Source organism: Rhea pennata, chromosome 2 (genome assembly GCF_028389875.1).
Source record: "Rhea pennata isolate bPtePen1 chromosome 2, bPtePen1.pri, whole genome shotgun sequence".
Taxonomy (NCBI): domain Eukaryota; kingdom Metazoa; phylum Chordata; class Aves; order Rheiformes; family Rheidae; genus Rhea; species Rhea pennata.
The window spans coordinates 89601594-89889951 of NC_084664.1; the positions used below are offsets into that span (position 1 = coordinate 89601594).

Here is a 288358-nt window from a genome sequence, read left to right on the forward strand (position 1 = left end):
GCCCCGAGGACAATGGTTTGCACTAATCTGAAAGGCAGCGTTTTTCCTGTTGCTCTTTTTTTAAAAAGTATAACTCAATAATTTATTGCGTCTAGGTGCCAAAGTCAAGTTCCTGCCGAAGTACTTGCAGGGCCCCTAGCGGTCACCGAGAGCTTTTCGAAAAGTCATCCCGCAGTATTGCGCCAGGTCCAAAGGGGAAAGCCGCAAGCGCGCCAGGTTTTCCCCCTTGCATTTCTAATGCATGTTATGTAGTCGTGTAACACTTCTTACTGCTCTAATACTTGCTTTTGCTTTCTACTTAGTTATACATGTAAAAATGGGTCAGACTCAGAAATCATGTCCCGATAACTTTTTCATCAGATCTGACCTCTAAAATGTCTTCAAAGCTAAAAATGAGAGAAACTGAAGGCAAAAGATAACGCAGTGCCCAGCAGAGCGCTTAAGTTTACTGCCACACAACTGGGACTGGTGTTTCTGATAGGGAATAAAACCTCACAGTGGCTTCTCATTTTAACAGCTTATGAACAGCCATAAGATGCAAGGCTTGAACTCAAATCTGATTTTCCTTGAAGTTTAAAGTCAGTTGTTTTAAGACCATCTTTAATGTCTGAAGCCTCCTTGATACTTTGTTTAGAAATTTTAGGTTAATCTTGTCAGGTTCTGATCGCTCCAGCCATAACCAGTAAATCCTGTAAGTGCATGTTTAACTGCAAACACATATGCTGGCCCACAGCTTGCAGCAAGAGCATCAGAAGATAATGCAGGATCAGAGAGTTTGTTAGAGAAGTGGTGGAAGACAGAAAAAGTATTTTAGAAAAGGGTGCTGGAAATTAGTATGCAGTGACAGACAGTGTTAAGCTACTTGTTCATACCATAGATTTTAGCCTGCCACCAGTGTAACCACTTGAGCATATCGTTAGCTAATGGACACAGGGAGATGGAGTTCAGACAGTTTATACCAGTGAAGAAGATGATCTATATCCAATAAAATTCTTCTTAGTTTTATCCTATGTGGAGTACTGATTTTTTTTTCTCTCTCTTCGAAGGAAACCTAATTTCAGAATGAGAGGTAGCAACACAGTAAAGTGTACTGAACCTTAAAGTTGTCAATAGCAGCTTAGCTATCTAGAAGAGCATTGCCCTGACTCGTCCCACAGTTTCCTGTGCTGGTTGAGCTTTTTATTTTGTAGCATTTGTACTCATTAAATATATTCTGAATCCCTGATCCAACCAGATGCTCCTGTAGAGAATGAACAAAAGCCCCCCTAAAAAGTCTGTTCTCTTTTAATACAGCATTTAAATATGGGATTGATATTGAGCGTATTAGTATTTCTATGGGTGATAGCACCTCAACCTAAGAAGTCTTGGCCATGATTCAGCAAAGCATGTGCTTTAAATTTTATAGGCTTCTATGAGATTTAAGCTTATACTTAGGAATCCAAACATATAACTCAGTTTTCTTCTTCTTTTCACCGTAGGAATGACTTCTTTAGGCTTTTGGTAGTTTGGGAGGGAAAAGATTGTATGGTTCATCCCCATGCTAGGATGTAAGAGTAATGGGTAAGAGACACAGAGCTAGGATCTAGAGTGAATTCACCTTTATTTCACTGTGCTCCAGGGCCAGGACCCTAAAGTATCTTTTCCCAAGCCTTCAAGTCATCTCTTCATCATCTAAACCCCTCATTTATCAGAAGGCTTCATGTGTCTCCCAAGACCTTGATATAAGCAGAATTTTATTGTCAAAGCCATTTGAAGTTGAAGAGAAGCCATTTCTCACTTTTTTAATAAATAGAGATACTGTTTATATGAATAAAAGTGAAAAGTACTTTCCCTAGATACTTTTGAAGCTTCCAAAAATAGTCCTAACTCTCCGCCAAAGTTACTGTTGCTTAGCTTCCCCAGGAGAGCATCAGTACATGGTACTGCTGTGCGAAACAGTCTCACTGCCAGCTAAACTGGTGAGAAATCACGTTTTGGTGGTTTTGTAATAAAACGAAATATTTTATGGCTTGGCCCCTAATTCTTGGCTTATTTCTAAAGAAACAAAAGGCTGTTTCCTTAGCTACAAAAATAGGGAAACATTTCTGTAAAAAATTATGCTGCAATCTAAAATTGAGATATTTCACAATTTTGCCCGTAGTTAAACAGTGGTTTGACCCACAAATAGCGAACCTTGTTTTGTTTGCAGTAAAACACTGTGCTCTTTGAAAGACGTGTTTTCCTTTTTATCAGATTTGAGATGTGTAGGTGGGCAGTTTTTCACATGAGCTGCTGCCGCCGCACTCTACGGTACCACAGCCTCTAATCCTGCGGGGTGCAGAGCGCTCTCAGCTCCCGTCGGTTTGGGTAGGTACAGAGGTCGCACAGAACCGAACGATCGTGCGTTTCTTCGCTTCTGACTTCTTTTGTTTCGTATCAGAGGCAGCCAGGTTTGGGGCTTGCTTCTGCATTCGCTGCCTGCTGAGCCGTCCCAAAGGACTACCAGGTGACAGAGTAAAAACTGTAGTTTTATTCTTGAAATAGCAGTAGCTGTGAATGTGAGAGGCGTTCTGACAAACACCGAGGGCCAGGGGATGTATGCAGTAATACCTGCTTATTACTTTCTGTAATGGAGAGACTATTCACTAGACAAGCAGTCTTTAAGGCTGCGTATAGATAATGTGGAAAATATTAAGTAGATCAATATAGTAAAGTAAAAGATCGGTTGAGCACTAGTATCGCTGCCATCAATTTGTTCTGAATGACGTAACTTCTAATAGTAGGTAGTCATTAAATAGTAAATCTACCTGTGAGTGGATTTATTTTCAAATATCACACTTATCCGCTTATGCTAAAAATACAATTTTATGAATATGTGCTTGTGTGTGAATACATAACTATTTGTTAAGTAGGAATTTTTCAAATCATTAGCACATTCTAGTGTTTTCCCTTCAAAGCATGTCTTTACTGATACTGATGCAAGCTTCTGTGAATGTGTAAGAAGCATTATGATTATTTATCAATTTATAGCACCTTCACTAACCAGAGCCTTGTGCAGCAGTCGTTCCCCTTTACAGAAAATTCATGATTATTTTTTCACAGATATGACGATCACTTAGGTAAGGGGCAGAACAAGGGCTGCCTTCCTCCTGACTCTTCTCAACATACAGCCTAAGATGATGGGAACCATCTCCCTCAAACTAGCCAAAGATCTTATGAAATAATTTCACACGTCGATTGTGCTTTGTTGCAAACGGGATTTTTTTACAGCTTCATCATCGTAACTAGGTTCCATTACATGCTTCAGCATGTAACTACCACTTCACTTAGCTTATCGCTGAAAAGAAGCCGATTTTAGGGATTAGAAACCTCCATTATTGCTACCAGTTCTTGCCTTATATTATGGCCTGAGAATTGTTTTTAACTCTGTTACTACTTCACACTCAGGACTCTCCTTCACTAGTGGGCATCAGTGCATTTTCTATTAGCACTGTGGATGGTAAAAAGTCCAGTGTTATGGCTGGGGTCACTTACACAATTCATTTACTGCCCAACGTACAGATGCTTGAACGTTCAGCCATTTCTGGCACCCCAGAGAAAACACTGCATTATTGCCGGACTTTTACATTAACTAGCTTAGGTCCTGTTTTTCCACCGGCCGAGTTTGGAACAAGCATTCAGTGCTTGTCTCTTGTGTCCCGTTGACTTGATACAGACATTTCTCACTGAAGCACAGTAATTAGATTTGCTCTTTAGTAGTTTATAAGGTAAACCAGAGGTTCCGCTTAGATAGATATGTCAAAGCCGCAAGTACAGTAAGCCGGCATTTCAGGTGCTAACTGCAAGCATATTTTGATCTGTTTCAGATATTGCAGGCTTATTTATAAAAGACAGTGAAAGTAGGTACACCTATACTAAGCTACAGAATTAGCTCGTAAAAGAGAAAAGCCAGTCCATCCCTCGGACTATCCTTCTCCAAGTTCTCAAGAAAAAATAGGAACTTAGCAGCACGTCTGGCAGTTGAATGCAGTGAATACCAGAGCTGAGGCATCTTTGGCAAACCATGACCTCCTGGTATTCTTCGCTATCAGCTGAGCTCCCACCCAAATGCCTCTGGTGGTGTGCTGTGAGGAGAGCGCTTTAAATCCATCCAGAGCTTTAAAGGTCAGCACCAATACCTTGAATCCTGCTGGCAGCTAGCACAGCTCAGAGAGCGTTGCTATTATGTGCTGCCAACTTAAGCTCTGATTAATATGTGACTGCTGCATTCTTGACTCGCTTCAGACTCTGAATGATCTCAAGTGATAGCCTAAAGTGGAGCATATTACAGGAATCTAATCTTGCAGTGACAAGATTGTGAAAAAGCATACCAAATTTTGTTTAGAAGGATTTTTTTTCTTTTAATTCCAGGTGGACTACAAATTCTGGGATGGAAATTGAAATGTGTGTGCACCTTTTGAACTGCACCCGTGTGACTGATGGCTGTTGAGTGCTTTGAAGTGATTTGATGTTAAACATTCTGGGATGAAACTAGTAACATTTAATTTTTTCTACAAATGCTACAAGTTAGCTCTATCTGTCTGTAGGTATCTACAATTTCTTACCCTTCCTTTTCAATACAGTGTCAAAGAGATCCTGATTCCTGCTCAGGACAGTTAGTGAATTTACTACATCATCTTCCCTGTCTGAAGGATGTATGAACAGAGTTTTTGTTTGTGTCTCAGTAGCACATTGCTGCTATTGTTGCAACTGGTTAGAATAGATGCTCAGAAAATGTGTAAACCCCACCCTAATAGACTTGTATATGTTGTTCACAGCAGTAGATGAGCAGATTTTTTGGAATATAATGCCCCAGTAATGTTGGCTCAACTCCCATAGTCGTCAAAGCCCTTGACTTTTATAAAATAAAAGATGATTTAAATTGGAGGAAGCAATTTGCTGCGTTGCATGAAAAATAATGAAAATCTTGCTACTTCAACAGTGTTAGTCAGAGTGGTGGAAAAGTCTTTAACTCTGGGACTAATTAATAAAGCAAAGGATTTGAATACATTGAATATAATTGAGCTAGAGATTAATTTGGCCCACACTCCAAAAATCAAGTATGCACACTTTGTGTAACTAGGGATATTAAACTTCCTTATAATATAGCACTGTAGGATTCCTACATGTTCAATACAGAGCTGCACCAGTCGCCAGTTACTGCACTTGTGCCTTTTGCAGAGATCATGGCAGAGGTATGGTGCATTGCTTTTGCTTTGTATTGTATTTTGTCTATGGTTTTATTTTCCTCTGTAATATAAGGCTTTATAGTTAGAATCTGCCATTCATTCTAATGATGAGCAGCATCTTGTCTCACTGCTTTCAACAGAGCATAACATAGGTATTACTTGGAGATTGGTTGAGTGAGAATCTAGTCCTTAAGCAGGAGCTCCAGGAAAGCATAATTTTTTTTCAAAAAAACTCTTTGAAACATCAAGTTGTTGTCTTAGCAGTGCTCTTTCCCTTGTTAGAGGTGAGCCAGGAGGATACAAACATGTTTGCTCTAAATCCCTTGCAGCAGTGGCAGTGCATCCCAGACAGGCTGGAAGACAGGAAGAGGAACAGAGGCAGAAAAGGCATGAGGCACTTTTCACAAAAGTAAAGGTGATGCCAAAAATTAAGTACATTATTACAAGCCACGCTCTGCAATGCAGTTGTTGCATAGCCTTAGGTAAAAACTCTTTGGTTATGTCTGTACTCGTAAACTAGATGCCAAGGCATACTGTGAAATGATCTCTGGTGCACATTGACCTGGGCCAACTAACACTCTCCCAAACAATTCCTAGACATATTTTGGGTATACACACAGACTAGGAACCATTCCCAGCCAGTAATTTGAAAGTGGCCGCCCTATTTTGGCTGAAGTCTATATGGATGCAAAATATGATGTGACAGTCATTTGCAGGTCCAGAAAATGGGCAATGGCCCATTTTTTATTATTTTCTATTAATATAGAATTATTGTATTCTAGTTATTCTATGTCTATGCTAATAGAATAATTAGCATAAACAGAGCTTTAGAGCCCAGTCTGCCTCACTTCGTTCATTCTGTAAAATAGTGGTAACTATGTTTGTGTATCTGCCCGCATGACAAGGATGCTGTAAGAATTTACTGTTTGCAAGGCATTGGAAGGAGTTGGGGGAAGGCATTAAATAGAAGTTATTCATTTTCAACTAACTTTAGCCTTTCTTATAAGTATGCTAACAGCAGCATTACCTATCTTGCACCCAATAACTTTTGTTGCCATTTTATTTCAGGATTTTTTTTTTAACCCTGCCAGTGGTGTGAGAATGAAATGATGGAGAATGTTTCTGAAACTGGATGAAGTGGAAAACCTTTGGTTAAGCTTACAAGACTCTCAAAATGAGGGGCGATCCATTTACAAATTAGCATTTTTACTGCACTGGACAACTCATACAGAACCTAGAGTCCGCGAAGGAACAATGTGGTGTGGTGGACCTGCTGTTATGAATGGTCTCAGATGTAGGTCATGGTCAGAGGGATAGGCACATAAATATTCCAATATATAGCAAGACCTGCTCATGTAAAGGTCACATAACAAATGCTAGCTATGCAAAATAACAATTTGGCTATCAGCTGTCCCCAGAGTCTACCTTCTCCAAGACCTTATGAAATCAAGTTGGCAGGATATGAAAGATACATTGTTGCTCCCACACGTCTCATGCAAAACTTCAGGAAATTGCATTCACGTTTCTTACACCAGCACTCACCAATGAGATTCACTTTTTCAGTGCAAGGACACTCAGAAATAAATATTAAAGACTGTTATACACTCTGAGATTCACGATATTAAGTATAGTCTGCAGCTGGAGCAATGAAATCAAGAACATCAGAAGAACACTAGGAAAAAAGCAGCAGAATAGAAGGCAATTTGGCTCCTGAAGACAAGAGATTGGAAGAGGAATGAGGCAGCAGGTCAGTTATTCCATGAAGACTGTAATAACAGGCCCAGGAGAAAAGCTCTTGCATTTACCCTGCGTGGGAGGAGGACAGGGCCTCTGCAGGGAAAAGAGGGCAGGACTTCTACCACAAGCACTCTGTGTGCATGTGCTTGGTGTGCAGAGGTGGTGTGGGGGAGAAGATACTAGGTGATAACTCTCGAGAGAATGCATCTAAATTTCCTAGTACCGTTGGACTGTTTAAATTTGCTGTAGGTGCTGCATTTTTTTTTCACAACATCTTGTATCTACCTCTACAAGGACTTAAAGGAAGAGCAAGTTGAACCTTTCCCCCTCCCCGCCCCCACAGATATCTCAGATGATAGATAGTGAGAGGAAGAGTCTTCTGTGGGGAAGAGATTATGTAGAGTAGAAGAGAGGTGCAGTCTGTTGTATGTCCCCTCTTTCATCAGTTCAGGGAGTTAATGCTTTCATCAATTCAGTAATCATACTTTACTGAATCCTCTAATGCTCTTGTGCTCAGAGCATTGCCTTGCTTATGTTTTTATTTTATTCTTTTAATCTAACCTTTTCAGCTATCTCTGATGGGCCAATAGATGAGTCATGTGCATATTTCATTACTGGAAAGCACCGTCTGGAAATTATTAATTGTATGATCATGTTCAGCCACAGTGATTTCAGCTAAGTTTCTTCTTTTGCACTGAAGTGAACACAGAGTCCTCATATTGCCAGTCATGATACCTCAGATGAGGAGGAGTAGCAAATGAGTGAAGCAGGGAGAGGTTAACTTACACTGCACCAGCTTAACTGATGGTGTACATAGGCTTACACAGCATGGAAAAAGGTCTCTTTGCTATGTGAAGCTAGGTTTGTATATGGTTAGCATATACCAACTGTAACTGCTGGCCCAACCCAAGGACTAAGTGTATATGGGAGAAGTTTAGGTCTGGAACTGTCTTTTAATACTGTGATGGGAACGACTGGCAGAGGCTGACTTGAAAAGTGATCTTTTCCTTTGCTGATGCTTGGAGACTTCTAGGCTCTAGAGATAAGTCTTAAATGTCTCCATGAGTGTTCAAGTTCAGCTTAAGTGATAGGGTTCAACATAGAACATAGGTGAAATCTGTGGCTTAGAGGCCCCATGAACTGACAATAAATTTCCATTAACCCTTCAAAAATCTGTGGACTGTAAAATTTTGCAGTCTCTGGAAATGCTTTAGAAGATTGATTTGTCATGAAGCCTCTTCTAATGCACAAAAAATAATACATACCTCCCATTGCTGGTGTATGTTGATTCCTTAGTTCAGTCTATTGAATTGTCGCTGTCCTAGTAGAGCGCTCTGTTACTGGAATGTGGGAGCTGGAACTGCCAGCCTCAATGTTTTGTGGTGATGTTTTTGTTTTTTGTTTTATTTTTTAGGAATACTCATTTGAGAAAAATCTCTCTCAAATGCTGGGTTTCCAGCCTCGGGCAGGCACCTGGGAAACAAACTAATGAAACTGGTTTATAATCGTTATTTGCTGATGACAATACTATGAAACAAAATGACAGTGCTAGGTGTTCAGCCAACTACTATCTATAGACGCGCTAAAAAGACATTGAATGACAAGAGCCAGACTTAATTTACACACTGAAGGAAGGCAACAGAGTTTGTATTGAGGGAAACAACAGAAAATAAAATGCTATGATTTAATTTCACAACCTCATTGTAAGAGAAGCCAAAGAAGTCATTGCTGAAAGTCAGTTTTGCCTAGAGATTTTTTTCTTGTTGAACCAGGGGCCTGAGTGAAAGGAAGAGGAAGGTCTGAAAGGTGACTCACCACCTTGTTTGTGAGTGAAGGCAAGCACTCAGTAATTATGGGGAATAGGAAATTAATATCCAAACAGCCTAGTTTCTGCCTTTTAATATTAAATAAGGGTACTTCTAGTGCCACAACACTATATATTTGAATCGATTGTTCTGTGGGGAGTCTAAGCTTGTCCGGTAGTGTTGTAAAGACCCTGCCTAATTAACACATAGCAATTCTGTGCTTCCTACTTGCAACAGACACTTTACTACTGCTAGTAAAGAAGGGGTTCATGCCTTAAGGCCTTTGAAAGCTTAGCTCAAATATCATTAGAACCAAGAATATGAAGGAAAAAAGCAGCCTCATCCAGTAAGCAGAATGGTCATAAATCTATTCTATCTGTCTAGGTAGGCAAAACCTTTCCACAACATCTAAATATGCTTAAAATAAACCCCTAGTAACCCTACAACACGTGTAAATACCCTTGGTCTCTAGCTCCAAACAATCTGTAGGGAGGCAGAAAGGAATCTGGCTGCTTGAACACGTATGTGGAAAAAGCCCAGTTGAAAATCATTGGAAGTCAACTGTGTGGGCTCAGACTCCTGCTTCTCAGGGTGACACCATGCCAGGCTTGGCTCTGCTTTCAACTCAGCTGATCTTAATCACCACAGCGAGAGGCAGGTCAACAGGCAATACCACAGATTTGCCCTATATTATTTTCAGTTTTGCATGCTAAAACGGTCCTGAACTCTGATTGCTGGCAACACTACTAGTGGCAGCTACTTAGTGCAGTTCTCCAAGCAGCACTGGCATTGCTGATTCATGGCCAGCATGCTGCACACCGTCATCTGGCCATGCTCTGCACGACCTGTTGTCTACAAAGACAGCTCCACATACAGTGCATTACAGCAATCTACTTTACAGTAATACTAGATGTGAATTACTGTGGTGAGATGTGAGTCTGAAACACAGGTTGTACTTTCTAAAATTTTCAAGTTGAAAAACATAATTTCTGACCATATGTGAAACTTCCTCCCATGTTCAACTGAAACAAGACAAAACTACTGTTTTGAAGCTGGTAACCTCCTCCTATCAAACCACCTGCAACAGGAGGTGTGCCATCATATAGACGACAGCTTTTGGACATTTTCCTCCTTAAGTTATCCCTTAGATTCATCTGGATTGAATTCAGATGCTTGACACCCACTGCCTGGTCTCAGGGGGATGGCAGAACAGTATAGAAAGGAAACTGCTGTTGTCGGAAGAGATAATAACGCAGTTTTGAGTACCATCATGGTGCAAAGGTTTCCTTGGGCTGTAACACTGGATCAGTTCTCTCAGTAGATTTATGTGCACAGCAAACAATGATCATGAAATCAGGCCTTCATTATTATATACAACATGGCTCTTTGGAGTGAATGATTTATCACTGAACATTACTGACTGAAGCCTCCTTGGAAGAAATAAGAAGGTTTCTAAATTGATCCTATCCAGCCCCTGACTGATGCAGTCAGGTTATCAATATCTCGTAGTCAGTGGAATCAAAAGCTGCCTAATAGATTTGGTAATACCTTTATAGAAAGTTGCCTGTCAGACAAAGTTATTTCAGTCATTAGCCTTTCTGTGCAGACTATGGTCTGAAAACAAAGTAGAAGTCTACAAGAGAAAATCTGTTTTATCCAGATACTTCTGGAACTATTCACCTTCTCCCATCTGACCACAAAAATAAGCAATAATTAGCTCTTTAGACTCCTGCCAGGATTTCTGCAGTAGAAAGTGACAACTAGCATAATTTAGATAACCTGACAATGTGCCCCATCTGAAGGAAATGTGGTTTGATAGAACTGATCCACTGATTGAAGTATATATTTAAATTTTCAAAATGCTCTCTGAACATTACAGGTACTTGGTAAAGGTGCTTAACTGTGATCTCTAATGTGCATGTTTGTACTATCTGAGCATTTGCCTACTATGACTAACATCTTGAGGTCCTTTCCAAACTTTTGGTGCAATACTCTGAATGCATATCCTAGGAAAAGTCTCCTCTTTCCTTCCTTCCAAGTTCTTCTCAAGGATCTGTCAGAAATTCCTGAGAAAATCAGATGGCCATATAGAGAGATCTTCAAATAGCGTTATCCACGTTGTACCTATACTGTGCATAAATAGAAAGGGTAATCTCCAGATCTGTCAGCTATAGTCTTTAGAACATTGCTTAGAGAAAACTAATATACTAGGGGAAAATATTTTGAAGAAAGGCCTATGCTTCTTGCAAATAATACATACATACAAGCTGGTTTGTGTGTATGTCTTCATTTCCTGTGATTGTACACACTAAACAATGTGAAGTTATGCACCTAAACAATCATCTGCAAAGCTGATCTCCTTATTTGATGAATTCAAAGTCTTCTGCATATAAAATTTTCTCTTTAAAACTTCCTAAATCACATTAGAGACCTCAGTAGACTAACCCATGACATCTATGTAGTCGTTTCAGTTACTCTTCATAAAATTTAAACAGCAGTCATGATGATAAGGGGTTTCTATGACAGATGTGCTTATTAGATCTCTTTTTTTAATTAAAAAAGTCTCAATAAAATGGAGTTTGAAAACCACCAGGGACTTTCCTGGTCTGAGTATTGTAGCTTCTCTTACAAAGACATCTCAGCAACCACATAGAAAACTATTTAGAGAAAAAAGGGAAACGGCACGTTTAAAGCAAGCTGAAAATAGGCATGATTGATCTGAACTTCTCTTTTTTTAATTCAAAAGTTTGTTCTTCCCATATTGTTCAGGAAAATGTGTCTGTGTGCAAAAGTGTATGGTGCCTAATTGCTTCTGAAAGTAGAGTTCATCTGTAAATACTTTAGTGGGAGAAGACAATGACAAATCTCTCCCGTTACTCATCAGGATAGACTTCTTGCTGATTGTTAGTGCATAATTTCCTGAGCTATCACAATTCTGTTGGTTAAAGCCATATTTCCAGAGTACCAGGTATCTGACTGTTTTTGTACTTAATTTAGCACAGAACATTTAGAGCTAGTGGATGAGTAAAATCTGAGAGTGCATTTTCTTGTGCTAGCACTTATGCTAAACCAGAAAAAGTGGGGTGATGGGAAGGAAGTAGGGAACAGAAACTGTAAAATTTTAATATTTAAAAACAGTATTTTAAAGTAGAAATTAAGAAAATATAGTTAACAAAATAACTGAGGAATACAGTATTCAGAATGGACTAAAGCAAGCAGGTTTAATAATATCTTTCAAAGATAATGGAAAATCAACAGGGTTGCAATATGTATCTCAGCATTACATGCTTTAATGTTTTTTCATAGGCTTTCGTTATGGCTCAGTCTTTCTTCTGTCCCCCACTTTCTGTTCTGTTCTGCACCACAAGGGGAGGCATTTGGGTAGTGTAAGGTAATTGGCAGCAAAAGATTGGACACACAGTGTTAAAGTTCAACTCAAACAAAAGTTTTTGAGGGGTCCAAGCTCTCGAATATCTAAAGATGGTTCTTGCATCCAAAGTCATTATCCCAAATCTTCAATTAGTGGTATAACTCAGGGGTTAAGTGGGTATCAAGGGATTGGTTTCTTCCCACCTTTGCTGTGGGAAATGTCCCATTTCATATGAAGTGGAACACCCTTCACAAGAGAGGATGAGAGAGGTTTATCCCATACTAGTTAGTAGCCTGGTCATCCAGATGGAATATAAGAGATCAGGTTCAACTCCCTATCTGAAACCAAAGCTCAGCTGTTGTCCTATATCTTGGTGTGCTACTAGACCCCTAGTAGCCCAGTAAAGGGTTACTAAGACAAATCCTTTGCTCAGTACTGGAAACCACTTTTCAAAAAACATACCTTATGAAATATGTGCAATGTTAAAACATATTCAAAGAAATACAGAAATATAGCTAATATCTACTCTGCAAAAAAATAAAGGCTCAGTGGGTCAACCAGTTTTTCTGCAACCGACAGCTATTAGTGCCGTCCTCGGTATTCCCCTGGCATGAGGAAGTAACTGTCATCTTTCTACTAAGGATGCATTCATCATTCATCATACTCACTGACCACAAGGAATGAGTACAAGACACCACTGGGTACCTACATGAGGAATCTTAGTCTGGGACAACAGCTGGATTTATATACGTACATATTTTTGGAGTGACTACAGGACAAACATCCGCTTAGAATTAGAAGCTTGCTGAACTACTCTCAAGACATCTCGCTTAATATATATAATAGGTGTAGATATTAGTTCAGCCTCATGCTTGTAGATTTGAACTTGTGACTACTTATTAGGAAGGCCTGTTCAGCAGCTAACCTATCTTCTGACAAATGCTGTTACAATATTTTTATAATGTAAATGCAAAAAGAGAGGACGTAATGCATTTCTGTTTAGACCCCAGTACTGAAACAAATGACAGCTACAAAACCCTTCTATCTTTCTCTTCAGTATGTTTGCAATTTAAAGGTAATGTAAAGAATCAGATTGTTATTGGAAGGAGACAAGAGATATACATGTTTCAGCTGATCTACGCTTGTACATGAGAAGAAAGATGAGCCAATGATAGGGAAGGGAATGAAGCTATTAGTGGATTGTCAAAGGAAAGGAAGTACTGGAGAATAGGTTTTGGAATTAAGAGATTGATAAACATAAGTTTTGGTCAGAAAATTTGGAGAAGGGATTTCCCATGGGAAAATTGTCATCTTTCAACAAAAGACTGATAACTTCAAAACTGTGATTTAGAAATGCAACTGCAGTATCTCATTATAGTCTGGAGTTCTCATCTGCCTACTCGTCAAACCAAATCTCCCACGATACTCTACAGTTGTCACCTTGATGAACGAAAGCCCTCAAGAGATCCCAAAGGGAGCTCAAGACAGGATGGGAGCTTTGTTCATAGATGAGAACCAGGAAACCGACTTACTGTTTTATAGTTTCTAGAAGGTGCTACTGTGCCATATTCAAATGAAGATATTTTAGCTTGACTAGATCAACTGAAATGCTGCCCTTCCTTACATTTTCAGGCATTCTCTTTTTGAATTACAATCAACATTTTCCAGGCTAAGCAGATACTTTTCTCACACCTACAGAGCAAACACAAGAGAAAAAACTTAAATTTCCACCTGAAAATTTTCAACCAACAGTCAGAGCCAAAATTATATTTGATAAGGAATTATGAAGCACTTCCTATTTTTCAAGCAATTTCTCAAATTTTGGCTATGCAGTTAGCAGGCTTCCTCAGAAGTTGAATCAAGGATGTTTCTTAATTTTGTAAAAAGCAGCAGTCTCCACTAGCGATCCTTATGGCTAGTCAGTGAAACTGACTTTCTCTCTGATTATTTTTCTATCTGCCTGGCGTGGATAGAGAGCAAAAACACAGCAACTGGCATTTTAAGTTCTTCAGTAAAATGTATAATTAACCCTTAGGTATCACTCCAATTACTTTGGAGCAATTTTGAAACAATGGTAAAGAAAAGGAAAACTTATTTTTGTTCCATTAGCTCTGGTATTTGTACATATATCACCTAGACAGTTAATATTGCAAGCCTGTCATTGGATCATTTAATCTGATACTTGTTTTTCTTGGTTTAGAGCTTTGAAAGTCTTAGTGAGAGAAGTCTTTATCACAGAAGTAAGCCTTACCATTGAATCAGTATATGCTTCATGGTATGTTTTGCAAAGATGTGGTAATGTGGGGGTGGCAGGAAGGGGAAGCAAAGCTGATATTTGTTTCTTTAATTTCTTACACGGTTCCATCAGAAAAGCCATCTTGCTCTAAAGTTTCCCCTGATGTTAATCTCCTAATAGCTTGGTTTCCCTCCACCCCATTGATTCATTGGTCCAATCTTTCTTCAGATTTGTTCAAAAAAAATAGAAGTGTTTTCTCATCTGCAATAGAAATTCCTGTGCTGGTTTTGTGCCTTTTACTATCCGAAGCCTATGAGTTAATACTTGATAAAATGGAAGAGATAGGTATTATTTGTCTCTTGTCTGGAGAGAAATTCTTTGCCTCACAGGGTCCTTCTAAGGAAAACATCTGATTCTGTCGCAATGATTTTTCTTTTAATTGGAATGCAAAGATCTTATCTTTTTATTACTCCTTTATTGTTGATAACCACTCCAGTCATTCACTCTCCACAAATGTCCAGCTTATATATACAACACGGAAAGCAGCTCATTTTTTCTCCTTTTTAGCTTTAACCATTTGCCTAACAACTGAATTGTGCCAGAGTGGTTCATATATCCCTTCCTGTGCTGCAGTCTCCGTCCCAAATGCCTGTTGTGTGTCTGTCTCTCTCTCCAATTTCCAGGCACAGATCAGCCCAGCAACTGCCTCTCTCTCTAATAACTGCCTGAGGTGTGGAAGACCACTTTATGGGAATTCAGTCACATAGGCCTATGCAAAAATAACAGTAAATGAGAAATGTGCAGTGAAAGGGAAACATTGCAAGCAAGACGTACGCCCACTACTCTCTTAATTTAGTTTCTTTGTGGCTTTGCATTGCCATACGTTCTGTAATGTAAGCTGATTGCGTGGGGACACGATGCCCTTGTGGATAGGGCTGAGGTGCAGGAAATCTGGTGTCTATTCTGGGCTCTGGCCAGTTCCCGCGGCCGCGCCGTCCAGCCTTGCTCACCCGTGGCCACAGCTGGCCTCACACCCCCCCCCCCCCCCCCCCCCGTCTCCACATTGGTGCTGCAGTTGGAGGAGGTTTCAAGAGAGCAGTTATGGACATTGCCACAATCTCAGGGTTTGCAAACCAGCTTAGCTGGGTGTGAAGGAGTAGGAGTTTTGGGGCTGACTTTCTTGTAACCAGGAAAAACAGATGGTTTAACGCTGTCCTCTTTCTACATGAGGTAGTCTCCTTCATCTCCAAACATTTACATTCTGTCAATTCAACGTGTGTGAGCACATGGTTGTGTCTAGGTAATGCCTCTTGGTCTGTCGCTCTTTGATTGTAGCTTCTCTTCGAGACCCCCCAGCCCCTGCTGTAGGTCATACATCTCCTGTCCATTTTCCTCTTCCCTTTGCCCACTTTCAGTTCAAGTTTCAACCACCTCTTCCTCTCCCCTATTCCTTCCCAAATTCCCGCTTCATCTTTCTATCCCCCTCAAAGGAAAGTATTCTGATATAGGATCTGTAAAATATATGTGTATGGATGAACTGTTTTGCAAAATGCTCTGTTCTGTGTGTTTGCCCACTTCCAAAGGGGTAGAGCTGGGCTCCAATGGGACCCCCATCCTACTGGAGATTTACATGGAGGCTGTCACCCCCATGCGCCATCCCACACCTCCCCATCACCCTACACTGGCAGGTGTTCTTGTGGGGGGTCATATGCTGCAGGGTGGCTCCCGGATTCCTCATTTGAACCATGTCTGCAGTCAACCCTGCCTCTGGCCATGGTGGAAATATAAATCATCATCATCATCAGGAAAAGCAAATCCTGTTTCTGTAAAACAGGGTTTTTGTAAAGCTTAACTCATCACAGGCTACGTGACGTGCTTGAGGTCTGTGTAGTCATGAAATTGCAGTTTCTGTTTTGGAGTAATGCAGCTTGAAATATATGAGAATATTATCTATATGGCAAAAAGGTTGTTTTGAAGGGTTGCAATAGTTGTTTCATATGTAACTGCATGTTACTCTTTTCTGTATATGAGAGAAGGTAATCTTAATATACCATATCTGGAAGAGAAGGAAGAAGCTTTTGTATAGTTTTGAGTGAACAGATAGGGTTTTTTTTCTCAATTCTATTTGGACAATGTAGCATATAACCGCTTCTCATAGCAAATATGCATTTCTGACCACTATTTCAGTTGTCCCTTACACCATTAGAGGAGATGGAGAAAAAAGTATATCCTGAAGAAAAAAGAATTATAGACACAAATGAGTTTTACCTGAAGTTACCCTGCAAAGTAAAATACTAGATTTCAGAAATGCTTTGGATATGGCCTGAAGTTTAGATCAACTGATAGGCAATCTAAAAGTAGCACCCAGCATCTTAGCTATATAGAACGTATTTTTCCTCCATTAAGTCTTCCAATATACATTCCCACTGTACACAGGCTGGTACTGGAGGCAGCAAGAAAATAACTCAGGCATCACAGAGATCTTCCAAAACATAAAATTGTCCTTTGTCGGGAAAGGGTAAGTGCTGCTCAGTTGTGTTCATTTGGCGCCTCTGTTATTACATGAGCAGTACTGCTGGTACATTGTTTTATTTAACTGCCAGTGGACTTAACATGCCTATTGGGACTATTAAACACATGTACCTTAGCTTCAAAAAATAGCAACTTTGACAGATAGCTACCACTTGAAGAATCTTTCTAATATCACAACAAAAACTCAAACTACCTGCTTCCAGAGAAAGTCTGCATAAACAGGCAAACACTGTTCGTGCCCCGGTTGTGTCTGTCAGAGCTTTTTATCAATGAGAAAATGAGTTCAGAGTTAAAATCTGAGAATGCCTAGTCAGTCTTCACTTTTTATCTTCCAATTGAGACCCAAACATACCTCCTCCCTCAGTCACTGGAATGATGTGGAAGGAGAGAAACCACAGGACTGCATGTTCTGAGGATTAGAAAAGCATAAATCAGGTCCCTAACTTCAAATCATTACTCTAAAAATAATGAATTGAAAAATTCGAATGTGCCTTTAATTAAACAATGAGTCCATATTTTCAACTTTCCTGATAACTGTGAAATTTTTTAGTGGAAAAAAGCTTCTCAAATAATGACAGCAGCTGTGAAATTACAGAAGTTGTCGATACTTGGTTCAGTCTCTTGGAGCTCATCTGCATAGTGGTCTTGAACAGATTTAGCTGTACAATCCACTAATACGGACACAGATATATTAGTAAAAAGATGGGCATTTAGGTGCATTTCAGCAATGGTTCAAAGCAGAATGCACTGTTTGGATCCTACATTGACCCTGGTGTTAATACAGCCTGTGGTGACACATTGCTCTATTGCATCCTGACAAAAATGGTAGGGGGTAATCTACATAATCAGCATTTAGCTGTGAACACCATACCAGAAAATAGCACCTGCAAAAGCAAGTCACTTGAATCAACAATCAGTGGAGCCCAGGCCTGAAAGTTTTCTTCAGCTCTGCAATCACGTTAAACAAACCAAAGTATGAGATACTGCTGAATGGGCAAACCATTCCCTGCTGCATCTCTGTGCTGTGTTAGCACTCATGCAACAACCCAGATCAAAGAATTAATCAGATTAAAAACTAATTGATTGATTTTGTCAGATATATTTTCAGCTGAATCAAATTCCCTGATTTGCTTTGCTGTGCAGATGTGCAAAAGCTAATGCCAGTGCAAGGGAGAAAATGGTAATGTGAAGCTGGGGACTGAGGGGAAAGGCAGGACTAACTCTGGGGTGACTGCTTGCAGATCTCTGAGCTTAACATACCTGGGGGGCTGCACTGCCAGTGTGTGCATGAGCGTGCAAGCCAGGGAGGTGATTTCAGGACACTACCTTCCTAAATTCAGAAGCTACTCTCATCTAAATGGTCATTAAAATGTAAATTGTATACTGAAAAAGGTTTATCATTGATTAACAGCATAGTCAGCACAGAAACAAAACTGAGGTGCAGTTCTGAAATGCAGCATTTTATGGCTGTACCTCATGCACAGCAGCAGCATTGTTTTCTTATTGGTTCTGTGCTTTCATAATCCAGCCCTATTTGACAGGAAACTACTATATCTTTGTTTTCAGAATGGAAAAAAAGCTTTACTGTTTTTAATTTTCTGTCTCACTACATTGTCACACGCACAAGATACGTACACATACAGTATAAACAGAGGCTGAAAATTAAAATCTTGCACTGCCATCCTTTGGTGAATGTTAGGAAAACATTTCATTGTCCAGCTCACAGACACCAAGGTCATCCTCTGGGAAATCTGGAGGTGTTGCAGCAGAGTTAGCAGCAGCTCAGTACCAATGCTGAGATTATGGCAATTAGTGTTTCATTCACTAAAAGAGAAATAGGAAACGTTATCAAGATGGGATCCTTAGCATGATTTTGTATTATTCACAAGCAGCCCCTCACAGGTCTTTCGACTTCTTTGCTGGGATTCGAGCTTCTCTGAGTTAAGTGAGATTGCTGTTAAGTGAGCAGATTTCTTATATTCCAGGCCTCTGTTTGCATGTTTTGCTCTCTGTTATGCCAGAGCAATTCTGCTGATGTCTCAATTACTTCAGACATTGCACCAGTGTAGCAGAGAGCAGAGTCTTAATTGCTGCTGTTATTTCTCACAGTTGTTTTTGCAATGTTTTATCTTCTTGACCCCTTTCAGAAGACATGCTGTCCATTCCCAAGAATACAGACATTCTTAGAAGAGAGAGGAAATATTCTGGATGTTATTCTACCATGCAAATAGCTGAGCAAATAGCAAATAAGGTATATGGCTTGGCAGGCCAGGTGAGGTAAGTCCAAATAGGCTACAGGTGATTCCTCAGGAATCCCTTGGAGCTGACATGGTCAGCTAGTAAAGGCAGTTTGGGGACTACTTGGGGGGTGGTTTTTGGCCTATGAAGAGTATAGTGAAGTTCACTTGTAAATAGGTCATAAATTCCTACTCACTGGTTAAATGGATTTTTTTCCAGTGAATCACTACCAGGCTTAAAAGGAGAAAAAGGGACAAGCCAAAAGGGCATGAAGTCAGCCAGCAAGGGAAAGAGAGAAAAGGAGATGTCATGTAAATAGTGTGCAAAATACGCAGTTGAAAAGCAAAATGTTTACCAGAAAGTCTCAACCATAATTGAATTCTGTGTGAGGTGGGTCTGAGTGTGCTGTTATACCTGAAAGTCATACTTTAGCTGGGCGATGATTTTGCTGCCATAAAAATATGAATTTAATATACTGAACACTGCCCCCCCGCCCCGAACATGTGCCCTGTTCAACTGCATTGCTAAGACAGAAGCATTTGTAGTCATACAAAATGTACATATGCCTAAAAACCAGTGACACAGTACCCCAGGTTATTCTGCCTTCTTCGTTCTCAGTACGTCTCCTATGGACATACACTCTTTTAAAACACTATGTAAGCTAGGAATGTATTAGTTTGCAGCTGGCCTCCACCTGTGTAATTTATCAAAACCTATAAGAAACTGAGACCTAGGGCAGAGCATGTGTTGATTGAGGTTGACCCTATGGACCACTGTGAAGCCCTTCTCTCCTTTGCTCTAGACCTGCCTATTAGCATGATCAGAATGAGCCCAAATTTTGCCTTAATGAGGACAGACTATAAAACTCTCTTCTCCTGGAAGACAATCCTGGTATAAGCAAATAGGAAAATTGCAGCACCACACATACAGAAAGCTTTTCAGATAAAATAAAGGGGAAGGGGAAAGGATTTTAGTCTCATCCCAAGCAGACACCCACATTGTTTCCGAGTGTCTCAATGTATGATTATGGGTTTCTTAGTAATGCCAACGGAACTCCATTTTCACCAGTTCAGACATTTACAACTAACGTTACCGTCATAATTTATGGTTTGTGAGATCATCTTACAAAGCTACCATTCTAGTCTTTTATGCTAACGCAGTATATGGTGTCTTCTTTCATCATTTATGTGGTTGTACTATCTTCCCTGTTCTGCTTCAGAAGTACTTGTTTTCATCCCTGCTTTGATTATTAAAAAAAAAAAAAAAAAAAAAAAAAAAAAGAAAGAAAAAAGGTGCTTGCCTCATGCCATTCACAGCTGCTAATGGCTATTCTGTCAGCAGGCACTTCTTCCCTCTGCAAGGCACTAGACCAAATGATTTTTTATTATTACCTCCATCTGCCCTCGTTTCTTGATCACTTTTTATTTGGCTTATCTTCTTTGCAGAGCTATGATTTTTCTCTTTGATTAAAGATCACTGAGCGCAGCTGTTTCATCTACTTTCCACTTCATTTCTGCTTGGCTTTGTGAACTTTGCTTAATGCGCCACAAGTAAGAAGGTATTACCTGCAGGCCTCTTCTGAGCTGATTTGAGTCCTACCTGTCAAATTTTACCTGTTCCGGTGCAGATCAAACATCACACTTCTAATCTCCCCAGCTGAGTGGGTTTTTCCCCCCGTTGCTCTAAATAAGTTTTTTTTCCCCGTTTAAATAAGTGTTATACTCAGTATCTTCAGCCTTGTTTCTCTTTATGGGACATTTAGTGGCATTTTGTACGAAAGAAACCATAGACAAACAGGTTACGGCAGTGTCTGAAAGCAATCCGGCTGTGCCACCTCGTGGGAGCAGACAGCAGCGCGGGTCACTCTCCAGCTAGCTGCGCTGCTGCCATCTGGCTGTCCCACAAGCGCCTTCAAAGCCAGGGATTTGTTTTCCTGGACTGGAGACTGGTGGCACTGGATTAAAAAGCAAAGGGAAGGGTAAGAGGTTTTTTTGATCTGAATAAACGCTTCATACAAGTCTACTAAGAAGAGCACGCTTCTGGCTATGGCAGGGCTTTTTAGCTTTTTAGCTCCTTGCTATACATCTTCCAGTGGAGGTGGGTGCCCCTTAAAAAATATCACATCTGGAGACTGCTAGATAGCAAAGTGCCTTTCCTAATCACCATCAGTGAGCTCCATCAGTTCCCAAGGGTCTGCAGGCCACAGGTGGAAAATCACTATTATGAAGTTTTGCAGCCAAGAGGAACAAATGGCTTCAATTATAAAAATTCCCATACTTTTCTGGCAATTTTGCCTCTCCAGACAGCATCGGTGTTGGTCAAAGCATGCCAAAGTCATGAAGACCTTCTCCTTAGGTTTCTCCACTTACGAAACAATTTACAACTATGTCTCGCTCTTGCCGAAAATGGCATGAATTTTACAAGTGTCCTCTGTGTAAGGAGACACGTTGACAGCCCACTGGCAGGTCACTATCAGCTCAGCCATCTTGGACCTAGTGCAATAGATGCAGTGTTAGCAGGGCGGGCTTTCTGCATCATGCCTGCTAGAATTGCAAGCACTGGCAAAGCTAAGTATGTTTTATCCTTTTGCAGACTGTCCTTTCTGGTGAACAACCCCGTCTAGAACTTCAGAGAACTTGTGCTGTGATGGTACAGGAGTTTCTGTCATTAGCTTCTACTGTTTCTTCTCCTAAGCAAATGGTGAGCACACTGAGACAAATTTTCCTTCTGCAGTGGAGCGAAGGGATGCTAGCCATATGTATCCCTGCTACAGAAAGGGAGAAGTTGGGGAATTCGTGCTTCTGAATCATGCACTTCAAAAATATGTGAGCTTCAAGATGTGAAGCCTGACTCTCCAGGCATCATGGGACTAGCCCCAGCAAAGTAAATAATGATTTACTTTATGAGTAAGAACAACTCCCTGCAGGGTTTTCAAGGGCAGGACTGAAAGCGTGTGTCTATGCTGGGGTATGTAGGGGGCGTCACACTCACGTAGGTGTGTATGTGTTAATCTCTTGTAAAGATGAATTGGCATGAGCCAGTTTGTATACTGATATACAGAAAAACGTCTACACAAAAATATTTGAACTGCTGCAAATATATTGTGTAGATCCTGCAATGTAAAAATAACCCCATCATAGATTAGTAATGGGGAAAATGTAACTAACTTTCACAGAAAATTTCTTTTTTACATCCTTTTCTTTCAGGTTGCCCAAGAAAAACAAAAATTGAGAAGCTAAATTTGTCTCTGCTGTATTTCCACTGAAGACCATAGCATTTTGCCAAAGATATTTGCCAGAAAAAAAAAAAAAAAAAAAAGATCCAGTGCTAATAGAGCATGAAGATTTAATTTCCAAACACAAAAAAAAACCCCAAATGATATAAATGGTGGGGACAGCACACATTTAAGCTTCTGATAATTCATTATTTTGATGCTAAGAATTTGCAATGTCACCTTTTGAAGGCAATTAACAATATTTGTGATAGTTCAGTGTTAGTGGGATCAAGCCCCAGATGTACATTTTATTGTATTCCATGTGTTAAATTCATTCCCTGAGTTGCATCTGTAAAAGCCAGCAGAAACTGGCAGAAGGTCCTTGGCTGAGAAGTCAAGAATCTAGAAAGAGGAAAGGATTGCCACAGTGGAAACTACCCAAACCTCTTTTACACAGGGTGCTCACATAAAGCAAAAGCGGTTCCAGCTTCTGCTGGTAAGTCCTGCAGACTTTTGAAGAGAGTGAAGTTCCCCTTCCTACTGGAAATGCTCATGAGATGCGTTCATGCCACTTGCCCAGATGAAGGGTGTCACCAAGGGTCAAAGTGCATCCATTGAAGTGTCTGGGCATATACAGCGTGGAAGAGCTGTGAGGGCTTGTGAATGTCTCCGTATTTCGTTGAAATATTTAAATGTAACATTCCCTTGGAGGGCGCTGGCATGTAGGAATTACATCTAAATAACTAGAAACTCCATGCCATAGGGATCTGTGACTCTTGAGCAACTTTTGTGTGGTTCACAGAAAGTTCAGATACGGCCCTTGTGATAAGATTACATCATGCGATTGGCAAAGAGCAAGTAGACCCCCAGTGTAACACCAGGGCTGCTGCTTCATTCACGGCCCCAACTACAGAGGGGAGCTGGGAGTGACATTGCGCTCAGCCACCAGCATTGCTGCTTCACACCCAGGCCTTGGGTGGAGGAACATCCTCAAATCGAGCCTCTGTCTTGTCCTGTCTGCAACCCCCTTCTTCACCCCCAGCTCTCCTGGGAGCCACAAGGAATATAGCGTGTGCCTTGTGACTCTTGCCCATTTGCAGATTTTGGTAGGCTGTTTGTACACTCTGGGAGGTCGGCTTCCTGTGCTCTGTAGCCTCCCCAAAATTAGCATGGTACAAGTATTAGCGTGGTGTAAACATGCTGTGACAGGCTTACAGCATCAAAGTCATCAGTCTGGGTAAGAAAGCAGCTGGCCAAGCCACCTTCAAGGTACTTTACGCAATGCATTTCAAGTTTTCATTAAAGCTAGATTATCCAAAGTAGTATAACCTAAGTTTTAATTTAAGAGAAGTTTAGCTAAACCTGTTTAAAACTTAACCAAATAAACTGCAAGATATCTCCTTTACCTTCTTAGAAGTCCACCATACCTAATGCATATATTTTAAAAATTCTTCATTTTCAAGAAATGCTTCTCCATGAGATTATATCCACCACCTCAGTGCTTTCATTCCACAGTATTATTAAGGTGATATCTACAGCATATGCTTTTGTTCATGCTATATAGTTAAATACATAGGCATGGTTAAATTCTTCCAATGTCCTTTTGAAGGGAAGACTGGGGAAAACATCTGTCTCTTGATGTAAGCCATCTGGTATATACCAGACATGAAGTCAAGTATTTTAACACAGTATATTCCTTACGATTATACTTAAGAGAATTACAGATTCTTCTGCTAATGTTCTCATCACACACCCTCTCAGGGGTTTTCGCTCACACCTATCTAGGATTGATTAGTACAATTATTTTGTAAAATTTTGTGTCAGTGCAGAAACAATTATAGTTATTAAGTAGGTTTTGGTTTTTGCTCTTCAAGCGAAATTTTTGTCTGCACAGTTACAGGTGCAGAGAAAATCACAAAATAGTTTTTGTGGAAGGAGAGGCTGCAGAGGGTTCCTGAGACGGACATCATTGTTGAAGCTGCAGCACACCCTTGCTCTGTTCCAGAGATAAAGACTTACGTAGCAGTGTTGGTAAGATGAGGTCTTCTTACTTCATCCCCTCCCCGTGAATTAACATTGCCAGTTCTAGCCCTGTGCGGCCATGCATAATAGGCTTCAAAGTTACTGAATTCTTACATACATCAAACCTGCCAGAGAGAGATCAAATATTATTTATCCTTGTGCATCCAAGGAGGTCTGATTGGATAGATATGATGTTGAAATATAAAATAGCTGTATGGTAGGTCAGCTTTCAAAAAAATGGCAGTTGTTCAGAAAGCTGTGTGACTTTAGATATAAGAACAAGTATTAGGTGAGGGAGATTAGCAGGCAAAATCATGTCAGAGTGACTACAGTTTCATATTTTTAGGGCAAATGAGGCCTCATTTTTATCATGTGATTCTGCTCTGATACCAAGGGTTATCATCACCCCATACAATAAGGGGACATTCAGTTCTGACAAATACAGATTGCTTATCTGAGGTAATCTTCAAACGCAGGGCAAGATTATGCTCAGAGAATTTGGAGATAATTTTCATATTCTCTTCAGGTTTCCTTAAAGATGTTGTTTCCTGTGGCAGAAATGGAAAAAAATATTACCATATGAAGGTGAAGTCATATGGTAATGAAGCTTCACGTTAGGCTAGGAGGGTCCAGTCACTAGTTACACAGTCACTAATGCTGTACCACAGCATTCGGTACTGAGGTCAATACTAACATCTTCATTAAAGTCCTGGCTGATGGGGCAGAGTGCACCCTCAGCAAATCTGCAGAAGATACAAACTAGGAGGAGTAGCTGATACACCAGACATTGTGCTGCCGTTCAGAGGGACCTCGACAGGCTTGGAGAAATGGGCCAACAGGAACCTCATTGAGTTCAACAAAGGGACATGCCAAGTCCTGAGCCTGGGAGGAGTAAGTCCCTGCACCAGTACAGGCTGGGGGCCAACCAGCTAAAAAGCTACTTCGTGGAGAAGGACCTGGGGGAACCAGTGAACAGGTTAACCATGAGCTTGCAATACGTCCTTACAGCTAAAAAGGCCAACAGTCTCCTAGGCTGCGTTAGAGAGAGCATCATCAGCATGTCGAGGGAAGTGATCCTTCCCCTTTACTCAGCACAGGTGAGGCCACATCTGAAGTGCTGGATTCAGTTCTGGGCTCCCCAATACAGCAGAGACAGGGACCTATTAGAGTGAATCCAGCAAAAGGTCATGAAGATGATTAAAGGCTTGGAGCATCTGACATACGAGGAGAGGCTGAGAGAGCTGGGGCTGTTCAGCCTGGAGAAAAGAAGGCTCAGGAGGATCTTATCAGTGTATATAAATACCTGATGAGGGTGGTGCAAAGAAGATGGAGCCAGACTCTTCTCAGTGATGGCAATGGGCACAAATTCTCAGGCAATGGGCACAAATTGTCATAGAAAAAATCCAGTTCAACATAAGAAAAAGCTTTTATCCTATAAAGGTGCTCAAACATTAGAACCCATTGCCCAGAAAGGTTATAGAGTTTCATCCTTGGAGATATTCAAAACACAACTAGACACATCTAAGCAACCAACTAGGTGACCCTGCTTTGAGCAGGTGGGTAGATTAGATGATCTCCTGAGGTCTCTTCCCATTCAACTGTTCTGTGATTCTGTTTTAGTCTTTTCCTGGCTATCATGATTATCTGAGTCTAGGGTTTTGCTAGACTCAGAAGTCTACAGAGGTTTTAAAAATATGGAAATTCTTGAATAATTTTGTTCTTTAAGGCTGTGGTTTCCTTTACGTTCTTGAAGGGAGTGGTCCCCTGAGGTAGGCCTCAGCCTGCTCTCCCTGAGCATCACTCTACCCTCTAAAAGAAGGAAAATTGGATGGGAGTCAAAAATCTTGGTCAAATGAGAGTTGGAGAGAAATGCTGCAAGTCAGATTCCTGGCTGAGCTCTACAGCAAGGTCTGCTGAGTTCCATTACCTTCATCAGTGGTTGTTGGTTGTATAAATTTTGATTTTTATATGCAAAGGACATATTTTTCAGTGATGATTATTTTAGATTAAGAAAAAGCAAATAGAAGCAATATATGTAGCAGAGAGTACTACTAGTCTCTCCAATGATAATTGCGCTGTCTTGTAAAGGATGGAATAGTAGGCAGAAATGAATCATTTTTTATTACATAGCTTTATTATAGTCACATAACAACATTAAAAGAATATTATATAGAAGTAGATGATTTAGACATTAGGCAATAACAGAATTAAGGCTGCTTGTCCGTATACAAAGAACAGTTGGGGCTCACATTTGCAAGAACCTGCCCTTTAGAGACTGCCTGTAGACTGTACACTGTCAGGCTTTCCTGTCCACAAAGGCTTCCCCCTCCCAGTATTCTTGCTGCTAGCAAGCAAAACACACTCAACTGTCTGGAAAGGACTTGTTGTGAAGGTGCTTGTCTCCGTGCCTGTTGCTCTGAGCTCCCAGGCTCAGACACCAGGAACGCTGCGAGTGCCAATGAGGCCCAAGGATTTGGTGTATTTGCTAACAAGTATGGAGATGCTGAAGCAGAGCGATGCATTTCCAGGGCTGCCTGTAGCATCTCCTCTCCCCTTAGCATGGGGGCAGGAGGCAGAGGAGGTAGCTGTATTCTGCAGCGTGGGAAGCATGGTGGGAAGCATGCCTGCGAACCCTTTCCATGGGGAGATGCACGCACGCTCATAGTGACACTTCAGCCCTTAGGCCTTGTCAGTCCTGCGGTGCTTCTGGAAAATATCTGGGATAAGTACACGCCTGGCGCGGTCCCAGAAGGGATATCCCTTTACGGGTTTGCCAGTTCAGAAGCAGAACCGGGTCTGGCTGCATTCCCACGGCGGCCTGTGACCCTTAGAGTGCGACCCAGCCGGCTCCGGGGTGAAGAGCGGCCCAGCCCCAGCCTAGAGCCCTGACCGGGAGCTCCCACCCGCGCCGCCACACCTCCCGCGCCGCCGGCGGCCGCTGACAGGAGGCGGACTACACTGCCCAGCATGCACCACGCTCTCCCGCCCGCGGCCCCCGCCTCCCGCGACTGCGCGCAGGCCGCTGCGCGGAGCATGCTGGGGCCGGCGGGCCGCGCGCTGCATGCCGGGAGTCGTAGTTAGCGCGCCCTCTCCCTTGCAGCTCGGCCCGCACGCTGGGGCAGGTGAGGGCGCGCGCGGATCCGGAAATGTGTTTGAAGCGGGGGCGGGACTTAGCGCTCTCTCCTTCGCCGGAGCGGGAAGAAGTGGGCGAGAGTCTCCTTTTTTTTCTTTTTCTCCCCCGTTTCTTTTCTTTTCTCTAATTTTTTCCCCTCCCTTTGCTCTCCCTCCCGCCCTCCCCCACCGCTTCCCTTCCCTCCCGCCTCCGCGCGCGGCCCGTCCCCTGCGTCGGCCCCTTTAAGGCCGGCCGGGCGCGCGGCGGCCTGCGCCTGCGCACCAGCGCCGTGACCCCGCTCCCCGGCGGCGCAGCTGGCGGCTGTTGAGGGTCCGCCGCCCCCCCGGGCCCCTCCCCCGCCGGGCAGCGCGCGGCGCCCCGCGCCCGTTACCGACGCGGCGGCGCGGCCGTTGCCATAGCGACCTCCTCCCTCCTCTTCTCCCTCCCTGCCCCCTCCCCTCGGCGGTCCGCGCTCGGGACCAGCCGCCGCGGCGGCGGCACCATGGAGGGGCCGGCGGAGAGGGGCGGCGGCGGCGGGACGGCGGCGGAGGGCCCCGCGGGGGTGATCGCGGAGATCCGGGCGCCAGGGCCGCGGCCGCTGCGCCTCCTGGAGTGGAAGGTGTCGGTGGGGGCGGCGGTGCAGATCGGGTCGGTGCTGGCGCTCTGCTCCCCGCTGCCGCCGGCCCCGCGACCCGCCGCCGCCGGCCCCGCCGCCCCGCCGCCCGCCGGCAGCGGCGCCAGCACCCGGCCGCAGCGGGCCGGCCCCGAGCGCAAGCTGAAAGCGGAGCGGCCCGGGGTGGTGCGAGAGCTCTGTGCGCGGCCCGGACAGGTCGTCGCGCCCGGGTGAGTGCCGGGGAGGGGGGCAGCGCCGAGCCCCGGGACCGGGGGGCGGTGCGGGAGGGGGAGGCAGCACCGAGTGGTCGTTACGCTCTCCGGGCGTGTGGTGCGGCGTGCTGCTGTGCCCCGTGCCGTCAGCCGGGATCCGCTCCCACACTTTGGGAGTGGGGCCGGGGGAAGCCCGCGTTACGTTCCTGATAGCTTCCAGGGGTGGCAGGTGCTAGCAAGGTGATACTGAACAGCCGCTTTCTCCAGTGTTTAAGCTTTGCTTCCACCTTCACGGTGACTGATGTGAATTGTAAAGCTTACTCCGCTGTAAGCGTTTGATCTATGTTTCACAGCTGTTTAACTTCTAGCAAGCAGAGATTCATCCTGTGACTGTTTTCTGAGTTCAGTGTAAAACTTTATGTAAAGGAGAGGCCAGGAGAGGTGTGGAGCTGCCAGAAATCATCCTCTGTTTCATTGTTCCAGAATTCGGTACTATACTGTGAACTTTATTTTCAGAGAACAAAGCATTAACCTCATGTGTTTCACAACTCTATGAAAACAGCTCTTACTAACAAAGCTATTCGGAGTTGTTATTCTCAAGTTTGGTAGTTTGCTGTTTAGTTTCTGCAAAACTCAACTACTGATAATTTCCTGCTTAATAAGAGGGATTTTAATGCTGCATCAGAACAACTTCAGGTATTAAATACCGTATGTATAATACTGGCAGCCTAGAATCTATTAATACTGTAATGTATGAGGCCTCACAAACACAAACTAGATGATGAAATTTGAATTATTAAAAGAGCAAGGGATTAAATGCCAGGTATTTTCCATTGGTCAGCAATGGCTTTGTCTTGATCAGATCACATATTAGTTAACTTGCTTTTAAACTCTTAAATGGCTAATAGTAAGATAGGGCCTCTCAGATTTCTATGTTAAATTGGGCTAATAGCTTGCTACCCTGTACTTCAAGCAGATTTCTTTCTCAACAGGAAACCATTGAAACCCTCTACTTCCTCTGTTTTATGACAGCAAGTTATTTTCTTTTATTGCAGTTCTCTTGGTTCTTGGGTGGGTGCAGCCAGGCCTAAACTTTCTTGATTGAAAATCAGGAGTATATGCAAAACATCTGTGTACAGAGGCATTTTCAGAGGTTCAAGAAAAACCCTGAGTTTTTATCAATCGGTAACATGAGATTACACAAAGAAGTTAAAAACTGTTTTTCTTGCTACTGAGAATGCTATTTTTCTTCTGCAATAAGACCATGGCTTTCCCTTAGTGTTATACTAATGTTTGCTTCTTGTCTCTGGTGCAATATGAACAATCCTTTAATATCTGCTTTAGAACACATGTACTATGAATGCTAACTCAGGCTAAAAGTACCTGAAAAATACACACTCGCATTTTAAAACAATGTATGTGTGATGAAGTTTGTCCTGATAGTGCTTTGTGGAAGGAGTGATAAATTTGGCCTGTTGTATTTTCATTATGTTGACTAAGCACCTGGGGAAAAAAACAAAAGCAAGAAGATTTTAGATAGTAAATGTAAACAATTGAAAAGTATGCTAGGACTAGTGCAGCAGCATTTTAGCTTTGCTATGTTTAAACACTAGAACTTATATGCACAAATTTTTCTGCAGTGCTTGTATTGGATTTTTTTTTCCTAATACAGATTCACTTGATGATAGTTTGCTTTGAAACATTTAGAAAATACTATTCTTTTGCTGTATTGTTCATAGCTTCCTAGCACACTGTCTTACATAGTTTAAAAAGCTAGCTTCCTAATTTTGACTATTGCTAAACTTTGCTTTTCTGAATTTTTAGCTAGCATTCTGTCTTGCAGGCTATGATGGTAGTTACTGGGACAATGTAAAAGAAGAGTCCAGGTGAACAGATAATGAAAGGATGTCCTGAGGGCAGTAGAGCTAGCTCGGTAGTTGGAGACAGAAGTATAGCAGTTGCTTATAGGTTGCATGCAATCACTTAAGTTTTCTTTGCGAGCATTAGATCTCCTGTCTGTGGCTTCCCGTTTTTGGAATGGGAATAATAACTATCAGCAGCATTTAAAAGTAAATATGCGTTAAGGTTATGTAGTATTAAAATACAGTTGTGATAAAGGTAATAATGTAGAACTTTTTTTTTTTTTTTTCTGGCATTGCTAGAGGATGAACTTTTTTATACTGACTATCCATGGTGGTAGGCACTATATGGTGCTTTCAAAAGAAATCATGTTGGTCAGTTCAGCCCCTAACTTGTTATAAACTAAAGATGTGTGCAAAGATTTCAGCAATATTTCAACAATAAATACTGTAGGAAAACTTCCTTGTCCAAATATTTTACCTTTTAGGTAGAACATGAGAAGATAAGTGTATTAGAGCTTTTTCTTTGAGGATAAATAACATAATTGATTAACTTTTTCTTATGTTAGATTTGGTAATTTCTGAAACAAATTACATCTTATAGCACTAGTTTCTTCCTTTTAGGAAGATATGTTTCTAACTTTTATTTATTTTCCTGTTAAAATGTGACACGGATTGAAACCTATCAGCTTATGAAAGTGATGTACCATATATTTAGCACTGAATTTTCCTGTAGTTTGATTAAGCCAACCAGTGTTAAAAAGTGGCTAAGCAGTCATCCCCTTCTTTCTGCATGGTCTTGTCTGACTGTTCCTGCTGTGCATTGCTTTGGCAAAACCGATGGTGTGACTGATCTGGCTTGGGGAGGGGGAAGCTTTTCAGCAGTTTTCCAGCAGGATCCGTTCCCAATCCAGTCTGCTGTTTGACGCACAGATGACTGTCAGCACCGTGAAGAGGAGGGTGCGGGGTGGGGCTGACAGCCTGGGGCAGGCAGGAGGTGGCTGTTGTGTATACTACTTAGGCAGGCTTGCAATCAAATCTCAAAGGGTGGCTTGAGAGAGGAAGGAGCTTGACCTCTTAGAACTGTAAATAGCAGGGATGACAGCAAGCAGTTAATAAAAGGTCTTTGATGTTAACATAACTTCCACTGGTGGCAGCAGCAGCATATAAAATGTCAAGATCCACTGCCATGCTCTCTATATTATTAATGCCAGTTACCCCAGCTACCCATCAAGGTTAATCATTCTGAAGCAGCCACTGGTATGCCAGGATTCTGGGTTGGAGTAATATTTTGTTTTTTATGTGAGCATTTACGTAAACATTTGTAATATGGAACAGTTGTTCCTTTTCAGACCTAATGATGGGATAGACTACTTGAATTCTCTTGTATGATACATGTTAGCAGAATCTTCCAAAAGATGTATTACCTGTACATCTAAGCTGGATGCCTTTGTGTCGTCTTACATTGCAGAAGAATGCAAGTTTTAGCTAATAAAGCTGAGTGTAAAATACGTGAGTTGTATCAAAATCTTCTTTAAACATATCTGGATTCTAAGGAAGCAAAACTTACATCATCTATTTTGCAGAAGATAGTGAGAAAGAGGAAAGAATCTGTCTCCTAAAACTGTACAGTGTTAAGTGTTGTTATTTTGCATTTTTTGTATCAAAAACTTAATTTTATAGAAAGGATATCTTCTTTTGCTTATCTAATGCCACTAAGCCTGAAGGCTTAGTTTACCACCCAAGATGAGAAGGACATTTAACTTGGGACTCCAGTACCTTTCATCTTACAGACTTCAAGGGAATAAAATACTGATGGATTACAGTTTACTTGAAGTGATGACACTTGTAATAAACTACAGAAAAACAGCTTGCTACTTCAGTTAGACACAAATGTTTTCATGATGTCCTGTCAGATATTTAATGAGCTTATTAAAGACTTTTTCCTGTAGGCTCCAAACAGTGAGGATTGTTGAGTAACACTTGACAGTTCCTGCTTACTATATCTTTCACCTACTTTCTTTTTATCCACATTTTTTTTTTTAGTAATAGGTTATAGTATACATCTTTGCAACCCCTGTTTCCTGTATATTTCACCCTCACCCCCACCTCAGCCCACATACTGTGAGCTCTGATACTAAGGAAGTCTGCTTTTTAGAAGTCTGTCTTGAGTTTGATTGAGTTTGATACTGAAAAAGACCTGAGTTCTAAATGAAGAGCTTCCTTCCTTAATTGCTTTCTTCCCTTCCCCCCCCCCCCTTCCTAGTTCTATGCTATCTAACAAATTGGGAGCTCACACTGTATGCAGATAACTTCATTATCTCAGAGCATCAAAGTGCTCAGCCAGGTTTAGTTGGAATCAGGCATCAGGCTCCGAAGTTACCAGGAGAAGTGGGCTGATATGTAGTGTGGTTGTAGCAGTTGTGTACCTCTTTCTGTTGTGGCTTCCTTAGGCTGTAGTTTCATGATTGTTTCAAGCTGATGTGAGAATTGGCTAGAAGGAATGCTCACACATCTGTCTTCCTGCAGCTTGCAGTTAGTTGAATATTGGAAATGATCTAGATTAAACTAGCTTGGCCTCTTTTCTTCCTTTCCACCCTTCCCACCCAACCTTCCCCCAAGTAGTCCATACCAATCAATTCCCTCATCTGGCTCATATGCACTAATAACATGAGTGTAATATGGGAAAAGGGAGGACAGAATCATTCTTTCAGCAATATGCTGCATTTAAGTCAGATCAAAGTGGTGGGGTAAATGCCAATGTAGTTGTTAAGGGGATAAGTGGCATGTTCACGTTACATTAAGGTTGCATATTTCCCCTATGGCTTTTGAAATGGTAGTCTTAGTAACACATTACTTTTATCCTTACAGGGCTTCTCTCAAAGTGGGGGATTTTCTGTTCTTGGAGTTCTTACTACAAGTTGGTGATCTTTCTTGAGCTCAAGGACTTTGCCGCTGTGTAAGCATATGCAGAATCCCATGGGCCTGCAGGCAGAGTGAGATAGCTCATTTAACTATTTGTGCATCCTGTTGTGGATCTACAAGTTATAGTTCTTGAAAAAAGTATGTGTTTGTGGATGCCCATGTTGGAAATCTGTTTTGCTTTTTCAAACTGTAATGAATTTTTATTTAATTGATGTCTAGATAGTTTCTTCACTGCATTTTCAAGCTTTACTTTAATATTATTTAGAAAATTAGACTTTCTGAAGGCAAAGCTATATAGTGTATTTCTTTGAAACTGCTGCTTGTTTTTTCCTTAATCTTAAAACAAAAACACTTATGAAGAGAGTACGTATGTACAAAAAGTATGACTGCAGGACTGGGATGATTAATTTTTATCCTGCACAATACCTAGGCCTTTGAAATGAGAGGATTCAGGGTAGGAAGGAAGGGGTGAGGGATTCTGCTTTGAGTTTTTTGTAAAAGGTTCTATACTGACACAAGATTTTTTTTATTATTGTTATTTTTCACCTATTTACTTTAAGACAGCTCAATAATATAGCTTATGTGCCTACATGGAGCTGTCTGATTTGATGATTGAATATTTGCTGTTAATTAAAGGGCTGACCTGAGTAGTGATCCTAGCCATTCAGTTTTTTAAAGTCGGTGTTACCCAGTGGAAGACTCTTTGGCAATTTGGTAACCAATGTTTGAACTCACTACATCAAAATGAATATGGGATGATTGTATTGCAAATTCTTAAGTATTATCAAAAGTTTATAAAAATATTTCCAGTTGGGACTTTCTAGCTTGAAGAACCATCAGACTTTTATTTTAGGATCACACTTTCAGAAGAATGATAGACAATTCATTGCAAGTTGTTACTTAAAAAATAATCTTACAAGATGTTCTTTACCTTTTGTGTAGTTAAAAGCTTAATTAAAGGATAATGTAAGGTCATCCAGCATATGTGAATAGTTTAATTTGCAGCAGTTGTATATTAAAGTATATAGGAGAGAATAATGAGACTTCCCAGAGAGTTAAGCTGTAACCTGTAATGCAGTACCACTTAAGGATCTTGATTATACATCTTGTCTAGGTATTATTTGGCTGAACCTAGACTTACGAAATCAGAAATCGCAACCTTGGACTGTAGCGTGGGAAGAGTACTGTCACTAGCAGAAGAGACTTACCAGTCTTCAAAACACTTTGGAAAATGGAAAGTTGCTCTTTTTTGATGTGAACAAGGAAGTTCTGCCATATGTAGTGTGTACTGTGAAACTGGTGAGATTTTCTCACCACTCTTGGCTATTATTTTACAGCAGTACTGAAATACCATGTGTTTCCCTTCAGAATCTGTATCCATCTTTGTAATGAAGAAGTGCTTGTTGCCCGAAAAGATAAACCTTTGCTTCAAGAAAGTAGAAATTGTTTTTACCTCACGCTAGCTTATTCATGAAAAGAAAAGCTAGCCTGAGAGAGAGGTACATACACCTATTGAGTGAGCATACTTCTCTTCTGTTGCTTTCTTAAACATTGATTCTATTTAAAACAAACAAACTAAAAGAAACCAGCTTATTTTCTAAACTTACTATTTGAAAAAGGTTGTTTTCTTTCCCTTTGCACTGAAAAAGACATTAATTTACTTTGGTCATTTGATGGTGCTGAAATAACAGACTTTCAGTTAGCTGATGCTTATTGGTTTGTATAAGATACTATTCATCAGAATTATCTGGATCCTCTTTATTTTGTGTGTTACTGTGTAAAAGGTGGCAGTGAACCAGGTAGGTTATTTATAGACACGTCTAGAATTTTTTTTTAGCGTGTGACTTCTTAAAGAAAAGGCTAGGATATTGACAGACCATTACTTGACTGATCTTTAAAGTGAAAAACCTTTCTCTCACCTTCCTACAAATGTTTGGAGAAATACTGTAGAATAGCACACTGAAGGCACACGTTCTGAGTAGAAATGAATAGTGGACATTTGCTTGCATTGTAGTGCTTTCTTGTTTAATATTTGCATCTAAACCATCGCTGCATTTGGCTAGTGTGTAAGGCAAAAGGTCTTGGTCCGAGCTAAGTGGGATAAATTGCTTGAATCACTGTACACAGGAGAAGGGGTAGATGAACAGTCCTAGCCAGGAAAGACATTAAGAGAGGAAGGGAATTTAATTAACCTTCCATGTAGCTTTGCAGATACTGCTATTACTTTCTCTGTTTATTTTGAGCTGCCCTCTAAACAGTTGTGTGCTCATTTTGGAGTAGAATTCTGGGCATATATGATGTTCTTGGGGCATCCCTAAGGCAAGTCATGTGGCTGCTGCCAAAGGTGGAGCTGCTGTTCCTTTATTTGAACATAATCTGTATGTAACTTGAGACAGTTTTGCTCATACTTGCTTTTAAGAGTGTTGAAAGTTTTTAAGTGTTCTATGTAAATAAGTTCATTTGGCTTAAAAGGGATTCTAAGAGGAAGGAATAAACAGAAAGTATCAAGATAAGTATGCCACAGCGTGCATGGGGCTGGGTGAGGGGGGCAAAGGAGGAAGCTGTTGGACTCTGAAGGATTCTACGTCTTGTCACAAGCCTTTTCTATTACTTCCAAATAATGCATTCTATCGTGCCACGTTCTGGCGCGCCGCTCAGTCTCGCGCCGCACACATTCTGTCATGTCACATTCATTCTCTCGCGCCTCATGCGTTCTCTCGCGTCACGCTGTTGCGCCGCGCACGTTCTGTCGGGCCCCGTTTGTTCTGTCGTGCCACGTTATCGTGTAATACTCCGTCGCGCCACACGCATTCTGTCGTGTCGCATTGTCGCCCGCCCTCTGTCGCCTTGCGTGCGCTATTCCGTCGCCCTCTGTCGCCTCGGACACGCTCTGTCGCGTCGCGCACACTGTTCCGTCGCCCTCTGTCACCTCGCACAGTCGCCTTACGCACACTATTCCCTCGCACACGCTATTCCGTCGCACTGTCACCTCGCACGCTCTCTGTCGCGCCGCGCTCGCTATTCCGTCGCCCTCTGTCACGCCGCGTCACACTCTGTCGCACCGCGTCACGTTCTATTGCATGACACTGTATCGCAGCATATCCTACCGTGTCATTCTATTTTATCGCGCCGCGTTCTGTTGCGCCACATTTTATTCTGTCATATGCATTATATCGCATCATATACGTTCTATCGTTCACGTGCCTTCTATTGTGTGACATTCTATCGCAACATATTCTATCATGTCGCATGCAAATTCTCTCGCGTCACCTGCCTTCTCTTGCGTCACGTTCTGTCGCGGCACCTGCATTCCATTGCGGCACGTTCTACCGTTTCCATACATTGTCACGTCACATTCTGTCGTGTCGCCTGCCTTTTGTCGCTTCTGTATGTTCTATCGCGTCACGTTCTATCTTGTCAGATGCGTTCTGTCGCGTCCCATACATTCTATCACGTCACGTGGTGTTGCATCACATTCATTCTGTCGCTTCCATACGTTCGATCGCGTCATGTTCTATCGCTTCCATACGTTCAATCCATACGTTCAATCGCGTCACGTTCTGTCGCATCACTTCATTCTGTCGTTTCCATACATTCTATCACGTCACGTTCGATCGCATCACTTCATTCTGTCGCTTCCATACTTTCGATCGCGGCGCATGCGTTCTATCGCTTCCATATGTTCTGCCGCGGCGCGTGCGTTCTGCCGTCTTGTCAGCTGCATTCTGTTGGGTCCCATGCTTTCTACTGCGTCACGTTCTATCACGTAACATTCTATCGCGGCACCTGTGTTCTGTCGCGTCGCGTTCTGTCTTGGCAGGTGCCTTCTGTTGGGTCCCGTACTTTCTATCGTGTCGCGTTCTATCACGTAACGTTCTGTTGCGCGGCGTGCGTTCTGTCGTGCCGCGTTCTGTCGCGGCACATACGTTCTATCGATTCCATGTGGTGCGTTGTGTCGCGGCACATTGTGTCCATTCCCTGCATTGTGTCGAGGCAAATTATATTGATTCCATACATTCTATTGCGTCAGATGCATTCTGTCACCTCACATTATATCACATAGCGTTGTCGCGCGTTGCATGCATTCTGCCGCGCCGTGTTGCGTTGATTCCGTACGTTCTGTTGTCACGTACGTTCTGTCATGTCATGTTGTGTCGATTCCATACGTTCTATGGCATCACGTACATTCTTGCGCTTCCGTACATTCTATCGCATGACATACGTTCTCTCGCGTCACGTTCTGTTGCATCACGTTCGTTCTGTGGCGTCGCATTTTGTCACATCACATTCCATGGTGCCGCATGCGTTCTGTCGCGCCGCGCCGCGTTCTGTCGCGCCGCGCTGTGTCGATTCCATACGTTCTATGGCGTCACGTTTGTTCTGTCGCCTGCATTCCGTGGCGTCGCCTGCATTCCATGGTGTCGCATTTTATTGATTCCATACATTCTCTCACATCACGTTATCGCACGCGTTCTGTTGCCTCGCACTATATCGCGTCGCATATGTTCTGTCGCGTCACATAGATTCTGTTGATTCCATACATTCTATAACGTCACGTTCTATCGTGTTGCATGCGTTCTATCGTGTTGCATGCATTGTAGGGCTTCCATACGTTCTATCGCATGACATACATTCTGTCGCGTCACATTCGGTCGCCTCATATCAATTCATCGCGTCGCATTCAGTTGCGTGCATTCGGTCACGTCGCGTGCATTCTAGGGCTTCCGTGCATTCTGTCGCGTCACCTGCATTCTGTCGATTCCATACCTTCCATGGTGTCGCCCCGCGTTCTGTCGCGCTTTGTCACGTCACGTTCCGTGGCGTCGCCCCGCGTTCTGCCGCCCCGCCTCCTATCGATTCCATACATTCTATCGTGTGACCGGCGTTCTGTCGCGTGGCGTGGCGTTCTGTCGATTCCATGCGTTCTGTCGCGTCACCTGCATTCTGTCTCCTCGCATACGTTCTATTGCGTCACATTCTATTGATTCCATACATTCTGTTGCGTCACCTGCGTTCTGTCGCGTCACCTGCGTTATCGCTTGCATACATTCTGTTGCATTACATACATTATATCGCGTCACGTACTATCATGTCACATACATTCTATCGCATCATATTCTATCAATCAATAGATTACATATATTCCTGAGCTATTGAAAATTACTTAATTTGGGTAAGTGGGGATGCTTAGTCACTGTAAGCTCTTACACGTTTTTATAGCTTGTATTGGCTTTTCAGCCTTTCCGGTATCTGTATAATTCCAGATTTCTTGTATGCTGAATACGCATTAAACAGCAATTCTGACATGCTCCTCCTGAGTGTGAACTGGTAGCCATGCAATAAGGAAAGAATTTAGAGATGGACCAAAGTAGAGAAAAACAAAACAGACACATTATAAAGGGGGGGGAGGGAATGGAGAAGCACTGCAAATATGGGGATGAGAAGAAAGCTAAATAAGAACTGAAAAGCATAAAAAATACGAACTAAATAAGCGCTTAATAGCATAAAACACTAAGAAGGACCATAAGAATAGCATATCTCTTGTGCTGTTCTTGTGCAGCCTGATAAGTCTTATTAAACAAGATATCTTGAAATGATTAGACAGGAAGAGTAAGTGTAACTGCTAAGCAAAGGATGACTGCCAGTGAAAAGGGTAGGTCTGCACTGTCATATAAATGAGAGTATTAGCAGTATGATGACTTACTGAGATTTTTCTTTAAATACATTTGACCTGAATCTAAACCTTTTCTTCAAAGAGGAGGAGGAAAAACTCTAGCATGTGCATGAACTGCAAATTTGCTGGTACAGGCATCTGTCTTTGAGTTAATGAGAAGCATGTGACATGCTGAAAGCAAGCAGTTAGGTGTGTCATTTGAAAATGGATATATTGGAATTCACAAATGCCTAATAGTCTAAAATGCAAAAGAGAGATTTGAGCATGGAAAAAAGTTTGTTTCTGCTGGTGTTGTCTGCTTGATACAATGGAGATTTGAAGCCAATTAATGGTTCAGCCAACCTTCAATCAAAACTACAGACAATTTATGATAGAACTTAGAATCATAGAATGATAGAATTGGTAAGGTTGGAAGGGACTTCTGGAGATCATCTAGTCCAACCCCCCTGCTCAAGCAGTGTCACCTAGAGCATGTTAGACAGGGTTGCAGCAAAAAGGACTGCCCTTGCTGAAGCCTAGGCTTGAACCAGGGACTTTTAGATCTTTAGTCTAATGCTCTTCTAGCTGAGCTATTTTGGCAACTTGGATTCTTCAGCTACTTGGCTTTTTTATATTTCTGAAACATTAGCGATCTGCTGCAGCCCATGGTTGGAGTTGGCGAGGTTTTTTTAGTAGCTGAACTATATCTACCTAGATAACTCTTTAGAGCTTTAAAAAAAATGGCACAGTCTATTGGAATTAACTCATTCAGTTGTATTAAAGAAAACTCAAGGTGTCTCATGTAATGACTGTTGAAGTAATTAAAAGAAGTAATGATACTTTCAAGGCTATGAATTTTGAGAACTGAATTTGAACAAAGGAGTACGTTAGCTGGATCGGTCATCTGAAAAGTAGACTTTACATCTGAGCAGCTTGGAATAGTAGAAGTCACACTTTTGCATTTCAAACTCTAAATTTCTGGTCAGTTTTAGCTATTGTTTGTAAAAAGGATAAAATATCCTGTTGCACATCTTCATTTTAAAATATGGCAGTCTGAGGCTTAAGCATCTCTCAAAAATTAAAATTATTTTTTTGAGAAATTTGAAGTAATATATGTTCCTGCTGTGAAACAAAATAATAATAAACCAAGATGAAATCACTCAAGCACTGAATAGTTCCCACGTTTGCTTTTCATTACTCCACTGCTCAATAGCATGCTAACGAAAGGTTGTATCTAGTTCAATGTAATCTGTTGTGTCTGGACAAAGACTGCTCATTTTGTTAATATATTGAAGGTCTTTGCAAACTAAGGTTAGAAATTGACCTTATTACATATTCCAGTGTATTCCAGTTCGATAGTTCAAATCCTTTTAGCCTTTTTTACATTTTTTTGATGCAGAAGCATACATCTTGGTCATCTGGTTTGGAGCACTCAAATCATAACTAGATATTATTCTGTCAACTCAATTTGCAGTCATTGATCTAGCTATCTAAAATCAATATGCAATAACTAAACCATATGTGTCTTTTCAGGGGAGTCTTGGTGAGACTGGAAGGATGTAGCCATCCTGTCGTTATGAAAGGATTGTGTGCAGAGTGTGGCCAGGACTTGACTCAGTAAGTATTCTCTTTTTTTTTTTTTTTTTTTTTTTTTTTTTTTTTTTTTTTCCCTCATTTTTGCACTGTTATGAATCAATGGTCAAGTTCTCCTTCTCTCCTCCTCTTCCTTCTCTTCTCCTGTCTGAGGCTTAGTAGTCATTATGGATCTTTCCTGTAGGAGTTACTGTGAAGTTGCAGATACTGGTAGGAAGGGAGGACAGTATTCATTTTACCTAATATAGGTAGTCTCATTATGCTGGTTTTTGAAAGGGGTGTTGATAGAGTTTCCTCTGGAAGTTAACTTTCATCATTAAGTGCTCTCACGTTCTCATAAAAAAGGAAAAAAAATATCTAGAGGTTAGCTGAATTGTTGGTTAAAGTTGAGTGGTTTGCATATTCATTCCTGATCACATTATTAATGGTGTAATAATTCAGTGAAGTTTATTTTGCAACTGAAAAGTTAATGCTTGTAGGCAGGAATTAGTGTTCCTTGGGGATAAAGCCAATACACAAAGAGGAAATTGGCAGGATCTGGGCTGTTGTTGCCAGGTGGCCAATTTACAAAAGCATGTTAAACATGGAGCACAATCCATCATTTGCAATGATACTTGTTTTGCCACCATTAAATAGTTTTTCAAGGATAGGCTGTCTTTCTCCTTATATGTTGCTGTTGTTGCAGGTGCATTGTTTAGAACTATATTTACTTTTAGCTATTTACTGACAAGGTAAATGGGTGAATAGAAGGCCATGTGGATATTGAAGGTGTAAATTTGTAATGTGAGCTATAATTGAGAAACTGCAAACTCCTACTGTGAAGATAACTGTAGGGTAACTTATTACCTTAGGTGGAAAAAGTAAAGATCGTATATACGGACATAAATTCTTGTCCATGTATCTTGCTTTGATTTTTATGTGCCTGTAACTGAGGCTGAGAGTTAGAAAGTGTGTCAAGAATGACCTAATAAACCTGAAAACTTTATCTGTGCAGGTGTAAATAGCTCTGAGGTAAATGTTACATCAGTCTTACTCATGTGATTCTGCCTTTTTATACTGTCTGAAAGTGCGTTTAAATATTAATTTGGGAGCTAGTTTCTCTACAGTGATTTCAATTTAAAGCTTCAGATTTTTTTTCAATTTTCTTGTGAAAAAGAACGGCACTAAAGGAATTTAAGTCTTTGGCCAAACAAAAGAAATTTGAAAGATTTTTCTTCTCTGCTCTGTGTTATTATTAATGCAGCTGTTGAAAAGACTGTTTCTTACACATATCAAATTATTAAATCAGCAGCTATTTTCCAAAAGGGACTGTTTAGTATCTTAGATTTTAGAAATAAATGATGCATGATCATTTCATTTGAAAGGAAATACTTTGGTTTCATTTAACTCCTGCTCTTATTATTAGGAATGATTTTATGTACCTTATAAACGAGTATGAGTAGGCTGAATATTGATTTTTTTTTTTTATGCAATATGTGCCCCATTAATGGTGAGATTTAACTTCTAATGAAAGGCTTAATGTTAGTGTTTTATAGACAAGTATTATTTGGAAAAACAACAAACCAAATAAAAAGTTAAGCTAGTGAAAAGTTGGATTTTGCCACTCCTAAATGAATACTTGATCTGATATTTGAATATGGCTGTAGTAAACATTACTTATTAAACAATTATTTCTTAAAAGTCTAAATTATTTCAGATTACACAGTGAATTCTGTTTTCTCTGTTAATTAAGTACTACTCCACTTCGGAGAACTTCAGTTCCTTTTATACAAAATGGTTTATACATCTGGAACAGTGTATAAGATCTGCTCAGCCTACACTAAAAGGCAATTCAAAACCATCAGTGCTTTTCTTGCTTTAAGGAAAGGAAAGTACAGCCAATTTACTGCCAGCTCTTTCTAGGTGTTAGGCAACAGTGCATCCTTTTCATTGAGTAGTTCCTATGATTGTTCAACAAATAGTCTGAAAAATAGTGAATTTGTTTTAAAAGCTCTTTAAAATGCCATTCATGCATATAAAAAGTGTTCTGAACTCCAAAACATAAATCCAAAGGTATATAAGAAACTAAAATGTCCATGTTGTCTTTGGACAAACAGACCAAATGAAATATCTGTCTGTTTCTGGATATCTGTAGTGCTTCCAAGCATTAGATTACAGTAAAAGTGTCTCAGTCTGCATTCGTGTCTATGTCACTACATAAAGGCCCCAAATACCTGAATATTCTCTCCCCATCTTCCCCCCTTAGGAACTCATTAGAAAACTGCCTGGCACTGTGTTTTGATTATGTGGAAACTGTGAAGTTTAATTCTGTCTGATTGTGGTACCAAATTTTGTCTTTCATAGCACAGGTACTTGGGAGAATTAAGATGCACTTGTCACATGGGACAAAGCTTATACAACCATATTTTTAATTATAAACTTATTTCTGGTGAACCAGAAATAATGGATTTAAATATAGATGTCAGAACTTGCAGCTAATTGATCTGTGTAAGCTGAAAGCTAGTAATACTGTGAAGCTATATGGCATTACTTGGTCAGATTTCAAAGAATTTCATATTTTCACATAAATACACACACACACACACACACACACACACACACACACACACACAGCACACCATTCTCTCTCTGCCAAAGGGAAATGCATGTGTGGGGATTTTTTGATACTTTTCTTAAAGCAGCAGTCACATGCAAGTTGCTTTGCAACCAGTAAAGAGCAGCTTTGCCTATCAGTTGCTTAAAAATTATTCTATAGGCTGGCTTGGAGAAGAGTAGTTAATTGCATGTTGAGTGATTACCAAAAAAAAAAAAAATAGTAATAATAAAAAGGAATAGTTTTAAATTGGAATGGTTTAGTAGCTACACTTTATTTATGGTTGTTTCCTAGTAGATACAAAACTACAGTTTAATCCCAGTATTCTAAGGCCAATAACTACATCTTAGTATAATTTTTCATGAAACGATTCTTTGGAAAGGTAACTAATTATAGTAACTTTTTTGCCTTATTTTTATGGTGAGCTGGTTTGATTGCTTCATCTCTTTTGTTTAATAATTTGCATTAAAAAGATTTTGAAAGAGCATATTAATCTGAATCAAAATATCTCTCCTTATGGTGTCTAGCAGTGACTGGTTTGGTATTTATTGCTTTTAGTGTGTTCAAATTTTTGTCGATGAAGTGTTACTCTCTCCTTTGCCTCTTTTCCCTGCATGGTTAGGTTACGAAGCAAGAATGGAAAACAGAATGTGCCATTATCCACAGCAACTGTGTCTATGGTTCACAGCGTCCCAGAACTGAAAGTTAGCTCCGAAGTAAGTACCATCATGCTTGCTTTATTTGTGCCTTTCACATTAGGTCTTAATTATAGGAGTTTCCTCAACGTTGTGTATATGTAAAACAACATTTGGCCTGCTTTTGAGGAAAAAATCCAGTTAGAGGGGAAAAAACATGTTGAACATCAGTAGCCTACTGTTTTTGTTTGCATACTGATTGTATACAGTTTTGTAGTGTTTTACAAGGCTTTGCACTGAAAAGATGGCCCTTCTATGACAGCAGCATAAAAGCTTGTTACTTTAATATTGTTTGGGGGGGGGGGGGCCGCCTTGTTGTTTGTGTCCAGGAATAGGAAGTTTGGGAAAGTTAGCACATTTCAGCTGGTGGAAATTGCAAAGTTGGCAATATCTTTGACAGGTAGCTTTTTCTTGTTTAGTGAAGAACCTTGAAATGACTTTTACTAGATTTGGTAAAGCTAGTTTGTTTGCAGCTTACCTCTGTTTTAAATTCCTTCTAGTATTTTCAAAGATTCTGTTCTGCTGAGTTATAAGAATATGCTTGTTCCTCCCTCAGTTTCTTTGGAGGAAATCGTGTTTATTTTAGAGATAAACATCCTATTTATTTCTTACCAATGATTTCCAAAATGTTTTCCATTGCTACCAAAATGCTTTCTCTGTCTGCCCCCCCCCCCTTTTTTTTTCCTTCCTCTTCAATGAGGAAGAAAACATTTCCAGCTCAGCGCTGATAGCAGGAAACATTAGCAGCTCAGAGGAGTCCTCCTTGCTGGGGAGTGTTTTAAAGGGCAGTTTGCACTTTACCCTCAGTTCTTTATAGAGTTTCACTTTAACTTTGCTTTTAAGTTTCACTGGCTGGTAGCTAATGCTGCAGCATGTTATTGGAAGTGCTTAAAGTGAACATGAAGTTTAATGCAGTGTGTTGAAAGTTTGTTAATATGCATGACAGGAGAAAATTTTAACTGGAAGTTAATGAAATAAAAGGTTTTTTAATATCAATGCTTGGATAGAACTGTAAAATATGGCTATATATAGTGCGAGGAATATCTAAAGAATATTCTTTAAATTTCTGTTGACAATCATAATTATTTCTGTCATCAGCAGCTTCAATTTAATACTCAATCTAGAGTCATAAATTATTTTTAATTGATATCATGAGATTGCTGAATTTACTAGACAGTTTTCAGTACTACTGATTAACTTCTCTAGTTTTGTGTACCTGAAGCTACTGCTAGTTCCTTTCAAGAATCTTGACCTTATATTCTTTTGATTATTTATTGTATTTAGGAAGTTATTGTACAGAGTTTATCAATTTTAAGTTACTAATGTCTCATGTGTCTTACAGAAGACTCTTGGAATATTCGTTTTTTCTACTGAAAAATGGCTGACAAAGCTACAATTATGTTGAAGAAAATGGTATTTTTTTTGCAGTTACTTCATAGCAGGCCATCTTCCTGAGTTAACAAAACAGTAGTTAGTAAATCTAGTTTTATTTCTTCTGCACTAAGCTTAATATGTGAATCTTTTGTTATAGCAAGCTGAACAACTAGGAAGGGAGGATCAACAGCGACTACACAGAAATCGAAAACTGGTGCTCATGGTAGATTTGGACCAGACGTTGATCCATACTACAGAACAGCACTGCCAACAAATGTCTAATAAGGTAAATATTTACAGTTAACTTTCAAGCCAGAGTAATGACAGGAATATTTCTAAGCATCTTTAAGTGATGGTTCTTTAAGAAAACATTTGGTAGTTAGATAAAATTATAAGTTGGAGAATAAAATAAAATTATAAAAATGTCATATATTCCTTTATTAATCGCTACTTTTTAATTGAGCACTTTCTTTCCTCCATTTATGCTTTCCTGCACTTTTGCTTATGGTGACTGGAATGAAGAAATTTCAGTTAGCTATTTTTCAGTCTCTGCTTTCTTTACTGTAAGAGTCAAAAACTGAATAGCCAGTAGTGAGGCTTTTTTCCTCAGAGTCTCAGGTGGATATAGTGAATTACTGTCAGATGTCCTCTTTAGAGTAGTCCTGTGGTTTTTCTCGGTCTGTCATTCTTCCATAAAGATGTGGAGTGTTTTTTTTTCTTCAATTTATTTTTTTGTTTAGTTGTGTTTAATTTCTCCAGGAAATACTTATTTTTGAACTGATAGGGAGTTTGTAGTATTTTCAATTTGGAAACTTTGAAACAAACAGCATGTTGGAACGTATTTACATGGTCTGATACAGGAGGATGCATACTCAAACTCCATTTCAGTGTCATGCAAACTGCAGCTGCTTAGTTCTTTGTCTTTCTACATGTGTTCCTACCTGCACAGAGAAAAATTGTACTTTGGATTTTAATCAGATAATATTTTTGGTTGCAACTTAACTTAGCCTGGTCAGACTAAATGAAAGTAATGGAAATGATGTAAGAGGGTGCTTCTGAATACTGACTTTTTTGTTTTCTTAATATATGAAATGTGCTTTTTCTTCTAGGGAATATTTCATTTCCAGTTAGGTCGAGGTGAGCCTATGCTGCACACTCGTTTGCGTCCTCATTGTAAGGAATTCCTGGAAAAAATTGCCAAACTGTATGAGTTACATGTTTTTACCTTTGGCAGCAGACTCTATGCACATACGATTGCAGGTGAGTAGGACATGACATATTCAATGGTATTTAAGTAACTTAACCTTCATCCTAATACATGTTTTTCTTTCTGTGATTGTCTTCAAATATTTCTTCCCTTCCTCCCTTTCCATTCTCACACTGTAACTCTTCAGAAACAGTCCTGTAAGCAGAATTCTTCATTCATTTAGAAGCCAGTGCCTATATGGCCTCTAATATTAGACATGATTTTCTTCCTTCCGTCCGTCTTTCCATCCTTCTGTCCTTAAAACTTAGAGAATCAGATTATGGCATGACAGTAACTACTGCTTTCCTATTAAATTGAGAAAGAAGTGGTTTTGACGGACTCTGGAAGTGATCCATGGGGTCGCTTTTCTTAAAAATCTAAAGCAGCAGTTCCTTAAAAATCTGCAATGTGAAATGATCTCCTGTGGAGGAAAAAAAAAATCTACTGTTTCCCTTCAGTGAAGGAGTTTTGACTGTTACAAGTCAGTTTACAGGAATTCTGTTTGTCATGGAGCTGAGATGCCCTTATTAGAGGGGGATAAAAAAAAAAAAAAAAGGAACAGCTGTAACAGTATCTTCATTTATTCTTCTCAGAAACGTTAATATTTTCTCCTTATAACTGAACACTTGCATTTATATTCTGAAGCTTATTACAACAGTAGTCTATGGTGTGGGTCACTTTTTTTTTTTTTTTTTTTTTTTTTTTCCCAACAAGCATGAAATAGCTACCCTGTTATGCAAGCATATGGGTCAAATTAACATTAGGCATGTGACCATGTTTTTAAACTGTGAAATTGGCTTTCACCCCCATCTTGAGTCTTCCTTTACAGAATAGCAATTTTACCTTTACCTTTTAATAGTAATCTGTAAATTTAAGATGATCTGGATAAGTGTTTCAGGTTATGACCTGACATGTTGAACTGTTCTTGCTGCTGTTCCATGCTTTCGTGGCTTTTTTTTTCTTAGTGGTCTTTTACATGGACTTTCTATGTCATGTTGACATGAGTGCCTTGAGCAATGCAATCCCGATGATAAAGAACCCTTCTTGGCAAGGGAGGAAGACTCTGAAATAGTTAGAGAACTAACTATTCTAGTTCTGGAATAGTTCTTAATAAAGAATTATCTAACTAGAGAATTCTTTAAACATGTTAAATAAGCCACAGAAGATGCTTATAATGAAAAGCATTTTTCTGTAATGGGAAGGAGATACCTATTTGTGGTCTCCAGCTGAATTCTACTTCTTGAGAGAAAGTTGAGGAGAGGTATCTCCTGTCCTGTCCATCCAAGTCAATGATAGTGAAACCCCTTCTCTTCTTTTTCTACATTACTCAGTCTTACTCAGGCTGAGCTGTTTGAAGGAGCTTCTCTTAAAGCTCCGTCAATCACACTACTGAATTATGTTTTAGGGACTGCTAGTGCATAACACTTCTACTCTACTGCCCTCCTTTAAGTGGAGTGTGGCTGTCATGTAGCAACAGGGGACCTAGTTTTCTTAGACACTAGGTTTAAGTATGTGACAACAATAAAGTGTGTGGCCAGTTTTTCTGATGTAGATCTGTACTAAAATCAACATGTGGCCTAACGTTAGATATTTACTGAATGCCTTTCAGAACCAGAGAGGAGGACAAGCTGCAGAGGTAGTTACCTGGTAGTATGTGAGTGCCTTCCTAAAGATTGCTCCTATTTAAGTGTGTGATTTGGTCCTCTGTTAGCTCATTTAATCTCCAAGCTAAATTTTGGGTTACCTGCAGCCCTCATACTGGCAGAGACCACTACTCATTATGCGGCAGACCTCTCTGTGGGCATCATACTTGAGCTGCTCACTCTGTTGCCTTTGAATTCCACAAAGGAAAGAGTCACCAAATGAGCAAATTAGGCTATTACCACTTCCTGACACCTCTGGACTTCTGAACTTTGGCCTGATGCTGTCTAACCACATCAGAAGTGTTCAAGCTAAAAGCTGATGACTTGTACAATGTTTAATGTTAGTTTCTGCTGAAATATTGGTATGGAAAGAGTTTATATGTGGACCTAAGGATAATCAAGTTGCAGTAATAGAGCAATAAGTAGTAAATACATATTCAGAACACTTGATGGCAGTATTGGTTAAATGATTTCTTATAGTTGTCAGTTGAATTTACCATTATCCCTATGTTACATAAAGGAAGGACTTGGATTAAAATGCCAGGAATCTTTTTCTTAAGTCTCTATTTGTTTTCTCAGGTTCTCTACATGCATACTATATTTCTCTTTAAATTCTCTGTGAGCTGCTTCTTCCATGTCCTGGGATGTTGTTAACCACATTTAGAAAAAAAAATATATGACATCTTGTCAGTCCTTTGCTCTCAAACTGACTCTTGTGAGCTGTTAAGTTGGGTTAGCTGACATTTGTAAATATCATTTATGTCCACTTAAGTCCTTTCTTAATTTGAAAAAATTTACAAAGTGATATCTTGTATCTCTAATCTTTGAAGATTAGTTTTGGATTTGCCACTCTGGAGTTTCCTGTAGTGTTTTTCTTCTAAATGATTATTTTGACCAAGTGTTGTTTTAAACATCTCCCTTTTTCTTCCTCCTTCTCCCTGCATTAGAGTGGTTAGATATTTTTAACACTGAACCCAGCTTAAATAATGATTGTAAAAGTTAATGTCACCATGAATTTTGGTTCAGAGTCACTAGTCAACAATAGTGTAATGTGAAATCACTCTTAAAATTTATGTTGGAATTTAGAAAATAGCATTCATGCATATGATTTGTTAAGGCAAGTATATTACAGCATGGATTTCAATAAATAATTGATAATGTGTCTATATAATCACCAGTGTCTGAATATCTTGGATGCTATTAAAAGATTGGGTCCACGTTCTAAAGTAGAACCTGAAATAACAACTGAGGGTGACTTTTCAGCAACTCAATTTTAGAGTTTTTTTTTTTTTTTTTTTTTTTTAATGACTCCTTCAGTGGATGCTATGTTAGATCATTTCTGTTGGAAATTGCTGTTTAGTTCAACGTATCTTAAAGGCTGAGACTTTCCAAATATGAGTTACGGTATGAACATTATGAAAAAGCCTTGCTTTTTGCTAACTTGTGTTATTTACAAGCTTGCTTTTCTAAGAGACTTTGTATGAAAACAAGTAACATTTTTTTTAAGACTGTATGTGTAAAGACCACATCTGAGGTCTGGAAAACAAAAACATTCTTGTACACCACATTGGCAATATTGAAATGCACTTTCTCTCAAAGACTGTTAGCAGCATGCCAGAATATTTGAAAGTCAAATGGTGTTGCAAGTCCCTTTAAAAAAATTGATGACTATACAAGCAGATACAGACAAAATTTCATACGAATGTACTATCTTTAGTATGTAGTCTAGCTCAGGATAAGGTGGAGTGTGCACCATCCATAACTTTGTTAGGTAGAAGTTCTTACTGCAAAACCTACCAGGGGTTTAAATCCTTCTTATGTTGGCTTCCTTTTAATCTAACAGGTATGCAAACTTGGTTTAAATGTAGGAAGATGGCACCAGAAAGCTATACGTTTATATAGCATAATGAAGGATGTAGTATCACTTGCAAGATCATGTGCTTAAGAAAGATGCTATATAACTCTTCTGACCTTGTAATGTGGCTTATGTAACATCTGTGTATTCATTTTTATGCAGTTATGTTGATATGAATACTATTCTCTTATTTGTAATCACATGGTAAGTCTATCTGAAAGTTTGTTGATATAATCACTGAGGCTTAAAAAGATTATGAATACTGGGAATGGTTATTTTATCCACTGCATTCATACTTTAGAAGATAAGTGCCATTAAAACACTTATAAACAAACAAGCTTTAGATACTGGGTAAAGTACTGAACTCGCTTTATGACTATCCATCTTATCTGAAGTAGCCAAGATAAATTACTGTGATGTCTTCTGTATTGCCCTTTTGCTCTTTCAACACTGTAATAGTGATGTAGTATGTGAGTATGTGCAAGTCCATAGTCCTTCGAAGTGATAATAAAATGTATTAACTAATATGGCACTTAGATTAAAACGGATAAGATGGACACATATTCAAATAGCATATTTTAGTCTTACCTCCTCTATCCCCCAGCTGTGATGCAACTCGGTATCTTGTGTAATGTGTTTTAATGCAAGTTTACTGAAGAGATTGGGCTTTAAAAGCATACTGTGTGCTTGCTTGGGGGTTGTGGGGAGGAATAGTCTTTGCTAGGTAAATCTGCATTAGAGTCCCTGCTAATATGGTGCTTGAAGGATAACAGTAGGTTGTCTTGGTTTGTTTTCAAGAAGAAACCTGAAAATAACTAAAAACACATTTAGCACGTTTGTGTCTAATTTTTTAGAATTAATTGAAGCTCAGTCTTCATTTGATACAGAAGTCTGTCTTTAATTGTTCGTTTTGACTTCAACAAAACACTTCAAAGTTTTTTTTGTTTGCTTACATGCTTACATAATGAGAAATTCATCAACGCTATTCCCCAGGAGTGGCTTCCGCAGACTGATACTTCTCCAATAAAAAACTACATTAAGAAAAAAAATCGCAGCAGAATAGGACCATAATCATTTTTCAGGATATGCTGTTGGCGAGGGGGAATGCATAGGAATAAATAAACCAGAGTTAAGAACATGTCTCAGGAAAAGACTGAACATTTTCACTATTTCTGTATACTTGATGAATCCATAGATATACCTTTTTATTTTTCCCAAGTCATGGAAACTTCCAGCAAAATACCCCCACAAAAAAAAGTGACATCAGTTAAGGAGACACTTTTGGTCTGTGTTATATGGGAGCTTTTTTTTTTTTGTTTTTATAGAAAAAGCCACCAATATTTTCTTTAGAAGGTATTTCCTTTTAGACCTATAGCTTCCTGAAAACTTTAATATCTAAACAGTTGTCAGATTCTAAATCTTTCAATATGTAGGTAGTGAAAGATTTTTGTTTTCAGGGCAGTAGAGCTTTTCTGTAATGGGGGCTTTTAGCTCTTTTCATTACTGAAAATAGCGATGAGCTTTTTAATAAGAAAGTTAAATCTTAGTTGTTACTTTGGTTTATCTTGGAGGACATATCTGCATCTGCTTACTTTAATGTAAAGTTATTTCTTCAGATTACAAATATTTGGTGTATGACTGTAAATAAAAGTGGCTGTTTTTGCTGACAACATGTGATCTAGCCACTAGGTGTCTTTTTTTCCCTGCACGGAGTGTTACATTGTACAGATTAGTTAAAAGCCAATGTGCAGTCCTTTTCAAAGATTTAAAGTGGATATTAACATACTATTAATTGTGTATCATGAATGAAGTGTTATCTGCCATTTCTCTGAAATGCGAAAACATCTGGATAGTGTTCGTTATATTGATTCTATTCCTTAGGCAACGTTCCTAAAAAGCAAACACTCCAAGACATAAAGAGCTTCTTTTAAAGATCAGTGCTGTTTTGCATATTGCCACTCAAGTTCTGAAACACTCAGCTCTTTCAAAACAGGCTTTTACCTTTGTGGGTACATCTCTGGTGAACTGTATCCTCAGTATAGTAATTTCAGTGAATTGCCAGAGCAGAGGAAAATACTAAAATTCATCAGTCTTTACCAAAACCGTATTGAGTAGCTTTAGAACACTACTTCATCTCTACTCCCTAACAGTCAGGACTTCTGTGTTTGGGCTTTCTTTAACTCCCATTTTCTTACAGATTTACCTAGACAACACTGTAATTTAATGCCTCATTATTGTAATCCATATGCTTCTGTCCAGTTTAGTTTGGAAAGTCTCTATGGATTCCAATAAATAGTAGAGAATTTTTTTTGGTGAGAACAGCAGCTTGTATGATAGTTTACATAGTTTGTCAAAATATCTCTGTGTGTGGCAATGAATCTTTGTAGCTAATTCTCTTAATTCATTATGCCTAGGTACTGCAAGGGTCTCACTACAGGGGATGATTCCACGAGTTTGCAGCAATTCTTAAGCATAGTCGGGTGAGTTAAGGTTGAACCTCTGTCCTTAACTCGGAATTTTCTTGCTTTTATGGGTTTTAAGTTATTCCAACTACATGTTAATATTAATACATGTAGGATCAACTTTTCAGTTTAAGACCCGTGTTAATATACCTGTGGGAGCTGGAGTTCTAGAAAGAGTTGAACAAGCATTCTATAAAATCCCAAAGCTCCTTGAAAGAACATCAAAGTGGTCCTCAGAGCAGTCATTTTGAACTCTTATTCTGGCTATAATATGACCACTTTGAGGAGCAAAAAAAGAAGTTTCCAAATAAGTATTGACTACATTATCTTGTTCATAAGAATAGTGTGAAGTTGATGTAAACTTCAAAGCAAAATCAGTGAAAAGATTAAAAACAGCTTAGCATGTAACATGCCACCTTCTTTCTAAGCAGTTATATAGCTGAAAACGTTAGCTTCGTTATTGGAGACTAGGTTCAGAAGCATGTGCATGTATGCTTGTATACCCCGAATCACTATTTTCCCAAATAATGGCATTATATCTTTAAGATCAGCTACCACAGCTTCTCATCTTTCTTTCTAAAGAATGCAGTCAGACAATTACTGCTACTGTATAAACTCATTAAAGTAGTGTTACCGGTGCAACTTAAAACCTACAAATGCAAGAGCTCCGGCTGAATCTGTCCCTTAACTTGCCCATTGTGCTTGAGTATTGCAGCACATTGCTGACTCTTGAGAGACTTCCTGTAGTCCCTAGGCATAATGAGCTAAGGAGAGCATTTAGCTTTAAAGTACCATCTATAGGGATATAAATGTAAGTTGCAAAAATCATGTATATCTATCACCTGCTGTATCTCTTTCCTTTGGCTTAATTTGTCTGGATGTCACAAATTTAATTAACTTCAAAACTGGTGCTACGTTGAAAGAAAATGAGATTCTTTCTTAAAATTATTCTCACTGAATTAGTTAAAAATACTTGATCCACAGTACTTACCCTTTACTGCATGTAGTATCTTTATTTTGAAATTGTCTGTTTGTTAAAACTATTATTGCACAGTTCAAAATAACTGAATTATATGCAACGTGAGCAAGAAGCAAATGTCTTGAGCATTAACTTTGTACTCTCTTCTTTCAAAAGGATTTTTGGATCCTGAAAAGAAGCTCTTCTCCCATCGGATATTGTCAAGGGATGAATGTATTGATCCATTTTCTAAAACTGGGAATCTCAGGTATGTATATGGGTCTTAAGCATTAACTGAAACAAGAGCACAATATTGTCAATAAGATAAGAATGATTCCCTTGATTTTTAGGATTTTTAGGGTGTTTATAGTCCTCCCTTGTCTGGCTCTTAAGTATCAATATTGTCTCAGTAAAACTGAGATGTCAGGTACTATAGCAACTCATCTACTGAATGTATTCTGTGATACTGGAGCAGTGAGATCTTGAAGCAATGGTATTTTGTTTTCAGTTTATAGTTTTTATTCTTAAACTAAGCTATAAGTTGGAAATATGATTATGATCTTGTATAATGGCTTTTGTGTTGTGTTTTCTGTGTGTGTGTATAGACATATAGATATATATTTTTTTAATTAAACCAAAATTCTCAGTCTGACGTTTTCATAATCGAGTACCTAGTATTCTGGCTTTCAAATGTGCTATATGTCTGCCAGCTTCTATTCTGCAGTGTTTCCTGAAATTAGGTCATGTAGAGCCTTGAATTCATATTATAATCTAAATTCAGGTTATGATCTTTTTCAGTTGATAAAGCCAAGTTTTTCTTAAAGACAGATGTGTTGATTGTTTCATAAAGCTAGATTAGAAATGATTAATCCTCCCATCTGACTATAGTGAATGAGAAGCTTCTTGTCTTGTCTTGAAGTGTTTTCATATGCCTGTGTATATCTTGAGTACTGTGCTTCTGCCTGCTAGAAACATAACTATTTCTGCATATAAATATTCATTGCTTCATTTGTCTTGACTTGAAGAAGCCTACTCGCTAAAAAGCTCTTCCTGTTTCTTTTTCCTAGTTATGTGTATGGATAGCTGTTGTCTATTTAATAGTTGTTTCTGGGCTGTTTAAGTCAACATAAACTATGTGTGAAAACTGGACTGAAATATTGTAACATTCTGTGTTTGCTGAAGCTTGTTGCATTCTTGCTTCTAACTGTTCTGATAAGAGACTCAAATCTTTTTTTATCAACTTTTAGTAGTTTGAATATTGTATTTTGAATTTTGTAACTTTAACATTGCTGATTTTTTTTAAAAAAATATTCATATATAAGCTGTATGTCCAGCTGACATGCACGCAATATACTAGAATATCAATAGAAATTGCTTATATGTAGTATTCCTTTCTAAAACTAGATTAATTTTATCAATTACTTTCTTAGAGATCTCTTTCCATGTGGGGATTCCATGGTTTGCATCATTGATGACAGAGAAGATGTTTGGAAGTTTGCACCCAATTTGATAACTGTGAAGAAATACGTATACTTTCAAGGGATAGGAGATATTAATGCACCTCCTGGATCAAGGGAAATCCAAATGAAGAAGAAAGGTAATCATTTAATTTGTAAACTGTTTTTAGATCTCTCTCCACTTCTGTAGATGTGATTGACGTAAGTCATTGTGGTAACTGTTAGTATTGCCGATGTGCTCAGAGAGTGGTCTTAGGCTATTGTAGGCTGTCAGCAAATGTGCTGCAGCACAGATGCAGGTAGTTGAGTAAGACTGGACTATAGCTGTTCTTTTGGTGGGATATAACAACAAAAGTGGAATGCTGGTAAGAGCGCTTCTGCTCTTGCAGCTTGATAACTGATGTAAAAATTTACCAAACTGCTGTAGAATCTGTTGAGGGAGACATGTGAAGAAGCTTCGCCCCTCCTTCCCCATGTAAAACAATGCAGTTTTTTCTTTGTAAGTGGTATGGAAATCAACTTCCTCTTATTTCTCCTATTCTACCCTCTTTCATGCCTCACTGTTGGAGCAATAGTTAATTTATTCTGTTCTTAATGTACTGCTGGAAATGAAGGTTTTTGGCTCTGCTTACCTCCCTGCATAGGTCATGCTAATAAAATTTGTGAGAGATTTTAATATCTACTGAATGCATTGTTCTGGCATTTGACAAGAGAACCTTATGTTCAGCAGGCTTAACAAGATAATGTACATAGTGGATTTTAAGAGGTATATGCCACTATATTCATATTCATTTGGGGAAAAAATGCGTTTGAAAGGCAGTTCCTAAGAAATGATTGTAGGGTAGGTTTTTTTTCCAGTTTCACCTTTTATTTATGGTATGCATATGGTATCACTTATTTTTTGTTGAACTAGAAACGTCTAATATAGTAACAATAACAGTGTACTCAAACCAAGTCAGACTACTATGATGTAGGATCTCTACACTTGCTCTTGGTACTTACAGGACAGACAGAGGGCCAAAGTGTGGTAATTTCATCCAGTGTTCCTGGCAAAGAAGGTTTGAGTTCAGCTGTTCGGATGTTGACAGTTTTTGATTCTCTCTCACTTCATCTGCAGACATCTGGTGAAAACATAGCTTAGAATTACTTCTCTGCCTTTGAGTCCATTACACTTTTCTTGCATTTCGGTAGGGTTCCAATTGGAGCTTGAACAGCATCTCTTTATTGCTCAAATGTGTCTGTTTTTCCAATTCTTAAAATACAGTAATTTTGGTCATGAAAAATAGGAAATACATGAAAGTGGAAGAAAAGTAGTTCTTGTAGTTAATGCTCTGGATCAGGAACTTCTGGAGTGATGTCTTTGTTTACTGGTTTTGCCCTGTTTTTTTTTTCCTCTGTGACCTCTGGGAAAGTAGTTTGGTTGCCCCGAGATTTGGTCCTAAAAGTCATGCTAAAAGATAAATCCTTTAATGTCTGCAAGGTTGACAAATAATTACTTATTGCCTATATAATAAGTCTACTTACACTGCTCCTTTACAGTGGAGAGGTGTGTTAGGCTTTCCAGTTCTAGCAACAGTTAAACCTCTAAAATTTCTTACCAACTTTGAAAATTCCAGCTGTCATAACTGAACAGAGTGAAGTCTAACTCTGCCTGTAAACCATTTATCTGTGGAAAAAGGAAATGAAACTCTGGTTAAAGCTTATATTTTCTATCAGTTCTTTTAAAATAGGTGTGTTTTATTTCATACTTTCTTGCGTTTTAGTAAACCACTCAGTGAAACCAGAGGCACTGGATTCAACGGTGACATCAGCAAAAGATGCTGAAGAAATAAAGAATGTTACATGTATAGAAGAACAAAGCAATGGTCTTAAAGCTACAAAAGACACTTGCACTACAAATGGTAGTACTTCTGTAAGCGGTGAAACATCTGACTGGGATTTGAATTCCAGTGATAATGCCAAGGACTCCTTGAATGATAGTACTGACTGCAAAACAGACAGTGCAGTCACTAATGATTTGACAAGTGCTAAGGAATGTCTGATTTCTTCAGAGCAAGATGATAGGACAGTCTTACAGAAGCAGCAAATCCAAGACAAGACAACAAATGACTTGGACTTTGAACTGTCTAGTGACAGTGAAAGTGATGGTGGTGTGGATGCCAGAAAGTCATCTACTTCTGTAACAGATAGTGAAAATGAGGAAAAGAGAAGCTGGAAAAAATCAAAACAACTTCTACAGGATGAAAATTTACAAGAAGGGAGTTGCACTGATGTGAATGAGAAAAAGGAGGGTCGAGTGAACCATTCTGGGGACACAAAATCTCTACCTAGTGGAAATATTCATGATAAAACGGTTGATCTTGAAGCACAAGAAGAAAGTGAACAGGAAAGCCTTTGTGATTTAGGAAATGGGTGTGCAGACAAGAAGGAAGCTGAAACAGAGTCCCAGAACAGCGAGCAGTCTGGAATTACAATGGGTGAGTCCTTAGACCAGAGTATGGAGGAAGAAGAGGAAGAGGAGGATACAGATGACGATGACCATTTAATATACCTCGAAGAGATCCTTGTTCGGGTTCACACTGATTATTATACAAAGTATGATAAATACCTGAAAAGGGAGATTGAGGAAATTCCAGACATCAGAAAAATAGTACCAGAACTGAAAAGTAAGGTGTTGGCAGATGTAACCATAATATTCAGTGGACTTTACCCAACAAACTTCCCTATTGAGAAAACACGGGAACACTATCATGCTACAGCACTTGGAGCTAAAATTGTGAAGAACCTAGTACTAAGTGCTGATGATCCTGACAAAGCAACCCATCTTATTGCAGCAAGGACAGGTAGGTATATGAGTCTTAAGTCTTGCATCAGCTTTTTTTTCCTGTTTATTCGTGCTTTGAGCTGTTTCTTTGTATAAGCAATAAGCCTTAACATAACAGAGACAGAATTTAAATTAGAAGGGAGATTGCTCTTAAAACAAATTAGGAGTTGGGTTAAACATTATTTCAAGAGGTTTTTTTTAATATCTTTTTGATCAAATGTGTGTTTTGGTTGTTAAAAGAAGGGACCTGCTAAACCTTTGTAGCCTGTCATCTCTCACATGATTAAAGAGTTGGTGGTACTAAGTGTTTGACTACCAAATAGGTTGTATCAAAGCCTTATGGTTTGTAACAGAGAAGTTTATACTGGTCATGCTGTAAAGCTGTAGTAACACATCTCTTCTCAGTTTCACAGATCTTGTCTGTATCGCTTCAGTTTTGGTTTGTATGGAATACAAACAAATTGTTTTAGGAGGGTAGAATTTGATGGTATGGCCTGTAATTGCTCTGTGTGCATGGCGTATGTATGTTTTTGTGCCATGGAAGATATAAGAGAGCTTAGCTAAACTCTCTTTCATTGCTATGTGTTTCACAGAGCTATTATTTTTACATAGTTATAATGGATAAGAATGTACCATTGTAGTGATTAAGAACCTACTATTGAGTAGCTAACAGGGAGGAGCTAACAGACTATCACTAACTTCTGATAGAAAATTTTGTGCCTTGACCCTTGCTTCTCTGCTTATTGGCCTTTCTAAGTTGATGGAATCTATATTTCTACTATGGAAAACATGAAATCAGAAAATAAAACTGCATCTCATAAGCAAAGAAGTGGCCACCTACTGTACTTTTCTTAACCACTGCACTTTAGGAGCCTTCAGGATGTGAAAAGTGGCTTTGTTTCAGAGACTTATATTATAAAACATTGATGTGTTTTTGTTGGTTGTAATATAGATGTATATACTTTTCTCCAGGTGTGTAACCTGAAGTATATCATTTGTTCCAATTCTTGCATACCCAGGAAGAATAGCTTGCTTCTGTTGAAGGAGCAGTATCAAAAAAAAAAAAAAAAAAAAAAAAGCCGGTGGGGGGGGGAGTACTAAAAGAAGATAACAGTAGCAGTTCCTTATTTTCACTCTTAATTTTGAGTAGCGTTAAGATTACTTGTGCTACTCTGTGGATTAGAATCAGTCAGTTTAGCCATTTATTTTATGTTAATCAGCTATTTTTATATATGTTAGCCAAAATAGCAATAAGGCTGTATCTGTGCTAGGCTAGTGTAAACGTACCTCACTTTACAGTAATTTCAGTGTAGTTTTAGTGACAACAACACAAGTAGCTTTTTATTTGATGTAGTCAACTGTAACAAAAGGGGGCTCATAGTGGAATCATAGTGGATCATATCACAGTGGAATAAAAACTGTACTGACAGACCTAAAGCGAACTAGCAAATTATATGAATTTTCCTGCTGTAGATGATATGCCACTAGTAGTAAAAATAACCTAAAAAAACAGATGAATTTGGGATTAGTTTCGTGGAGAATAGTTGGGATTCTGACATGGGAATGTGTGATATTTGAAAGTGAATGTGAAGTGTTAAAACTTAGAAAATGTATCAATTTTGTATTCTCTATTTTTTCTGTAGTTGTTGAACAGCTCTTTTTTTCAAAAACTGCAGTAATAGCAATACTTTTATCAGCCAAGAATCTTGCAAGTTTGTCATACCACATTGGAAATGTGGTTCTTGTTGATAACTTCCATGTGGCTCTTCAGTTTTTCAAGTTTCAAATTATAAAATGCTTCATTTCAAAGTTCCTTTACCTCTAAGTACTTATCTACTTGATCTTTCAACAAAGTATAGCAATTCCAGCTTTGTGAACAAAAAGTTTTTCATGACAGTTTGTCTACGTTTTTTTCTTCCTTACAGTGTAGAGAGAAAGATGTGGTTTTAGGGGGAAGACAAAAGCAATCTCTTATTTATAAATATCCTAGCAGATTAAAAACTAGAGGAATTTAGTGTTGTTTCCTGGCTTTTTACAAGTCCGATTTGCACTAGGTGGTTCCTGAATGTTGATATACATTGGATGTATCTGTTACATTGTATAGTAAAGTTGTAAGCGTAAATGTGACTTTTCCCCCTACTTCTCAAGGAAAAATATTACTCAAGATTAGGGTATGGTACATAGCATGTAATATTGAGAAGCAGTTGCTTGTTTCTGGAATGTACAATTTTTACAGATGTGTGGGTGTATATATATGGGGGTGTATATATATGTGTGTGTGAGTGTGTGTTTGTGTGTGTGTATATATATAAATATATATATATATATATATTCCTGTGTTCTACTTCTTAAGCAAATTCTTTATTGCTTGCCCATTCTCAATGAATCATCCACTGCTGTCAGATATTAATATGAATAATAGATTTAACTTTAGACTTTAATTATATTAATATACTTTTATAGTATTTGAGTTTATTAACACTTCGAATATTAATTTTAAGTACTTATATCAACATTTAAAAAATTATAGGGTGGTTGATATTTTTCTGACTTTTTGCCAGGACCTGGAATCTCTTTCAGAATAGTAATATAATGTTGGTATTGCACTTGATAGTTAATAGTGGAAAATACATCTGAATATAGGCAGCTAATTAAAACTAGAAATCACAAGTAGAATACTACTGCTGGACTTTTGGTGTGATAAAACTTTGTTGTCAGTATTTGGAAGCTGACCTATGCCTTTTGGAAAGAAAAGAATTGCACTAACTTGTTCCAAAAAAGCTCCTTTAATTGGCCGTGTCTTCTGCCTAATGAGCAAGGCTGTTGTCATTTTTCATCACCACTCAGTGACTTTTTTTTCTATAATAGTGGCAGTGCAATAGGGAGATTTAGAGTGAAATAATACATACTTCAGTATCCCTTTTTTAAGATGCTTATGGAGTCCATTTGTTGTGGGGATTTGGGGGTTTTACTGAGGGGGTGATGTGACTGAAGATTGTTTTCCCACCTCTGGTTAGATGGCAGTAGTAATGTTGCATCATCTTGCTTTATGAGGGACGCGCTGCATTTTAATCAAAGATTCTAGGAGTATAAATTGTGCTTTGTTACAGCTGGAGGTATGATAATTCAGCTGTCAACATGATTTTCCTACTCATTCTAGTGTTGTAGCAGGTGAATTCTACAGGTATTTCACTGCAGGTAAGTCATAAGAATACTACATCTCTGGCTTCCATGGCAAATATCTGAAGCATATCTAATTGCTGAGGAAAGGGGGAGAAACATGCTTTCTTAAGTTTTATTTGGAAGCTGAAGACTTAGCTCCTGAAAGAGGACAAACTGTGTTATTCTGTCTCTTGTCCCCCCACCCCCACACTGTGAAAAAGTGATCTTAAAACATGTTTGTCAGGATAGTGTTTCCAGATAACACCACTAACCATGGTTCACCTAGGACTCAGATGCACAAGTTTGTTTAGATGATTACTGTGTGTTAGTTGATGCTGCAGTTCAAGAATCTATTGTTTACTACAGAAGTGTGGGGTAAATACTGTTACCTTTTGAGTTTTGAAGAGAGGTGGAATTTATCAGCTGAAATAACAGAAGAAGTCAGTATCAAATAGAGGACGACTTAGGAACTGGAAGGATTGGGGGAGGTGGTCTCCTTCCGCCCACATGTGGGAAAAAAATCAGTGGTGTATGAAAGGTACAGTTAGTGAAGACCATTTACAGCATCCTCTTTGCAGCTTATTGCAATCAGTAACTTTGTATGCGCTTATCTGTTTTTTTTATGTAGATAGTCTGTTTCTCTGCAGATGTGGATACTCTGAATTTTAAAAGTAAAGAAATCCTTGTTCCTGAAAAAAAGAGGATCCCTTTTCTTTATATAAGGGGGAAAACAGATCTGAATTAGGCGACAAAAAGATGACCGTGTTCCACAGTAAGCAGCTTTCCTAAACCTGAGCGACTGACAAAAGGCTACCTTTAGTCCGTCTAACTTGCTTATAGGCTGTATAGGTCTTACTTCATTTGTTGAAACATCTGCATACTGCAGATGCATCTATATACTGATTAATTAGTTACCTAAGTGTTTCATAAGCCTTGTTATATTCTTTGCTGAACAAATGAAAGATGCTGTAGTTGATTTTTACATTGAGTTTTTATTGGTAGAGAAGATAAAGCTGTTCAGGTCACTCAAAAATTACTGTAGTGGGGTAGGAAGTATGAGTTTAGGCCTTCAATTTTTCTTTTTCAAGAGATACTTCACTTTGTGTATTTTTCCAGAGTTTGAAGCGCTTCCTTATTCTTGTTGACTTAGCACATGTCAGATTTTGCTTAAGTTCATTAAATATCAAATTGCCTAAAATGACGGTTGTTCCGTGAACCAAGCTTTTTTCATTCATCCTCATCTGTGTGCTTCCAAAAGTATTTACTCTCAAGTCCAGCTCTGACATAGGGAGGAGGGAGAGAAAGCTGCCAAGCTATTAGCAATATTAAAGCCTTCCTAGCCTATTTTATGAATGAGTTTAAGTTCTTTAGCCAGACATAGCCTTTCAAAATATGCTTGAGGAAACAGCTATGGACACATCACAGCTATGTCCAAGCTTAAAAAATACCCAGTTAAGCACTGCTCTGAAAATCAGGCATTCGTAGTCTAAGGCTATTTTGTTTCCTGACAAAGCATAGTGCTGTGTTAAAACTAACTCTAGATATAGCCACCTAACGGTGCATCTATCACCACTTTGTGGTTGCTTAATTCTTGCAGGACAGAACACTGAAGTCTATAAGATTTTTCTTAGGTTAGTATTGCTGGAGCAGAGCTTCAGAATTTGATCATAAAGCAGGAAGATTTATCTATAAAAATGGTCTGAAGAAGAAAGAACTTCTGGAAATCAGCATTTCCAGGAAATATCTAGTAGCATAGTCACATATTGCTGTAAAGGTATGTTGACTTTAATATGTTGGAATCGGGAGAGTGCTTTTGCAATGAATCTCCTGGTTACTCTTTTTAAAGTACTTTGGTCCATCGTGGGACAGTCTCAAACCTCCACACTAGATACCTTTCGGCTGAAGCCGAGTTGGAGGGCGCACTCAGCTGCGAGCTCGTGGACATTCAGCCTGAGGGCCAAGTAGGGCCAGTCCGAAGCAAAACTCCCAAGAATACGTGGGATATGGATATCAGACTGTTCCACTCTGCGGCTCTCCCTGTTGGGCTGCACTACCTGCAGCCAAAATATGTAGCCAAAATATGTGTTATAACATTTCTTCTTGGTCTTCGTAAACATGAAGTTTAGATCTCATTTATCTCTGTTGCTTAAATGCCTAGTGTACTTCATATTAAACTGTATGTCCTGAAGAACAGCTGCGGAGAAGAGTTGTTGATTTGGGTCACTTTTTAGTGGTAAGTTAGCAAGGCTAATGAAGGATTTTCTTCTTTTTTTAAACTTCTACTTGAAAGTTGAATAGTAGAAGTGGTGGGTCCCTGCCCCAACTTTTGAAGTCTCAGTCAAGCGTTCCTGACAGTTTTCTATGGTGTTTTCTTTGTGTGTGGGGGAGGGTGGGGGGATATTTATTTATATTTTTCTTCTTCTTTTCCTTTTGGACATCCTTGCACATTTCATGTCCTTGTGAAGAGTAAATAGTTTGTATGCTTTTATTATATCCAAATGAATACCATGTTATACTTTCATTAGGAATCCCAAAATTATTATTGTTTTGTATTGTTCATGCACATGCTTCATAATTCTGCATGTGTGACTGTAAAATTATTTATGTGAGATGGTTATGTTTGGTGGATGCACAGAGTTTTTTATTAGTACCGGGAACTTTGTAAACCAACAGCTTCAGGTTCTGTGTTCCTTACAGAAATGGAATATATTTTTGGAGAAAAGGGGAAGAATAAGTTTTATCTCCTCTTTTGCTGATTATAAATATTGAAAATAAGCAATCTCTTCCTGATATTGTGTACTCTTAGTTGTATCCCATCAGCAGGCAGATGTGATAAACTTGGACCTTAGCTGCTTCATAGAGAAAGCACATATGCCTTTTTTAACAGTAATTTTAGACTAGAATTTGACAATGGGTGATTAGAGGACAATACTGCAAACAAATAGTGTAGAAAAACAGAATTCTCTAGTGTTTTTAGGCAGCTGGATGCTTCAGCTGTTTGCTCCATTAGAAGTATTATTGTTTGGATAGATCAAAATCCTTTCTGCTGAAGTATTTGTTTCTTCTCAATAAGCAGGCTTAGGGCAAAGGGCAAGGAGCGCGCAAGGATGTTGAGTAACACAATACTGTTTCCCCAATCCAACTGGATTTGGTGTTCCACCAAATCTTGGCCTAAGAACATCATATGTATGAAATCTTGATTTCTCAAGATGTTGGCTAGAAATAGAGGGCAGCCCTTGAGATGACACGGTTATCTGTTACCTCATGGTATTTTCAGCATGCTGGAGCCTACTGGCATGCAGTAGACAGCTCGGCCATAGAAACTGGGAGGAAGCAGAAAGTTTTGTTGTAGCAGTGAGAAAGGTAAAGCTTTTGAGTAGAGAGGTGGTATTGGTTACATGTTATTGTTGCTGTCACCAACTTTAATTTTGAATTAATGCACCTTTGGAGAATGGCTTATCCCTTTCAGAGCTATTGTTTCAGACTATAACGGTTTTGTAAAAATGCTTCGGTTTTCATTTTCATGTTTAATTGTAATCCTGTTGACTTGAAAAATAAATTATCTAGAACCTTATTGTACCTCTAGTATGAAACAATCATATGTATGAACATTGAATGTGTATGTGCACGGAGTGGGCAAAAAGATGGGGTGCCTGGCAAAACAGCAATGCAGAATCTTCCATTTAAAGATTTTTGGAGAAAACTATCTCCTCACATAGTACACAGACTTAACATGATATAAAGGTGTGTTTTCATAGTTCATGTTTAGGTTCTTTGCAGTGCAGTTCAAAAGGGGTAGGAATATCTTTAGTTTGCCAAACTATGTGTTTTTACTAAGCGGATGTAGTAAGAAAGCAGATGACTTTTCTTCAGGTATTCTAAGCACGGTCTATTTGCACCAGCAACTTTGGTTAAGTGTTCTGGTATGTTTATGAAATCCTTCTGTAACTATTGTACATTGCATTCCAGTCCACTCCAGAGGGTTGGGTTTTTATTGATTGCTTTTTTTCTTCTTTTTTTCCCCCCAGAGTGCTATTGGTAGTCATGTTTGATATTTGATCCAGTATCTAATACCAGGCACAACTTCCCACTGGATTTCTAGGTTTTGTTGTTTTTCTTTTTTCCTTCCCTAAAACTACTTCTGTGCGTCTGTACTTACGAACCTGATCTTGGCACTCTTTCCAAAATGGCTATATTTGCACCTCTTTGTTCATATTATGATGTCATTGCTGCTTTTCTTTTTCATCAAAATAACTTTTCACTTCTTTAATTCTTGTTTTTTTCCTAGCTCTCTTAATATGATTCTCCTTTCATACCTTTGTGTCTTTCCTCAGAAAAATATCTAATGTATGAATTAAATAGAACTTTCTAATGGTAGATATTTCTGCAATTCCTACTGAGGTTATTTTAAAAAAATAAAAACTTTCTGTGGAAGCTGCCTCTGACACTGTAAACTACCTAATTTCCAGCCAATGTTGCATGAAATTGGTCTGTATTACTAATTATTTTTGTAACTGAAGATTAATTAGAAAACACAGATTTCTTGTGCAAAGATGGATGAACAATCTCGTTGTGCTGACCTCCTGAGATATGTCTGCAAGAGTTTTGCTTTTTAGCCAGTTATAATCTCTTGAACAGCGAATGTATACTGGCATTAACATTATTGCAATTCTAAGGTTAAGCTTTTCCAACAAGTCTTTGCTGGGCAGTGATCATACTCCTATTTCACAGCAAAGTCTATAATACGACATTTCTAAATTTTGTGGTTTAGAAAGAGCTTCATCTTTAAATACTCAATTTATCTTCATTAGAGTCTGATCTTAATTTAACAGCTGTTTTTATTGCAAAGATATTTGTGTAGAGAAAAGATTTAAATTTTCTGTTTAACTTTTTAATTCCTCAACTAAAAAATTATTTACTTTTGCTACTGAAAGTAGAAAAATGTGTATGCATAGAACATCCCTAAGAAATGCTCTTTTTAAATCCAAATACTTGAGAAAACTTACTTGCCTCGAGAAAGAAGGTAGTTATATGCCTGTGGGTTTTTAGGGGCAAGGGATTGTTTGTTTATTGAGAAAATAAAGTAGGAAAACGGAGGCTTTCACCTCTCTGCAAAAAGATGATGATCTCTTTCCCTTTGCTTGTGTTTAGACTTCTGTAATTTCTACACACTAGAGGCTGAATCATCTAACCAGTCAGGTCAATCCTAAGTTCATCTCCTTCCCCCGGTAGATCCTAGTTCCGGTTGTATATGCGTTGTTAGATATTGCTAATAACTGTTCTGATCTTCAAATGATGTGCAGAAATACAGGAATTCAAAACTTGCATTTTAATAGAAACAAAGTCATGTTGATAAATGGCAGTTGTGCAGATAAAACTCCAGGGAACAATGTTGAAACCAAATTAATTTATCCTCTTTAATTTAAATGTATGACATAGAAATTAGTATTCTTGCTTACTAGTCAGAATTTTTTTTTTCTCTTGAGGCTTCATTCTTGAAGGCATATGTGTAAGAATAGACCAAGGAGTCATAAATCGTAGCTTTAAGTAGATTTTTAATACTTTAATTTATACTACTTGCTAAGAAATTAGTCAAAGTTTTTAATTTTAGTCTGGGTTGTTAAGTTGTGTTTTTATGTGAGTATCTGCAACAGGAATCCCCAAGATCCTTGTAAAACATTGGCAGGCTTCCCCTTGAGTGGTACCGTTTGACACGTTCTTCACTTTCAGTTCAGAGAGCAAGATTTTTAACATGGGGAAAGAGAGGGCAAAGTTGCCAAACTAATTCCTGCCTTCAGGTCCTGAAGATCTCCTTTTATTTCCATTTTCTAAACAACAAATGTTTGCAGTGTTAAATGTATTTGAATGCTGTCGCACGAATACACAATGTGAACAAATGGTTGGGCTTGATGAACATTTTAAATTGCAGTGTTTCATCTTATTTGCATATTATTGATAGCGATATAACAAAAAGGAAGTATAGTGGCCTTCAGCCATGAGAGCATCAAACTGATGAAAGTTCTCTTATCATATCCTTATGTCCCTAATATACCAGGTCCTTGAAGTGTAAAAATACTGTGTCTAATAAGTATATAGATATTTCAGGTCAGAGTCCTTAGGGATGAGGGTGGTTCTGTTGGTTATATCTGTTAATGATTCACTAACAGATTATATAGTTTTGTGTTATCTCCCATCATTAAGTCCTTCTGCTGTTTGTCTCTGATCAATGCTGAAATGAGTATCATAATTGATTTTAGTTTTTCTGGGTGTTTCTGTTTTTTTGTTTTGATACAATATAAGAAATGCATTCTCACAGCATTTGGACAGTAGGTTGTTTCTACAAACACACTACACTGCAAGATTAACTTCCACTTTTATTTTATTGGCAGCTTTTTGTTCACTGGTTATGGTGCTTCTTGACAAAGCTGAGTTTGTTCTATACTGGTTTCTCCACGAGGCAGAATTTGAGATTACCTTTGTTGCTGTTGTATTGCACTGCTGATGGTTTCCTGTGGACTTCATACTAGCCTGCCATCTTTAACTTAACATTTGTTGTTCCTCTTTGGCACTAAATAATCCTCTGTCTGCTTTGATTTGGCTTACACCAAGCTGAAAGTGCGGAGTTGACTGGCTGCTGAACAATACAGAATCACAGAATGGAAGGAACCTCTGGAGATCAGCTAGTCCAATCCCACCCCTGCTCAAGCAGGGTCACCTAGAGCATGTTAGACAGGGTTGCGTCCAGGCGGGCCTTGAAGATCTCCAGAGAAGGAGACTCCACAACCTCTCTGGGCAACTTGTTCCAGTGCTCTGTCACTCTCACGGTGAAGAAATTCCTCCTCACATTCAGGTGTAACTTCCTGTGGTTCAGTTTGTGCCCGTTGCCTCTTGTCCTGTTGCATGGCAATACTGAAAAGAGTTTGGCCCCATCCCCTTGACACCCTCCCTTCAGGTACTTGTGCACATTGATAAGATCCCCCCTCAATCTTCTCTTCCCCAGGCTGAAGAGGCCCAGCTCTCGCAGCCATTCCTCGTAGGGCAGGTGCTCCAGCCCTCTGATGATCTTCGTAGCCCTATGCTGGACTCTCTCCAGTAGCTCCATGTCTCTCTCGTACTGGGGAGCCCAGAACTGGACACAGCACTCGAGATGAGGCCTGACCAGGGCTGAGTAGAGCGGCAGGGTCACAAGGGAATAGCATACTGTGTATACAGAAGACTGCGTATAGGAAAGCTAGTACGGCAAGTTAGTATGTTAGGCTTGAGCAACATTGAAGATCATTTCTTATTAGACTCTGATGAACCTAAATGAAGATGAAATGCAAAATTGCACTGCTGTTGTTTGTTTAGTTAACATGAAAATGTAGAGGCTTTCTACTGGAATTAATTTTAGTAGAATTCTTTCCAGTGCCAGTACGCCAGCAAATGACAAATGCCTTCACCCAGCTTGAGACAGAGGACTTCGTGCTATATAATGTCTCACTTTTATCAGTTGAGTTTGTTTCATTGGTTGTGGGGTTTTTTGTTTTGTTCTTTTTTGTTTTTTAAGATTGCTCATAAAATATTCTACTTAAAGTGATGTGTACCTGAAACTACATTTTGTGTGTCTGGGAACACTGTAATATTGTGCTTGACTTCATAATAGGCACAGAAAAAGTAAGACAAGCTCAAGACTGCAAAGACCTCCATGTTGTAAACCCTGACTGGCTCTGGAGCTGCTTAGAGCGCTGGGACAAGGTTGAGGAACAGCTTTTTCCCTTGAAGGATGACTACATCAAAACACACAGGTAAATGGGGACTTAGAGGAATAGGGGTCATGAAAATAGGTTGTTCATACAATCAACTTACATTGTTAATGCAGCTATAAAATCAAAGTATCTGACAAGACGAAAGTTCTGTGATGTTTGCAGATTTTATGAAAGACCCCTCTGTTTTTGTCCTTTCCTGTGCTACTTAAACTGAAGACGGTTAATGAGCTGGGAGGCAGTTCAGCAGCTGTCAGAATTCAGAGAAACCTGTGGTAGCAGAAGTTTCTTCGGCAGTTGTATTCATTAACTATATTCAACAGAAAGAGTTGACCTGGTCAGTTAACCCACAAACACAGGGAATGCTACAATGGGGCAGGGGCATCATCCATACTGCCAAATGAGGCAGGTAGGTGGGGGGGGCGGGTACGGACATACTTGTACAACCTAAGTCTGTGGAATATTGCATTTTTTGAGTCCTAGCAGTGAGGAGAAAAAAAGAAACAGAAAGCTAGAGCAGAAGAAACTAAGTGGGATGGAAGGCATGAAGAGGAGCAAAAACTGGAAGAAAGTACAGGGCCAAAGAGAGTAGTGAGAGAGTCCATGGAGGTTTTGGGGTGCTAAGATAAAGAGTTGAAGGAGAAAGGATGAAAAACGAGTGCACTAGGAAAGCAGGAAATAAGACAGCCAAAAACTACATTAACAAGGAGAAAGTCAGGGGCTTCTAAGAGCGATCTCCTTCAGGAAAATGCAATGGCTAAAATAACTCATGACAAGATAGTGTAGTTCCAGCTTTTGCTTCTTCACTTGTTTGAATAGTTCGCATAACAGCATCTTGCAAGCCTAGTAGGGAATATTCTCATCCAGGTTTGAGTAGGGAGATACATAGCATATTGGATTTTCTGCATTAAACTGTTGCTGGTTACTGAATGACTGAATAGGCTAGACATTTGCTAAAGATTTGCTTTCTGCTTGAAAGATACTATCCTTTGGAGGGTAAAATGTGTGTGCTTATGTCTTGGATTCCAAATGCACCAAAAAGTAGAAGCATTTGAAAATGAGATCACTGATTGAATGGGAGAGTAGATGGAGACCTAGCATCCCTAGAACTTAGTAAGAGAAATAGCTTGTTTATGACTTGACTAAGGACATTTTTTGTTTAAAAAGTGCTACGAGATTTTTTTAACCACCACGTGGAATATTTATATGAGATGTTTAACTGAGGCCTGGCCTTGCCAGACACCAGGCTTTCTAGCAGAACTGTACAGTGACCTGCTAGCATCATTTTTTGATGTTTAGGTGAATGTTACTCTTTGTCTATCTTAATTTACTCTTCTGTTTCATTTAGATATGATGATATTTCTTTGTTTCAGATGCAATATACATTAACTTCTTACATTTTGTCCCCAAACTTAAGTCAGTGAGGACATCGTAAAATGCAAAATCTTTTATTTTATTAACCTAATATGCAAATTCCTGGCGAAAGATTTTCCCCTTAATGAATCTGTCTGAAGTAACTTCTACTGATACAGAGTACTTATGAACTAGGTGAGGGATGAACTCTGAGAAAAGTTACATATAAAATGAATTTAAGACTAGGAAAAAGAATAAATAAGCTTGAAATTGGTTGACTTTATATGTTAATACTACAGCAATACTACTTCAGAAAGCTAGTTCATGAAAGTATATATTGAGTTTTGTAGTACTTCTGATATTTGTTACAATATGGTTAGTATTTTTTCCTATAGCATTGGTTTCGTAGTGTGTACACATGCTATTAGTGACTGATTTTTTTTTTTCTAGGATTCTATTTTCTTTCTTTTTGTTATCCTTTCTCATACATGGATAGTATGCCATAATGGCGGTTCCAGCAGACTGATTTCTGAGTATTTTTGTTGGCACTTCCAAAAACTATTTTTAAAAATAGCTGTATATGCTAACAAATGAATTGGATGATTAATACCATGTATTTGTTTTCTCTGATCCATGTTGAAGAGCAAAGATTTAGATCTGATACAAAAGCATGCTTTTCTCTTTATAGCATATATGCAGATTATCAAGCTAATCGAACCGTATTTGATACCACCTGGAAGCAACTTCAGCAACTTTATATGTTAAGACTATTTTAAAGCACCTTTAATTTTTTTTTTTTAATGATGTAAATATGACATTTGCATTTTTCTGTTTTAAATTCAGTGAGACTTTCATGATGGGGTGGAGGAGATTGGAAAATTTCTGGGAAAAAAACTTCTTTTTCTTCTCCCCTATTTCTTCCTTTAGAGAGAGGGAATACCCGTCTTCTGACATTCTGGTTAAAAATAGTCTATTTAAACTTATAAAGCAATTTTTTTCTAAACTTCATCCAACAGAGAGAATAGCCCTGCCACGTTTCCTGATACACACAGCACATTCCAGACTGCTCTGTTTCATCCGACACCCATCCATCCAAAGTCTCAGCCTGGTCCTGAAGTTCGACTTTATGATCCAAACACTGGAAAGCTAATCAGGAAAGGCTCTCAGACCTCTGGACAGTCTATGTACATCCAGTCTCCAGCTCCACCCCTCACCTTACCAGTCCATGGTGAACACTCATCCTTCAGGTACATAAAGCATAGCTAAGAATCACTTTAATTATATTTTCAGATGTTGGGTTTTTTTTTTAATTTAACTGCTGTTATTTTTGCATTTGGTCAGATTGTCATCTTGTCTTTGGTATTTTTTTTTTTTTTGTTTGTTTGTTTCCTAAAAAGACTAGACTTACAATACTTAGCCTATGAGTAAAAGAACATTTAGCTTTAGTGAAGTCAGTGACTTAAAATTCTACATTCTTTATGACTCACTTAGATACAAGTATAAACTCCCAAAAGATAAATGTAGTGTGCAGTCTGTTGTGTGCTCTAAAGTATACTAGAATAACTCAAGCCCTAAGTGAGGCAGGCTAATGGTCTCTTAAATCCAAATCCAGTATATTAAAATTTGTTTAAAATATTTCTGATAGCATTTGGTTTTGTTTGTAAACTTGACTTAATTATTCTTGCATTTTATTTTGAGAAATATAAAGAATGAGAGAAGAAGAATGTAGCTTACTATTGTTAAATAATATTGTAAAATTGAATATTATTTAATAGAATCATAGCATCAATAATTTTTAGATAACTAAATCAAGACACTAAAGCAGGAGGAGCAGGTCTGCTTTTTGAGACATAAGGCTTGTGTCTGGACTTTGCCAAACTTGAAGTTTGTTAAGTAACAAAGGCTACAAATATCCCTTAAGGATGTATAAAATCTATCTCTAAAATTCATTCCTAAGTAGCTGTATCAAGTAAGACTTTAGCAAGTAATACTGACTCCAGCGACAAAAAGAAATAAGTATCCAATTGTGTGCTAAGCTTTTCTCTTTGTAAAATTTGATCATAGTATAGCAGCTATTACAAAATATTTCAATCTCCTAAGCAACTGCAAAAATACAAAGCACAACTGTAAATGCACATAGTTTTCTGCTTTTCTCCCCCTGTTCTCCCTTGGGTTTTATCACTTGTGTTGTAAAGGTTTTGTGTATTAGTATGCCTTACTTACGTATCCTTTGTATCTTGCTGCTGCGAAATTATTCCAGTCTATTTAGTCTTTCTCATTTTTCATCTTTTTATAGGCTTTTTCTTATTTCAGTATTCCTGCTTCTGCCAACACTGTTCTTTTTTTTTCTCCAGTCTCCTTTCTTTCCAGTTTAACTGTCTCTAAAATCTGTATTTTACTATGACACATTAAATGAACAGGAAAACTTTAAATAGCCAAGAGGCAGCCAGTATCCAAAGAGGAGCTGAAAAACCTTTTTTGTTTGTTGGTTATTGAGAAATGTGATTTGTCGAGAAATGCAGAGAGGTGGGAAGGTTTTATATGTGTATAATTGTCACCTGGCACTTTCAAGATGCTTTGGTAAGATGGTTTATGTTCATATGGATGCATCATTCAGTGCTTTAGAAAGTATAGTTTTCAATGCCTATTCTCCCTTTTTCTGTCAAAAACTGAATGAAAAATTATAATGACACCTAATTCTATTTGTCTTTAATACAAAGGTGCATCTTTATTTGATTGTTCTATGGAAAAGAGGGGGGAAAAATGTACTTCAGCTGGCACCTTAGTTGAGTTTCTGAGTCCCGGGTAGATTTTGAGGGTGGAGGGAGACTGCATCTCCCTCCTACCCCTTTGTTTTATTGCACTTCTAATTTTTTTGACTGCCATTGCTCAGTGTTCAGGTGATTTAATCTATATAAGAACTTAAATCCAATTAATCAATGCTGCAGCTTTACTACATAACGAAGCAACTGTGTATCTTAAAATAGCTCGCTTTCTGACATTGGGAAGTAATTGTTTTTCTCATTATTTCCCATTGATTTGTTTCAAGTGGTAAAATATCTGACCTGTAAACGCTGATTTCTAAATTGAAGCATGTTTTTAGTCCTCAGAGCAGTTCAGCTGTCTTCAAATTCAATTGTTATAGTGAGAAATATCTTGGTAAAGTATACAAGGAAAGCAGCAATCAAATACTGCTTTAAGTTCTCTGATGTTTAGCTAGTACAGTGCAGAACACAAAGGCTGTTTAAAAAATAACAAAGAAATGAACATGAAGAGTTTTTCTGTGTATTGGTTGAGCACGAGTTGAGGCAAAATTGTATAAACCATATCATCATCATCATCACCATCATGCAAATATCTATGATAGCTTTAAAAAAGAAAGAAAGCAAGCTTTGCAGGCAATTTTAAATCTGACACAGTGCTTTGCTTTAGAGAAAATTACCTTAATGTAGCAATTTCTTGGTAGACAGCAGTATATTCTGTGTCCTGACAGACTTTATGCTCATATGTTCACCTCCTACAGAAAGATGAGAACACCTTTAACTAAGTCATTGAATTTAAGCACAGGTAGAAAAAGCTGTTAAGAGCATAGCAGTTGCAAGGTTAATATAGTTGGGGGGGGGGGAGGAAAGCTTTAGCAAGCACTTCTTTATGTACAAATTAATCAAAGTTTCAGCTTTTTAATTTGCCATGTCTCTTTTGAACATAAATATGGATGCTGTCATTTTGAATTCTGAAGCAATATGGATAGAATCTGCATTATTTTATCTAAAAGAAATTTTTGTTCTGAAGTCTTTCTTTCTTGGCACTTTTTGTAGACATAAGCCTGTCTGCAATCCTAGATATTTTAAAATATCTACCTCCTCAAGTCTTTAGTGTACTTTATTAGACAAGATGAATGCTAGTAATTCAGTAAGAGATGAGGCAAAGTTTAGAGAATGGGTATAATTTACATGTGAGAAGCTAAAAGAAGTACTCTGATTCAAAATAATACAAAGATGCATTAATGTTTGGTTGCAACAGGTGGCTCAAGCAGATGCTGGTGGCTGAAAAATTTCTTGGGGTTTCATATAAACTAATTTCACTTGTAAAATTTCAAGTCTTAATTTGCATGCTCAGTGTTAGTTTTTTCCTGGCTACTGTTATCAGATTTGACAATGAAAAATACAAAGTATTAAGTTTGAATGATTACTAGACCTTAAATATTCTTCATGCTTTCATGGTGGTAATACTTTCTTGACACAGTATCAGGGCAAGAGCTAAAATAGTAAGATGCTTGTCATTTCCCTGAATGTTGCACTCAGCCTGTGTGTAGTCAGTTCTAATGCACGTGTATGTAATTGTGCAGATAAGATTGGCAAGTGCCAGCCAACCTGTACAGAATATTGTTTTACTTCTGGAAAAGTACTCGTGAAACTCAGCTGATTAGAAAATGCATGTCAATTCCAGCATTTATATGTCTTTTAGATTTGAATCAGTGTAACAAGCAGTTGAAAATATGAAATCTGGAAAATGTCTTTGGTAAAAATAAAAATGTTTGTTACAAACTTCAGAGTAGTTTGTTTATTTTACCTTTTGGTATGCTTTGGTGGGAAGTCCTAGTATTTCCTAACCAGTAGTAGTTGGAAAATACTGGAAAAAATCTGACAGTAGTCTTGAGTATACTAATACAGTTATTTTTAATAAAGCACTTGTGTCTGTTAATAGTAATGTGACCAATGTGTGTAGTAAAGGCTACATCTGTCCATGTAGACCTAACTTTCACAGCTGATGGAGTCTTCAACCTGAGACTTGTAATATTTCTGCATATTACTGCTTCAGAATATAGAACTTCAAAGCTATGCCTACTGTTCAACAGCTTTGGAATTAAACTATCAATACAGTTTTCATTTAATAATGATGCAGAATAAACCCTGCCTTTGCCATAGATGATTTTCTTTCTAAAGAAGATGATGTTCTTTCTAAAATATTCAAAATAAGAATATAAATAAGATTTTAATTATACAGAAGCTGCAAAAAGAGGAATTCATACTATCATATTGATGACAGTGAGTTCTTCTTTTTAAAAAAATCTTTTTCTAGTCTAAGAAAATATACTTGGCTGCCTACTACCGTATGTAGTTTAAGTGTAAAATTCTTGGCATGATCAAACTTTTCATGTATTTTTTAGGCGGTAGTATAAGATGCTTATATCTTGTGTTTTGTCATTCTCTGTTTTACCAATTATTTAAATCACTGTCTTTCTCTTGGCTAGGATACCTATTAAAAAAGCATGGAAATCATGTACTTAAAGATCCCTTTGGAAGATATAGTGGGAAGCTTTATTTTTCCTCTTCTATTTGTGAAAATTATTGTCTGAGCAGTTTAACAGAAAACAGATCAGAAATTTAAGGATTTGAAAAACGTTTGAATGAAAGGGAAAAAACGGTTTAGGCTGTAATGAAAATCTCTAATGGAAAAATAAGTTTGGTTGGTTCATTTCCACAATATCTTTGACTTCGTAGAAAATCGCAGCATGCAGAAATGATAAAATGAAAATGCCCTGTTTCTGCTGTACTTCAAAGTAGTGGTGAGTTGACAGATATCTTCCATTGCATATAACACAATTTTTCCCAATATAACAATAGCCGGAGTTCCCTCTCTCTTCCACCCCCCCACCCCCACCCTTTGAATTCATCATTCAAAGATGAATTCCTGTTTCTTACACCTATCCATGGGATCTGAGAGGATGGATGTGCATTTAGGAAATATGACTCCTCAAAAAAGAGCCTAATTGACAGGTTCATCTGGTTTTCAAATTTACATTCTATGTTTGAAAAATGGATGTAGAAGAAAAGTCTTCATCGAGATGGCCTTCTCAAGAAGCTGTTATGTTCACAGTAGGAGAAGCAATTTTATAAATCTTCTATGTGACCGGATTTGTTTGTTCTTGAAGAATTTTTGAGTACATGGGTGGGGTTTTTTGAGGGGAGAGGGTTACCTAAAGCAGTTTCTTGAAAATTCAAGCTTGATGAGAAGCAGCCATGCTGCACTGAAACTCTTGTTAGCTGAAACCACACTGTCTACTTTCTCAGTTTCCACCACTCCCTGGAACAGCTTGATGGTTCTCCCTGGGTGGTTAGAAGTCAACAGTGTGTGATTTTTAGATAGTCACAATTATAGTTGGTTGTGGTAATTGCGCCCCACATATGCTCTCTCATGGCTAATTTAACAACACCTCAGACATCACTCATACTCTGTGTATCTTGAGATTTCTGGACAGGACCCTGAGTGGTTCTGAGCTGCTGTAATGTGTTCCAGGGGGCTGCGGTGGTAGTAAATCAGGTGTTCGTATTTAGCTGTACTTTTAGCATATCCCTTTGACTTATTAAATAGAGTTTTGGAAATCTTGAATGGTGAAAAAAGTTACCTAAGAATAATGAGTTTCTGGCTCTGGTTTTAGATGCTGTCAGTATTTTCATTACTGTTGTTATACAGCAGTTCCCTGGAAGCTGTCATTATCCAATCCCTTTCAGTGATTTTTTTTTTTTTTTTTTTAATATGTATCTACATGTTTGGCTTAAATGCAGTTAACTAATGAGATAATAAAGTTAAATTAAAAAAAAATGCTACTGTGTTTGAATACACTAGCCAAAAAGCAGTAGGGTCTATTTCACATCTCATCTGGGCTTAACACCTGGGAAAAGTCTGAAGATAGAGGTAATAGAAATGAGCTTTCTACTTCTGCTATAAACCACCTATTATCGGTGAAGTTGAGAATTAGATATGTTTTGAGACTAAAGAGCACATCACATAGGTCAAGAAACAATTGATTAGAATATAATAATTTCATAAATGATAAACTTGTCAAATGACAGACAAACTTGAGCACAGACTTCAAAATATTTTAAGAGAAGTGCATCTCCAGCTACTGTGGCTCTTGGCTTCAAAAAAGGTGTGATAGTTACAAGAATGATGGGAAGTCAGGAGAGTGAGTACCTAGTCAAAGGTAGAATAAAAATTTAAGCTGTCAGATGGAAAATAAAAGCAGGATTTGGAAGACCTGATCTTTGTTCTATTGCTGAACACAGAACATAGCAATATTGAGGAAAGTCATATTCAACTGTTATATAAACTATGTATAGAATTTGATTTCTAGACAAACTGTAAAGGAATTAAGTTTTTCTTATGTGAGACCCTCTGAATTTTTTCAGAGTTGTTCAACCACATCAGCAGCAGATGTTTGAAGAAGACGACTTACCAGCAAGTGAGACTGAAGAGCAGCCAGGTCCATCTAAGCGGAAACGCCAGCCAAGTATGTCTGAGACAATGCCCCTGTACACCCTATGTAAAGAGGATTTAGAGAGTATGGATAAAGAGGTGAGCTTAACTAACTGTGACAGAATTCTAACAAAATAATTGCTCATTATGCATAACAGTTTAACGTTTGTTAAGTTATGTTTATGTGAACTTACCTTGTATGCCACTACAGTAACTCAGAATAAAAGCTGTAGCGGACTGAATTCAGTCTAGAATGCAATTATGCTCTAGAATGAGAGTGCTCTTTCATGTAAGTAGGTCTCTAAGGCAGAGGTTTATGCAAGTACAGCTTTGTCATAATAAAGATATTACCGGATTCGCCATGTTACTAGGTTTGTTAGGTGTCACTTTAAAAAAAGTTTTTAAGTCAATCTGTAAAGAATCTGGACCAAATCAGTTGGCAGGACTGGAGAGAAGAGGTCTGTAAATGAACATGGCACGAGCTGTAGAAAACATAAGAAATTGAAGGGCCAGAGGAGCATGTGGAACCTTGTTATCTATAGCTACGTAGTTGCAGTGCTGTTCAGTGATGGTTGTCAGGTTGTCTGCGGATGAGGTGAGAACTGTCCGTTGCAGAAACTTACACTTTTTCATACAAAACTGTGTAACTTGAAGTTCATTATAGACTGTCCTTCAGCTGCTTGTTTTTCACATATTGTAGTGTGCACTTTTTCAGAATGAACTACATTCTTCCTTCTAATCTTGTGTAATATTTAATGATACATATAGAAAAAATTATCTACAGCTTCATACCGTATTTTCATGAGTTCACTACATTGGCATGACTTAGAACTTGAAGTTATCTTTGATCATAGATGTTTCACGAGGATGGAGACAGGAGTCAGCTTTCAGTAAAAAGTTGATAAAGAGGTTCTAGCCATTAACAGCCCTTAGTATTTACTATCTTTGGAAAAATATAATAAAAGCATGAGACAGAAACTGCATGTTTTGCTGTGGAAAGAAAGTTTATATGTACATATTATAATTTTGAGATACGCTCAGTTACTGTTAGAGATCATGGAAGAACTTTAAGCTGACTTTCAGGATGCTTTTCCGGGAAAAAGTCCAATAACTCTGAACAGCTCTGATGATCTACTCTAAATTTTAGATCAGTGTAACCCTTTAATTTTTAGCTATTTGATCTTAGGTTTTCACAGAAGCAGCATTTGTTGTTATTAAAAGATATTAAAAAAAAAAAAAAAAAAAGTAAATGTCTTATGACAAAAAAACAGTTCTGGAGACCACTAGATTTGTGTGTGCCATAGTTGTATAACTCAAAGAAGGGTTATGTTACTAAGCTAGTAGAATTAATTTCCTACTGTGTAATAGTTGTCTTTTTTTGTCCTTTAAGGATAGTTTAAATAGTAAGTTGATAATACTGTACTTTTGAATCTACTTGTCTCTCATTATCAACTTGCTAGCTGTGGCAGTAACAAATCTCAGCTCATTCAGAGCCAAACTGAGGCCACCAATTTGCCTCACTCGAGTCACCAAGCATCCCGGAGGTGGTAGTTTTAGTTGTGAGACTGGCTCAGATTAACTTGTGTCCTGAGTCCTCTGTCACTATGCCAGTCCCTGAAACCGTCTATCCACCTGTGTTGTCAATGGTACTTAAAACAAACTGGTATTATTAGGCTGCTTTTTAAGTACTAACACTTTTCAAATAGTGGGACTCTTGGAAAGCATAAGTGAGTAGCTGTTGCAGCATGTGCACTGAGCCAAAAGAATGTATGTATAATTTTTGTAATTATGGCAAAAGCTATTTATTGTTCTATTTTTGAAGATATTATTCACAGATTTTGGTAAAATCTGAAGAAGCTGACACTTTTCCTTTGTGATTACTTGTATGCTGCTACAGAGGTTTTCTTCCTATCTTACAAACACAGACTTGTTAACTTATGATGATTTACTTTTAAATCATGCTTTTGTTTAAGCTGCGTATTATGTTTTGAAACTAGATTTCATGCACTCCAGAATGAATGCAGCCTGATTATTTTTCTCAGTGGATTGTCTCATGATTGTTTTAGCTTTGGTTCTAAGAGCATGATTTGAAGTTATAGCTGCTGCCAAAAGGTTTCCCTTCCACTATTCATTTTTCCCTTTCCTCTCTTGACTGCAACATCTACATTTCTTTGACTTTTGAGCAGCTGAACCAGCAGAAACTTTTCACTTTTTGGTGTCGGGATGTGTTGTGGGTTTGCTTATTTTGGGGAGGTGGGCATGTCTAGTATTTACATCCCTAACACAGTTTGCTCTGGGATCAAATGTTAGCAGTGACAGGAAGGAGTGGGCACAGAGGATGCATAAGGGCAAGGTTGAACTGGACGTGGACGGTCGTGCCATCTTGTGTCAACAGTTTGTTTTGTACCAGGAGCTGACTGTGGAGGTAGGCTGGGGAGACTAACCTGTGCAGACTAATATCGGCTAGCCTTGTGACTGCTGCCTTCCCCCGGGAACCGTAATGTATTTACAGAGGAGCAGTGTAATGTAACTAATAAAATGGGATTTCATTGTGTCGTGTGGTAGTACACTTACGAAAGAGGAGAATCTGTGGTAAAGTAGTCCATAAAATGTAAGAATTTAGCAAAGCATGTATAAGAGATCCCATGGTCAGGAATGTTATCAAATGAACAAAGTGAAAATAAGCTCAATAAGCATTGCTTATCAGTGTTTAGTTGCTTTCATGCTGTGACTAGTTTAATTTCCACAGCAAGTCTTTTGTCTGAATCCTGTTCCTCATAAAACTGTGTTAAAGAATAATGAACCTTTCTGCAATAATGTCACTAAAATGTGTGATGCCTCTATTTTCTGCTACAAAAATGTGTTTGCTCCTTTTTATCTGCTCTCGTGATCTTGTGGCTATGTGATCAGTTGATTGCAGACTAACTTGGGGGAAAGGGGAAATCAACATTTTAGTCAACACCAGTGATGTCTTGCTGCGTAACTGCAAGTGCGCTACTGGAAGAGATATGAGGCTAGGAATATGTGGCCCAAAAAGTGTGAAAAGCCCATCCCTTTCAGTGCAGCTTTGCTACAGCATAAGCCAACCCAAATTTCAGTCGCTGCCTTCCTACCCTTGAGCCATGGGGGTTTGGTTGGAAAGGATCCCTCAACGTTAATTTTCATCGTTATCGGCTCCCTGAAATAGCTCATCATTATAGCTACATGAGTACTTGAGTCAGCAGTGAGCAGAAGGTAGAAAGAGCTGGGAATGTGTAGTGGAGGCAGGACTGCAGTCTTTTAGATTTGAAACTGGATCCTCACTATTTCTGCTTGTTTGTTTGAAATGCCCGGCAAATTCAGATTCTCTTCTTTTTCTTTCTTTCTCTCCCCCACCCGCAAGTCAAAAGGAGTCTGTTTCATTTAGGCACTATTTTATTTTTTGGGTCCCCTTTCCTCCCCTCCCCCAGTAAAATGAAGCAGAAAATGTAAGGATTTTATATATACTGTTTCTGTGGATGTAACAAGCAATTACTTACTGCTGTGGTGGGTTTAGCATCTGCAGAAAGTCTTTTTGCCTTTTTCTTGCAAAAATCTCTGAAAAGGCCACATAGGTCCAAGCAATGCAAAATTTGCAAGTACTTTATGTGTGGGAGAGTTTTATTAGAAGGTACAAGATGGAAGCCAATGAAGACAATTTCATTATGATTTCTTTGTAAATTAAAACTCTTAACATATTTAAATAGCTGTTTGTGACTTTTCTTAGTGAAAGAGCAATAGCCATTCCCATATTGCATGTGGAAGAATAGAGACAAGTAGGCACCTTTGATGCAGAAATTTGTTCTTGCATGCATTTTTATCTCCTCGCATTGTTTAGAATTGTTAGAAACAATTCTAAAGTGTATGAAGGCATTTTTATTCATTATAATTACAGGAGATGTAATACACATTAATTCAGTATGGATCATTTTTAATTTATAACTATATTGTCCTAACCAGAAGCATTGAGACTCAACATTATTCAGCTAATTGAAAGAATACTGAATGAAACAAAGAATTGGGCGGGGGGGACACAGTATAGATGAGGCTAGTGCAGTTTTGAGTTGATTACCAACATGTAAAACACCTACTTTTTTTTTTTCGGAATGATGTTTGTTTGGCTCAGTTTACTTACTAATTGCATTGTTGCAGTTGATAGCAGTTGCTCTGCTAATTTTTATGTTTGATAACTGTTAGAGGACATCATGGTCCAAACTTGCCCCAAACATGGCAGCTTTTAAAAGAGTTTGTAGGAAGTATTTTGAGGTCGTATCATGTTTTGCATGGAGATGCCTGCAACTAATAATTACTGAAATAAGAAATAAGATTAGTATCCACTTTGATATTATCTCAAGTATATAATTAATGTTGGAATACTTCTGTTTTTCTACACAGCTTGCTTAGAAAGGACTATTTAGGCACAGTTTCTGCTGTACTTAAACATCTTATTTTTGTTTTTAGGTATTTTTATGAATGTATATGCTATGGGGGAATATGAGAAACAGATTGAAACCTTTTGGTACGTTCAGTTGGCAGACTGTATTAAAATGTATTAATACCATTCTACCAAAGCTGTTCTCAAAATTATTCCTTTGAAATGAATCTTAGATTTTTAGAGGATTTTTCTCATAAAGTGCTGATTAGCTTGTTTTTACATATTGCTGTCATCCTAAGATTTTTTCCTAAGCATTGAGTAAAAAATTATTATGAAAATTAAATTAATCTTATGTAAGTTCTGTGGTTTTTTCCCCAAATATAAACAACTTCTGTTAGCCTTCAAAATATGCCTGCTTATATAGCATATGTTACTCTAATGTTGCTCTAAATGGAATGGAAAGTAGATCTGTAAAGTTTCCACCTCTAGACTGTGCTTACAGGAGAGAGTGGGGAAGGCAGAAGTTTCACATTGTGTAGGGTAGAAGGCTCTCCCATAACATTTTTTTTTGACTTTTTTAGGCAGTAATGATAACACAACTTTTTGTGTTTGGCCTTTCAAAAGAGAATCTGCAAGTCTTTTTCAACTACCTGTTCAGTGAATGGGCAAAAAAAGAAAATGCCCCAGAAAATGGGGCAAAACTTCTCTGTTTAGAGTTCAATAACGTCATTTTAACATACGTGTCCATATCCTAACATACCTCCATATACTAAATCAAATGCAGCTAGGCTGTCAACACTAATTGAACACAGTTAAAATGAGTTGTTTGAGCCACGTTAAAACAATTTGCAAGTTGATCCCTAGCATAATTTTGTGGGACTGTATATAGGGCAGAATTGAGCCTCACCACAAATCTTGCATGTTTTAACATATAGAAAAACAGATGGAATTTGATATGTGAATGATATTTAAACAAGTCTGCTCAAGTCTTTGTCCAAAACTGAGCTTTCTCTTCATGACTTCTTTCATTTTTAATCAATGATATTTGTACTTCTTCAAAAAGAATATTGTTATGGAATTGTATGGAGTGGTGTGGAAAATCTTTAGAAGCAGTTGCATAATGTCAGTCTGCTATGACCGTTTGTGTTTAGAATTTTAGAATTATAAAAATGCAAGTCCCTTTTGGTGACGTAGAGACCAGATTATTTCTAAATGCAGCACTGCATGACAGTTCGCATCATTAGTGTTTAATCAGTGGTTCTTGATCAGTTATAAGGTGTGTTGTTTTTAAATTGAAATTATGCATAATTCAAACAGCTCACTTCTAGGACACTTGTGAGATAAAATATATTTCCTTTGCTTTGGTGGAGTCTTAGCTCTTTGTCAGTTGCTAGCTTCAGAGTACTGAGTATAGCTGCCCAGCTTTATCTCTCAGTATGAATGTCTTGCAACTGCAAGTATTCTTACAACTGTGTCACCATTATCAACAATATTTCCACTCTGCATGTGACTTTGACATAGACTATAAAAAGTTGCAGAACTTTCTTTTGCTATCCGTCAGGGGGGCACAGTCAGCTATAGACGATATTCTGTCATGCCTGCTAGCAAAAACGATGATATCACACTCTGAGATGAGCACAGACAGCTGCCTATCTCAGATATTTTAGTGCTCTAACATCAAACTTGCTTCATCACAGAGGTATTGAAGACTGGATATAGCTGACATACCACAACACAAAGATCATGTGAAAGCCAGCTTAATGTTGAGCTTGTTATAGAAACTGTCCACTTTCCAGATCGGGGCTTTATTTTTCCTTGTGCTTTCTATCTTTTTTTGCATAGAAAAAGCAAGTAGATTAGCTATGTGGAACACTTTGCATGGCTGCAGAACACATCTTTTCTGAGCTCATATCAATTCACTACTTTGCTTAAAAGCTGCATGCTTGGTTGTGCTGAGTCCATTTCCAGTCACTTTGCCCAGTTCTGCAAAAGCCTCATCTGGCTTCCCTGCCTTTTTTAAGCTTCTGGCAAAGCCAGTTCAGATGCCTCTGCATAGCATTCCCCCATGCTCATTCTCTGTGGTGGCTTTATTTGCTTGAGCACAAAAATAAACGTGGGATAGTGAGACCGAGTTAATAGAGGGCAGTTCATTGAAAACCAAGGAACTCTTCATGAAGCCAGCTGGTGTCTGGCAGTGCTAACGCTGAGATTAAGCTAAAGCTAATAAGCTCTGGCAAATCCAAGCTGGCCTTGCTTATATCTAGCTTGAATCAGAGTAGGGTTTACTAGCCTGGTCATAGTGCATGTGAATAAAGCAGCACTGAACAAAGGGTAACTGTGTTTATAGAACAACGTGTTTGAGTCAGTAAGCCCTACTGGATCCTGATGGTTCTACACAGCAGTGGTTTAGCTGCCTTTGCACCTGTGATGCAGAAACCTGCACTGCAGATTAATGAAGGTTGATTTTTTTTTTTTGTCTATCTTGTATGAGGTCTCACCTCAGTATTTTCAACTGCCTTTAGTAAAATATCACTTTTAAACATCTTTTTCTGGTGCTGAAATTTTTCTGAAATGTGGTGTCTAGAGGTGAACACCTATTCAGTCTCTAAATGTTTCCATATACTTTCAGTTAACCTTGGGATAGTAAAACCGGAACTGTGTTAATGGTAGAGATGCTAAAGCCTCTGGTAGCAGGGATTCATTGCAAGAAATCTTTGAACAACTGAGGCACAAAAAAAGTACTGTTTTTGTGTGTATGTGCATCTTGTATATCATATATACCAGAAATCTTTCACTTATACTTGTATACATCTTCTTTATGAGGTGTGAAATATTTGGTTTCTCACACCTACTGGAGTAATATCTACAGTTGTAACCATTCTTCTATAAAGACAATGTTTTCTGATCATAGCACTGTTAACATCTGGGAGCTTTTTCCATTACAGGCTTTGAGGAAGATTTGATGTTTGTATCTTGGCTGAAGTACATTAAAGCCTGAAATGTAATTTAAATAATCTATAATGCAGGTTGAAGTGATCAGAAATTAGTTCGAATAAAGTTCCTTCTCCTTAAATTTCATATTTTAATACAATAATTGAATAAACCCTAAATGGTTCTGTCAGGAATTTTCCAGGATAAAGTACCAACTTCTAATGCAGTTTGGCTACAGTATTAGCTAATACCTTTAGGGGATGAATTGAAAGAGAATGTGTAGATTAGTATCCTGGTACTTTTCTTCATTACAGCTGAGATTTTCTGTTTAGAAATACAGGCTGCAAAAACCTGCATCATTTTTCATATATAAAAATAAACTTATTTGCTAGTAGTCTAGTAAATGTGCTGGATGATTCAAAGTAATGAATACATAAAGCAGTGTCCCATTCTCTTTTTAAAGTCAAATGGACAGAGAAACTGGACTGATGAAGGAAACCTCTTCTGCCCACACCTGTGCTAACTGAGCCTTAGTATATCAAGGAGCTTTATATCAATCCCTTGCCAGGATAGGAGTGAGACTTAGCAACAGATTACGTATAATCCTAGCTTTTTTAGTGTTATCTAGGAATCCCGTTGCTTTCTAGATTTGGACAATTAGTATTCTACCTTTCACAAAGTGCTTGTGGAAGCAAATACATTAATAGATGTGTTCAGTATCTTTGTAGCTTTTTTTATTTTTTTTTTATTTGTTTTAACTAAATTTTGTAAGAGTAGATGTGGTCAGGAGGGCACCTGAACATTTTCTGTTGTAAAATGAAACTTTTGTCCAAAACAAAAATTCTCTTCAAGTGAGAGAGAATTGGAGAAGCTGTGCAAATAGACTGCTGTTTTTCATACTGAGATTTGTATACAGATTTCCATTCTCTGTTATAACATAATGTAAAAACAAGATAGGAACTCAGCAACTGTAAGATCCCTTTATAATAACATACTGTTACCTTGCTGATTGAGGGCATCATTTAATTAGCATTTTGTTACTGATGGCTCCCTTTGGCAACAAAATACGTCAGAAGAGATCACTGAAAGCCTAGGCTCTCTGCCATCTCAAATTGTAATGTTAAGATTTCTAACTTCATATGCTAGTGGTGGTGTTTGAAATCATTTCAACTCTTTTATGCGTGTAAGGGACAGGCTTTTATGAAAGTGCAAGCTCTCTTTCATTAGCAAATTAGATTAGCTTATGTTACTAAAAAGAATCTTGATCACTTGACTGCTTCTACATCTCTTTTGTTAAATCCTTACCAATAAGAAAAATGTTATGACTTCATCTTGCAAAACTGTGCCTACATTAGCTAGAGTTAGGAGAAGCTTGCGAAATTGTAATCCTAATGTATATCAGCAAAATATACTGCTTCCCTTTTTTTTTTTTTCCCAAAGGATGCAAGGATGACTTTGAGAACAAAGTATCATGATATTGTCCTGTTTTAAAACAAAGGTGATCAGTACTACTGTAAACTGTCATGAATTTTTTACCTATTGCTATAAATGTTTGCTAAATGGGAGCTATACTACTACATGATAACAGCAGGCAAAAATCCCTCATGTGTGACTACCTGTCCTGCCTTTTTGGTTAACAAGTATAAGCACATCTAATCTTAGACTGTTTTCACCAGGCCTTTTTGTTGCCTAGGAAAAGATTATGTTGATGTTAGTCTTTGTTCAGTTCGCACACCTAAAAAAATTTCTGTTGGTTGCAGATTATGCTAATTTTCCCTTCTCTCCTTTCCCTTTCCTCTCTGAGTTTTTGTATTTGTGTATTAGTATGCTGTTTGTGTGGCATCAACAGACTTTCCTCTAGGTTTTCCAGTCCCTGGTTATTTAGATAATGCTTATTTCTGCAAAAAGAGTACAATAGAACTTTATGTCAGGTCTGTATTATCTGTGGATATACTCACCAGCTCATTACTCTAAAACGAAGATTCACATAAGCTGAAGTCAAGACACTTGGTAAAGTTTAGTTCTGAAAGTTGAGCGTGCAACTTGGATTTCTTGTTCCATTGCAGATTTTTTTGGTTTTGTTCTTTAAGATTTACAGGTTTGGAAAAATGTGGGTGATAACCAGTTGCAAATTTCACTATTTGATAGTGCCAGTAAGCTGAAATAGTAGCATATGGTTGAGTTTGTCAGTTTATTAAATTCTGTGTTGGCCATGAAAGAATATTTGGTAATACTTCTTACACAGGTTTTCCAAGTCATTGGTCCTGCTTCCTATTGCAGGCTTCCACTCATCAAGCTGTAACTGCACATTTAGTAGACATGCTTAAATAAAGTCTGTTCCCAGTTTCTTTCCTGCTGTCATGTAGGATCGTGTACTGTTATGGCATACGTATTTGTAGACATGAAGTGAAATGTAACAGTGAACTGATGAAGCTAAGCAGCAACTGAACTTAAAAAATGGAGGTAACAATTAAGCTCTTACTATCACTAAAATATTGTTCATCAAACAGTGGGATACAGTTTTATGTTGCACATAGTCTAACATAGGATGCTCAAATTGTCGGTCCTGGTTCCTTCTGAAGGTCATCTTGAAAGACCAGAAAAAACTCACAGTTAAATTTAAACCTGTCAACTAGTCATTGAAGGTTTAGTCATTAAGTTTTTCCTTTCATACTTGATAGTGTTGTAGAGGGGAAAGAAAAAGCTTTGCATAGTCTAACCCAAATCCTCTTTTCTTTTGGTGGTCAGTTTTCTTCCAGTAATTTCAATGCTATTATGGCTTTCCAGGAAAAAACAAAGCAGAAGTTCTGAATTTGTGAAAGTAAAGCCAAACTCCAGCACCCCACTTTCTCATAAAAGTCTTGTAAATTGCTTGGGATGCAAGCAAAGAGGACAGATCACAATCCTCATACTCCATCAACTGAAATTTAAAAATTAGTCTATTAGTACTTCAGAGACCAGGAATATGTATTTTAATAAATATTATAATACATTTAATGGTTCATTGTCTGTCTTAATAGAAGCAGCCTACCAGTTTTAAAACAAGCTCTTATTAGAGCCACCCAAGATCCTTGCTACTGATTGTTCTTAAAAAAAAAAAAAAAAAAAAAAAAAAAAGTGCACAGTTACAAGCACTTGGCAGCATATTTGGGGGAATGCTCTAGCTTTCAAATCTGTTTCACAAAAGAACAAACAGTTCCAAATGGTGCTAAAATGGCATTTTATGACAGTATAGAGAAAGATAAGGAAAATGGAGGAGGAAAACTGATTTATACAAGAATATAAAGCTGAGATTAGGATTGTGAAAATCTTAAACTTAGAACAGATTTTTATTCCACATAAGTCACATAACTGTGGAGTCCAATTTAATTTAGTAATTTTATTGTCCAAATTAGCAAGAGCATTTTTAAAAGATGCTTTTACAGTAACAACTTTTAGAAAGTTGTCTCCCTTTGCCTTTGGGCAAACCAAAGAGCACTGCGCTGTGTCACATGAATGTCCATAGAGAGATATTCGTCAGAAGTCAGAGGACACTTAAAATGCATTTGTAAGTTAGGAAACAAGTGCAGCAGTCTCTGCTTTATACCTCAAATGTTCAGTCATTGCTTGAAGAATACCTTGAACACTGCTGTTTTACAGCTCATCTGTGATGACATGATTCCAATGCACAAATTCTGCATCAAACACTGAAATGGCATTCATAGTATAAATATTTCGGAACAAGTTTATAATCATTCATTTTGAAAGCACTTACTTTCTGTTGTTCTGAGAATATGCTGCAAACCAAAGGCCAGAACATCAGATCTTCTTCTAAACTATTCCCTTTTCTGATGCACTGATTGCTTAGTAAGATGGCTGTCTTCGTTTTGGCACAGTCAGAGTTCATAGAATCACAGAATAACTAAGATTAGACGGCATCTCAGGAAGTCTTCTAGTCTATCCTTCTGCTCAAAACATGGTCAACACTGAGTTTGGACCAGGTTGCTCAGGGCTTTGCCCAGTTGGATTTTGAAAGTCTCTGTGGACAGGAACTCTACATCTTTCTGGATAACCTGTTCTCATGATAGAAAAATATTTTCTTTGTCACTTTTGAATGTCTCATTTCACTTTGACCGTTGTCTTGTGTCCTGCTGTGCTTACCTCCATAAGGAGCCTGGCTCTGTCTTCTCAATAAATGTTGTCTTAGGTACTGGAAGGTTGCTGCTAGGGGTATTTCTCCCTCCCCACTCCCTCGTGTCTTCCTTTCTGTGGGCTGAGTAGAGGCTGGGCTCAGCCTCTCCTCACAGGACAGCACTTTGGGCCCCAATCTTGGTGGCTAGCAGCTGAACTTGCTGCAGTATGTCAATCTTGCCTGTTACGGGGAGGCTGAAACCGGATGCAACATAACAGATGGAGCCGAACAAGTGCCACAAAATAGGCACTTCCCTTAAAGTACTGCCTGCACGTCTGTTTGTACAGCCCCCTATGCCGATAGCCTTTCTTGCTGCCAGGGCACACTGCTGGCCCCAGTTAAGCTTGCTGTCTGCCAAGACTCCCACGTTCTTCACAGCAGAGCTCCTACCCAGCCGTTCAGCCCCAGCCTGTACAGCAGCAGGGGGAGAATGTGTCCCACGTGCTGCAGGAGAGTTCAGTAACTCTTTTTCAGAGGGCATGTTGCTTGTTGTTTCTGCTCAATTTGCGTGTGCTAGCCCCTCTGACCTTGGGGTGTGACTTTGGTAAGTCTGTTCTGTCACAACAGCGCTTAATGCATATCTGGAGCTCTCAGATGCCAGCAAAATATCAGGAGCAGTTTTAGCAGGATTCTTTAAGAATTAGGAATCATATTGTCAGGTTCTGTGGGACTTTTACGTGTTTTCAAAATGCGATAAAGCACCAGTGTAAACACTGTCGCATAGGATGCATTCAGAGAAAATATATATGCACGCTTAGGGAAGTCTCCATTATGCATCTCTATAGAATGAAACTGTTTCAGAAATAAAAGTGCACATGAGAAGATACTGGGGCAGAGAGAGGAATGCTTAAATGGTTTTTGGAGCACAGCCAAATATACTAAAGGATGCAAACTTTTCATATCAACTGTGTCAACAGAGGAGAAAACAATCTTATTGTAAGAGGAAAGATTTATATAGTATGAAGATAAACAAATTAAGTATATTTTAGTTTTGCAGAAGAGCAATGAATCTATACAGACTCTGTAAACAGTAGTTTGTCTTGCTAACCACTTAACCTAATTTCTCTGGAAATATTGAAGTATATATGAAAACAATTATTCCCAGAGCTTTCAGAAATGATTGCCTGCTCCCATTCACTTGTGTTCCATCTGTCACAGAGATTGTGGTGTTCAAGGCAAAAACTTCTTAGTACTTGTGCCTGATATGATTTAAATGCTGTCCTCAAACTGTAACTGGAGTACATAAATGTAATCTTTTATTTTATTAATAGAGACCTCTAGATGACAGAGTTGAAGAATCCATCTCTAACTAGGATTTTTATGAGGTTGTTCAGATACTCCATTTACATAAAAATACCACTTTTATGACTTAAGTGTGATTCTTTTACTTTTCCAGCCATATGTTTCTGGCTTTTAAACTATCTTTATTATATCATAAGGCAAATGCTGGAGACTTCTGAATGCAGGATAACATTGTTATAACTGTTATGATCATACATTGAAAAAGTTTTTTGGTGCTTGTATTATACATTAGAGAGCAATTGATGAGCAGAAAATAAGTAGCATACTAACCTGAAAGGAAGAGAAATGTGGACTTGGGACTACCTAGGCTTTTTTTTTAATTAAACTGTATGAGGGGAAGAAAACAATGTCTGTCTTTTGGGGTAAATACAAACATTGTTAAGCATTGGAACATGCTCCCTGGTGAAGTTGTAAGTTGTTCTTTACTAGACTTGTAGAATAGTTCAGAGAACACTTTCAGGGAGGGAACAGATCTCTTACTTTAGACAGAAAAAGAGAGAAAGTATCAAGTGACCTTTCCTAGATCTCTTCCAGTCTTATTCTTGTGGTCTTTTCTTTAATGGTAGTAATGAGAGTTCAGTTCTTGCTGTGGTCTGTAACTGCATAATAGGAGGATGTTGAGAAGATGGAGCCAGGCTCTTCTCAAAGGTGCACAGGAACAGAAGACAATGGGCACAAATTGTAACATAGATTATTTAACTATGTATAGGGAAAAATGTTTTCGCCATGCAGCTGATCAAACTTTGGAACAAATTGCCTAGAATGACTGTGGATCTCCATACTTTGAGGTGCTCAGAATTTACCTGGACCAGGCTCTGAGCAATCTGATCTAATGGGATCTGCTTCAAGCAGGGAGTTAGACCAGGTGACCTTCAGAGGTCCCTTCCAACCTAAATTATTCTGTGATTCTAAGAGCTTTCAAACTAATAAACTCTCAGATGCCCCATAATGTCTTTTTGTTTGCTTTTTGATTTTTTTTTTTTTTTAATGGATAGGTAAACGAAACAGAAAAAGTGAGAGTCACAGTCTACTGTTAACCAAATAGAAATGCTGGACACTCAAGTAGCTTTTACTTCCTTCAGACTTGCCAAGTACAGAGCACGTGTAGCAGTCAATCTTAAAATTTTCAGTTGGGAAGCCGATACTGAATAATATGCAATTTGTGATTGGGTGTAAATAAATGTGAAGTCTTTTGTCTGACCAGTTCCCATTTCACCATTTCAGCAGTATACCTTTTAATTTAAATTTAGTGATCCAAGAGAAGAGAGATGATTTTTTTCTCTAAATTAATTATACATGAAAGAAATCTGAGATGCTTAAAAAAAAAAAAAGGGTTTGATAGCATTCCATAAGGAGTTTACAGCAATTTTTTTAAAATCTATTGTAGTATATATAGTAACACTGCCAGTCTTGGTATTCTGACCTTAAGCAAGCATTTGTCAAAAACAGGATAGTACAAAGATTTTCAGTGTATGGAAATTATTTAAGTAGAGGGAAAATACACACACACGTACGTACGTGTTTTATGATACTAGTCTTTATGTTTCTGATCTATGATTCACAACCTGTTCAGCTGAACTGGTGGTAACTGTGATAGAGCGTGGTAAAAATCTGGAATCAAAGTGTTCAAGATAAAGGTATATTGAAGCATATAAATAAATGGATTACTTGATTGTAAAATCAAGTCAGGATTTTGAAAAGAAAGAAATGCTTTAGTGCCAAAAAAAGAAAACATGATCCTTATGCACCGAAATGCTGCTGCAGCAGCACATGTGAGACTAGTTCTTCAAAGGTTACTCAGAAGAAATGGAACTGAGTTATACAATGAATGATCTCTGAAATTTCATGTATTGAGGGACTTATTAATAACTTCTGAACAATTTATCCTTTCAGTGACTCTTTCCTGGAATACAAAGATTTGTTTCAAAATGACTTAAATTCAGCCCTGGTTTCCCAATGCTTTGAGAGACTTCCTCTGTGTCTGATACTTAAGTTGTACTATCACATCTCAAAGAAAGTTTCTTAATAAACTCATCAACTTTTTTTTTTCCTGAAGACATGGATAATAGTGCTTTGAATCTCAGATAACTGTTTCTAAACATTCAGTTGGTGAGGATGTGCATAAAAAGCTATTCAGTTCATTGAGGCAAGAAATGCAAAATTAAGTTCGCTTAAAGAGAAAAAAAGATAAAGAATAACTTTAGAAACTACCAGATTAGCTGTCATAGTTGGAAAGATATTTCCTGATGTCAAACTGAGTGGATTCTTTGCTGTTCACTAAGAATTGGCCTCAGGCTGCAGCCTGAACTGAATTAGTCTTTCCCTACTCGGGTGCTTGTATCTATGAAATTTGGAAGAAATTAATATCTTAAAGTTTGTTTGAAGTGAGCTAATGGACTCAATGATTGGGAATGGGTGCTGAGATGTGTAGAAATCCAGGCCCAAAATGGGCTGAAAATATTTTTTCTGTTTAATGTCTTGCAGTAGTAGTGGAAACATTGCACTATACATCAAAGCAATCTAGTCACTGAGGTTTCAATCAATTATCTTTTTTAGCATATGCTATTTTAACTGAGCTTGGAGAGGAAGAAGGGATTATACTTTGTCTTACCAGACATGCATTTTGTGTAATAATGTTTAACTGTTAATAACTGGATAAAGTGGTAATAGGCAAACAACAAAAGTGTTGTTACAAAACTAAGCCATACAGTGAGAGTGGAACAATTTTAAACTGAAGGACTATCTGCTGCTAAGGAGGCAGCGTTCTTCCTAATATGCCCTAGTGTGGGAGTAGTCCTCTTCGAAGGGTTTGAGGACTGAATGCTTCATCCTAATGCGTGGAGGGTGGAGGAGTTGTTGTTTGTTACTGTTTTGTTTTTTACCTGCAAGCTAGAACTTCTCATAAGTAATGGTAAGTAGCAGAGGAAGCACATGTAGATCACCTGCTTTCATTAGCCTTAAATTCATGCTTTTGGAGACTTTCTGGAGTTTTCAGCACATTTATTCTCAGCAATCTAAATTGAAGAATCATTGCATTTAGAAGTCAGAAACTTCTATTTTTGTTACAGAATCGTTGTTTTTAGAAATGCTGTGTTGAAAGAAATCCAAAGCTCTACCCTTGCTGCCTTTGATAGCCTCAGACTATCCTTCTAGCTTATGGTCCTGAGATCATGTGCAGTCAGGACAGAGCTGAAATATTGTCTCTTTTGCAGCAATATCTGACAAGAATATGATGTTGGGACAGGCAGACAGCTATTCTGGCCAAATGTATGGTAGTCATTTGGATTTTATTCTAAGGCTTCACTATTTAGAAAAACAAATTACAATATAGATTTATGGGATTATTGCTATTTAATGTTCTTTTGCCAGAGGCTTTCTTTCGAAAACAGAATAAAGGAGAGTAAGTTTAAAGGTGTGGGCTTCATAATTGGATAAAGGCTGCAACTCCCAGGTTGTGGTCGTGTCACTGTCTCAGAAAGGCTTGGGAGAAGCTGTTGTATTATCTCCCTTGAAACATTTTCTCTTTGGAAACTTTGAATTAAAAAGTCATTGTGAATTTTACAGTTGGTAACTTTTAGTCAATGAGAATTCATGTTGTGTTCCAGGAATTTGTAGTTAGCAATGGGCTTTTTTCTATTTCCCAAAGTCATGGTGTTTCTCCTTTAAATGAAAAATGCAATTTCATTACACTAATGTTGTTAGTGTTTTATAGGAACTGCCTAGAATCCTTAAGTCAACACTCTGGACTCCTTAATTACCAAGGAAAGATTTCAGCTAATGATTCTTTTAGCAATTTGAAGTATTTGTCCTAAAGTTTTCAAATTTTGCAGAAGTTTCTATTCAAATCTAGATATAGCCTGCAAGTCTGGAAGCTCAAGGATATTCAGAACTTAAAAATAAGGGTTTTTTTCCAAGAATCTTACTCTGTTATAAGCAAGGATATGGAATTGTTACTAATTTTGAGTGCAGCCTTTTAATAATGTTATTGGTATATGACCTCTAAGTGATATTTTATTTCATTAGTAATTTAAGTATTAAATGCAGTGGTAAAAACACACACGGTGAATTGTACAGTTGTGATTACGCTTACCTTTCACAGATGAAAAGGTAAGGTAAAAGGCAAACTAATATGAGCTGCCAGGGTTTTTTTGTTCTTTTCTGTGTTGTCTGCCTTATAGGAACTTACTATATTGCCTAGAGTTGCAATAGAAATGAGTGCAGGCTTTGTAGCCAGTGCTGTGGAGCAGCAGTATCGTAAACTGTAACTATTGGGACTATTCTTGCCAATGTTGATTCCATAACATGGTCCAAGCCCAGTCCCTAGTGATTGCCAGTGGGAGCTCCTGTATGTAACTTTACATAATATTTTCAAATTGCTGCTTTTCAATTTTGAGGATAGCAGCTGTTCTCAGTGCAGAGCCAGGGCTCAAAGCTTTTTTTCTTCACATAATTGCTTTTTGTCCTAGAACCGGTAGCTCTGTATCAGAGCCTACCAATTTTTCTGAATGCAATTCAATAACATTATTTAAATGTACGATGTTCAGAACCAGAATTGACAGGAAACATGTTAGAGATTTACTTTTGTTCTCATTGTAAGGATGTGACTTCGATAACTCGGAAATCTGTTCAGTGCTTAAACTAAAAAAAGTATCAATGAATAATATCCTTCATAGAAGAAAAAGGCAACACCTCCCACTCAAAAATACATTATAGGATATAGAAAAAAGCAAAATGTATTTTAAGTAACATTTTTATAATTAAATGAATATGAGTGAATATCCCTTTTATTCTGGGACTTGCTACTTGGTTCCTCTGCAGTAGAATGGATGCAGTTTTGTTATTTTGTTAGTAGCGTAGTGTTCCAAAAGCACAGTAAAAAGATTTAAGTGTTCTTTAATTAGTAATGAAGAAGTTGATATTATTTTTGCTGAAAGGTGGAATCTGAATTTCAATAAAATTTAAAAAAAAAAAGGATCTGTGTTCACATATAAATGTGAAGAACAAGAATAATTAAATACAGTAAATGGTGTTAATTATGAAGAAAAAATAAAATTGAGTGCATAACTGAACGATTAAATACAGTAAGTGTACAAATACAATACAATTCCTTTTATTTTATAATCTCATTTTAAAGGCCAAAATGCCAACACTATTTCTGACAAAACATTTTTTTTTTTCCTTTGCATTTACTTGATTCAGGCCTTGGTTCAGGACTTTAACCTGTTTAGGCCTCTCTGCATTTCTCACTTTGAAAGTGAAAGAATTTCTCATGGAGTGCTTTTTTCTTTTTATGCACTGACTCTGTGTACTCATTTTTGAGAATTCAGGTGCACAATTTGTCCATGCTAGTTTTGGGAGACTCCTGGTGTCAGTATTTCTTAGAAGTGATACTTTCAACATGCAATTTCTGATAGCTCTAAGCCTTCTGAGTTTTCTATCTAGAAGACTAAGCATAACTCTAGCACTCATAGCCTGGCTGCCTGTCCTCGTTGGATTTTTTTTTCTTTTTTTCCTCTCCTCCTCTCTGATAAGCCTCTTGATTATTTTAGGCGAGGAGATGTATTTGTGACCCAGTGCTCAAAAGAATACAAACACATTAGTTTTAATAAACCTCTTTTCTAATATTTCTTGTTGATGTATTTCATATTTGCAGTGAGATCATTCAGACTTTTAAAGATATCGCTAGCTTTAAGTAGTTAAAAATAAGCTCTCAAACCATAAGAGCCAGCTTTTATTAGTGTAGGTAGTCTAGAGCTCTGGTTGGTTTTCAACTTTTTTTTTTTTGGTATTAATATTTTAGAACATCCAGTCTCTTTTTGTGAATGTATTGATTTTGTTTTGCAACTTGTAGTGAAATCTATTTTAATTATTTTAAACAGTCATGTTTCATAGATTGTCTTCCTCAGCATCTAGTTCTCATCTATAGATATTGTTTCTGTTTCAATAACCATCTTCCTCACTTTCTGGTAGACTTCTCCTTATTTTTCCTGCTTTCCATTTTATTTTCCTTTAAAAATTGCGGTTTGCTATTTAAACCTTACATATGGTTCTAGTTAGTTCTTTGACAACTGATATATTCTTCGCTGAGAATTAGCATGCGTATTTTTGTGAATAATTGTGTTAACTCTGTAACCAGTCTATTGTGATAGAAAATAAGCTGTCTTGGGTTTTTTTGGATTTTTTTAAGTGCACAATCTTAAATATTTTTCTGTTGCACTCTAACGTCTGACCTGATCAAAGAGCTCCTCTTTTGGTGGTGGAGTGTTTTCCTCAAAATTATACTGTGCAGTGAGTTGCATCTGCATACACATGTCGTCTTCTCAGAGTTGCAAGTTTTGCACATCTTTGTTGTGACTAGGTAGGTCACTGGGGATGGAAGAAATTCATAGAAGGTTTAAAGTCTACAATGACTTCTCTACCAATTTATTGCAGCTTGCATAGTTAACTACATAGTCTGCAAAAATATTTTTTCCCTTGTATCAGAAAACAAGATGCAAGTCCAGTGCTTAGACATGTGCTTGGTTTGGATCTTCCAGGAGTATCTGTACATTGAAACAGTTTTACTTCACTTTAGTCCCCGTATTTTGAAACTAATTGATAGTTCTGAACACTTATCGTAGAATTCCAAGAATTCTACTTTTTTCACAGTATGAATAACTGAAGTTGTCTTTAGTGAAAAACAGTTGATTTAAAATATTTTTGTTCTTTCAGTGAGTTCTGCTTGGTTTGGGAATTTCAGTAGAACTCTGCCTTTAAGTACAGCTTTACTTTCTTTATGCCTGTTTGATACCACTTCTTTCCTGCTACTTGACTTTACTAGAAATTAAAAAAAAAAAATGGACATATTCCTGAACTCAACCTCTTTTATCAAGGGTCAGTGCAACACAAATCCGTTGTTATTTTAAAATACATATAAAAATTAGATTAATATTGTAGTCAAAAGAGACCAGTTCAACGTTCAAATAGTAACCATAGTAGAAAACCTACTCAGACATATAAAGGTTTTTGACCAAAACCTGATCTGTTTTTTTAAGCTTTACATATGGGTAAAACTTTTTATGCTGTTCGGTGTAAAACTAATCAACATAATAAAAGATTTTATCAAAAGGATTTGAAATCGAATATCTACACAAGTTAGCTGGCCTCATGTTGACTGTCTTCTGCGTTATGAAGCTTATGTAGGTGCTTTATCAATCCAATCACAGCTTATCACTTGTGTTCTTGCAAGAGTGCTTTTTTATTTCTCTTCCTGAGTTTAAGCTTTCAGTCTGTCAGGTGAACATACATAATTCATTATGCCCCACTCTAGATAAACCTTTTCTTGCTTTAGCCAAATGTCTATTGTATGATTTAAGGAGCTTGAGAAAGCAAAGGGCAATCATTTGAATGCCTTACAGCAAGAATTTGTCAGACAAATATATGCTGTGTCAGTGTGGACAACCGGGCAGGAAGACACCTTGTTTGAACCTCTGGAAGAACAGAGCTTTATAAAAGGGGTTCTGATGCTTACCTTCTTTACTGTCGGTGAAATATCCCCTGGGACCCACATTTCTATGGGAAAATTTATGGTGTGTTTGCATATTCAGAAGCATTGCTTCTGAACTGAGCCTGCCCTTGGGCTTGCATTGAATCGTCCAGTGTTTGTGTTACCACGTTTAGCGATCTCATGTGATTGAGCGACCAGAAGGTAACTGCCCCTTCTTTAGAGTTATTGACATGAAATTAATTCCTGCCAACTAGTTAATAATCTGGATTTAGTGAGTTTTTTTGCAATATTTTTTCCATTTATGTTGCTACTGTCAGAGCAGCTGTGTTTTTATATCTCTCTACCAGAGGACTAGAACTAGCTCAGCGCACAACTCCAGAAAGCTGGAGCCCCTATCAGTCCTCTCTGGTTTGATTTGTGCTCTAATACCATCATTTATTGATAATTTCACAGGCCCAGAAGTGCTGTTTTACTTGCAATTTTCACTATCATCATTCTCCTCCAGTCTTTAAGCTTTTAATTTTTACTGTTGCATTGAAGTTCCAGGAAAGTCTGCTGATTTCTTTTACGTTTCATGTAAAACACGCATAAAATTGCTCATCAGTTCAGTCAGTGTTTCTGCCTTGTGGTGACAGAGAAATTGGAAAATATTGATAAAGAGTAAATTCTGAGACAGAGCAGAAGTAAATGTTGGAAATGGTGGGAAAAAAATGTTGCAGGATCAAAGAGAGAACTGTGGGAGCATATAATAGCAAACTGTGGGCCTTGTAGGGAGGCTTTCTATATTCCCCAGAGGAGTGTGCCAGACAGTTCTACAAGAGAAACTGTGATTTATGCAGAAGTGCACCTCTTGTTGCTATTGCTAATGCACTGTGAAGCTCTGCTGCCCTAGTAGAGAAATAACAAAATAGCCGAGTGCTCATTCTGACGATGTTAAGATGTCAGCAGCATTTGGAAGGTGCGCATGTTGCAGTGGCAACTTTCTACTCTAGATGTGGCTTGTGGTATTTTACAAGTAAAGAGAAATAAAACTGCTTTAACTGCTGAAGTTTTGGAGTGGGAAGAGGGGGCTATGGTCACATATTTAAAAAATTTGTCAGACTTTGTCAGACTTCTTTCTCTTGCTAAATGAATGATTTATCATCTTAAGGGGATGATTTTTTTTTCCCCCAGTGTGAATCATTCTTTGTGTTATGAAAGTCTTAAAGTATTTTAAAGATAGCTACTGTGGCAATATTTAAGCAATAAATATTCCTGGACTGTATCTTATCCGATAAGGCTTGATATTAGCTGGCATTCTCTTCTAAAACATTTTATTACAAATGTTCCATTTGTATTAATGACTTACAACTTCTGCTTAAAAAAATTAGGCTTTAACTGGTGCATCGGTCTTGGTCTGAAGCAGATTGAGTTTCCTCTGTTCTTCAAGATGTGGTTTAAAGGTAGCAACATATCTGTATGTATATAGATGTTGCTTAAACATTAATGTGCATTTTTTATTTCTATTAAGTAGTTCAAATAAAGGGTTTAGCTCTCACAGTCTCAAGAAATAAGATTGTTTTCTAGAATTCTGGAAGTTGATGAAGTGAGAGAGATGGTAGTCTTGATCTTTTCAGTAGAACTTGCAGTTTAGTCAATTAGGCAAGAATCTATGTTTTGAGCACTATTCTAATTAAAATACTTTGGAAAGTTGTTCCTAAGGACCATCTGCATTAACGACGATGAATTTCTTATGTGATCATTTTCCATTTTTGCTGTATTTGTACACACATACTTCGTTTATACATGCTTTTAAAATGCCCTTCCACAGGAACGAGGCATGTATGTGTAAAGCTAGTTTAGTCATTCTTACCTTAAATGACATTCCAGACTTCAAGAGACTAAAGTAATCTTTGTGCAGAATGAAAGAAAAAAGACATGGCAATAACTAGACTGCTAACCTGTCAAAACTATTCACACAAAGTAGATTTAAAAAGACCGTAAGTGTTCTGTTTGTGAGAAAAATATGTACCATTGAGCATCTGTCACCTTAACTCTGTCCTTTGAAAACTTTGATTTCTTTTGTAAAGAGATAATATAGGGATAGCGTAGTGGTTATCACATCTGCTTTACATGCCGAAGGTCCTGGATTCAAGCCCCAGTGGAAAGAGCACCAGGAAATCTTTGGGAGGCTGGACTAGATGATCTTCAGAGGTCCCTTCCAACCTTACTGATTCTGTTATAAAGCTTACTGGAAAACAGTTGCTATATGATTAGCTGTAGTTGTCTTCCATGTGACTACCAAGTGCTGGATAGGTTAGCTACAATGAGTATCTTGTACAGATACATACAGATACTGTGTTCTTACTATCTCATACCAGAAACTGTAGTGTTTAAACACGTCAGATTTTCTGCATTTCCTGTACATGGAAAACTCTATCTTGCATACCTTATGTGCTTTTACCTGATTTGCTGTTCACTTATCTTTCTCTATCCTTTCTGTCTCTTTGTCCCTGGAATGCTTTTCATGATTCTTATTTTCTACATATATGATGACAAATGGTCTTGGGAAGAGCATTCTGGACTAGATGAGCTGCACTTTAATTTGACATAGTGATTTTTATATAATACAGTTTTCACTTGAAACTGTTTGTCATCTGTGTTTAGATGCCCTAAACTGATACATGGTTCCTTTTTAATTATGGTTTCTTTTACAATGAAAAAGTATTAGACAGCAACATTTCATGTAATTAAAAGGATCCAAGATAAGGGAACCACGACAAGGGTTGATGGAAAATAAGCTTAAACTGTAAGTCTGAGAAACTATCAAGTTGCATTTCATTTTGTACAGAAGTCATTCCATCCAAGAATAGGATAGCATGTATTTTCAAATCCAGTTTTTAAAATGAGTTGTAGAATTCTAATTTTTTGAAACTGTGATTATTTCATTTTTCACAAATGTATTTTGAAACAAAATGTCCTCACTTTTCTTTATGTTGGTAGTTCTCAAATCTATTATTTTAGGATCATTTGGATTACTTCCTACTTTTATTCCTTCAATTCCTTCTGCATCATTTCTCATTTGCAACAATGCACGTTGGCAGTAGTTGTAGTAAAAGGTGGCATCAAATAGACAGGAAAGATGACTGCACTCTAACAGGAGTAGCTGGCTAGGACACGTAGAAGCATACTAATTTCACAAAATCCATAGGTTTAGCAGAAGACTGAAGATAAATGCTGCATCTTCCATCCTTCTGAAGTCAATAGAAGGAGTGCAAAGGGAGTAATTTATGTGCTTTGCAAATTTGCCTTTGGGGGCATCATCATCATCATCTTGGGTCGTAGATCTTGTCTATCTCCATAGGACACCAGAAGAGAAATGGAGGCCTTTGATTGTTACCATACTCTTTGTTTTCCACTTCCTTTCCCTTCTTGCTCATAAGCTGTTCCCTTTTTCACAAAGGTGTTTCATTCAGCTCTACAATATTTGAAGTAAAGTGCTGGCAAGGTTCTGCAGCAGGGAGCAGCCTTAACTCTCTTTCAGTGCATATCAACGTAAATGTATAAATCAGAGACCTGCTTAGGAAGGCCCAGCTGCAAGTGATCCTTCTTGTTTCATGGCTTTCTTTTATCTTTGGGGTTATCAGTTGCAGGCAATGTAAAATTTTTTGATCCTTGTTCATATACAGAATTTTTCTTCTTGATGAAGCTGGTGTGGCATTTTTGGGAACTGAGAGTAGTGAGCTGTTTCTCATCTTTGGAGTTTGTCATTTGTCTGGGACACAAACTGTGACTATGAAAAACTGATCCTGGCATCCAGAACTGAGAATGATGTCTCTGTCAGGAACTGGAAATAATCCTTCTTTCTTTTGAACCTGTCATAGCCTTGACCACATGGACAAGGGGATGATATTGGAACCTTTTGAAGAACTCATCTTTTTTTTGAAGATACTTTACTCATGGTAGCTCTGCACTGAGTTGTTGTCAGTCATGGTAGTATGAGCCTGGTAGATCTAGGAGTGTGACCTAGAGTAGGTCTAATGTGCTAGGAGTATTGAGAAGTGGGAAAGCTGAGCAGCTGTGACTTTACTGCCTGCCCTCATTGTTGCTTAGATCTGCTGCTTTTAGGAGCAATCTTAAGTATCAGTAGAGCAATCAGAGCAATCTTAAGTATCAGTAGAGAAACAGTCACACTTAGCATACTTCCTGTGTTCTCTGCCAGTCACATAAATAAAGGCTATGGTATCATCAGTTATATTTTCTCATGTTTTCATTTCTTTCTTAAGATCAAGTACTAACTAAAAGAGAATATAACCTTTTGAAGCTTAGTGGTGTAGCTCGTAAGTATGATTTGCTTTTAATGGTAGTTTAAGCAGGTTCAGTCCTGATAGAGCAAATTAGCATGTTTTTAGAGGTGTAAGAAATCCTGTAGCAACTTCTCAGAAGCAAAGGCCAAACAATTATTTAATGAACTATGTAAATGTTCTGATAGATCTGCCTTATTAATTAGTGCATAAGCAGACAGAATCTGGTTAGAGCAGTGTTCTCTTTATGTTCAGTTCCTTTCATGCCCTATTATTTAGGAGTACACTTCTTCAATTTTATGCCTTTATCCAGGAATACCGGGAAATATAAGAATACTTACTGGCTAGAGACTTCAGTATGCCGTGCATAAATGGTTGTATATATTGAGATGATGTCCTTTTGATTTCTAAAGAGACAGCAGTGGTTCCATAATGTAGTTTCTTGTTTCTTGTACAGCTTTACTATTGCTGTAATGAAATACAAAACACCTTCAAATGCAATTCTATCATGTATACGAATGTGTGTTTATCTTAAGTTGAGCATAGATTAAGTATATTTAATTTGAGTAGAATGTTTCTGGAACTGTTATGGAAAACACTTTGAAGACATTTAAATTTTGATTTTTAATTTATTTTTTAATTTATTTATTATTACTTTATTTTACTTTGAATTTTCGCTGAAAAGGTCAAGGGAAGTTGAAGCATTTATTTTTAATGGTTATTAAAGGGCAATCTGATAACTATGGAAAATTGATATATAATAGCCTGTTAGCAGACTTACTGACACTTCAATATTTGGCAGGTTGATGACATCTTAGGAGAAGGCAGTGATGAAAGTGATAGTGAAAAAAAAAAGCCGAAAGAGGCAAGTGAAAAACCTCCAGTTAGTGCAACAGAGACTCTAGGAATGAAAACAGATCAGAGACCTGGCTCATCATCATCGTCGTCGTCGTCATCAAGTGAAAGAAGCTTAACTGGCAGTGTACCAAGGTATGCGTTTTTCAAATTGAGAAAGAAGTGTTAATTATGTTTCATTGCGTTTCTACATTATTCAGCATACTTCTTGACAATGTAATCTTTATGTAGCTGTTACCATAATATATAGGAAGCCTTTTTGTAACTAGCTGAAACTGTCGTGATTACCTCTGCAAAAATGTTTTGGGATTGATTTAAAGAAATGCTCACAATAAATACCTATTGAGAGCTAGGATCTCGTATGCACTTTGAAAGAATGGAATAGACCACTATGAACAGTGCTTCTTTTAAAGTAGTCCTAATTCTGAGTCAGGTTCAGGACTGTGCCCTCTGCGATGTTATCATAACTGAGATAAAACCTGGTTTGGAGAAGCTGGGTTTTTAATCCTGAATGCTCAAGAAGTTTCTGTGTGGGAAATTCATAAATGTTTAGGCAGTTCTATGCTTTAGTAGAAGCACAGAAGTATCTTTACAAGTATATTTAGTACAAGCATCTTAGAAATAAATATAAACTTATCAGTCTCTTCTGGAAAAATGATTATAATGCCCACTCATTAATTATTGAACAATAACTATCAACCAATTTTCCAGTAAACTAGAACTTGATTTAAAATAAATGCAAATTTTAAATATGTTAAGGCCCCTTAACATTTTTTCAAACCTAAAGGCATATAGAAGACAATACAAGATGGAGATCATAGTAGTATCAAATCAGAATTGCTGAAGTAATCATACTGCACCACCAAATGCTAAAACTCCAGAATTGACTCAGGTGTACACTTTTGTTTTCTTTCTGCTCTCGTAACCAGAATCAGTTTTCACTTCTGAGAATTTAAGCTCAATAGATAAAATATGTTATTACAAACTAATAATTTTCCCCTAATGGAGGAAAACATAAGTAGTAGCACTTAGATGATTTCCAGCATTATTTTAACTTCTGTGAGTTACATAATAAATTTGAGACATCTGCCTTACGATTGACACAAGCATCAATGTCTGATAAGAGAAAGCTGTAGGCTTCTCCACAATGAGAGCCAAACATGAATTTGCCAGTACTGTTACAGTGCACAAAGATAGCCTAAGAGAAATTGAGAAAGCCACTATTGATGATGTGTAGAAGATTTCTTTCACAAGAAATTCTGAAAAACAAGCGTCAGAAGATCATATCAAGGAATATGGTTGATAGTTATTGCCAAATGCTGTTTCCCACATGCAAATTTGCAATGATGAGAGCGCAAGTGCATTTGTCATTAACTTTTGTTTTGTATAGCAGAGTTTACAAGTAAGTTGACAATGCTTCTGCACTCAGAAGCCATTTAAGATCATGTGTATGTAGTGGAGTTGCTGCTAGAATACTTTTGAGAGGATGCTGAAGTAGCTTTTGAATTTTTGATCTTTCTGCCTTTTAACGGTTTCCCTGTCAGTTCATTAAATTATATCCAAGGTTGAATCTGAATGGAGTCCTGCAAAACATACAAAGTGCTTGTTCAGATGCTGGCCCGCTGTATGCTAGCCTGGAAATGCTGCTTGATAGCAAAGAACTTCCATCTGTCATCTTAAAACTTTAAACTTAGAATAGAATTAAATTGACCATGAAAACATCTGTCATCAGTCTGTGTGCTCGTAGTGTGCTGTACCAGAGAGCTAATGTAAGAACAGTCATTAAGCAACTAGATTAAAATCTCCAGGATCTCATTCTACTCCATCACAAAAAGTAGCTGCAGTTTCTGGGGGCTGCATTCCTTGAAGCTGAGTGCTATACAAGCACACATGTCCCAACAAAATGATCTTCCTTCTGAAAATTAGCCTTTGAGGTATTAGGAGCAGAATGGGGATGGAATGGTATTTAATAATTTTAAACAGTTTCTGCTCTAATCCTAATAAAACCTGATGCAGTGTACAAGTGCTTGTGTCAGCGGTCTGCAGCACTGGTATTGGCAGTGGCACATGAACGTTTCTGGAAACGCAAACAGCGAGGGGCTAGGAGTACCGCCTCTGGCTCTTGCCAGGCTCGGAAGGAACTGGCCTCTGCTTCTTCACACAGAGGCAGGACACACACACACACACTTGGCAGCATCTAGCCATGATGCCTTACAGCTTCCACTAAGTTTTTACTCACAGGCTGAAGTTTAACTGAGAAGAAAAGTCGTCTCACATACCGTCTTTGGAAGTTTGATGAGACCTTCAGTAATGCAAGTTCAGATGTGAAGATGAAATGTCAGTCATAGCTTTTCTGAAAATATTTGGAACTTTCACTAGTTCTACATAAAAATGATCGTATAGAAAACCTAAGATGCTGCTAATCAATAAATCTGAAAATTTGACGTTATCCATATATCTTTTCTAACTGTTTAGAATGACTCAGACAATGAGTAGAACCAGCAAGTCTCTTATAAAAACTGGGACAATGTGGAAGTAGCCTCAATACATTAATCTTTAGAAATACCAGAATAAATGTAGTTGTACTCTGAACTCTAAGCTAGTGAAACAAATGCAAACAAATTATAACTTAGCACAAACATTAAACTGTTGTAAGATTCACATTTAAACTGATTTCTAATGTAAATGTCTGACTTTTTCAGCTTAACAAGTTTATATGGTAACTTACTGACCTTAAGTTGACAAAGAGATGATCTCCTATCTGATACTGACTGGAATGCTAATGAGTTATTCATATCAGCAAATTGCCTGATGCCCACAGAAGAGGTTTACACTAAATAATGAAAAACTGGTTATTACTAGTCTTGGTAGGAAAGAGGTCCGTAAAATTGGAGCTGTTTTTTCATATGTAAATGGAACATTATTTACCAGAAACCTATAGTCTCTGCAGGCTGCATCTCTGCTAGGAATGAGCTAAGCCAGAAAATATCAGTGCTGGATCATATTTTGATTGCCTTCCCCTTGTTCATCTTTTGTTTTGCTTTTCATATATTCAGGAAGCACTAATAACAAAAATATGGCTATCAGGAAGTTGTGAAATAATGGTTTAAAAATTTGATCCTAAGTGGATTTACATAATAGCTGGATTTGGCCCTCTGCTTTCCTTATGTGCCGAGAGGTGATAGCATTCGATATGGCAAAGCACTCGTGACTTTAGGCTACATGACATTGCACAGATAATGCTGTCTACACACCAGGGTGTGCAGTAATTAAAGAGATGTATGTAGTAGAGAAATAAATGTAGTATCAATAACTGTAGCGTGCTTTTTATGACCTGAGGTATAAGGGACATAAACTTGCTTCCCAAAGAAGTTTTATGGAGTGTATATTTTATAGTATGAATCCATCGTAGCCAGCTGTTCTGTGCTTATTGGCACTGGAATTGTACCACTTGTATGATAGAAATTTAATACTTCTGTTTAATGTTGAGCTTCACTTTTGAAATCTATAGAATACCTTGATCATTTCTGAGTGATGCCACTTCTACAGTTCTCTTGGATGGATAAAAATAATCTTTTCTAATTTCTAATAGCTCTTTTTCAGGAAAAAAAATGCAGCACCTTTCATACATCCTTTACTTTGTGACTGCCGGGACATAACGTACAGTTATGTTGCCTTTTGACAGCGTAGATCTATTTTAAAATCCTAGCTTCTTATGCAACTTAATGCTGGCAGTTATCACACAGATGTCATACTAAAAGGGTAAAAGCATAGACTAAGCAATTAATATAAGCATCTGATCATGTAAAAAAATTGTTTATGCTGTTCACGTTTGATCAGCCCGTCATGATCGTGACCTGTATGATGATAAAATACCTTTGCAGTTTACATTTATTTAGCAATGCTAAACGAGATAAACCAGTTTGTATTCATAAATATTCTTAATTTTTGTGTGGATTGGATTTTTCTGAGCTGCTTCTTATCTAAATTTTTAAAAGAAAAGAGTTGTTGTTAGAAGTTTAATCCAGCTATTGTTGAAGCAAATAGGAACCTAGCTTTAGCTTGTCTGGGCCTCATGAGGTTTTACTAAAATTTTATAGTTGGAGTGAAAATGCCATGTAACATAGTTGAAATATGTCACACATGAAACTTGTTGCTCTAAGTTATGAATGAAGAGTTAATTATGGAAATGCATGGGTGGCTTTAGTAGGTGTTAACAATGATTAATGGTGAGTAATAGGAAAAAGCTTTTTATGAGACCAGTACGAATGTAATTTGCAGGAGAAACGACTGAATGTTTAGCTTCTGTTGCAGAGTATATATGTATTCTATCAACAAGAAATGCATAATTAGTTGAGATATTTGAAACCTTAAGTTTAAGCTGTCAGTGCAGTTTGCTTTATTTTTCAAATGCATTTTGATTTGCATTTCCGCTGTCTCCTCTGAGACTTCAGTGTCAGTGAGCACAAGTATATTTTCACATATTCCCCATATGCATTTAAATTCGCATATTGTAAAGTAGTTGGCACAATAATATAAATTAAATATAATCCATGTTAAGATGTTTCAATAATGGTCTTTTGTATGCAGGAAGAGGACAATATCAGGTAGCTATGACAGTCTCAAAAGAATTAGTAGAAGGATGGAAAGAAGCTTGAAACATATAATGCTGATGAGAAAATAAGCCAAGCATTATGTAGAAAATGTATCTTTCAGTTTGTAGACCCTGAAAATTTCTAGTGAAGCTGTGGGGCCCTGTACCTAAGTTTAAGTATGTCTTTTGTGAGATTTGCCTTTCTTTTGTTGAAGAACAGACTGTGAAAATAACTAATAAAGTGTTTCTTGGTGCTCTTTGATTTCATTACTGAAGCAAGGAAATTGGTACATTTCATTTAGTAAATTGAAATGTGAAAGGAATTTGGGCAACAAAACAGGAATTTGAGATGTTCTTCTCTGTAGCTGTCTTGCAGTGGCATGGTGTATGGCTTGGCATGTGATCTTGTATTATATGCCTACAATTTCTTTTAAGATGTTGAAAGTGTTAAGTAGTGATTGGGAATTAGAAAAAAAAAATCACATCAATTTACTTTCAGAATAGTTGTGTTTTATATAAGATGTTAAACTTGATAGTCCACGTGATCCATTTCTGCACTTACATGTTCATGTGCAGTCAGATGCTAATTCTTGATGGAAAGCATGTGATGGTAATATTCAGATTCTTGAAGGATAGCTCATGCCACATCTGTCCAACATGTCCAAACACCCTCGGGTCCAGGATCTCTTTACATTTTCTCAGGTGTGCCTCCAATTACAACCCAAGCATAGAGTACCTCAAACAATGGGAAATAAGCCCAGCAGTGACGCGAAAATAAAAATAAATAAGTAAAAGCAGTTATTTTCCCTATGCTGTAATATTAGAATCTGTATGTTGTCTTTTATAATAATACTGATTAGGCTGCTACAGCTGTTTAAAATAGCTATGGTGTAGAGAGTCTTCCTGTGAGGTCTGAGGTTTCTAGGAGGCTTAAGAGATCGTTATATTGCATGAAGTTACTGAGAAGCAAAGGAGTGGCTGGTGCTTCTTGAAGGGAAAGATTTTGTGGGTGTTTTAACTAATGCTGGATCCCCAGGCTAGCATGTGAGGACTCTCCGTAAGCACAGAAGATTTGAGTTTGCTGTTCTTGCGTCACTCCACTGCCAAAGCTCAGTTTGGAGCACAGTGATAGGCTTCTGCAGCTTTCTGTTTGGTGGAGGGTGGTTTTGGTGTGTGTTCTGGGGGCATTTTGTTGTTGCGGGTTGTTTGGGTTTGGGTGGGGGTTATTTGGGGTTGTTTGCGAGGGGTTGTTTATTTTTTGTTTTGAGATAGGTTGTTTTTGCGCAAAGGTTGGCCACCAATGTGACAGGCAGTCCCCTCAAGGTGAGAAGTGATGAAGGACGGAGGTTCGAAATATGCAACAAACTGCATCAGTGAAGTGTTTCAGTGCATTGTTATAGTCACGAAAGGTTATAGTTTAAAACTGGTAGTTATTTGAAGTATGCTCATAAACCATATTTCTGTCTGTATCTATCATTAAACAGTGGACTTCAATGGGACTTCACTTCCATCAGATAGTTCATATGTTCATTGAACTCCAGTATGGGTTTTTAATTTACATTTTTGAGTGCTGTCAATTCGCAGTACTGAAGCTGGTGCTTTTACCGTATTTAATTCCAGTTTTATAATCATTTCAGCCAGTGTAAATATGATGTAAGGGTTAACTATTACTCCACTGAAAATTTCTTTCTCTTTGGAATGTAAAATTCAATAATTTTTGTGTTAAGACGTGTTTCAGCTTAGGGAGGAAGTATTCTCCTCTGAATAACTAATCAGGAAAAATGTAATAACTAGCAGTAATATTTAACCTATTAACAATGCTACTTTCCTTGCAGCATTTAAACTTTCTTCAGAAAATGGCTCAATAAAATATTTCCTTTAATGAAATAACTTTACTGATAATTTTTGCATCAATCCAGACTAGATGATAGTTATGACTGATGAACTATTTTTAATGAACAAATGGATAAATAATAAGAGCTGTATAAGAAACACTAATCTTGGTCTTAAGATTATTTTCAAAACATCTGAAATGCTTTCTGGTTTTGTTCATTCAAGTTGTGAGCTCCTGATGCACTTTTTATTAAATTCAAGGAGGAGATATTTTATTTTGCTACAGAGCTGTAACTATCTGAAGTATTTCAGAAAGCCTGCAGTCTTTGAAACTACACAGAATAAAACCTTGAAGTTTGGTTAAACTGAAGCAAAGTATTCTATTTGTTTTGACTATATGATCAGAAACAGTCTGCATATTAAAGCTATCCTTGGAGTTCTTCCAAAGTAGGTTTTTCACTCCATCTATTCTTTGTTGTCTGAAAGAATGAGAATGGTAGTTTAATTAAAAGTGTTGCTGTGTGTGATGATTAGTGATGTGAGCTAAAACTTAGTCATCTCTAAGTTATCCCTTATAAGAACTTTCTAGTTTCGTAAACAAGAAAAACTGAACTCAGAATTTCACAGAGATTTCCCAATTGTCTTTTTCTGTACCTATTTACTAGATTTCTAAAACAAAACTTAGTATTTTAGGCCCTTAAGTTCTTTAGCGTTTTCTTTCCTTTCAAATATCACAGCACTCCCTTTCAAAAGCTGCTCTGCCAGAACGTTGAAATCACGTCTTTGTTTTCTTTCTTTGTTTTCACAGAAAAGACTGTGCTGCAAATCCTGTGCAAAATTTCATTTACGGCACTTTTCATCCTAATTGAAACAGTATGCTTGCCTTTCTTACAGCTCCTCTTCCAGTGGTGTGGCCATTCCAAATTACTTCAATTTCTTGAGGAAGAGGGTTGACTCTAGTCACAATAGAGAGGTCCTCTTATAATAAGTTTCCAGTGCAGATCTCTCTCTCTAAAAATTGGAGTTAAGTATTGGAGTTGGCCCAAACTGCAATATCAGCCCATTTCTAAAGCTGCTGTGTTTCTGGCTGGGGGCCTGCCATGTCAGTGGCTGTGGGATTACATGGAAAAAATGTCTCATTTTAAAGCCTGTGTTCACTCAAAACTGATTGAATCTATTTTCACATTGGAGAAGCAGCATTTCAATAAAGTGGTAATGAACTGGGTTGACTCTTGCAGCTTGTTCAAACAATTTAAGATCCTTGTGTGGAATTAAGAGTGCTAGAAAACTTCAGAAAGCAATTGTAGCCCATTTATTGGGATTTGCAGTGAGATCGTGAATCCACAATCAAGCAAAAAGTGTTTGATAGAAGAGGCAGCTTGTTAGTGCTCTTTATGTGATTTGGTAAATAAATGCTGTTTTCCTACTTGGATATTACAAGACACAGTATCATTAATCCATTTTAATGAGATTCATTAGATTTCCTCACTGAAGGAGGAGAGCACTCTGCCTTTGAAGACAGTGAATAATAATGCTAGGGAGAAAAAACAGTCCTAGACTCTACAGAATTTATGATTTCTGACAAGCAGCCGCTTCCTCTCCCAGTTGTGGAAAAAGCTGATTCCCTTAAAGAATTTGCAGTGTTAGGTGACATTTGGCAGTTTGAACATACTGCTCTGGAAATTCGTGTTCTTAAGATGGAATAATTAAAGGAAGCTGAACATAGATATGAGGGCTGTAATTTTATAGAATGTGACACTTCAAGCTGTTGTGAAAAGTTTGTTTCACAAAGAACAGCCAAAATTTGTCTCTATAATCCTTACTATGCTTAGTCTAATTTCTTATAAATTTAATCCTAGCACATACAAAGACTTCATCTGGGAGGAAGAAAAATGTACTGCAGGGAATAAGAGAAATGGGTTGATGTTTGTTTTAAATAACAGGAAGTTGCCATTGAGAAGTTTTGCAAGTCTATCATAGATACTTTATTTTCTGATCTAAATTTTAAACGGTACTGATAATGCAATACGGGAACTAGTATGCTTCAAATCTGTACTGTTCTTTTGTGACTGTTTGGGAGTGGTATTTTGGGGCATCAAGAATTTTAAATTCCACCACCTCACTTTTCCCCAAAATAATATATTGAATTTAAAGTTCAAATTGAACATTTTGTTGTGTTACCTGGAGGTGTAAATTGATCCTAATACAAAGTGTAAGTGTCATTAGTTTTAACAAGCTAAACGTATGTTTAGAAGACTGAATTCCCTTGCATTTTTAACAGTTTGGAAGTAAACAGACTTCTTGTATGTAGTGTACATAAGCAATTAAAAAATTATTGCAGCTTTAGTTAGTATTTACCAGAAGCAATGGTGAAACACTCCAGACTGAAATCCAGGATCAGCTTCTACAGACAAGTGCTCCACTTGGCAGCACATCTTGCTGTTGTCACATGAGCAGGCTGCTCTGCAGAATTTTAATGTCACTTCTATTTGAAAGGGATTTTGGTGAAGACTCTAATAGGGAAGAGGGCTCTGGGCAAGAGCAGCAAAATTTGCTTTTATATTCAGCCTCCGGAGAACTTTCCCTTCTGAAGGAGTGTCCACTGTGAACTTTAAAATTAAGTTTCTGTTTGGGAAGAAGTTTTGAATTAAAAGCTCTCATGTTACCAATATCTGCATAACAAAATTGATACCAGGGCGATAGCAGCTTTTTGAAGCAGTTCTTAAATAAATCCATTTCTTCTCTCCAAAGCTTTAAAAACAAACAAAAAACTTGTTTCTCCTTCCAGATGCTCTGTTCCCCGTACTGTGTGGAAGCAAACCATTTTCACTGATTGTAAGCCAGAAAATTGTAGATTCTGGTTCCAGAGAGTTGAATAAGTGGAAGAAAATGCAGAGGGTATTGATGTTTAAATTAAACAATAAAATCAACAGCATAGAGAAAATGAGTGGTTGGTTGTTGGTACTTAACACAAATTTTCTTATTCAGTTTATATACAACATTTTCTCATCAGGGAAACTTAATATTAAAAGATCTACGCTGTATCTTCCTCTTTACCTTACCTATTCATTTTCTTTCTGACTGGTGTTTTCAAAATAATATTCCTAATTACCTTTATTTAGGGTTGTCATTAAATATTAATGACTACAAAAATAACTGCTGAAACATTTCCGGAGTTGCATGCAGTGATCTTTTGTAAAAATGGATTCCGATATGAGGATGATGTAGGTGGTGAAGAGTTATTGTATAATTATTAAACTGCAGCCAACTAGAGATTTTTCTTCTGTAAGGCAAAGGTCCAAAATATTTATCCAAATGAACTTCTTGCTTTTGTTTCGACTATCAGTCAAGATGTAGTAGTGTCCACAAGACTGTTATGTTCCATGCCCTTGTAGACTTAGTAAGCTAAAAGGGTTTTAAAAGAAGAAAAAAAAAATATATATGGAAGAGAAAATTCAGAAGGTAGTAATTTGTTGCAGTTAAGGGCATTTGTCGTTGCAGAAGTGGTCATTAGGTAAATATTTTTAATAGATAAGATCAGTAACACTAAGTTGCCTGACACTTCCTTCTTACCGAACTCTGAATTTAGTTGCTTGCAACTTTGCCAGATGTAAACTGTTGGGTCTTTCAACTTCAGACTTGTTGTGTTTCACATTTTGTTGGCTTTGGAATAATTCAAAGTTCAGCTCATACAAGAAGAGAAGGCTTAAAACAAAGACTTGTTTTTCAGAACTGAAAAACAAAATCAAAAGATAGAAGCTTGTGGCAACTCTAGATTTTGATGTGGTGGATCGCAAGTAAGTGGGGGCCTGTGTATCAAGGAATTGCCTTTTAAAGTCCCTCTTGAAAAATGTCCCAATATGGCAAATTTCTGAGCATGTATTGTTCACCCAGAAGTTTGTTAGGTACATGTTAGCCTGTAATTCTTACTCACATTTGACATGATTAGCAAAGTATTTCTTTTGCTGAGTATTTCCTGCTGGACAAACTGAAAGCACCCTAAGCCAGAGTACTCTAGAATACTAATGGCAAAGGGCCACTAGAACTTATCCTGTGTGTGTTTTTTTTTTTTTTTTTTTTTTTTTTTTTTTTTTTTAAGACAGGCAGACTGGATTTCAGCTGTATTCTTTACCTGATAACATAGTTAAGATCCAGTTAGCTATCACCTCTCAAAAGTTCATTTAGAATTGGTTTAGGCAATGGGAACACATCACACTGATATTTAACCATATTATTTGAATAGTAAGAACACTTTTTCTTTTCATCATTTTTGTTTCAAATATACTGCTAAGATGATTCTCAACTTTTTAAAATCTGTATCTTTTATATTCATGGTAGAATTCACCTTTCCAGACATTTATATCTGAGCCAGTCATTCTACCCCTCATTCTCCACAAAGAAAAAGCTAGATAGTTTTAGGATGTAGCTCACTTGACCTACTTTGAATGTCTACATTTAGTAAGGCAAATCTCACACCTTGTTAGTTCTCTCTTTTAAGGTGCAAAACTCTGCAGAGGATAGCTATGCTTGAAAAATGTAGATACAGCCCATGCTTTGTTTCATTTATGTAGCGTTCTTTCATGAAAAGTAATTTTGATCAGAGTGAAATCCTGTCAAAGCTTCTAAGTGATTTCTTTCCTATAGCAATCTTCATTATAAAGCTCCAGTATATACTGGGGAGTTATTCCAAGTGTGTCTTTACTCATTGATCTGTGGAGTTTTCATTTTAAAATTTGAAAAATAAATGGATTTTAGCGTGAATATTCAGTAGCATTAGCATGTAGTTGCAAATGTCTAGACAACTCACTAACTCAACTGCTGTAACACCATATTGGAAGCATTTTGTAATTATCAATGGAGAATTTAAAAATGTAGGGGGAAGAATCAAAAGATAAAAGGGAGCTGGAAATATATTCTTCATTTCATCTACATGTCTGTATTCTTCTGTTCATCACCTTATTTATTATCTGCAATCTAGATTTCATTCATTTATTTTTTTAAAGATGCCAAATGTATCATTGAACGGTAAACATGCTTCTAAAAATCTTTCTCATGCTATGGCTTCACAAAAAATATAGAGGCTAGGTTGTGTTTAGTTACAAATGTAATTAACACTGCAGCTTGCTAAAGCAGTCCCTCTTTCGAAGAACTGTTTGAAGACTTCTGCTATAGACAAAATGACTATTTGAAGGTTATATAAGATTATAAATCTGCAAGTATATTTCTGCTGAAATATTGCTCTTAAAATTTCAATTGGATGATATGAAGAGTTATAATGTGTATGTATTTCCTTGCCTGTTTTTTAGCCTTTTATTCCCTATGAAAACATTGAGGGAACTTACCTCTTTACATTCCTGTTATTCTTCCATTTCTAAAATGTATACACTGGGAAATCTGACCCAAACCAAGGTCATTTTGAATTTTTTTCATATTGTCAAAAATAAATGTCTAGCGAAATTCCTTCAAAAACACTTTTTAAGTGTTTAAAATTGTAATGGTACATACTTTTTGAAAGCTACCACTGATTGAATTGTCTTTACTTAAGGTTTAGAGAAATCTTTTTGTCCTTTAAGACTGAATCATTTTTACATACAATTTTTCAAATAATGGTATTTACAAAGTAGTAACAATTCTTACTTTTTTGCTGTCCCTGACTTTTATCTGTAGCTAACTTGTTTATTTTTTTCCTTGTCAGATGAACAGGAGCAGTGGTAACGTTTCATAGATTACTTTTCAAAAAAGGATTCAAAATTCCAGTTTTTGTGAGAGTGTCAACCTACTTTGCTAAGTTTTGTTCTGTGTAGTCTTCCTAGAAGGTTTTTGCTAACAAAAAGATTACAGCATCTGTAGGCCTTTCTGCTCAAAAGATTGATTATATCAGCTTCTCTTTTCAGTAATTAGATCTCCATCTACTATAATAAGTGCCCTTAAACACTAGAGCTTTTTTTTATTATTATTTCTTCTACTTCAAATCTAGGAGATGCAACTACAATGTAAGGGACTGTAAGGCCTATTAAAATGTTGGGTTGCGACATAGGTATGTCTTAGCTTTATGGGGGCTTTATGCCAATGGCAAATGAAAGTGCAGAGGAGTAGGCAAGCCTGTATAACATTGCTTTTCAATACCTTTATAAACACGTAAGGAAACAGAAAGATCTTGAAAGTTATTTGTAAATGTAGCCTGAGGAACATAATTGTGTGCTGCTATTCTTAATATGCTGCTTTATTTGGAATTAAGGCTATTTAATCAAGAAAAAGTCAGAAATGCCTGGCTAAATTATGTTTAAGGAATGTTAACTTTTTATTGAAAAAATGAAATAGAAATCTAAAGTAATTCATTTCCACAAATGAAGGAACATCTGTGACACCTGGCACAGAAAAGGACAACAGTGTTATAGTAAGATGTTGACAGTAAACATTTCTTTTCAAGAATACTGACTGGAATGCTTTAATACAAGTGAAAAATCATATCATCCTCTAAATGAAAAATATTTTTCCTCTTCATTTTCTATTATATGATATCTGATTGAGGGATTTTAGAGAAATGAGCTGTACAGAGAAATGAGCTGTACCAATTTGCTTTTTTATTAAAGGAAAATTATCTTTTTTTAATACCTTAAACCTTCACATCTGGTCTGTGTCCTTCATTATTAGTAATTGTATTTTGTTCTGCTGTGATAATGAATTTTTTTGTTTAGTTCTTAAAGGAATTACTAAGTTGTTTTTGAAGAATCTTCTATTTTATTTCTATGTCATTCAGCTATGAAAGGAAAAAAGTTGCATTACACACTGTTGCTTGATAAGTTGTCACTTAAACAATGCAGGTTTTGGATCCCTTTTCTGCCAATAAATTGCATGTAAATCTAATATAATTTCTTTAATATAGTAAGCTGTATGCCAAGTGTGCTACCATCATGACCACCCAGCATTATAATCATGTATAGAAGAAAAGTGTTGCTTTGTTCGTAAAGTTCTAATACCCTTCTGTGTATAAAAGCTGTTACCAGTTTGAAACTATTTTCACTATGGAGCTATCAGGCATTTCTCGTGTCATGCTTGGGTAATCTCAGCTCTAATGACTTCCCAGTGGTCATCCTTCCAAAGTTGGTGTAAGGCAGCCAACCACTGATGATGATGTGATTGGATGAGGAGTAGGGATTCTCGATGGATTACATCAATAACAGCAGAGTTGGGCAGATGTAGAATTTCTTTTGAGTTTCTTCAAAAATAACTTAGAGAAGAAATTACAATATGGTGGTGGTAAGCATTTGAAGGAAGTCAGAAATGAAGAAGGTAGCCCCTGTGTATATAGTAGGTCCACAGCTCTTGGAGAAGTAAATGATGGTAAAGAAAGAGTGTTATGGTCCTTGAAGGTTATGCCTACATTACTGTTGTAGTTCAAGTCACAAGTTTGCTTTTACAGCCACCCACTTGGTTATCACCATGTGGTGGTGTGCATCCCAGAAGACTCTTCAAGTGCAAGAACTGGAATTCTTTGGATGGAAAAGGGGGCTAAGGCTTGGCTCCAAGAGCTCACCTGCTGCGTACCAGCCTCTAATGCATCTTCAGTCTCCAGGACCAGATTAGAGCTAGTCCAAAGTAAAATTCTCAAAACTCAAATAACACCAGAGAAGGACTTGGGAGCGCTGATGGATGACAAGTTGAGCATGAGCCAGCAATGTGCCATTGTGGCCAGGAAAGCCAATGGTATCCTGGGGTGCATTAGGAAGACTGTTGCCAGCAGATCAAGGGAGGTGATCCTGCCCCTCTACTCAGCCCTGGTGAGGCCTCGTCTCAAGTACTGTGTCCAGTCCTGGGCTCCCCAGTCCAAGAGAGACATGGAGCTACTGGAGAGAGTCCAGCATAGGGCTACGAAGATCATCAGAGGGCTGGAGCACCTGCCCTCTGAGGAACGGCTGCGAGAGCTGGGCCTGTTTAGCCTGGGGAAGAGAAGACTGAGGGGGGGATCCTATCTACGTGTACAAGTACCTGAAGGGAGGGTGTCAAGGGGATGGGGCCAAACTCTTTTCAGTCGTCCCATGTGACAGGACAAGAGGCAATGGGCAGAAATTGAAGCACAGGAAGTTCCATCTGACCATGAGGGGGAATTTCTTCACTGTGAGAGTGAAAGAGCGCTGGAACAGGTTGCCCAGAGAGGTTGGGGAGTCTCCTTCTCTGGAGATCTTCAAGGCCCGCCTGGATGCAACTCTGTCTAACATGCTCTAGGTGACCCTGCTGAGCAGGGAGGTTGGACTAGATGATCTCCAGAGGTCCCTTCCAACCTTACTGATTCTATGATTCTATGGATATCTGGTCCCTATCACCAATTCTGGTACTCTATATAGGTCAGCTAAGCCACTTAACTAATGCCAACACAGCCAGTGTTTATCTGTAGATAGCAAGAGAAACAGAACCAGAAAAAAGTACATTAGAGGAATGAACTGAAGTATGGCAATGGTGTGGCAAATTGTACAGACAGAAAGCCAGCTGTGAAAGTAAGAAAGACGTAGAAGGAGAAACCAGTAAAACTGAAATGTATTGATGATGGTGTCTGTGGATCATGGTCACATAAGTGTTATTTCTATGCATCCCTTTAACAAGGCTCCTGACCCATTATTTTCTGGCTACATAAGTGTCAACAGTGCAATAGTAAATGAGTCAACTGGAATATCATTCCATTTAAACTTTGCTATATGTTCAAGGTTGGACCCCTTTTGTTGTCATTTTTGATCGTCTTATATCTAGACAGTGACCACAATTTTATGTCATTTCTTTTTGATCATTTAAATGATGGGACATTGCAGTACACTGCTTAGTTTTAACATTTCAAATGGTAATTCTACTTAAACTCTTAAGAGTTTCACTGATGAATGGTAAAATCAGCTATATAATTAAATGTATGCATGACTTAGTTTTTAATATAAGCATTCAATTAAGATGGTGAAAAATTCATATCTTCAAGCTTGTTAATGAATTTAACAGCCTAAATTTTCAAGCCATTAGTAAAACGAATCTACTACAAGTTCAATTAAGTTGCAGATATACTGTTACATTTCTAGCTGCTCATTACTCTTGTTGGTACACTGTATGCATCTGCATACAAAGAAAGTTGTGTGACAAAACATTTATTGAGAAAGCAAATCTGAATATTCGATAAGTCGTGAATTGAAGTGATTGCAATTGGCCATATGGCTTTTTTAACAAAAGTTACCTCTGCCATGTTACGATTGGCTGTAATATGTTGCTGGTAAGAATAAATTGTATCAAAAAGTAGACACACTGATCTTCAGTGGGCATATCAGGCTGTGGCATATCTTTTTTTTTTTTCTTTTTTTTTTTTCTTTTTTTTTTTTTGATCTTTCAGTGGGCTGGAGCTGAATTCATTTTAAGTGCTCCAAGTTCTGTAATAAAAAGCCTGTTTAATGAATTTTCTCTAGGGACTGCTTTTCAACATGTTTTTACAGTTCCAAGTTGTCTTAATATTTAAGCAGTATGGTGTTCTCTGTTCAAAATATGTTGATGGAAAGGCAAAAATTATTTAGGTTTTTACATGATTTTCATCAAACAAGATGCAAGTATGTTGTTCCTATCCCTTTAAAAAAAGTTTTAATTATCTGAGACAAACAATGCTGCATCTCATTTGCTCAGAAAATGATACTTTAATGCTCATACTGTCATGCAATTACACCAATAAAAACACAATGTAATTTCTCTTAGCTATTTGTATGAATTGTATTTGCAGCCAGCAGGAAGACTCATAAAGGTGACCTAATCAATTCTCATGTATCATTTAGAAAATCTGCAATAATTAAAAGTCAGTTCTCAGTTTCTTGATTTCTTATCTGGAATATTTACTTGGGAAAGCAAGAAGCCTGACAGAATTTTTATGCACCCCATAGAAATTAGAAATAGCAGTCACATTGTACGTGGATGAATTATAAGTAGATGAAAACATTGCTCCAATAAGAGGAATATTTATCATAAAAAGTAGCCATGTAGGTGATGTTTCTACTTTGAAATTGTAAAAGACCATGAGATTAGGGTAAAGCATGAAACTGTTCCTACATTTGAGGGGTCAGATGGTAACGAAATTGAGAAGGGGTGCTTTGCTCATTCCTTAAAGAATGTATTTAACATTCTTCTTATTATCATACATCCTTTGTATTAGTTAGCCATACTGATTATGTCTTAAGATGAGAAGAGAGTACTATAACATATAGCCTTTTTATAGCTAAGTTTTTATTTTGAAGCACAAAGTTAGTTTGTGATCTGTACAAACACTTTCTTATCCTATTGTTTTATAAAAGTAAGTCAAATGTTGACTTCATTATTTCACATATATTAGACTAGATTATAATATGACCTTAAAAACTTACCTGACTATGGCAAAACTGATTTTATTTCTGGCCCTTAATCTGCGAGGCTCTAGAATTTAAGTCTTGTTGAAAGGTGCAGGTTTGGTTATCAAAGCAGCAGTATTTCTCACTGGCAACAAACTTCCAGTTGAATGTCTTTTCTTCAGACTCTATGCCTCTCTGTTGGCAACTTTCTCACTGTGGCTTATGATTTCACAGTCAGCAGGAACACTGTACGAGCAAACACTCAAACAAGGACCTAACGGCCAGTTTCTGCTGTCTTCAGTTCTAGACGTGTGAGCTGCTACTGCAAAGAGAAAATCAGAAAGGTTGTCACTTATTTCTCTTCTCTGCAGAGCCTTAGTCATGAATTACCATCATCTCACAGTGTTTTCAGTGGTATAAGCCACATAGTGTTGTGTGCTCTTGTTTGTAGTTTTATCTACATATAGAAATGCAGACACATAGCTAGATGTTTAACAGAGTAGTCCAGATGAACAAAGGGAGCATTTCACTTGGAAAGAAAGCTGGCGGATGCTTGTGCTCCTTGGATTCTATGGGATTTTTTTCTAGAAACCTAGATCAGCCCATGAGAAAACTCTCCTTTTCTCCTTCCATAACTTTGCCAGGAGACCCCCTCCCAAATTCAGAATGAGGACAGATTAAACCTTTCCAGATACCTGAAGCCATTTGTTTTCTGTCTTTACTGTGGTCTTCTGGCATGCATAATTTTGCAGGGAGAAGCAATGCAAATCTTCAGAAGGTTTGCAGAGATAGATCTGCTGATATCTTTTCTTTACAACACGTAGCCCATGTAAGTTTAGCTATGTTCCTTTTTTCTCTGTGATCATTGATGCATTAAAACACTAGAGACCATACTATGATTGATTATGCTTGGTATCTCCACTTCTGGGAAGCATAGAATTGGTTGATCTGTGTAGTTCAGTGAACTATTGAAAAGGCAAGTTTGTTTCTCTCTAAGTTTATTATGGCTGGAGGAAACAAATGATAGACTAGTGGCATATTACAAATGCCATATATCACAAAAGATGATTCCTTCTTCCAGAAGGAAGCTGTGGCAGCTGGGGAAAAGAAGAGGTAGTAGAAAGATCTGGAAAACTGTGGAAAGCACTGGGTGTTTTTGAGGGGTGTTTGAGGCTGCGGAGAATGAAAAAGAAGGGAAAAGTAGAAATAATTAAAGCAAATCATCTAGCCATCTATCAAAGCTGTGCACTTCTGATGGAGGTGGGACCAGTGTGCAGCTGTTTTCCCTAAATGATTTGGAATGTGTGTATGTGAGGGAAAAGGAAAACAGACCTGGGAAAAGATCCCCGCGGTATAGGGTGAATACCATCTTCACAGACTTTTGGCCCCAGGATGGGTGTCAAGCTACTCAGAGCAGCTCTGGGATCCCATTATAGGGAGACTGTGAGTAGTTTGACATCTCTGCAAGTTTAATCTAGCACTTGTTCAGCATCAGACTTTTCACCTGTTCATAAAATTTCTAGTGAGTCTTTCATGAATAGCCCAAAATAGGGGTGCATAAGACAGGAATTTTCTAGAGAAGCAGCGAGGTTCGGTGCTGTGCAGCACCATGGTAGGCATCAGAAGGAGTCATGCTGTGCAGTGAGGGAGCAGGGAGTAAAGAGTATCTGAACTGTGTAACTTGGTGCAAGATATATAGTTGTGGATACTGAAATGCCAAAGTGAGCAGGTGCAGTACAAATTCAGGTCCAGCATCTCCAAGCTGCACAGCTTTTAGGATCAGCTCTGCAGTGCTGCCATTCCCATGCAGAACTGTGAGATGACTTCATGCAGTACAGCCTGGTTGTTTCTAGCAGGATTCCAGTGTGCTATCTCTGGAAAGTTTGGGGGTTTTGTTTTAATTCACCTGGATTTTTTAGCCTTCTGAGAACTTGCTCTGGCATTGCAGTACGGAAACCCTACTGTGCAAACTGGGTGATGCAAGGTAACTTTGTTTAGTGGATCTTTTTTCAGTGGATCTTACTTGTACTTGGTATTTCTTGCACTATTCTCCCAGTGTGGCTGATAACACTTTTATTAGCCAAGTTTTCTGTTGGTCTAATCCTTTTATACCTGGCTGGAAGGAAGGGGAGGGACAATTTGACTGTTTCGTATAGCTGTAAAACTAAGGAGCAGTGCAGTCAAATGTGATTTGCTTTAAGGCAAGTTTTATCAGTAGCGGCTAGTTATTAAAAGATTTTCCCAATGTAAATAGGTTTTGCTAAATGCAATTGACGTACTGCATCAAAGTTTGGAAGACAGGAGGGGAAATAGCATGTTATTCTGAGTATAAAGGTTCATCTTCCAAAACAATTCAACACCACCACCACAAATACTTGGAAACCACTGAACTTTTCCTTCACCCCACCCATTAAAATTTCTTTGATAGTGGCTGTCACCTTCTGCAGAGTTTCAGCATCACTAACTTTAATACTAAAAGCAACCCCTCCAAACGTAAACTCCTGTGTTCATTAAGTTCTCCTCCCAGCTGCTCACATGGATTTAAGCTCCTTCACTGAAGGAAGATAAGAGCCTTAAGCTGGTGCTTCTCAGAGGATAATTCCCAGGACACCTATATTGCTTATCCAGAGATATCTAGATACCTTAGCAAAAAGGTGGGTTTACTTGTGAGGGTGAGGGAGAAGTTGGGGTGAATTAGGGAGAAAAGAAGGTCCAAAAAGCATGTTATATGGAAACTAATAGAAAAATGTAAGATAACAGATATACAAGGGATATACAGCTTAATCTAAGGAGTGAGTCTCAAGATTTTTTCAACCTTTTTTTTAAGGAAGAAATATAATGCTTCTAAATGAAAATTGCAAGACAACATTGCAGATTAAAAACTGCAGATCAACCAGAGCCTGTGTTAAATAATTTTCCTGTGTAGATGTGCAAAGAAAGGAGAATGGAATTTCATTGTGCAGGAGGATATTGATATACTGAAACTGGTTCCATCCCCATTTACAACAAAATCAAAATTCTCAAAATTATCCTGAAAGGATAGTGTGTGAGCTGACAGGAAGGTTGATCCTGATAAGTGAGCTGGCAGGAACTTAAAAGTTAGACTGCCACTGCCAGAATAACTTTTGTGTTATTGACAGGTGGAAGAGGCTTCTCTGATAGAATTGTGTAGTCAGTTTTATCAAACACCATTGGCAAAAAGAGCAGGTAAAATTAGGTCTGTTATATTCTGAAAGACAGCAATAAATGAATAGGAAAACAAAGGTATGCTTACTCAACTGTTTAAGTTGGAGATCCTTCTTCTAAAAATCTAAACACACATCATTGATATATGTACCACAAGAGATAGGAAGTCTACAGTAGAAGAAATCACAGAAAGACACTCTTCACTTCGTAGCTAATGCTTAAAGATTTGGAAATACTTTGAGCTGCCGAGTTATTGCGAAGACGTAGTACAGTATCTATTAAAGAAGGAGAAACATATGCATTAACTGGCTGAGGAAAGAAAAAGCCTCATAGGAGAGAACAGTGAGAGTGTAAACTTTTACATATTTTAGCTATTAACTAGAGCTAAAATTAACTAAGGTGCTGGTTCACATTTAGATCATGAGATTGAAATGGTCTTGTATTTCTCTGTTTTCTACATGAAGAAAGTGCACAGCTTGTACAAGTTTGCTAAAAGTGTCAAGTTGCTAAGTTTCTGTTGCAGCACTTTCTCCTCTAAAATAGATGTACATCTTCCCTGAGACCTTTAGAAAGCAACTTTATAATTTAAAAACCCTCTGCCCCAGCCAAGTTAACCTTGGCACAGGACAAATGCAAGAAAACCAACTGGCTTGATTCTACTGTGGACTTCCCTTGAGTCTGGGTTAACCTCAGGACAGCTCTGTAATATGTTGCTGGGTCATTCCTACTAACAAGTGGGACAAGGGTTATATTCATGCATCCTGTATCCATGGCACCTGTTCAACGAGAGCTGTCTCTGCTCTCTACCGTGCAGGGTTAGTTAGTTGGCCTCCAAGAGCTGCTTACAAAGTCAGTGTGGGAGTATGTCACTGACTGTTGTATTGTCAGTGATGGTGATCTCATGCTGAAAAAGTTCAGTATTATCACTAATAGATGCTTTTTTTTTTCATAAATCTTACATGGCAGATGCCATAGCTAAAGTTTAAGGGAGCCAATGTATGTCACTAACAGCTTTTACTGGTTTCTCCCAGGATGATTCCTCGTGGAGAAAACTGAATGACTTTTCTTGTATAGGGTTCAAATTAACTTAATAAATTATTCCTTAATAACATACACATGCACAGAACCTGGATATTTTTTCAAAGCAAACCTATAGAATTTAAACAGCAGTTGGGTGGTTTTTTAGTTTTCTTTTCCTTTCTTTTTGAGAAGTACTTTCTCCAAAGCAATCATCTCTCTCCATATGGGTATGATGTAGCTTTTTGCCAATTTTCTTTGGCATTTGGGGATATAACAAACAAGGTATTTTCCACTTTTGCCCAAATCTAATCAATTTTACATTAAGAGCAATGTAAGCTGTTACAGTTCTATAAATATTTCTTTCACTGTTCAGTGAAAAACTGAACAGTGGTAGTTTGAATTTGTGCCAGATACTTTAGCAAGTTTCTGTGGTATCTTCACGTTTCTCTCCACAATATGGAGGATTCAAATAATTGCAAGTTGTTAAAAGGCACAAGAGGCATGCGGCACAGTATTATTGATTTAAAATACCTACATGTGTTCTAGACCAGGTCAGATGGGAAATTTGAAAATGCTTTGAACTGCAGTCTGAGAGTGACCATCTGCTCTTAGTATTTTTTTTTCTCCCTGCTATGATTAGCTCAAATGACAGAGCGCTCGCTTACCATGTGAGAGGTAGCAGGATCAATGCTCACATTCTCCATCTGGGGTTAGGTTTAGCTCAGCTGGTTAGAGCATGATGCTAATAATGCCAAGGTCATGGGTTCAGTCCCCACATGGGCCACTTGTTTCCCTGCTGCCCAGGGGGGTTGGACTAGATGATTTCCAGAGGTCCCTTCCAACCTTACTGATTCTATGATTCTATTAAAATACTTATATGTAGTTCAGATATTTCAATTATAATATTATCTTGTCCAAGAGTCTATGTGTGCAGGTAATACAACTTGAATCATACATGATTATGCATAGTGAGGGTATACCTATTAATGGACCTAATAATTAGGCAGTTGACATTGGAGAGAGATGTCTTTGGAAATGTGAAAAATAACGTGAACTTCTTGTATACTAAATGTTTTCAGTAACAGATTCGAAAACTGGTCTGTCCTGTTAGTATATAGAGACTTAGCTAATAATGAAAGTCAATACCTTTTTTTCCTTAATGTGTATTTCTACTTCAATATTACTTGGCTTAACTTTTGTAAATCTCCATGAAGTTCAAGTGCTAAGAATTCTAATACCTTGGTGGTTATTGAAGTCCATATGATACTAGAATCAGAAAAGTGTTGTTATCCTTGTTTTCTCAATTACTTTAACACTAGATAGGCTTCACTTACACATTCCTTAAGAAGTGTGAAGTGCTATTTGGTGCTGTAATGTAGGTTGTCAGACTTGAGAAAATTTACCTTGTTCTTTATTCTTGTCTGCTTAAATGTGCTAATAAACACTACAGCATATACCAGAATTGCTGCTATTCTTATATTTCTTGGTTCCTGCCATCTGTAATGATTTGGGGAGTCTGTGTATAACTTGCAAGTTCTGGATGAAGCAATGAAATTGATTTATTATTAATGCTTCAGTGTGTTCAAAGTAGAATTTTTTCTGCGGTCATTGCCTTTCATCTCTGCAGAGCCATTAACCGACAGCTTCCATCGTGGGACAATGAAATGGCTGAAGCCTGATGGAAAATAGTTTCTGTAATATATCTGCAAGCAGCATAGGTCTAGAACAGCTGAATTTTCTAGAAGTGGACTATAAAAATCACGTGCTTGTTACTGCCCTTTTAGAAACAGTGAAGTCTGATAAGTGGTGAAAAGCCTTTGTAAAACAAGAGGGAAGGGGCAGAGGAAAGAGGTGCCCTTTCTAGCAGGGGATCTGGCTTGACTGTGGGATCAACTGAAGAAGAAATTGCAAAGCACTTGCAAAGATGTCAGTTTGGAGAAGAGTCTGAGTGCAACAGCGAGGATCCTGGACACCTTGAAGAACTCCAGTCTTGAGCCAAAAACATGCTCTAGAATAGCGGAAAAAAAAGGAGTTGAGTGAACGTGTTTGATTTTTACCTAGGTCTGTTTTTCTTGTGCTTGCTGAAGTACAGAGCAGCTTGTCTCAGAGTGTTTCAAGAACAAGTGTTTTGTTTGCTTTAATTAATATAATAATAATAATAATACTGTTAAGTGAACTGTAAAATCAGCATCTTTGAGGTCAGAGTTCAAGGAAAGGCTCTGGCTAAGTACCTGAGAGTCAGAAGGTCCCTAGTCCTAGGGATCTACAGTAGATGTGCATGAGATGAAAGGGAGGTAGAGCCTGTGTATTGAGGAGATGCGAACCTAACCCAGACCAAAGGAAAGTGAAGAGCCATTGGAGCTGGCACATTGACAGTCTAAAGAGTTCTCTCCTGGCTAGGGAGAACTTGTGCCAGGTAATACTGTCCCTTTAGGTTCTTGGCTGTGAGACACGTAGGAAACAGTTCCAGTTCCTTCCTCTGATGGGTTGTTCTGATTTGAAGTAGAAAGCTTTAACTATCAGATTGTTTTTGAGTTGGAGCTATTTCCATTTCTCCACAGAAGCAGTTAGCCATACCAGGCTCCAGTACCCTGTCTGGCACTCATACAAAAGTAACTGCTGTTGTAGCACTAGGTGAATATTTAAGTATCCATCCTATCCTGTTTAGGCAATCTACAGGTGTTAAAGTTCTTTTGCAGCAGTGGCTTGAAAGGAGCAGAATAGGATAGGAAGACATGCAGGAAAAGTTCAGGATCACGAAAGCTAGTGATATAGTGCTTCAGTTTACATATCTGTGAGCAAGCTGACATGCAAACTCTGAAGAATAGCCTAGTGTTGGCCCTAAGTTAATTCAGCTGGCATCTTTTGCTTTAGTGAGGTTGAATGTTTCAGGGAAATTTGTAAGATACTAAATAATTTAAGTTTTTCTTCGGTGGATGTTTGGTTATCTAAATATCTCTTGAAAATAAGGGATCCAAGAAGTACATTAGCAGCTATTAGGAAAGATTTTTAGTCCTTCATTCTATGCCAGTGTTAAGACCTAGGACATTAACCGGAATGCTGTCAGGCAATAGCATTCTGATCAGGAAAGGCAACTGGTATCTTACAATATTTTGGTTTCCTTAAAGAATTCTAGAAGTGCTTTAAATTTCACGTACCAACAAAGGTGTATTAATCTTGACCATTGCAAGTCTAATGGCTGCTAAAAAAATAAATACAAACTGTACACGAACAATTAGAATGAAGCCTGTGCTAAAAATCTTAGTAAAAGAGAGGCAGTGCTACTTCTTAATGCAGATGATAAAAGGCAGAACTTAAAATGGACAAATCATCCACTTTGTGAATAATTTATTAGTCATTTGAACTCTCTAGTAGGTTTTTCTGGTGGGGAAAAAACAAGTAAAATTCTGCGGAAAATCTGAATGTATGTCAGAAATGTGCTATGGTCAAACTGATACTGTGGAATTGTTCCTACGTTGTTATCAGCCAAGTATGTGAAAAGCAGAATATGGACATCACATGTCTCCACTTCCTAACAGATGTCACATCAGCAACAGCATCCTTTGCCTCATGGTGCAAGCATCTCCCCATATTGCTCTTGCGTTTGCAGGAGGATTTCCTGTTTGTTGAGGGGCCATCTCCTTTTCAGAGCCCTGTTTTGCCTGTTCTCTTAATTGCCAGTATGGTCTGAGCCTGCTTTTAGCTATCCCAGCCATTATCTACTGGGAAATTAAATCTAATACATTAGTTTTGCCAGTTACAATGGATTACCCAGTATCAAGCTAAAAGCTAATAAAAATACATTCGTACTAGGCAGACAAGCTGCGGAGCCAGTCAACACAATCAAGAGAAATATGAAAGATACCTACCTCTGCTTACACTTCAGTTTACCTCAATATCTGTCTTTAACCTGGAATGGTAATATTTCCAAGTCTGACAAGATTTTTAGTGTTCCAGACGTTCACAAGAGTGGGAAAACTGAACCTGATCTGGAGGAACCAGAACTGTCTACAACTGGCTACCTGGCCAGGCTACTTCTCTGTCACTGTTTCACACAGGTAGTAACCTCAAAAAGGGAACCTGGCAATGCAGGCTGCGTAGGACCAGTGTAGTATACTTTGAGTGGGTCTTTGTTTTGGGCAGTTCGGCTGTGGAGTGTGCTTACAGTCAGTTTGGAGAGGGCCTGCAAAGTGATTTTGTTTGCAAGTCATGCAGGGAAGTGTCTGGTCTTTCCTCCAGTCGAGTCCCTGTCTGGCATGTCAAACTGCTCCTGTCCTGTTTTCTCATTGTCTTACAGTAAGAAAGAGAATAATCTGTTGCAGTCCTAACTTTTCCTAATTTGTTTGAAACACTGTAACTGTCCCGGTAGCATAAGTGGTATTCAGAACCCAGAGAAACACCTCTTCACACATACCTCTTGCGTGTGTCCATATAGCTATGTAACTGGCTAATCGTACATTACAAGAGCTGGTGACTGGTACCACTGCTGGTACTAGTACACCTCTGTGCTCCCATTGAGATGGTGATGTTGCCAATATCTGTACAGAGCAGGTGATGTGGTTAGTGTTATCTTTGAAACTTTAGGATGAAACAGAGATGTTCTAGGTTGGTGTTCTTACTGTCAAAGCAAAAACTCAATCAGTAGAAGGATTGAATCAGTAGAAACATCTCAACATCGTAGAAGGATGTTGGGTTTTAGTTATTTGCAATTTAATCTCAATAATTTAGTGAAAACAATGACAAAGTGATTGAAGAGGTGGTAAAAAGTAGATTTAAAAGCTTTGACAAAATCGCTTTAGCATTCTGAATAAATTAGTCTAGCTTATAACATATATGTGTTTACATTCATATGAGCTAATCTGTGAATATCTGACAAAGTTAGATAACATAGTCACATAAGAGAAGAAATACATATTTAGAATTAGAAGTTGCAGAAAATAGAAATGTATCTTCATCATGCGGGTAATCTGCCATCGTATGTCCTTTTTTTCTCTCCTGTTTTTTTTTTTTTTTTTTTTCCAGATAGAACTAACTTAACTAAATTCAGAAGAAAATGTCATTATTCTATTATTCTTAGGGATCGTGTATAGGATTAGACAACCACCATGCATACAGAGAGTTTTAAAGGCAGTAGTTTCTTCCTTTTTCTCCCTGCTGTTCCTCCGTATAGAGGTATCTTCTGCAGAGAGATGCTTTCCTCTTAACTTTTTCAAAATACCTTTGTATTCCAAGGTTATTCCTTTTGTTATCTAGAGAGATACAAATGTACTATTTAAACATTTTTGACATACAGAAAAAAATCAGCTGCTTGAGATACAGTTTGAGGTAGAATTTAAAAATAAATTACATTTTTTTTCTTTCAATCTGTGCTCTATTTATCAACTTAAGAGTAATAAACTTTTCCTGTGTCTGGTAGTCAGAGAAAATGGATGTAAGTGAATTTAAGAATATTTTTCTAAATGTTCGTTTTATGGTGAAACAAATACATTACCTTTAGTAACTCCATAGCAGTTCTTAATACCTGCATCAGGTATCTTAATCACTCTACTGTGTGGTCTCTGATTGGTACGTCACAATTTAGGAAATTATTCAAGTTTGTGTAAATCTTATTTTTCAATTTATCTCAGTATTCATGCAATAGAATTCAGTATGTGGCATCTTGGAAAAGGTGCATAAAGGTGGCTATGAAAAGAAAAGTATCTTGACAGTGCTGTTTGAAAAAGCGATAGGAAGAGGTAGAATTCAAGCCGTACAGTTACCAAGATAGACCCCTGCTTCTGGAGCGATACTGTAACAAATAGCACTCTAGCAACAAGGTATCTCCGTTTGTTAGCGTTAGAAAGCACACGGAAAAACTGTGGACTTGGCACATCAGAGAAAGTGTAGCAGAAACTGTTAACTTTACTTGAACACACATGGTTTCAGCATTGCCTTATTCAAAATCTGTTTGATGGACATAATATATACAGTCTGCATGTGAAGGTGGGAGTTTGAGCAGAACTTTACCACATACTGTTATTGGGGCAGGGAAGCAAAGCGTGATGTGTTTTATATCTGTGAAGGGAAAGATGCTGAGGGGACACTAATACCGCAACTGAGAAGCAATCACAAATGACACTTTTCATTTTCAGATGCACAAAACTGCACCATTATACAGCTTTTATGAAATCCATAAAATGATTACATAGGCCAATGATACCAGATCCTACTTCCAGCCTCTTTAGTTAGCACAGTGTATTATAAGCTTAATTATTTTAATTTTAAGATGCCAAATTAATTTTTCCTTAAAGAATGGATGATACTAGCAAATTCAAGTAAGATTACAAAGGAGGTGGCTTCTAAGCATTACTTTGAATAGTTGTACTGTTACATTGACAGAGAGAAGTGAAGAATAATTGACTTTTTTAGAGAAATCAATGTTTTGTTTTTCTTTCCTACTTTGTTAATTTGATGTACATTTTCATACTTCTAATTTGCCCACTGAATCTTTACATTTTCCATCCTAAAAATTTTATTATACACTTTTCTTCTGGAACAATATCTTATATTTAGACAAGAACATGGAACATTGCTCTTCATCAGTATCTAACACTATCTCCTACAGTGCTTCCTGTAACAGAAATTGGATGATACAACTTTCAGCAGACATTTGTTAAGCCAAAGCCAGGTAGAGCTGCTGTACTGCATCTGTAAGCACTGGTGAGGAAAGGCTTTAAACTTCCTCTGTTTTTTGTTTCTCCCATTATGGCCTCCCAGAGCTACCCAAAATCTCTATGGGCTATAAATGTACTATCTTATCCACATTACATGTGCTATGCCGGAGCATGAGAGATTTTTACAGGTTTCCGCTGTTACAGACTTAGCCCTTGGCCTAAAGGAGTGCTGCAGGTCGTGGTCTCATCCACGTGGCTACAAATGGTGAGTGGCTTGAAGGAGCAGCTCAGAGAATAAAAATAGCTCGAGCCACAGACTGCAGTACCGTTGCTCCGTCATTCTCTGATCAACAAGTAACTTTCCTTGAACTCGTCTCTTCTGAGGCAAATTACGTAGAATTTGATTACTGTTGTTTAAAGGGCATCTGTTAGATTGGATATTAGTAGAGGTGATAGCAGTTTTGCTAGAACACAAAGCTGGGTCTTCAAAACTGTGGTTAAATTCTCTAGGCTTTCTGTGTTTGTACGTGCATATAGAACTGTTTCCAGTAGCAGTTTAACTATACAAGTTGCTGACATTTCCTGTCAGAACAGGTAGTATTTGTAAACTAGATGAGGCTGGAGGAAGAACTTGATTCAAAAAGAAAAGATTTGTTGTAGCTTTAAAAAGAAATATATTCGTCTTGACTGACATGTATTTTTTGTCTGAGTACCAGCTTATTCCCCTGTTGGCAGGTTATTTCAAATACGGTTGTCTAGAAGAGGGAGAGGGTGGGATGTACAGGAAAGGAGAATAGATCATTGGGTTTATATCTGTTTAAATTAGGATAAAGGGATTATGTGCCATGCATCTGTACATTTTCCATTACAGAAGTGTCAGATAACAGTTTAGCATTCCACATATTGACAAGGATATTTAATTTTCTGTTGTTTTCTACAAATTAATGACAAAATCACTTGTCAAGTAGTGTACAACTACCATTATCACGTTTTCCTTTTGAAGAAACATTCAATATGGTATGTTGTAAATGTTTTCTTATAGCATCAGCATAGATTATTTTGAAACAGCATGAAGTTAATAAAATAACTAGTAATATTTTAGAGGTATAGTTTACCCACCTGCGATTTAACAGTACAAACAAAATTGTAGATTCAGCTTTTCAGCTTTGCTTTATGCAGTGTAATTATTATTATAGTGCAATGAAAATGAATAGAGTCTTTCATTTTAAAGCTTTATTGCTACACTGTTTGTTTTTCAAATGTGCCAGGCTAGAGTTTAACTGTTAAGAAATAACAATTTTCAATGAGTTGGGGGAGAAAGTGGGCTGGTTATCAAATTTCCTGTTGCTCTAAATATCAACAAAATGCAAACTTGACCAATGAGAAATTTTAACAAAATTTACAGAATAATATCATTGGCATGTTATATTAATTTATGGATTTCCTTTTGATTTTCTGTAACTTTCTGACTTCAAAAATTCTTTAAGTCAGTTTTGATATATAATAGAGTATATATTTCAGAGATTTATGAAACTGCTTTTTAAACAGTTTTTAAAGTTTTCAGAATATTTTTTCACCATTAAAACTTTCTCTGAGTTTTGAAGAGGAAAGTCACTGAAGCTGTACAGCTACAATAGAATTTAAATAGATCACATTTTGCTGTTATGTTACTCAGCTCAGATTCATGAGCTGTCAGTTGGAATTGGATTGTTTCTGCTAAGACATTTTTGTAAAGAAGGATAACATGCTGCACAGTAAGGTGCTATATCCAACTGCAGCATTATTCTGAATATTGATACTGTTTATTCAGTAAACATTCTCTGTGCATTTTTCTGTGCATATTGGATTTGTGGATCACCCTGTAATCCCACAGAGAGCGTTGGATGAGTTCCTGAGAAATTATGTGAGGTGGCTGGCATTTTTTCCTATGATGCTCAACATCATCTTGTTTGTGATAGCATTAGTATAAAGCATTAGCATTAGGAACACACGCTTCAGCTGGCCAGCATGGGGCTAATGCTATTCATTGCTCTTAGGCCACGTACTTGGCAGCAGGCTATGCCAGGACCAGGGAGGAGCACAAGGACAGACAGTTTAATATTCCTGCAGAAACGTATAAGACAAATCGCCAAATGGCACATACCGGACCCCTGAGCTTTGTAAGTCTGCTCTTGCCAATCACCTACTGTCGTATTAAGCATACATAAAAGATGTGGCCATGCATCCCAGGTCAAGCAAACGTAACAGCCAAACATGGCACATTCCCTTAAAAGGTTAATCATCTTGTTTTTCCTATGAAATGTATTAATGCGTATGACACTGATTTACAGATAGTATGTTCTCATGCCCTTACACTAGCTGGCCAAGTAGTGGGCTGGCATCTTTGACATTGGAAAAAGAATACTTGTCCTGGTTTAGCAGGTCTAATTCATGATAACTCCAGGATACTGCCACAGCAGTAGTCTGTCTATACGAAGTGGTCTCATAGTCTAGTTCCTGTTAAAGGAAGTGAGATTCCTGTTGCGTTACAAAGCTCCCCCGAGCTTCTCTCCATCATGGAGGGAATGCAGAGAAAGCTGGGGATGAGCCGAGCGTGGAAGCTGGGACGCTCCCTTCACGTTCGATTTGCAGCGTGGGACTGGGGCAGCGTAGGTAGCCTTGCGCTGCTGTTGCCTGCGGTCTCATTGCATGGAGTTGAAAGGTAGCAGCTATTTCAAAATGCCCCTTTCGAACCGTTGCGTTCCCAGTCGCTGGTGGGTGCTAGGTGAGTATTCACATTTGGAAGCAACCATGCGGTACTTGATACAAGACCTGACTTCTGATGTCAAAGTTATAAAATGATTGATTGTGAAAGATTAAACATCTTTAGTCACCAGATTTGGTTTTCTTACTGTACAAGTTTTAGAAGCTACTAGAAAAACAGGCCAATTCAAACTGATTTAGAAGTTTCCTTCTCAGCAGTGCAGAGGTGGGGGCTGCACGTATTTTGAGATTAAAGCATAAGAGATAATTTATTTAAATATTTGCTGCAGATCTCTGTAGTGATTGTTTAAAAAAAGGTTTGGAAATGCATTTCACTTTTAGTTCCTTTGCTTATTGGATGTTCCTATGTCAATATAGCATTGTATTTCTTAAAAAGGTGCGATTTAGATGCAAAACAGACCTGACACAATCTGCTTTCCAATTAATAGCAAAAATGTTTTTTCCAACATTATTTATTTTCAGTTAATTATAAATTAAAGCCTTACAATAGTAGCAGTGACAAATAGCGGACCCTTATCACTGTTTTCTTCTGTAGCTCTGTCAGTCAATTAAATATAAAATGGTAACAGTGGAGTTTTTTTCAGCTCTCAAATGTACTTCGCAGTCATAATTGAGTGATTCATTTTAGCAGATTAACAGCTGAATAAATCTTGATTTAAAATATTTTTCCCTGTTTTGTTTGTCATATGCATCGATTATGCTCTATTGCAACTTTGTAGTGTGTCTTCTGTTCCTGCCTCTTCAGGTGGACAAAATAGATTGCATTTAATCTTTCACATTTCTAAAAGTACTGTTTGTTTATTACAATTGAATGAGAGGTAGAAATATGTCAGGATTGTCTCTTAAAGTTTTCTGAAAAGTCTTTTGCAGATTGAAGTCCCAGTTTATAATTAACTAATTATATTGAGTGTTTCAGGACCCCATATTTTGTTGATTGTCCTTACTGAAATCTAGTTGCTGTGAAGCAGCTTCATATGAAAAGGTGATTTTGTTGCATAAGTTAGTAATTTCATTAGCCTTTGGTTTAATTACTTAGTAAATTAGTAGTTTCTCACTAGGAAATAATAAAAAAGACGTGTTTCTTCATACGTCTTTTTTCTACCGAATCTTTGTTAGTGATATAGGTGTTGGCAAAATTACGCTATCTGGGCTGGTTTTAAAAGGCTGCTGGTCCTGCCTTATTCTTTAATACATAACCTTCTGTTGTGTGGGTGTTCCGTATTGCTGAGAGATTGTTGATTTTATTTTTCAATAGGTGTAATATTACAAATTTGAATGGCTATAATGTTATAGAGCATTTATATTTATATATATATATATATATATATAGTGGTATAAAGAGATGAACAGGAATATTTTAATTGTGAACACTGTACTATAGATTCCTTCCTTCTTTATCTCTTCATTACTGCTAAGTGCATAGTGCTCATCCACTACTCATCAAATGAGCACAATCTTTTTCCTTCTTATGCGGAGTAAGACTCTCGCAGCTTTCTTTAATTCCCACTTTACTTTTCTGTAACTAATAGTATCATTAGTGGCTAAAAGAGTATTGTGTCTCTAAAGGCTGAAATCACCATGAAGTGGGCAAGTGAAACTCAAGCTACATACATTTGTATAGCTTTGAATGGAAATATGCTAAGATTTCTTCCTATTGGGCATTTTTAGTCCGAGTGCTTCCTTGTCTGAACTGTGTGCTGATGTAAGCTGCATGGAAATCACTAATACATCTGAGAAATTGCTTTTTATTGTGTATTAGGCTGCATTTAGTGCACTGTAACTCCCTCAGCAGGCCACATTTGAGGTTAGGTAGCAAAACATACAGACTCATACCATGAAATGCCTTCACCTCATCCACTTTTTTTTTAATTTGGAATTTTGCCCCCAGATTGAATCCTAGGTTTTCAGCCTTACCTCTCTAGAGTATTATTCCTGCTACCCTATGCTGAAAGAGGAGAAAATTTAACATCAATGAGAGGAAGTAATCAGTAAAGCAGCAGCAGTGTATCATTTTGTCGCACTGATGCAACATAGAAGAAAAACAAGCCAATGTAGTACTGTTCTCTTAACATTTTGACTCTGACTCAACTCCTGACTTCACACGCTATCTTGTCAATCTCCTTAAAAAACTGAGAAAGGGGAATTCAAATGTCAGTGAACCAGTCTACAGATCAAGCAGTCTGGATTTCTGAGGAGTAATGTTTCTGGGGAAACAGCAGCAAAAATGTTTTTGTATAAATAAAATTGCTTTGTGTTTTCGGTTTTGTTTAGAAGCTCACAAGTTTGAATTTTCATCTTTATATTTATTGTTTTGGATATGCACAGTTCGAATCTGTATTTATCAAAGGTCTCAATTGCTCTATGCTATTTCTCTACACCCTTACAAGTAAAGAGATCATTGTGGAAAATTATTCTTTAATCTTGTTGCCAAAAGATAAAAAGATCATTTTATTAATCTTTCATTGTAGTAATTGTATGTAATTTTTTAATGAAACTCCACCTAACAGTGGGAAGGACAGGTTTTTTTAAGAGATACCCACTTTATACATCTTTCCATATTTGAATATCGATCAAATGATCGAGGAGAATTTTTTTAAGACCTTTCTACAGTTCATTATGAATTCTATGCAATGCAAAGTCTCAACTTTATTTTTGCCTCGGAAGTATTTGTCTGATATAAAATTCCCTTTTGGCAGAGGAAAGAGATTTTAGGATGCCACAAATCCAAAATCTTTTGCTTATGGATATGTCCCAGTTGAAGCATTAGATATTCCTTGGAGATGTTTTGCAGCCAGGGACATGATTCCTTCAGTAGGGTATGGTGCACATCAGTATGGTGCACATCAGTTTCCTGTTTAAACTGTGCTTAATTCCCTGGAGATACTCAGAAATTTGTTGTTCAGACTAGCAGTACTAATCCAAAGCGACAAATCAAGCAATGGTCTGTTATGTAAAAGGGAAGAACGAGACCCCTATGTTTGGCAGCACACAAGTTTGGAAGTTGACGCAGTGAGACCTCCAGGACATTAATACGCTTTGCTAGATACTGCAGCGCTCTTGCAGAAGGGAACAGTCTCTCAAGGGGAAATCCTCCTCTAACCCCTGGACAGAAAATTAGGAATGCGTATTAACAGATCTCTTTATATGGAGTGAATGTCTCTTCATTAAAAGAGAAAGCTGCCTTTCATCCACCTAAGCAAGGAGGAAGACGGCGTGTGGTGGATATGTTATCCTCATCCTCTGGACAGAGAACTGAGTTCAGGACTGCCCAAGGATGATCACTGTCCAGCTGACCCACAGAGTTGAGGAGAAGATAAAGGTCGCTGGGGCTAGGGACTATTAGCAATTTTCAGAACTGGCTTTTATCTGCTCTAGGAACAAATGGAAAAGCTTTCTGAGAGGTACTGACAAAACTGCTGCTACTCAAGGGAGGTCGATCTTAACAGAGGTGCTGTGAGTCGCACCGTAAAGCCTGTCTTCTTGCCTCAGCTCTAGAGGAAATGCAGCAGAGCCTGTGGAGGCAGCTCTAGACTTTTCTGAATCTTTTCCAGAAAGTCACACCGAACATGAAATGTCAGTCTTAACATTTATCTAAACTGGTTGTACAGTCTCTCTTTCTCAACAGCAGTCATTCTTCTGCCAAGGTGGAAAACTAAAAGTTAAATTGATTTTGGTTTTACAATTGTAAAGGAATCCAGGAATTGTCATAGGAGCAAACGTCAGTCTTTTCTTGCTAAGGATGCTTGCCTTACATTTTAAATTAAGGTTCAAAATTTGCTAGTCGTTATTCTCTCATTATTTTTTATTGTGATATTTGGTTGCCTTATGATAGATGTTTTCTGGCTTTCATTCGGATTCAGTTCCGTTCTGTTCTAAAGGGATTCCTTACTTCATTAATAGGATAAGCTATCTTATACATTTACTGAACATTATTTGATGTTGTGTGAATAAATAAACTAAGAGAACTGGGAGGTTTGATCTGTGCACAAGATTGAACAGAAGCGTCGAAATTCTAAAAAGCATTTGAACAGGAGTAGGAGAGATCTCACCTGCAAGAATTTCATGGTCTTGTTTTTATGCAGCCTCTGAAGAAGAGCAGGCTCTTTTCACTCATAGTCTGGAAGGAAAGACGGGAAAGGTTTTGCTGCAGAAATTGAAAAAATGGGTAAATAGGTTCATCTCTTCTGCACCCATTCAGATTTCACAGAGATACTGTCCACAACAGTCAAGCAGTTAGCATTAGTAGTGATCCTCATTGCTTTTTAGTCTATCTAGTCTTAGACAGATAAGATTTTGGCCATTTTATTCTTGACCATTACAAGGTATACCTGCTGCTTTGTGTCTCCTGTAAGGCTAACACAATTTAGTTTTATTTATTTATTTTACTATTTTGTTAGTATTTTCATGGTTCTCAATTTGGTTGAAGAGTTAAGGTTTTATTTTTTTTAATTGTATATTTCAAAGTATTATAAAAATATAATGTATTTTGATAATCTCTCATTTCTAGTATTCCTGTGGTTGGTTTTTTGTTTCTTTTAGGACATGAGAAGAAAGTAAATCAACTCATTTTTTTCAAAGTCTTATACTTTGTTTTGATTCCTTATTCAAAGGAATGGGAATAATAAATTAACAGTACTTTGCTTTTTGTACCCACAGCTGACAGTGCATAATAGCAATTAAAAAATCAGGTGTGTATGTGTGCAGTAGTTAGTTCATTTAAGTGTTTTACTATTTTTGTCTAGATATGAAAAACAGGTTTAGAGTCCTTCAGCTCAATGTTTTTTTCTCCTGTCAAAAAACAGTGGTCTCAGTTAATGAGCAGTCAGGTACCTCTGTTCACAGACATTATCTGTGTATACTCTTTCAGGGGTCACAAGCGCAAGCTGGAGGAAGATGATAATGCCAGCGAATCCAGTAAAGAATCAAGCAACGAAGATGAGGAAGGAAGCAGTTCTGAAGCGGATGAAATGGCAGCAGCACTTGAAGCTGAATTGAATGACTTCATGTGACATTCATACAAAAGAGGGGATTTGTAATTATGTTTTACTTCTCATAAACAGATCAGACTTCGGATGAGTCCCTTCTGTCAGTACTCAATGTTTTTCCAAAATGTGTGTGTATATTTTGCAAAGCAACACAAGAGGTGACACATTATTTTACAAAATCAGAAATAAATGTTTTTAAGGTGTTTTACTAAAGGAAAATATACTTTTTTAAAAGAAAAAAGTATTAAATGAGACTTGGTGTGCTATGCCAAAGACATGTTATGAGCTCTGCAGAACCTTCGTATACAGGACAGTAATACAAAGATTTGTGATTTAACATAAAGCAACTTTTTTAAATATTGCAGTCTGTGGTTTAGGGGTAACAGTCTTCAAAAGAGAGAAGGAGATAAAAGAGATGGAATTGTTTGGGTAACACAGCAGGAACCTGATGATCTGGTCATCCTTTTCCACAAATAAATACTAACAAATATAAAAGGATTTTTAAAATAAAAAAGAACAGTTTATATTTGTATAGAAACAGAGAATGTGATATGCAAGCTTTGTGAACTCTGCACTTGACCTACCTGTCATTTGCTTCTAAAAGAAAACACAATGATCAAAACTCATGTTTTTAAGTTTCTTTGTGGAATAGCTGGGTTCTTAGGGACACCATTTAGGTTTTTAACTTTTTTTCTCTGTAACCTGGAAATTTAGCACAGCATACTGTGTGATCCCATATTGCTGTAAGAAGGATAATCACCCATTTGTGTTGTTCTTGGAAAGAATGAGTGCTACTTCAGTCTAGATAGGATTCAATTTCTTTGACAAGAGACTTGATGTAAAGTTTTTGTATATTCTATTTCATATTTGACCCACAAAACAGATTTTCTTTCATTTAATAAAAACCCATTTTGTAAGTTTTGTTTCCCTTTCCTGCATCACAAAAGTCAGTAAGAGCTGACATTTGCTTCTATCAAACACAAGGCACCTTTCTTTATTATCCTTCCTTTACTCTGTGTGAAAATAATTAAAAATACTGGAAGTAGCTGCAGAATTTCAGGCTCAGGCAGTGACTTAGCCAAAGAAGAGAAACAAACATTGGCTTAAAAATTGCCTTTTCTTTGATGTTTAGACTATTGAATTCTGACATTTTCTAATGTCTCTTTGACTGACTGCGAAGTATTGCCAAAGTATATTAAGAGTTATTGCTGTGATATTGAATTTTTTAGACTGGAACTATGGTTTATTCTGAATTAGTAACAACTGGAGAGACAAATCTCTCTAAAACATATGAGCAAAAGAAGACTCATTAGTTCAGATGTCATGGTTAAAAGGAAGTAATTTCTACTGCAGAAATACTTAGTATTGTCACTTAGCAGTAACACAGAGGATTTGGAGTAGAATCTCAGCTGGCTGACACAGAATAGGCTAGCTTTTGACGTTTAGTATTGGCAAAAAAAGGGAAGATTGTCTGAGAAAATAGAATCTTTTCGGCTTAGTACTGCTTTTCCTCTTCAGAATGCAAGGTCAACATCCATGACACAAAAATAGTGTTTTGCTATGAGAAAATGTTTAGCTGACTTGATATTCACACACATGCCATCTGCTAAAGTTCTCCATGAAAACCAGCCAGACTTCTCCAAATTAGTTGAACTTTAACAAAGAAAAAAACCCTGATGTTTGAAAAAATGGAAATCAAAATTTTTAAAAAAACAACTTCAATGCAGCCTCCTCAGGTATTAGAGGATGATTCCTTGCAATTCAGCAGTAAAGTGTCAGGGGGGTTATGTACTTTATTCTCTTATGTTAAGGCTAGTTAAAATACTTTGAAATAATGCCAACTTTGGGGGTCACTGTGATGCTGCAAATGATTCTGCCACTTGCATTTCAGCAGAGAACCTTTTTTATTGATCTTTGCCAGTCACACAGTCCTATGACAGCATTCAAATTCAGAGTGTAAATAGAGCCAGTGAGCAAAAATCAGTAGATTGTTACTGCTTCAGAAATGTTTGGTCTGAGTTTGGACTGCTCGCTGGAAGCTCCATCACTGCAAAGTGGCGAAGTGACCTTTCAAAGGCAGCTGTCTTGTAGTGTTAAGTGAAAAGTCATTCTATCCATGTGAAGTTTGGAGAGCTTTTTGGTGTGAAAGACTATATCCTGTTCCCAGTTTTATTTTATGACTGCCACTTCTGTTTTAACGAATATTGTGTGTCTGGGCAGGATCCTAAAAGTCATCAACTCTCTGCTAGACCCAGTATCACCCAGAGCCCTGTGTAAATGCTGACTCTCCACCAGACTGTGAGAACTGCACGTATCTGCGTGTCCCGGCCCGGTGTAGAGTTCTGTGCGTTTACGGGATTTCAAAGACCCTGCAGTTAGCACTCGCATCGAGCTGTTGGCGGCAGGCCGTGCGCTGCTAGAGTTAAAGCCTAGGAGTTCTGTAGTAGTCATTACATCACAGTCAATTCTTATTTTTACATTAATTATTCAGGTAGTTCTAATAACTGTTGTACCCAAACCCTCCGAATGCAGGATGACCTGGTGCGGTGATTTTCGAGAGGTGCTGATATGCTTCCAGGACAATCCCGAAGGTTTTCAGTCCCCTTTCTGTTTAAAAGCAGAGTCATGCTCATTTAGGTAGCTGCTTCCAGGAATTTAGTCACCAGACTCTGCTCAGGCCTAAGAGAGAAATGGGAACTGAAAATTGAAGAGATGATAAATGCCCTGGCTAACCTGCCTGCAAGAAGTCCTTCCATATATGAAGTTGTCACTCACTCCCACTAACTTATGCTTTTTTCTAGGTGCAAAAGTATCCTAGAAAAGCAATAAATGTGCTTAATGAAATGGCTTTTAGATTCTTTACAAAATGACCCCTATCCTTTGGCTTGCTCTTCCAGATGTACTTTAACAACCATAAGATCAAACTCTCTTGACTTTGGCTTTTTTCCCCCCATCTTCCTTCCTATCTAATGTACTTGTGTACTTTAGGAGGTTGTATGTTGTGTACTTCTGTACCCAGGAGAGCTAGCGAGGACCTGCTGCCAGGAGGGGCTCTCACTCATGCTGTTGAACTTCCTGGGCAGTGCTGTGTCAGAAGTGATATCCAGCAGGGAAGTGAGCACAACAAGGGTGTAAAAAGCAATCTTTTTAGTTTAAAGATCTACAGTTTTAATTTTTTCCTGCTCCATTTGCCTTAGGCAGTTCTTAGGAGAGTGAGAAGACTTCGCAGGTTTGCATACAGGTATGTGATGGGACTTGTGCTACAAGCAGAAACTGTCCACTAATGGCCAAGCTTTTCTCTTTGTGTGTGCGTGTGTTGGCAGAGGGGAGGGGAAGCAGTGAGAATGGTATCACTTAGCACTGAGATGTGAAAAACTCCAAGCGTGCAAATACTGTCAGGTTTTGTGCATATGTGCAGTGGGCCTTTGAATCTTCTCAGTGTTATATAGTAACATCCTCTGCAGAAGGTGAAAAGTCTCAAGTTTCCTTCTTGGCACTACTGCTTGGAGAATAGGTGACTTTCTTACAAGTGTGAAAATCCACACACACAAACTTGGAGCTGTACCTAAAGATTTCTCAGCTCTGCCTATTTTTATTACAGTGAACACTGCAGTAGATGACAAGTCAGAGAATGAATATATAGTGGCCTTAAATGAATAAAAAGTGGCTCTTTTCATGTAGCATAAAATTCAGCATGAGAAGTCTTCTATAAATTATTAAATCAGGCATATCCAAAATGAAAACATTTGTGAACTATTTTTAATTAAAAAACAAAAATGCAGATAGAAGTTCTTAAAAACAGATTTTCTAAGTAGAAATGTTCCCTGGTAGGTAAGCCTGCCAATCAAATTGATAACATAAAAAAGGTATGTTTACGTGGTGTGAAACTTAAAATATGAGGAGGTCTGTGCACCAACTGGGCATTATTTCTTTTGCTTGTGTTCTCAGCAGTCTCCCAAGTCCTCTTTCTTCTCCTTGCCCAAACCAAATTTATTCTGCGCAGTCTAGGCCACTGCATGCCTTGTCTTGATTTGTCTCTTTTTTCTTATATTCTTCCATGTACGCTAGCCGTTGTGTGGCCGATCCCATCACTTCAAGGAACATTTTCCCATCACTTCTTCTTTCGTGATCCCACTACCTTCCCCTTAAGCTTTTAGGTTGTTTTTACTATCCATTGTACTTTCAGTTGTCGTTTTGGAAACGTTTGGGTCGGGAGCCTGGCACAGCCGCTTCTCTCCCACGGGCCCTTGAGGAGCAAGGGGAGGCAGCGTTCCCTCAGGCAGCAGCTACAGCAGCCTGGCTTGCTGCAAGTGCATTGCCTAGACTCTTCCCTTTATATGTGGTGTTCAGTTTCTTCTGTACTCTCTTTTCAATGAGATTTTACTTCCTACTCATGCATTATTAGTAGCCATTATTTTATCATATTATTTTGATTATACCAGCTTTTTCCCCTCCCCATCTAAAGCAAACTAAGAGAATATGCAGGTTTTGCATGGCCTCATCTCATATTCATGTCACATTTCTGATCTCCTCGCAGAAATGTGAGAAACAGCCCTAGATGTAAGGTTTCTTCCCCTGGCACAGCTCCATCGCCAGGCTCTTCCGCGTGCTGACATGCTGCTGCTCCCCAGCTGCTGGCCCAGCGGAGCCCCTGCGTTTCCCCACCGTGAAGCTGCTGGACCCAGAGGCAGCGCTCAGGCCCTACCACACAGCCATGGTACTGCTGCTGCTCACAAGCAATAGGAGGATGAAGGCCATGGTGGTCTGCCTCTTGCACACTCAGTTCTGCCTGAAGTGCTGGAGATTTCACAAAGCTAGTCTAGGTAGGTTTCAGTTTCTTCTAGATGAGCAAATAACTCCCACAGGTGTTTTCAGACTCTTAGACTGGCTTTATTTTACATACATGAACTGAAGTAAACTAACAGAGTGGTCCAAATAATACCAGTAAGTGAACACACTGCCCTTCTTTAGGTTGAGTATGAATACTTTCATGTGGAGGGAGGAAATTCTCTCATCTAGGGAAACTTTATTCCTCGATGTCATACACCTCATAGTCATAAATGGAGAAACTTGCCTTTGCTTCTGGGCTGGCTTTCCATGCCAGTCTTTCAGCTGGCTGATTCCCAGCAGCTGTGAGGTTATTTTCCTCACAGAGAGGATGCAGCTGCTCTCCTGCATCTCCACTGGGCCCATATATCCTCCAGTGATATTTCTCCTCAAAGAAAAAGGTTTGTGTCTGTTTTCATCAATATACTCATGTAAATGGGAAAATTAAAAATGAGGAGATGTGCAAGGGAGAAGGGAAGACAGTACAAGGAGCATGATCAGTGGTGTGTGTTTCACACAAGTTTCTTCTAACTGTTCTGTGATGGCTAAGACAGAGGAGGCACAAGGTAGGTGGGTCCTCGCTCTCAGGTTTCTCTAAGAGGTGAAGCTCTTGGATGACTTACTTGTCAGAAGCTCTGTTGTCTTCCAAGTCTGGTCGGTTGAGCTTTGATCTTCTGCTGCCCTTCTACACTTCTGTTTGAGAGCATGGAATTTGGGAAGGGGTCCTTCACAGCAAGGAAGACTTGCTTTGCTTTAGCAAACAGCAGTATATTAGCTGTGATAGACTCTTGCATGTGGCCAGTGTTTTCTCTCTTTAGCCTGGGGAATAATATCAACACCTAGCCTTCTGCAGGAGGTCCTATAGCTGTTGTACCTGAGACTTTCTTACCATGCTTTAAAGACAGTGCTTTATCTAAGCCTTGGCATTATCAGCTATTTATTTCTGGCCAGGTACCAAGAACTTTACAAGGGGAAATGATTTTGTTCGACTTCACTACAGGCACTGCTACATTGCTCTGTCTTCTGCAGCAGGACTCCACCCTAATGTCATAGTTCCTCCTTTCTGCCTAGAGAGATAGCAGCTTTTTTTTTTTTTTTTTTTTTTTTTTTTCTTTTGCTGTGGTGGCTCTCTACAGGTTACTTAGGAGCAAAGGTTGTCACTGCACTTTAGGAAGGATTCTTTTCCTTCTCCTGTCCATTTTTTTTCCAATTTTTCTTTTAGAGGTGAATGCTGGCTTTGAGTTCATGCTGTTCAAGCTCCTGTACTGATCCCCTTCATTGCGACAGGTTACAGATGGGTTACGTGATGTAACTGATGTCTGATACTCCCTCCAAATGTCTCTTCTTTCAAAGAGGAATTATTAAGTGAACTTTAATATATATGTCACAGTGGTTTTGACATATTGATCTGAGATCTTCAGATGGGAAGAGAAAGTCTGAGAAGCATGCCAAGCACTGGGAAAGCAAAACTGCTAAAACCGGAGAAACAGAAATTACATAAAAGCCAAGGCTCAGTTTTGCATAAGCTTTGTTTCTGATTCAGCCAATTACTCCTTTCACAGTACGTGATGCTTTCCCATTTTGCTGGTGATCACAGAGGCGATCTGTGTTCTCATGCCCGGGCATGAGGTGGCTGTTCACGTATCCCAAGACCAGCATATTAAGAGCATTTGGAGAGGCAGGGGCTGATTTTGGCACAGATTCTGCGTAGTGTATGTCGAGCAGATGACAGGTTTGATGTGTTTGCATTACTCTCCACTGCCAAAATGCACTGACACTTTATAAACCCACTGGAGATCTCTCACCTCTGTAATCTTCATGCCCACAGAGACTCCGCTGCCACATTAATGCAGCCAAGTCACCCTCATGACAAAGAGCTCCCGTAGCAGCGGATGCTCCTCCTGTGATGAATTCTTTCTTCCTTCCATCTTCTGTCCTAATTCTGTTTCCTGACAAGACAGAGGGCCTCATCTGCTTGAATGTAAGCTAATATGGTACTTCTAAGTATCTCTGTCCAAAGAAGGAGCTGGAATGATTTAGCCATTGGATAGATTTGAAAGCAACTTAAAGTCAGAACAGATGTTGAGCAAATGTTGAACTCCGTAGGTAAAAAGAGTGCATTTTGTTACCACATCTGTAGGATAGCCAACTACTTGCTGCCCTCTTCTGCTGAACTGGCCACTGTGAGTCAGTGTGACCCTCCAGGAGGAAACCAGAACAAAGAAATGGAGCGAGGAGTTCCTCTTTATTTACCTTCATCCAGGGTAGTTATCCTAGTTATCCTCCAACCCACTATCCTCTCCCATACCAATTTCTTATGGTATTTGGTAGACAGTAACTGTACTGCAAAGTCATATAGGTTTAACAGGCGATGACAAAACATCCATCCTTATCTAAGATTTCCTATGGATATAGACAAGGCAGACCTCTCTTTTCTGCCCCTTCCGCATTTGCCACAGCAAATCTTGAAGAAGTGAATGACAAAGATGTGCCTGTGCTCACAGGAACAATAAACAATATATCCTGGCCCTTCCCAGGACCCCAAGAAGGGCTGTTCCCTTCATTTTCCCTTCCCTAAGGAAGGCCAGCATCTGTAAGTCCCTGAGAATGTTTGCCTGCCTTGTCTGTCAGATTTTGGATGTTGTCGCTCTTTCCCAGCAGGCAAGCTGTTCTCACTAAAATACAACCTACCATTGCTATTGATCAACTGTCAGCGACAAAGCCTGTAGGCAACAGCCTCCTCCTCATCATGTTGTCTTCAGACCAAGTGCTGGTGCTCTTTGGCAGGAGTGTAGCAAGAAGTCAGAAGAGCTTCTTATATTTTCAGATTTACCACTATGGATATGTATCACCCTTTCAGGACACAGGTATTAAATGTGTCACTTACTGCCATCATAAATGGTCCTTGGGAAGGTCTCTATTTTAATTAAGTGGATGCATTTGGTCCTCAGAGAGCTCAGCATGTACTTGGGTAAATAAATGTTTTAATAATTCAAGTTTGTCTTTCCTAATACTATAGCTGCAACCCACAGAAAAGCTTTTTTTTTTTTCTCTTGACATTGAATGCCAAATGAAAAATACTCCATTCTGTTTCTATAATCTTTTCTTTCTGCCCTTGAATCCAAGTTCTCAGCCAATCTCTCAGATCACATGGGAACCCCGCTGCAGGACCTATTTGTGCAGAAACTCTGTGCTACCTGAACAGCACAAGGTCATGCAGCTGGCATCCTCTCCAGCTCTGACTTGAGTTACTGTCCCAGAAAACAGTGGCACTTCTGAATATATATCACAGCTGTGTAACTTCCAGAGCTGTGTCCAAAATAATTGCCATCTATCTGCTTCAGTGAGTGTTGTCTTTCCTTCAGTGGTGGAAATGCCATTTCAGCTTGGTTGCATGGATGAGTCTCCGCTTTTCACCTCAGCTGATTCTTTCTGTTGGTAATTCGGGCCACTTCCTGGTACTCTGTCTTTGCATTGTGCTTAAAAACTTCTCTTGTATTTTAAATTTCAGAAGGCAGCAGGAGAGGTGAAAGCAGGTGCCCCAGGTGGACTACAGGATTGAAGAGAAAAGAAATTCGTCAGTCTGAAAGTTGTTTGTTGCCAAAAAAATCTCTTTTCTCATGCCACAGCTTATGCTTCGTGTGCATTTAATCTGAATGTAGGTACTAGGCAAGAAAAGAGATCTGTCAGGTATTTTTCCAGGACAAGGTATAATCTACAATTATTTCTAATGACTGTGAGATATGCATTAGATTTAGCACTGGAATTTCATGATGTCAGTTTTATTCTATAAGGATTGTAAGATTGTGATCAAAAATAGCCTGTCAGCACAAACCACATTTTTGTGGGAGATAGGGAACACATGTATCACTTCTCAATGTTGTATCCACTAAGATTAATCAGACCACAGCATGGATGTCTACTTGTTACAAACCTGCAGCACTTTTAACGACAGGAGGAGGAGGAATTTGGAGCCGTGAACAAAAGCTGCACGGTGTTTCCTTATGTGAGAAGGCTGTTGGTCTATGAAGTGGAAAAGATGGCAAAATAGCAGTTCATCTGAATAGACATTGTTGTCTGCATCAAGTGCTGTTTACCGTTCAGTGAGACTGGATGCGCCCGGCGTCTGCTACTGTCTTCACCATTTACGGCAAAGCCCAGTGCACAGGCCATTTAGCAAAGCTCCTCGTTTCCTTCATTACGGGAAAGCAGCTCTGCTAATCTGCTTGCTGTCCACCTCCAAATGGATGCAAACTGATGCGTAACATGGGTTAATTTCAGATGTGACCTTACATAACTTTTAATTGCCTTCATTTGGGAAGCATGAGGCTAAGGCACTAATAGCTGCAGCACAAGTGCTGAAGAACAAGTCTGTGAGTAATTCTTGTTTTCTCCCCAGCTTATATAATTTACTTCATTACAGCAGTGCTTGCTGCCTTCAGCTGCTCTTTGCTTACTTGGAGTTAATAGATTTTACATGCCTCTATACCATGTCCCTCTCTTAGCCAAACTGAATCTCCACTTAGGCTCAGTGAGTAATTTCCGTCTGTGTCTAGACTGCAGTTCTGCCAGTTGGTTAGTGTGAAGACACTCAGTGACTGTGACACAGAAGCTGCGTGTTGAAAATTGCAGGATTTGGAGGAGCAACCTCTGGCCACGGCGTTTTGATGCAACACCACAGGGTTGGTGCCACAATCAGCAACGCAGAAGCAGTAGCCGATTTCATGCATCGGTCAGAGAGCAAACACGGGAAATGCTGCCTGTGTGGGAGAGGACCAGGTTATAGCTGCACGTCAACGTGGTCACCTCTGGTTGCATATGAGGTGGAGCAACCCCAGACTGCTCCCAGAGCAGGGACGTGCAAACACGGGGTGTGCAAGACGCTCAGGCAAGGTGCCCACGGGGTGGCCAGATGTAATCCAGTGTGTGCCTGGGTCTCCCCACATTATGGCATGGCCCATGTGCCAGGAACAAGCCCACCCATGTAAATAAAGCTGGCATGTCCACACATCCATTTCATGTCTTTGTGTCATGAAAAAGATGTTTTGGGGTGAAGCTGCTCCTTGTTTGTCAGGATAAGGTGACGGCTTCCTTAGCCCATGCTCTAATCTGCAACTCTGGTCTCAGTATTAGGTCTATACTTTTTTTTCTATGTCCTACCGTTGTTTGTTGTCTCTGTGCATATCCCTAGTGCCTCAGAGAGCCGTAGGATGCCATAGGGCTTCCTAAGGAGCAGCTGCTCCCTGGTGTAATCTGTCCTAGCCTCCTTGACGTGAACCCTTGAACCCACTAACAGGTTCATGCTGGCTAAGGATGTGCTGTCTGGCATCTCTGAAAGCTGTTATGTATCACTTTCTGGATGAGAAGCAGAATTCAGAATTAATCTGGGATGCTGCATGCTTCCATAACGACCCAGAACAGTATTTGGAAATCTTGAGAGCATAAAGGAGGAAATATCTTCCTTGCTCAGGGTCTCCTGATGTAATATTGAAGGTGTGATGTTTGTAGTTCTTGCATTATGGTGTTCACTTAGTTTCCTTTGAAGATATTTAAATAGTCAGTATAATTTAATACATCTGTATCTGTAAATATAATCTATCTAACTCTTGCGACACACACGTTAGATATCAAGCCAACAGTCACCAACTCTCTTTCCACTTAAAACTGTAGTTTCTAGAGTCAAGTAACTATTAGAATTTCAATTTGCAGCCAAAGGAAATTGCTCAAAGGAAATTTTTCCTCTACTCCTTCAGGTTTTGTATAAAAGTTTGAAGATATGACTTGACTGCACTGTGAAAAAACACAGCAGCAACAAGTACTTGGTGGTTTTTTTAAGCCTTGTGTGGTTTTGCTCATAATTTTGAATGCAATGATTGTGAATAGTAATAGTGGTCTTGAGGCCGTGAGGTATAAAGGTATAAACAATGTGCGATTTCCCAGTAGGGCTGAAACACAAATCCTTCAAGTCCTTTGTGAAATCTCTGCACAGCTCAAAGAAACGACTTGTGAGCAGCATGTGGGCTGCAGCATTGGGAACAGGTTCTTCCAGTATTAACAAGTGAGCATCCTGCCTCAAGAATTACATCCAAGCACTTTCATAGTACAGGATCTTATAAATATATTCTTTATGTTCTGATATGTGAGATTGGGCACTGGAGGATGCTTCTGTCTTCCAGCAGAGAGGATCTGAAAGATGTAGTTCGAAGAGAAGAGTTAAAGCTCAAAAATAAGGCTCACTATAAAGTGTCCTACAAGAGAGCTAGACCAAGATTCGGAGATATTTGGTTTTACAGAGGCATGCAAACCACCCCAAATACTGATGACTTTAATGCAGAAGGTGAATAGGGGTTTCTCGCGAGGTTTGTGAATATCCTTCATGTTTCAGTCAGTTTTTACCTCTGTAAAGACCATCTGGGACAGAGCCCCTGAGCCAAATTTGTCAAGGACAAGTAGCAGAACTTCCACTCAGCATTTGCTATCCACCACTCAGCCATTCTGGGCCAGATGTTTTAAAATACTTCTAACGCCATGCTGTGCACTGTCAAGATGCAGTTCTTCCTCAGTGCTTCCAAGAGATCCGAGTTCAGCCCACTGGTTATTTGCACAAAAACTTACTAATTAAAGCAAAGATTATGTTCCTGCTTGCACCTGCTATTCTTTGGTCTTTTCAGGCCTCCAACTAGAACTCCAATGTGGCCAATTTTGTTAAAATTACAAACGCCCTGAAGTTGAGCTGTTGTACCAAGTTGATTTAAAGCCTAAATTTTGAAAATACAAAAATCGGCTTCTAGCAGCCTGCCTGATACAGGCAGAGAGATTGTGTGGGCAAGCTGTTCTAGAAGGTGACTGTGGAATGATTATTAAGAGCTATACGTCTATAATAACAGTACTGGGAGGTTTCCTTAGTAAAGAATGATAAGCAAGTTTCAACTTCTTCCTTATTGAGACCTGGAGGCAGCGCTACGTTTGGTTAGTTCTAGTGCATTATCCTTTAATAGCAAAGCAATATACTTCTCTTGAAGGATAAATAATAGAACGCTTTCTCCTCCCCACGCTTTACTTTCAGAATAGCATCTTCCATTGTTGGTTATTCTCATTATCAACTAATTTCCCAAACCACTGCTTTAACAGTAATTTCCTGGCTTTTGTAGGCATTAAGCAAAAATTGTCACAGCATAATTGGATTAATTCAGAGACCGACTTTGAAGAGCATAATTGATTTGAATTTTACTCCTTTTCTCCAGCCACTGATTTCACTAAAGAATGCAATGTGGCAAAGCCCGTGAGCCCAGGCATGGGCTCAGGTCTTCCAAACGTAAAGCACTTGTGAGCAAGAGCCTCCTCTCGTTGAGCAGGTACCTCCATCTGTGCCCCCAGCCCTCCACCTCCCAGGAAGGGTCCCCACCAGGATGCTGACCCCTTCCTTGTGCCACCCTTTGCAGGGCTGGGGAAAAGCAGGAACCACCTCACCACTCAGACCTCACTGCAGAGGGAGCGGGGGCATCCTGCTTCCGCAGCCCACAGTAGCTTGTTGTATCCCATCGTGAGAAGCACAGAGCTCTTCCTACTTCAGCGCGACTGCAGTTGTCTTTTTGCAGACAGGACAGTGAGTCCTGGCTGTCGGCACATTAAACAGGCACCTTTCTCAGTCACAAAAAAAGAGTGGCCCCATTAGAGAAGACTTTTCAAAGGCTCTGATGCTGCTGGTGCTCACAGGACTGGCTTTTCTGCCTGTTCCTGCTGCAGGCACAGCAGTTCTGCAGCTGGAACAGTGACAAATGTACGAAGCCCCAAGGGCAGGCCTGTTAAGTGAGGAGGCAGTGAACCAACTAATGCAGATGGTAGAGTTCATGATGAGAGTTAGACCAGAGAGTGAAAAAGAAATATATCTATTGTTTTCACAAGCCAATAACAGCATGATGTGCTATCAGTATCCTGGAGCCCCATGGGACATAGCTGACTATTCGGCCAAGGCAACAGCTTCTGGGGTTTTCTGCAGGCCATAAGGACTTGGCATTACCTGCAGGTTGCATCGAGGGTTTTGTACTCTGACAGAGACATCACTTCTCAGAGACATGGAGTGGATGCTGTTACACCCACGAAACATTCATGAAGCCTGTTTCGGGGACTGCTCTGCAGCAGGTTTGGCTTTAACATGAAGAATCCTTTCACAGGCATTTAGCTGTGTCACCTGCAGTATCCAGTACAGGAGCTCATATGGAAATGTTGCATTTTACAACAATTTCTTACTGGGTTTTGATTCTTTCTGTTAGCCAGATATACATGCCTGGTGGGGTGAAAGATCTGTTGATGCCAAGGCTGACCCTGCTGCAGACCAGCACAAGCCTCACGGGGTCCCTGAAGCAATAGCTTTTCTCCATGGGTCCTCTGTGGGTTTGGTTCTAAAGCTTTTCTTTTCCCTGTGCAACATTTGCTCTTGACTTTTGCTGCACATCTTCACAGAATTGTTAGAGAGAATGAAAAGCTCTGGGGTTTTTTACCATAAAACAGAATTTCCCCCAGCTGGTACATATTATCTGTCATGGCTTCTACACAGTAGATGCAATTAAAATTCCCATCAAACCTGAGGCCATCATTTTGGCAAAGCCATTTCCTTCTGTGTCTTTGGACAGCTAAATATCAGCTCTTACAACCTGCCAAGTTTTGAACTTGTGGCTGAAAATCTCTGCCACTTAGTGCAGACCTCTGTGTGCAACATCCCCTCCTTCCTGGTGAGAGCCCCTGCTCATGCCGGGCTCCCTGCGGCAGCCTCCGCCTCCAAACCCAACGGCGGTGCAGAGCTGGGGCATCGCCTGCGCCAGCACACGCGTGTGCTTGATGGCCTCCCCAAGCTCAGCACGCACAAATGATCTCTGTATTCACATGTGAAAGGGCACCCCTGAAGTCTAATCAAGCTATTTCTTCTCAAAGCAGAAAAGGAAGGAAAAAAGAGAAAGAGCCAAGTTGTCATTTCTGGTTTTAGTGCTAAGGAACGAGGGCACTGGAAGCAGTGTTGGTACTAAGGCATGTGGACTCCTGTCTTCCTTATTCTTTTGGCTAATAGAAACGATACTGCCCAAAAGAAAGGTCTAAAATACAGTGTCCCCTGATATCCAGCAACTTCTGGGCCTGCCAGCAACTTGTTATCCTATTTCCAAGTGCATCATGGACAGTTGGGATGGAAACATATCTTCATCCATCCCCAGCAATACAGGTCACTTCCTTGAAATGTTGAACAGTCTTCAGAAGTTAATAGCTCCATTGCAGGCATCTGTTGCATTGTCCAAGTGAGCTCCTGCACTGAGGCAGGCCTATCCCACCAGACAGGAAAAAAACCCACCCTGGTGTTTCTGTAACTAACCGTATATGTGCAATTAGAAGTATAGTTCAGGATACAGAATCCAAAATCTTTGTAGAGATGTCTATAAAAACATAGAGCTGTTACAAGGAATGCATTAATTTTTATCTATTCCTTCTCCTGGTTAATATTCTCTTACTAAAAAAAAAAATCTTACTGCTTTGCTGAGATATTGCAAAGAATCCTAAATAACGACATTCAGCCATTTCCTCAGAATAATACTTTGCTGCAGTGATGTATTCAAATGATGTTCAATAATTTTTTCCTCCCATCAGATGGACGGCAGTTTCTAGAGGTTAGCTTTGCTAACCTTGCTCTTGCACTCTTCAGATGGCAAGGACATCATAGCCACAAGCCCGTCAACCTTTTATGGCTCTTCAGCTCTTAGTCTTTCCTGGGAAGCTCACCCCTGTGACCCTCTGTAATAGCTGGTCTTTTTGATTCTGCTCCCATTTTTCCAGCTTCTCTCAAGTAGCGTAAAGCCAAGAAAAGAGAGGAAGACTGCAGAAGCGTCACTGATGGACTCATACAATGCTCGCTCTGATGATTTCTCTTCTAAATAATAAAAAGGGCTATCCATACTGCCAGACTTAGGCTACCTATTTGCAGAAGCAGAACTGTAAAGGGTTTAATGTAAATCCCAAAGTGAGAAGCTTGTTTCCCTCACTGAGTAAGCTGATACTGCAAGCATCCAACTCAACCTTGGCTATTACTTTTTAACTTCTCACCATGTAGCAGACCTACTTTGGCAGCTACCCTGGAGGTGAACCTTGCTGACACAGGTCCCATGTCCCTTCAGTTCATATCTCACTTGCTAGTTTCCTTATACTATATCTCCTCATCTGGATACAGGACTCGAGCGGCAGGTAAAGTGGCTTGTGCCTGTCCCAGGGCATTCTCCAGTATCTTGACAGCTCTGTTCCTCTCCCATGTATTCCTTTTTTTTTATTACTCTCTTTCTCTCTTAGTCATCCGTCCCTTTTCAAATACACGCTCTTCCTAGGCAGATATTATGATTATGCACATTATAACAGCACTGGAAGACTTCTTTTCCCTCCTCCACAAATATCTAAACTTATCCTTAACTACCTAGCTAATCTGTCTATCAGATCCAAATGTCCCCAACGTTTGGAGGTGTTTGGATTGGGATTCTGATTCAGGCTGATCTAGAAAAAACATTGAAAGGTCATTGCGTTTTATTTCAGCCCGTAATTGAAGCTGAAAGACATTCAGCCCTACTGTATAAATGTAGTGCCCGAAACCAATAACTACCTGCAAACATAGCATGACTAATTTGAGTTTGAAAGAGTTTTATGTAAGTATTGTTTTACTTTTAACATTCTTTTGACTTTTTGTTGCTTCTTTAAACCCCATCAAAGGCAAACTTTCTCATAAGATGATGTCTTGGCATTTTAAGTCAATAGTATTGACTTCCTAATGGTAGCAGGGGAACAAACTAGTAGATTAAACTGTCCAATCAATTGCCCTCCTGCCTGTATTATGTGCATTATTTCCCACAGTACATATTCGATGTTGCACTGTATGATCACTAACACAGTGGGTGCTGATAGACAATGAAAGCCAGCAGCATGTTAAGAAAAAGTTTAATGAATAACAAGATATCCCTACCAATAGCTACAGAAAGGTTGTTTCAGGGAACCAAAAAATTTGTGTTAGGGCACATTATATAGGAAATGGACTTGTCCAGGCTAATGAGCGAATGTGCCACTCTCACAGCACTGGCACTGAAATCCTGGCCCAGAGGGAAAACTGAGCTTGAAGAATAGATTGCCTTGGATCGGAGAGGTGGATCAACCAGACATCAGCAACCAGCAGCTGACTTTCTCTGCTATATAGTTTAACTGCTCATCAGGTCATTAATGCCAAGAAATTTAATAAGCATTTTCCTGTTTCAGCACGACCAAGTTACTGAGCCACGGTGTTACTCTTGGTTCCCTAAATTTGTAATTCAAATCTTACCCGCTGCTCTTCTCTGTGTTGCGAAGCAGATCATAAAGCTGCTCTTCTTCCCAAAGAGAGGGGCACTGTTGTAGCTGCCCCTTTGCAGCTCTTCTTTCCAAATTAACACTGTTTCCAGCTAATGATACTGTATTTACCACTTTTAAAAATCCTGTTAGCATTTGTCAGGCAGTCTGACTTTAGGGTAACTGGATTTGCAATACTGCAGTATCCAAAGATACATTGCACATATGCTGGAATATTGTCTACACTGGGTTTTCATTTAAGCAAACGTGGACAGAGTAGGTATGTTGATATCATCTGACCAGGCGTCTTGTATCCAACTGGCTCCACACTCACGATGTCCCTTTAATTGAACGTGAAGAAGCTGAGGGAAGGCAAGAGATTATTTGTAAATTCTGGTCAGTTAGCAAAGCAGCCAAATCTGCTGACTACAGGCTATTTTCTCTTGTACATTTATTACTGTTCTGTCTGGTTTCAAATGGGTCAAGTAATGTGTTCAAGATTGCTGCATAAACTAATGGAGTTTACTGTTAGGAAAGCAGGGGTTGACGTTTGGTCTGAATTCTTTCTTAATTTCACCTTGTTAATGTTTGCTCTGAATATGTTGGGTAAGTCCTTTCTCTAAATTACTTAGGAATGTTATGCATTTGAAGCCTGGTCCTTTGCTCCCCAGGCTTGTCTCCTAATCTAACTATACATTTTGAAGTCTTTTCATTCTTCCTTGGAAATCAGTCTTTGGACTTCGATGGATATGTTTGCTGCTCTGATCTGAATTCTCTCCCATTTATCAGATTCTTTTTCATTTGATATAGAAATGAACAAACTATTCCAGGTGTGATTGTGGAAAGATTATATATATATTCCAGTCTCATCATATGTTGCTCTGGCCATTTTATCTTGCTATACTGCATTGCAAATACAGTCTCCTAAGAGTCTTTCCTTGTTATTTCTTTTCACGTTTTTCTGATTGTGCATAGCTTAGATTGTTCTCTCCCCTTGTGACTTAGAATAGCTTTTTCACTTTGATTGCATTTTATTCCATAAACGGTATGCCATTTTATTACTTTCTAGCTATATTTTTTATCTGGTAGAGTTCTTTTCTATTTTTTTCCTGTCTTTTTCTGTATTGGTAATTTCCCTCAATTTAATACTTTTGGGAGTTTCATTAATATGTTCTTTACTCTTTGCTTTAGGTAGTAGATAATTTGGATAGCTTTAGACAGTTTAAAAAGCATAAATGAACAGTTGTAAAATATCTAACAAAAGTCTCTGTAGTGTCTCAGCTGACCTTTAGGTCTTTACAATAATATTTGCTTATAATGTTTTGTTTTTTAAAAAAATGTGACCACCTCTTGATCCTAGTAAATGATGTTTAGCTCGAGATTTGATGAGACACTCCCTTAAACAATTCTACAAATAACTCCAAATGTGACAGCAGAAGAAGGTCAGATGACATGACCGTAGTAGATTTCTTTGGCTGCAGAGTCTGGATTGCATATGTTGTTGTCCTAGAGCTTGCTGTTTTGTAATTTTGCTTTATCCATTAATTGAGACAGAAGAGTGTGCATAGAAAGAAATGAGATTTCTGCGCTTTTTTTTGGGGGGGGGGTGTTTCTTTTTTAAAAATATTAAATTCTGGGGCTCTGAAAGGACATCATCTTTCAAAAGAAAAATAGGTTGTCTTGCCCCTGTTAAAAAACTACATCAAATCGCTGGAAATTAGAAATGACTGTTTCTGGCTTCAGTGAGCTCAGCAAAGCTTTTTCATAACTTTGATTGTTCATTTCCAAATAAATCAGTAGAAAATCTGGCCCCTGGTGACTACATATGGAAAACTCACTGATGAAAGGTAAAATCCTGATCTTTTGCAGCCCAAGCCAGGGTGGCAGCTGGGACAGCTCTCTTGAGTTAGGCAGCATTGGCACAGGCAGCAGCTCGGCCTTAGAGCGCTCACAGGGGAAGCGCGTTAGATGTGAACCGAGAGCAAGAAACTATGAAGAGGTGCAGCAAAGGAGAGGTGGTTGGACTTCTCCAGGCCTGGAAACCTCCTTGTTTTTGCTTTTTTTTAAGCCAGGACCGTGCCTGCACTCAGAATTCTGTATAAGGCCTCTTGCGCAAGAACTTCCTAGGAAAAGATTAGTTTCCCTGATATTTTTTCCTTGCTTCAAATCTTACATATGAGAATAACAAAACTTTGAAATGTATTTTGAGCCCACCATGCCAAAATTGCAAGAAAGGGTGATTATTTCCAAGTGTTGCAAGAGAAATGTCTCCATTAGCTTTGCATTTTCCTTAGTAGTGGCTATGTGGTTATTCTTATACATCCCTAATTTCTCTTATGATGGTTTTGTGGTGCTTCCTGCTTAAGGTGTCCCAGACTTCGTGTTGTCAGAACTGCTCACTAAGTCTTTCATGACTGCATCACTAAACTGAGTTGCTGTTTCTCTGTGGGCGTTCACCCATAACCTGGCCAGACCTGGAAGGCAGACCATTTCTGAAAATCCTATAGCGCTTTTACTAATCTCTAAACTTCTAGAAATCCCTACACTACCCCAAATTTAAAATGTTTACAACAATAATTTAGAGAGTGTATTGGCCAATACTGCTAGAGTCCAGTTAAGTTTCACTAACTCGCTGTTTAGTGAGAGAAGAAATGTTTTCTCAGACCCTCTAGGACACACACCACTTACATGGAACAACTTCTTTAAAACATCTCGGTCCTTGCAAATCAATTTCTTATCAATATTTCTTTTATCATTGTTTTTCTCCCTACTCAGTTATAAACAGGGTAAAATAGCCCACACTTCTCACATTACTATTTGGCTCCTTTCGAAGCAAGGCCTGTATTTTGTGTAAGTAGAGTATATCTACCATACATTTCTTACCTGTTTTTATTTCTGATGGAAGAGTTTTCTAAGTGAGAATCTCAGCCATTTTCCATTTATCATTAATTTCAGACCCTTCATAATCCATAAATGACATTACAGAATTGCTCACACAAACACTGTAAAAAAGATGACTTAAACTACCTAAATGCATATCTGCACAGATAGTTGTGCTGGTCATAGCTTTGCAGGCCTTAAAGCAGCATTATTTCCAAAGCAGACCTGATTTGCCTTTGTAAAATCTAACTCACAGCAAAAAAGCAGTGTCAGAAATGCCTGGAATCAATCAAAAATAAATAACGATACCAAAAAACTGTCACAGTGGCACACTATCGGCAATATACAACTAAAGTGGTCCACAGCCAGTAAGTGGCAGTACCTAAATTTGTTTTAGCCTGTAATTACATAGATTAAACGGATTGAGCTGACAAAAAAAAAAAATATTTTCATTCAGTTCAGTGAGTATTTCCTGTTGAAGAGAGTTCACTAAATGATAATGCGTAGTTTTACCAGGGAAATTTGCACTTTATTTATTGAATTTTATTTAGTCATTCCTTCCTGGTAATAAGCAATGGCTGTCAATCCCAAATGCTGAGCAGATAAGTAACTATTCCTTTTAGGATCAGTTTATGTCATGCGCAAGTACATAGGCCAGCACTTTCTTGATCTCTACTAATGGTACAGAGACCAATGACAATTGACAGAGTTCTGCAGTTCAGTAAGCTCCACAGTGCAGTGATTCTGGAAGGTTTGAAGCAGAACTTACAGAGAAAGGTAAAATTAAGCAACAGAATCTTAAGACTACTCCTCAATTAAATCTACTATTTTAGTAATAATCAAGATAATACAGTGTTAGATAGTACAAAAATGCAAAAGAAAGCTTCACCTCCATCTAAGAAAAAAAAAATCTGTATATTTTAAAACACAGAACCCTTAAAATTATCCCCGCATCATAACTTGAAAAAATATCAAATATGAAATCGTAAGAACTACTGATTATCTATAATGCTCTTTCTTAAGAAGGGTTTCTGAGGTTTATTCCCACTTTCTCCTATTTCCTTTATTGTAAAACAGAATCAAAATTTTAATGGCTCTAGGAAGGCTCAAGGGAGATCAGTGTAGTTCCAGCAGATTAAAAACCAACTGCCTGGGTGGGAGAGTAACCTGAAGAGGCTCAAACACCCATAAGGAGCCCAAAGCCGACCAGCTGAAAACACAGCCTACCGAAACCTGTGCTGAGCTTTGCTTGCTGCTCCATGCAGCTTAATGGGTAGAACTGATTGAGCTGGAAATTTGTCGCCTCCTGCCTCTAAGGTGCCATGTTGCCCATCTAGAGACAGCCTTGAGAATATCAAGGGTTCTTCTTCTCACGCAATTTGTTCACACACTCTCCTTTTTGAAAATTATAAAATATTTAATCTTCAAAAAAGAAAAGACATGGAAAAAAATATTCACTAAAGCTCTGCTGGCATGCTGCTTGTTGTACTGCATTGATGACATTTATCCGCTCACCTCTGTTGCAGTAGCGCTCAGGTCGTAATCATCAGCTTCATCTTTCCTCTGTTTCAAATGTAAAAACCTCTTTCAGATTCAGGGCATAACTACTGGCTAATACTCATTTGGACGCAGTTTCTGACACCGCTGCCTGCAAGAGTCTATAAAATCCAAGTCAGAATAGCACATAGGACCTTGGCAGATACTTTAAAATCTAGCACGTGTGCAAGTGCTCGTCTGACCTGCAGACGGGAAAAGGCAAGCAATAACTGTAGAAAACAAGACTTTTTAAACTCAGTTGATAATTTTGCATTGCACTGTGTTCCTCAGTACAGAAGTTGCTTGTAGGTTAGTCATTTCTTCTCTGAGCAACACTGTCAGTTGCTCAGAAGCTCCCAAGCGACTCCCGCTTCCCAAAACACTTCTTGTAACTCTTAAGGCCAGCAGAGAATGGTTTTGAAAGTTAATAGTCAATTTGCTTTATCAGTTGCACTGGCAGACACATCACAATGGTGAAAACCTGAATCGAGGGAATCCAGACAGATTTGTGAAACAGCAAGGCAAATTGGCATTCGATAGGTTTCTGACTTCTATTTTAGAATACACTCATCATTCACAAAAGAGCTTTGCAAGTGAGCAGTGGCCTAATTATTAAACACTGCTCTCCAAGGCTTTGTCTCCTATTTGGTGTTTAATGTCTTTCTGGTGAATTCTACTTTAAAGGCATTTTCTTTCCATTTTCTTGCATCGTTATGCTGGCTTTGTGCTTTTGCCAACACCCCTCAGGCCTCATCCATACTGAGTCTAGAAATCTTTGTTTCTTCTCTCCCCAAGCCAACCATGTTCAAATACAGCTCTTGTGGAGAGGTGCTAATGTATTTTCCGTGGACTCTTCAGACACGATTTAAAAGCTAGAAGTTAAAAATGCATCTGCAAGAGCTCTTTTACTTTGTGCATACTTGGTTATATCTGAGTTACAATCTAATTGCAGGAATGTTTTATCTTCTTTGCAATTCTTCACCATTTAAAAGCCTGTGATGACTTTTCTTCAGACTTTACCTCTTACTGGGTCACCTAACGTTCTCTCCACCTGTAGACTAGCAATGTGTGATGCATAATGAAATTGTAAGTTATTTAGTTTCCATTTGGAAGATGGGTATCTCCTATTTTAGATATAAAATACTTTCCTAATTTTTTTACTGGCAGTCCAGGACTTCATACGATAGCCAACTCCTCAGACATTTTGTTCTTACTTATTATTAACTCTTTCAGACCAGTTATTTTTCTGTTGGTAACTGTAGTTCCTGTTCAACTAATATCTTGTTATTTCTACAGAAGACTGACAATGTTATTTTATGGTAAAGCTGAGCTTTCAATTTTCAGAGATTAAATTACTCATTCTACCTGGCTCCACTGGCACTTGCTTACCTCATTTCTTTCATTCTGCACCTTCAGATATGCCAACATTCTTTTTCCTTAGGATAAAGCTCCTTTTCTCTTGCAGTCCGCCAGCCACTGTTGCCTCCAACCTCTCTCCAGCTCCCTAGCACACCGTGCTGAGTTGACAAACAAGGAGGCCACTTAATGCCATTTGTTCTGTATGCAGCCTCCAGACTTAGGCTATTGATTCGTTCCACATCCAGTCACTTGAACCAGTGTGTCAGTGTCTTGGTACTGTCTTGCTCTTTTCCTCTTAGAAGCTGATGTACATGTAAGCATCGCAGGAGCATTTTTTACATAAACATGCAAGCACACACACACACACAGTCACTCCATTCAAACAAGCAGTGTATTTTTCCAAATTTGCAAAAGTGAATGAGCAGCTCTCAATGCACACATCTAGCCAAAATGTTTGACAAGTCATCAAAATGAGGTAGAAAATTAAGAAGCTTCTCTTCGTTCTGTCTCAAGGCAGAGGGCAAAGCACTTCTAAACAAAACTCTTAGCTCTATCAAACTGATAAAAAAAAAAAAGGAATATTTTTAGATATTTGAACTGTGGAGCTCATTGCCACAGAATAACATCAAGGCAAGTAGTTTAGAAAGAATCAGACTGAAGTTGGTCACTTTGTGGACATCAGAAATATCCAGATTTAAAATATTAAGTTAAATGTTTAAAATAACATTGAAAGGAAGGGTTCCCCAGCTTTAAAATACAGCAAGTTGTTAAGTAGGCAGGTGGCTGGCTTAGGCTATGTTGGAGCTTGACTCAATGCCTATTAGAGCACACCATCTTGTGTCACCACAAGCAGATCACTTACAAGGAAGAAAACAGGATGTGTCTAAGTCCCAGCATCATCTTTAATCCTTAACTCCACCCTCACTGAAACTCATATTGCAAGGAGCAAGTCTGAAGATAGCTCCCAGGGTCTGTGGTGAAAAGTTAAGCTGCAAATGTTGTTCTAACACTTTCCCAGAGACTAGTTTGATCCTGGTTCTTGAATATGCTCAGCCTGGAATAGAATAGATTTGAACTTGCATATTAAAAGCTTTCTAACGCAAAGTGGAACAGTTTGGAATAAGTGCCATCTGTACAGCCCAGCCTGAGAAGGGAAGAAGAAAGAGGAGTATCTTCTTGCAGCCTCAGTTTCTGTAAACTTGTTAATCAGACTTGCTTGCCTCTAAATAAATTTCCCAGGATGACGTCATTAGGCATACCCTTCCACTGTTCCTTTTAAGATGACTATACACTGGGTATATGAATGAATATTTCTTATTTGGTAGCTAATGGCCTGCAATCTATATGCAAGAAAAAGCAACTAAGAAGTATTTGTACAAATAGAAATATTTGTTCTTGCATGCTGTAACAAACTGCATAGTTTTTCTATCATAAATAATGCAAAGCAGAGGAGGATGCTTTAAATATAAGCTTTTCTGTCACTTTTTCACACAGGTATTCTTTTGTTAATGGTTTAGAGGATGTTATACTTAGTTCTTTTTCATCAGTAACTTACAAACTTAATTTGCTTCCTGCATATAAACACTTCCATGTTCCTCGGCAATTGTTATATTATTGTAAATTGAATTAAGTGGTAGGAAAAAGAGCATTTGGACAGATGTAGCTTATATGTATGGGAAATAAAGTACATACCATATCCTATGAACACAGGGTCCATCTTAAACTTTTGGTTTTGTTGTTCCTTTTTGTTTGTTTAATGGATATCCCAGATGATGGTTTCTTTTTCTCATAGATAAGCTAGTTGATAGATGTAGTAGTGCAAGAATTAGGTCTGTCCAGTCAGCAGGCTGTGGTATGTAATGCTCCTTTGACATTGCTGAGGTGGCTTTTTCTAGAGCTTTAGGTCAGGGAACAGAGGAAGAGCTGACAGACTGACATCAGGCAACTGGACTTTCAGACCCAGCTATGGGAGGTCTTTCCCCCACGTAAGACTGCCTCAGACAGGAAGATCTATAAATCAGCCTTTTGGGGGGAGCCAGACTGGTCATGTGAAATTGATAATTTGGTTTTATAGAGTTATCCAGAGTGCAGAGAAAGAGAGTGCTATATCAGCAACAGGATCAATACAATGAGAGAAAAATACAGATATGGCTGATATGGCATAATTCCTTGCCTTCCATGGAATTACAGTAGAACATGGTACTTTTCTCAAAAATAAAAAGGACTAGCATCTTTGGTAACATCATAAATGAAAAAACTGTAAATACTTTTCTCCTAAGTAGAAATTACAATATACAGTGGTTCTTCTTGCAATAAGCCTTACAAAAGAAAGGTGTCTAACTTGACGAAAAATTGCAGCCCTGAAAGACAACTCTGGTGAGGTTGGTACCTGATAGTCAATCGAAGGCAGATACAGTAGCTACTAGGCTACAGGGTCATTGTAGAAAATCTGAGAGTACCATCACCTCCCTTGCAGCCTTCCTGCTTGGGAGAAACACATTGTACAAAGAGTGTCTTTTTTCTCTGCTCCATCAGGGTTTGTCTTCACAGTTGCGATCAGCCTAGCAGTAGCTTTTTCTCACAGTAAAACTAAAAGTCTTGCTTTTTCTGTATTTCTACTTCAAAGGCAGTGGATACCCAGAGGTTAAAATGCAGTTGCTTGCTATCAAAATAAGCCTGCAAAAAAAAAGAATGGAGAGGAAGAAGAATATGTATCTAATTGATCTACTGCCTGCTTTTCTTATAGCTTAGGAGCCCCATGGTGAATAAGGTAAGAGTGTCTGACTAATACTGCCTTGAGAAAATTATTGCATTACTGTTCAGTTTTTTGAAATATTACTGTTAGCCAAAAAGTGTTGGATTAATAGTTTTTGCAAAAATGCTTGTAAAGAATGCACCCATGGAGTGGTTATAAAAAATAAAGGTAATCTGGGGATGCCTAAAGAAGGAAAAACACTGTCCTTTCCCACAAAATCTTCCTGGTTCCCAGTCAGCCTTTGTATTGATTTTATTAGCAGTGCATAAAAAGCTTTCAGCATTTTAAATGGGTTTCTATTTTATTCTGCACTAGGACAAGACTTAAGACTCTCCTAAAATCACCAGGGACAAGACTGCCACCCCAAAGGTGGCCTATTAGCCAGATATGGATTTTACCTAGAGCTCTCTCGGGTCATAGGTGAGAGCTCCCGCCATGTAGTTTGACTTATCTGGCTCATCTGGGAGTGAGGTCTGCTTAGTCTTCCAAGTTAGCATCTTCAAAAACAAGGATATCCTTCTCTGGACTCTAATGGGAGTAGAGAACTTGTCAGTAGAAGGATAGCTTTTAGAACAATGTTTATAGATTCCAAAGATACTCATGCTCAGTCTTCATATAGATTTCGTCACTGTACTGTGTATTTAATTAATTTTAATTTCTGTCTGGGCTTTGAAAGGGTGTTTTGCAATGTGTGCTATAAGGAAGCAACAGCACCATTGAAATAGAATGAATGAGCACCAATGAAATAGAATTTAATAGCAAATTACTCATCACAAATATGAGCCTCATGTGTCTGGTGATTCACTCAAAGAGCCGTTAGTTAAAAGGGTAAGTGCAAAGGTTGTTGATGACATTTAATCTATCACCTTGGTTTTAGTAAAGACAGATAGCTAAGAGAAGGGGACATGTCCTACCATAAGATGCCCTTTCTCAGCAAAGCAAACTCCCTGCTTTTAATGCTGTACTCAGAGCTGGCTCAATCACAGTGCATCAGCAGAACTCATCTGAATTTTTCAGGCATGACGCTGGGCTCTAAATGAGCGACCATTTCCCCATTAAAAGAAAAAAAAAAAAAAGAGAGAGAAAAAGTCCTGGGGATATCTTTGTGGATAATTCAGCAAAGTTGTCTGCTTAATCAGACAAAAAGACTGATGAGAAGCCAGGGTGCATCTGTCTAGAAAAAGGCTTTGAAAACAGTATAAAAAGGAATATTTTGGTTCTGTTTGATTTAATACAATTATGTCTCCGAAGCAGCTGAAAGAGGGCAATGGAAAATGAGTGAAATCATTTGCCTTTAGGTTGATAGTTTAACTCTGCAATGCCCACAGAGGGAGCAGGGCTCAGTGTGGCTGGCACAACCACTGGTAGGCACTTTACCACTTGACAAAAGCAGTCAATTTTGCTTCCCCTAGAAGACCTCTGCTCCACCTCAGTCACCACCATTATATGACAATTCCCATTCCAAAAAAACCAGAAGCCTCATCTAGCTCAGGTCTAGTAGGGGCAGCCCACCAGCTTCCCAAATGGCCTCGCTTTCCTAAACTACCTGCATCCAAAACTGGCTGTGCTTCAGTAAACGAGCAAAAGACAGCCAAAATGGTCGCTGGTCCTTGACGAATAGCCAAACTCCATCTCCTTGCTTGTGCTGGGTGAGAGTTCCCACACTAGGAGAGTGAAAAGCTTCCTTCATTACAAAAAGGGAGAAATGGCCAAAGGCAGACGGATCTTTTTTTTAACTTCTCCCACTGAAAGAACCCCAGTCTGCATTTTGAAGCTATTACCTCAGTCCCCGGGAAGTCTGAAGTTTCTTTTCCATGCCAAAAGCACCGCTGGTGACTCTGAGCATTCATTATGTGAAAATGCAATCACTAGGCTTTCATGATAATTTTTTTGTTTGCTTGTTTTGGACAGCTCCATTGCTATTAAGTAGGAAATGTGATAAGCAGTGCAGACAGGACATCAGTCTTGTTCTCATCACGACTTAACACTGTGAGAAAAGCCTCAGTTATCACATAATTCTACTTAAATAATTCTGCCAGTAACATCACTGAAATTATTCATGTTCTTCACTGCAGTGGCTTTATTCTGCTTTGAGCTATAGTTGAGCCACTGGCATAAGGCAAATTTTTAAAAACATCATTCAACTTGAACAAGTGATGTAACATATGTCAGACCTTGCTTTAACAATACTAACAATATCCTACTCCCTCTTTAAAAAAAAACATGCTGCTAATGTGAACTGTGGCAGAAATTATAGGCTAACCCTCCTTCTCCTCCTCCAAACCACCCCCTTCTAGATGTCCACATCCCTATCATCATCGACAAACTCTAACTCTTGCATTTTATTTTAAACCTATAACTAACAAGATTTGTAGATAATACAATGTGCATCTTGCTGCACTTTCTGGCAGCTTTTCACACCTCTCCCTTTCATGCTATTGTAATGTGCAGGAATAGGCTAACATCCATGAGAATAATTCAGAGTCCACTGTGAGAGTTTCCAGACTTGCCCAGCCTTGCTCAAAAGCCACCAGAATCCACAAGAGTAACTGTGCCTTAGGTAGATATTTCAGGTTTGTGTACAGCTCATATCCACAGTTATTGGGGACTCACCCAAAAAGCTCTCTGTTTTCCTCTCTGTCTTGCTGACCATGTAAAGAGGAGAACCACACCAGCTGCACCCCACAATTTTCTGTAATTTATGCTGCAAGCTGCTGGAAAAGTAATCTGTTGTTTTCTTATGGAAAAAATGCCACGTAGGCCAGCACTATGTTAAGAAACTAATACCAAGTCATTTACCTGTTTCTTTTCTGTTTGCCGGTAAGAGAATTCAAGGCCAAAAGACAACAGTCACGGCATCTGTGTGGGTGATAAGTACAACACTAAAGGCAATGTTAGAACATCCCTTCCTGAACCCTGAAAGTTGTTTCCAAAGCTCTGCAGTATCTTCAGCCTGCACAAGGAAGCTGAAAATTTTATTAGTGATATAAAGCCTTAAAAAGACACAGCCGTATTCATCAATGCCACTGACCTCTTGCCGAAGTAAATTCTGCAGGCTGCATGTTCATTACACATAGGTGTCCAGTGTTTCCATTGTTATTTAATTTTTTTTTCTAACTCCAAACAGGCTGGGAGAAGAAAAGCTTCAGAGTCGGTTCTCTGTGTGGTCTTTATAATGTGGTCTTTATAACAGGGTGCTGTGCTTGTTCTGAACAAAGCCTTTTTACTTCTGCATCGAGTGCTGTGACAGTCTGAATGGTGCCACAGGCATCAAGATGAAGAGTGCTTTGTGTCCTTTTCCCATAAAACGGAAAATAGCAACCTTTGTGCTAACTCTGGAAGTCCTTTAGCCCTTCTTTTAGCAGCTGGTCACTCCAGACTGTCAGACTGTCCCAGACTACCCCTTCTGTGGAGCCATGTGCTGCTAGGCTAAGTCTACCTCAGCATTTCAGTTCTGACCAGGAGCGCACTTTTGGAAAGAATTTCTTCATCTTCCACATTTACTGGGCTTCCTAGATTCCTTCTGGAGAACCGACACTGAAAATGTGCTCCAGCTACAAATGGGCTTTCAGTCCATGGGTGCACAAGGCAGCTAGTCCGAATTAAAACTCCTGAAATGCACAGAGCATGGATGCTGGGTCCTCAACACCATTTGGCTCTACTTATTAGCCCCTAATGTAGACATTACCACCATGTATTATTTGCACTTTGATCCCTTTTGTAGCCTAAATGTTGCAATATGTGCAAAGCAGGCTGAATAATACATACGTCCTATCTATTTGGATACATGTTTATATAGGAAATTGCTGTGAAGTTAGTGAGTGGGAATATAAGTTCACTGTATTCTCTTTCTGTAGACCACTCCTAGTGGTAGTTTACTCCTTCTTGAAAATGGAGTATTATCCTTCAGTGAAAACTGAATTGCTACTTTACAGCACATTCAGTTTCCCATGCTTATAAGCTCTAGGAGACAGCAGTGCTGGAATTATGAAATATTAATCTGGATCAGATTTCAAAGTGGTGTTGTTAAACTGTATTAAATTCTTCTATACTCATATTCAGAACTAAAGAGGCTATATTTCAATTTTTTTTCCAAAATGAATTACCACTTCTTGAGAAAATTTTAGTTCTGAATAAGCTAGTCAACATGGGAGTTTAGCTTCCTTTAATGATCCATTTAAAATATCTGAATATAGTTAATTTGGATTAATTTTTTCTGAGTACCACAATGTAGATAAACCCCAGAGAGATCATCCTGAGACTATTTTTCTCTGATTGTCCTTGCTTTTCAGCCAAATGACTTAAGAAAACCTTTCTAACTGCAAAGCCAGTAATGCAGCAAACATAATACTTGTAGGTGCAATGTGGAGTTTACACAATGAATTGTATTTAAGAAGCCCTTGAGGTTGAATATTTTCCAGATGCAGGGTAGAATCATGCTTAGCAGTGCTGGAGGGGCTTTTTTAGCACTGCTGGAGGTTTGTTTTTTTTTTTTTTTTTTTTTTTTTTTTTCCATTTATTTGGCTTCCTGACCATATTTTTATTCAGTAGATAGTGTTTCATTTAGGAGTCTTAGGTGTTAGTGTCTGATTTCAGAGATGAAACCTAATTTCCAAGGTGTTTGCAATTTAGGAATTGTATTTCTTTCCATTTATAGCATGTTTTCTGTCTTGCTATTTTGAGTGGGCAAATTCTAACACTAGCAAAATATCTTTCATACTCAGTATGGTTGCAGGGATTTGTTAAAGCAACATAGAGTCTGACATATGTTGATTTTTACATCCAAATCCTTAGTAGACAAGCAATTTCCGAACATATAGCTCGGTCTACAATCTAGTAGTATTGTTATCTGGTTGGGAGGAACATTGTTGTCATCCACTTGATTTTGGCAGATTGCTCAGATCTGTACATGGGGACAGTTTACAGAGTTTTCATCTGCCCCAGAAAAAGTAGTTGAAATATAACCACACGTACTGTTCTCATGAGGTTTCTGTTTTGATAAATGTTGTTAATATGTATGTTTAGGCCTCATTTCTGAATCAGAGAGTCAAGTACCAATAGTTTCTTGCTTGGCAGAGCAACCCTCGCCCCCACCTCCCATTACTCTGGAGGTAAACACAACTAGAAGAAAATAAACACCTTCATACACGGTGAGTTTAATGAGGTATCTGTTTCGGGGTAGATTTGCATGCACTATCTTAAAAGTGAGTCTAGTTTAATTGAAGATGGCTTGTATTTTTGTTTGTTATGACTGTGCTCTTGGAACTAGATACAAAACATTATAGAAATCTGAATTCATTGCTGTGATGCTCTGCAAAGCTGCAGTAACATAACCTGATGTCTAATAAAAGAGGAAATACCAGAGCTGTAACTCACAGCAATATTATTTCCACACAAAAAGGATATGGGGTGCTTATAAGCTATCACCACAGTAGTTCTGTGATATCTTTTGTGATTTGCTTAATTTCCTTTTTTTATTTAACACTTGTGATTTTCCAACCTGGATAATTTTCCCTGGAATAATTTGAAAAGTTTATTTTAATATAAACGGTACATCCTGCCTGCAGCAGGTTACATAATTTCTATATATAGTTTGTAGAAAACTCTAAAGCTTCCTCCTTCAACAAAGGTACATAAATATACTGTAAATATTATCTTTATGTAATGTATACTCACAGCCACTGTTATAATACATCATTAATATTTTGTACATGTACATGACCATGCTACTCAGAAATAACTTGAGGGAAAAAACACTGTTTTTTTTTTCACTTTAATACATTTCTATTATCCTTCTCCACCACATTGCTACCATCAGTATAATTTCTTAGCACTAACAACTCTGTGTACATCAACTCCTCTGGATGGAATCAGTTGCAGTCATGTAAATAGAAGTTCAGCTTAATTATTTTCCTATTTGAAAAATCACTCTTACCTAAAGCAAGTGATGCTTCATTTTCCTTTCTTGTTTTTTCCCCATGCTTTTCTCTCCCTATAGCTACAAAAATAATTATCTCTATGACAGGTACCCAAATTTTGGTATCTGCCTCTTTCCCTTCAAAAACATACTCAGCAAGACTTTCTGACAGTTGATCAAAATTATTGCAGTAATATTTTCTGACATAATCTTCACAGACACATTCACTTACCCATTTCTGGGAAGTCTGTCTACTATTAGCGTTGAGAAGTGGGAGTCAGGCTTCCTGGGGCTTCCTTTATCTCTGTCACTGATTCTCAGGAGTGAATTTCTATACTTGTCTCCATAGTCCACAAACACCCCAGGCATCCAAAATGCAGGCTTACCCATCATCTTCCCTCCCTTTTTGTGATTCATCTTTTTACATGAGACCAACACCTAAACCTCAGCTCCTGAGTGGTGTCACTGTTTCCAGGAATGTCCCCTGACAAGGCTTCCAATTTAGTGCTCAGTCCCTCTGAGACAGACAGAGACAATCCTTTTATAACCCAATTTGCAGCTAATAGAACCCGACCAACAGGGACACCAAGGTGAATCTACAAAATTGCTCTGCAGCTTAGTACAGCCTTTGTACTGCCTAAAGCCATAGCCCACTTCTTTGGTCACCTGTAAAGCAATTTAACCATGGTGACTCAGTTCCTTCATCTATAAATCAGCTGTACTAATACCTAAATAAACCCTAATACCTAACACTACTTATCCTCAAAAGAGTTCTGAGAAGCTGAATACAGTTGAAGAGTGCTTTTTGACATCTATCTGAAACATCTTATTGAGCTGTTAAGTACTTTTTGAGGTTAGATAATATAAATCCTAAACTGAATTCATCATGGCTGCAATAACAACTGATAAAATAATCCAAAGAAATCAACAAGGATATCATGCTGAGACTTTATGATATTAAAAGTCTACTGCAAGATAGACTTTTCCTCCTCAGAGCTCTTGGATAATAGTCCAGTTCTCAGTTTTCAGCTAGAAAACCTTTTCAGTACTTCAGGCTGCTTTTTGCTTTATGAAAGTAGCTCTTAGCACTGCAAGCATATAGAGAATAATCACTCATGTCTACAAAATGTAGTAATAATGACAAGCTCTCTTCTCTGTGTATTTCTACCTCTGCAAAAGGGACATAATGACAGAGGTTCAGCTACTCTGTATTGAGGGTCTGTGTCTGCTCCACTGCCTCCTGGGGTTGACCAACCGGCCATGATGGAAGCAGGCAAACAGTGCACTAGTTATACTGCCCTGGGTCCTGCCTCCTGCATTTCCACTACCATGGCCATAGTAGCTGTCTTATGTGGAACTGAAGCATTGGGAGCAGTAGTAGAGTGGATCAGGAAGAAACATGTAAGCAGATTGGCGAGGAGTTTGATCGTACTCCCTTTGACATAACTGGGACTTTAGGTGGTGATTTTTTTTGGAGCAGGACCAGGTCCAAAGAGAAACCAGAATTTTAAAATTGCAAGAATGAAGGAGCTGCACCCACACTTTGGTTGTGATGAGAACTCTTCACAGAAAAAATGGAAATGTCTTTTTTATTGCAGTCAGAAGACTTGCTTGTAAACAAAACTTTTACTCCAGGCAAGCCCAGGAACAGAAATAACAAATAACATTGACTATCCTACTCTTCTCCTACAGGCAGAGGAATAAAACACAGCTGCCATTTTACCTTTACCTTTTGATTTGTGTCTTAATTTTGCTGCAGTCTCCAGAAGGACTGGAAAGAAGCCCATAGCCTCACAGCTGCTGGATCTTATGTGAGGGGGGGATAACACATGTGAGATGACCTACAAGGAACATGACTACAAAGCAGCACAGAAGCAACATCTCTATGCGAAGGAGATGGGAGTTTGAGACTTGGCTTTCAATACCAAATCTGCCAGGAACTTACAAATATGATCCTGCCCAGATCAGTTTACTGCTCCCTACAACCTTGTCTCCATCTGCTGGAAAAGGCATAGTATTATTTTTGCATGTAAGTGGAATGGGTCACATAACCAACATCCTGCTATTTATCCTATTCTCTCCAGTATCGGAATTATTTAGTCTAGTATACAACTTGTCTCAGATGTCTAGTAATTCAATGAAATTTGGAGAACAAAAAGTAAGCATAGGAATGGCATTGTTGACAGGTTCAGAACTGGAACTACACCTATGCAGGCATGCTCACTATTCACTTTGGAGGGACACACAACTAACCCCATGTATGGCTTGACCCTGTGCAAGCCAGAAGGTAAAACTTCTGAAGACAGTAGTACTGTATCAGTATGTGAACAGAATTGGACTGCTAATATCCGTAGTCTTGCCAAGCTACTGATTAGGAATTAGAGGGGAAAGAAAAGAAATAATAAAGATATGCTTAGATGTTTTTTTAACTTGGAATATTTTGAGGGAAAACAAGCTGTAAACTGGTGAATCTGCATGGATAAATAAACAAAAGCAAAGACACCAAAAAGCAAATGGGTGAAAAATCTTATGCCAGTGGAAGTATGTCCCAGACTAAGTGTGCTGTCAAGCAGCAAACAAATCATAACAAAGAGACCATGCTGCAAGTGGATTCACACAGACAGCTCTTTAGGATTTGTAAGAAGAAGGTCAGATACTGAGATGCCTGTCTCACTTCCACTAACTTCACTGGAGAGCAGAGGGGAATGTTTCACTCAGAACACGTACGAAATAGTGCCAGAAAGTAGCCGGGAAGGACACAAACAAGGTTGAATGAGTGGTTCTGTTTGTTTGACTTTTCATAACGCAAGAATATGAAAGCATATTAGAAGGTATATATTTAAATTGATAAATACTTCTGCAAGGTTACTTTGAAAGTTCAGAGGGAGGAAACGTTGCCTTGAAACTCGATGGATTTTGTACTAAATGTAAGCAGGGATCAGTAAAAGGATGAAATCAGTGTACGTACGAGGAGAGCTTCCCTAATGCCTACAGATAGTATAAACCAAACTACAAGGGGATACAAAATACCATGCAGCAAGAGCTGACTACCCACTGGCTTCCCTGGGCTTCTCAAAGAGGGCATCTTCATGGCTATTTACCGCAGGTAAAGGTTTGCTCTGAGACATGCAGTTTTCTGCTTGCAGAGATGAGGGGCTGAGATGGGCTGTTGGTGTTTTGCAGTCCCTATGTTGCAGCTGGTTCACTAACTGGAAAACGATACTGTTACAAATAAATAGGTACCTAGTTCTTTGCTTCAAGAAGCAAAAAGTATGACGGATGCCAGGACTAGCCAGAAGTTTCACAAGGAGGGAAAGGAACTACGAAATGGTAAGGATGAGATAAGCATCGTGAGGCGGGCAAACGCGCCGCTTTCGAGAGCGTCTCAACCCCCGGCTCGTGTTCAGCGCGGGCGCTGGCTCAGGGCAGCGGGGAGCCGCGCGATAACCGCCGCCCCGCGCCCTCGGCGGCCGTTGGCAGCGGGCGCCGCCGCCCCTCCCCCACCGCGCCGGCCGTTAACGGCTGCCCCGAGCCCCTCACAGCGGCTTGCGCGAGGCTGTGCGAGGGGGGAGCCCGCGCGGCTGCCGGCGCTGCCCCGGCGCGGGGAGGCGGTGCCGGCCGGCGGGAGCGCCCGCGGCAGAGGCGGGGGGCGCCGCCGCGAAGCCGCCGCCCGGCGGCACCTACGCCCCGCGCCGCCGGCACAGGGGCCGCCTCCGCGCCCCCGGCGATAGGCGGCGCTCCGCTCCGCGCCGCTCCCGGCGCTTGGCGTTTTGGCGGGCGGCGGAGCGGGAGCCGGCTGCCGAGGCGGTCCGCAGGGAGCCGGGAGGCCGGAGCGGGGCGAAGCGCCGTGCCGTGCCGTGCCGTGCCGTGCCGCCCGCTGCAGCGCGGCCGCGATGGAGCCGGGAGCCCCCGGCGCCAAGCCCAGCCCGGCGCGGCGGGGAGGAGGCAGCGCCTGAGGTGAGATGCGGGGCGCTGCCCGCGGTGTCCGGCGCCGCCCTCCCGCCCGTCCCATCCCGTCCCGGCAGCAGCGCGGGCGCGGCGGGGCTCGGCGGGGTCCGGTGGCGTTGGAGCCGAGCGCGGCGCAGGGCGGCCGGCGCGGTGACCGCGGGAGAGTCCTGATGTCGGCGGCGCTTCGGTTTTACTTCTAAAAGCGGTGTATTATCGCGCCCTCGCTGAAATTGGTTTTGTACTTCGGCATGCAACTCCACTCCGGAGCCCCCATCGCGTCGCTCTGGCTTCCGCTGAGTTCCCAGGTGTCTCTCACGAGCTGTACGGAGTTAAATCTTTAGGCAGGTTTTAACATCTGCTAAATAATAGGTATGGATGAATTTCGGTTTGGCTCCTAGGCAGAATTTGTTTCGAGTATGCACAGCGGTCATGTTCAATGTTAGAGATGTTACTAAGAATCTGAGTGTTGACATAGTCTCGGTAAGATCAGGCGTCTGTCTGGTTCACAACTAAAACAGGCAGGTTTAATATACCATCTTCAGTACTAGCCCTGAAAAGGGGCTAAGGTTTCTCCCGAGGAAGAAGATTCTTGTTTATAAGAGCTTTGTTGACCCCGATAATCTTGTAATTTTTTTTTTTGAAGAGGTGAGCCCTTCTCATGCAGTGTTTGTTCTAGAGTTGCTTTTGCAAGAAAAACATCTTATTGCATCTCTCTCTCTCCAGGGGAAGATTGGCCTGGTCCATATAAAAAAAGGCAAACCTCCACCTGAAAGCATATTTTTAGTACAGCCTACAGCACCAAAATTCTTCTAGAAGGAAAGGTATTTTTCTAGCCTGCTTACCCACCCCTGGACTTCTCATGGTTCTGAAATTACTTATGGATAACCTTCAAAGAAAGAAAAGGAGGTTTGCTCAGATGATCTCAGATCTCTTTTAATAGCTTTTCTTAAGGCTTCCCTAAAACAAACAAGTAGAGCATTTGTAAGGAAACCTATGACTGAATATTCAGCACTTCCTTCACTTTGAGTAAAAGCTGATAGAAGTTCACAGTTCACATGGATACTGGAAAGGTTTCTAGTCGACCACAAAAGATCGAATCTAGTACTGCTGAAGTAAAAAATGAATGAAGTAGGGGAAAAGGGGATATTCCTGTTTATACACCACATAAAAGGAGTTCAAAACCTTTTCCCTCAAGGGAAATTACCTCTATTTTTTTTTCCATGTTACTGTTGTTTTGGTTGTTTAATCAGTGTATCGGTTTCTGCGAAAACTCAAGACCTTTGCCTTTTTAAAATGTTAACAATGTCACTAAATATTTCCAGGCAGTATATATCTGTGACATTGCTCCACTTGTTAGATTAAAGGCGTTTGGCCTTGCGCCTCTGGTCTTGTGCCTAATAATGCATCCTGGGAGCACTACATTCACTGTCAATAAATGTCTGTCATCTCTTAGGACTTAATTATGAAATGGTTTTAAAACAGCAGAAAAAAAGAAACATCCAGCTCAGCTTTTATTGTGATATAGCCCTGTGTATGAATAACTCTCACAGTGCCCCAATGTATCAACTGTGTCCCTATGAACAAAGCCCTGCTTTGCTTATCTGTCTTCAGTTTTAAAGCCCTAAAATGTATGGGTTCATTTTTTTTCTCTTTCAACAATTCTGTGTTGATAAAGCAGACAAGAGAACAGTTGCATTTCTTTGCTGAACAAGGTGCTCGAGTAGGACTGTAAGATCTTTGGATGCTTCTCGGCTTTCCCTTTTCATGTTTGATTCTTTAAGTGCCTGACTAGGATTTCAGGACAGTTTGTGAGACTGCTGTCAGACCATCTCTCTGGCTTCTCCCACTGAACCCACTACCAACTGGAAAAGAGCTTTGAAGATCTAGCCAATGTTGGATGGATTTTTATAAACTGTGGAAAAGATCTGTAAAATTCAGAGCTAGATCTTTCTGTGGCACAAGACCTGTTTACTTGGAGAAGCTAGTGCCGGAAAAGCTGCTGGGAACTGACAGTACAGTAGCTAAGCTGCACTAACATCATGCACTAGGCACTGTTGGTACAAAGTAAGAGTATCCAGATGGTGAGTTATTCCTGAAAAAGTTTTGTCCTCTGAATTCTCAGCATAGCTTTTTCCTCATTAACTTCTGTGTAGACAACTCTCTGACTGTTTATTTTGAGCTCCTAGTAGACTGGGGGAAAACAGAGTTGGATAAGATCACTATGTCTTCAGATTATTTGCAAGGCAGAAAGAGAGGCAGCATTTTAAGACTGAAGAGATAATAAAATAGATTTTCAATTTTAATATTATTAAGGGAAGAAACAAAAAAATAGGAGATAGTGAGAGCCCTAAGCAACATTTTCTAAAAGTCTAAGTGATTGAGGATTGAGGATTTGTCCTACTAGGCATGTAGGATCAGATTTTTAAATTTAATAATACAGATAGCCTTAGTAAGGGGTTCAAAAACTTTGCCATATATATGTAGGTGAAGTGGATTCAGCTTATTTCTTCTCAAATTTTTTGTCACTCTACTATAAAATGCTGCATCTGTTCTGGTTAGGTACCTCTGTAAATGTTCCATGTGCATAGGATTGCATTCAGTAGCTTATTTGCTTAATTAAGACATCAGTTTTGAGTTATGCGACTTGCACGTTTCCCTGCTGAGATTAATGTCTTCATCAGACTGATTACTACACCTTTTATAGTCATTAGACCTTAATGCTTTGTTTGTGTCAGTCAGGTGTTTTTTAAGTACCTATTAATTAAACTTGACAACTTCAGATTACTTGGTATTATTTTCTGGTTAGTTATGATTTGTATTCTTGTTCTGTATCGTATCTGAACCTATCTTCCGTTTCAGCAAGCAGTTTAACCATGCAGATGGTCAGACTCTGCTGCCTCTATTCCTCTTACGTAGTATCTTATCTTGTGAAAGACCTTTTCACTGCTCCTCACTTTTCTTTTTCTGATGGGACTGAGATGAATGGAGATATTGAACAGTGTGGTTAATGGGCAGAACTGAGATAAAAACAACATTTTTGAGGACTCCAGCTCTGATTAACCAGGCTGATGCAGGGTGAATACTGTGTGGCTGCATCTTCCTCCTGACTTGTCAGTTGAGAATGGGCAGAAGCTCCCCCTGTTACTCACAATGAGAGAGGGGGCCTGAATCCTACTGCTTTCTTAATATTGTCCTTCTGCCCTTACTAAATCAAAAATCATCTGTGATGTCTTACTAAAAGCTAGTGTGCTTTAGGATGAGTGCTTTACATTTAACAACTTACAACTTTCAGTGCATCCACTAACCTTAGGTGCACTCTCCCGAGGAGCAGTTTCTGGAGCATTTTTCTTCCTATTAAATATTAAAAGTCATCCTTTTTTTTCCCCATCCTGGAAAAAGATCAGACGTATACAGTTTTCCAGCTTCTTGATATGAATTGATATCTCTGATAACTGTTGTTTTACCAACAAATTTGCCATTTCATAACCATATTCATGATAAAAATCTAAAACTTTAAAGCAAATCAGAGCTTTGTGATATTTTTCCTAGTGACAGGAAACTAACAGAAGAGTTTATATTACTTTAATTGAATCAAATCAGTTAAAAATTTTCCTACTCTTGAGTGGTTGTAATCTTAAATTATCTCCTTCTCTGTATCTTTCAGGAGTCTACATAATTAAGTTAAAATTAGGTTAATTAAAACTGGTAGCTGCAATGCCAGTTGTTGGGAATCATAAACATAATGCCACAATTTATACAGGATTTCTGCACAAATAACAGTTCTCCTTGATCTGTGCTACTTGATTAACCAGCACCTTTCATTTTCTAAGCTGTCTTGGTAGCACGATGAAGTTTGTTAGAAAAGAGGGAGCTAAATAAACCATGTTAGATTTATCTCCTGCCATTGGATAGAGCATTAATCAATATCAGACAAGAACATGAACATTTAAAAGGAAAAAAATTGTACTTGAGCTTCTAAGAACATTAAAGCAACAGAGATTAAACAAAATACAAGGCATTAAAACCACATCTTTTCAGTGTCCTTTCAAAAGGTGAAGAGTTACACATGCCAGTAATTATTGAGATTACTCTAGAGTATTCTTTTTCAAAACTTTGTATTTCTTGAAGAAACAAGCACTGTTTGGATTGTGATGGTACCCACAAAAAGCATTTTGTAAAGATTAATATTGGGGTTTTTTGACAGTTCGTTCAGAACCGGTTGTCTCAGCCTTCTGTTAATGGTTCCTTTAGCAGAACAGACTGATATCAGCTGGAATAATGGGTCATATCCAACCAGGCCTGGGTTGAGTGTGTGCTGCTTTAGGCCACAATGCCCACAGCTCTCCCTTTGGTGAGTGGGAGCACCAGAAGAACAGCTGTGGGCATACTGGCGAGATTCTTCTCAACCCAAATTGCATGCCGGGGCCAGTGCCCGCTACAGCTCCTTCCCTTCCTCCTCAGATGGAAAAGGGAGCTGACAAATAATATGTTGGCTTTGCTTTGATATGCATGGGGTTTGAGCATGGTCCTCCGGGAACTTCAGAGAGGAATGATGAATGTATTTATTTTCTGAGAAGAGCCAGCCTGAATATGTACATCTTTTGCCATCCTGTGATTTTTTTTTTTCTTCTAAATGTGTCAAGTCAGACATGTTATTTGAATGAGCTGAAAATGAGGTTTCTCATATGTATGGTAAAGTAAGCATCGTATGTGTTGGCAGTGAAGCAAGTTTCTCAAATGTATCATCATTTTATGCACATTTACCCCATTATCTGAATTAAAAGGCATCTGTAATATGAAAATGTGCAGAGAGAAACTGGACAGACAAAGGAAAGAGAGGAAGTAAAAATCAGTTTTAGGATAAATGGTCCTCCAGGGATTTAGCACAGCTATAAGAATAATTGTGTACCGAACTTTGTAACCCTGAAAATTATCCAATCTAACTCATTTCTGAGACTTTTGAATTTTATTCTATTCAGGATGAACAGAACTGGATCCTGAACTGGAACTTCATTTCTACCCATTATTTATTTCTCAGATTAAAACTGAACTTAAGCTGTAACTTTTAAATCTTTGTCACACTCAACCAGCTTTGATCAAGAAAAAATACTTCTTGGTTACTAGTTTGGCGGAGAGAGGTATTTGTTAAGATAGATCTGCTTACTATGGTGGTTGTTTGAACTAGTGAGAATCTGCAGCATCTCAAGCTCTTTCTCTGACCTCCTCTACCCCTCTGTCTCCTTTGGCCATGTGGCTCACTCTCCTGTGGAGCTCCAATCCTGGTCTCTTTTTCATGATACTGCCACTGTTTGCACACCCTGGCTGGGCACACTTCTGGGTGGATGTGCTTTGAATCTACCCCAACTGGACTCTAACAGAGCTGCTTCTAGCAAGAGAGAGTTAGCATGTTTGGGGTCCTTTTCTCCACTGATGGAGACCTGAGCATTGCCACTGGCAACATCTGGTGAGAGCCTGCAGCACGCTGCCTGCTGAAGCACCCTGCACCAGTCCTCAGGCAGCACAAGTGGCTGTGTTGCCATGCCTCTCTAGCTTTGTTTCAGTGCAGATGGGTGAACTCGGGAGCACTCTGCCTGTTTTTCTTACATCTCCCTGCTGCCTGTCTCTCACTTCCAGGGCAGGCAGCCTCTTAGCCCCATGTGTTAGGCTTACTTAAAGAGAAGCTGGAGTATTGTGCTAGGCTGTGACAGAGAATCAGGGTATTTGTGCTGAAACGCTCTGTGTTATCTTTTCCAGATTTAAATGTTACCTATACTAACATGAATTGATTTGAACTGATTCAAATGGATTTGGGATTATTGAGTTGTTACTGGCCTAAGCTGGAACAACTTCAGTCACAGCTAAACTCATGATTTTGATACAGCTCAAGTGACGCTAACTGAAAAAAATTTATGTTTTGGTTTTATTGGATGAATAATAATATCAGAACTTCATATTCAACATCAACAGCAATATTCTGAAGTAGTGGTTTTTGACCATACAAAGGATGTAGATTAATGACGGAAAAGATGCATGGTGCCTTTTAATGAGTTGAGGTCATGTTGCTAGTATGGGTGGTATAAAGTAATGTCAGTCAGGAGCTGGGCACGCTATCAGAAATTGATTACCAGGCTGATCGATGGATTTTTTTCCCCCAATGGAAAAATGTACATTTGTTTATTTATATTTCCAAAAAGAGAGACATCTTGGTTTAGAAAACAATTGCTAGGGAAAATGCATCATAAACACTAGAAAACAGTGAAAAGGTCAAAATAAATGATAGGATAAAGGATAGACTGGTCCTGAGGAAGATGAGGGTTGTTGAACTCGGAGTGAAGCGCAAGAATCTTAGGTTCTCCAGGCTGAGCAGTATGTGATGGGCAGCAGGAGAAACATTTGTTTTCCTTCAGAAAATCAGTACAGTTTTTCATTTATTAAAGCTGGGAAGCCAGCGCCTCCATGGAGACTCTGCAGTCATAATATAAATTCATTCAACAAAACTCTGAGTGAAACCCAAGGCTCTTTAGTTTAGAGCTTTTCAAATATTATTCCAAGGCTAGAGTCTGTGTGGGTTAGGATTCTACTTTATTCTGACCTGCTAGAATGAAATTGTTACTTGGCTCTCAAGAATGACTTCTCTTTCTTCACAGACTGCCTTTGATAATGTTATTGAATTAAGAAGGAAATATATCAAAAAGCAGATATTTCCCAGGACACAGAACACACATTCTCAGAAGTTCTGCTTTCTAATTCTGACATCTGAGATGATTCCTTTTGGAGTTCACTGTACTTTAGTTAATGAAGATTATGATAGACCATCAGGATTGATATAATCTTTCTTTATTTCATGTTTCTTTTTCCTCTTTTTTTTCTTCTTATAGTGAATTTGTGGTTATATTCTGGTGGAGGAGACCTGCTATCTTTATCCACAGAAAGACTAATACCACTTTGTTACTACTACTGGATTGTTTTCCAGCTTTTGAGGATGCATGACATTGGTTAGTTGAACTGTTTAATCGGTTATGATAATGCACATTGACCTAGTTTAAAGCTTACCCTACTGCTCAGAACAATGACTGTTCTTTCCTGCCCACTGTTAGTAGACCTAAACAATCAGTAAAAATGCAAGAGGCTTCCTTCAGGTTTCTGTTGAGCAGGTATGTTTACTTTGAATGATGTCATTTATACGATGGCTCTTAGTATCCACATGTACACATTAAAATTTTGACTCTGCCTCGTGTAATTGCAGAGACAGTCCTTGTAGAAGTAGTATGTTTCTATTCTCAAAGTGTTAGCACCAAGCTAAGTTTTATGTGTGTGAGCTTATGTGAGTGTTATCTTCTCCTACTTGTAATTCAGTTGAACTTGGCCTCGTTTATTAAGGGAAAGTCACAATACCACAACAATCCGTTAGGGAACTCTCCACTCTTCAACATCTAAGAAGGCGGGAACAACTCCAGTCGTATCAGTTCTAGGCATGGTTCATTTACTCTAGGTTCTGTACCTAGGGGAGTTTTCTTTCAGTGTACTAGTCTTTCATCTTGTCAAGTTCATTTATTTAGGCTTGCCTTTGAGCTCTACTTTTTAATGTTACTGGGTGTCTGTAAGGTCATCAGAAGTGTTTCAAGAGGGACGTTTTTAAGTATAACACTAAAACCCACAGAAACTTTAGAAAATATATATGAGTAAGAGAAGTTAATCAAAGTTATGTATGAAGGAGAAAAAAAAATAAAAGGCATTTAAAATGTCTTCTGTTGATTGTGAAATGAAAGGTCAGGTCCACAGGAGCTCAGAAATACAGTATGCAAAAACTATTTTTATTGGCATCAGAGTAGAAGCAGCATACCCTGCACTCCTTTGAGAGCCCCAGCATTTGATACTGCAGATGGTGAATCTTCCTTTTTGTGTATATATTCTTCAATGTAAATGTCACTAAAATATTTCTCAGTTTAGTATTAAATTTAGTATTTCCCTAAGACCCTTATTTTGGGTTTAGCCTCTCTTGGTGGCTTTCCAAGGCTTCCTGCTGTGGAGGCTTTCTCTGACTGTGGAAGGGCTTGAATTTGTTCTGGAGGCTTTTGATAAAAGGCTCAGCAATGGAAGCAATTCTTGGCTTGATGGCAGGGGAATGTTCTTGGCTGTGTTGATGCAAGTCAAAGGAGCCTGTCCAGATTCACATAGGTATAAATGAGAGTACATCTCAACCCTAGAAGTTTGTTCTTCTATTTCTTTGTACTTGTACTGTATTCTATAATATTAATGTAGGACTGTAAGGGATTGGACTCTCCTGTCCTTGGGCCAAGCCTAGGTGAAGCTTCTGATTGCATCTTTTTCTGACTTTAAAATAAAAATTAGTGAAAATTGCTTACATTCAGTGCCTGATCCTGTCAAATTTTAATCTTTATGACTAATTCTTACTCATGCAAATAATCCTACTGAATACACTAGTGACCTTAAGTGAATATGAACCTTTAACTAAGGGGTTTCAAGAATGGGTCCTTATAGAACATGTAAAACCTTGTATTTATCATATCTCACACATTCTAATTACTAGTTCACAGTTCCTATGCTTTGTCATGTTAATAAGTGTGGTGAATCATTTTTAATAGCTGTTGTATTTCTCTAAAAGCTCTACTAGTTTCTGTGGTAGACTGTGACAAATAATACCTGTTCAAATTCTTTACATGTATAAGTGCATACTTCTAAAAAAATATGCTTTTTTGTTTTATATCAAACATAGCTCTTTATGCAACAATTTACTATAATTAGAAATGCTAGGGATTTTTTTTTCTTTAAAATTGTCTAGAATTCATTTATTCCTCATATGAATAGATACTCCTTCAGCTTAAATGAGAGAAGACCAATGTGTCTGAGATCTATACTTCAGTATATTTTAATAAACTGGATTAATTGAGCTACTTATTTTTTTTAAGTACTATAAAGGGGGCCATATTGCCGTGTGCAGTCTGAAATACAGAAGTTGGATGAGAATTTGTCATGTATAAGGGCAGCAGCCTGATTCTTCTTTGAAGCTTTTGCAGTCAGCATTTGCCAGGGCTTTTCTTTTCTCCTCCTTAGCTGAGAAGCTCTTTTCAGGCATGGTTAACAATCAAAGAGAGTTGGTGATACGATTTTCTTTTTGCTTCCCTTTTCCTTCTTGTGTCCTTTGTTCTGATTATTCAAGCTTGAATACACTTGCAAAAGGACGGTGTTTAATTGTTCTCCTTTTACCCCTCGAAGTATGGGCAAATTAACTAATTATACCCATAAACTAAGGATACTGTTTATTGAAGAAAGATAAAACAAGCACATAGAGTGAGACAAACTGTAAGGTTGAATGACGGTGTGTGCAGTCATTGGCTGTGCACCTGTTTAACTCTTATTACCTCCCTGGAAGAAAGAAAGCAGCAGTAGCTTAGACAAGATAGATTTCATCTTTCTTTTCAGTTCTCTTTACCACCTCAGAGATCTCTGCAGGGTCGTGGCACTGTACGCTGCAGTCCTTGCCTTGAACTTTGTCACGAGAGCTATATGAGGCCAGTAATGCCCTACTTAGCAAGATTTTGATAGCTCTTTCCTTTTCAGTTTGCCTGTGTTCCTTCCTTAACTCAACCAACCTCAATTGCAGGCAAAACTATTGAGGATACAGGTACAGATCTCGGAGGAAATCACAGAAATAATTTGCAATCTTGACAGAAAGCATTATTTTCTTAATTATCTTTTTCCATGAATCTTGAGAACCCACTGGAGTATGTCAGTTTATACCACTCTTGGCATTCTCAAAAGTGGACCATTATTAAAAAGAAAAAGTGATTGTACCACAGAATGATTCTACTCTACAATTTTAAAGTTATTCTGTGCATCACTGGAGATTTCAGTGCAAAATAACGAAGTAAGAGAAATAGCTGCAGTTATATTAAATAGGATAAAAAGGTATAAAAGAAATCAGATCTTTTCTTCTTTTTTTCAGAATGTAAACCAAAATGCAATGTTTGGGTCTAGGAGCAAACTGCCCTTAAGGGCACACTCAGCTGGGAGAGTGTTAGACTGAAGATCTAAAGGTCCCTGGTTCAAGCCCAGGCTTCAGCAAGGGGTGAGGGGGTCCTTGTTGCTTCCTCCTGGCATTTGAGGGGAGATGGTCGAGTGGTTAAGGTGATGGACTGCTATTCCATTGTGCTCTGTACGCCTGGGTTCGTATCTGACCCTTGGTCCCAGCCTTTGGGAGTTACTGAGCACTGGAGCAGGTTGCCTGAGGGTGTGTGGAGTCTCCATCCCTGGAGATGTTTAAAACCTGCTTGAACGTGATCCTGTGCAATGTGCTCTAGGTAACCTTGCTTGAGCAGAGAGGTTGGACTAGATGATCTCCAGAGGTCCCTTCCAACCTCAACCATTCTGTGATGAGCACAATATGCCATCATTGTGTGTTATGAAGTTCCTTGAACTTCCTAGTGAATTTTCTTATAGCAGTCACTGATTTCTTCCATCCTGTTTTTGTTTGAGAGCTACTAAGAGAGCTCAGGCTTTGAGGCATTCATTCCTGGAATTTCAGATGGCCATCAGATGTATTATGCCTGCCTGAATATATGTGTAATGATCCACATTCACTAAAATGAGAAACTAATGTAAAATTGCACACTGATACTTTGAGTTAAAGTGGTACCAAGTCAGTGTAAAACAACACTGTACAGGTTGTTTATCCATATGTTTGGCATCACTTTCAATCCTCAGACTGAACATAATGCATGTCACGAACATAAAGAGTAAAATATGTCTGCATTCACTTGAGGGTTAATAGTTGTCTTTCCCCAAAGAGCCATCTAAAGTCACCAGCTGCATGCTCTTTATAGACTTAGGGCTATCCCTAAATATCCTTACACCCTGAAAAAGTTAGGGTCTGCAATGCCTGACTTTGTCTTCTAAATAGGCTCCTAAGCCTCAGATTTAGTGTCTCTGCTGCTGATACAATGCACATGCTGCGTGAGGATTCCCAACAGAGCTGTTCTGTAATACTCCCCAGTCCCATTCAGCTACTCCGTTGGAGAGTTGCATAGTGTGTCCCATAAATTCTCTTCAGCCGGCACAACTGAGTTTCCCTTCTCTGCAAACCAGAGTACTAGCGAGCTTGGAAACAGAGAGGAAAATGGGCAGCTAGATATCTCTGGCATAGATTCAGGATACAGCCAGCATTTGCACCTGGGTGCAGAAGACAAAATACTCTCAGACTAGATGTTGTGATTATCATTTGTTTACCTCTCAATGCAGGAGTGTTTCTGAACCAACACCACATAGGCAAGGCCAAGTCAAAGCTTTGAGCAGATACCTCCTTGAGTCCCATGAATGCAGACTGACCTTTCAGGGTAGCTGCCTTCACTGGTTCTTTAAAAGGACAGTTGAGCCCACTGCTTTCTTAGAAAGCATAATGAGGTGGGACAAGAGAGCCCTGGAGCTGGAAGCATTGGACTTGGAACTAACTTGCCCTCAGGGATTAAAACCACAGTACATAACATCTAGAGCAGTGCACTGAGGCTGGAGGCCCTCTTCAGTTCTCACACTGAAGCTCTGTCACCCATCCTGCAACTCTTGGGGCTGAATTGAGAAGGCAAAGGCAAGGAGAAGCCTGATGCTGTGTCCTAGATGTTGGGGCCTGTGTGGGTGGTGATATATAGCTTGCCTCTCATCTAGTGAGAGTGAGGATGAAAGATAATGAATGAATATGATAATAAAATGGGTATCCCTCTGCCACTTCCTTAGTTTTATACAAGCCAACTGGTAAGTGCTGGAGTGCCAGGAAACAATGTGTGGGTTTCCAAAGATCTGAAGATGGCTTTAAAACATTTTAATGTTGCTTACTTACCCATGTTATGTTTCTGCTACATCAGCGGGTTCTCAACAGCACATCAATAAGTATGTTATTAGCACAGTTATGGGTAGCTTTTTGTAATTATGTAAAAGTAGTTTCATTTATCACTTTTTATTTCCCACTCACATTTGTGACTATGTATGTGTGTTTTGTCTGAGATAACCTGAAAGTTTCTCTGAAGCAAACAATGTGGCAGCAGTAGAGGCAGTTAATTCCATAGCCCTAAAGGAAAATAAATATTTTTAACAGAAAAGATAAAGCTCAGTAAGGGAATGTGTGTGAATCAGTCTGGGTACTTTCTTCTTTGCAGTTGCACTTACTGACTCTGAAATGGTCTTGGCTGCCACTAGCACATGTTGCCCGCCTCTCCTCAGACAGACAGCCCCTCTGTTTTTGGAGGGTGGAAAAAGGAAGAAATTTGAGGCTGGTAGTTGTACACGTCACCTCTGGCTTCCATCCCAGTATTTGTATAGGTGGATGGCAGGATAGTCCCTTTGGAGGGGAGGAGAGGGCAAGGAGGCAACCGGGGAGATGGTGTGCTGTCTGTGACCTTACATGCTGGACTTGGCAGGAGAGAAGAATTAGGTGAGGCCATGGTACGGATGTCATTGCTGGAGTTTTTAGTTCAAAGATTTTTTGAGGATAATAGATGATAAGGCTTAGTGCACTCAGAAAGGGCCAGGAACCTTGGGTGCAAGGATCTAGACTTGGCTACCGAAGAAGAGGGACCAAGCTGAAAACCAGATTTGAGTATTATTGCACTAGACAGTTCTGACTCCTTATTAGTGTTGTAGAGCCCTTTGAAGAATCTGTCTTTATGCAGAAGGTACTGCCTAACCTCTGTGATATGTAGTAAAGCTCTTGTTTGGTTATAACACATGTATTATAGATTTAGGCAGAGACTAACAGAGTTTTAGCTCTTCTCCCACAGCCTCTCGTCTGCTCCCATGGTGCAAGGGAAGGGAATTAGGGCAACGCTATGGCTTCACCTCCCCTTCCTCAAACCCCCTGCCCTGGCCCAGCTACTCACAAGGAGTCAGAGATGAGATACGCTCATACGACGAGCAAGAGAGTGTCACTTCTCCCCATCAGCTGCTTTGTGTCTTCGGTGTATCCTGTCATGGACCCAGATATGAGCCTGTGTCCCTGTCCTGGCACCTGATACATGTGCGGAACAGATGCGTCTGCTTCTTTCAAGGGTGCCTAAATTGCTGAGAATACACGTCAGCACCTTGGGTGTGAGAAGACACATTAGCCTGCAACTAAATGTCAGTTGTAAAGTACACGCAGTTCTGGAGAAGGCTGAGTTAGTGGACTGAAGTAGACAGAGTTTACTGTCTCCAGAGGGAGTGTGAGTGAAGAAACGGTAAACAGCATAGTTGCATATGGCAGTTTGGCTCTGGAAAGGAACTGTGCAGAATGGCACCTCCTTATTTAAGGAGCTTCAGCCATGGATGCAGGACCATGTGCCCTAACTTTGACTTTGTAAAAATCCTAATTGCTTCCTTGGTAACTGTATGGATTTGGTCTGAAAAGCAAGAAACTCAATGTGGCTTTGGTAAAAGTGTGGGGTTTTGTTTTTTGTTTTTTATTTCCTCTCCAAAGTGGAAAGACACTTTCAGCTTTAAGGCAAATAACATATGTTAGAGAAGAATTTTAAGAGGCAGTACACAATGATTTTAGACCAAACTCTGAGAAAACATTTGGAAAGTGTTTCTGAAGTATCTAAATGCAGAGAAAAGAATGACTGAAAAAAGTCCCTTTGCTCTCCTGTTCCCCTGAGCCAGGCAAAATCAAAGGAAAATTTTCCCTTATCTAAGGCCACATCTTGGAAGCATTTGCAAATTGAAGCTTCGAATAACATCCATTCTCCTACCCTGAAAAATCTGTAGTCTGAGAGGTGAAGCACAGGCAGAAGGAGACATAGCACTAGGGTATGGTAGGAAGAGATGAGAAGTGTGTTCGGTGTGGCAAGTCAAAGACCTTTTTTTCTTTCATGAAGCTACCTTAAGCTCCATCTCATGTTCTGTGAATCACCTTAAAGAAGTCATAGATTGCTGCCATGAGGAGGCGAGTAAACGGCAGTAGGTCACTGACGTACCTAGAGTAATGTGTCTTGAGTAGAGGCAGAAGGCCAGATAAAAGAAAAATAACTCAGTGGAGAGTGACTTCTCCTGAGGAGAAGTCTTTCAGCCATACTTCCATAATTTATGCAATAATGTGCTCATTGAAACAATTTCCAATAGAAAGTATGGTTTAAAAAATAAAATAAAATAAAATAATTTGTATCGCCTACTTTAGGGCAAGCAGTCAAATGGTGCAATTTCAGAGTACTTGGTGTGTTGTAAAAGTGAGAAGTAGACGAAAAACTAAGAAAAGTTTGTTTACTTATTGACTAGGAAAGAGAAGAAACTGCATTATTTCTAAGAAAGGAATACGCTTTTGGTTTCGTGGGTTTTATATATACATGTATGTATATAGTATGCCCTAGCTAGACTTCTAGGCATTGAATGGCAGATGGAATAAATCTAGGTAAGGCTAAGTAAAGATGTGTGCTAAAAATTTATTATAATCTTCTTACAGAGATTGTAGACTGTCCTTGTGTCATCTCACACTGGTATTTAATTTCAGCAGACCAAATTTTGAAAGTTTTAGAAACTGCCAGGAGTAATCAATTGAGATAAATCCATGGAGAGAAAAGATGTTGAGAGGAGTTGTGAAGTACTGACTGATAACTTAATACACTGGAAGCCTGAGGGTTGTATGTGCCATCTGTCAAGAAGAAAGGAGCCTAGTAAAAGGAAAGGAAAACTCTTTATACTAGAAGGTAAAAGACTATATGAAAAAGAGGGACATACGCAAGGTTAAAAGTTTCTGTTGCAGATACTTACTGGAAGTTTCAAGCAATTAAATTTGTAAACAAAAGCAAATGGGAAGATTTAAAGTAGCATTTATTAGAAAATAAGGTAACTTATAGGACAGGACTTAAGAACAGAAGGAGTATAAATCAGTAAAACAGAATAACTCTGGAATGAAGTATGAATGCACCAATTATGCAGATTTTCTTGTTCTATTTCTGTGAGCTTTTGCACATTCCAAATTTTACAGTAGTCTCTGACCAAATGTATTTTCAGTGAATCAAGTGTCATTCTTTTCTCACAGAAATTGCAGATGATTAAAGGAAACCATAGCAATAATTTACAATGTTGAAACTTAGAATTTATTACCTGATATGCAATATCCTCTAGATTAAATAGCCAGATCTTCATCAAGTTTCTGGTTTGTGTGTTTGCATTCATTCAAGTATAAAACATTCACATCTGAGTGGGTAAAGTTGCACTTGAACGGCCATCTGAACTACTGCATAGTTAATTGCCCAGTATGACTATGTGGCCATACTTTTATACATAGGAAAAAAGGAGGCAGAAAAAATATAACCTTAAATATCATTTATTTTTATCATTGTTTTGATAATTAAAAAGCTATTAGACATTGCTTTTGAAAAGTATCAGGAAAATTCCATTTTTTGACCATGTATTCCCTCTGTGGTAATAGTTACTCAGAAATCCTATTGCGTTAGTGCGTGCAGCAATAAACAAAGATAGTAAACAGCTGACATCAGTGCACAAATGGTAAATGGAAAGGCAGAGCGAACTGCAGCTTCTGAAACAAGCACCAAAAGCAGTTTGCCATTTTAAAAAATTTAAGCATTGTTTTAAAATCAGTTTTAAGGCCTATGGGGATCAGATCACAATAGCTTTGAAAGTAAGACCTAGACAAATAAATGTCAAATTACTTTTTCCAAAGTGCAGCTTCAATAATCCGTAGTCTGTCAGACTAACTGTAAAAAGCAACTGTGCACTTTGCAGCTTAGATCTGATAGCTAGAAATAATTGGGAAGTTCTGTGGTTGAAAACAATTGCATGACTATTTTTCACAATACATGACCAAATTTTATGTGATTTATATGTGCTATACAGTGTAAAAGTAATTACGCATGTCTCTGTGGAAGAGAAAAGGGGTCTGGTAATGAGGAGGTGGAACTGACACATGATGAGTTGGTGCTGTGAAACATTTATGTTGGGTGAAAGAGTCTGTAAAATGAGGAAAAGTATATTGCTCTACTGGAGAATAACATGGAGAGAGAGTGAAGAAAGTACTTAAAAGGAAGCAAGATTTGCCAGATTATGGAAAGTAAAAAAAGATATCACAGGCAGGTCCTTCGCCTTTTCTTTTTATTATAAGCAGAATATCAGATAGAAGGCTAATAGATAAGAGTATTTTATTCATGCGTTAGTAAAAGAGGAGATCAAGATCTAGATGAGAGGAGAGAGCAGTAAACACTGGCAAGGGTGTAAGAGATTATCTGACAGGAAGGTGCTTGATTACAGGTATGATGCATCTGTGAGAATTTGGAATGAAAATGCCTGTAACATCTATGCAGTTCTTCCCCATTGTCCATCTGGAATGACTTAGCTGGGGGTAGTGGAGCTTTCATTATTTCAGTGCTTCTAGAATGGAAATAACATTCAGGAGTGTGAGAAAGGGAGCGTATATGCGGATCCATGCTATCAATTCATCCACCTTGTCCTCATCATAGCCCTATTGCATTCAGTTTTCAGGAAAGTTCCTGTGTAGTGGTTTTTGATTCTTTGGCTTCTTTTTTCATCTCATCCAGTGGAACCACACAGGATCCTGGAGGTCTACTGGAGCTGATTCTATGTACAAAATCCCACAAGCCTGAAAATCTGTCCAAGTTTACATGTAAAAAGAATGATGACATTCAACACTGTTCAGTATCCAGAATTAACATGAGCCTTCTTAATTTAGATGCAAGTAGGCTGTCTGTATTGCAAGTCTTCATCTACAATTTGAGTATCCTTATTAACTGTGTATTTATAACAATAACATTTTGTGACAATGTGATAAACAGCACAATATACTGGCATTCCAAAATAGGTACTAATTAATGCTCATATGATGTCTATACCTACATAATGAAAGTAGCTTGTTTTTCTGTCATGGACTGGTGAATTCAATGATCCTGATTTTCATTTTGCTATAACAATTTTCAGGTTGTCTTAAGTCAGTGGGAATACAGCAAATACATAAAACAGAGGCAAGAGGCAGAAGCATGAGAGCCTAACATATGTATTACAGAATGGAATATCTAGTTGATTAGCTTTACTTATTTTTATGGTTAGACTTTGGGGTTTTTTAATATATAATATGGTAAGATTTCTAGAGTTTGGGGGAGTTGACTTTCTTTGTGTTATAGTTCCTGGAAAATGCAGTTGTGTTTAAAATCCTTCAATCTCATCCTACCAGTCTAGGATCAGGAAGGATATTTCTATTTTTAGATGACAACAGGATAGCATTTAGCAAAAAGAAGTGATAGTAACTGACATTCATTGGACCTTTCACTGTCTTCTTGTTTGCTGTTTGCCTCTTCTTGTACATGTATGTGCCTTAGAAGGTGTGTGAGTACTGTCTGAAAGAAAAAACAGCCCTTTTGTTGCCTGAGGACTGTCAAGTTTTCCGTAATGCTATTGTGGGATCAAGGTCTCTCCGAAAACAAGGAATGTGTTCTGTTTTCCAAAATAAGTACACATACATAGTTATAAATATTCATATATGTATTTCCAGTTGCTTCCCATGACAAGGACCTGTGTATGAACAGCACGGGAAATCTGTATGCATAGTCTGGCTGCATGTAAAAGTCGTACGTGCAGTGATCACGTTTAACTTAAGAATTAAGGAATTATGCTCCTAAACATAAAATTACTAGAATACATTCAACTTCATTAAAACAAGAAGCATTTAGTAAGAAATACCTCTGTCTAATGTGATTCTTACAGAAAGCTTCTTCAAGGATAGCCCTTAATTTTAATTACAGGATAATTCAGGTTTGTGTGTTACAACACTGTAGAAATCCATTGCTTTGTAGAGATATTTCTACTGCTTCAGTGAGTATCTGAGCTCCATAGAGAGGGGTCAGTTTATCTGCGGTGCTGACTTTTGGTCTAAGGGATTCAGTTGCCTAAACATGGCATCGAGTGCTCTTTAATATGTGCTGGCATATCCTGCCTAAAATCCAGCTGTTGCTCCTGGGTCACATCCGCCATCCCCTTCAGGCATGCCACGGCATCTCAAATTGCATTAGATGCTGCTATGTTGGTGCCTGACTGGAAACCAGTGAAAGATGGATGGCTGCTCTGACCCTTGTTCCTTCCTTGCATGGCACTCCTGATGTCTGTGCAGGGGACCCCGTGAGTGTTTCATGTCTCAGATCGCATGTCTGTTACACCTCTGCATATTTAAAAGAGCCCTTTTATTCTCTTTGCCTCAGCATGAGAGAATATGTGTATATATACTTTTTTTTAAGCCTGAGATTAGTACCAGTTATGCATGGCATTACTTGTTAATGGTTTTCTTAGGCGATATTACCAACTAGGGGCCTGATTCTGTGAGATGCAGAGAGCTTCCTGCAAGATGCTTGGCACTTGCAGACTTGCCTGAGAACAGAGGGGACTCAGCGTCTGCCTGCATTAGGCTCTAAAATAATGAAATAGTTGCTTTATACCGTATCTGTCTCTATTCAAAACCTTTTATTTTTCACTCCTCCTCCTCCTTCCTTGTGTTTCAGGAAATTACATATTTCTTTTTGACTTATTAGTCTTTGTATGCATAAAACCACCAAGTGATCTTAGCTCATTATCATATTTCATCTGAAACAGTACAATTTACATTTCTTAGTTGACCACAAGAGGTTTAGCTAAGTGGTTGCACTCTCCCACTCTCTTTCTATAAACCCATCTATATTTGCTCATGTCTCGTATTTATTTCACACTTTGTTTCCCTTCTAGATCATGAAACTATCTTTTACAGCCGCAAAAACGTCTGTATAATGACTACAGAGACAGAAATTTATATTATGAATTGGGCTTGTTGTATACTACATTGGTAAGATCTTTCCTGCTGATCAGTTCTGTCAGGCAAACATTCCCAGTGGTCCCCTGTGTTCCAGCCTCTTGGAAGCCTGAGGATTTATCTCTCTAGGAGCCAGTTTCCGCAGCCCCTTCAATTTCTGGCAACTCAGCTGAAGCTAGGGCTCATGGGGTATCTGCTGCAGCACAGTGTTTCTCAGACCAAATGGTGCTGCAAGTTCCTGTCACAGTATAGAAGCTTTCAGCAGCCAAATACTTACTTCTTGTAGTTCTATGGGACTGAGTTTGGAGAGGAATTTTTTTTTTTGTTGGAAGGGGGACTACATAAGCTAGAAAGCAGCTACTTGATCAGAGCTTAAGTTAAATGATTCTGTGTTGGAGTGAGCTACTGAGACTGCTGAATACATTAAATAAAATGAGGTCATTTAAAGTGTAAAATAAATAATACAAAAGGAATTATGCAGTACAAATCAGATTACATGCTTTCCTTTCAAATATCCTCATTAAGTAGCTGTTATCTATTTATTTACTGATCTTTATGCAGATTTTCAGATGCTGATATCAGTGTTTCCTTTTACTTATGAGAAAGCAATGCATTATGAACTCATGTTTTATGAAATGTTACATTTATCAAAGATTTTTTAGGAGGGAGAATTAAAGTTATTTTTATGTAAGTTTCTCCTATGGCTCCTATGTTTCACCTATGTTAACAGCAGAAGTTGCTTGTTAAGAAGACAATAATTGGGAGGTTCAGTTTGGAAGTAAAGCCCTAGGGTAAGTAAAACAGAAGTAGCTAAATCTGGGGTGTTCCACTGTATTGCGTGATACAAGTATGACAGAACTGTTAAGCATTACAGGCACTGCCCCTTAGAGACACTGCTGCTCTGGACTGTCGTAACCGAGGGAGAGGAAAAAGCCTTTGTGGAGACAAGGATCCAGATTCTTTAGTGCACAAGGTATACCAAATATTTACCACTCAAAATACAGACCTGAAGCTGAGATGGAGTTTCTTTTTTCGTTTGTACCTGCGAAACTCCACTGATCATTCTCGCTTTGCCAAATATCAAGCTTTTCTTCCCAACATTGCTGGTAAATAGCAACAAGAAACTGTGACCTGATTGTTTAGACCAGCTTATACAACTGCAGAGCACCTGCTAGGTAGTCTCCTTTGGCAGTCAAGAAGCATAATATGAAAGAAGAGATGCAGAACCATTCCTACACTTGGCAATCTCCAGCTTCTTTGAGAGCCCTCTGTGGCTGCTGGCAACACAAGAAAATTAGAGCAGCTTTCCATTGCTGAAAGGCATAGGTGGAGAAATAGTCATATGTAGCCTCCAACTGCATAATCAACTGGTTACTACACTGGCATATCAGGGAAAGGTTGAATGAAAAATTAAGATCTTGAATTGCAAAGTGGGAAGAGGGGACTTACAGAAGCATATTTCTCACGTCTAAAGGTCCAGTTCACCAACATCTTGGTCACCTTCCTTTTTCCATTGGTAATGGAGGTGCTACAGGTCTATGGCCTTTTGTAGATCCAGATTTGAGCAAAATCATCAGGGCAGGCACTGGAATGATCCTGGAATCCTAGCATTCATGTACAGACTCAGAGTGACAGTACTGCACAAGCATCTGACCTAATCCGGGTGCAGGATAAATAAATTTGTGTGGTTATACTGCTTTTGATCATCTAAAGCTCATTTTTTATCTTTGTACTGTACCACTTAATAAGTCTACCTCTAAGTAACTACGCAATGCAAAAACTGGCATTTGCAAGCTAGAAGCAAGTGAAAAAGCCTCTCTACTGGCAAGGCTGTGCTAGCCCAGATTCTGTAGTGAAGAAGTCTTGCATACCTCCTGAACAAAGCTATGGATTAACTACCTCCTAATTTTCCATCTTTAAATCATGAACACAACAAACAGCATGGCTCATAGAGCCTTTCTTGTGGAAAGGGAAAGTTGGGTGGCAATGAACTGAAGTAGCTTGAAAGTCCTGGCCATCTTCCTGATCATAATAAGATTTAAAACATGACAACATAGGGGAAGAAACCCAGCAGGCTTGGAGTGTGCCAGAGATATTGGGATCTGGCAGAGTGATTTATTGTTTGTAGGACTTGCAGAATAATGTATGCTTTGAGTAACAACATGTCCTTTTGCAGCATGAAAATAACTGCTCAGAAACAAAACCCTGTCAGTAGCAGTGATGCTGTAGAATGAACTCCATAGCTGTATTTTGTCCTGACATTTCTATGTCTGTGCTGGCATTTCAAGTAGAGCAATGATGAGCAATTTGGCAGGAGCTGAAGGAGCTCTAATAGGGGAATGTTTTCACATGGAGGGCATGAACTTCTAATCCAGTAAAATACCTCCACAAAAACAGTTAGTAAATGAATAATCTCCCTGAACGTCACCCAAAGACCTGGATTGTTTCCTTAACATTGGTATTATTTTCTTACCCCCTTTCATTGTCCCAAGAGTTCAGCTCATTCAGCAGTTTTTATAATCAAATTTGATCAAAACCTCTAGAAAGGAAGGACTGCTGTTAGAATTGAGCATCTCAAATTTCTGCTGCTCAAGCAGTTCTCTGGAAATGTTGTGCTGGAGTGCGTGTTCATGACCTCTGGTCTACCAATATTCACCAGCAAAATGTCAAGAGAATTTTTTTTATCTATTGCACACATGATTAATTAGCCTGGCAGCCTACCTCTTGCACTGGCTCAAGTGTTTTGGAAACAGGTGACAATTTTTGAAGGATTCAGCTAGATTGTTGAAGATGTTGCTCATAACTGGGGCAGTCATACTTTACTTGATTTTAAAGCCATGTTCATTGTGGAATCCACTCATTGCTGCATTGCTTAGAAAAGTCTATCTAAAGTTCCTAGAGAAAATGGTCTTAAAAATTAACTTTAAAAAATGACAAGTGAAATACAAACCTCTTTACTCTGCAAGCTGCTTGAAATAAAAGCATAGGAAGAATGAAAAAATTTCTAATTCTTTCCAGTTGTTACTAAACATTAAAATCCAATTCTAATTCTTTAAGGGAGCAAGCACGTCTAGTGAATTTAAGGGTTTCTCTGCTGAATGCAGCAGTGGGGACTAGAGGCAGGGGAAGTGGGTTCTACTGAGAGGAAATACAAAGATACCTTGGAAGCTTTTAGGTTGCTTTTGTCTTCTTCCATGGCAGGGTGATAGCATGAAGCATACATCTGTTTTGCAACTGCTACATGAACTGCCAAGGCCTCTGCTATCACCTATTTTAGGGGAAAAATCCAAAGAATCTTCTCTGCCTTCCCAGGACCCACAAGCTTCAGTGCTCCCACCCCCAACCTCTAGTTTTACCAAGTTAGCTTTTGGTAGGAAGATTGATGTTGCTAGTGCAGCCATCTGTCAAGGAGAAATTCAGAATAGAATATGTTACGAAATTGAATGATATTTCAAAACAGAATTTTGTGTTAAAATTAATATAAAAATAAATACATAAGGGATACCTTGCTAGTTATATTACTCATTTTCATATTTAATTCAGCAAAAAAAGATTAATTTTTTAATTTACTTCAAGATGCTGCAGAATTTCCAGTTCACTACACCTGAGAGTTGCAAAACTTAGGTAGTCGCAAAACTTAGATAGTCCTTGCTACTGGCTGTAGGGGCCCTTGCAGATAGTGCCGAAGAGAACCGAAGGGCTCTAGAAGCTTCCCACTTGAGACAGGAAAGCATATTAATTGTGAAAACAGGACTTGTATACAGAAAAAGATCTGGAGAGCCTACTAATTTAAAAGCATGTCTGGAAGATGAGATTGCAACTGGTTTCATTGTCCGATGTTGTGAGTAGTTAGAAGGCATCTAACTCCAGCCTTCATTTGTTAGTGTTTTTTTTTTCTTGGAGGGAGAGGACAGCAGAATGAGCACATTTCTGAGCACAGCAGAAAATGCAGAAAACAGTCATACTCATAAATCACTTGAGCAGAATGGCTGGTAAGAAAGTGAGAGAGGGAGAAAGGGAAAGGGGAAGGAGATTGGATCAGTGAGGAGGATAAATAGAGAAAGGATGGAGGGGAAAAGAGCAGAGAATCAGGTAAAGCTTTGTTTGGGTTAAGGGCACGGGGAAGAGTCACCATGTGGTTGAATTAGGGCAAACAGAAGAGTTCTGGATGGAACTTCTCCTTCTCCATCTTCTCCTTTTCCATGTGGGCTTGGATCTTGTGGGTCATGTCCACCTGGAGTTGTTTAAATTCACTTCCAGCTCCCCCAACAGTATAGGATTTAAAGCATATGTACTTTCTAACAGGTTTACCTGCCTGTTCTTCCCATCTTCCCTTTGTAAATAACTTCTAAGGTACCCTGCTCTTTCAGCCAAGATTTAGAGGGGAAGATGGGTTTACCATTTCAAGGCAATTTATCCTTCTGCCTGAGCATATTTGAATCTGGGGACCTTCTTCTAGGCCTGACTCTTTCCCAGTACTGACATGAGTCCAGAATTGGGATCCAGCGTTTTGGAAGTGTTCATCTGGACAGGTAATGTAGACTGGAGTGAATAGCTGAGAACAAGCATCTCAATGCCTGTGGGCTGCAGTGCTGGCATGGGAGCATGGATTGAAGGCAATCCCTTGGATTTACCTCTGTCAGACAAACGTGTTCATTTCCATAGGGAGTTTCATTCAGTAAAACAAAGAGCACTGAGGTGAATGGGCTGCTTCAGTAAAACAACAGTGACAGCTTTGTCAAATATCAAGTGTCTTTAGGTTTAGACTTTAGATTATCTTCACATACATTTGTTTTCTCTTCCCTTCTGATTGGACCTATATTTTTTATTGAACCTACCTACCACAGCTGAATGAATTTGTGATAGCTTTGGTCCCTTGGTGATTTCTTCTGCAGGACTAGATCCCTTGATTTACTATCATCTTTTTTTGTGGTGTCCACAAGATAGATCGTCTGCATGGGACTTGAATGAAAAGCAGACTCTCTTAAGATCTGGGGAATACTCATGCTATATAACTGTAGGCATTTAATTTAAGAGTCAAAATTAAGAATGCAGACCACCCCATAGAGAGAGTGGACAGACAGTGACTCCTCCAAAAACATACTTCAGGACACAGGGGCTGAGAGTTTACTTCTCACTGACTGCTGATCACTCTGACATTAGGCTTCTAAAATGTGTCTGGTCAGAAGGCATGAAAATGCCCTGTATGACTGTAGGAGACATTTATATATTGTAATGTTTTGACATCAACATGAAGACTAATTCAGTCTCCTTTGGTTTTGTTTTACCTTCTCTGTTTCTTTTCCATCCTTCCTATACTTGAATCATACATGGTATTTCTTTTCCATCCCATTCTTTTTCACTCTTTCCTTTGTATCTCTGTTCTGTTTTGTCCATATTTTGCATTCTTAGTGGTCAGAGAAATGAGAGCTCCAGGATAGCAAACTCTTCTCCCCATGAATCGAGAGAAAGACTCTTTTACCTCTCCTGAGGAATAGAAATAGTAGATTGTTCGATGGATTGTCATGGGGTAGGTTCAGTTTGAAACAATTGTTTATCTTCCCTCTCTTAAACATTTTTTCTCTGTGCTGGGTAGACTGGCTGAATTTGAAGATTTCACAATGTGTTAAAATTTCGAGTACTTTTACCGTATATTTCAGTAAAGGGAATTGGCTGTATCCTAAGCAACAAAAAACTGGCAGAATCTAAAAGATTAGAAGTTTTTCCCCACAGAATTATTATCACTTTTAATAGGAACATATTCAGACACCTAATATCCATTCATACAAACCTGTGAATGGCCCCCAAAGGGACATAAGGACAGATACACCCATCCATTAGGAAAAGAGCCCAAGCAAATCATCATGAACATCTGAATGTGAAACTGTGCCAAGAATGGCATCACACAATGAGACTTTGTAATTTCCAGTTAGAAAACCAGTTGCTACATTTTGTACTAAATCGGGCATATTAATCATCTGGGTGGGAAGTTACTAAGTATAGAATTGCAGTGATCAGTAGGACAGATCAGACAGAGAAGATACTAGTGTCGGTGTTAGAGAAGGAACAGAACTGATGCTGAAAACTGCTTTCCTCACTGCAATGATACACAGATCCACCAGAACACTTGAATCATAATTCTGTAATTTGCAAAGATATGGTAACTCATTAGGTTTTTCACACTTCCAGGATTTTGGCAACAGAAATGAAACAATCTGTTTAATGTCTTGGGTGAGAGGAATAAACAACACTGTTCTAAAATATTACACAGTCTGTCACGTTTGCATGTGATAGTGCCATTCACATACCTTAGGCCAACTGTGGGTGCAAAATCACAACCAGAAGCAGATATTTAAAAAACTCAGTTTCAGTGACTGGTTATTCTGAAATACAGCAGTTTAAGGCCTGGGAGAGAGTACGCTGTAAAAGCATTCTGAATTTTGACACATTGTAAAATTGTCAAACTTGCTAGCCTGAACAGAATTCTTTATCTTTGGGGAGAATGCATTATCTAGCATGGCTGTCTTCCACTACTATGCAGTAGGAATATGCAGATAACTTCACAGAAACAGTAAGTAAGTACTGTTTAAGATACAAAGAGAAGGGGACAGCAAAAGTTTAAGGAAGATCAGAGAAGGATTGTTTTGTGTTATGGAGACACAGATAAGAATCCCATACTTTCAGGTATTTAGTCAGACCAAAATTCTCATTTTTTTAAGACTGTCACAGTGATAATACTTTCACTATACAGCTTTAGCAAGGGCAGTAACACTAGATAACTCAGTATCTGTCTAATGGTGACAAATAGCTGTGGACATATGTCAGAATAATTAGCATTGAGTCAAGTTAATTTCATTTGTTCATTTAACAAATTGGATTGTTTCAGCTAATTACATAGCGTGGCATAAATGCAGTGAGGGGTGTTCAGACAAGAAGCCTATCCCTTCCCTCCCCTCTCCCCCCACCAAATTAATGAAACTATTAAGGAAAATGTCTTCTCAGGGTGTGCTAACGATGTCCAGCTTCACACACTGAACTTTTCAACTTCTGTTATGATGCAGCTCTTCTTGGGCTTCCTGCTTGATTGACTGATACAACATCTTCCCCAGCACTAGAGTACTCGCTGGAAGAACATACTGTAGCTACTCTGCCCCACTGCTACTGGAGCAGCCTCCAGTAGGGAGTGACATCTCAACTCGGTGCATAAGATTGTGTCCCTACCTCCTGTAACTATGATGAAGAAATGGACAAAATAAAGGACAGTTCTATCAGTTTCAATATCTTGGGCTATTACTTCTTCTAAGTGGAAATGATAGTGGCTTAACAGCTTATGAATATTGAACTCTACTGATAAAAAAAAAAGTAGAGAAAAATGTAAAATTCAACTTTTGGGGAGTTGTATAGAGAATACTTTGAGTGAAATTAACCCATCTCCCTTTTGTCCTCTGTAGTATGTACTTTAATAGTTTGTAATAATTTCACTCTGTTCTAATTAAGATTTGTTGTTCTTCTTGCAAGTTTTAACATATAAAGCTGGCAGCATATACAGCAGCCAAGTTATTTGCATGTCTTTTTGACTTTTTGAAGTCTAGACTCTTTGCAAAAGTACTTTAAGCACAAATCCCTTTACTTCAGAAAATGGGCAAAAGAATGTTATAGATGTTCCTGGTTTAACTAATGTTTCTTTGTCCCACTTCATTCTTTATGAAACAGCACTTTTATGGCATAGAGGTAGCAAAGCATCAGGCTGAGTTCAGACCCTGGTTCTGCTTAGTGGGTTACAAATACACAGTAAGATAGTTCTTGCTTGGAAAACTTGAAACAAAAACTTGAAGCAAAGTGTGAGAGAAATACTGTCCATATTATTGTATAACAAAACTTTAACATAGGTTGGAGAGCTGAGTTAGAAAGTACTGGATCTGTATGGCTGTGACTGACCTCTTCACAGTTTATTCTGCCCAAGCTGTAGTTCCGAATTGACCTCACTGCATGTCTTGATGTGAATTTTGGTTTGGCTTGGACATATGTGGAATGGTTCCTTCATCAAGAAAACTTAAATGCAGACATAACACTGTTGCCAGAGGTAGTTTAATGCAGCCTTTAAAGATATGAGTGCTCTGTTCATATGGAAAATTGTCAGGCCCTGCAAAGATGCCTGTGTAAAGTCTAAACAAAGTTATCTTGAGGGCAAGAAGCAGTAGAGTTGGCTGGTGTAGTGTTCTACCTTAGCTAATACAGCCTGTTGTTTTGCATATATAATGATTAAATAGAGTGCCATAATCATGTTCTATGTGGACACACTCAAAAGCTAGTCCCCACAAATCAGGGGAGAGTATGGGATTTTTTTTGCTAAGCTATGTCTACTTTATTGTTTCTGTGTTTTCCTAGTCTCTCTCTCTTTTCTTTTCTCTCTTTTCTTTTTTTCTTTCTTTTTTTTTTTTTTTCCAATCTGTGTATTGCATCTCATCTGTTCTGTATTTTGTAAGCCTCTGGGGCAGGTGCTGTGCTCCCTTCGTGCCTCCATAATGCCTGTCCAGGACTCATAACTGGGATTCCACGTTCTACCAAAATGTAGTAACTACAAGAGTAACCTTGATTTCTTGAATCTCTTAATCCAAAGCATTAGTTGTAGTACCACCAAATGTATGGTCAACTGCACATATAATCTTTAGTATTAAAATAATTGCATGCACTGTAAATTATAAATCATGGCACAGTAAGATGGGGGAATTGCTTTGATAATAGGCAGCAATGTCAGGTTCCAGCATAATCTCTGATGGAAAGCGGCTGAGCACTGCAGAGTAGATTCACTGACTAAACTCTCTCTGGACTTCAGAGAAAACATTTTGTGTTCATTGTAATCTATGTTTCATGTCTATGACTTTAAATTATGACACAATAACCTGTGCTCTGTCAGAGCGTGTTTCATTTCACAAGAAAACTTTCAAAACATTAATTAGTAAAAAGCCTCATGCCTTCCTTGTAACTTAGGGCAGCAGTTAAAATGAGGATGTTCATGAAATCACAGAATCACTAAGGTTGGAAAGGACTTCCAGAGATCATCTAGTCCAACACCCTGCTCCAAGCAGGGGCAACTGGAGCAGGTTACTCAGGATAGTGTCCAGCCAGCTTTCAAATATCTCCAAGAACAGAGACTCCACAACCTCCCTGGGCAACTTATTCCAGTGTTTGACCCCCTTACAAACCAAAATCTTTTTTTCTTATGTTTAAGTGGATTTTCTGTATTGTAATTTGTGCCCAGTGCTTCTCATTACCTCTCATGGCCTTTATCTTTCACTGTGCACCACTGAGAAGAGTCTGGCACCATCTACTTTACTGGGAGTAAGGTTTGGTTTTTTTTCAGGCCACAGAACCTCTTCCAATCACCAGGACCTTTCAAAGATTATCAAGAGTGGCTTCACAGTGACATCAGCCAGCTCCTTCAGCACTTGTGTGTGCATCCTGTCAGGGCCCATGAACTTGTATATTTCCAACTGTTCAAATGTTCCCTAACCTGATCTTCCTTCACCCAGGGAGAGTGAGCCTTCCTCCAGACTTTCCCTCTGGTCTCAGGGTCCTGGGATTCCTTAAGGCCAGTCTTACCAGTAAAACCAAAGTGAAGAAGGCAGTAGGTATCTTGGCCTTTTCCATGTCCTTTGTCACTAGATCCACTGCATCGTTCAGCAGTGGGCCCACATTTTCCCTCACCTTCCTTTTGCACCTGATGTACGTGTAGAAGTTCTTTTTGTTGCCCTTCACATCCCTTGCCAGATTGAACTCTAGTGGACTTTGGCTTTCCTAACCCCATCCCTGCATGCTCAGACAATGTAGTCCTCCTGGGTAACTTGTCCTTGCCTACACTTCTTGTACACATCTTTTTTATGCCTGAGTTTAGTCAGGAGCACCTTGTTCATCCATGCAGGCTTCCTGCCAACTTTGCTTGATTTTCTGCATGTCAGGATGGACCATTCCTGAGCTTGGAGGAGGTGATCCTTAAAAATCAACCAGCTCTCCTGTACCCTTCTCTCCAGGACTGCTTCCCATGGGATTCCTCCAAAGAGATCCCTGAAGAAGCCAAAATTTTTTCTCCTGAAGTCCAGGGTTATGAAGCCAAGATGAGCTGCTCCACACCTTTCTTCCTGACCAGGTGTACTGTAGCAGACACTCGCTACAACATTGCCCATGTTGATCTGTCCAACAGTCCTGACCCATAAGCTCTCCCCTGACTCGTCATCTGTCCCAAGGCTGACCCCCACACATTCCTGTAGCTCTCGCATATAGGACAATCTCCATTCTCCCTGTCCCAGCCTGTCCTTCCTAAAGAGCCTATATCCAGCCAGGGCAGTGCCCTCAGTCATGTGAGTTATTCCACCATGGCTCTACAATCCACAGGAGACTCTGGCCCTAGAATTGCTCATGGACCTCTAATTCCTCCTGTTTGTTCCCATGCAGTGGCATCAGTGCATGGGCACTTCAGAGGCACCAGCTGCTGGTTGCCCAGAACAGCTACCACAGCTCTCTCTGCCATGCTGTCGCTGTCCTTTTGGCACTTCCCACTTTTGTGTGTACACATGAGGTGGGTTGCATTCAACACTTATGAGGTCTCCTGCCCACATCACGTGCACCCTTCGCTTACCAACCTGGACCACCATTTCCTCGCTTGTATGTGGGTTGTCACTTCTCTGCCTCATTGTCCCCTGTTCAAAGCTCTCCTCATCAGGTGGGCCAGACTGTTGGCAAAGATGCTTTTGCCCCATTATTCAGTCCTACTCAAGGCAATTTTACATCAGTGAAGCCATATGCAAAGCCATATATAACTCAGATGCAAAAAAGGCTGATATAATGGGATGATGAAGAGTGATTTTGAGAAGAAAGGTGGTGAGAGATAAAAGGCAGTAAGTGGGGAAGTAGCTCCATCTTAGTCTATTAAAATAGTTCAGTAGAAAAAGGATATGAAGCAGTTTGTACTTCTGATATTTATTTAAACTCTCTGATAAGAAATATCAATATTTTAAAGGTTTCAACTGTGTGCTGTTAACAGAATGTGACTAGATTTGTGTATGTGTGTGTACGTAGACAGACAGATATGCATACATTTGGATAGCAAAAGAAAGTACTTAATGAGTAAAAATTATTCTTTGATTCTGTTTTAAAAATAAAAGAATTCACAATATGTATAATCCACCCTATGTGTGATCATCAAACAGAAACATATATGCAGCATTTCTCACACAGCATTTTTAAATGATAAGCACCAAATGCAGAGTCAAATTCTGTCCTATGACCTTGCAAGGGGCAGCTTATTGCAGACTGTGCTTTAACAGTCTTTCTTAAACCCACGTGCTTGATTAAATGGTAGAAATGCCAATTGGATGATAATGTATCATTTCTGGAAGTATTGGCTTTTAAAGTTAATCTTCAAGGGGATGCTTTGCTGTAGGCATGTGAATGCATTAGATAACCCTGGCAGGCAGAAAGTATTTTAAGACCCCCATAATTTTGAAACACTCTTTAATATTCAGGGAAGGTCGTGATACATTCCATTTACATAAGATCAGAAGCAAACCTTCCAGGTTTATTTTACTTCTCAGGATAGATGCCAAATTGGTAGCCCACCGTGACATCTTTTGTTTTTCTACAGGACAGTTAAAGTGGCAGTAGGAGCTTTTCCACAGTGGCATCTCAGTCTTATTGTAAAAGGATCACCTCACAGATGTGCCAAGGAGAATATTACAACGCTGTTCAAATACTTACCTTTTAGCTGAGATTTCCAAAACGAGTGCTGACAAGTAATAATGTGTGCTATTACAGATTCTGGGATTTTGGAGTGTTTGACTTGGGTGTTTGTACAAGGCCAAGATCAGCAAATTCTGTCAAGTTCCTAAATTCCAACTCTCTTGCTACTGGGACTGTACAGAATCAGCCTGTTAAACTAAAGGCAACACAGTCTGCACCTATTTCTATTATCAATTTCTATGTATCCTTTGATTATACAACAAAGTTCGAATAGCTACTTCCTTAAGCTTTACATTTAATCAATATCATTTTTATATCCACAAAATAAAAAATGTTGACCATTTGCAATTTGGAGATTCAGAAATGGAGTGGTGTAATATACAGTGTGCATTCAGGTTTCCACGTTGAGGTAGCTGCTTATTTCTCTTTGCTCTAAAACAAGCACATAGAACATTAGAGTCAAAATAGTTCTGTGAAATATATCTGATCCTTTTATGCAACAACCTGCTACTGGGGTGAGAGGAGAAAAGCAGATCCCGACCTTGATGTCAAAATGATGTAAATTACTTTTCATATGTTGACTTGTGTAACAAGCAAGGCATGAAAACAAAAGCATGATGCCCAGAGTAGTGGCAGTGAATATTTTATCTTACTGACAAAAAGCAACAAGAGACCAAATCCTTAAAGCATATACTGTGCTGACAATGCACTCTCATTGTGACAGTAATGGTATTTGTGATCCCAGCTGCACTCAAGCCTGTGCTATAAAAGCACCCTTTTCTCAGAATGCATGTTGCTACCACTTACTCTTTACTGGCCCTTAGCCAGAGGAATGAGCTATGGGCTGTTGTTCATGTTGCCATGTATAAAGGGATGTTTAAGCAAAATTTTTTTTTGCCCAAGGTGAAACTGGAGACCTTTTGACATCATTAGTGCTTCTGCAGTCTTCACAGTACTAAGAAGTATCTTTAGGTGACTGAACATGCCTTATTTTTATATAAACCAGCCTTTGTTCTGGCATTACAAAGATACAAAATAAATGCCTTCCTAACATTGGGAGCTAGAGCCGCACCCCAACCTAGAAGCAGGAGTCCTATGGCTTTTGCAAAGCCATACCCTTCTTTGCTTAGTGGGTTCTTAAGGCAAGTAGATTTTCTGAATGTCCCTCTGTTTGTGCTGTGTTCGTGCTGGAGCACACACTTATAATACTGAGTATAGAATGTAATTTTGCTGTGATTCAGTAGACTGTAGCTGGTAAAAATATTTAGAGGGTGACTCATAGCCTTGACTAACAAGCATTCATCTTTTTTTTGTTGGAGATTGTTTTAATTAAGTCTATGAGTTGATAATGGATAAAGGAAGATGCTGCTGTGGGAATGTGTTCTTATGTGTATGTTCTCCAATTTTTTATAGCACCCACTTGTTCAGTATTCTATCTAGGCTGAGATGTGAGATTCAAAGGGAATTAGAGAATGTTGCTTATAAATTATGGAATTACTACCTCACGGTTACCATTCTGTCATCGATAACATTTGACTATCCTTCATATCTCAGCTTTTTCTCCTGTCTTTTGTCAGCTTGCAAGGTTTCTACATTTTCTGTGTAAGATTGTTCCCCATTCCTGTTTCCATATTCAGTCCAGATATTTTGTGTGAAGTCCTAACACTCCCACACTGATTTGTTGTTTTCTACTTACTTAACATTCAAGCAATTCAAGGATTTTTAGGTGATTCACTAATACAATTCCCTAGTAGCATTTCCGACATGGTCGTTCTGCTTTGGAGAGACAGCATGCGGAGAACTTAGATGGAGAGCTCTAGAGAAAGTGGGAGAGTGGCATGGCAGGTGAAAAAATATGTTCAGGATCTGTGAACTGGGGTGTGATGGAGGAGAGATAAGCGTAAGGCACAAATTAAATCCTGGAATTATGCATAATGCTTGATTTGGTAAAGCTGAGTGCAGCAGCAGGTTAGTCTACTTAGCCATCGGAGCAAAAGTCCTTTCAACAAGAAACTTTTAGTTCAGGGTAAGAAGCTACAAACTTGCCCTCTATTCTTGTAGCCTTACTAGGAAAGTAGGGTAAAGCCGTGCTTCCAGGTTCATGCTTTTGGCAACCCCTTTATGATCAGTAGGGAAAATCTATTTATTTTAATCCTGGTGATTTGTTCAGAAATGTCTGTCAGGAAGAGGGCAGAACAATTACCTGCTTACCAACCTCTTGCTAAATGTGATCAGTCAGATTCTGCATTATCCAGACGTGAGAGCAGCAAGTGGGTCCCTTCCAGCTACATCTTGTTCTTAGGTCCAATCTCCCATTTCAGACCTGCTACTAGGTGGCAGATCACCCAGTATCCCTCTGGAGCTGGTTTTAGACTGTGTGGCAGTTACCACAGCACAAGAATAAAAGCTTTTGTGTCTGTCCTTGATGGTAGATGCTCCACAGACCACCTGTTGGAAGCGTGGCTGCTCAGGTAGATACTCTCAGTTTAGCTTTAATCCAGTAATTTGGGATACCAGTGGCTGCTGAATATCAGTAGCACACACTTAGCATGTAAGCCCCCAAACCTACTTGAGTGCTGCCTATAGACTTGATTCTCAGCTCCTGGTTAAGACATTCATGGTTATTGTTACCTAAGCTTGATGAAGTCACCTCTTTGACTGTAGCATAAGCATAGGGTTTATCCTAACACTGTAGGCTTTTTTGTAATAGACACATTACACAGAGGAGCCAAAATAGTGAAAAACTGTTCACAACTGTTTCTCCAGAAAGTTACAAAAATGTAAATTACTGTTTATCCAAGAACCTCAGTCTCCCTCCCAGTATCTACTGACTTCAGAGGGTATAGCCCAACCTTTACAAAAGAGATTTCTGAAAATGATGATCTTATTTCCATTCATTCATTGAGTAAATGCTTAATAATGCTCTGTAGAAGTATGGACATGGCTTCCAACCTTATTGCAGGTTAAGTTTCCATTCCTCAGTGACTATAAATAGGGAAAATAATAAGGAAAAAAAATAATGTCACAGAAAAAAATTCTTGGGATTGAGGGGGAAGGATTTCTTTTCACCTGACAAAGCTCTAATTTTGTTGTTGTTTTAAAACTCCATTTTGCAGAGTGGCTCTCCAATCAAGCACCATATGCATTTGTGCGAGTAAACATGACTTCCCTATGAACTCAACAGATGTGTCAAAAAATGGCATTGCTCACTGGGAATGCAGATCCTGAGTTCAGCTCCTACTCCTTCAATAACTTGGAAAACCTCTATGAAGTGCAAACAAAGAAAGGATTCTTCTACAAAAAGGCTAAACTTCTGCACCCAGGAGAAGACTTGTGCTGCTTAGCCCGTCTAGAAGACCGGACCAGATTTGTCATCATCAACGTAGGTGGTATTAAATACAAAATTCCATGGACCACTTTGGAGAACTGCCCTTTGACCAGGCTTGGGAAGCTAAAATCCTGCAACAATTATGATGAGATCATGAACATCTGCGATGATTATGATGTTAACTGCAATGAATACTTTTTTGACCGTAATCCTAGTGCCTTCAGGACAATCATGACTTTCCTGACAGCTGGGAAGCTGAGGCTTCTCAGGGAGATGTGTGCTCTTTCTTTTCAGGAGGAGCTTGTGTACTGGGGGATAGAAGAGGAGCACTTGGAGAGGTGCTGTAAAAAGAGATTGCGACAGAAAGAGGAGGAGGCAGCTGAGGCCAGACTGTATGAAGGGGAGATGGTATTTAGTGAAACTACGCAATGTGCCTTCCAGGACAATAGCCGATTGAGTTTGTGCATGAGAAAGCTCAGGGATATGGTGGAGAACCCCCACTCAGGGATCCCAGGAAAGCTCTTTGCTTGTATTTCAATCTCTTTTGTTGCCATCACTGCAGTCAGCCTCTGTATCAGCACCATGCCAGATGTCAGAGAAGAAGAAGATCGGGTGAGTGCAGCTTTTCTCGAAGTGTTTTGCATTGTTACTTCCTCAGGGAACACGAAGGGCAAAGTCACTCCAGCAATCATACAGGTATTGTATTCGGTGTTTTTGATGTGGAGGGCAGGCTGGAGTAGAACAGAGAAGCATTGTGTGACTTACTACTGAGGAAAGATTGGGCCAAACTCTGTTTTGCCAGTTCACACCAGCAGGCAGCTTCACCAGACAGGTTTGTTTTCTGTCATCACTAACCTGATGACAAATAGCTGTTGTGGCTATAAAAAAATCACTCTTGCCTGAAGATCAATATTTTGAAGATAAGTTTGAAGAAAAGTTAAGAGATGAAAGATAAGATTTTCCTAACAGTACTTTAACAAGCTGCTTTTAATGAACTTTCGGTACCTCACTATAAGAAACACATCTAAAAATATTCTGCTGTCATAGGTGAGATAAAGGGCAGGGAAGTTGAGACAGCAGTTGAAGAGCAGGAAAAGAGCATATATCTATCTCAACGTTCAGACATGCTTGGTACTAAGCTGTGTCTCTAAGCTGTGGAGTCTAAGCTGTGAACGGTTCATGAACATGAAAATGAAGTGTATGGATATTTTGTTTATTCTATATTTCAACAAATTTCCTAAGGGGTTACTCCTTTATTTATACAAGTGATATAGAATCCTAGGATTAGTTGCATGTGAGTCGGTGAGAATTTGCCTGAAAACTGGTAGAGAAGGACCTTTACATTTTCATTAAATGTATGCTGAAATGCAACATTGTGGGGTTGAGGTGAGGAAAAGGTTTTTAAAAAGGTTTTTAGGAAAGGTTTTGTGGTCTCTTTAGATTGCTTCAAACTGAAGCTAGACACTTTTATGTTTAGGCTTTTTTTCCAGCTGCACGGTCATTAAACCTAATTGTGAACTTCACCTACTAAGCAAATATTTTATCTAGTTATGTTCTGCCTCTCAGTTCTATGCTGAGTTCACCATAAAGCAGACTCCTCTTGTGCCTCATTTTCCAAGTGCCGAATGGCTCATCTCTCACTGCTGGTAATGGAAAAAACAGAGGTCATTTACTGACAGGAGACGTTCAGTATTTTGCAGTGTTGAAAGTAAAAATCATACTGATGATAAATGGGTCCAAAAATTCCAGAGAGTCCCATGCAGCATTTTACTAAGTATTTCAGGAGCAGTTAATCTCACCCTTCACTTGGAAGTTATGCACAGGGTGTTTGTGGGTACTTCAGGTTAGATATTCAACTGAGTTGTTTAATTTGGAATCAGACTCACTGAAGGGTAACTGTTCATGCTAAAAGAAAAAGATAAAACGTCTGTGATGTTGTTTAATAATTGCCTTATTATAAGGGCTTAATTTTCAAAGCTTTTTACCATGTTAAATTTGAGGATAGTAGCAAAACTAGGTACTAGTTAAAGCTATTTTGTTATGATAAAACAAAATGATTGTTTTTAGAACTTGTGTCTTTTCATTCAAATTAATCCACAGTGTTCCTTCTAGTATACTGGAATTTTAAGCACATGGGAAACTTTACTGTTGAAAACTGAATGTGATTAGTGTTTAAATGTTCCTGGTTTAGGTGACAGCTGACAATTGCTTTCAGAATAATCATTTAGCAGTTAGACCCCTTTTATCTGTGGGGTGGAGTAGGGTAATAATAAAAATGGAGCAAGCGTATTAGAGAACCCTGAACTACTTGGTAAGCAGGGCATTTAAAGAGCACATTTTCACACAGTCGAGTGCAAAATTGTATAATAAACACAAATGAATGCAGGGTTGTTCTTACAAAAATGGACAGTCTAGTTTCCAAAAATGGGATTCTAAAAAAGATTTAGGGGACGAGCAACCATATGTAAGTTCCTATTGCAGCATTTAGACAAAAGACTTAATGTGGTCCTTGAATATTTAAGCTGAGGAGTAGTGTTTAGAAGCTGGAAGATGCTTTCGTGCCTATTTGTGGCATTGGTGAGATTGACACTAGAATTCTGCAGTTAGTTCTTATGTTCACATTTCTAAATGCTGTTTATAAAAGCTGGGGAGGCTGCAAAAAAAATTGGGACCTGGAGAAAATGTAGTACAATAAGACAGTTGAATATTTTTGTTCATTTAGCATATCAAAAGACAGTTTGTAGGGGTGTGTTGATTAGGCAAATAAGTATTTTTTATGGAGAAGAGAGGAAGTTTTTTAACTTAAGTGGAGAAAAGGTGTATGGTTACTGAAAAGCTGAATCCTGATAAATTCATACGGGAAACTAGTTACCAATATTTAATACCACGATGATTAATTATTAGGGCAGATAATAAAGAGACAAGGAAGGATTCTCTGTTTTTTGATGTTTTCAGTTCAAGACTGCATTCAAGATTTCTGGAAGGTTGTATTTAGCTAAACACATTCTGCTTCAATCAAAAATAAAAGTTACTGGTTTCATAAGAGGTAAAAAGGTGAAGTGCTTGTGATATGATGAAAATCAGAATAAATGATCTGATGTTTTCCTGTGCCCTTAAATTAAAAAAGCACAGAGTTTCTGCAGATAACCTTGTTCTGCCCTTTGCACAGAGGAGGACTGTGGGCACAAGGGAAATTATTATTTTGTTTGAGACAAAGGTAGTACTCTGGCACAGGGGACAGGTGAAAGATCATTTCTTCCATAGCTTATTTCTTCCCCAGTATTCCTTGCCTGCTGTTGAATTGATACAAATCAACACTTCTTTCTCTATTTGAGTAGTCAGTAGTCACTCCAGGAGTCATGCACGATGGCTGATTTTAGTCCTGCAAAAAGGCATGTAAATGCCCATGCAGAACCTTCTTGATTTCAGTGAGGCTGGTGAAGATTTTGGCATCTGCCACATGGAGTTGCTTGTAGGATCTGAGAGCTAGACTGTAAACTCCTTCATGTCATCTGTACATGGCTCAGCATGTCGATGGAGCTCATCAAATAATAGGAGTGGGAAGACAAGAGTTCGTGTGAATTCAAAGTCATGTTAATCACCTTGAGCTGTATCCCTAGCACCTAGTTTAAAATTCGTGCCCAGAAATAGCTCTTTGGTCTGGTTTTACAGTCTCCTAACAAACAGAAAATGTATCTGCAGCCCTTTTGGCTAAGGAACAAACAAATAGTAAATATTATTTCAGGAACACACAGTATTTAGTGTATACATTTTCCAAACTGTCTGACTGGAATTATTATTGGTAGGTTTCTGTGTCAGAGCTATCGTGGTAGATACTCTGTTTAACAAGCAGTGGTCTTTTCCCTGAGTTGATGTTCTCTGGAGAATAAAAGCTTTTTATGCCACCTCTCTGTCCTGCTGTTGCTGCAGGGAAAGAGAGAGGAGCTAATAAGGTGGGGATGGGGAGTGCTAGAGAGCAGTTTTTCATTGCTGATCCTTCAATATGATCAGAATGGACCAGCTATTACACCCATGGATGTCCTAGAGAGGTGTAAGTGACCTCACACAGATGTAAGACTGGAACCCTAAAAGTCAAAAGCAATTATTAAGTGGATGAGCAATTATTTTGAAGATTTATTTCATGGACTGAGTTCCTGTCTCTTAAATACACAAAAAAGTCAAACATAGATTTTGTTAACTTAGTTAGCTGCTCCAGATATTCTAGATGACAGCCACTAAGTGATTTTACAGAGGAGTGGGAAGCATTGCATTCCTACTACCATAGCCATCTTTTTCTCATTAATGGTTACCCTGATTCAGCTTGAGTGTTACTTTTTTTTGCAAATAGTATCATGGATTTCAGATGCTGCATAGTTATCAATAAAACTGGCAGAACTGGCTCCTAAGCTACTTTTTACTTATCCAACTTGGACATCTGTTTCATCTTGTCAGATTTTTCCCATTTAGCTTTTTTTTACTGATTAAGTCAAATAAAACCCATCAATTCAATAATGTATATAATAACTGTTTCTGAAATTTTCTGGAAAGTGACACTTCAAATGTATAAAGAAAACAAATCTACAAAGAGAAGTTGGTGATTTTATTAATGGTAACAAGGTCATAATTTTAAATCTCAAAATTTTCAGATGGGCAAATTTCTAAACAAGATCCAAATACAATGGGGAAAAATTCCCTCCTAAGAAAAGATTTTCAAACTGGGATATTTCTATAGAAGTTCTAAATAAAATGGGGAAAAACATCCCTCTTAATACAAAATACTTCTGAGACAAAACCATAGCAAGAACTCTCAGGGTACTGAGTTCTTTCAGGACCACGAAAAATGATCTCCAAGATGTAAAGAGAGCCAGAAGCATAGGGTATCCATTTTAGGCCTATGGTGTCTTTAAGTGGGCTTCTCAACCTACTAAAGAAATGGCAGGCATAGAGTGGCTCAAAGCAAGTGGCTAATAAACCAATTGGGAATACATTACAGCAAAAGCCTTAAGAAGCTAGCAGAGTAAGAGTAAGAGTAGAGTAAGAGCTAAGCAACCAAAAGATACTGAGAAAGTCAGTCAAAGGCCCGATGGCCATCCTGCTAGACTCTTTCTTTTCTTTGTGGTGAAAACAGTAAGATCATTTCTATCTAAAGAGGAAAGCTCCTTTCTTTCGTTAGAATATCTTCATCACCACAAAAAAAAGTAGTGAACTCAGAGATTTCCATCACACATTTTGTCCTGATTCACAAAAGCCTTTATAGACCTGAGTCCCACTGAACTCAATCGTGTAGTAGCATAATGTAAAAACAAGAGAAAATCAGATGGTACTCCCTTCTTCATTATATTTTCTAGTGTATTGGAAAAAGCTAGGCTAATTAAAGATACTCTGATAGGAAATTACAATTCACTAACCTCAACTGAAAAAATGTTACAACAAAGAGAGTAATAAATAATAAAGATAATAATATAGCTCATAAAGAAGCCTGAAACTATTTAACATTCTAATCTTAATTTACATACTGGGCTTCAGCTTTCATATTGGGGAGGATGGGGAATAGATAAATTGTGAAGGTGAGTTTTAAACAATCTTGTGCCAAAAGCTTTCATGCCACAAAGGTACACAATAAACAATTTCTGACAAAGCTAGGAAAATTGTGTGTAATGGCTATTGCTATGGATTTGTTTAGGTTTTTAATCTAAATAGGCAGCTAAATAAGGAAGAGACATAGGTAGGCGGGGCCCCAGAGTGTCAGCAATGTCAAACATCCATTGAACGAATGATACCTTATTGTCTCAAAAGTCTTGAGGTTTGAGGTACTTTTAGGTGGGAAAAACTGTCATTTTTAGGTTAAAACTTGTACTTATTTCATTAAAAAGAATGTAGAGAGTAAAAAACAATTACTGTTGATGCTTTCTATCCAAAGATGGGTTTCTTCTTGAGACTCTTGAATGAAGCTTTCCATTACTGAGGAGCTGTTGTTCTAGCGTTTTCTCTTTTTTGTGATTATTCAGCTGCTTTTTCTTATATGATGCTGAGATCCTCACACTTTTAACTTAGAGCCACATCTTTATGTGTTGCTTATACAATCTCTTTCCATGAATGGAAATCTTAAATAAAAGTAGCTCATGTTTTTCTTTTCTTTGTGGACCAATCTATTCTAGAAGTTATAACACAGCCAATGCAAAATACATACTTTAAAAATCTCCTTGCTTGAATTATGGAGATCTATTTATAATATCTAGGCACCGAGGTTGACTTTTTAAAGAAGTATCTTAAGGAATTGGACTAACTAAATTCCCTGTAGATTGTTTGAGAAATTCAGTTTTGAACCATTCTCATAATTCTGCTATTTGAATGCAAAAACAATGAGCTGTAACAACAGCACCAGTTACGACATCTGAACTGACTGATTGATGGACTTGTTGTAACCTACATTGCTGATCTGCATTTTACATTTGCTCTGGCTAGTGACCAGGGAAAGACTAAATGACGATTACTAGTTGTTGCCCACCATTCCTATAGCACTTCATTGTAGACAATGAAGTTCTTGTGGACTCATAGGATTCACATTCACTTTCACATTCACATGCCTTTACTTAAGGGACATCGCCCTCACAGCACTGCAGAGCTCTATTTCAACTATAAGTGTGTGTTATTTTTCCTTCATAAATTTCAAGGTAGATTTTCTGCTCAGGCAGTGCTTGCATAAAAATGTTAGCATAAACTCCAAATTAGAAACTTAGAACTCACTGGAGCATCCTTTAGCCAGAGCTTTAGTCATCAGAGATAAGCAAAAGTTTGTTTTGCTGTTTTTATGTTCCTTCTGTCTCATAGTTTGATCACCTGTTTTGTGTAGCCCCATGCTTAAATTGTGAATGCTTTTGGACAGAGTGTCTTAAACAGAGTATCTATGACCTTCATCATAAGAGAAATAAAAATTGCATATGTGCTCCTGTTCAGATCCATTGTGCACCTTTCTCATATGTCAAGCTGCGAGCAGACCATCGTCATTCGTACAAAATGCAGTGGTGCACTGTATGCTGTCCAGGCAATCTCAAACTGAAGAGCAACAATTGCGGAGTTGTGCAGTGCAAGTCTGAGGCATCATCCTGCGGTCTCACAGCTCCTGTCTGATGGTCAGAGAAATATGCTGTGCTTGTTGCCTTGCAGACAGCTTGAGTTTGTCTGAAAGCAGTTGAAAGTGATGAGAAGTGAGTTTGAAAGATAGAAGTGACATTCGTGTCCTGTGGGTCACACACAGCTTTAAAACCACAGAGCCAAGAACTTTTGCACTGCACAATCTAAACCTTACATGCTGAGTTGTGTGGTTTTTGAGTTGTGAACATCTTTTATCTGACTCCCATGGAATTTGCAAATATAGCACTAATAGCAAAATGTTCTTTGCAAATCTCAAGAAGCTGTGATCACGTCCTTTGATCATTTTACTGGGAACTATGCTTGCCTGTGAATCATCTGAATGATACAGTCCTTAATGTGTAAGAAATGTGTGTGCTAATCTTTCCTTTTGTGGATGTCAGTCTAAATGTTTTCATGACTGGTTATCCAAATCCAGCTGTTAATGTTAGAACATTTCTCAGTATCAGTTTGGTTTACTGAGTTCAGGATTACTGCATTTGCAGTCCAGGGAGACACATTTGATGCTATGGGTCCTCAGCATTGCACACAGCACTGCTGTCCTCTTGGAAAAAAAATCAAAAATAAACTACATTTTATCCTCTGAAATCTTCCCTCCCCTGAAGAAGAAGTTCAAACTTGTTATTTGATTCAAGCTATTTAAACTTTAGGAGCTATATCAAGTTCTTCTATATGGCAGCTCCGGCAGGAGAAGATAAGGGATATGTGGTCCCAGTAAGAAAAGTCTATTTCTATTGCATCAAAGGAATTGGGAGGAACATCATGTTTTCTTTCGTTAAGAGTTGCCCTTAGCTTTTTTGTGGAGGCGGCACAAAGGCACATAGTGAGTCTGCAGATCCTCTGCTTGAAATTCCCCATCACAGCAAAGTTACTGCCTGAGCTGCTAATGCCATGGCTTTTCTTAACTTTGGATCTCAGTGTAGTGTCTTGAGTTGCTTTTCCTGAAGAAGATAAGCCTTCTTCATGGGACAAGGAGTTGTCGTGGAAAATTTTGAAGACAGTAGGTTACAATATAAATTTGGGGAACCAGCTGGGACTCTATGTAGTGTCAAGGTTGCAAGTCAGAGGATGGAGAGAGAATTTCTATGCACTGTGAGCTTGGGGATGAGGCAAGAATTAGGTAAGATAAAATTTCTATTGACTTGTTAATAACTTTATGCTGTGCTAGTAAACTGGACTTTCAGTCTCCAGCATATCTTCTCATGAAGAAATAGCAGGCTCAGGTCTTCTTTTAAATATTGTATAAATGTGCTGCAATATGACATTAATGATAAATAGTTAAACAGCTAAGAATCTTCCATAAAAGCATTGGTAACTTTGTCCTGTTGTTAACTGGTTCACATTTGCAGTAATGTGGCTCATCTAGCCAAACATGCTCCGTGTTTGGTCTCTTTTCATATTTCTCTGGTTCCACTATTGTAAGTATCCGTACCTACCTATTTTATTTATTCTCCTAACCTTCAGGTAAACCATCTAGGGAGTCTCTGAAGACATCTCATGAGAATATTTTCTTGGTCTCCAGTCATGTTTGTAAAATTAATACAACTCCTCAGTATTAGCTTGCTTTGTAATATCCTGAGGGCACAGCACAGAATCTTTACTCAACAGGCTGCTGCACTGCCTCTCACAAGACAGCTTGTGCTGTGTGAGCTTGTTCAGTACTGTCCTAGTGTTTTGAAAGAGGAAAATCTGTCCTTTATTTGTAATAAAAATATCATCTGGAAATTTCACCTTAGAGCTCCAGGATATGTTGCTAAAAATTTGGAGGTTTGGAATGAGAGAAAGCAACTAGACCTATGTTTGGCCAGACCTCATATAGTTGGGCTGAGGTAATGAGTTGATTGATGTGTGTGCAGCACTTACTTACTTAAAAAAATAGCATTAAGTCATTCAATGTTATAAATACTTACATTTTCTTTGCTTAAAATGTGGTGACTGAAGTTTTTGAAATTGTGGACTTCTTTTAGTAGCCATGAAGATATTTAAATTCAAGGCAAATTAAGAGAGAAAAGTGGAATATAAATGGAAAGAAAAACAGTTTGAAAAAAAAAGAAGTTTTTCAAGAACTGTTTAACAAAGGCTTAAGAAAGGAGTTGTGAAAAACATGGAATTGAGTGCAATCAATCAGCCACATTTGTGCAGACAGCAGCATAATTCACTATAGTCTATGCAGAAAATCACTTATTAGTCAGACAATATAATTTTTGTAAGATTTTCATGTTACTTGAAAAAAACAACTTTTGATGTAAGCACTTATATTTCTGTGATACATTTGAATTCATGCGGCCCAACATCCTCATTTAATAAAAAATGCATTTTTCAGAAACTTACCTACCATATTAAGTACTTTGAAGCTTTCTGGTAGGTTTGCAGTAGAAGAATACAACATGAGAAACTATGATCCAGTGGCAGTGTATGCAGAAAGGCATATGCAAGTGTCTTGTTTTGGTCCAGAGCTACTTAGCTTCTTTGCTGGTATTCTGGGAGAAAATACAAAGTAATTCAAATGACATTTACAGATAGCACCAAAATGACACACTAGTCAGGTACTTAGAAGTATCTGGCACAGTAGGCTGAACTGATTTGAACAGAGCAGCAAGTTCATAGCTGCAAGTTCATCGGTGCAGAGTGTAGTCTGTAAGTATAGAGAGTGCACCCAGGATAAAAGACTCCTTTGGAAAGTGAGGGCTTGGAAAAGATTTGGAGATCCTGGTGAACAATCTACTGTACATGATTTCCCATTTTGACATGACAGGGAAGAGAGGAAACATAAGACTTGAGATTCTTCTGGTATCCTTAAAACAGGAAAGCTGGAAAAAAAGTTAAAAGAATGATTCAAAACCTGGAAAACCTGCTTTATAAAGAGATACTAAAATGATTTTTAATTCAGCAAATAGCAGTATAAGAAAATGTGCATGGACAACAGTGAACCAGGGACTGGAACCTGAAGCTAGACATCTCATACTCTAAGTATGATATATTTTAGAGTGTGGGTAATTAACACTGGAAACAGTTTACCTAGAGATACTTGAGTACTTCTCATGTAGTTTTCAAGTACATGTTGTCTGTCTTTCTAAGCACTGTTCTAGCTCACCTGAAACCATGGATGTGATTCAGGAGACTCTTGGAGAAATCATCTGCTCTGCAGGGGGTTAGTTCAACAGCCGTATCTGGCCTTACAAGTCTGCGAGCCATTGCCCATCCTGCCTATCTCATTTAGGCAAGCTGCCCTGATGAGCAGGAGTTTCCAGTAAGGATGGTGTAAACCCAGGCTTTTTTTTTTTTTTTTTTTTTTTTTTTGGCCCACTTGTATTCAGACTTGAAGTCATCCATAAGATGAAATGAGCAGTGATGATTTATAATTGTGATTAAAGGCAAGGACAGCCAGAAAAAAACCTCAGAAGCTTGGAAGCTGTCTGAAAAGAAGGGGCACGGGGTGCATCTGGCCCTATGAATGCAGAAGGCTGACCAGAGAGCCTTGTCCAGCACTGGCTGTATTTGCAGGGGATGAGAACCGGGGCGGGGGGGCGGTTACAAGGGGACAGGCCATATTACAGTCAGGGTTTAGCTCCAGTGCTTAGCTGCTGTTTCACTCAAGCTGGTAGGGTCATTCATGAGTAGGACAGCGCAACTGCACTAGAGTGTTAACCATGATAAATGCCAGACTTCATGGCACTGACAGGGCCACCATACCTTCACATTCCCACACACGCACACACTTTCCTTCTGAGCCTGGAAACTGATGGGAAATTTAGAAAATAGCGTGGAGGTCCCAGTCATCCAATACATCCCAAGCTTTGTTTGAAACTTGGCACATGGTGCCCTGCATGGAGACAACAACAGAGCAGAAATTCCAGCTCCTGAAAGGTCTATGTGCAGAGTTTCTGCAGGCAGAAGCTGTGGATATTTTCTCCCATTCCACAGCTAGTGGGGTTTGTACACAGTAAAAGCGTTGGCTAAACCTAAGGTAAGTCATGCCCGTATATACTGGTTGGTGTCACAAAAAATGCTGTTGCCTTGAGCAGTCCCAGGGAATGTGGGAGACTGCAGGATTTGCAGTGGTCAGAGCTGTCTTGCAGAGATTTATCCACTTCACAGATGCAGGAATACAACTTCACAGCATTTTAGTGCAGTGACAGTGCAGTAGCAGATTGCCAGCTGCTTCTGAGCCACCAGCAGGAGAGCAAATCTATCCAGAGGCAACATAGGCAAATACTTCACTTGCTTTCAGATAATAGGATAAAGGGAAAGAGAGGGGGGAAAAAAGGTTGGAAAAAATATAAGAGGAAAAACATAAGCTTGCCTCTGTTCTTCTTTCCTCCAAGGAGAAAGAAAAGATGCTCCTAAAATTTGCAGCAGATTACAGGGTTGCAGAAACCATCGAAACTAATACGTGGGTCAGTAAAATAGAAACAGCAATGAGTGGGAGGCAGAAGGAGGATAAAAACCTACAGAACAAGGGGAAAACTGGAGATATAACAGGGGAAAAAAGCTTTAAAATACTGTATAGAATAAGATTTTTTTAATCCAGCTAATAAGTCATAAAATATGTACAATTGAGAGTGAAAACAAGAGTGAAGGGTTTTATTTAGTGTGTAGGCCAAGCTTTAAAAGAAGAAGGGGGGAAAAAAAGAGTATGCTGGATTTATGCAGCTCACAATTCTAGACCCTGTATATCTATGAGCATAGCTAGATACTAGAGCATCACTTTTCTCCAGTGTTGGAGAGGTTTAATTATAGCAGGAGCATCCTAAGAGAGGAGGAACTATTTCCTTGAAGAGGTCAGAAGCCCACTGCTCTGTGATACAGCTGTGTGTCTCTTGGGCTGTTGCTTTTGGGTATAAGTGTTGGGGTTACACATGTCATGTGGACATGGTTCAAACTGCATGTAAGTGCCCTAGGCGAGGACTCAGTCGTGCTCTGGTTCTGCTGTGTTTTAATTTATGCTACCACTTATGGGAGATAGCCCCCATCTTTATTTTCAAGTCTTGCCGAGCTTAGGAGAATCAGGTGTGCCAAGGGTCATTGCATAAGTTTATTGAAACAGGGTTGCAGGGATGAGTCTGTCTTGTTTTCAAAGCACTGCATATTCGCTCTGTAGAATAGAAATTACAAGCTAGTATTCTCTGTACATCAGGAGATGAACTAGTTTGCAAGGTAACTGAGCTTCTTCACATAAAAGCTCAGGACCAAGCATTTAGGTTTACATAGGATGGATTTACTATATATATATATATATATATATATATATGTGTGTGTGTGTGTGTGTGTGTGTGTGTGTGTGTGTATATGTAGTATTTTGCAAGCCTCAGGGGCCCTGATGCCTTAAAGCTAGAAAAGAGAATGGACTGAGAAGGAAGATTTATAGTTCATGTGAAACTGAGGGGAGGGGATGACAGCAAAGAGACTTCTGGTGTTTAATTATTCATTATTTTTAACTTTCAATTTTAGTGAAAAAATGGACCAAACCCCAAAAAACACTCTGGAAATAGAAAATTACAGGATAATTTTTATTCAGAAACACGAAGAAAGTCAATGCTTCTAAAGTGAAGCTATTTGGAGGATACCACTGCTCATTTAAATCGTCATTTTTTTTCTGTATTACTATTGCTAATGATAGCAGTGACATGGATAAACAAGTCCTTTGCCCTGAGCAGCTGCTGGAGGTCAGGATGTGCAGGTCCTACATGGTCCGTGTGTGACAGATTATGTGGGAGCCAGATACTCTCCTGGAGCATGTGTCACCCTTGGGTGCTTCCCACGTACAGGGGTCTACTGAAGAGCAATGATGTTAAAAAGAAAGCCATATGGGCTGCGGCCTTTGAAATTCCACCTCAAATGCCATGCAAGTTCATGAGTTTCAAATATAACATCTTGTTCTCATGGGTCCCTGTCTTTACGTAATTCTTTGTCCGTAAACAACGTCCAGATGGCACTGAGAGACGGTGAAGTGGTCGAAGCTTCCTGAGTAGACCTCAAATACAGCTAATCATTATTTTCACTTGTAGGAGTTGTTCTAACACAGGACAGTAAACCTGTTCTTGTATGTACGTGTAGATTGTACGTTTCTAAATATCACTAATAGCCTGCTTATGAATATCTTACTCACATACATAGAAGAAAATTTTGGACAAGCTGGGAAGGGATCTCAGATTCCCTGAGGCCTAACTCCAGCATCTTGATCCCATGCCATAATTTCGTTTGCTAACTGAAAGTTACAGAAATGTAGGATTTGGAGGGGGCCTCCGAGGTCAGTGAGTGCAGTCCCCTGCTGTCATGGGTGACCACATTACACAGTCATTTTCAGAAACTGAGAAGCTTCATCTTAAAAGGTCTCTGGTCTTTCCTGTTCCTACAAGAGGGCTATTTTGGAACCTTATTTGTCTTCTGATGTGTAGCTTCCAAAAAGCTAGTGCGTAGCTATTTCTTCTCCTGACAAGATTGTCCCTTAGATTAGTCATGTGGTCTCTTTGCAAACAGCTGGTGCAAAAAGTGTCACATCCCTTTCCTCCCTAATCCTGTCTTGCCATCTGACTCCTGTAACTTAGCTGGTGTTATCTGTGCAGCAGCTTCTCAGCCACTCCTGAGCAAAGTAGCATAAAGAGCCAATGAGGGTAGTCTGAGCTTTCCTGTTTGACTTTGCACTGAAGAGTGTTAAGGAGTAATCGTATGTCCCATTTTGTGGGTTGAGCTGGGGACTGAAAACATCCAACGAGTAGTTGGAGATAGCAGTGCTTTCAGCAGGTCTGGAGAGAGACTTGAATGAGAATATTTGACTATGCCATTAAAGAGTGCTTCTCTTTATCTCCTTGACGTGTTTACAGACAGCAATCGTATCTCTTCTCTGCCCTCATTATGCTGAACAAGCCAAATGCATTTAATTGTCTCTTTTAAGATAGATTTTCCATTCTACTAGTCAGCCAAGTAACCTTAGATTTATTCTTCCCACTTGTTCTGGTTTGAATCGTCCTTCTTGAACATGAGGGGTTCTTGAACAAATCAAGTCCTTTGCTTGCATATTGGGATCTAGCAGACAGCAGACTCCAAATACAAGTGTCGGTTGTTTTGTGTGTATGTGCGTGCATGTGTGTACTTACTAGCCAAGAACTTAATGAACTGATGTCGTGGCTTGTTTCAAGGCTGAAAACTGAAGCTCCTGAGAAACTGTTTATACTCACTATGGTGAAATAGGCTACAAGTACTAGAGAACTAAGAAACAGTAAGTGAAGGGAATACTAGCCCAGTTAGGAGGTCCCTAAGCAGTAAGAATGCAGTAGAATCTTAAGAAATGTCCTCTAAGAAAATTTACCCACAGTATATCATTTCTCCTTAAGCTGTAGTAGAGCCCCTCTCCCTTAGTGTGTCATATAATCAGGCTGGGAGATGTTAGCAGCTGGCTGCTGAAGCACATGCTGTTCCCTTGAGTTGCGCCCAGCTGCAGTCACAGAGTCTGAGGAGTTTTAAAATGTTAAATGTTTTACATATCCCCCGCCCCAAACACACGCGAGTCCTTTTGTCCCTGATAGGCATCTTAAGAACAAGGGACTGGATGTGTTCCTGCAATTATGTCTGTTTTGCGCGTATTTTTGGTCTGTTTTATTCTTTATATGTTTGTTGCTGCTTGCACTTTTCAGTTTTTGGTTGCTTTCTGTAAAGCACAGTCAGATGATGTTACTTTTGCTGTTAACCAATATTGTTGCTTTTGGAGAAATGGGTGGTAATAGGGGGTGCAGGTGTGAGGAAAGCTGGTGGAGGAGAAGGTAGGTATGAGAGGGCTTCTGTGGCACGTGTAGTACTATTTAACTGTTTTCCATACTTCCCAGCAACTCTACTGGGAGTGGCAGCATCATGGGGCAAAAAGAAGCAGGCCAATGAACTGTGAAGAATATATATGCTATATGGCAGGCAGAGTAAGTGAAGGAGGCAGGGAAATGGAGGACAGCCTTAGGATCCCTACAGCTGGTCAAACACATCCCTGATAGCTGGTTGAATCCTCTGTGTCCCTGTCTTTCTCCGCAGTGCAGATGGATACGCCCAAACTGTGCGGTCAGCATGCAGCTATTAAGAGAGATTTGCAAGGAAAAGTAGTGGTTAAACAGGCCTCAAGGCACAACATTTATGGCATAGAAACCTACATCCCACCTGCAGTATCTAATTCTGGGTGTGCGTTTTCAGGCTGAGTTGGCCCAAAGGAGCGGGCTGCTCCCAATTATAAGAAGCGCAACTGCTTGAGTTCTCCGACCGGTGCAGCCTCCAGGATCGTCAGTACTCTCTCGGTCTCCCATAGGCTATCACAATACAGGGATAAACTTGTCACACGCATGATACTTTCTTCCCTCTAATTTATTCCCAGACCCTTTTCTGAGCTGTTAACATACCCATCTGGCTTTGTAGTTGTGTATAAGAGCACTTCGAAACATAAATGAAAGGCACATGCAGGTAGCTGTACCTCAGTAACCCTTTGACTGCATGACTGTAGCTAAATAGCATGGCAAGTAATTTTACAAGCTAATTAGACTCTGGCTGTGGATTCTGCACACCCTGAAAAGCTACCTGCTAGCAGCTGCTGTAGTCTTTCAGCATGTCCCTTGTTCTGGTTTGTTCCGTGTTTGTTTGTGGCTTCACTTTGCAGAATAAAAGTGACAGACTGAAATGTGTTGAAAAATGGTGGTTTGGGGCTGTGTTGTATTGGGATCAAAGGAAGTCCAGCGATATGTCTGAAATAGGTATAGCTCCTGCCTGTTTCCTCCACGCAAAAAGAAACGTGCCATCCCGAGAACAATTGTACAAGAGCTCTCTCATGCCGGTAACACAACTGCCAGCAACAGCCCTCCCCAGTGAAGGCAAAGCTCTGGCTTCTCTAGCAGCTAGATTGAAGATGAAGCACAAACTAGCCTAGCTGCAGATCAAAGCACGTACAGCAGGAACCAGAGGGCTCTTACATATCCCCTTGGTGACTTTACAAGCAGAAACCATTACTTTGAATTCACAGACAGAGTGCTTTGAGGACAAGCTATGCAGTAGCTGAATCATCTTTGCTCAGGAGCACAAGAACTATTCAGAGCAGGCTGACTCCAAGTTTCAGACTGACTCTAGCTGGTACCACCAAGAGCGCAACCTGTGCCTGAGGGCAGCACTCCAGCAACAGGTCACATAGCAAGAGCCATGCACTCACCCTTCCTGTGAAAATTGGCTAGACATTCTCATCAGAAAATTGCTTTTCATCAGAAAATGGCAGTGTGAGCAAAATTTAGGGGTTTATTTGTGTGTAGCAGGGAGGTTTTATTTCTGGGAATATTGCCATTTGCTTGAATTTTTCTCAGGAAAGGTTTCTTCCTGTCACAGCGAAAGTTGGGACAAGAGAGAGCTTAACCCGTTCCGCCAGAAGCCTGGTGCTCCAGGCATTCTCTCAGGTTAGGGCAGGCCTAGGGACAGGTTTCCACACTGGTTCCTTCAGGGCAGAAACTTGGTTCTCTCACAAGCCAAGCAGGTGCTGTAACCGTTAGGCTGTTGCCTAGTCCAAAGTCGGGGGGGGGGGGGGGGGTCTGTCCTCTATATCTCCATACGGAGGTTCAGTGGAACAAACAGCTCAGCTATGCCCCCCAGACCCAGGAAGAACACCCTAAGCGTTGGGCTACGCTGTCTCGCTCAGGGCCGCGTGCTGTTCGAGCCATGAGTAGACATTCTGTAATGGCTTCAGAAACTTTAGCTGTCTCATGACACTGCTGTCAGGTGCTGAGACTTTGGTTATATTAGAATTTCAAATGCTGGATTTTTAATAAAAAAGGGTTTGATCACATGTACACAGGGGAACACTTGAAAAACACAACCAGAAAGGCTCAAGTCAGCAAAAGGCAAGCGAAAGAGAGCCAAAATACCTTTTTTAAAAATGCATGATTTTAAAGCTTATGTAAGAATTCTGTTATAGAATGACTCTCATTTTTTTAAAATATTTTTAACCTGTAAGTTTGACCATGCTAGTGTATGAGGGAAATCCATCTCTATAGGAGTGAAGTGGGTGGCACTGAGGCTTTGCAGCTTCTTCCTTGAAAGTGCTGTGGAGCTGCTGACCATACAAAAATGCGTGCAGAGTGACCCAGGACTTGTGGTGTCAGAGGTGATCTGGCTTTTTGACATCCTCTAATACCAGAGGGGGCAGATGGTGCCAAAGCCTGCAAGAATCTAGAGAACAATCAGATTTTCTTCTCAGGAGGCCAAAGAGGCTGAAGTAAGGGTAGACAAGTCACGCAACAAGGTACAGAAAAGTACCAGGGAAAGCGACACTGCAAACAAACCAAAGCATTTCTGAAAGATGCCTGCAATTTTTAGATTGACGTTATAGAGCAATGAATACAGTTAGATTTAAACTTCAGTGACACCAGCTTTTCTTTTCGTAATTTTCTCAGTAGTTACTTTGGCAAAGAAAATGTTTCTCTATAAGAAAGTTACTGCAGTTGGCTTTTTGACAGCAAATGTCTATAAATCCTAACAAAAGACACTCACTTTAATTTGACTGTATAGGATCACTCACTGAAACTTTCCGTCTTTTCTTTTTCTCTGTCCTGAATCGACATTAGTATACGGCCCCAATATGCTGCATAAGTTCAGTTATTTTCCCGTATGCAAGTAATTTCTGCACAGGAGAAAAAAATCCACAAGCCATTTGAAAGAAACAGACATGCACAACACAAATATATGCATCATATTCTGAAGAACAGCAGTCTCCTTATATTTGTTATTATACCACTGCTTTTTGTAATTAAAAGCTTAAGATATTGTTTATTTAATGACATGGTTATATACACATTAAGCAAAAAGAGTATTAATCTTTTTAATATTAGAAAGGTGAAGTGGAGGGTGCCTTTGTGATTGCCATTCATTGTATCTTTTATTCAGCACCCTCTGAAAAAAAAATCAATTTTTTTATCAAAACTAAAAGAAGCTTTTCAGTGATGCATATTCGTATATCTTTAGTTGGCAGTGCAGATGTGAACATGTAATCATACAAATTTACCAGACAACAAGATTAAGAAATCTGGTTAGTTAGCATTAGAGCTAACTATTCTGCTTAGGAAAAGTGAAAATCAGTAACTACTTGTTAATGTACATGTTTATGGCCATGAGCTGGTGCAACTTGATCATTTTGGAAAATAAATAGATTTGATATAGATCTGTTTTAGGCAGGATGCTATTCCATTCCGTTTGCACTTTTCTTTTGTTCCAATGTCTGATTAATTCTTGGTTGCTTTTTTTTCCCCCCCATCGGTGTGTACGTGTGCTTTTATGTTTGGGTTTTTTTTTTTCTTGAAAGGAAAAAAAAAAAAGCTAAGCAGAGTTATAACATCCAGTTGAACTCCAGAATACAAAGCTAAAAGTGGTAGAAAGAAAAAAGTTTTTTTTGAATATATCAAATCAAGGGGGAAAAAAACATTCAAACAAAAGCAGCTGCAGCCAAGAGAAGCCAAGTGCAAGGAGCTTAAAACACATTTTTGCTGTTACTGTTTGTGATTTCATTTTGGGATTATAATAGATAATACCTAGATGCTACTGAAGCATGGTCCAGGGAACAGAAGGAGATTCAATTAATGAAAAAAATGGCCTCTGGCTGGTTAATCAACACACAAGTCTGTTTTCTGCAAGCCTCTTCAGACCCTCTTATTCTCAACAGCCTTTGGACAGAGCTTGTCTTGTTCAGATTGCAGTAGGTTAATAACAATATTGAGGAAGACTAGCACTTTGCTAAGATAATTACACATTAGCTAAAAGAAGGGATCGTTTCAGCCCATTAAAATGAACTCTGTGTAACAGAGCATTATCGTTCCACTCTCCTGAAGTAAACATTTCAGCATTCACAACGTTAGCTGTCAACAGTGGGAAGCGGGGAGAGTGGAGAAAAGCCAGAGCGCACCATCAGCCCTGGATGGAGCACATTTCATGTCTTTATTATGGTGCCGGCAAAGAGCGGTGCAGAGATGCAGGCTTCACTCTGCAGTGTGGGGTGCCTCAACCTTCAGATACAGCAAAGCCACTCTGGCTGAGCCAAACGAAGCTTGCAGGACTGTTCCTGTGCCTGCATGTTTGATGCAAGTCTGCAGGAAGGTTGGAAACATAACTAGGAAAGCTATAGGCTGGTAAATCTGTAGGATAAGCTTGTTGCTATGCAGACAGGCCAACAGCATCCTCTGGAAATTAGCTCTACTGATAGCCCATCAATGAAGAAAATTTTTCAGGTCTATTTGCCCCCACACCAAGGCCCACATACAGAATGACTTTGGGCAATTTACTTCCCTTTTGCACCAAATGGAGAGGACCAGGGCAATTAGGTGCCAAATTAACTATCAAACACCTTAATATCTATGTAAGTCTATTCCAAGGCTATATTCTCCATGGGCTTCACTAGTGTTCCTTAATCTGTTAAATGACAGTGAACATTACATACGTGCTACCTGCACCAGATGTGACAGAATCAAGAAGCTTCCTGCCAGATAGGTCTCTTAAGGTAAGCTGTATTTAAGTCTCTATATGTGATATTCTAGGTAGTGATGTACCTTTCACAGAAAGGAAGCTAGCACATTGGATCCCCCCACCCTTGCCATTTCTGCTACTTTGCTCTATTCATAGTTATTCTCCTGCAAGCCGCCTTCAGCAAGTCTCAGCTTGATCCATGGACAAGGCTCATATCAGGAGCTGCAAATCACCTGCAGCTACTGCCCTCTGGTCCAGCCTGACGTGAAGCGCCCACACACAGGGCTCTAGGGCAGCAGCAGCCTCCTGGCTGGTTTCTTGGGTGGTAGGTGAGAAGAAGTTAGCAGCAGTGGCTTTCCACTGACTTTGGGAGCTTCAGCTCCAGCCCCCCAAGAACCAGGTTTGTGCTGTGGTGTTATGAAAACATCGTGGTTCTTTATCTGATGGAAGAGCCTCACTCTCTAGTCACGATGTGATAGGAGAGGAGCCCCTAAAAACGATATATTTTGCCTGATCAGTTAAATTTGTGATAGAACTACTTATCTGTGACCAAATTAGTTTAGTGAAGCAGATATAAATTGAGCTCCTTCTGGTGTTCACACCTATCAAAATTAGATAGGAAGTTAAAGACAGGCCATCTGAGTTACTGCACTACTAGAACAAGATTTCATTTCCTTCTCCCCTCCTTGCAATATGCTTAAGGCCTTGGCAGCAATTTCAATGGGACAAGTAATTTTTCCCTGCCTCTATTTCAACATTGCCCCCTTGAGCAACAGTGAAAGATAGATCATATACCAGCTGAACATGGGGAAAAAAATATACAAATACATGGCCCTACAATTATTCATAGTGTTGAATACAAGGATCATTAACACAGGCTGTGAAGCTCCCTTCTTTATGTTTTCTTTTTTTTTTCCTAATGACAGCTCTTTATTCATTGTCTCAATTTCTCCTTAAGCATGAAATGGGGAAGAGTGTCTCAGCATCTTGGTTAACATGATAGGTAACACAAGGGTTTATATGTGTGTGTGTGTGTGTGTGTGTGTGTGTGTGTGTGTGTGTGTGTGTGTGTGTGTGTATTTGTATATATACATGTACGTGATGATACTGCTCGTGCTGCCAGCAATGCAGCAGCCCTTGAAACGTGTGTCCAGTCACTTCCCCACATTTTGGGGACCATTCTAGTCCATAAACAGAGCAAAAATCCCATCAACTAGTTTGCTGTTTTCTCACAACAGGGAGAAAATTGTCTACAAACACCTAGAGAGTGATAAAGTTACCATGTGGCACTTCACAGTAAAAAATGTCCTCAGCACTGCCTAGTGTGAGGTGCAGGTGGTGAGCGTGTGGGCAGAGCTGTTTATACATGTGCCAGATTGTCCGGTGGTGAGATGAGGACCAGCTTTACACAGCCTTGCCACTCTTTAATGAGATTTTATTGCTGTAATTTAGTACAGGTGAGCAGAACTAGATGTGTCGGAGATACCTAATGCCTGTTGCGTTCGGTGAGAGTTACAAACCCCACGACTGGGGACGGACTCCTACACAGTTACAAGAGTTTTCATAAACTGCACAGAGTTGAGCCGGTTCACCAGGTAAATGCACGCTTGCCTTCCGCTCACGGCCACCAGAGCATTAACACTTTTGCATTATATTTACAGAGAAAACAGTGCTAGCCCTATAATTGTCTGCATCAAAATTTGTTTATTTAGAGAGGCTGATTATTATTCAGCGGGTGTCACTAGCAGTGATGGAGCAGAGAGTTGCCACCGTATTTCTGCTGTTGAATTAACAATCAAAGAACAGTCATCGCCCTTATTATTTACTGCTGCTCAAATGCTCCAAGGCTAGCTTGTTTACAAGGCTTGTAGTTAAAGAGCAGAGACTGTTGATTTTCCACCAAGCGAACTTACAGGGAAAAGCACTTTTTTAAACCGCTTTTCTGTCTTGGGAAGTTTGGGGAAGGTGTCATGATAATTACTTACTACAGGTGAAATAATTAAAAATACTTGTCTCTCCTGTCCCTCCCTCCATTCTCGTTGTGCTTTTTCTTTCATAAAAAACTAAGTTTATCAGTGCTTTATGTAGTCTTTTGATTATAGTGTTAGTGTGTTCGTAAATGCAGGCTATCATTTAAAAAATGTTCTGTACTCAGTGAATAACAGATTATAGATGACCCCAAGCACTGCACTTAAAATGCTGTAAGTGTTTATGAGCCATTTATAAGCAACTTGTCAGGAAGGGAGGGAGAAAGACACATTTGTTAAAAATCTGTGAATCATGTAGCAATCCTTTCTAAAGGGTATTAAAGATTCAGTTAGAAATGAGGAGTGAGCCCTTGGCTGTTAGGCAGTGGGCTCTCTGGGTGGCAGCTGATACCATCACACCAAATTCCTGGCCGCCTTGAGATACACCTGGGTGTCATTAACCTGTCAGGCCGTAGCCTGACGTAGCTGGTTGCTCCAGTGTTCAGTCGTCTGTTCCAACTCCTCTTCGTAGCTATGGCTTTACTTTGTGGCTAGCAGTTCATCTTGATTTCACATGCTTTTGGCACTTCCCCTTGAGAATGTCCATGTTGTTTTTCTTTGGTTTATTCTCTGGCTAAATCTTTTTCCCCCTCCTTTTGTGTTTCTCCTGCTCCTCTTCTCCCCAGGGTGAATGTTCACGGAAGTGCTATGACATCTTTGTGCTGGAGACAGTGTGTGTGGCTTGGTTTTCATTTGAGTTCCTCCTGCGCTCCATCCAGGCAGAGAACAAATGTGCTTTCCTGAAAACCCCACTCAACATCATCGACATCCTGGCCATCTTGCCTTTCTATATCTCTCTCATTGTGGACATGGTCTCCACCAAAAACAGCAGCAAGCCTGCCGCCGGAGCCAGCAACAAGTACTTGGAGCGAGTGGGCCTGGTGCTGCGCTTCCTGCGAGCTCTGCGCATCCTGTATGTGATGAGGCTGGCACGGCACTCGCTGGGGCTGCAGACTCTTGGGCTCACTGTGCGTCGGTGCACCAGGGAGTTTGGGCTTCTCCTGCTCTTCCTGTGCGTAGCCATGGCCCTCTTCTCTCCTCTGGTGTACTTGGCTGAAAGTGAACTGGGAGCCAAGCAAGAATTCACAAGTGTCCCCACCAGTTACTGGTGGGCCGTGATCTCCATGACAACTGTTGGCTATGGGGACATGGTGCCTCGCAGCATCCCGGGACAGGTGGTAGCCCTGAGCAGTATCTTGAGCGGTATTTTGCTGATGGCTTTCCCAGTCACTTCCATCTTCCATACCTTTTCCCGTTCCTACAGTGAGCTAAAGGAGCAGCAGCAACGAGCAGCCAGCAGGCAGATGCGCCTGCTAGAAGAGGGTACCAAACTCCCTGATGGTGACAGCTCACAGGGCCTCGGTATCTCATCCTCTCCAGATGCTGCTGTGGGGGAGGTTCGATCAGCAGTAAACCAAGAAGCCAAGAGAAGCTGTTGACTCTGAACAGCTGAAGAATTAAGAAGACAGCACAAGAAGCAGTGGACAAGAGGGGCTTTCAGTTCTGCGAAAAGAGCCTCCTGAACTGTGTAAGTTAGGGGCAGACACAAGAGTTTACCCTTAATGAGCAAACCTGATCATAAGGGCCCATTGAAAAGTGTCCCTAGAAACTCCACCACATGCAGCTCTGCTCCATCGCTATTCGTAGGGCATTTCTTTTCTATTGAGCAACTGTTTTTGGCAACCTGCAAGGAGCCGCTGTTGAAAGCGTCCAGCCAGGAGAACATAACTTGAAGCACAGCGTGGTCGAGCTGGTGCTGTTTGTGGGCAGCACAGTGAGCATGTCACCTCCTCGCCACTCGGTGTCTACAGTGCCACACGAGGGGCACGGGGAATTTGTCTTGGCAGCTCCGCCAACGAACACAAACCTCGGACAAAGTCAAGGGGCACCGTGGAAGGGAGGAGTGCAGCAGAAGGGCAGAAATATCCCTATTCTGTTCTTTTTCAGTAGGGGCTTGGTTTCATCTTTTTTATAAATCAGGCACCAGTCTGGGCAGTTCTTACTTAGGCACTAGCTCAGTATGAATTATTTAGCAAATAGGCATATTTACCACAGTAAGCTTTGTATCTTAGCCCCATGACAAAAATAAATATAGACAATCTTCCTAACTGTGGTACCGAATGTTAACTTGCTTTTTTTTTCCCCCCCTTTGTTCACAGTTGAATATAACAAGTATCTTTACAAATCACAACATTTCTCCACTTTCTTTTCATCCTTTCCATCTCTCACATAAATATATATATATTTATAAAAATGTTTAGCAGATGCCTAAACCTCAAATAGACACAGCCTGAGATGGGGAGGGGGACGTTAGGACAGCAGCGACTCTGAGCTCTGCGTATTCTTCCTCAGCGGTGGTGGTTGCAGTGACTGCAGCCCCATGCAAACAGGAACAGTCCAAACCCGTCGAAGTCCATGAAGAGCCTTCAGTGGGCTCTGGCCCAAGCTGCAGCCTAGCAGCTGTGTCCTGCGTTAGGGAATAATTGTCATTCTTTTTCCTACTACAAAAAGATAATCCTGTTGTCTAAAGATTAGGGTTATTGCCTGGTCGTCACTCCTAGTTCTTGTACCAAAATGTTTCTGTTATTGTAAAGGGAAAAATGAATCGTAGGGTAGCGTTAGATGTTTGATTTTTTACCGATGCAAACCCTGTGAGCTCTCCAGCCCTCTACCGCACGGTGTTCCTCCATGGAAGAGCTGGGTGGCTGGTCTAAGGCAGCGTGTTGTGTGTGTTGTGTTTATCTTTAAGTGTTCCTAGAAGTGGGATATGATGCAGGGAAGGGAGGTACCGGCGCACACCCACCTCATTTCCCTACGCTGCAGTTTGTATTAGACGAGCCGGGGGAGCCGCCCTGCAGCGTGGCTCTTCTCACCCTCCCGCTGTCAGGAAAGCAAAAAAAGCGGATGCCTTGGAGGCGGGCGAGCAAAGGTTTGGGATTTTCCTGGTTATTTTTTTTTTCCCTTTGGCATATGCTATAACACCGACGCTACACTAGCAGACTCCTGTATTAAGCCAGTCCTCATAGGAATAGCGCAAGGGAAAAATAAAAGGTTACACTTCATTTTGATAAAACCTGGAAGCTCTGTTGCTAAATGGTTACCTCTGCTTGGGATTTGGGGGGAGGGAGGTGGTTTACTCCTTGCTAATGGAAGGCCGCTGGCTCCTGCGGGCCAGCCACTGGCCTCCTCGGGCCCTGTGCAGTGGCAGCAGTGAGCCCCACAGCATGGCCCAGCAGGCAGCACCCGCTCGAATTAACAGCTCGATGATGGCAGAAGCGGACACACTGCTGCCCTAACAGAGGGTGCCATAGGCAAGAGCAGCCGCACCAGGTGGCCTGAAGCAGTGTCCTGTGGTCCCCGACCGGACATGTTCTCATTACGCACCCGGGAGCAGCATGTGCCTCCCCAGCCTCCCAGCACTGTGGAAGAGAAAGGGAGCAAAAGACAAGGCCCTGCACGCTGCTGGCTGCGCCTGGGGCTCCAAAGCCCCTCCTGCACTGAATTACGGGGCTGGCAAATACGGCCCTTTTGGGGTCCTGCCCGCCACCCCAGTAAGCTGATCGCTTGGGCCAGGCGAGGAGGCCAAGCTGTGGTGACTGCAGACCGGACTGACTCAGCCTCCTGGCAAACCAGGAGCAGTATTGGGTTGCTGTGACTCATCACAGCTTTGAATTCCCTTTTTTTTTTTTAAAAAAAAAAAAAAAAAAAAAAAAAAAAAAAAAAAGAACTCACTGAGTACAAATGATTTAAATGATTTAAAAAACAAAAAAAAGACACGAGTTTTTTTGCATTGAGGCCTATTAAAGTTTGGCATCAAGGTACAGCTTTCTGGCCCACTAAACACAAACCAGCCGAGTGAGCAGTGTGTGTGGGCAAGGCCTGGCAGGGCAACAACAGGGAGCAGTGTGGTTGACGGTGGCAGTCTGGTACCCAGACATAAGGTGGGAACACCCGGCGGAGTCACCAGGTGAACCCCGAAGTGAAAGCTTTCCACAGTAGGTATTTTCTGTTTCTTGAACACCCTGTGCTACTCAGAGCTACAGCTCTGCAGTGAGCACGGTGAGGATGCAGCCAGCAGTGGCTGGTTTGCCCTGAGCGGGCAGCATCAAGATGGGGAGGCCCATGAACGACCAGCAGCATTAGTGAATTCTTTAAAAAGAGCCGCATTGTAGCTGTCATCCCTGCAGAAAGAAAAGTTTCCTACTCACAGCGCTAGCAAATAACCATTAATGAACACCTCTTCTGGCCCTGCAATGTGAAAAAACTGCATGGAGATGGCTGACTGCAGCTCAGCAGCTGTGTAGAAAAACAAAATGATGGCTGTGCTCCGTCAAGGAGCTATTGTCCTACAGTAGCGAGTTCTTTATATTTTCAAAAGGCATATAATTAATTCCAGCATGCACAGAATTTTAATAAAGTGACAAAACCCACTCGTTATGCCATTAGTCAAGGTCAGGCTTTTAATAAAGTTTCACTTTATCTATTGAGATGACAGATGAGGAAACAAATATAAACTAGGAACCTTTTAAGCAAATTATTTTTGGAAGCTGCATAACGTTCTGATGCACAAATTGCCAAATGTAAAAAATACCCAGAGGAGAATGAATTTCACCCAGCAAAGCTGTTATGAGTGATGTTTATTACTTTTGATCAGCAGCTGGAGAAATGTTGGTTTTGTTACATGTGTTTGAGGCTTTTTTGTTGTGTTGGTGTTTTTTTGACACTGCGTACAAATGATTTAAGGGCATTTCTATAACTACAATAAACGCTGCGCTGCTTCTGCATACGTGCCAGTGTTGGTAAGTTTTACACTGTCATGACCAGAGGCATGGTCTATGGGAGCCCCACGGCAGATGTTTCACAGGGATTATGGTGTCCTTAGCTCCCATGGGACTTGCCTCTGCCTAGGTGCAGCCTTAAAAGAAAGTATGAAGAGTCGGAGCAAAAGAGAAAAGATGCAGATAAAGAGGACAATGAGTAGAGAAATCCAGAGTGGTTCTCCTGGCCCATCTGAGGCTAAACAAAACCCTTCCTTCTTCAAGCACAGGTATGCCAGCACATACACGAATCTCATAAAAGAGAACTGGGACACAGACCTGGCCTGACAGGGGGTCATCATCAGTCCACATTTCCTGTTGGGGCATTTCCAGATGCTGGTCTACTCGGGACCTGGCTGCTTTACGAGCCTGGTTAAAGGGAAATGTGCTCCAGGATTCTGACTGCACCTCACGTTCTGGTCCAGTCCATTTCTTGCATTTGCTGCTGATGTCGCATGCATTCAGGCAATATGCTTATTTATTAGGATATTGGTGTCTTTCACACTAATGTCTTCTTTCTGTTAGAGAAAGTCACCAAAAAGCTAAAGCTGGCAGTTGAGTCCTTGAAGCGTTCTTGGTGCTCAAGGCTAAGCTAAGCATCACAAATTTAAAAAAACAGCATTGCTGGGCCAAATTTTGCTTTACTACCCCATGCAAACTACAAGAGCAGAATTTGAGCTTTGCCTTTTGTCTTAAAATGTTTTGAATTGCTTATAACTGTACATGTAGATACACACACCCAAACACACAGGAGCGATGTTTCTGTCCGAGCTTTGCTCTGCAGAGCTGCAGCTCAGGGCACTGGCTTCCCTACCGGGCCCAAGGGAGAGCAGTGACCCCTTCTCCAGGGCAAGCACAGCCAGCGCTGCCCCAGCCCATGGGACAACGGTCCTGCTGCTCATCTCTGTGCTGAAGCTGGTGCAGCGTCAACACGGAAGCTCACCGTGAGCTTCCCTGCAGCGCGAGCCAGGGCGGCAGCTGGTAACACCGATGCTATTTGGGGTGGACAGCGTGACCACTGTAAGCGATGGGCGCGTACAGTCTCACTGTCCTGCACCTAAGGGGTAGCAGAGCAGGCAGTCTTACGCTTTACTCCCACACGCCGCTATTTCCCCCTCCTGGACTCCAGGCTTCACTGCGATTCCTCCCTCTGCCCTCACAGGTCTTCCTCTTCCCTGCCTCCATGCCAAGAGTCTCCCCCATGAGCCCCTTACTTGTGCAAGCTCAGTCTCCCCAACCTCTCTCCCCCTCCAAATCCCCTGCTCCTGTGCCCCCAGCCTCTCTCCTCACCCACTGCCCTTCTCCAGTCCCCCCCAGCACTCAGAGCAGCAACAGCGAAGCCCCTGGATCAGTGGGAACGGCGGAGCTGCCGCCAGCTGTCCCGCGCCATGCCCGGGTGCGAGGCTGAGCCCGGCTTTCTTGACTTGGGTGGCGCCCTGGCTTGCTAGGGGAAGGGGGCACAACTCTTCTCGCACACATGGTCGGTCATGAAAGGACACATCCAGTTTCCTCGTCCTCCTTGTGGGTGCTGAGAAAAGCGCGTCCTCAGTTGCGTCTCATCATTTGTGTTTTTCCTCATGTGACCTCCTTACACAGTTTACATGGCACAGTTGCTTTTTAAAAAAGCTACATAACCATCTTTTAGTAATTTCTTTTTGCTGTGAGTAACGCAAGCATAAAAGGATTAAGTAACCTGCAGGGTAAGTTCACCCCAGAAAGTATGGTAGAGCTGGGGACAGAAACCAGAATCCAGAATCTGCCTTGCAAAGTGACCTCAGGACAACTTACACTTTGTGCTTACCCACCCAACACGAGGAATAAAGCATGCTCATTATTTCTGCAGTGTTCCAGATCAGATGAGCTGTAAGGGGTAAGAAACAAGTATCTCAGATCTGAACAAAACAAAGCAACACTACAATTTATATATAACATTCTTTTTATTTTTTTAAAAAAAAATCACTGCAACTGACAGAAAATAAACTCGATTAAATGTGCCATTACATTCAAAGAGATGTATTTAAAGTAATTGATTTCTTAATCCTCTGAGGTGATCACTGATACAGATATTTCCTGATCCAGAAAAAAGTAGTTCTGTAATGTTTTGTCTCTAAAGTATCTTATTAGCTGAAGTTCAAGAGTTCCTGGCCAAGTGTCCAACCTTGCTGAATGCCGTATATAGAAAATGATTTTAAATATGAGTTCACTGGCTTCTCTCTTCCAGCATTTGCAGTTCCGGTATGAATGAGGCTCATCTGCGGAGCACTCTAGTTTTGGTACTGGTAACAGACTTAAGCTGCACAGGGAAGTGTCCCAAGTGGAAAAAACACCCATTATTGTTTTCTCCTTAGTAATGCCTGTAGTTCAAAGCCAAAGAGGTGACCAAGTGCGTGTGCTCCCAGGGTAAGCTATAACATACAGAAGCATATTTCTTAACAGCCGATTATTTCTTATATCCCTGTTTCATAGAATATTAGAAAAAGACCACCATATACAAAAATCTTATCATTACAAGTTATTAAAAAAAAAGGAAAAAACTTAAGATCATTAAAACGCACAAGAAAGTGTTCATTTGCATACAGTAGAAATACAATCCTCATTAAAGCAGCATACCAGCGAGGCCAGCTGTTAAGTACATTTTCAATTAAAAAAGACAAAAGCCCAGATGTTCTTATAACACCCTCAGAACATTGGAGAAAAGAGAGGAATAAAACATTCATAGCCTGCCCTGCCGGGTACATCATCCCTGTAAGGTCACTTCAGGCCTAGAAGAGTACGGTATGACACAAAAAGCAGGGAGCCAGCGTCCGGCCCCAGCCTGCGGCGCCTGGCCCTCGCACGCAGCGAGCGGCTCTCCCGGGCGCCGGGACGCCCCTTCCTCCTCCCTGAGGAGCGGCTCTGTAGAGCGGCACGGGGCCGGCCCCATCCTCCCTCTCGCGGGGCGGACGTGCCCACGCAAGCACACTGCGGCGGCTTCCCCTGCGCAGGACACTTTGCCACCAAGGAAGACAGTCCAGGCTCAGACCATGAGATTCCCAAAGAAAACAGGGTTGGGAAGTTACCTGGTTTACACCCGGAAGCTGTTAAACCCCAGACCTGCTGCCATACTTAAGAAAACATGAGCTCTTGTGCTACTCTTAGAGGGAAAAGTGTTTTTTAAAACCCTCTCCCAGCTTCGACACCCCGTCTGCAGTCGTACAGGATTCACCTGGCAGTAGCGAGCGAGTCGCGCACGGCAGGCAGCGGCGCAGGCGTACCCCTTCCTGGGACTAAGCATCCTGCTGTAGCCCTCTCCTACCAGCCAAGACAGTTTCATTATGGCAACTGGCAGGAGCCCAGGGCCTTGGTCACGGCCCGCTGCAGGCTGCATACCACCTGCAGCCTCTAGCCACGTGCGCCTCTCAGAAAGGGCGCACTGACCTACGCTGGCAAGTAGCCATTACAGACAACATTTATATTTATAAATAAACTCTGCTCTTTTAGCCTTTTCAGTCCCCCAGTCCAGCTACAGACTGTTTGTCTTAAAGTCTGGAAGATCTTAAGTTGCAGAAAAAGGAAAACGTGTGCTCCCTCCCTCTTGGGCCAATGCAAGAGATGCCCCAAGACATAAACTGGGCTTATTTGGCATTAAGCAACATGAATATAAACCTCAGCCTCAACAAATCAAGCTGTTAGATGCTGGTCCAGCTCTGTAGGGTATGATCTTTTTTCCATCTCAACCTTTTTCATTCCCCGCTCTGAGGCGATGAAAGTAGGATTCCTTCTATCTTTGTGGCTCTCAACTGCCAGCTAGAAATACTTGCCTGGCAATACTGGCAACACTCGTCTGCTGAACCCTTGGTTTGCCATGGGCATGCTACAGCCTAGCTCTGTCCTGGAGGAGCAGAGCTGCACCCCGAGCACAGGGTGGGCTATTCCCAAACCCCCCATTTCAAAGCAACACTATCCAAGAGCTTCTCCTGCAGTCTCCTGTTCGCTTCTCCTTTTGGTTGAACATGTGGACTAGCTGTATCTGTTTTAGATTCGCCTACAGCATCACCCATACTCAGACCTCCTACATCGCTGTGATACTCACCTGCCGCACTGATCCCACAGCGGGGGCCAACACCCACCTTCCACTCTTTAGCACACCGATACTTTATACTGTCTGGGATTGATTCATTTCCATCGTTCCCCTCTTTGCTGGGCCTCCCTCTCTCACTTTCTCTGCTCCCCAAACATCCTTCTTAAAGGAAAAAAAAGAGAACTCCTGCATTCGCTCTTCTTCCAACATCGTGGTGATACTGATTACTAGCATATGCCACAAGCTTCCTGCCAAGGTACAGACTTTATATAAATAGGTAAAAGTTTCAGACAAAATATCCTATCATTTCTGTAGTGTAACATTTTTAAATAGCATTAAAAAACACACAACATCCAGCCCTTGTGATTAAATATACAAACATATGTGAATTGGTAAGGCTCAAAGGTACCTATGCAAAAATAAGGTGCCCCTTCCCCCTCTCCCCCCCAGGCCTGTACAGCAAAGTTTGAAAACACAGACAGCAAATTATTTAACCCAAAACCTCCAGAGCTGGAGCTGCAGCCTCATTTCCAAAGCTTGGTCTCATTTCTGCTCTCAACTCAGCAGCGCAGGAGTATTTACAAATGGAAGAGGAGCTGCCACAGGTGACTCTCCGCAGCACCGCTGACCTGCGGCACAGCCAGCCGAGCCCCTCACAGGGCCTTAGCGCTGGCAGGGTGCGCAGGGTGGGACGCGGGCTTCTGAGGGTAGGAGCTGTACAAGTAAACCTGCAGCAGGATCGCAACGTCCACAAAAACCTGTAGGAGTCCGCAGATGGAGAACTGGAAAGGGGCCTGATTCAAGATGAAGTAAACAGTCTTGAAGGTGTCCCCACTGGTCCACATCAGCACCATCTTGACGCTGAAAGACAGAAGATAAAGGGGAAAAGCGTAAACAAAGGGAAGGACTTGGACTGCAAGGAGATCAGCCGCGCTGGGGGACGCTGCGCCTGAACAGCGGGCTGAAACCGCTCCCGCAGGGCACGCAGCTCGCCCAGCCACGAGGCGCAGCGCTGCTCTTGGGAGGCGGCATGGACGTCCCTGCCCCGCGGCCTGCAACGCTCCCAGCTCGGCCACGACGGCGAGGGCGCCCAGCGTTCAGGAACGCCCAGCTCGGACGCTCACCTCCTCAGCAGTGATCTATAAACGCGACTGCCGCAGGCTGACAACATGCCCTGCGAAACACAGTAAAACATGGTGCAAACGTGACGTCAGTTCACTCCAGTGGTTATTCCTTGAGCGCAGGATTTTGTGCTCACACAGTACAAAGCATCATATGCACACGCTCTCTTGTGCACGAATGTTTTTCTTTATTTTTTTTAAGCATTTATTGAAACAAACACAAACCTTTCTGATGGATGTAAGAAACCATTTCTTGTTACAGAAGAAACAAAACAAAAAAATACGGAGGACACAAATTGTCCACTAAAGTAGAATGACATAAATGACACATCTGCAGCTATTTCTTGGAAGACTGACCATCACTAAGGATTTTAATCAAGGGCACAGATCAAGAGCAATGCCCAGACTTCCCTTTAATAACCATCCTTGCTTTCATCTTGCTGTCTCACTGAGCCATCCCCTGTCCTGCAATCCAGCTCCTGCCCTCCTGTATCAGGAGAAACTCTGGGGAATAGAAGCAAGTTCTTCAAGTTTGGCGAAAACCAATTTTCTTCAGTGCCTTCAATGAAATGGGAACGAATTCCTGAAGACTGTTTCTGAGCTTCAGGTACTCTAACTAGAGAGCTTTCTAAGCAGCTGGATAAGCGGTAGTGGACAAAAGCTTTGTAATTCCCAGGATAAGCACTGCGCATGATTTGTCATGATTATGAACACTTACCTCTTGCCAGCACTGATTCCAGCTAATCAAATGCAGTCATGCACATGCAGGAGGGTAGGACTTAATGTTCATTTCCCAAATACTCTGCAGCCAGGACAACCCGTATTTTGAACGCAAGTACACGGCGCTAATGCAAGCCAAAACCTGCAGTCCACACACTCCCCACTTAGGAAAAAGCGGTCAATACTATCAGTTTGTACCGACCACCACATTACAGAAACGTAAGGCTTTTTTCGTAACTCGTGCCATGTGACCTGCCAAAGAGATTGCTTGTGTGAAAGTGCAAGCAAGGACATAGGACTGAGGGTGCAATCATTCCAGGTCCAAGGTCATTCTAAAAATGTAAATAAATAGTCAGAAAAGAAGGAAAACAACCGCTGAGCCCAGTCATTTGTGCTCCATGCAAAGAGCCTGCGCTGCCCGCCTCGCACGCGTTCCCAGTCACGCCGAGTCGTGTTACACCGCACTTGGGGGAGGTTTACACGTGCATGGGGTGGAGGGGGTTGTTTGGCTGCTTTTAATTAGGAAGGGCAATGAACTCCAAGGGTAACAAACTTGCTTGCAGGCAGCCAGCATTATTCCCCCTTGTAATGTTAAGTTTACCCTTGTTCGCTGGGCAGCTGATCACAGTTTAACTGTAACTCTGTCCTGGCATGGTTGGAGACCTTCACTAAAAGTGCAGCACATGCTAATCCTGGCAGGTCAAACTAAACATTTTCTGTCAACAGAAATGCACTTCTGGGATGCCACATAAGGTTTGAATAGGAGCCTTAATATACAATGGCTATTTGCCACATATTCCACATAGAAAAAGCTAGCTGCATTTTAAAAATGACCCAAGCGTGTAGTAAAGATATGGAGGAGGAAGCATACGCTGTCAGAAGGTTTATAGTCCACAACAGGGTTTAATCTCCTGAAGAAAGATTAATCACTGGAGGAAACCTTTTGGATACTTGCAGTTCAGCGGTGCCTTATGAGCCAAGCATACATCTGGCAGTCTCACGTGCTGTGATGAGTTTGCCAAAGCAAACTGGGTTTTTGCTAAGAAGCCACTTGTGAACTTGACAGCTTACAATGTTGATTTAGTAATTTGGTGCCTGCTCCCGTATCTGTTGCATGTTCCAGAGCCTCTCTCTTCAGCTGGCACATCAGACACTTAAGGAAATCAGCATTGCCCCGACGATGTTCACTAGGATACGGCACAATGCTCTGTACACAGGGACATCCCAAGTTGTCCTATATAGTATTTTGGCAAAAGTGATTAAAAAAGAAAAGTAGTGGATAGTTTAAAAAGCTACTACCATGAATTTGTAATTGAATCACAAAATACACATCCTTCCTCTGTCCACTAGGTTTGATAAAACAGCAGAATAAAACCTGCAAATTGCCAGGGTACTATAAAAACACAAAAAAAAATATGTATGAAAAATAGATGTTCCAAATATCTTAGCATTGCAGCTGCATCTAATTCCCAGAACCCAGAGACCCACTTAGTGCGAAAGAGTGATGGCAGGAACACTGGCTGCTCATGCTCCCCATCTTGGTGCAGGGGGGGACTGGGAGAGAACAAAAGTGGCAAGAGCAGCATCAACCTACAGGTGCGAGGGGTAACAAAAAAACAGCCTGGCATAGGAACGGGACAGAGTCGGACAAGAAGCGAGACGAGATGATGAGGAGCCCCAGAGGAAAGCCGAGGAGACAGAGGAGCAGGGAGAGCTCAGGTGAGAAAGGAGCAGGAAAAAAGAGGCTGGGAGGGGATAGAGGAAAAGAGGAAATGAAAGAAAACTTGGGACTTGAGTCCTTTGGAAAGGCGTGAATTTGGGATGGGCTGGCTGAGGAGTACAGCTGTGACAAGGGCATGCAGGGTAAGGCCAGAAACGAGCAGAAGAGGCGTGCGCCGGCCCAGGACCCCAGTCTCACCACTGCAGTGTTTGTGAGCATCTCTGAATGCCTCCCAGCACTGTCCTCAGTTAAGCCCGTCTCATCCCTCCTCCGCCACCCAGAGCAGGGGGGACCACGACGGCTGACCACAGCCCGTACCTTGGCCAGCTCCACTCCCTTCCTGCAAGATGCAGAGAGCACATCTGACAAGCCAACATGCCAAAGGGGGCAACCCACGAGCACCGCAGGTTTCTTTGCCTGCAGGACTCCGCGCACCACATGAGGTAGCCAGACGACAGGTATGCGGCAGGGTCCCACAACTGCACGAGCCTTCCCCCAGAGCCTCTCGGGGTAGCAGAGGCTCCAGCGCCAGCAGCCGACAGAGAACGAGCTCCCGGGGAAGGCTGAGCCCTCCGCAGGGCCACGTCCCACCAGATCGTCCTGGCAGATCACAGCGCCTCAGGGTATGCCTGGCCCCGGGTGTCACGCTGCAAGAGAAACCGCTGCGCGGCAAGAGGCAGTCAAGTCCCACCACCAAGGCTACCGGAGAGCGGCCAGCCCGGCCCTCTCCGCAGCCCAGGTTACGTGGCAAAACGGGATTTAGGTGTGAATAAACTGACACCCCTGCTGTACTAGCCCCGAGCTAAAGCGGAGACGCGTGGAAGGCCAGAAACGCTCACGAGGAAGGATGGAGTCGATCAGGATGGTGCAGTGGCCCCTAGCACAAACACGCGAGTGGGCTAGGGCAGCACGAGGCGCGAGCGGTGCCACGGAGTGATTTGGGAAGGCAAAAGGAAACAAATGGCAGCATTTGCTGTTGTGGCAACGGAGATGCCAACTCGAGGGACAGGAGGCAGGAATCGCTCTGAAATAGATGGTATTGCCAGAGGCTGAAGCAGACTTGCAATAAAAATAGCACTTCCCAGCAGTGTAAATCAGTACTGCAGTATCCAATGACAACAAATCTCCTAAAAACAAGCGCCTTCCTTACAGCTGATCTCGTTACGCGGCGTCACTAATGTAGTAACAGCCAGCGACTGCTCCAGGTAAATTGTAACTGACCACAGAGGAGAAAAATGGGTATTTTTCAGCTGCTCTTAATATCTGAAAGAGCACTTACTTCTGTGCTATGGGAATCAATTCCCTAAAAGACACCATCGTTTCTTATCAGAGAAACACGAGACAAGCAGTGGGCTGCCAAATGCTCTTTTTTAATATGGTAACATAAAACAAACTCCACAGCACTGCCGTCTTGTGCCACTGATGGTAGATTTCATAAAGGCACTGTACCAGTCCTCATTTGCTAAGTAAATAGCACGCTGGAAAACAACACTTGTTTTTCCTCAAGAAACAAGTTGCTTCGGTTTCCTTATATCTTATGTATTAATTCTGAAGTGACAGCAACCAGAGATTAAAAAAAAAAGTCTATTAACACACCTGATCTATGGTCAGTTAAAAAAGTAAAATTAAAAAAAAAAAATACTCCTGAAACTACTCAAGTGCAGAAACAGCTCGTAAAGTGTCTTAAAAAAGGAAACTTTTTTGCTTCATTTTGAGTAATTGTATTACAGGCTGGGTAATTTAGAGAACACAGCCATTAGCCAGATACTTAGGCTCAAATGCCCTTAATCCAGAACAAATTCTACTCGGATCAAAGCTTTTGATCTTCTTCATTCCTTCTGCTTGAAGCCCGGCGGTGCCAGCCTCAAGTCCTTGATTTTCCATTAAAGTCTCTGCACATTCTGCTGTGCATTAGCCAGTTCTTGTTCATTATACTTCTCCTTTTCCTTCCCCTGAGGGAGTCAAGACTACCAAAAAAAAGAAAAAAATCCTCTATGTTGTAAAAGTATGAGACACAAAACCTCCTCTCCTCCCGTGGTATCGCCCTGCCTTAAAACTAGTTGCAACCATCCATCAAAACAACTCGCAAGCAGTCGCACGTTAGCGGAGCCGCAGTCTGCCGAACAGGGGCTGGTGCTCGGCACAAACCTACGCAGAAAGAAAGATGCGGCAGGACTCGCTTCCCGCTGGCTCTGTAGATTTTCTCACATCAGTGTTATGACTCTGCAGGTTTGTAACTTAACACACAAACCCCAAAATATCCCGCGAGCTGGAAGACATGGAGAGAATCAGACACTAGACGGGGACTTCCGTGAGAAATTCCGGCGTGGTCTCACCAGACGTATCAGCACAAATAGCACGAGGAGGTACGTGTTGCCCTCATGTAATTACATCCTGGATTCGGTCACAAACCGAGTGCTAATTGTGCTCAGACAGGCAGTGAACTCAAAAATCCCAGCAGTTATTTCCAATAACAGAAAAGAGAATGTCATTTATTGACCTTTATCTACTTTTTTTTTTTTTTTTTGAAGTTTTTTCTTTTTTTCTCTCCTTCTATCCCAAGTAAGTGGAGCTAACAAAAGGAAAATTAGCTTGAACTCTTTTTGTTCAAGAATTAGGGGAAGGTGACCACAGCTTCCCAAAATCACAGCCAGGTACTAGACCAAGACCCAGGCAATGCTGGATTCAAAAATCTGACTTTATTTAGATTCTCATAATTTGAGGCATCTGTTAATATAGTGGCACCCAGTTCTTTATATCACTGGGGGAACAAAAGCAGAACAAAATCATTTAAGAGCTGACAAGCTGGTATCCCCTTCAGGAATAAGGTCTACATCAAAATATATCAATGATTATTTTGAACACTGCATTTGGTTTTGGAAAGCAAGGAAGAGAGGACAGAAGGTATCTCTCTTGCAACCTTTTAAGCTGTTACCTCCCACAACCCATTTGCATGGGAAAGTTGGGAAGAGGAAGCAGATCCAGTTATAACATCCTGACTTTGGAAAACTTTCAGCTCTCATTTGCAGCTCCAAAATAGTCTACTTAGAGAAGACAGCAAGTATCCGTAACACTGCACTTCAGTCAGAGGCTGGCCTGCCTTCAACAGTGAAATGCAGACCAGAAAACGTGAAAACTCAAACGCCATGGTTTTTTTAACACTGTACAAAACAATACAAAATAAACACACCATTGGTTCCTAACAAAAAGCCAAAAGACTTAACAAAAAAGGGAGTTCTCCTGATGCTAAAGAAATTGTTTAGCCTGCCAAAAACTAGAGATATATACGGAGCCAAAAAAAAAGGAAAAAGCAAAATTACTCGATATTGGGACCAGGTATCCAAAGGTAATGGTCTGAAGTTTGAAATCCAAGAATCAAATGCCTTCTCTGGCACCGGAGTGGTGCTGGCAGTCTCCAGAGGGAGCTGTTTGTCCAGCCCCACGCTGCTGGGAGAAGAGTTCAGAGGGAAGCAAACTATACCTTGTACTACTCGAAGTAATATAGGTGCCAACGCGGAGCCCGGTGGTGTTAGCTGGGCGCAGGTGCTGCAGAGCACACCTGAACTACACCGTCCTTGAGGATCTCACCACGCTGCTCTCGAGCATCTCTTCTCCTTCACCTCTCCCAGCTCAAGGTGTGACATCTAAGCGGAGCTGTGGGCATGGTGCCTTCGACACTCCTGAGCTGCACATCTACCCAACCGGGGCCGGCAGAGCCCACGCCGCGTCCCGCACCACGTCCCTGCGGCTCGCTGCCTGGAGGGACCCCGCTGCTGCTCCTCGCAGGAGAAATATCTGTACGTCATGACATTTGGAGCATTTCTTTTTATAGATATAAATAACATAGGACACAATAAATTCAAAGAGCAATAAAAAGAGGGCAGGGAAGGGAGCTTTTCTTCAGCACAGCTGTGTATCCCAAGGCTCAAATCATAACGCTCTTAAATTTTCCTTTCCTTCTGCTCTAGACAACAACAACAAAAAAAAATAATCACCAGACACTTAATCCAATTTAACTTGAGGTAATTTTAGCACATTTTCCCCTTCATCTTCATATGGTAACTAGCACACAGCCTGAGCACATTTTTAGTATTCCAGTGACTTAAAACTGCAAGTATCATTTAGATCATCATCCACAAAGTAAGGGGCCTAGCTCTAATGCTCACCTTGTTCTAGATGAGGAGCGTTCACTGCCTCTCTCCAAAGCCAGTGCCTCCAAGAACAAAATCTAATATTACAGTCATTACTTTTCATGAATTAATCACATCCTTCAGCTACTAAAATGCTTCTCACATTTTAAGAAAACACTGGAGAAATAAAAATCCCAAACACACTTGTGTGTAAAGTAAGAGCTATCACTCAGAGCCAAAGCTTAACACTACCTTCCAGTCAGCTTGTGGCCTGGAAACAAGATTAGGTTGTTGCAAGAAATGAAACTCACGCTCTTCTCAAAAACACTATTACATAGAGTAACCCCTTGCAAACTCTATTTAAAAGATATGCCAGCACCTAGGTCTTTGCTTCACAGGCAGTGTCAGGTTTTCCACTCTTCCCTTCACAGAAGGGAATTTCACAGCGGCAGCAATGCCCCACACACCTGTGCTGTTTCTCACAGGAAAACCCAGAGTTTGCAGTTTCAAATGTAAGACTGCTTTGTCACATGAAGCCCACCACAAACCAATAGTTGGTAAAGCTGCTTGCTATTTACAGTATTACCACTAATACCCAGTGGTTCCCAATCAGTGCCGCAAAGCCCTACTCTGCAGAGAACTGAATGCTACGGGGAAGAAATAAAAACGTCACGATAACGCCCCACACGACAACATGATACAAACCTTTAAATTTCACAGCACAGTCACAACAAGGTCTTTGCAGCTGGAACTTTGCAGACACCCTCCAGTGCATCTTCACTCCCTATATCTTTCCGATCTGTCCCTCTGCTCCCTACACATCCTGTTTTAGGAAATTCTCTAGGACAGGATTTAGTGTCCGAAAGGACAGGGCTTCACCACTACACTGAATGATACTTGACAATGCCAGGACATTTTTCATGCACCAAATGCACCATCCAGGCCAACTTGGGACAGAAGATCTCTTCTTCTTGGACCACTCTGCAAAGTCAGTTCCCAGTCTAAGTTCCACCAACCTCTTTTTCTTAATGTTCTAGCTGAACTATTAACCAATACATCACTCACCCGATTTGTTCACCCTACCTACCTCTTCACCATCTCTTCATCACACTCAGTATCACCACTTTAGGTATTTGAATCCTCGTGTCTCAATTTGCATATCTCCAGAACTGCATCTTATTTTACTTCCATTCACATTTCTAAACCTCCTTGGTCATACTGCACTAAGGAACACAATTCTGCAGCCACCTAAGAATTCAGCTGATCCCACTTGCAGAACCAGCTGCTGGGATCTCTGGCACACCACCACATGTGCTGCAATTTAAACACTCAAGCCACTTTTGTTCCCATTTTTTTTAAGATAACAGAAGAAAAGGCCATTTTCAGAAAACTGCTTCATCCCTGGGTGCCTTCATGAGTTAAGCTCTGACCCTTTGTAACTTGGCAAAACCCGACTTTAGCTATTCAAAATTCCTTGCATGGGTCTCCCATCTTGCATGAGTCTTCCTTGCCAGCAGAAAACAGTGACCACATTTAACGGAATTTGTGAAGTGTTTTTGTAACAGGAGTAAAACAAAATTTTTCTTCTATTTCAGATTTTCAGGGCACAGAGTACTGACTTTTCAGTACTGACTGAAAAGTATTGATGTGAAATACCAGCAGTGTTTTATTCCTATTACTGTAAAGAAGCCTTGAACAATCTGTAATAGCCCACATCTTTCCATTTGAAGTCATTTGCTCGGAATTTGCTTTTCATCTGATGGGAAGAGGTGCTAGGGGAAGAGAAAAGAGAAAGCAGTTCAACATGTAGAAGAGCTTTAGCAATCTGCACCATGCCACAGGCTGGAAGAAGCTTAAGTGTCTGCTGCTGCTCGTATTGTCAGGAGTGCTGGAAGCGGTGTGACGGAAACAAGCTCTCTCACTCCCTCCTGAGTTTTTCCACCCTCCTCTTTGCTCAAACTCTCAGATGCGTCGAGTGCTTGGGGCACAAAGAACCATCTTTGGAGCTTCATACCGTGCTGCTGCAGGTCTTGAGAGCACAGGTCTGGGCAGAGACAACAGGAAAGCACAGAGGTGCTCACAGTGCTGAACCCAGCACAGCAGCCCGCAGGCCACGTGTCTGCAAAGAGTCAAGGAGGTCCTTGAATCTGGAGCACATAACAGGGAAGGGAAAGGACATGGGATTGCTGGCAGTAAGATTATAAACTTTGTTGTGACTGAGAAGAGGAGGAGGGAACAAAGGAAAACCTATTTGCTTCCTGAGATCAAAATAAAATGGTTTTCAATCTATCTGTCAGCATGCTGGCAGGACTCTGACCTCGTTCTGAAGAGAGGCCAAGCTTGTCTGACTGGAGACTGCAAGGATATTTTCCTGATGTAGTAATACTCAAAATGGAGAAGAAACTAAAAAATCTTCCAAGGATTAACGAGTACTGTTTTCACCGTTTCTACTGCAAAATAGACAATTTCAGGAGGGGGAATCTCAGATCCCTATTATTTATTAGGCTCATAAATGAAAAGTAGAGTAGAGTAGAAAGAAAGGGCATTTAACAAGAAAAAAGAATGCAATCACATAAATATAGTACATTGTTGGAACTAAGATAAGCATTTTGTAAGCACATTGAACAGTTTCAATTAACTTGGTGCAATGGGAAGGGGAATAGTCCTATACAACATTAAGTAATACTACAAACCATTTTTAAATAGTGCTAATAATTCTGCATTTACCCAATGCCCTTCTGGCTCCCGCTCAAAAACTTGATTTCTCCATTTGCCATGGTCCCAGTTCTACTTTTTAGTTCTTAATTATTCCCTTGAAAATCATTTTCTCTTACAATTTAGCACAGAAAGCATTTTATAAATGCTCTTGATGGAATGAAAAATTGCTTGCCCAGTTGAGTCACAGATTTGAACCTACAAATGCATCCTGCTGTCTTTACTAAATGCCTGTCTTCCTCTCATATGCCCATACACCTATATAACTGTCTGGTATGTCAGCATCTGCAGGCCGCGATGCCGACAACTAGGAGCAACAGTTCTCTCTCTTCAGTAGCTTTCTTGCTGTCAGCCCTGGATCAGACACAACATGCTACTACTTAGGTCACCATGGTGCTGGACAGTGTCTACTTCATGTTTATGCAATACTTAAAGAAAAAAAACTCTGCTGTAGGCCTCCCTCACTCTTCCTGCCATTTCTTTTATTTTGCTCTGATTCACATGAGCTGTAGCAATGAGAAATAAGCTGAGGGAAAAATAACTAAAAATCAATACTGCCTCAATCCTCCAATTTTAATTTTCCTTCACCATTCTAGTACCTTACATCATTTTTCATTAAATTTTTTTTCTCCTCTATTGAACTTCTACAAAGATGCACAAATACATAAATAAAGTCGCTGTGGTAGATCTTGATTGCATCTAATATCTCCTTCAATGGAATGGAAACATCCACAATTCTTCCTATCTTTTTCTAATTTAGCATTTGGTTTTGTTTTGCTCTAAACAGTAGAACTGCAAAGAAAGTAACTTGATGGAGTTGTTTTACCTATTTACTCAAAAATCTGCTTAAATCCAAAATCTCACTAGAGTAGGTGACCACACAGCTGGTTAGCCAGTCCTGAATTAGGCCTTCTACATCTGTGCATCAAGGCACCTGGCTAACCCAATACAAGTAGAAAAATCTAGCAGCTTGCAGTAACCTTAAAAGCATTTTTTTAAAGTCAAGGGGACAAATCTTGTCCTCTTTCTGGGACAAATCCTGTCCTCAGAAGTCAAAAGCTTCTATTACAAACTGATACAAAGAAATAGTATAGAAGACTACTGAATAAAAGCACCCCACAGAAGAATCTTGTCTTCTAATATTTTTAATACTGTCTCTAGGTAAAAAGAGAGGAAATATCATCTTGGTACATTCATTTCAAACAATTTCTTTTCTTTTATACCTCTATACTTTGCACCTATTTTACTGGATACACTTGAGACAAATGCCTGCTTGTAAAGAGTTTACAGCTGCAGTACAACTCATTAGACATGTCCGAATAGAAAAACATTCTTAAAATTTGCAATTCCTGGCTCCAAATGCTTGCTAGACAATAAACGTCAAATGTGTCTCCTCTGATGAACTGCGGTTCTTTAAACAGGATAATCAGAGTGGCCCCGACAGTACTGTCACGGGAGGGACCAAAATTTCTTTACCTCATTGTGCAGTATTTTGACTGAATGCAGTACTGAAATTTTCCTCACTCAGCCTTTTTATGCTGAATTTCCCACGACAGGTTGATATGAACAGGAAAACAGGCTAACTGACTGAACCAGGGTGTGTGCACACGCATCAAAGTTTTGAGCCTTTTACCCAGAGCCACCAAACGAGCAGTGATGCGATTCCTTTCGAGCAGTCTGAAAACTGGCAACCAGCTACCAGACAGACAGACAGACCTTGGAAGCAGCTCCTGGAGGGACAGCGCAGTCCTCTTCAGTTCTGTTTGTCCCCACAGCTTGAACAGAGCTCTAAGTTTCTATAAAGCACTAATTTCCAAGGTTATCGGGAATTTTGTCAGAGAACATCACGGAAATTTCTACTCCTTTGACTAGCATTTGTTCTGTTTACTTAATAGTGGGAAACTCTCTATCCTTCAGTCACCAGCCCACCAGGACATACCACACTTTTCTCCACAAAAGCTGTTACTCAGCATGCATCTCCTGCTTGTTTTCATTGTTTCCATCTCTTTCCAACTTTTCCTTTGGTCTCTGCTCTCTCAGAGAACAGAGGAAACCGGAGGACCTATTAATGATACACTAAAAAAAAAAAAAGAGAGAGAGAGAAAGCAGAGGAAAAGGAGAGAAATGAGAGCAGAAGTAAAAAGTTAAGAAATGAGGAACTTTATCCAATAGAATACAGATAGCAAAAACCTGGGAAGGTTATTCTCAGTAACACTGCAATGCACATCATACTTGCGATTCCTTCAGTCCAGCCATTGCCCTGTCACAAGAAACACAACTGAATCAGCTGCAGATGATGGAGCCCATTTCAAAGCAGTCTCCCAAGGGTTATTCTACCTGCCACCAAAGCCATATGTCCTATTTGCATCTCTACCTCAAGCCTGAGATGTCATCAGATTCTCACTTAAGCAAACAGGGGCGACTTGGATGGGGAAGTTCTAGGGTTATTTGCTTGCATTCTTTTTACAGAAGCAAGACAACGTCCAAGAAGTCTGGCAGGATGCATTGCTCAGCCGTGGCCACATATTATAACCTTATTTTTCCTTTCTTTTCTGTCAGTTTATATTTAGAAAATGCATTATTTGCTAAAGTAGAAATAGACTTAACATATCAGCTGCTATTTCCCATTCTGCCCTAATTCAGAGACAGAAGCATGCTGCTGCTTTTCTTATGACCAGCCTTGAGATGCTTCAAGTAACCCTTTTTCTGACACCGGTAAAATCTGTGATGCTTGTATCAGGGACATGGGCTCCACTCATACAACACAAATGACAGAATTACTGCAGTTAAGAAGTCACTGCCTCCAAGTAGGATGTGATAATTGTCCAAAGGTCTCTAAATATAAGCACTTAATTCTCTTTCCTCTCCCCATTAAGCTTAAAGTCACAAAAATACTTGAAACTCGCCTATTTTACCATGCTGCTGAGGACCGCTAAGAGCATGTCTGGCAGCCAGCCATTATGGCCCAGCTGATGGGCAGAGGATCACCAGCTCAGCTGCTTCTGACAGTGTAAACAACCACATGCACGTTACTTCTGCACAGGGCCATAAATAAGTCCCAGTGGGCATCAGCTAGCCCCCATATGGTAAACAGTAATACAAGTTCATAAATTTAGTCCTACAAGCAGCCTGGCTGGGGCTGCTAAACACACACTTGAATGCTTCCTGGACTGCGAGCTCTTCCTAACATCTTTTAATAAAAAAAGCAGACACAGAAAGGAAAGTTCAGAGGAAACGTTTCCAACAGTCCCTTCAACAGAAGGTAATATACCAGCAGAAGTCACTCTTACAGTAGGGACAGGCTAGTAGAGCTTGAGAGATCATCAAGTCAACTCAGGATCACACAGCACTAGAAAGCACACATGGTCCCTGAAACATGCTCTGCTACATGAAACTGCAAAATAACCTGAGAAAAGAGAGAGCATAAGTGTTCACACTAGTGCATACTGTAAGCTATAAACTCTATCAACAGTCCCCAGACTCATCAGTGTCCAACGACACACAAAATACTGCCTCGGGAGTAGAGCCAGAGCGGGGAACATTGTGGGGAAAACGTGCAGGTGCAGCTGATAGGGAGGGTGGACGTCATTGGACCTAGCTGTGTTTGACGGCAAGGGAACAAGAGGTTTCATACTGTTTTTTCTTGACTAAACACAGCACTCTTTCCCCAAGCATTTTTAAATGAGAATTCTGCAATTCTGTACTTAATGCTTCACAAGAAAACTGTCATTTTGAAGCACAAAGCTTGTTTTTTTTTTCTTTCCTCTTTTGCTAAATAGCATATACAGGAAATTGAAAAACTAAAACTCAGATCCCAAGAGAGTAATTAAGGAAAAGCAAAATACTATCTCATAGTAGCTATCATAATACTGCATTATAGCACTATAAGTCATAGTCAAGAACATGCAAAGAGGAGAGTCAAACCAGAGCATAAGCAAGGTCTAGCAGGTGAATACTCTTTTGGTTATCATAAGTACAGAATTTTCCAAGGCAGTATGTGCATGCAAAACACAAATATGTTGGAAAAAAAAATCCCGACCCACCTTGTGCCAAGGGGGTTCCCAATTAGAAAAGGCCTTGAGCTTCAAGGCAAATTTCTAAATGTTCCCTCAAAAACATTCCAAGTTAGAGAAGAACTTCAGGAGCTAATAAAAGTATCATGAAGGCCAACAAGCAAAGGGAATAATGCCAGCAGACACAGGATATAACTGTTTCAGTTTGGAGGGGGCTTTTTTGTTTGTTTTTGTTTTGCTTTGTCCAGAGTAAAAATTTTTCCAGCAAGTTTAACATCAAGGGAAATCAGCTAAAGTCAAAAACAATCACAGCACTTACTGAATTGAATTTGCTGCTGTACTGGGTCTACAGACTAGTGAAGTGATGCAACACAGTGAACATTTTTTCCTCCTTTAAAAAGCTTCACGAGTTGCCTTTGCAATTTGGAAACCTTAGTGTTATCACTGAAATACCCAGTAAATACTAGGACAAGGCTATCTAGTTTAACACCCCCCATAATGGGCACAAGATTAAGGTTTTCTGCCATGCACTTGTTTACAGAGAGTTTCCCAGTCATTGCTGTAAGCTTCTCGCATTGAAAATTTTTTGAGTTGTCAGTTACAACCCTTTACACAAAAATAAATGTTAATGTCATTTGTTAGATATATCAATAACATATTACAAAAAATGGTGAATTAACATGAGTTAGACTGACAGAGTTATTAGCCAGAGACTCAAAATATTTTCTCTCTTTAGTACCATCCTAACTAGTAGTTTTAACTACTAGTATAACACAGCTTGGATTGAGTTCCAGTATTCACATTAATGTTGTATAGTACAATATTCTGCAAATGAACAGAAGATAATTGTACCGTTTGGACACAGATTACTAAAACTAGCAGTTTTATTCAGCCCTAGGTGAGCAGGTGCTATTAGCACGACACAGCAGTAAGGAGTTTTTGGTGTGTTGACTAGACACCTGTACTACTGTAGGAGAAGCAGCTTCCTGCAAACACAGTCCAAACAGCCACACAGCAGGCATTAACACTACAAGCTAATGAGCTTGTTTTATCAAACACATCAGGTGGTGGTCTAGGAGATCAAGACATAATTACAAACAAAACAAAATAAAAGCAGAGGGGGAAAAAATCCACTAACATTCCTATGGTTCTAGGACAGGAAGAAAAACAAAGGAAAACAAATTTATACAAATATTCAGAGGCCTTTCAAAAGCTGTAAGATACAGGCAATAAACTAAAGTTACACGGTGATTGCGCTAGTCTCTGCATGGCCATGTAACTGCATGGAGCAAGGGGAAATCAAGTGTTCTCAGAGGTGTCTGGCACAGACCATTTCCCTGTGCTTTCAGCTCGGTATCTAAACTGAGGGATGCGTGCATATACTGCAGTCCCAGGCTCCCCAGCCATGTCCTGACTTCAGGTGAGGACAAGATCCGGGCATGCAGAGAGTCCCCTTCTCCCTTTCTACGGGAAGGAGATTTGGGCACACGCACCAGGAGATAAGGATCTCGGCTGGCGCGTGCTGTGGCTCTGTTGAAATTCAGAGGGCCACGCGCAGTTCAGAGAGCTCTGGAGTGAGCCATCTGTCAGTGTCTGGGGTGACATCAGGGACAGAGGGCAGATCAGCGATCAGCAAATAATCCAGAGCCAAAGCTGATGGCAACAACAGTAGATTTAGATGTTTATTTTACTAAAATGAGCTTCTGCCTCTAATTGGACTTGGACAATTGGTTGATCTCAGTGGTGAAACAGAGGTCCCACTGCCTTCAGCAGTGCTATACCCAACTTGTACAGGCAGAGGATTACTTCGACAGCTGCTCTATCTTGAGGTAAAATTTAGAAAGACAACATTGCCCTGCCTAGAAAAGTCTTCCCATGCTACACAAAGATTTTACCTAAATACACACGCCTGCACCTTTGTTTCATTTTCAAAAACCACCATACCTCATTCCTTCTGTAGACCTATTCTGGTAGTTGCGGTAGAGCTGGGGAACGCCTAACATGGCTTCAGTGAACACCGCGAGGAAGCCCAGCGTTTCGACAAAGAGAGATGAGTCGAGCCAGAGGTAAGTGATGTAACCTGTCACACCAGTGAAGGTCAGGACACACTGCACGTAGTCTGTAAACTTGCTCCAATGCCAAAAATAGTTCAAGTCAAAGTCTGCAACAGAATAGAAAAGGAGGAAGAATAAGATGCCTTTTCTCAACTTGGCTCATTAAAATCTCACTCAAATTTTACCAGGATAAAATTGAGAATTGTGATGCATGAGGGAGCTACTGTCAGTCCCTGGGGATGGAGAAGTGGAAAATGAAAGGAAAAAAATTATTTTTATAAATACAAAAAATACTTGACTTAGAAAACATTTTTAGAGAGTGTTCAATAAAGAAACATTAAAACATATATTTGCAAACTACGAATATACTTCAAAAGCTGACTTTTAAGGAGAACTTATCGACCTTGAGATATTAAACGTTAAGAAACCTGGAGGTTACTCTAACAGAGTTAGGACAGCAAATGCTTTACAAAATAGCTTCTGCAATATTCCATATGTGCCCTAAACACACTAGTGCAAGCACTCGCTCTCTTAGGATTATCATCTTTATCTTCAATATGCCTCAATCTCGGCTGCTTGGAAGGTCACCTAAAGCCTGCAGCTCCGCTCCCCAGCGCAGCACAGCGCAGCGCAGCCGCCTGAGGCAAAGGGCGAGCGCAGGAGGCAGAGCTTGACGGAGGAAGGCACAAGACTGAGGAGATCCCCGCGAGGACACCACCTCCCACAGGCGGCACCACTTCTCGCTGCAAGGGCGAGCTGTACTTCGCTCTTGCCTTTGCCTGTACGAACTGGCACTGGGTGCAAACCTTTTCTTACATCTATCAGAATGAAACACTTTACCAGAAAACCCAACACTCTCTCTGTCTGGAGAGGGAACAAGCCAAGAGTGGCATTTGTTTGGCACACTGACAGCATGCTTTTGGCAGACGTGTAGCTATCTCATGGATGAATAATAAAACATACACAATGGCAATCAGCTTATAGCAAAATAACAACATGACTTTCAAAAACGAGAATCACAAAATAACTTGTAAGTTCACTTGTTCACTTGCAGCTGCTATGAGAGCCTTCCTCTCTTAAAAGCATTTAAAGCCAAAAGTACCCACCTCCGACCAGCCGGATTCTGTTAATCACCAAGACGACGAATGACTATTGCAACAGGAGGACTTAAACCAGCCCCAACATCCACAACGCACCAACAGGTCGCTAGGAGATTTCTGTCACTGCCCCCACAGAGCAAGTACAGAATCCCACAAAAAAAGCTCTGCTGTTAATTCAGGCAACCAATATATCGACTTCAATGGACTTGCACTAACAACACATTCACTTAAATATGAGACAAATCTTTAAAGTACTTAGTTGCATAAGGTTACATACAGAGGATAAATAACAGTTTCATCTTCTGCACCTTCTGACATTTTAGTATCTTTATCACTCTGGCCCCTTGGACAATCTTCTCTCCCTAATCTCTTTAAAAATAAAACTAAAAGAAGATCACCGCTCTGAAAACCCGTGCCACAAGACAGCTTCTGTGTATCGTTTTACTTTGCCACAGAAAGAGGAGGACGAGAACAGCCGCAAGCAACAGCCAACCTGCAGCATGGTGTGTTTTGAGCATTATCACCCCCCTCAGTTATCACCCAGAACTAAATTAAATAGTCTGCGGCAAAGCTGCTGTCAATGTAATGTCGACCTTTGATAAGTTAAGATAGTGGCTCCTCGGCCTCAGAATTCACTGGCAGGGACACAAGACTGGTTAAAAGGCAGCACCAGCGCCGGTGCCGCCAACCCAGTATGCAAGCATCACACATGCATTTTTGGAGCTCTGTGAAAGCTTCCCTTCGTGGAGTTGTAGGAAGAACAAAAAGAACTAAGTAGAAAAAGGAGAGTACAAGACAACCACAGTCACAAATGCAGGAAGCACGTTATTAATTTTCATTTATCCCTTTGGCATTTTCTGGAAAGAAGGATAAACAGTGTCACTGAGAACCTGTGGTAGGGCAAGGAGGAGTAAGAGATGCCCAAATTTCCCATCCCTTCCACTTCACCTGACTTACAGATGCACAGCTTAACATGGCATGAGGACGAACAAAGTAAATTCACTCTGCTTTTGTCACGAGGCCCTCAACTTCACGAGCAATACCAAGGAAATGACCTGACCCAGCATAACAGATTTGGCACTATATATCTGTTATATTAGCAACATACTTATAATGGGGACAGAATTATAAACCTGTACAAAAAAAGTGGATGAAGAGAAAGAGAGAAAGTTGGCAAAGTTACAGGCCATTTAAAAAAGCAACCTCCATTCTGGAGAAGGAGAGCTACTAATAGCTTTTAAATAGAACATAACAGTCTCTTTTAACAGATTATTTCCTTTAATGCTGACACCAAAATGTTCTCCCATAGCCTTTGGTACCTCTACAGACACACTCGGGCACTAGGTTTCAACTCTTAAAAAGGTGAGAATTTCTTTTAATTCCGACCTCCTGCATTCCAAACGTGCTGGCTGCAAAACCAGCATTCACCTTCTGGCGGCAAGGGTCATTTCAACTCAATACGGTGTCAGGCAGGCACCAACTCTCAGCAATACTTGCACACTAGCAACTAGCGGCAGCTGTCGGTAAGAACACGCAAACCACACACACAGAGATAGAGAGGAAAAAAAAAACACTCAATTCTTGAGATAACTAAAATAGTCCTTTCTTCTTACCAAGCCCTCCCAGCAGCTCTCAGGGCTGCCCCACGTACATTGTGTTTCTCCTCCTGCACTCTCCCCATACTCAAGGATCTTTTTGGTAACACCCATCACTGTATATCGAATCCTTATTTTCCCAAAGTCGTTTTCATGACAGAAATGAACAAACCAAACCCACAGGGATGTGGGCGCTTTGGAAGCCTGTAGAAATGAAAAAGTCACTGTTCACACAGCTACTGGGAGGCCTGCTGCAAAACTCACGGACACTTCCTCGCCCACGCAAACACTTACAGACACTTACAGGAGTACCTGCTGCTGAAGCTGGCTGTGCACACGCACACCTCGGTGCTGCTGCACTGAAGCCCACTTCCATTCACATAAGCGCTAGCGTTCCTGAACCTAGTATTAGGCAGAGAAGAAGTCTAGTAACGATGATAATTTACTCAGTCTTTGTCTGAAAAATCTTGACTATTATTTCTACTATAATAACATATATAGATGAGAAAACTATCATGTGAAACGGGACCTCAGCTGAAGCAGCAGAGTAAGTTACTAGCAGAGGAAAGAGACTGAGATTCTCTTTTTGAATCTTTTTGAGATTCTCCCAGTCTGCTCAAAACTGTGCTGATGTTATACAGATTCTCCATTTCACTGTATTAGGTTATGAGTAATTTCTAGTTTCTTTTACAGTTCGCTTCATAATGTTTTACTGAAATAGAGACAAAAACAATCATAACCTTGATAACAGTGTTCAGAAAAGCATCTGAATTATCTTAAAAACAACGCAATATGTAATCAGTAATTGCTCTATTTAACAGATGTATTTTCCAAATGTGGAAGTCTATTTTTAGTATGCTGCATTCCATCAAATTCCGCATTACCAGCTACTTCCAGGAACAAGAATGATTGAACTTTAATAACAAATAATAATAGAAAGTGGATGATGGTGCATCTATCCTTTCGTATCGGTCCTAGTTTATCAGGCCCTTACTTGAACTGTTGAACTGTTTTGCTGCATAATCATTTGTTTTTAGCCATAGCTCTGAAGCTCATCTTCTCTGACAAACGGCTTCAAAAATTCAGAGGAAAGAAGCGGAGGGGAGCAGAAGAACAACCCCTCCACACACACACACACACACACACACACACACACACACACACACATTCATCACTTCAAGGCTTTGAAATGGCTCCATTCTCAAGCAGGTCCAAAGACATTAGTTCTGGAATACTGGCTATATACTTTCAAAGGAACAAATGCTGGTTGGGCTGAAAACTGTGAGAGGTATATGCAAAGAAGAAAGCTTTTAAATGCCTAAACACAAAAAAGGAACCACCACCACCCTCCAAAAAAAAAAAAAAAAAAAAAAAAAAAGTGCTTTTAAAAAAAAGAAACCAAGCTTAAGCCAGGAATGCAGATCAGCCCATTTCCTCCCCATCCGTTCCCTCCCCATCCATAGTCATTGCCAGCACAGGGAAGTGGCAGACAGCTTCAACAACTGCCTAACAACTGACAAGACAGCCTGAAGACACTGAGCAGTGCTCTGGGCCATGTCATCTGAGATCCAGCACTGAAGTTACAAAAATTATTGCAAACATTATTCACATTTGGAAAAAAATGATGGGGCGGGGGTGGGTGGGAAAGATACTGGCATTTCTGCCCCCTCTGCAGAAGTCACCTCCCTATCCTCCTGCCTTTTTTAAAGAAAAAAAAATCCCACTGTATTCAAATATATTTTCAGCAAATGTCTCAAAATCTGTCCAACTTAAATATAAATACATATATTTTCAGCAAATGTCTCAAAATCTGTCCAACTTAAATATAAATACATATTTTCCTGTTTTCTCAAACGGGAAGGTATTGTTTGCACAAATCACTGCATTCACTAGCTCCCTGTCCTGTCCAGAGAGGAATGCATGACATGGGTTTATAACTATACTGCAGTTCAAATGGTAACTCAAATAATAATGTGACTGGATTGATCTGAACTGGTACCACTGCAGTTAAAGGTACTATATCCCATTACCCGTGCGTCAATTGTTTAATCCACTCAAAGGGTTGCATTTTAAACATGTTAATTCATTGAAAGATGAGAGATTTATCTTGGAAAATCCTACCGACGCTGGGGCAAGGGGCAACTCAGTAGGTCCTCTGAGCACTGATTGGAGAAAAGCCTACAGTTTGCAGGTGAAGAAAGATGAGATTAAAAGGCCTTTTCTGGGAGACATATTGTGTGTCAGATATGAAAAATGTAAAGCAGGCAGAGATAGCATTGCAAATAATCATGGTTATGAGTCATAAGCAGAGTCAAAACGTAAATAGAAAATTCAAGATTCTGGTGAGAGATAAATGCCACGTGACACAAAGCAGATTCCACAGTGTCAACTTTCACTTGAAGATGACACAAAGCTCCAAACGGTAACATTATTTTTAGCCAAGAAGCATTTTCCAGCAGGTCAACTACCATGTTAATTCCTTCTAGGAAAATGAAGCAAAGACTTTGACATCCTAAAAATGATTTACTGGTGCTCTCAATTTCCCTTGCTAGTTGCATCTCATTTTGTGCCTTGACCTTTCTAGTTCTGCTGCCACATCTTTGTACCACATTCACTTACCTTCAGTCATTTGACCCCCTTTCCATTTTTTTGTTTGTTTCCTTCTTATATCTGAGGTCAATGAAGACCCTGCAGTTTAAACCAAGACAGGTTCCCTGTCTGCAAGGTGGGACAGTTTGCATTTGAGCCCTCTGTATAGCATCACCAAGGAAAAGCTCTTTCCTTCTTGCAAAGGTTACTTTCAAGTCTACTCTTTTTATTCTACTGTGCTTTCTCCCTCTCTTTCTTGTAAAGATCATCAGTTCATAACCATTCACCCAAATTGCCTCCCATAATCAAACTCTGTAGTCTAGTTGCTTCCTTGACCTTCTGTATCAAAACATTGATCACCAATTCATTCTGAGAGCACGCTGGACAGTCTCTATTCCCGAGTGCCTTTCTAAACAGACACCTGCATAGTTAATCCTCCTCCCCTCATTGCAGCTAAGTCCCATGCTTTTGGACACTGCAGTGCTGTTCAGAGAAGCTCTGCTTGGCACTGCTCAGCCCTGCAGCGCCATGCTTGCTTATCTGACCCAGCTGCTCCTGTCACAGCTGAACTTCTGCTCCTGCAATGATCAAAGGATTCCAGCCTAAGCAGTTAGCTGCCCAACACCCACCTGCACAACACAAGGATCCAAAACTTGGGTGCTAAAGCACACTGAAAGTCCCTAATAATGGTAATTCAGCCGGCCTGAACAGTTACAAAATGCAGTCATGCCTGCGGGTTATTTCAGGTCCATTATCTGTAGTCTATTTACTGTAAAATTCACACACAATTCAAGGATATAGAAGCTGGAATCTACAACCTCATGTCCTGTCCATCTCTCTCAAGCAGGGGCTACATCAAGGCAGGCTCCCTCTCACTCTTGCTCATCTCAAGTAACTTGTGGGCTCTGCTGTAAAAGGGGTTGAGCTCTGAGCAGCAGGTAAGCACAACGCTCCTCATCTTAGCTTGGCACAAGGGCAACTCTTTGGACAGTTGCAAGATGTATATTTGTATCTCCAGGCTGAATAAAGGAGGCTACTCAGACCTCTCATGTCTTGACTGAATGCTCTAAGCTGTACACAGTCATTGCACGCAGCAGTAGCCTATTAAAATAAAATATCCCCCCCCCCCAAAAAAAAAGAAAAAGCTAAAAAAAAAGGTCTTTGTCATATCCACTGAAGAGAACTTTTAAGACAGGAGCAGGAGCCAGGCTCTGGTTTCTAAACAGGCACCATGGGCACTGGGGCTACAAGAGCTGGAAAGCTGCATATAACTGTTCTTGTACTCATCAACTACCTATTCTACCTAGCATTTTCTATTCTTTCAGACAGGAGAAAGCAAACAGTATTAGAAAAAGAGAGAGAGAGCGAGAGAGAGATGATACATTTAGATTTTCTTTCTTTTTTCAAGAAGCGATAGAAACCAGCAACATGTTGTGTGAAGCCCAACATTTCTTCTACCCTTGCTAGAACTGAAGGAGGACTCGCTAAATTTCACTCATGGTGCAAAAGAGAGGAAATGAGAGTTTAGCACCAAAAACTGATCCAAACCTCTTTCCTTCAGGAAAAAAAAAATAAATAAAATAAATAATCCTTCATCTTCCAAGACTCTGCAGTCTCCATCACTGTTCTCTGGCTGTTCCCTCAGTCCTGTGACCTAGGAATTTCTGCACGTCTGTGTATCTTCAAGTATGTGCATCCTCAGCATTTCTCCAGATTTATCTTACAGCACTCCTGTCCTACAGGTTATTTTATTTGGCCTGTATTTCAAGGTAGAATACAAACACTTGCACTTCGTCCTCCCTAACACTTCTAGGATTCAGGGCAAAATATTCCACAGGGTCTTAAACCATCAGAAAATATCAACTGAATCTGTACAAAACAAGTTACTGTCATTCAATGAAATCCATTTTTAAGGTCCTTTGGCCCATACAGTTCCTTTCCTCATCCAGTTTAACCACTTCCGCCATATCTAGATTCACATCAGAGTACGCACCAACAAAGCCAACTCTTAGCATTTGATCTTTCTTAATGCTCCAGCACAGTCATTGGGTTAACAAAAAAGTAACCAGTAGCTTTTCATGTGAGGAGCAAAAAATTCTTAAATTGTGTAGAAAAAGCCCCAAAACCTGACCCAAGTAAACCTTAAAGACTCAACACCTCAGAGTCTAACACAAAGATCTGTTTCTAAAAGCTCTCTGGAGATTTTGGTACCTGGGAGAGGAACGCTGTACATCAGATTAGCAGCTATAGTTGGAGGAAGCCTCCTCTACATCAACATTACCCATCTCCCTTATTCATCACATCTACTCTGAAGGCAACTGCCTGTTTTTGAGTTTTAGTGGGTTTTTTTATTTGCCTGATTTTCTGTGGTACCACTAGCTTTTATAATTTCTTATGCTGGCTCTCTGTTTTGTCACATCAAATTCATGTTTCTTCCTCTACCATGACAGGCTTATTTACCACTCTTCTGCCTCCTACTCAAAGTTGTACCTGAATAGGGTGAAACTTGCCTCATTCAGTGGTCCCTTCCAATCTTAACCATTCTGTGATTTTGTTCCAGCACCATTCTCACCTCAGAGCTTCTCATGCGTCTTCCACACTGTCCCCCCGCACAACATTCCTCCATGCATCAGCTACTGCCCTGTCCCCTCATCTAGCTCCGATAAGGTCCACTCTACCACCTCATCAAAGGAAATCAGTAATTGTAAGCTTAAGGGTCAAGGAGGATTCACATGTTAGTTACAACTATATAAAAAAAAAAAGTCATACGCATGCACCCTGGTACATATTAAAGTCAAACAAACCACAATTTATTTCATGAACACATTCCCCATTAATTTGCTGTTTCAATGATTTGCAGGCCTTCAGTTTAGGGGAAGCCTTTGAATTCTGCTTAGCACAGTGGTCTTGGAGAGAAATAATTAACAGTAACAACTATATTGACCATTTTGTCAAACTTAAAGAATACCAATTTAAAAGCTACATTTGGTCTGAAAGTTTTACCCCTGCTGCTAACAATACACAAGACAACTAGGAATGAAAACCTAAAACAAGTTATTCTTTCCCTGGACACCTCCTGTGCAGCTGACAGCCTCTGCTGCACTGTCAGCAGCATAATTTTCTTTGTATATAGCTGTAGTTGATGAGAGTGTCACAGTACAAAGAAAGGGAGAAGCCATTTTAGAGAAAAATGCAGGTTATATAAAAACCCACAGAACCAAGCTGAAAGAATTTGGAAATATCTGAAGCTACCTTTAATTCATCTTTGACATTTTACATTGTCTTACAAAAGGATGCAGAATTGTTTTCATCACTTTTGCTGCATTGCTACCAAAGACCAGCAAGTCTCTGTCAAAATTTTAAGTGTGTGTATTTATATATACACATACCTGTGGTCACAAACATGCATACATCCCCACACTGTTACTAATGTTATAAAGGTTGAAAAGAAAGCAAAATTACAAAAGCAAGCAGAGAAAACACAAAGGTTTTTTGTTCTAATACAAAGAGGTTTTTTAGCATCGTATTTGTGAACATGGCTCTGCCTGTTGGCCTCAGAGACTGCCAGAGAGCACAGACCAAGCTGGGAAAGCCAGGTGGGAAAGCCAGGTGGAGCGCTACAGCTCAGCCCAGGCAGCTCAGCACACTACCACAGAATAAATGCAATCAACTTTGGGTACAGCAAGGGCAATCGTTCCCCAGCCAGCACTGCAAAACCCAGGCTTATAGAAGCGTACCCTGGACTAGTCCTTTCCAAAGCAAGAGCATTTCTAGGCGTTCACCAAACGGCAGGTGCTTTCAAGGCAATTTTGCAGGAGTGCACTCGCAATGCTCTACCAGTATACCTTACACAGCACGTACCATCTAAACTCAGTTCTGTTCTCTTCCCAAATCCAGCTGAAGGAGAAGACACGTCTGAACTCACAGTGCAGGCTAGTAAGACGAGGAAGAGAGAGAGATAAGCACCTCTGCATACTGATATAGCTTCTAGGACAATGTGTTTAACTTTAGCCTCAATATACTTAAATCTATGTAGTTGAAGGACTGTCACTCCTTTGTGGAGGTTAGCCCCCTCAGTAACACCATTACTTCCATTTTCTACTGTTATTGCTACTTTTGCCTCTTCAAAGTAGAAAAGGACTCTCCTCTTTCTCCGTCAATGTATTTCCCATTCTCCATAGACAATATCTCCATCAGAACATCTCAACAGCTGGAAAAGTTAGCTATTAGCTGACTACAAGATGACTGATAAAGCAGAGCAGCCCAATAATTACGCAGATAATGGGGATAGGAAAGTCCTGAAACGTGGTGGCTGTGACTCAAAGGAATTAGTGCTACAGGAAGCACGCTGGAAAGCAAGCTACATATTTGAAAGCTGGAGTGAAAGAGGCATAAAAACCTTTAGAAACCACTTGCGATATAGACAGCGGTGGCTTCAGGAGGAATCTCTCTCAAGAAGCCACAGAGGGCTGAGAGATGCAGGAAGCCCAGGAACATCACAGCAGAAAGTTTCAAATCTAGGAGGTAAACTCTTGCACTACAAACAACTTCTCAGATTCTCCCCACCTCCTAAGCAAAGTGAAGGCCTCCTTGTCCCCAAAGAAGTCAAGCAAAAAACAAACAAAAAAATCCCCCAGCTCTTCACCTGCAAGAACAGTTCTGAGATCAGACCTTCGCTCCCAACAACGCTACCGATGGAAGTGGCAGATCAGAGCCGAGCTCGGCCATCTTTGGCTAGAGCTATTTCGCCTTGCTACGCTAACAGGAAGAGACTTCTTTTTTTTGCCAGCAAGCTAAGCAAGGACGATGTGAATGTCACAGCGAGAAGAAGAATGTGTAGTACCAAGGTACTATTTTTAAAGTCGTTTTAACAATATTTTACATTATCCTCCGCACGGTTTTATCTAAGCCATCACCCACAGCGCTACCAGGCAGTACACAGGCCTCCAGACAAAAGCCTGCTCGTCCTACAGTGGAATCAATTAAACACGGGCAACCTTGTCTCTGGATTCTCTTAGTTTAGAGTTAAGAAATTAAATTGTTTTCATAGCAAGTTTATTTTGAATAGTATTGAAACTTATTGTTTGAAGTCTCAGTCTCAAAAGGTATTGAGCCTATTACAATATTAGGAACAAGACACACTTCTCATACTCCTTTTCATCCAAAGACTGCAGTGAAACGTAAAGAAATGAACAAAAATTATTCCGAACGTTACAAAACCAAGGCTGTGCATTAGCCCAGATGCAGGCTGCCCCGGACACCACAGCGCCAGGTGTTATGAAGGTTGCATGTGTAATACAGCAAGTTACTCCCAGGAATTTTGGCAGTAACTCTCCAGTATAACCACCCCTTTTGAACTGCAGATCTCTCGGGAAGTGTTGAAGAGCCAGTAATTTACATAAAAGAGAAACTGTCACTTTTATAATCCCTCGGAGCTTGACATATCTAAGTCCACATCTCTTGTACTGTGAAGACACCACAGAAAGTAAGCATGCGGGGTTTTATGTTTTGGGATTTTTTTCCCCCCCCAGATACTGGAAGTATGTAAACAAAACAAAGCTGAACCCACTTCCTAAAAATATAAACCTCTCTCTTCCTTTTTTTTCTTTTTGAAAGTTTAATCTTTGTTTCCTAGGTAACACACCACCAGCCAAGACAAATTCTAGGCCCCAAACTGGCCATGCTAATTTAGTACCCCAACAGAAAAATGGATTGTGCAGCTGCCTCCTGGGCTAAAATAATGTCATGTGGCCTGCTGAACAACTCTTGGTGATTGCCTAAGTTAACCTCAGAATGACTTACTTTCAATATCAATAGTTCAACACTTCAAAATCATAAGCATGTAGAAAATTAGGAAAAGAATCTTCCTTTTTTTGGCTCGCCTCTCTCCCCTGCTCTAGCCCTTGCCTCACATATGACAATATTAGTCATGCTCTCTTTATTTATTTCAATTGCATTACAAATACAAATACCCCAAGCTGACTGCACAAGCTAATCCATTCAGAGAGCTGACTTTTAAAAATCAGCTGTAGTTAGCAGTAGGGCAGGCTGGAGAACAGGAATTCGATTTTGGAAAAAAAAAAAAAAAAAAAAAAAAAAAAAAAAAGGATATTTCTGGATTTTTGTCGTATATTGGAACAAAAGCAGGACTTCTTAAAACCAGGGGTGGATAGGAAGAGGAGGAGGAGACAGACAGATAGATAGCTAGGATTTGGGAAACAGGTTCAAATTTTCAGTCTATGGGATTTGAGACAAGGACTTTCACCCTGGATTTTCCTAAATCCTAAGTACCCACCCAGTCATTAGGCTGTTACTAGTTCAGATCAGGAAGCCCCTCCTCTCGCTGCAAAATCAGATCGAATTCACTGAAACCAATTTTTCTTTGGTTGTTTTTTTTTGGCATGAACATATCAGCCTTCACCAGAGACAATCTTTTTCCCTGACAATCAGTGCACAAGTTTCTAGCTAGTATTATCTGGAAGACTTCAACTTGCAGTTTCTCAATAATTAGCGTTAACTAGTTAGCATATGGACATTTGTAAAGTTGACTATGGAAATTCATCCATTTAGAGAAAAAAAATATTTTCCAGGTAGATAAAGCTGGAAATAGCTTCACTCTCCCTACGGCTTTCCAGAAAAAAGAGAATTTTCTGGTAGCCAAAGGTTTCCTAGTATCTACACAGCATTAGCAAGGGGATGAACAGATATGGTCGCATCCATCATCCCGCAGAGGCGATAACTGGAAGAGAGGGAGTAATGCATCACAGCCACAAGCTTTGGAGAAGCTGCACCAGTAAAAAAATAAATAAATAAATTAAAAAATACAAAGAGTAAAAAAAGTCCGCAGTATTTAAGCCCAAAGTTACTTTATATAAATTGAAATTTCTGCAGATCTAAATTACTGCACACAGTGACCAAACAGGAGGCATTTCCACATAAATGACTTCAGTGCATTAGCAGGAAGAATTTGTAGGGCTGGAAGCCAGGGCAGAGTTTCACTTGAGTGCTTGCAGACTGCCTTACTGATTACAACACTTGTAACTGGAGGAGCCAAGTGAAACAGAGCTACCCTAGAATTTCCTCTTCAGCTTCCCAGCTGCTTAGTTTGACCACTGACAAATCCTTGCTTTGACATGACTGGCAGTTGTTATGCAAGACACTTCTGGAGACCATGGAGCCTCTGAACATCTTGTGCCTGCAGTTTAATGCTCCATCAGCCAAGACATCTTAAAGATTTTTGAAAGCAACGTAATGGCAGTAGATTTTATTAAGTTGCTCAGTCACGAAGAGTTTGGCAGCAATAGAGGTAATGTCCTCACAAGTTGTTCACGTTTCCAAGCAGAAGTTTACGGCCCTCATCTCCCTCGTGCTACAGCAGTGCAACAGAGTGGGTCCCTGCAGCAGGTCTCACTGAAGCCACACAACAGGGGCTTTTCTCTCTCCTTTTCTAAAACCCTACCGCAAAAAAAGAACCAGTCTGCATTTTAAGCCAGATCTTCTCCCTTTTTCGGTTCAAAATATAATCCCACTAACAGTTTTGTCAGCACAACTGAGGGGGCAAGAATGAGCGGAGGGAAAGAAAGAGAAAGGCGTATTAGGAATATCTTAGGCTGGCGCTGCTGCCAAACATTTTGGCATGCAGGGGCCGCCGGAAGCAAAAGACTTTGGCTTTTATGCCCCTTTATAAATACAATTAGCTTAAACAGTAACAATGCCAAAAAAGAAAAAAAACTTCCAAAAAACTTCCAGACCAGAAGAGGCAGAAGATGGGGCTGGCAGTGCTCGCCAGGGAGATTACACTGCCACCACAGGGTAAGGTCCCTTTCTCCAGAATGATGTGGCAATCGTGTCCCAGTCTGTTGTGCTCCTTACATGCCCTTTGCTCAGGAGCACGGGTACACGAGGAATTGTGAAAGATGAGCTTTTTTTTTTTAAAAAAAAATGAACTGCAGAGTCTTTGACATCTACTGTACATAGAAATTTAATTAGGAATTTGTGGATAAGACTATTTAAGTCATTTTGATATTAAGCTTGCTCTATTCCCTCAGTGCAGTTACTAGGTCTTCTGCTACATCCTACTCACAACAGGGAGTGAAGAAAAGCATGAGGGAATAAATACCAAAATCGCTGAAGACATAGTAAAGAATTTAAAGCAAAAGATGTTTTCTGAACTGACTCCTCCTAATTTTTACATGCCAAGGGACGCAAAGTTTAGAAAGAGAAGCAGGTCTGATAGCTTGTATAATTGGACCAAAAAATTGTGGAAAGGAAGTAGAGGAGAGAATTTAAAGAGCAGCAACCATTTCTATCCAAAGATTACACAAAACAGATTTAAAAAAAAAAAAAAAAAATTCCATACCTAACAATACAGTATGTGGCTTTTACAAACCAAGTCACTAAAACACACGGTAACTAAGGAGGGGACAAAAGAATGCTTATTGTCACAAATATAGAGGTAAATCTCAAAATTTAAAGATTAATTATGCCCACACCTATACAAAAAAGGCAGGTAGTCTGCAAAGGCTGCTTAAGTGTATTTAAAAAAACAAAGAAGTCTACACTTTTTTCACCATTTTTTAAGAAAGTAATATTGGTTCTGATCCTGATGGAAAATAACACTCTAAAACTCATACACCTTAACCAAAGAAACAGAGATGATCTGAATATTTAAAATGTCTCATCTCCCAGGTTCTTATCAGGCTTTAGAGCTGCAACAAGTAACAGTAAAAAAAGACAGCTTTAAGCAGCTATTAAAAATAAAAAATATTTCCCCAAATTACTCATGATTCATCTTCAGTCTGCTAGTTTATCTCTCCGTGGAATCGTCCAGGACGAACAAGACCTGATTTTTTAAATGTACAATGCAAGTAAAAATAAATCTGCCAGAACTGAATACTGGGTTTCCAATTTTTTCCAAACCCATGGGAGGGAACATAGGATCCCGATGCAGTAGATGTAATGCATACTGATCACAGAGCAGAGCAAGAGAAAGTAGGGCACATAATAAATGCACATGAAAAGACACGTTCATAACTTCAGGAATCCTGGTGGTATAGTTCCCTCTACAAAGCGCAAAACACGCTCCGAGTATCTGGAGGGAGAACTGCATATGCCCTGGCCCTGACCATAAACTCATGCTTTGCAGAACCATTTACATCTTTCATACGTTTTCTGCTCTTGGTTCAAGGGGATACCAGAGGTATGTTGTCATGGCTAGGCCACATCTCTTCTTCCCCAACCATGCTCAGTATTATGTCATTTGAGTATGTAGATACAGACTGTATACAATTATTTTAAGTAAAAAGATAAAATTTTGAAGTTAAAAACATTTCCTCTGAAAAATAAACCTAATTAATAATGTGATTACATACACCTCTATTAAGACCTAAGTCTACCACTCTTGATGTTATTTAAATCACTGTGCATCTACTACTGGCTTTACAGAATCAAATACTAAATCCAAAAAATTACTGGTTCACCTACTGGAAGCAGAGATTAAAGTGTTTTGGCTGTTTCTGCAGCAAAAACAATTTAATTTTCAGTTTAGTTTAGCAAAAATATCTTATTTATCCAAACATTTAGCAACTGATAGGGAACTGAATAAACACCTGCTTTCCTCTCACAGTCTTTGAATAATGACTGTGACCATGAAAGGACAAGATGACAGAATAAAACAAGTTAAAAAAAAAAAAAAGAGAGAGATAAAAATATTGTGTATGTGTGCGCGCCTGCATGTGTATACATACACACACATTCAGTACACTGTCATTTATTTACAGTTCAATTTAAACAAGTTATTACACATTTCTAATTTAAATTCAGTTGTCATCCCAAGAAACAGCTTGACATATATTGCAAGTAAAATATAATCTAAAACATGACCATTTAATACATTTCTAACCTGATAAATAAAATGTAATTTGAATGGAGCATTTATTTATGCAATATCATTACTAAAATATATAGGTATTACATTTCTTTCCTCAGCAAACAAAACCTAGTTCAGCACATTGCTACATAAATCCCCATGTGAAGTAAGCTTTATTAAGTAAATAAAAAAATAATTAATTTTATTCCAATAATTCTTTATGATTTAAATTATGACGCACACAGGCAATTTCAAACCAAATCACCCTCACAAAGAGAGAAGAGACAGTCTTTTACAAAATAAAACTTCTTCACTACAGCTTCAACAAACAAGCCTTTGGAAGTACAAGGTAGCTGGGCTTGCACCTTAAAGCAGCAACTAAGGACGAAAGGAACCAGTGACAGAGGCTAACAGCAGCTACTATTTTTGTAACTACTTAGCCACCATTAACTCTGCTACAGTGACAATTGGTAAGTTCTTGCACTTCAATCAAGGTTAGAAACTTCAGCGGAGAGCTCAGTGTATATTCCGGAAATTGCAGGTTTTACTCTGAGTACAGAATGACTTTTCAGACAATTCCCTGCAAGATTTATGGTAAATGTGGGAAAGGGGCAACAGGAGGGACTCCACAGAATGGGTCAGCTTTGCCACACATTTCATCCTACTTCAGTGGCAGCAGAGAATCAGGGAAAATGAAATCTAGGAACTGAGGAAAATCGACAGGGAAGGTCTGACACTGGGGAGATGAAGTTGTGAAAAGAGGCCCACTCCTCCAAGCCTACACCTCATAGACTATCCACACAGAAATTAGAAGCAAAGGATTAAATGAAGGTAGATATAAATTTAAAGAATTAGAACTGTCATCAAAATTCAGAGGCGAACTGTAACACTAAGACCTCTAAATGCTTTTCCCACATGCAGCACACTCCCAGTTATCACGTTCCAGAACTAACACTCTGTGTGCTTTCCCACTTACAAAATACACATACACACCCAGAGAAATAACTCCGTGCAGGCTTTGAGAGATTCCAAAACGACAGCTCTCTGGAGTGTGGTTATAAGCACAAATGAGGAACCAGCCCACATTACTGTGCTATTACAACATTGTGTCAGTTTTCCTCAATATTAATATAAAATTGAAAAACATTAAAAATCAGATCAATAATAAAAGTTGCATAACGCATTGGATATATCCTATAAAGTATTTCCAATCAGTAAGTGTTGACTTACAAAGTCAGAGATAAAAAAGGTTGAAAACTGTCTGTATTCTGCAACCCTTCACCTTTGCTAACATATCAAAGAAGAACAGCCATGCCCTTCCTTTCCTTTGTGCTCAGTCTTAAAAGGTAATGGTCCTGGTGATGCTAAGCACATGATTCAGCAACACAAAGCATCAGGCAGCAATATTAGTTCAAGTAGTTCACAACCCCTTCTTCCACCTGCAGCTACGCTTTCCCACACCATTTGCCTCAATTTGCTGTCAGCTCAGTTGAAACTGAAACAACCATTTGTGGGAGCAGATTGTGAAGTGAATTCTGGAATAATACATCTTGCAAAAAAAATCCACTCACCTTATTCCTTTCTCTCCCTCATTGCAGTGTCCCGCACCACCATCTAAGAGTTCACGCTGTGATCTGCAGTGAGTGGCTCAGGGCAACGCTGTTTGATGCTGTTAAGTGCTGAACATTCGGTACTGTCATACTGCAGCCGAGCGCTCAACACCTTGTATCTATTTAATTATGCAGGAGAAGGGCAAGTTCTTCTTTCCAAACACAATAGTGCTATTAACTCCTATTTCCCAACTTTAAAATTAATTTAGACATTTTTAAACATCTCAGGGTGGAGGGGCTGGGAGTCACTGTTAAATGTCATTATTTAACATCGTAAATGACATATGCTTCTCTTCAGCATTTGCGAGTTGTTCTTTGGGTGCTTACTAATTGCTGAGCATCAAAAGTGAAAATACGGCATTCACACAATAGGGGTGTTTGCTTTGGCTTTGTTCTTCAAAATGACTGGCCTGCAATTTTATTAAAAAAACAACTCGGACAAAAATCAGACATGCAACTTTGAATATACCGTCTCAAACATGTAAGTAGTAAGCAAAGCTTAGAGAAGGATGCACTGCTGATCCTCAACAACACAGAGTGTAGTATTCATCTCATCCAATTTTGGGGATCTGGCATTCAAACCACTAGCCTGAACTAGGTTTAGGCCCTTTGCAATCACAGGAGAGAGACAGGCCTATCTTCAGCTTCTGTGGATGGCACTGGCAGGCAAAGATGGAGAGGAAGCCTTTTTCTTTCATGCAAAACACTGAGATTTAAGATTCAAGCAAGGGGAAACCATGCTCTTTCACAGATTATACACACATTCAAAGACAGAGGAGCAGAGTAACAAACAGCCTGAAGGCTGCTGCACTTGCTTCAGATCCACGTTCCCCATCTCCCTCCTTCTGAACGAGAGGCTCCAAGCGTGCAAGGCTTCTGGCTTCCCTTGGGGAGAGCGCCTCAGTGTCACTTGGCTCAGACTGATACACTTTGAGTTTCTGAATAGACATATCTCTGGTTAATCAGTGCTTGCAAAATTGGAGTGGACAGTTAGGAAAGGTGGGCAACTTCCAGTAAAATAAAGCTATCCCTAATTGCTTCCAGTACAAGGATGCTCAGTGTATTTACTGCATGACAGGCTAAAAGCATGACATCTGGGTCTAAATAGAAAAAGGGTTATTTTATTTCACCATGCTGCAGCAATGACAGTCACTGATATTTCAGTGATAATACTCAGTGTAAGAAATTGTCGTGTTAACATGTCATCATGTATAAATAACGAACTTCTGAAAGACAGCCTTATCAAATGCATTTCCTATTTCTAGCTTAGTAGAAACTAGTAACTTTATATTCCCAGTGCACTTTAAGTAACAGCATGCTAGTAAAACATACAGAACATGAAATGCAGAGGGGGCCGGGGGCAGGAATCAGGCCAAGCACAACTATCAAGTGCGCCTTCAGCATCATCTCCACATACAGTTTTAGGTGTATTACTTCAGCTCAGACTGAGCTAATGGCCAGCACAGATCCCCTGTACATTGCTTTAATTGGGACCAAGAGAGAACTGCCAACTAACTCTGCACCTCAGGAACCAGCCTTTGGGTCACTCCACTGTCCACTCCTCCCATCCCATATACTTCAGCGGGTAGATTATCTCAGCAGGCTAATTTCCAACAAACTATGACAAACTCTAAATGGAGGTAGAAGTCCTGAGCAAGCGAGGTTCATAGACCCTCAACATATGAAACCAGAACAACTTTACAGACTAACAGCAAGTCCTTCTTTCATACGGAGTCCATCTATGAGTCAGTAATGGAAACCAAGTGCAGTTTATGCTCTCATCTCTTATGCAAGACATGACTGTAATGATGTGTCAGTCAATCTGAATAACTTACACAAATGCAAAAATAGCATTCTTTAAAAATATATGAAATCAAAATATGGATATGCCAGGATTTTTAACAGGATCCTAAAAATTTACTGTAGACGTAAGTTTTTTCCCTAACAAAACTGTCTAGACAATCCATTAAGTCTGAACAGGCAATGCTGGACAAAAACACTTCTTTACACACTCCACCAGTCTTCCCAGGTACAAACTATTTGATGGGAGTGCTACCACAATGCATCCATACCAAAAACCAAAACCACCTCTGCTGAAAGGTTTCTCTGAAGTCTGTGGGGTGTTGAGTTACCCTTTAAATATCTCATTACTGATGTCTTTTTCACTGAAAGGCATCTTGGTCATCATCTAGAAAATCATGGTTTTTCTTCTCACTTGCTTTGCTTACAAACCAAAGACATCAGACAGGCAGCAAAGTGAGACAGCACAATAAAGGCTATTTACAACAAAATCTTTCTACTCTTTTAAATTTACATTTTGCTTTCTTGTATTAATAATACCTTAATATGCTTTCAGTGGTAATGCGCTTGCACTGGTAAGATCTGTCCCCTCACATCACTGATGAGTTGCGGGAGTGAAGCATTACCCACAGAAGAGGAATGTAAGAGTTAGGGAGCACCTAAGGCAACAGACCTATACAAATCATGGGGACCAGATGGGAAGCCTCTCAGGTGCTGAAGGAGCTGGTCTTTGCAAGGCTGCTTCTATCATCTTTGCAAGGTCATAGTGATTGGTGGAGGTTCCAGATGACTGGAAAAAGGCAATGATCACATCCATCTGCAAAGAGAGGGCTCCAAAGACATAATGGCCAGTCAGCCAAATCCCCTGGAAGTCATTTCCAAGCACACAAAGAACAAGACCGGGAACAGCCAGCATGGGTTTATCAAGAGCAAGCTGTGCCTAACCAACCTGATTGCCCTCTATTATGAGATGTCTGGCGCTGAGGACAAGGGGAGAACAGCGGAGGTTATTTATCTTGACTTTGGCATTGCTGCTGACATTTTCTACAATATCCTTATTAGTGAGACATTGACTGGATGAGCAGACTACAAAGAGGGTGGAAAACTGGCTGTATTATTAGGCTCAAAGAATTGTAACCAGCAGAAAAACGTGCAACTGGAGGCCAGTAAATACTGGCAGCCCACAGGAATCAACACTCTACCTTCTTTAATAACAACCTGAATGATGTGACAGAGTACACATTCAGGAAATTCATGAATGATACCAAATTGGGGAAGGCATTGATAAACTGAAGGATAATGCTGCTATTCTGAGGGAAGTCAGCCTGGAGAAATGGGCAAACAGGAATATTATGTGAAGTTCAAATAAGGCACAGCCCCCCACCTGGGATGGAGTACCTCCTGCCACAGTAAGGAGGTGGGGGTTAATGGCTAGAGAGCAGCTTTGCAGAAAAGGACGGAGGGAGCCTGCCAGAGAAGCTGAATATAAGTCAGCAGTGAGCCCTTGTGGCAAAGGCAGCCAACTGCATACAGGCTGCGTGGTTTAGGAAAAAAAAAAAAAAAAAAAAAAAAAAAAAAAATAGCATGGTCAGCCGGTGGAGGGAAACAAATATTTCTCTCTTTTCAACCTGTGAGATTGTATCTGGAGTACTGTGTCCAGTTTGGCACTCCCCAGTACAAAACAGACATTGTCATACTAAAGTGAGCCCTGCACAGGGCCACCAAGACGATCGGGAGCTGGAGCACAGGGCATACATGAAGCAGATGAGAACTGGGTGTGCTTGGCCTTTAACAGAGAAGGCTGAGGCTTCCTGCTGCTTACAAGTATCTAACAGGAGAGCACAGAGAGGAGGGAGTCAGGCTCTTCCGGAAGGTGCATGGCGACAGGACAAGAGGCAATCAATGGACATGAGTTGAAACAAGGGAAATATCTATTGCGTAGAAAGAAAACTTTATCACTATGAGGATGGTCAGACACAGGTGCCCAAAGGGTTGTGGAGTCTCCATCTCTGGAGATATTCAAAACTTGCCTGGACAAGGTCCTGAGCATCCTCATCTAACTGGACCTGCTTCCAGTAGGGAGCTGGAGGACCCCTGAGACCTCTTCCAACATAAATTATTATGCAATCCTGTTTAAAGGACAAATATGAACATTCTGATCTAGACATGACTAAGCATGCACATGACATGTTCGGGAAGCAGGCAACTGGAAAAGCTTCTCACATCTCTGCACCAAACTGAAGTAACAGCTTTGCTACACATGTTCCCTAATCTCTAGGAAGGACACACCAGTAGACTGTATTCAAGTATTTAGATGTGCCCTCTCTGAGCTATTAGTGTAACTAATCATTCCGGTTCCTGCTACAAGGAAGAGGTTTTCCAAAACCTTTATTTACCCACTATTTCTACAGTTATCAACCACAGTCCTGAAAGCAAGATCAGCTGCTTCTCAATTCCTCTTAGGTTCCAGTTCAGTGGCTCAGCAGACAGAATTTTGAAACCCTTGAGCACCCTCCTGTGGCTAGATGTTGCTATGAGCATTTCTCCTCCTGTTAAGACGCATACAAGCACAAGCAAAACAGGCACTTCATTCACATATTTAATTCCTCACCACGCCATCAATTAGAAGTTGTACCTGTGCCAGAAGAAATACTTCTGCCACAACTACAGTTCTTTTGATAAAACCTGTTTAAGTCGTTCTCCCTTCTGCAAGACTACACCTGCATGCCAAATTCCACAAGTATTGCCAGAGGCACAGGTAGCCAGAGCAGGTAAGATCCCGTGCAGCACAGTCCAAAAACACAATGCAGGACAACTTCATCTCTTGTGACATTGCTGTTCCAAGCAGGAGATTCACTTTTACCATCTCTCTCCCTTCTCACAGAGTTAAAGGCCAATTTTCCCTCAGTTTAAGATAAAACTCAAAGTTCCTGGAAGCACATATGGATTTTTTTTTTTCCCCTCAGAGGCTGAGGACAACAGCCCCACTTCCCCTTCCCAACTCCCCTGACCATTGCAGTGTATGTATCACTGTGTGTGGCAAAGGAAAGACCTCTCCACTGTTCAAACCTCACTTACTCTACCTTCAGCCCATCTGACTTGCATCCACACTCTGCCTTCCCCCTTCCCAGTCCAAATACCTTTCTTCCAGCTCCTTCTCCTTGTAGGAGGTAGGCTTTCAGCATGGACACTTCACATATTACATACAATCTGGATTTTTTTTTTAACAGTATGAACACAAGCACTGTTAGCTACAATAAAATAAATACAAGTGGCCTACTTCCAATTTCATGTCTAAGACATTCAAAAGCAGGTAGCAAGACTGGTGCAAAAGGATGGTTGGAAGGCTCATAACTCAAGTCTGAACATACTGCTCTGTCAAACAACATCTTACTGAAATAATTCTGATACAGTAGAAAAATCTACAGGTCTCTAGCTGTGTCTTCCTTATGCAGACGTACAGAGCACTAAATAATAATTTCAAATGTGCAAGCTAAAAATATAGCACCATTCTCAGAGCTCCCTGCCTCGGTTAACACATGTAAGACTTCTTTCTCAACTCCCTGTTTAAGGGATGGAAAGGATGTATACTATTTGATTACCATCAATGGCAGAAGCCAGAGGAATGAACGTGAGAGATATAAAACATCACAAAGCTAATGCTGCAGATTCCTGATTCCTGCAGGGATATTCTTCATTGGCTAATATAGCCAATATACACCCCATTTGGAAGTGGAGAAGGGAGGAAAAGGAAATACTGACTGCATTAACAAATTGCATGTGGTTGTGTAACAAAACATCTGCAGAACTGTATTTACAACCATACAATAACTTGGATTGGAAGAGATCTCTGGAGCATATCTAGTCCAGTCTCCTGCTCAAAGCTAACCTCAATTAAAATTTAAATGCTGAGAACATTTCCCTTTACCAGGAAAGTCGTACTTTGGACTTTTCAGATCAAGAATGGGTAGATTTTTAAACTATGATGATGAACCAGTTTGACTACAAGTTATTGAGTGCATTACAGTAACACAGAAGCAAAACGTTATTGCCCATAATGTGCATGAGGTAAGAGCGATCCCTTCAGCCCTTCAGACCTTGGAGGTTTCAGTTTAAGAACCAAAAGACACAGTGTGCGTGGGCAACTCCAGTTTTTCAAGCCCTTTGAAAAGCTTTTCATAATGCCCCTTCCAATACAGCCATCAAAGCCCAGAGATACCACACACGCTCATCACTGAATGTAAGATATTTCATTTGATGTATCAAATGTCGTGATGAAACCTCTGTGGGTAAAACCAAACAAGCACTATACACCAATTCCTACAAACAAAATCAATAAAGGAAAGAAATATTACCCTCAAGAGAACATTTTTCATTGACAAACACTCCATCTCTGATCTCTTAGTCCAAGCCTCAGGGAAAACTTCTTTCTATGAAATTGTCAAAACACAAATCTAGAAACCAAAAATTATAATTAATGTTTATCAAAAAAAATTTTGACACTCCAGCACTGTTGGTTTTATTGTATGTTAAAAACACTCTTCATAATACAACTCACCCATCCACATTCTGTGGAGGATGATTCTCTGATTTTCTGTACCACAGAGGATAAGGATCTGACAGATAACAACCATTCTTTTACTAAGGTGGTCTTTCCAAATTTAACAAGTTGAATTTGGAAAATTTAAGGAAATGGTTAATTGCCAGAGTGGATCACTGAGATAAGAACAGTTACAGAGAGGTCTCCAGAATCATAAGCAAGTATCTAGGCTTCCCCCCTCCCCCTTCCAAAAAAAAAAAAAAAAAAAGAGTCTCTCAGGAATATAAATGTTAAGTACTAAAGATAAGGTTATTTGTTCTTTTTATAACTTGTATAATACTAGAATACTAGATTTACTTGCAAAAAGGTTTACCCTCCTAATGAATAATTTCCAGGAATTTTCAACAGGATAGAAAAGATGAAAGCAAAACCTCTCATTTCATACTCATCAGCCTAAGAGCTGAAGAAAGGAATTAAAACAACTCTAAAGTTTGAAATAGAGTATCTATTGAAAAAAAACCCCAACAACATGGACCCAGAAAACAGACTGACTAAAATCCATTTGCTCAATAGTTTTTTGAAAGAAAAGTATTTCTGTATGAATTTTGCTGTGGTTCAAGGTAAGTAAGTTATTCAAGAAAATAAAAGAACATTCTTTGGTAATGAAACTATTCACCTTCTTTGTCGGGATCTGTTCAGTATGCAAAGAATTTGTAAAGTTCCTTTAAAAGTTTTTTTCAACAGCATTCTATTTGGACTGAATTATTTTAAATTATCTGAACAGCAACTTAGACTTCCAGCGTAAGAACCATACTTGGATCAACAGTTTTCTAGTCTTCTGTTTGTTTCATCTGCAGCACCAACTAAGTGACCCAAATTGCATGTAAACAGTCAAAGATTCTGCAATCTTGAACAAAAGGCTTTACTTACAACAAGCCCAAAATCGCCCTCTCACCTTCAAACTTCCATTTCTTACTTTCTTTGCTTTCAAGTGTCTTCTGAAAAAGATCAAATATTGTTGCAGAGAAAGAAGAGGGGAATTCTCACCATACACAAAACTGTAACCAAAGTACAGAGGCAACTAGGTGCCATTTCCTCAGCCAAAGTACACCTGAATCCTTCACTACCTAGACCACCATTAAAAAAAGCATCTTTTCAACGTTTTAGTCCCATAGGGAAGCATTGTTACAATCCCCTTTCCATGATCCCCTCCCCAAAACGCACACACACACAAAAAACACTTTAAAATGATTCTAACAAGGAAACATATAATTCTTGGCAGAAGGGTATTTAAATCCCTTCTTGTCACAGGCGCTTATGCACGCACAGAGGTTGGAGCAGCTGCAAGCCAGCAACAATTGCTTTTCTGTTATGTATTTAACAGCAGTTGTACGGGGAAATGCATCATAAGAAATCGTGATTTAAAAGACATACTTCCAATGAAACCAAAGTGCCACCCACATAGTTGACTAAGGGTAACTGTGCCCCTGCTCTGTCTTCAGCGCTAATCAGAAGGGTGAGGCCTGTGCAGGAAAGTATTTTGTGCACACGCTATTTACAGAGCGCCCACAGACGACCACAGCACCCTCCAGCACATTTGCAGGCAGGGAGCCCCTGCTGCGCTCACACAAATCAAACACTGAAAAGAGGGAGCCAGAGAGCTAATTAAATAAAGTTTATCTCCTTCACGGCACATATAGCATATTGGTGCTGTTGTCGAGTATGCCAACCCTTATTTTATCAGCAGCCTACTGATCCCATGAGTGAGGTTAAGGATATGGACAAGAGCTGAAAGTGTACTTTATTTGCTCAGCTGTCAGACTACCAGCGTAGCAGAGCACGTAGCAGATGACTGTACCTGCTTAACTCATGTTACTATTTTTCTTCATTATTATGCCAGTACCAACTCTGTGAATTTATCTACACGGACTTTTCTTACATTGCCCCCTAAGCAAACAAGTAGTTTTAAACACTATTGCAACAGGTAGATGGTGAACGTGCCTTTTTGTTATAATATTTTATTACCGCTGTTTCAAAACATGCTGCTAGTTGGACAACTTTCTGTCCAGGTCAAAAGCAAGCAGAGTTCAGAGTTCAGTTGTATGACAAGTTTTAAAACCAACTTCAGAGGCAAAAGGAAAACTCTTGTGATTTCTACCAGAAGTGTCCTTCAACGTGTTTAAATATTTACTTGGAAAACTGAACAATCGTATTCACTTTGGCACAGAGCTGCCAGACTAATGAGACCATTCAAAACTGCTTCAAAGACACAGCATCTTTGAACTGTGTCTTGAGTTTTGCTGTATCTGTACCAACAACCTCCAGCTCTCACAGGGCTCAAAACATATGCAGGAACTTGCATCTCAGTATAAGAGATTAAGACAATTGTCCACATTTATTCCAAAGCATTTCAGCAATAAAAGAGGAAAAAAAAAAAAAAAAAAAAGAACAACACTCAGCCTCAGCGGTGTCAAACACTAAGAGGCATTATGTAAAACTAGATACTTGCTTTTAAAAACAAAGGGAATAAAGCAACATTCCTCCAGAACTGGTGCTACTTAATCCTTCTTAGTTCTTCCTTTGCCTAGAAAAAGAAACAAATTATTTTATTTCTGCATGAAAACAAAGTCTCATGCTCTTGAGCCTACCATTCTGTAAATCATCCTTGTTTTACTTGGGTCAGTGTAACCACAGCAGACTCCTTCCCCCATCCTCATTCTCTCAGCACTGACTGCTAGAAAGCCAGTTTTCAGAGTCATGTGCCAGATAAAAGCTTTTTCAGATAACATGTAGAATAACAGTGGCATTAAGTGGTTTGCTGGATTACTGACAAAAAAAAAAGGGGGGGGGAGGAAGACTAAAAGCAATCTGAAGGAGCAAAGCAAGAGCTCCGTTCTTATGCAAAGAGGAGACATCAAACAAGTGCCTCAGCATTTATCTATCAAGTTCACCTGAAATTTATTGGTACAGCACTATGTTTTCAGACTAGTGGCTTAACTGTTCTACAACAAAATGGTTTCCAAGGATAGTCAGTCTTCAGTTACAATATACAAACACAATATACAGTACATTAACCATGTAACTGAAAGGAAAAATCAAAGCAACATAATGACCTCTGAAGCCTAGAAACATAGGAGAACATTTTTACATCTCTGAAATAAGTAGGGTAAAGGAAGAAGCCAATTTATAATTCCTTATAGGGAAGAAAAAAAAGAAAGTTCCATCAAAACTCATTAACAGATGTGGGAATGCACCGCCCTCATATGAAAGATGGCAGATACTTCTCTTACCTAAATGCTGAAGGAGCTTCCCAGAGCTGTAGAAAAACATACCACTAATGGGCATAATTCAGTCAAATCCTCTGTAAATCAAAGTATGACTTACACTGTGCTGTAAAGCACTGTTTTTCCCATTTTTCTATCCACCAGAATATACTTGTGCATGCACAATATACATGAACACCTCAAAACATTCCTAATGCATTCACATCAGTAACTATCATCCCACTTCCAGAGAGAACAGACTTGCCAGCTGCAATCATTAAACCTCTGAGCACTAGCGTAAGACTGCCTTTTTCCTTCAGAATAGTGATTTGATTCATCCAATTTTGCTAAGCAATTCCAAAATGAACTTCAAGCAACATTTATTAATCAAACGTTTCAGACGTGCATCAGTTAGACTAAGAGGTATGGCTTTTTTCAAGAAACCTCAACTTTTTAAGCAAACTAACAAATAAATGATTTCTTTTAATGAAAAAGCACTATCAAAAATACATGAAATGTCAGATTATACTACTTGTTTCTGTTTATTTTTAACAACTTGAAGCATTTTGAAATAATCCACTCCACCGTAACCAAGAGCACACTTTTAGCTCTGACATTATAAATAAAAGCATTACTGAATACTACTGAAGGCAGCAGGAATGTAGACACATCAAAGGTAGGATTGTTTAAAGTTTACATTCCATCGGTTAGTGTGGCAAGCCAGTGAGAATGAGAATGACTACAAACTAGAGGACAAGACAAACAGCAAAATAAAATAGTTTGGCGTTAAATTCAAAAAAAAAAAAAAAAAAAAAAAAAAGGAAAAGAAAAGAAAATGAAAGGAAAGGAAAAGGTGCTTTGCAAAATACTGGTATTGGGCCAACACACAGTAAATATCCCGAAGTATGCATTTTGCCCTAATTCGGAAAGATCCAGAAGATGAATCATTAAAAGATAGTCTGGGTAACCTTAACAGGACTGGTCTGGTGACTTCAAGAAAGCACTCAGGTTAATATTACTCTGTTTCACAGAGTTAGCACCAGTTTAATTGACTGCATTTGTTAACTCTAAAAGTAGACATTCTCCTTTTGAACTAGAAGTAGTTTAGTTTACCCTGTATTTCTTCAACTGACCCCTTACTAATTTGAGAATTTGAACAGAACATTCTGAAACCAAAACCAAGAGCATCAATGGGAGATTGTGCATCATTTCAATTCAAATCAGTCTAAAAGTTGACTTGGGAAAACTTCTGTGTCTGTAGTTGGTGTTACTTCCCTAATGTGATACCGTAAGTTCTTCCCAAAAAAAGTTCTATGACCTGACAGAAACTGTATTTCAAAGCTATTGGGGGGTGTAAAATAATAATAATAAAAAAATCTAGATTGCATCTAACAGTTCCTCCTCCTCTTTGGCAAATTAACATAAGACTCTGACTCTGAAAATTATGATGATTGGAGGCTATCACCGTGAAGTGTCTCTAACCTCCAGGTAACAATTTAGAGGCTGCTCTAATGGAAGAGAGGAACAAGCCAGAAAAATTCACATGGATGTAGGCATTTTGCTGAACAGCAAGGGGTGTGGGAATTTTCTTATCTAGCATTCTGAACAATGGCTGACAGACAGTTTTATATTTTTCATAGTTTCCTGTAGAGTCAGAGTTGTAAGAGGAGGAATATAGGTCAGAAGAGACAAATTCCAGTATCAGATGATATTTTACTTCTCTAGCTTGAGGAAGAAAAAAAGAGAGAAAGATGCCACTGAGCCAAACAATGGAGTGAATTCAACTATTTTTGGTAAAAAAATGGTTTCAGAAATAGAGCTAAAAGCATCTTTTCCTCCAAGAGAATTAAAAACAGGGAGGGAAAAATTAAAACCATGCACCAGGTTTTAGTATGTCAAAAACAGGTAGTGCAAACATTTGCTGTAGAAATGATCATGCAATCATTTCTGACAATGGTTACAAAAGGTAGCAAAGCATGAAATAAATAGTTGAAAGGACAACTTCATGCATAGTGGGTTTGCATGGTACGTACCCAGATAAGATCTCTTGGGAGGTGCTTTGATTTCTTCATCCTTACTATCTGCAGCTACACAAAAAAAAGAAGTTGAGAACAAAAAGGAAGGGAATAGACTTGTATGATTTAATGCAACAGTGGGTCTTTTAGTACAATTTTAGTCAGTTAGTGTATTTTGCTAATAAAAAAGTAAAAACCAAAACAAAACATGCCAGAAATTTTAGTTTCCATGCTTTCTACAAGGCTCCCATGCCAAGACATTAAGAAAGGGTTGAAGAGGGAGAAATTCCAGAACAGTCTCAATGTACATCCCAATAGCAGTTTATCTAGTGGGAAAAATTGAAGACTTAAGAACAGTGGAACATGTAACCCTCTTCAGGTCAGTCTCTTACTGTATGAACTTATTATCAGTGAAAGCTCAAGCTGTTACCTCAGCAACATTGAAGAAACTTTCAAGAAAGAAATACACAAGTATATTCAGGTAAGATAGTATTGTTGCCTTTCCTGTGAAAAATGCTGTTCTAGAAGTTTCAAAAGACCTCAGTTTAAACTAATCGTATTAAGAGGGACAAACAGAGCAGACCACATCTGCAGTCATTCCATATGCTAAAACATTTCACTCCAGTCTTCGTCTGCAAGTTGAACACCATGTGTTACACAAGAGTGTTTTCCAGCTCAAAAACAGAGCTCTTCCAAGCCATCAGAGTGCTATAATAAGATACAAGTTATAAAACAGGTTAAGTCAACAATTAGCTGCAGGACAAAACCAGATGAAAGCTCAGAGGAAATCTTGATGCAACAGTAGTGCCTATTCTCTACCTGAGAGGCCTAGGCTGTACTATCACAGAGAATGTCTTGTATTAGACCCTTTTCTATTTAAAAAAAAAAAAAAAAAAAAAAAAAAAAGTTTTCTCGATAGTTCATACATTCAGGATGCTTGATGTCTGTCACCATGCCTTGAACATAACTGAAATTCAATCTTTGCTGGAGAGCAGGGGAAGCTTATTTGCGGAAACGAAGGGAAGACTCTTCACGGAGTATCTCCTCAAGCATATGAGAGATTGCCCTGGCTGCCAATATTTTCAAGGATGACCACTTGTTTTCAGTTGTGACCAGTTGTATCTTTATGAACACCTATCTTGGGCCTCCAGAAAAGGCCTCAAATCTTGAGTCAAGATGGCAGACACGTAAAAATTCAGATTTTGTTTTTCAAGAATTGGCACTCCGGCATAGTAGCACCATCCTGTCTCAGAAATGATACGCTGCTTTGAACAAAGACAACTTTAACAAAAGAAAATACCGCTGAACTTTGAGCTTTTCTGTGCTGAGCTAACAACAAGCACATGGCTGCTGTACAGACACCAGTTTAGAAACCGGCAACAAATAAGGAGAGCTATCGTTACCACAACAGTGGTGTCAGGAAAGCTACAAGTAACATGGTCAAGATAAAACAGAGACAGTATTAAATACAAAAGCAGACAACACATTTTTCATGCCTGTTGACTTCATCTGAGGACACCTTCACATTACCATTAGCTTTCGTAATATTCCTATGCAAGAGAGAAACTATCCTATCACTATCATTGAAGGGTTTAAAAGGAAAAGGTTGGGCTTATTTTTTTTTTTTTTTTAATTCAGAACAGTTAAAAACAGGGTATACAGACCAAGTTTTAAAACAATAAAACATTAGGGCATTTAAGAGGATTTATTCTCACTTCAATCAGTACATATAATTGAAGGATAAATTCATGTATTCAGAATAAAAAGATAGAGAAGGCAGCAGCAGCACAAGAGGGGCTCTGCTACTTTTAACTTACTTGCACTTTGCAAGACTTGGGGAGAGAAAAAAAGAAAAAAAAATCCCCCTATGGAGAATTCAGAAAACAAAAGAAGAAAGGATTTTTCCTAATAAGCTCTCCATAAGGAAGCTACAAGAGATAATAAAACACTACTGAAGAGAGTCCAGGGAGACTTAATTTTTCAAGTAATGACAGTCACTCTATAAACAAAAGTGCAAGTACATAAATGGCTTTACGTCTATGTTCTAAACTGCAACTAATATGTATTTTAGCCCAGTGATTCCACAAAAGAGACCAGAGAACAAGCTTGTTGGGATTAGGAGACACTGCTCCTTAATGCTTCAAGTATTTTAAGTACTTTAAGTAGATTCCTTCTGAATTATTATTTAAGGATATTATCTGGGAGAATAATAAAAACAAGAAAAAAATGGGCATCTCCCACAGAATTCAGAATACGCTAGGAAACATGCACTAATGTCGCTACAAAGAAAAATAAGGGATCTACTAGTAATGGAAGAAAACAGACTAAAGCCAGCTTCACTTTCTAAATATTTTGGATTGTTTTGCAGGAACATTCAGAGGGAGGACGGAAATGACAGAATAAAGATCTAAAATGAAAACCAGCCATGTGAGGAATTATAAATCATATTATAATAGAGAAATCACACACCCAGGATTCTGCAAGTCTCCTCAGAAACACTGACTTCAAGCCTAGCTTCTCATTGCCCAGATGAGCTATGAGGAAAGAAAGTACAGAGAGCTCTATCAGCTTGCTTAAGACACTATAAAATTTAAGAGATAAGATTAGGAGTAGCATTAGAAACTCAAATCTCTTTACTCCTACTGGTCTTGTGCTTTAAATACAAACCTATCTTTCTACTTCACTTGAAAGAAGTGTGGTATGCATTGAAAGGTTTATTCTGAGCCATCACATTATAGCTGGCAGAGAGTCAATATCCTCAGTGTTCATGTTTTCTTCAGCCTAAATAAACTTGAAATAATACTTCATCACTCACTAGAAATCATATATACAAGACTTCTAAGCTGTACTGCACCTTTCTCCAGTTTTGTGGAAGGAGGCAAACCTTTAGCTGAAAACAAGTAATTAAGGTCCACTGCTAGGTAAAACTAGTCTCTCTATAATTAAATTACATGATAAGCCAAGTTTCAAGAAAAAGGATCAAATGACACAAGACAACCTTGAGAAGTCTCCTATATCTGGTAAAGAAAGGACTGATTATCTTTTAGGAGGCTGTATATCTGTCAGGGAGAGTTGCTCAAAGAGGAACACGTACTAAACTGAACAGCCTCCCTTTTTGTCCAGAGGTTACTGAAGGAGCCTACAGCAGTGTGTGTGTGTAAACCTGCACTAGAATAATTCATTTCAGAAAAGGCAAAGAGAGAAACCTTTCTGCCCATTTCACTGAACACCAGCAAGGAGGGCAAAGGAGGCAGAAAAGTATACATGGCCCCTTCTAAATGCTTCCTGGTTTTTAACCTCAGTCAAAATCTGGCTGAAAGGAGTTAAGTCATTCATCCTGCCAGACTAACAACCCTTTCAGACAAAGCAGCTTGTGACTGTAAGACAGGGAAAAAGACATTTGGGTGCAGTATTAGGAGCTGCAGTGCACCTCCTCTTCCACATGAACTCACTCACTTGAACAGTTTCACAACACATTGCACAGTGAATAGTGAAGAAAGTAGCTTCTTCAGCTATTAAATAAATTACCCTACTGCACAGCTAGTATCTGCTGCCTTCTAATGATGGCTGCAGATATCTGAAACTGGATCAGACCATCAGTTATTAGGGAATGAGGGAAGAGAACAGATGGAGAGAATAAATTATACAACCATATTGGCAAAACAACTGACAGAAAGCTGACAGTATTGCTTCTGTTCTTGTTGGTAATAAGCTGCAAAATAGAATGTTGTGAGTCAAAGTCAATTAGCGAAAAATACAAAACCAACCCCTCTCACATTTTCCAGAAAGAAAAATAAAAAAATCAAAGAGTTTGCACAAAGCAAGAACATTTTATTAAATAAAGAATAATATTCCAGCCCCCAACTGAAATGATCAACGCCTAAAAATAAGACAAACAAAAAAACACAAAATGTGAGAATTCTTGTAAACTTCACACTGGGAAAAAAAAAACTGTACACATCTTTGCAACTATTGTATGACAGCACCTCCTATTTTGACTGCCAATAATACAGTAAGTAGAAAATACATTCCGTGCATATGAAAGATACATTGTCGGCAACTGCAAAATGAGATTTTGGATAATAGCATATAATCAGGGTCCATCTCCCACCTAAGAACTTGGTAGAAAGTACAGTTGAAACTAACTTCTTATTCAAGGTAAGATCTTTTTTAAAAAACAGGCTAGCTCAATGGCATGACAGCTAGTTCTACGACCTAGAGCACAATGTGAAATATTAAGGAGAACTCTGATTTCCAGACTGAACCAAGACCCATTAAAAAAAAAATTACAGCTTTAAATATTCATATGGATCAAAGTGGTTTCAAATAAGAAGTTCAGGAAGAGCTACACTGGATCAGCAAGAAAGGAGACTGGGTTGCAATCCAGACAGAACTTCTGCCCAAAACATAATGCAATATGCTTTTTAAAAGATTCATTCTGCAACAGCTAGCTCCTGTCACTAACCTGCGAAAGAGCGGCGTTTTATGTTTAGCTCGTTGGACACACGTACTTCAGTGCACAGTTTCAGCATCAGTAACATAGTAATGATCATGATAATGCTTTGCCACAAAAGAGGGGATTCAAAACGCCTTCCAAACCTAAAAAATAAAAAAATAAAAAAGCAAAAGAAAAATATATAAAACATCTCAAAAATGACAAATGTTGTACTCAAGTTATTTTCATTCTTTGATCCTATCTAAGCATCTGACAAAGGAAATCCTAAATCACCCTTATAGTAACAGGTGTGAAAGGCCAAAGAAGAGAAAACCAGCAGCGACATTTTAGACACACATACAGTAGCTCAACAGAGTCAGTCTCCTCGCAGGTGTAATAAGGTTCTTGGACAAAACATCCCTGTGGATTGATCCTAGAAATTCTGAAAGCAGAAGTTTAAGTTTCTGCTGCTCAGGCTAACTGCACATCTATTTTTTTTTTTTTTTTTTTGAAAGAGGTGATACAAAGAGACAGCAGAATTATGCTGCATTAACACCAGTTACACATTCTCTCCATTTATATATGCCAAAGATTTTGCAAGGACGTCTGTGCAAAACTTAACCTTAAAATTTTGATCAGAGAGTTAAGTCACAAAAAGGCAGTAACATTCACCCTAATATTCACAGCTATTAGTTTCCTAGGTTTATAGTATCTTCCTATTTAAAAAACAAACTTCCTATTTAAAAAAAAACTAAGCCTTTTGCCTTGCCTGCCTCCAGACGTTTGAATTAAGAGGCTAGGCCTGCAACAACACACCAACCAAGTCATCAGTTTGTGTCTTAGCTGGACCAAGGTTGGGGGAAGAAAGGGAGCACAAGATTGTGATAACTAAACATATAAACTTTGCCTTCTCTTTTCTCCCCAAATTGAATTTCTGCTTGCTCACAAATGATGTTTGGCAGATATTATTGAGCTCTCCTGTATGCAATGCAGAGATATGACCTTGGATTGTGGCCGATCCTTACTGAAGGGCTTGCTCTTGTGTGATCGCACTAGGTTCTGCAGTAGGAAAATGAGACCCTTCAGCGAAGACTGGCAACTCTCCAAGCTCCTCTTCCTGCACTGCTCATTGAAAGCTCCGTAATCCCTACCAGACACTCTCATTAAATGAATTAACGATAGGAGATGGAAGCTTTTCATATGCAGCCCTCACTGGATATTAGATTTAAGATAGGAAGGCTGTAGGAACATCACTGTGAGCTTCTTCTCTTTGCTCAGGGCTGCCAGGTTTTATGTCTTGAATACAGAGATGCTGAAGATGGGATCTAGCAAAAGCACAGTGCATGTTCCCCAGCTCCTCCAGCAGCACCATGCGGCTCACAGGCCTTCTAAATTCCCTCACAGACCAGTCACTAAGGCTATTCTCCGGGCACATCATGCTGCTCCTGTGACGAACCTCAGCTACACAGGCACGACAAACCAATTGTCCCACTCTTCAGTGCTCCTGTTTTACAACGCTCTGGCAGAAGCCAGTATACTATCTCCAGTTCTTTTCCCATACATTAGGATTATCTCATAAAGATACTCAAAAGGGCAACATATGATTTCTTATGCTTGAGTTACTTTCACGGGTGAGCCCTGTGGCAGTAAAAACCAACTGTGCTTGCATCAGGCTCTCACACAGTATGAGTGCTACGCAAGCACTCCATTTCCTCTACAACCACTTCTTCAGAGAGATTTTTTTGTTCTTATGAGTCACATCATAAGGGACAGAAGAAAAACTGGGAAGTCCCTGACTAGCTTCCTTGGAAATCTTTCTGCACAGAGCAGCCCAGCAGCCCCCACCAATGAATATGGCCAGGTATCTTCTGCCTAATGGGGCACAGCTTAGGCAAACTACAATAAGGCCTTGAAACTCCACATCACTATCAAAGCCACCAGTAGCTATTGGAAGAATAATAGCCACATACACTAGTTCCTTCTTTCCTCTGTCACCTACTAATCTGTGATGGGCCACATCATTATAGATGTTATCACAACAAATTGGGAAGATGCTATGGGGAAGGAAAAAAAGAACGCAACTGATGCATGTAATCACATGCACAAAGTGCTCTAGATGAAGCTTTTACTGTGCTAAAAAAAAAAAAGTAGAGAGGAAGAACAAGTCAGGCCTGATCTAAAGCTCATTCAGCCTGGTCAACCTCCCTTGAACCACTGGAATTTGTTATTGTTATTTTTGTCTCTTACTCAGGGAATGAGGAAAAAACAGGAAAGATTTAGATAATCAGATTCGTAGAGCAACTGTCAACAGCAGTCTTAGGAAAATCACCTCCAATTACAAATGCATTTGCATGTAAAAAATACAACAATGCACATAAAAGGGGCT

General features: G+C 39.6%; 3 protein-coding genes across 4 annotated transcripts in view; 2 read left to right on the forward strand and 1 right to left on the reverse strand.

Annotated features, from left to right (window-relative positions):
• The first annotated feature begins 28230 nt into the window (after window positions 1–28230).
• On the forward strand, window positions 28231–138664 carry CTDP1 (CTD phosphatase subunit 1). Its single transcript, XM_062569888.1, has 13 exons — window positions 28231–28316; window positions 40269–40352; window positions 43544–43637; window positions 45148–45276; window positions 46100–46250; window positions 53332–53422; window positions 54585–54751; window positions 56375–57454; window positions 68240–68381; window positions 70709–70939; window positions 76886–77051; window positions 102321–102508; window positions 137630–138664. Exons 2-13 carry the CDS (start codon window positions 40312–40314, stop codon window positions 137769–137771), a joined length of 2622 nt encoding a protein of 873 aa, XP_062425872.1. The 5' UTR covers window positions 28231–28316; window positions 40269–40311; the 3' UTR covers window positions 137772–138664.
• Window positions 138665–206019: 67355 nt separating this feature from the next.
• Window positions 206020–229536, forward strand: KCNG2 (potassium voltage-gated channel modifier subfamily G member 2). The gene is made up of 2 exons (XM_062568017.1): window positions 206020–206775; window positions 228434–229536. Exons 1-2 carry the CDS (start codon window positions 206020–206022, stop codon window positions 229244–229246), a joined length of 1569 nt encoding a protein of 522 aa, XP_062424001.1. The 3' UTR covers window positions 229247–229536.
• A 5035-nt stretch (window positions 229537–234571) lies between these two features.
• The window catches only part of SLC66A2 (solute carrier family 66 member 2), a 62310-nt gene continuing 8523 nt past the window's right edge, over window positions 234572–288358 (reverse strand). The window contains exons 3-6 of one of the 2 annotated variants that reach the window (XM_062569876.1): window positions 286003–286136; window positions 281556–281609; window positions 253048–253264; window positions 234572–237545 (exon numbers count right to left, since the gene is read on the reverse strand). In XM_062569876.1, the coding sequence (XP_062425860.1) occupies window positions 237338–237545; window positions 253048–253264; window positions 281556–281609; window positions 286003–286136 (613 nt within the window). In that variant the 3' untranslated portion in view covers window positions 234572–237337. The remainder of the gene's footprint in view (window positions 237546–253047; window positions 253265–281555; window positions 281610–286002; window positions 286137–288358) is intronic. The other variant, XM_062569877.1, reaches the window with a different exon arrangement.

Excerpts from the sequence above, each read along its gene's own strand:
- KCNG2 (XM_062568017.1), top strand. The coding sequence starts at position 206,020 with ATGTGTCAAAAAATGGCATTGCTCACTGGGAATGCAGATCCTGAGTTC. Across the intron at positions 206,776-228,433 it reads TCAGAGAAGAAGAAGATCGG|GGTGAATGTTCACGGAAGTG; the intron begins GTGAGTGCAGCT and ends TCTTCTCCCCAG.
- CTDP1 (XM_062569888.1), top strand. The coding sequence starts at position 40,312 with ATGAAAGGATTGTGTGCAGAGTGTGGCCAGGACTTGACTCA. Across the intron at positions 77,052-102,320 it reads TAGAGAGTATGGATAAAGAG|GTTGATGACATCTTAGGAGA; the intron begins GTGAGCTTAACT and ends AATATTTGGCAG. Across the intron at positions 102,509-137,629 it reads TTAACTGGCAGTGTACCAAG|GGGTCACAAGCGCAAGCTGG; the intron begins GTATGCGTTTTT and ends ATACTCTTTCAG.